Consider the following 288358-nt stretch of genomic DNA (forward strand, 5'->3'; position numbering starts at 1 on the left):
AAAAGATAGGCACAATAAAGGACAGAAATGATATGGACCTAATAGAATCAGAAAATATTAAGAAGAGGTGGCAAGAATACACAGAACTATACAAAAAAGATCATCATGACCCAGATAACCACAATGGTGTGGTCACTCACCTAGAGCCAAACATCCTGGAATGTGAAGTCAAGTGGGCCTTAGGAAGCATCACTATGAACAAGGCTAGTGGAGGTGATGAAATTCCAGTTGAGCTATTTCAAATCCTAAAAGATGATGCTGTTAAAGTGCTGCACTCAGTATGCCAGCAAAATTGGAAAACTGAGCAGTGGCCATAGGACTGAAAAAGGTCAGTTTTCATTCCAATCCCAAAGAAAGTCAATGCCAGAGAATGTTCAAGTTACCGCACAATTCCACTCATGTCTAATGCTAGCAAAATAATGCTCAAAATTCTCCAAGCCAGGCTTCAACAGTATGTGAACCGTGAACTTCCAAATGTTCAAGTTGGATTTAGAAAAGGCATGGATCCAGTAAGCAAATTGCCAACACCCAATGGATCACTTAAAAGCAAGAGAGTTCCAGAAAAACATCTGCTTTCCTGACTATGCCAAACCTTTGACTGTGTGGATCACAACAAACTGTGGAAAGTTCTTCCAGAGATGGGAATACCAGACCTCCTGACCTGCCTCCTGAGAAATCTGTACGCAGGTCAGAAAGCAACAGTTAGAACTGGACATAGAACAACAGACTGGTTCTAAATTGGAAAAAGAGTACGTCAAGGCTGTATATTGTCACCCTGCTTATTTAACTTATATGCAGAGTACATCATGAGAAATGCCAGACTGGAAGAAGCACAAACTGGAATCAAGATTTCTGGGAGAACTATCAATAGCCTCAGATATGCAGATGATGCCACCCTTATGGCAGAAAGCAGAGAAGAACTAAAGAGCCTCTTGATGAAAGTGATAGAGGAGAATAAAAAGTTGGCTTAAAACTCAACATTCAGAAAACTAAGATCATTGCATCTGGCCCCATCACTCCATGGCAAAATGGAGAAACAGTGGAAAATAGTAACAGACTTTATTTTGGGGTGCTCCAAAATCACTGCAGATGGTGACTGCAGCCATGAAATTAAAAGATGCTTGCACCCTGGAAGAAAAGTTATGACCAACCTAGACAGCATATTAAAAAGCAGAGACCTTACTTTGCCAACACAGGTTCGTCTAGTCTAAGCTATGGTTTTTCCAGTGGTCATGTATGGATGTGAGAGTTGGACTATAAAGAAAGCTGAGCACTGAAGAATTGATGCTTTGAACGGTGGTGTTGGAGAAGACTCTTGAGAGTCCCTTGGACAGCAAGGAGACCCAACCAGTCCATCATAAAAGAAATCAGTCATGAATACTCATTGGAAGGACTGATGCTAAAGCTGAACCTCCAATACTTTGGCCACCAGATGTGAAGAATTGACTCATTTGAAAAGATCCTGATTTTAGGAAAGATTGAAGGCAGGAGGAGAAGGGGACAACAGAGGATGAGATGGTTGGATGGCATCACCGACTCAATGGACATGAGTTTGAGTAAGTTCCAAGAGTTGGTGATGGATGGGGAAACCTGGTGTGCTGCAGTAAATGGGGTTGCAAAGAGTCGGACATGACTGAGCAAATTAACTAAACTGAAATAAATCAGGGCTTGGTTCTCAGTCTGAAATGATGTTGATAATGCTCTCTCATCTCCTTCTGAACATGGGGAAATGGACACTTGAAATGGTGCATCATCTCTGGAGGGCAATTCCACAATATCTATCAAAATGTTGTAATGCATGTCCTTTGATACTCTGATTCTGTTGTTAGGTATTTACACTTTGAACATGCAAAACTTCACTCAAAATTATGAGCAAGGATGTTCATGACAGCATTACCTATAATATCACAAAACTGGAAACAACTAATTCCTTCATTATTGGCAAAACTTTTAGGTTATGGTATCTAGTCAAAGAATGCAGTTCATCTCCATTACTTGAAAAAAATGAATAGAGTACTGAATATGACCTGTTTGTGCAAAGAAAATAAAAATACATATTAATACATAGATGATTATGCCCAGGCAGGATATGTATGCCTTCTACATGAATTTGAATTTTGCAAATTAGTATTGGACCATATCAAAATAGTAATAAAATCTTTCTTATGCTCAGAATTTAGTTTTCATTTCCTCAAATAAAATATTTGAAAAAATACATAACTTCAAGACTGTCAGGCCATTGGTTATACAATTTCAACATGGCAGTATTACTTGAGCTGTAAACAGTGACATCTTTTGGCCCAAATGCTGAGGTGAAAGGAGCTTGGGAAGTCAGAGGAACTGAATGACTGCCAGTGTGATGTGACATCAGTGTTTTGTTCAGGAAATAGGAATAGCTGAGTACAGTGCTCAACAAATGATCTTAAGAAGTTACATATCTATCTCTCTGTATTTCATAATCAATTAAGTGGAAAAGTATATTGCCATATTAATAGATCCAAATACTTTTGAGTAAAAGGAATAATCTATCACAGAGTATGTAGCTGTCTGAAAGCAAGTTATAACTAAATTCTCATTAACTTAAAGTGTAGCTTGTATCATTTTACTCTGTAACAATTTTATGAAAATTTGAAAGACTCAAGCTAGTTTAGTTATTTTATTTTATTTATTTTTATTTATTTTTTATTATTATTTTTTTCAGTGGATTTTGTCATACATTGATATGAATCAGCCATAGAGTTACATGTATTCCATCCCAATCCCCCCTCCCACCTCCCTCTCCACCCGATTCCTCTAGGCCTTCCCAGTGCACCAGGCCCGAGCACTTGACACATGCATCCCCCCTGGGCTGGTGATCTGTTTCACCATAGATAATATACATGCTGTTCTTTCGAAACATCCCACCCTCACCTTCTCCCACAGAGTTCAAAAGTCTGTTCTGTACTTCTGTGTCTCTTTTTCTGTTTTGCATATAGGGTTATCGTTACCATCTTTCTAAATTCCATATATATGTGTTAGTATACTGTAATGTTCTTTATCTTTCTGGCTTACTTCACTCTGTATAATGGGCTCCAGTTTCATCCATCTCATTAGAACTGATTCAAATGAATTCTTTTTAACAGCTGAGTAATATTCCATGGTGTATATGTACCACAGCTTCCTTATCCATTCATCTGCTGATGGGCATCTAGGTTGAGTTTAGTTATTTTAGATGTAGAAAGTTGAGACCATTTAGTTTAGTGGGAAATTCTTAGGATCTGTATTGTAAAATCAAACTACTGACCTCGGGTTTGTAGGGAATTTTTTTTTTTTTAACATTAACTTCCACATAACAGAAAAGAACTCAGAAAGACATAGTCAATCCCTCACTCACAAAATAGACAATAATGTCAGACTACAGTCAGAGTTTAACCTAACTGCAAAAGTAAAGATGATAGTCCAAAGACATATTAGGAGTGAGCATTTTGATGAGAATGCTACAAAATTAGCCTGAGGTGTTGAAATACTGGGTGGGAACAGATAAATTCAATTAAGTGGCAGGGGCTTCCTATGCAGCTTTTTATACTGCATCTGGATATAAATGCCATAAAGTCATTAAAACCGTAGAAGATTGCCAACCCTTTGTCAGTTTTGCAGTTTTAATAGAAAAACTACAATCATGTTAACTTTCGTTTTTTTTTAACTTGAAAGAACCCATCCCAATAAAAGTATTTTAAATAATTGATAGTGTATCAAACACCACATCTATTAAGCTATATATGGAAATTACTTACCATACTGTTAAAATACTCATTAAGAGTGGGCACCTTGTTGGGACTTCCCTAGTGGTCCAGTAGTTAAGGCTCCTTGCTCCTAGTGCAGAGGATGTGGATTGGACCCCTGGATCAGGGGACTAAAATCCCACATGTTGTGCTGCTGCTGCTAAGTCACTTCAGTCGTGTCCGACTCTGTGCGACCCCATAGACGTCAGCCCACCAGGCTCCCCCGTCTCTGGCATTCTCCAGGCAAGAACACTGGAGTGTGTTGCCATTTCCTTCTCCTATGAGTGAAAGTGAAAAGTGAAAGTGAAGTCACTTAGGCATGGACTGCAGCCTACCAGGCTCCTCCATCCATGGAATTTTCCAGGCAAGAGTCCTGGAGTGGGGTACCATTGCCTTCTCCAACATGCTGTGCAGAGCAGCCAAAAAACACAAATAAATATAAAATAAAGGAAAAAATAGTGGGCACACTGTTAATACTCAGATAATAATGATACTAGTAGTGATTGTTAATGCTCAGATAATAATGATACTAGTAGTGATAACATGGACTCTTTTGATGTCTGAACATGAGAAACTGAGTAGAGACTACCCATTTTGGCTGAGATTAGTGGCAAGACGGGGCGAAAAATGCTTTATTTCACAAGTGTGGGATGTGTCCTTTCATCTCGTTAATGCAAAAGAGCAAAATCTTAGGTAGTAGGAAAAAGATCAGAAAATAGTGAGAATGAGCAGGTAGTATACAATTCTATAGACAAGAGAAAGTACTAGAGGGGAAAAAAAAAGGAAAAGCTAGCCATAATGGGAAAACTCTTTGTAAAACTTCACTAATTTGGTTTAATTATTGTGAAGAATAGTTGGAATAATGATATTTTAAAATCTATTCTTTCATTCAATCAACCAATAGCTCACTTAAACCACAGTTATTGTATGTCTTCTCTATGTGAAAAATTAGTCACAAAGGTCCAAACAATAAATTAGGATACTTCACCTCTCAGTGAGCTCACGACCATTTATTTTCAAGCACCTGTAGTAACAGAATCAACCCTGGTAAACCGCTGCTTAGAAAAGGGTCTCGGCACATGCATTGGTTTTGCTGCCTAAATTGTACTCAGATTTTAGGGACTGTCTGTATATTATTCTTCTGTTTCAAAGGTAAATGTTGCTTCTGTTTTATAACTTTACAACAAAAATTGCAATTTTCCTATTTTTATCATTTATCTTGGGCTAAAATTATAAATAACATTGCAATGGACATCTTCATGAATATAGTATCTCATATTTTAGATTATTTCCTTACTCCAGATCTCAGAAGTGAGATTACTGGCTCAAGAGGCTTTTACATCTAAATAGTTTTGGAGTATCATTTCATTGCTTTCTAAAGGAGTTGTATCAAAGCCACAGTCATCAAGACAGTATGGTACTGGCACAAAGACAGAAATATAGATCAATGGAACAGAATAGAAAGTCCAGAGATAAATCCATGAACCTATGGACACCTTATCTTTGACAAAGGAGGCAAGGATATACAATGGAAAAAAGACAACCTCTTTAACAAGTGATGCTGGGAAAACTGGTCAACCACTTGTAAAAGAATGAAACTAGAACACTTTCTAACACCATACACAAAAATAAACTCAAAATGGATTAAAGATCTAAATGTAAGACCAGAAACTATAAAACTCCTAGAGGAGAACATAGGCAAAACACTCTCGACATAAATCACAGCAAGATCTTCTATGACCCACCTCCCAGAATATTGGAAATAAAAGCAAAAATAAACAAATGGGACCTAATGAAAATTAAAAGCTTTTGCACAACAAAGGAAACTATAAGCAAGGTGAAAAGACAGCCCTCAGATTGGGAGAAAATAATAGCAAATGAGGAAACAGACAAAGGATTAATCTCAAAAATATACAAGCAACTCCTGAAGCTCAATTCCAGAAAAATAAATGACCCAATCAAAAAATGGGCCAAAGAACTAAACAGACATTTCTCCAAAGAAGACATACAGATGGCTAACAAACACATGAAAAGATGCTCAACATCACTCATTATCAGAGAAATGCAAATCAAAACCACAATGAGGAACCATTACATGCCAGTCAGGATGGCTGCTATCCAAAAGTCTACAAGCAATAAATGCTGGAGAGGGTGTGGAGAAAAGGGAACCCTCTTACACTGTTGGTGGGAATGCAAACTAGTACAGCCACTATGGAAAACAGTGTGGAGATTTCTTAAAAAACTGGAAATAGAACTGCCATATGACCCAGCAATCCCACTTCTGGGCATACACACTGAGGAATCCAGATCTGAAAGAGACACATGCACCCCAATGTTCATCGCAGCACTGTTTATAATAGCCAGGACATGGAAGCAGCCTAGATGCCCATCAGCAGATGAATGGATAAGGAAGCTGTGGTACATATACACCATGGAATATTACTCAGCCGTTAAAAAGAATTCATTTGAATTACTTCTAATGAGATGGATGAAACTGGAGCCCATTATACAGAGTGAAGTAAGCCAGAAAGATAAAGAACATTACAGTATACTAACACATATATATGGAATTTAGAAAGATGGTAACGATGGCCCTATATGCAAAACAGAGAAAGAGACACAGAAGTACAGAACAGACTTTTGAACTCTGTGGGAGAAGGTGAGGGTGGGATGTTTTGAAAGAACAGCATGTATATTATCTATTGTGAAACAGATCGCCAGCCCAGGTGGGATGCATGAATCAAGTGCTCGGGCCTGGTGGGCTGGGAAGACCCAGAGGAATCGGGTGGAGAGGCAGGTGGGAGGGGGGATCGGGATGGGGAATACGTGTAACTCTATGGCTGATTCATATCAATGTATGACAAAACCCACTGAAAAAAAAAATAAAATAAAAAAATAAAGGAGTTGTATCAATTTATAATACTGTGAGCAATGCATGGCCATTAGGAGAAACAGTAATGAGAGCAATTTTATATTCTCATCACATAGTTATACTTTATAATTAATAAACTTAATTTAATACACAAATAAGAGATTATTTGAAAATAGGCATTTTATACAATAAGGTTTTTAGCATGTGATTTTCATGGAAACAGTAATGTTAAAATTCTGTCTTTAAAAAGTATCAAGTAATGGAACTGAACTGAATGGATCACATGAATGTATTTCATGTTCTCATTTTCTCCCAATAGTTCATTACACAAAAACCATTGTAGGACTTTAAAGCCAAATCTTATTTACACTAAATAAATGACTTAAGAAACATTTTTAGAAAATTACAGTCTCATATAGCATTCAATATCCCCATTTTTTAAAATTATAAAATGAGAATGTTGTTATTTTTGGAAAAAATACTGACTTCAAGACATATAATAGAATGACATTAAATAGTGTAGCATAACTTTTGAAGTCATATACTTATTGTCAAATGACATCTTTTTGGAAAAAATATTGATATTAAAAGTCACAAGCTACTAGTGTGAACCCCTTAAAGTTGTTTTGTTCTGTTTTGTTTTTAGCAGAGTAATTTAGAAGTTTAAAAGAAACTACTGCTCACTGAATTAAAAAGTGAGTTAATTTCTGCACTCTTCTTCCTTGATTCTGTAAGGAGATAATGACAATTAATATTTTCTACTTATAGATTATTAATGTTTTAAGCCTATATTCTCCTTCCTAACACTTGAAGAAGCTGCTGCCTTTTCTCAATGGAAAAATAGATTTATTCTCAAATGGACAAGCTGCCAGTACGGGAGAATCAAAGCTTTCAAATAAATCAACAAACAAATGGAAAGGTTAAATTCAGGATCACATATGCAAGTACATTTAGCAATGGGATATGAGCCAGGCAGGGACTAAGCACATGGGCCAAGCACATTTCAGTTTAGGTAATAACTGCAATTACTGTAATTGTGTAGTAACTGACAAACATAAGGGTCCCTAGGCAGACAGCTGGCTAGAATATTTTGGAGTACAGCTGCCCCACAAAATCAAGCCCACACAATAGGTGCAGGTACGCTGCTTGTTAAACTCATTTCCTGACCTTAAAGTCTGTAAGCTGAATTTCTGTAAATTGAGTTTCTAATAGGACTCTGGAGCCAAATTGCTGGGTTCCAAATCCAAGCTCTTCTATTCACTAGCTGTGTGACTTCAGGCTAGTTACTTAACCATTCTGTGCCTTAATTAATCCATGCATAAAATGGGGACAATAATAGTATCCAACTTATAAAGTTGCTGGAAAGAGTAAATAAGTTAATATTTAATATATGCAAAGCCTTAAAATAGTACTTGGCACATAGTAAGTGCTATATGAGTGTTTACTAATACTATTAATATCATGATTATTAATGTTTATGACTACTTCTACCTGAATTTAAATAAAACTGTATGCCTTTATTAAAGAATCAAAAGGATAATGAATGCTTCTACAGATGTAACCTGTATTTCCCAGGCACTGTGATTTGGGTTTAAAAATATAGCCCTGCAGTAACAGTTACATAGTAGGCCTGCAGAGAAGTAGGACAATTTTGGTGTCAGTCATTCCTGGCTTTGAATTCTACCATCAGCTCTAACTTATTTGTGTAACCCTGGGCAATGTACCTATTCAACTTAAGGTTTTAAAAGGAGACTAATAATTCTTGCCTGACAAGATAACTAAGAACTAGGTAAGATGATGAATGTGAGGAGCCTGAGAAATGGCCCAATGCAGAAGAATCTCAGAGTTACTTTCAAGAACTTACCTAGGTCTTGCAGTTCCATGTGGGGCCTTCCGTTTCCCTCTCTGGCCCCCTGCCACCTTCAGCAGGGCTTTACCTTTCTGCCCAGCATAGCCAAACCAGAATGAAGCAGGCCCAGGACCATTACCACCTGGAAACTTAGTGAGCAGAAATATCATTGGTCATTTTGTACGTGTTATTATGCTCTATCCCCTTCATGGATCAGAGCCTTGTTGTGGCAAAGGGGCTTGCATAACTCAATGTAGCTATGAGCCACACCATGCAGGACCACCCAAGATGGACGGGTCATAGTGGAAAGTTCTGACAAAACGTGACCCATTGGAGGAGGGAATGGCAGACCATTCCAGCATTCTTACCATGAGAACACCATGAAAGCATCGGGTCGCAGAGAGTCAGACACAACTTAGTGACTGAACAATGACAACAACAATTTAGCTACATAAAAAGGTTTAAAAGTCCATGTTTTTTTAGAAATGTAATGTATGAATTAAGATGATATATGGGATTTGTTTTTTAAAATACTCTAGCAAAAGGAGGAAACACAGAAGAAAAGGATACACAAAAAAATGTGGCAAATTTATGATAACCATGATAACTGTTTAATCAGGATAATAGGTATATGAGGATTATAGTATTTTCTCTAATTTTTAGTGTGTTTGAAAACTCTTCATACATAATAAAACATTTTAAAAATTAAAATACGAACTCCTCACATTCCTAGAAGTAATAATATGGCCACTCAGCCACCAGGCAAGCAAGGTTTGTCTAATGTTCCAGGCATTTTATCTCATTTCCAAAAGAATCCTAGTCAGAGCCAGTCACACATTTCAGTGAATCCTCAGATATTCCTAGTCCAGCAGAATATGTCACATGACATATTTCAAATATGCCATAATTTCCAGTCAAATATTTGTCAAATCTTGCTTAAGTTAGGAATTTGTCATCTTCTGCAATATCATCATATGACACTTTTATAACAGACACTTACATATCAATGCTTCCAAAATTGAGGCCATAAGATAAATCTAATGAACCTCCATAACATTAAACCAAGAGGAAGAAGCTGGGCATAAAAGACCACATTCAATATGGTTCCAGTTACATGAAAAGTACAGAAAAGGCAAAACTATAGAGTCAGATCATAAAGAAAGCTGAGCGCCAAAGAATTGATGCTTTTGAACTGTGGTGTTTGGAGAAGACTCTTGAGAGTCCCTTGGACTGCAAGGAGATCCAACCAGTCAATCCTAAAGGAAATGAGTCTTGAATGTTCATTGAAAGGACTGCTGCTGAAGCTGAAGCTCTAATATTTTGGCTACTTGATGCGAAGAGCTGACTCATTGGAAAAGATGATGATGCTAGGAAAGACTGAGGGCAAGAGGAAAAGGGGTGACAGAAGATGAGATGGATGGCATCGTTGACTCAATGGATATGAGTTTGAGCAAACTCAGGAAAACAGTGAAGGACAGGGAAGCCTGGCATGCTGCAACGCATGGGCTTGCAAAGGGTTGGACACAACTTAGCCACTGAACAGCAACAACATAGAGACAGAAAGTAGATGAGAGATTCTTAGTCTTGGAAATGGAGTGGGCATTAACTGTACATGGTCATGAGTGATCTTAATGGGGTGACGGAATTGTGCTAAAACTCGACTGTGGCGATGGTTGCACAACTCAGTAAAATTACTAAAAATCACCGATTTCTTAACAGGTAAATTCTATGGTGTGGAATCATACTTCAATAAATTAAAAAAATATATATCTAAGTGGATCACAAACTTAAAAAAAATTATTAGGTATGTAAAGCATTTTGTACTTGAGAAGAGCTATAACCTATTAAGTTGTGATTTCACAGTAGTGATATAAAGTTTTAAAATGTTAGTTTCAATAATTGATTTGAATAAACACTTTAAATTAATTAATCATATAGTTAAATAAAATGATATTAACCAACCAGCAGCTTTGGTGAATGCTAGTATGGGTCGTTGATTCCTAGGTGACAAAACCCCAACTCTCTGTATGTGGGGTCCAATTTAGGATCAGGTATAAAGATCCACTGGAATAATGTTGATGAAAACGCTTTACAAAATGCCAATGCTGTTCTAACAACAAAAAGAGGAATGGCCTACCTTAGCTGCTTGTGTTTTAATATGAAAGAAATCTTAGCTAGATTATGACAGAGATTCTCCAGATGGGCAAGGAATAATTTACCAATTGCCCAGCTTCCTTTCTCTGAGGTTTCAATTTCTTTGATGGTTTCTTCCTTCCACAAACATTACTGAAGGCCTACCATAAACAATTAGATCCTTATCTTGATTCTCAAGGGGTGCCCAGTTTCCTTCCTTCTCCTCTCTCTCTTCTTCTCCCAAGCCAAAGTGCTCCACTATGAAAACTTCCTGCTGGATTAGTGTGCAGCACCCTCAGTCTCCTTCCGGGGTTCTACTTGGCACAGCTTAAATAAATTGGCCTTTTGAAACTTTGCCAGATATTGAGGGAGAAATCCCCCACAAAAGCACAATCACGTTTTAAAATTACAGTATTAGGGCACAGAAGACCCCCCCCTCCACACACAAACACAGAATGCTCTCCCAACTCCATCCATTAGGATTTCAGTGCCTAAACTTCAGCCTCTTGTTCTTTCTAAGGAAACGAGTCTGTCCCACCTTTCAAGAAAACAATGAGGGCTCAGTGACATTTAAGTCCCATGCCCAAAGAACAAAGCAGGCAGTATATTCTAAGTTCTCATCCCCACAGAAACCAGGAGCACCTTTTTTTTTCCTCCAATTCCCCCAGGGTCAAGGGTGATTTGTTTTCAGCAAAGTAGTGATAGTGTTGCTGTTATTTTTATTACTATTCTGACATTAGTTTGTCTAATTAATAAACCTAGAAACCTTTTGCAGTATCTAACCAGTTTTGCTAAGTTCTCTATATTTCAGCTATGCCACATCTGCAAAGATCATGAAAACAACAGTCAGGGTAGGACCCATATCTCCCTGCCTCACTGGTACAGTGATCTCACATGATTTTGTTGCATCTCCTGCCAATTCTAAAAGGGTATGCAAGGCAGATATACTATTACCGCTTACCCCAAAGCGCAAAGGGCGCGCCTAAGAAGCTTTCTAGCTGATGATAGAGCCTGAATTGACACTTGTTGGGGCTGACCTAAGTGAATTTCTCATTTTTCTAAATACCTTGGTGGAATCATCCCTTTGGCAAGTTAAGAACTGCGGTCAAACTGGAGTAGCTGACTCCAGGCTGGGGGAGGGGTGTTTAGCCTTCGGGTATGCGGGCTTTGCCCCCTCCACGACGCCCAGTCATTTTGTGTTGTAATTCAGTTAAGTTGAGGGTATCTCTGGTGCAGCACGTTTGCAGGGTGCCCTTGAGAATTTTCCCGGGTGATTTCCTATATTTGCCCAGCCACACAGAAAGTGACCGAAAGTAAATAGGGAAATAAGAAAACGCAAAGCACGTGGCGTATCCGAGCTCACCATTCTTGGCCCTTCTCCGGACCCGTAGCCACGCCCTATTACGACTGCGTGGGCGGCTCGCCTATATAAAGCCCGTCTCGCTGCGTTTCGTCGCCACTGTCTCTTCCTGTTTGCGGTTGCGTCTGTCGCTGTTTGTAGCTGGAACTGCAGTGGCCGTGAAGATGGCGTCTACCAGCCGGTTAGTACGTCATGTAGAGCCCAGCCAGCTGAAGGGCGGGCGGCGATTGCCGGGGCTTGCAGGGAGGCCGCTCCCGCTGCTTCGTCGAGCAGAACGCCTCGGAGGTGCGGGGAGAGGCAGCCGGACCGGCTGGCCGCCCGGGACAAAGGCACTTCCAGACGCAGGGCTGTCAGGGCTGTCGCAGAGGGTAACGAGCCGCCGGCGTTTCTCCTCCAGCGTCCTTGGTCGTTTTCTCACCCAGGCACTATCGAGTTGGGGGGCTCCGGTGTCCTCAGCCCCTGGTCTCGGGTCTTTTGCGTATGATCCAACTGTCCTTTTTTCTTAAATATTCTACGCTTCTTTTTTTATTTGTTGGTCTGCCAGCCGAGGGTCCGTGAATCCTCTTCTAGAGAGCGGGAAAGGGTTAGTTCTAGGCCTTTATCCATCCGACAAAAAGTTAGGGACGTCAGCGTTGGTAAGCCTGATGGAAACTGATAGCCATCCCCGAGGCCTTTTGAAGTGGAAGCTAAGGCATTTCTGAACAGTTGATAAGTCTCCTTAAGAGATTTCTTTAGAGATGTCATCTGCATACTCCTGAAGAAAATTTTGCCTGCAGAAAATTAACGTATACTGGGAAGTCACTCGGAGAAGGCAATGGCAACCCACTCCAGTGTTCTTGCCAGGGACGGGGGAGCCTGGTGGGCTGCCGTCTATGGGGTCGCACAGCGTCGGACACGACTGAAGCGACTTGGCAGCAGCCGGGAAGTCACTAATATATTTTTTAAATACCGCAAATGCATACAGTGTCAGTACTCTTGCCTGGAAAATCCCATGGACGGAGGAGCCTGGTAGGCTACAGTCCATGGGGTCGGGAAGAGTCACGACTGAGCGACTTCACTTTTAGTTTTCACTTTAATGCATTGGAGAAGGAAATGGCAATCCACTCCAGTATTCTTGCTTGGAGAATCCCAGGGGCAGAGGAGCCTGGTGGGCTGCCGTCTATGGGGTCGCACAGAGTCGGACACTACGGAAGCAACGCAGCAGCAGCAGCCATTAGAGACAGCCTTTAATCCTGTGACATGAAAAATGCTTGCAGACCCTAATTATGTCTCATGATCAGTATGAGGTGGATATTAAGATCTTTGCCTAAGTGTAAACTGAGTCATGCGCATGTTGACTTTTCCAAGGTTAGTTGTTAAGAGTGTAGAATCTCATTCTGTTACCTGTTATCACACTTGGTAACTCATAATGTATTAAACGTATCAGATTAAGTTCTGTAGCTTCTGGAAGGCAAGGTAACTCTGGCATAATTTTTCTGAACTTGTTCTCATCTTTGGAATTGACTTCCTGATGAAAGCCATCATCACAAAATAATAAGCTTTGAGTAGTCCAGGCCCTTTCTGGTGAGTACCAAGGCTTATTACTTTATGTTACTGTATTTTTAAAAGATGGGGCAGGAGGCAGCCTTAGCTAAACTACTTAGAAACAACTCTTAAGGCCAGTGACACTTGTTTACTGATTGTAATTCTGTGATTAAATGCTCAATCATTCTATTTGGGTGTGGCTTTGTCAGGTTAGACTTCCTTGTAGGTAAATGGAGAACTAGCTTCCCAAGGACTCCTATATATGACATTCTCCTAGGGCAGATCTACTATAAATATGGTTATATTGGGGCTTTATTATAACATGCTGTAGTAGTTAAATGTAGTAAATTCACTTGATAGATTCTTTACCAAAAAAAAAAAAAAATTTCCTTTGTGTGCTTTATTCTCTTCATTAAAAGAAAAAATCTTTGAGATATTTCTTTGAAATTTTTCCTAGACTTATTGCAGTTGTCCATCTCGAGGTTTTTCTACCAGTGAGAACAAAGGTGAATGTTAGTATTTCTGTGATAGCTTTTCCCCCCCTGAGGAAAAGGGACAATTACTGGGCTGTGAAACTGCTTGGTGTTTTCACTGAGAAGAACACAAATGTTGTGAATTCAGACCTAGACTCTACCACTCATTAGTTCTGTGACTTCAGGGAAATCATTCTCTGAGCATAATCTTTAAAATAGAGGTAATGCTTAATTTGAAGGTAATGCTAATGAAGATTAATAATATATGTACAATACTAGACACATAGTAGGCACCCAGTAATGGATAGCTATAAAATGAAGTTTGGAATTACATGGCTTCTTAGGCAGCCTGAGTTGTTTTAATGTCAGTGGTGGTGGTTTGCTCCATTCCTTCAGTTTCGTTTCTATCCCTTACTCCCCCCACCACCCTACTCTTGTGGTTTCTCTTTTGTATTACCCTTGTGGGTTATTTCATTAAAAGTTAACTGCTTGAGCACAGTTTTATTTTAGATAGGTAACACATGCAAATCATAAAAACCAAGAAGAAAAGTGAAAAGCAGTTTCTTTTATTCCCTTACTCCTAGCCATCTAATTCTTCTCCAAAGCAGTCATTGTAACCAGTTTCTGGGTGTTTTCCTAGTGACTTTGTGGTTTAACAAACATATGCATATAATCCTAACCTCTCTTCCTTACGAAAAGTAGTCTGATATAAAAACTGAATGCCATCTTGCTTTTAACCTTTTTTTGTGAAGTTATTTAGCACACAGATTTTAAGTGTGCAGTTCACTTAAAAAGTGATCACATGCACCTAGCTGTCACCCAATCAGATACCACTAGCAGCAGCAGAAGCACTCTGGAAAACTCCTTTATGCCCTCAGTCATTACCCTTTCTCAAAGAAACCACATCCTTATTATTAACACTATAGATTTGTTTTGCCTGACTTAAACTTTATATATAAATGCATATGTATTCCTCTGTGTCTGGTCTCTTTTGGACACCAGAGATTTATTCATGTTATTGCATATGACTGTAGTTCTTTTTTCACTTTTCTCTGAAATCCCTATGTTGTTCTTTCACTTAGCATATCTTTGAGTTGTTCCCATATCATTTTTATATACATATACATGCACACAATAGTCTACTTTTTAATAGTACAGAATATATCAGTCCTTTGAATGCTGTGTGTCACATGGCTGCCCATTTTACACATTTGTAATTACAGTTACTTTTCTAACACTGTCCTTTATTTTGACACAGGTTTTTAAAAATAATTTATACTAATTTCTTAATGTTTTATTTGTTATAATTTATTAAAATATTTTCCTAGTAGAAGTTTATGGAATAAGCCTGTTGTTGTTCAGTAACTCTTCGGAACCCCATGGACTGCAGCACACCAGGCCTCCCTGTGCTTCACTATATCCCAGACTTTGCTCAGACTCATGTCTATTGAGTCAGTGATGCCATCCAAGCATCTCACACTATGTCGCCCCCTTCTCCTCCTGCCTTCAGTCTTTCCCAGCATCAGGGTCTTTTCCGGTGAGTTGGGTCTTTACATCAGGTGGCCAAAGTATTTGAGCTTTAGCTGCAGCATCATTCAGGATTGATTTCCTTTAGGATTGACTGGTTTGATCTTGCAGCTCAAGGGACTCAAGAGTCTAATAAGCATGAATATAAATTAAACTGCCATTCCCTGTTTTCCCAGTAGAAGATTCAAGATGTGTTCTGGTTAACCTGAGTATGTACATTTGGGAATATGGATTATTTTATCTTTTCTTCAGTGTATATCACCTCTGTTGAAACTTATCATTCTGAACTGTGTTTGCTAGTTTGAGAAACTTTATCCAAAACCACAAATACCTGTTTACATACTTCAAGAATAGTTGATGTTGTCTTTTATATATTTGTTGTGAAGCTTGTTCTGTATTACTTCAAGTGAACTTTTTAAAAAGGGCTTATTTTCAATGATACCAGACATTTATGATTGTAAGACACCACAGCCATAGAAATAATTATTAAATCTATGTTAAATACTTTTGATGGTTTTTAGAACTGGTTTTTTCAGGTCACTTAAGGCTGATGTGTCTTCCCCATACTGCCTTATTTTCAAAATAAAGTAATAGAGCAAATTATTAATATCACAAATAGATTTAAAAGTAGCCTTTGAAGTCATTTCTTGAGTGCTGACAAACTCAGTTCTGGACTAAATGAAATCATCCTAAGTTCAGCAGAGCCACATGTACCACCTTGTTTTGTATCCTTTTTAGGTTCAATGTACATTCAAGTTTATTATTAAAGTATCCAGCAAGTAGAAGAACACAGACTTGAAATTTATTCTCTCACCAGAGAAATAAGTGTCAAGGGTTGAAGACCAGAAGGTTATATGTACATGTTGAGTGTTACAATGGTAGATAGTCATTTCCATGCCGGTCATGATTTATAAGCATTTTAGTAGTCTACATTTTTAAAAAAAAGCTTGTTTTCTGTTTATATTTTTAAAACCTTCTACTTTGCAAACCAGGAACTATTCTTACAAAAGGCAGTTCCAGTAGTATCTGTTAATTACTGAGTAGGATTTAAAGTAACATAACTAGGATGTTTACTTTGAAATTTGAGCTTAAATGTATTATAAGTGTAGATGTACTGTAAATTTATTGGGAAGTGTTCAGAATCCACCTCTTGCCCCCTCCGAAAGATTAGTACTTTGTTGCATGTTGCTTAGAAGGATATTTTAAGAAAAATTTTTTTTCATGTAGTTTGGATGCTCTTCCAAGAGTCACATGTCCAAACCACCCAGATGCGATCCTAGTGGAGGACTACAGAGCTGGTGATATGATCTGTCCTGAATGTGGCCTGGTTGTAGGTAAGCAGTTACTATGATTTTAACTGAAAATACTATTTTGGGTATTTTGCTTTTGTATATTTTCCAAACTCTCTTTTAATGAATACATTTTACTTTTTCCACTTACAGGTAATACATATTTTTTTGTAAAGCAAATAGATTTAGAAGAAAGGAAATAAGTGAGAGTAAAGTCAGAGACACCATATTTTGCTGTCTGTAGAAACACATATATTTCATAATGTGGGGTAGGATGGAACATCTAAAACTGAAGTAATTAATCCAGAAGGAAAGGCCCTTAGTCCTTTGTTTTCTGAGTTTTTTGGCTTGAATATTTGATGCACACTTGTGCATATGGAAATAATGAATAAATGTAATCTGCCTTTTGTGATTTTCTTACATTTAAACATGATTTGTTTCAGAGCAATGAAATTAGATAAGCATGAATTATTTTGGGATAATAAAGGTTTGTCTTTATAGAGGTATTGAGTCTCATGCAAGGCCTTTTAGTCATCAAAAAAAGATTTGTTTAAATTTCATTTGCTCATACAGACTGATTTATTTATGATTTTCTAGTGTGAAATTGTTATTGCCAAAAATACTGCTTCTTAAAATTTCACTTTATTCCTACTTGCTCACTAATCTAGATCTGTAGTATAACTTTAGGATAGAGATAGTTTGTTCAGAAATTTTTCTTATGGTGAGGTTGTCTCCAGCACCTGAGAAAAGGTATACTTTAAGGTTTGACATACTCAAAGAATGAAACTGCTAGTAGGATTGTGGACAGTATAACAGAAACATGGATAGTGTTATACTGTGGAAGTGTCTTGCTTGGAGAGGACATGTAATATTCATCCAAATAGGGTGCTTGCCTCAGATCTCCAGTGGGGGTTTTTAATCATACAGAGTTGTTAGTAGGAATTGAAATCCGTTTGCAATTATATTCTACTCAGTAAGCAATATTAACAGTTAATAAGCTTATATGCTAGGCACTGTTCTAAATGACTTACATATTCACTCAGTTTTTCCTTAGTGACACCTCTGAGGTATATCTTCATTTTAGAAATGGCAGAAACTGAGGATTAAGTAGTCCAGCAGTCTAGTTCCACTGCCATAGTTCCAGTATGACCTGTCACCTATTTTTATAAGGCCTGTGTGCTGAGAATCGCTTTTATATTTTTTTAATGGTTAAAAAATCAAAATAATATTTGGGGACATGAAAATATTATCAGTCAAACTTATGAATAAAATTTTATTGGAATATAGTCACACTCATTTGTGTATATATTGTCTGTGGCTGTTTTCATGTTGCAACAGCAGAATTTAGTGGTTGTAAAAGAAACATGTCAATGTATGGCAAAAACCAGTACAATAAAGTAATTAGCCTTCAATTAAAATAAATAAATTAATTAAAAAACAGAAAGAAACCTTATGTGGTGTTCTCATCACATCACACTGCCGCTTGGTGCACTACAGATCCCAGTTATAAATCTGCAGCACTTTGAGTGCCAAGCATACCTTCATACTGCAAATTTATATTTATTTATTTTGTTACCATTGCATACCCATCAAGTCAAAATGAGGGGAAAAAAAAAGATGAACTCTGAATGCCATGCTTTCAAGGCTTAGTGGAGCATACGTTGTTTGTTACTGGATGAAATGGCAAAGCATTGTCCTTATCATGTGGTCCATACTGTAGATATGCCAGAAGAAGACAACTGATGTTGACATTATCAGGCTAAGCACTCATCACAATACTGCTAACTCAGGAAAACAATGGTCATAAAATTTAGAAAATACCAAGTAGAATATCTCATCACAGCCGAATTTCTTCACAAAAGTAAAAGAATAAAAATAAGGCTGCAGTTAAGTTTCTGAGTGACTCTCATTTACCAATGATGAGTTATTTGTGTGTTTGTAGTAGCTGAAGAAATGTGTCCAGAGAATATAAACTTAGTTAAGACTGCTAGCCTCTCGGCAGAAACAGTTGCTTGAAGAGTTGAGGACGTTGGGAGTGACATCAGTAGTAAATTAAAAACAAGATAATTTATTTAAGTGTTTTTTCTAGACGCTTGATGACTAAACAGGTGTTACTGATCCTGCTGATTTCTTTACTCACAGAGTCAGTGCAGCGTTTCATAGACTGAATCAGCTGCATGGAACAGCTACAGGAGAAACTACTTATAAATTAAGTTGCTAAAATACTGATTCAGTACAACCTGAAGTGGAATCTGCTAGGATGTGTAGTGCAGAAGACTTAGTTGGACAAACTTATAAAGACTGTGAAAATGGAAGATTTTTCAAGTGTATAGTAATCCATTGTATTACTCATCTGCTATGTTGTAGAAAAGGTTTGAATTCATCATGTGTTATTGATCCATATATAATGTCAGTGGTGAATTTCATTCACGCTCATGGACTTACCTGTCATCAATTCTATAAATTTTTGTCAGAAATAGAAGCTGAGTATCTTGACTTGCCCAACCACACAGTCATTTGGTAACGTAATAATGGCAAAGTTTTCCTGTGACTTTATTAAAGCTCTGGGGCAAGGTTGAAGTTTTTCTGAGCCAGTATTGCCTTCAACCACTACTGTTGAACACAAATGGCTTCAGAAATTAGGTTTTCCTGCAGAGTTGCTAGTGTTTATTAATAAATTCAATCTAGAATTGCAAAGGCAAAGCAGTGATTGATTACACTGTAGTAAAGCCAGTTTGACAACAAGCATTATTTAAAACATAAGTAATGTCAAATTGCTTTAATACATCTTACATAGTTTCATTGTTGTCAGAAGTGAAAACAAAAACTAAGATTTTAGTTCCCACCCAAATATACAGTTCCAAACTCAAACTTTAATCAGTGTTTTTCAGACCAGGATACAAGTGCAAAGGAAATTTTCATATTTTAAAACTGCTTAACTGCAATTAAGGAGCTTCTGCCTAACCTTTAATTGGAAGTGATTTTTTAATCTACAGTGTAATGACATGTTAAAAAGTAGATATCAGAGGAATGTAATAAAATTCTGTAAATGCCTTCCAAGCAGTGAATATGCTCTATTAGAAATGCTTGTGGATTAATATCAGTATTTGATTGTACTTGTCTGCATGAGGGAAGGCATTTTTAAAAGTAAGATACATAAAATTTTTTTAATATAACACTGACAGATGACCATTTGTAATCAGTTAAAAAAAATTTTTTTTAATGGTAGGGAACACTAACTTTGAACTCTGATTAAGTGAAATGTTATCCCTTCAAAAGAGAATTCTTTTACTTCCAGTAGTAGAAATTGTATTATAACAAATTATATTCGGTCATTATTATATTTTTAACTTAATTAAAAACTAGTGGATTATTCTCTTTTTGTTCAGTTACCTATATATATAATATATATATATAACCTATATATATATATATAACATATATATATTATATATATATATATAAAGTAATAACCTCAGTTTGGCCTCTGGACCCACAAAGTCTTTATAAAATGTTTTCTATGGCCCTTTACAGAAGATGTTTGCTGACCCCCAAGTTAAATGAGAGCGTTCTAATTCTTCCCAAGTATTTAGATTGAATTGATAATATATAAGAGTGAGAAAGAGACAGAAGATGAATTAGAATTTCAGTTTCTTGGTTCTCTTCTGTTACCATTTAAAAAGAAATAGTGCAAAAATATTGTATTATATTTCCAGTCTTTCCATCAGCTTCACTTCTGCTGTAACTAGCAAGATAGTTGGATAAAATTAAGTAACTGGAGAAGGAGGATCTAATTCTCAAGTCTTCCATTCTTTTTAGTGCTTGGAATCCTAAATTTTACTTTTTTTCCTATCTCGAACCAAAGACAGTTAATTTCCTTTTAATTTTGCTTTATTATTATTATTGAACAGCATCAAAAATGGTATTTTTCAATCTAACTATGTAGGCTAAATTTTTATTTTTCCAGTTTATTTGGCTGCATCAGGTCTTAGTTGTATCACACAGGATCTTTCATTGTGGTGCACAGACTCTCTAGTTGTGGCACTCTCTTGTTGTGGCTTTCCTGGTGGCTCAGATAGTAAAGAGTCTGCCTGCAGTGCAGGAGACCCAGGTTCGATCCCTGGGTTGGGAAGATCCCCTGGAGAAGGAAATGGCAACCCACTCCAGTATTCTTGCCTGGAAAATCCCATGGATGGAGGAGCCTGGCAGGCTGCAGTCCATGGGGTTGCAGAGTCGGACATGACTGAGTGACCCCACTCCTTCACTTCACTTCACTAGTTGTGGCATGTGGACTTAGGTGCCCTGTGATGTGTAGGATCTCTGTTCCTGACCAGGCATCAAAACCATGTCCCCTGCACTGCAAGCTGGATTCCCTACCACTCGACCACCAGGGAAGTCCCCAGGCTAGATTTTAAGGCCTGAAAATTTTGAAGTATAATCTGATTAAACTTTTCTGTATATAGAAATACCTGTTTGTGATGCTGGGTTTTCTGACAAAATATAACAAACTTTTGTTTTAACATACACAGTAGCCCCATTCACAAGTATTGTGATTAAATGTATAATGTGATGTCCTGCGAGTGAAGAATCCGACAAGGGGAGGCAAGCAAGAAGGAGTCTGCAAACAGAAAGTTCCATTTTGCTGATGTTACCATCAGTCAAGTATGTTGAAAATAGTTTAATTGATCATGACTTTCCATGGGTCTAAATTTTAAAAATACATACACATATGTACACATATACAGAAACATATATCATTGTCATATATTAATAAATTAGATTTCCATCATCATTTTGATTTAAAGGCATATGCTCTTGTCAGCTCAGTTCAACCTTTATCTCTAATACTCTGGAGATAGGGAAGAAATTAAGCTGGGCAAATATTCTGTAGTCCACTGAGGGCATAAAATTTGTAACTTTTTAAACATTTGAGATATTGATGTTCATAGTGATTTATATTTAGATGGCATCATCATGTGTCTACTAATAAATAATTTTGGTGTACATAGTTTGATTATACTTGCCATGAAATTTTACATTGCCTGAAAGTTTTTAGTTTTTAGGTTATAACATTTATTGAACAAGCACTTTGAATAGCTTTTTGTTTAAATAGTCACCAGACAACTTTAGAAACAAGCTTTTAGAATTGTTTCTGGATAACTCTGTACTTAATATTTAATATTAATGTGTTCTTGAAACTTAGGGCATCCCACTGTCGCTGCTGCTGCTGCTAAGTGGCTTCAGTCGTGTCCGACTCTGTGCGACCCCATAGACGGCAGCCCAACAGGCTCCCCCGTCCCTGGGATTCTCCAGGCAAGAATACTGGAGTGGGTTGCCATTTCCTTTTTCATCCCATTGTCACTAACTCCCTTTCATTTCGAACTCAAGACCAGATAATGCTTAACTGTCATTTTTGGAGCTGTATTGTACCCCTCTACTGAGCCATCAAGTAAGGGCACCCATTATTTTTTTTTTTTTTCTTAAGTGAAATAATTCACAATACAAAAAAAAGTTTTGTGTGACATAAAATATCTCTTTTGAAGTCTCTAATAACACTTCTCACTGTCCTTCAAGCCATCATTCATACGCTACTTGAGCCCCATCACTCAATCTTAAAACCAGTGCCACATATTTTAGGACTTTATTAAAGCAACATCATACTTTCTGGAACCAGTTTCTGGTTTCAGTTACATGATGGACCACTTTAAAATTCAGTGGCTTGTAACAGCCATTTAATTTTGCTCAAAATTTTACAGGTCATTAATTTGGGAAGGCTCACTTAGACCACTGCTTCAGCCCTAACTGGACCTGGAGTGTCCACTTCCCTAATGGTTTCTCACCTGCATTTTGGTACCTTTCTGCTCCTTGACCTCCCTACGTTGAAGTGTCATCCTCTAAAGCCTTTCCATAGTTGTATTAGAATAGCTCATACATGGTGGTTGGTTGGTTTCTAAGAAAGATATCCCAAGAGCAAGTGTTCTGAGGGAGAATGGAAGCTGGACTCAAGTAGATAAGGGCTGTGCCTTGAAACAAGATCACTTTTATATTGTTGGTCACAGCAGTCCTAGGACCTGCATCGACTGGAAGGGGAGAAGAAATGGCCCCACCTCAGTGTGAGGGTAGTGAGTGAAAGTCGCTCAGTCATGTCTGACTCTCTGTGACCCCATGGACTATACAATCCATGGAATTCTCCAGGCCAGAATACTGGAATGGGTAGCCATTCCTTTTTCTGTGGTCTCTTCCCAACCCAGGGATTGAACCTAGCTTTCCTGCACTGCAGGCTTATTCTTCACCAGCTGAGCCACCGTGGAAGCCCCAGTGTGAGGGTAACAAGGTCATATTGCAGAGGAATATGCGGATGGGAGATGATATTGCTGCTATCTTTGGAATATACAATTTGATGTCTTGTTTAATTTTTCCCCAGTATTTAAATGGTTGTGTAGTATTTAGTCTCTCCTATAATTTAGATTGTGTTCAATTTCTTTTTAGCTGTTTGTAGAACTGCTTAACAACATGTAACAGTTTAGTTGACATTTGAATTATAAGATTGTTATTTTAGACATTTGAAGTACTATTATTTGTCATTGGCTGTTTTGTCAATGACCCTTAAGATATTGCTAGTGATCACTCAAATAGGGCCAATTTTTAAAACAAAGCTTTGTCATTTCTACCATGAAACTGTTGGCTCCAACAGCACTGTTTGTGGGTTCCCCCCCAACCCTGTGTGATTATGTCACTTTAAAAGTTGAGCACTAGGTGGCAGTATAATCATATTTAGATTATCAATTTGTTCATAAGTCCGACCTTGTACATTGTTTATATGTGACTTATAGGCTGTAAAGTATTAAGTTAGTAAATTATCAAGACTTTTATAAATTAGGATTTCACAATGAAGTCTTGTATGGAAATAGTGTTATCAACTTAAAGCCACTTTTTGAATACCATTTAAAAGAGAATTCTTTCCTTTTTCTTAAAAGTAATGTTAGGAAAACACTGGAGAATAGTTTCAGTTCAGTTCAGTCGTGTCCGACTCTTTGCGACCCAATGAACCACAGCGCAGTAAGCCTCCCTGTCCATCACCAACTCCTGGAGTTCACCCCATTGAGTCAGTGATGCCATCCAACCATCTCATCCTCTGTCGTTCCCTTCTCCTCCTGCCCTCAATCTTTCCCAGCATCAGGGTCTTTTCAAATGAGTCAGCTCTTTGCATTAGGTGGCCAAAGGATTGGAGTTTCAGCTTCAACATCAGTCCTTCCAATGAACACTCCAGACTGATCTCCTTTAGGATGGACTGGTGGGACCTCCTTGCAGTCTAAGGGACTCTCAAGACTCTTCTCCAACACCACAGTTCAAAAGCATCAATTCTGCGGCGCTCAGCTTTCTTTTTTTTTTTTCATTTTTTTTTCTTTTCAGCTTTCTTTATAGTCCAACTCTCACATCCATACATGACCACTGGAAAAACCATAGCCATGACTAGATGAACCTTTGTTGACAGAGTAATGTCTCTGCTTTTTAATATGTTGTCTAGGTTGGTCATAACTTTCCTTCCAAGGAGTAAGTGTCTTTTAATTTCATGGCTGCAGTCACCATCTGCAGAGATTTTGGAGCCCAGAAAAACAGCCAGCCACTGTTTCTATTGTTTCCCCATCTGTTTGCCATGAAGTGATGAGACCAGATGCCATGATCTTAGTTTTCTGAATGTTGAGCTTTAAGCCAACTTTTTCACTCTCCTCTTTCACTTTCATCAAGAGGCTCTTTAGTTCTTCTTCACTTTCTGCCATAAGGGTGGTGTCATCTGCATATCTGAGGTTATTGATATTTCTCCTGGCAATCTTGATTCCAGCTTGTGCTTCTTCCAGGCCAGCGTTTCTCGTGATTTACTCTGCATATAAGTGAAATAAGCAGGGTGACAATATATAATCTTGACGTACTCCTTTTCCTATTTGGAACCAGTCTGTTGTTCCATGTTCAGTTCTAACTGTTGCTTCTTGACCTGAATACAGGTTTCTCAAGAGGCAGGTCAGGTGGTCTGGTATTCCCATCTCTTTCAGAATTTTCCACAGTTTATTGTGATCCACACAGTCAAAGACTTTGACATAGTCAATAAAGCAGAAATAGATGTTTTTCTGGAACTCTCTTGCTTTTTCGATGATCCGGCAGATGTTGGCAATTTGATCTCTGGTTCCTCTGCCTTTTCTAAAACCAGCTTGAACGGAAGTTCACGTATTGCTGAAGCCTGGCTTGGAGAATTTTAAACATCACTTTACTAGCGTGTGAGATGAGTGCAATTGTGCGGTAGTTTGAGCATTCTTTGGGATTGGAATGAAAACTGACCTTTTCCAGTCCTGTGGCCACTGCTGAGTTTTCCAGATTTGCTGGCATTTTGAGTGCAGCACTTTCACAGCATCATCTGTTAGGATTTGAAATAGCTCAACTGGAATTTCATCACCTCTACTAGCTTTGTTCATAGTGATGCTTTCTAAGGCCCACTTGACTTTTCATTCTAGGATGTCTGGCTCTAGGTGAGTGATCACACCATCTTGATTGTCTGGGTCGTGAAGATCTTTTTTGTATAGTTCTTCTTCTGTGTATTCTTGCCACCTCTTCTTAATATCTTCTGCTTCTGTTAGGTCCCTACCATTTCTGTCCTTTATCGAATCCATCTTTGCATGAAATGTTCCCTTGGTATCTCTGATTTTCTTGAAGAGATCTCTAGTCTTTCCCATTCTATTGTTTTCCTCTATTTGTTTGCATTGATCGGTGAGGAAGCCTTTCTTATCTCTCCTTGCTATTCTTTGGAACTTTTCATTCAAATGGGTATATCTTTCCTTTTTTCCTTTGCTTTTTGCTTCCCTTCTCACAGCTATTTGTAAGGCCTCCTCAAACAGCCATTTTGCTTTTTTGCATTTCTTTTTCTTGGGAGAATAGTTTAGATGAATTTGCAAGAGAAAAGTGAATCACTTTGACCTTCCCCTCTTAAGTTATTTTGGATATTGTTAATAGCAGTGAATCTGAGACATGAATGTGAGTGTGCATTAAGCGTCAGCTGAGAAATATGTTTAAAAGGATTCCTGGCCCCACTTTCAGAAACTCTAATTCAGGTCTTACGTTGGTAACATGTTAAGAAACACAGATCTATCCTGTAAACTTTATAATTTGCCACATTCTTTGAAATCTCTGTACTTCTTTAGGCTTTTCATCTTTGCCCTCATATTTCCCATGTCTCCAGACCTAGACTTCAGAATTATTCCTGTAAACCGATGTCTGTGTGTGTCCATAGCTCCTGGAAAAACTAGTAGTCCTTGGCCCTTGAGTCTAGATTTGGCTCTAATACTTAATGAGTTATGTGACTTAGGTCAGGTTGTATAATTTTTCCAAGCTTAGCTTTCTTTATATGTAACATAAGTACAGCCCCCTTGCAAGGGCATGTACCGTAAATCTCATGTTTACTAGGAATTAAGAATCAAATGAGGCAATGTATAAAATATACAGTAGAATTTTAGTATGAAATTTCAGTGATACATATTTTGGGAATATAAGTACTCCTTTTTTCTTAACCTTGTAGGAAAAAGGTTGATTCTAAGTCTGAGATGCCATTCTCCCTAGCAGGTCATTTGCAAAATGTGTTTGAGAGATTGTTATTGGTCTAGCATATTTAATGCTGCAATTATAGTATTTTAAACATTATCAGATTATCTTTAAATTTGCATTAGCAATGTTTCCTAAAGGAAAACATTTAGTTTAAGATGGCCAAGTTGTATTTTTAAAGTAAGGACTATTTGTATTCACTTTCAAATTCTTGCTTTGTCATGTCTTGTAAGCCCTCAGACACAGCGTTTCTATCTAATTCAGAATTTTTAATATAGACGCTACTTTCTCTTAAGCATTAGAGAACAGCTAATTTTGGTTGGGTAACACAGCTCTTCTTTGAGGTAGTTTTTTGTTTCACAGAAACGGAAACTGAGGCTTGGAGTGTTTGGGTAATTAACTCAAGATTCCCTGTTTAGTAAGTGACACAGCCACTTTAATCGAGATCTGGGGGACTTGAAAAGCCTCTGGTCATTGTGCTACGTGTTTTTGTTAAGCACTGCTGGTCAGGAGAGTGTGGGAAAGATGAGATGCAATAAGCAAGCTCTGAACTAGCTCTTTGGCTAGTGTGTGCAAGAGCACACACTAGTGTGTGGAAGGAAGGGGTGAATTAAAACAACAGAAAGTGGTAAAAGTTCTATTACAGATCTTCCGAGTTTGAGGAGAGAACTAGGAAGGAAGTGGTGACTTCCTGAGGAAATTACTGTTGAATTTACATGGAAAACATGATTAAGAATGTTAGGGTTAAAAAAAAAAAAAGAATGTTAGGAGGGAAAAATCATTCCAGGTAGAGGGGTAAAGAAACATACGCCATAGGATAGAGGCCTGAGAGGATTAGTGTGTAAATGAGTAAATGTTGTTGTGGCTAAGCTAAGTTGCATCTTCTACCAGAGCCATAGCTCCTTAGCTTAGATGTTGCTGCTGCAAATCTGCCTGTATTTCAGGAAAAAGCAAGGTCTGTTCACATATTCAAGGATGGAACTATTTTCCAAATGGTAATTATCACTGTTGACTTGTACATGTTTTCCCCTCCTCCAAGGGTCTGAACATGGATAAAACAGGCTTTTATGGGCTGGTCTGGGAAGTTAACCGTGGTTTGGTTTGTTTCTAAAGGATAATTCATTATGAGTTGGTACCTGGTTTACATTGTGGGAACATAAATTGATTTAGAGACTAACTATTAATAGTATTTTTTTATGAAGTATCTCTTGACTAAAGTTCCCTTCAAAGTTGTCATCAGTGCAGGATTTCTGATGAGAATATATAGTAATCCTAGACTAAAAATTTGGATACTTTGAAATGTGAGGAAGGTTAGATGACTGAGGAAGGTGTGGAAGCTAATGATGCATTTCATTTTCAGCATTAGATTTAAAAAATACAATGTGATGGCTTAAACAGTTTTCCAGAGCACCTAATTAAAAAATTCAGTGCTTTGGATTTATCCATTTTAAATAATAATAATTGTTGTTTGTTGTTTAGTCCTAAATAGTTTTGTATCTGACTCTTTGCAACCCTGTTGATCTCCGCTTGTAATTTTGCCTCAGGTCTCTCAAATATTAGGGGAGGTTCTGGATGTCAATATGTAAAGCATTTAGTGCCTGAAACTTAGTAAAAGCCCAGTGTGTGCTAAGTTGCTTCAGTCATATCCAACTCTTTACAGACTCTGTGGGCTGTAGCCCACCAGGCTTCTTTGCCCATGAGAATTCCCAGGCAAGAATACTGGAGTGGGTTGCCATTTCCTCTTGATCTTCCCAACCCAGGGATTTAATCCATGTCTCCTGCTTGGCAGGTGGATTCTTTACCACTCTTCCACCTGGGAAGTCCTGAATAATAATATATTTTGATTATTGAAGCTTTTGACTTACCGGCAATTGTTAAAACTTTTGTTGTTTTAAATTAAATGGTTTTAGATAAATCTAACTTATGAAAACAAGTAGCTTGGGAAATACTGTTGTAAGACTCTTACTTCTGAATTCTCTACTAGAGGTGGTACGCCAAAATAACTTAAATCCTTTTCTAAAAAGATGGCAGAAAGATTTGAAATTTTGGGCAGTTCTCTCAATATCCCTTTTTTTTTTTTCAATTAGCAATAATCGCGCCTTGGATAAACCTCATTGGCTATGATACTGCCACTGTGCAAAGCTTCAATATCCCTTTTAAAAAAATTCTTTTGTTAATTTACAATAGAAAACAGAAAACAAAAATATCCTCTGAGTCTAGGTCAGGCTAGAAAGACTATCTCTCCAATATTGGTTTCCTGGGTGCTTTTGGTATGTTGCAGTTTTTCCCTCTATTAAAACTGCTATCTTAAGCCATTATGATTTTAATGTTGTACTACAAAATACCATTGGTTATAGCTTTACAGCTTGCCTGGTACAAAGGTGAATGTTTAATTTGTCCCTGTGTACTGTTCCCTTTAGACTGTCAGGCAAAGTACCTTATTTCTAGGGGATATACTTTTTTCTCCTGATCCCATTACTCCATGTAGCAGAAACTGCTGATTGTTTCCCAGTAGCTATTACTGAACACTCTCTCTTTTTTTTTTTTAAAGATCACTGTATTATTGATATATTCTTTTTTTCTTTAATTTTATTTATTTACTTATTTTTGGTTGTGCTGGGCCTTCATTGTTGCACAGATTTTTCTCTAGTTGTGGTGAGTGGTGGATACTTTACTTGCATTGTGTGGGCTTCTCATTGCAGTGACTTCTCTTGTTGCAGAGCATGGGCTCTAGAGCATGCAAGCTTCAGTGGTTGCAGCTCCCGAGCTCAGTAATTCCGGCTCATGAGCTCTAGTGCACAGGCTCAATAGTTGTGATGCTCAGGCTTAGTTGCTCCACGACATGTGGGATCTTCCCGAAACAGGGATCGAACCCTTGTTTCCTGCATTGGCAGGTGGATTCCTTACCACTGAACCCCCAGTTCTTTCTTTAATAATAAGAATCCCTGAATTTTAACTGGTCCCATGGCTGCTTAGCTAGCCTGTATTTCCCATCTTCCCTTGTAGTTAGCTGTGGCCATGTGATTGAATTCTAATATGCATTGTAAAGTAGAAAAGATTTGTGCAACTCTAGATCCAGCCCTAAGGGATGTGCTTTCCCTTTTTCTGCTTCCCATTGGCTAGAATACAGATATTAAGGAGGGGACTACTAATAGCCATCATATGCTGCAGAATGCAAGTCATGATGAGGATGGCTTATCAAAAAGATAGGGAGTCACACTAATCCAAAACTATTATTATAACTCATGGACTGGTAACCTGAGAAAGTTCTATCTTGTTGAAGTTACTTTTTATTTTTTTTGGTTACTTTTTATTGTTTTTGCTTTAATTACAAGTCTACCTGCATCCTTTCTAATATTGATAAATTTTTGGAATCATACCAGAAGTTTAGTTTTGTTTGGGTTCAATTTTGTCTGCCAGGGATTTGTGAGTATCCAGAGAGGCTGAGAATACTTGAGGTGGTGGATTGGAAGGTTTTCCAGTGGACTTTGATAATTCATTACAGGATGAATAAGCATAAAAATCAACTTGAGGCTTATGAATTCAAGCTACAGTGGAGGAACAGCAGTCCTGTGGACTTAACAGAAGATTCTTCTCCTGATGATAGTGATAGTTGCTCAGTCGTGTCTCACTCTGCAACCCGATGGACTACAGTCCATGGAATTCTCCAGGCCAGAATACTGTAGTGGGTAGCCAGTTACCTTCTCCAGGGCATCTTCCTGAACCAGGAATCAAACCAGGGTCTCCGGTATTGCAGGCGGATTCTTTACCAGCTGAGCTACCAGGGAAAGCCCTCTCCTGGTATAGTTTACCAGTAAAAAATTATAGAAAATAACTACTTTTTTGTGATCAATGAAATAAAGCCTCTTTAGTGTCTCTATTAAAAAGGCTCAGAAAGAAAGAAGATAGCACAAGGAGACAAACAGTAAGACTGTTTTAGATAGCGATAGGCTGAACTTAACATTCTAGAGAATTGAATCAGTGAAACAGAAAACACCTGAGAATATAGAGAGAGAATTTTGGAAAGTGGTAAAGACAAGATGGCTGTCACGGTACTGTTTGAAGATCAGGTGAATATGATAAAGTATTAAAGGTACAAGAAAACTTACATTGCTCACAGAAGACCTTAGGGTTGCAAAATCAAGACTCCTGTGCACCACTGGGGAATGTATCCTTTTAACATTTAAAAAGTTTTATTAACAGAAATTTGTAAGCAGCTAACCAGTAGAAATGTTACCTTGAAGGGACCCACAATTTTACTGATGGATTACTTCTCTGTGACAAATGCTGCTGCTGCTGCTAAGTCACTTCAGTCGTGTCCGACTCTGTGCGACCCTATAGACGGCAGCCCACCAGGCTCCCCCATCCCTGGGATTCTCCAGGCAAGAATACTGGAGTGGGTTGACAAATGCTAATACACTGAAATTAACTCTCATTCCTGTTTGTCTTGTGACAGAGAAGGAAGTCATAGAACAATCTTTTTAAAATTAATTTATACATAAATCCACAAAAATACAGAGCTTGAGTTTTATTTGCTGAGTACCGATGGCCACTCACTGATATTTCTGGTTCTTCTCTTGGGCCACATGGTACAATTTTATTTCCCTGCTCTCTTTGAATTTAAACATTCCATGGCTGGCTTTGGCTGCGGCTGGTGGCTTGCGAGTAGAAATGTTACTATTAGAAACGATTAAGTCAGTGCATAATTCATTCCCCAGGCATGATGACTGGCTTGTCTCAAGAGGTAGGAATTCCATCATCTTGAGTAAAGACTGCATAGAAAGCAGTCCTGTCCCCTTCTATACACAGGTAGTGTGAATAAGAAATCTTTGTTTTAAGCCACCTAACTTCTGAATCAGTTTATTATCTTCAAATAACTTAATCTTAACACACAAGTACTAGAAGAATAATGGCCTACAGTGTACCATGTAAGAAGATAGTATGTAATAAATACTGTAGTCTACTGAGATGACAGACATTTAATAAGCAATTTTCTCATTTAAGATACTCTGAGTTAGAGTACAGTGATGCTTGATGCTTTAACAGAAGACTTTCAGTTCACCTGTCCCTTTCATGCATAATGTCGAAGAATCGGAGACATTTTTGTTTTAAATCAAAGGCATTGTTTTGAAGGTTCTGACAAGTACTTTAGATACAAAATAGAAATGGGAGTTAAGCATTGGAAAGGAATCAAGTTCCTTGCCATTGATGGGACTCTATATCTGGATTATTTAGATCATTTTTTAAAAATTAAGTCTGTTAAAAGTGTCTGAATATAGGCATATGGAATACAATAGCAATTTCTAGTTAGAAGATGAGGTTTTTAAAAAATTACTTACTTTCGGCTGTGCTGGGTCTCGGTTGTCGCCTGGGCCTTCTCTGTTGTGGAGAGCCAGGGCTGCTCTCTAGTGCAGTGCTCATGCTTCTCGTTGGAGCGCGGGCTCTAGGGTGCTTGGGCTTCTGTCGCGGCACGTGCTCGGCCGTCGCAGCTGCTGGGTTCTGGAGCAGAGGCTCAATAGTTGTGCACAAATCTTAAGGTAGGTGTGTGCCAAAGTGGTTGAACAGTTTTAAACTAGTGTGAATGATTTTGGCAGTTATTCTCAATTTCTTCCTGAAAAAATAGAGATGAAACTAATTGCCTTAGGATATAGTAAAATGTCTTAGTTAATACTCTCTAGACACCTTTCTGATAACATGGATTGAGAACTGTGCATGAGTGTATACATATTGAGTCTCTTTACCTTTTTGGATGGGAAACTCTGATCGAGTGTTAAGAGATCACACAATATAGATGGAGGGACTTGTAGTGCTATGATTTTGCTATTTTATCTATAGACTTTTTATCTGATGTTGATTTTATAAAAAATCAGGGTGTGGCTTAAAAAGGAACTGTTAAAAGTTGGCATGTTTCTCTGTAGAACATTAAGAAGGCTATGTGAGGTTGTATGTTATGTGCTAACTGTTGGGCTTCTGCTTGTCAAAGGTTGACTATACCTAAACAGTATGGCTGCCTTGTACACTTATTCCTTGAAAAGATTCTGTGATGCAGTTTTCTCCCAGAGCAACTTTAAAGAATGCTACTGCATTTAGATGGTCTTCAAGAAAATCTTTTATGTGTTCTGACTTTTTTTCTGAATGATCTGCTGTATTTCTTATTACTCATGCACATAATCTGATGGTCTAGCTGTAGTTTCATGATGTGCTATTTGAGTTATTTTGGAAATTTTATTTTCTATAAATGCTATGTTTTGAGCAGTAAAGTATAAAAAGAGGGAATGACTCTGAGCACAAACCACAGATTGTTGAATGAGTCATGTAGACCATTCCCACGTATGTGGAAAAATTACATCACTACCGAGTTCTGGGCTTTCTGTTTATACTATCCTAGGCCAATTTTTTTTTTTCCTCTCCTAATCCAACTTGTCTTTTTTGAGGCAGTAAAAGCAAGCACAAGAGAAACTCATGGTAAGTTAATTTTGGGTCAAAAGAAAAATGCTGTGAAATGAAGCATGCTACTAGCAAACTAGTACTTTATCTTTAGAGTTCCAAAGAGACTTAAAAAATGTGTTAGTGAAGATAAAGAAACTATTCTCTTAATACATCCATTGTGTTAATTAAAGTGTTAAAAGTTAATGATGGCATTTGATTTTTTTCACTTAAATTTATTAAGTAATCTAGATTTGAAGGCTGCAGTAGTTTTCTGTTTTGTGTTTTTATTTTACTGACTAGGAAAGTTAGATTCACTTTTCTCCCTTTGAAAACATGAAGAATGGAGACATGACAACGCTTTGAGGAGTGGATACTATTGAAAGGGCTAAACTTTGTCTAAAAGTCTTGTTTTGGTGTTTTGATTAGAAATTTAGTGAAACGAGCTTGTAATGGAATAGACACTATAATTTTAATCTCACAAAAACCCTATGTATACAGATGAATGGAAAAGAAAATATATACCATAGTATTGACAGTGGCTATCTTTGGGGTGTTGGGAATGCAGGTAATTTTATTTTGCTTATATAACTATTTCTTGTAAGCAGCTACTCTTCTGTAAAAAGGAACAAAAATCAATCTCTTTAGAGGAGTCTCTCTAAGACATGGGCCTTGCTTAGTATTGTAGTAAAATTCAGTGCACAATAAGAGATTTAACACTAATGTCAGGTAAGTTTTAAAACTCATTATTAATTTACATAATTAGAATTGCTTCCCATGTTTAGTGGTGTTTGGTCTTAGGAGGAGGAAGCAGAGAAATGCATCTTGACCATCCTATTCATGTAACTTTTTCTTCTTATTTTGGGCTGCCTGCCGAATCTCTGACCCACAGAAGTTGCCTTACCTGATCTTGCTTCTGCTTTCCTCGGCCATTTTCACTGCATGAGGTGTGGCAAGTGGTGTTCCTATCTATCCCACTTCCCTTGTGAGATGGACATGTGATAATCCAAGTGACATCTGGTTATTCCCAAGTGATTTGAGTATTCAAAGAAGAAAAAATCTTCCCAAAATCATCAGGAATGATTCTGCTATGTATCTACTTGTTTTCTAAAATAAAACCCTAAGGTCAAATCACTCTACTCTGTTTAATAAGCATTTTAGTTAACTACCGTATATAAAAAGTTCAGCAGTCTGCATTGAGTTCCTTCCTTCTGTTCTCTCCCTACCTCCTTTGCTCTCCTACATACCAAATACTGCAGCAGAGCACTCTAAAACTTTTAAAGTCTAATATGGAGGTTAATGTTTTACAACTGGTGCTCCTCTTACTCAGAATTAACATCAAACTGTCAGAATGTCATCTTATTTTTATAGCATTAAATAGCTAATACCAAGCAACTTACTTTGAACTGGTTTTTAAGCACTTCATATGGATTGAAACTGTATTAGTTTATTTATTTAAAATAAGGTAATTGGGGAAATTTAAAGCTGAATCATTGTACTACTACAGAAATGAGGAAATTTGTCCAAGGCTAAGCAGCAACTTAAATAGGAAAAGCAGTTCATCAAGGCTGTATATTGTCACTCTGCTAATTTAACTTATATGCAGAGTACATCATGAGAAACGCTGGGCTGGAAGAAGCACAAGCTGGAATCAAGATTGCTTGGAGAAGTATCAATAATCTCAGATATGCAGATGACACCACCGTTACGGCAGAAAGTGAAGAGGAACTAAAAAGCCTCTTGATGAAAGTGAAAGAGGAGAGTAAAAAAATTGGCTTCAAGCTCAACATTCAGAAAACTAAGATCATGGCATCTGGTCACATCACTTCATGGGAAATAGGGAAACAGTGGAAACAATCTCAGACTTTATTTTTCTCGGCTCCAAAATCACTGCAGATGATGATTGCAGCCATGAGATTAAAAGACACTCCTTGGAAGGAAAGTTATGACTAACCTGGATAGCATATTAAAAAGCAGAGACATTACTTTGCCAACAAAGGTCCGTCTAGTCAAGGCTATGGTTTTTCCAGTGGTCATGTATGGATGTGAGAGTTGGACCGTGAAGAAAGCTGAGCGCTGAAGAATTGATGCTTTTGAACTGTGGTGTTGGAGAAGACTCTTGAGAGTCCCTTGGACTGCAAGGAGATCCAACCAGTCCATCCTAAAGGAGATGAGTGCTGGGTGTTCCTTGGAAGGACTGATGCTGAAGCTGAAACTCCAATACTTTGGCCACCTCATGTGAAGAGTTGACTCATTGGAAAAGACCCTGATGCTGGGAGGGGTTGGGGGCAGGAGGAGAAGGGGACGACAGAGGATGAGATGTTGGATGGCATCACCGACTCAATGGACATGAGTTTGAGTAAACTCCAGGAGTTGGTGGTGGACAGGGAGGCCTGGCGTGCTGCGATTCATGGTGTTGCAAAGAGTCAGACACGACTGAGCGACTGCACTGAAGCAGCACCTGATAGAGTCTACACTGTTAGCCATTATATTAATTGACTGTCAATAGCAAGTTTTTTTTAACTACTGAGATAACTTATTTCTTCCATTCCTTTCTGTTTGCTATATATAGGCACAGATGAAAATGGTCTGGTTCCTGCTTTTAGTTTTATCACATTGGTGGAAAAACTAATGTTTTATAAATGCAGTATAGAACGGATTCTGGAATCCCATTTGCATTTTAGTTGTGTGATGTTAGGCAAATTAATCTTATTTCTAATGTGGCAATAAAAGTGATACCTATTTTTATAAAGCTTTAAGGATTGAAAAATAACATTTACAAAGGGCACCATGACTAGCATATGCAGGTGTTCTTGTTAACGCTTGTCTCTGGTAGAGGTATTACCAGCCATTGAGCACTTCCCTCAAAGTAGTAATCTGCACCAAATCTACCTGTCTGGTTTCTTGGCATGGTGTTTTTAGGCACTGCTGCTTTGTGTAGAAAGAAAAGTTTGCCTACTTTTCTGCTTAATGATTCTAGGCTTAAGTTTATTTTGTATGAATTATTTGACCCTCAAATATTTTCAATATTTTCAAATAGTTACTAAAATATCCCCTTAGGCTTAGTTCTTTGCAGAGCATTGCCCATGAAAACTTCATAATTTCTTTAAACTGTGTATTAATAACATCATGAAAAATGTCTGGTTTTTCTGTGCCTGTTGCACGTTTTGTTCACATCTTGATTCTTTTTTTTTTTTAATCCTGATTCTTCATTGTTACTTTACTTTCTCTCTTCATCACATTGATTAACTTTATTTTTGTTTTTATTTTGTCTACTTCTTTATTCCAGGAGTTAAAATATGACTAATCATAGCATAATGTTTAAAGAGGGTTATTATTGAACTGTCACAATAGTAATATTTTAGGATAGATGTCTGAGACAAGATACTTTAGCTGAAGCCTGATGTTCGTGTTGAGATTTTCGGGGAATAAAAGAGCTAAGTTTGGCATTAGGCAGCGTTAAATAAATGCTCTCTTGACAAGACAATTCAGATTTCCATTTATATTCTCAGGTGACCGAGTTATCGATGTAGGATCTGAGTGGAGAACTTTCAGCAATGATAAAGCAACAAAAGATCCATCTCGTGTTGGAGATTCTCAGAATCCTCTTCTGAGTGATGGAGACTTGTCTACTATGATTGGCAAGGTAATAAATCCATTTGTCAGGAAGTGCCAGGCGCAGACCAAAGACCTGGAGATTGGGAACTGCAAAATTATCAGTCACTGTTCCAGTGAGGAATCTCGATCCAAGAGTAAGATCAGCCAGTAAGACTACTGGTAATGATGGTCGCCTTATTTATTTCTTTTGTCTTAAACAGGAGACTAATACATTGAAGTTACAGACTCTATATCTCAGGCCCTTGTTTTAATGAAGCAGTTTTGCACAAAAAAATTGAGTGTTGTAGGCTCTTTGAGTTCATATTAAAATGTTCCTTGAATATTAGTAAACTTTTCTCTTTTCCCTCAATATCACTAAGATAAATTGGATCGCTGTATAATAGACTGTTTGCTAATAATGGTGAATTTATGACTCTCCTAAGCTTTACTTTTTTCATCAGTGAAGTGAGAATACTGCAACCTCAGAGACATTTTGAGGGTTACATGGAAATGTGTGTAAAGTATATACACACGTCGTATATATAATGTGTTCAGTAAATGGTCCCTGCTGCTGTTACATAGCAAGCAGTAACATCATCTTCTGGCAGCCTGGCAGGTTGTTGCCCTGCTATCTGAATTGGAAGTAATAGTGGCATTATTTCAAAGAACTTATTGAGGAAGCATATGCTATTTTAGGACTTAATTTATACTACTGCATAGTCTATTTTTAAGAATTATGCAAAAGCTGGTCATTTTTTCATGCCCTATAGATTACATACTAAGTTTGAAAAACATGGTGTGGCTAAGTTAAAAAGTTGACAATATTCAAGAGTCTTTTAAAGTAGGTAGTTCTGCATGTAGCTTTACAGGCTGGAAAAATACATACTAAGAATGTTTTTAAATTTTAAGATTGCAACTAATACTGTTACTTTTTTTAATGTTTACTTTTTCCCCAGTAGGAAATACATAATTGAAAAAAAGTAAAAAAAAGGAACAGTAGTTTTCCTCACTCTTGACCCTTAACCTCTGTTTCTGCTGCAGCCCCTTTCCCCTGTCAGATGCAGGGAACTACTACTGCTAGGTTCTTCTGACTCCTCTGAGAATTATTGATGCATTTGTGGCAAAGAGATTTTTTAAGATGCTACATTTGTCACATGTTAAATTTCTGTATGTATTTGGGAATATTTCTGGAGTTCCTATCCTTTCTCTAACATGGTCTAGTTGTCTAAGGACACAGTACGCTATCCTAATATTTGGGAGCATTAGTCTTGTTTTATAACCTTTTCAGCATTTTCTTCACTGGTCTTTTCCATTTAATGTTAGGATAACTTTGTTTATTAAAAAAGAAAACAAAACAACTTGGTAATTATTTTCACTGGTTAGATTTATTTTAAAATTCGCTCAGGGAAAACTGACTTCTTAATGAAAAAATCTTATGCAGAAATATAGTATGCATTTCCTTAAGTCATATCTGTCCTTCAGTGGGTGTTTTAAAGTTTTCTTTCTAAGTTAATCTAGATATTTTATCTTTTTTGTTGCTGTTGTAATTGCAGGTTTTTCTTGCATGTTCTGATTGATTACACGTATGTAGGCTGTTGATTTCTGTTTGTTGATTTTGACCTTGCCACTCTGATGAATTCATTACAGTTTGAATGATTTTCTTGAATAATTCTAGGTATTTACAAAGATATTACCTGAAGATAGTTTATCAGTTTGGTCTCAGATTTGTACTTCTCATCTCTTTCCTGCTGAATTTTTAATATAATTACACTAATTAATATAATTGTTATATAATTACATTTTACAGTTATAATTACATCATATTGGCTAGTTTTTCTAGTACAGTGTTAGAAAATGGTAGTGACAGGAGGCATTTTTGTCTTCTGACTTTTAGTGGTAATGCTGCTAATGTTTCTCCATTAATGTGCTGGGTCTGGACTTAGGATATTTGTTTGCTTTCCTTTTTTAAACACCTTTTGGAGATAACTGTGATTTTTCTCCTAGGTCTTGAAATTTCATGGTTTATGTTATTAATTCTCTAATAATATTTTTCATTTAAAATATTTGCTAGAAAAACTCTTTAAAACTACCTTAACCTGGTTTTTTTTCTTTTGAGGAATAGAGGTTGCTCAGGGTAGATTTCTTAGGCAATATGGAGTCAGATTGTGCACGTTGTTTTCTTAGAATAATTGTTCATTCAGGTTTTCAGAGGTTTTTTTTGCATAAGTTATAAAACTTTGTTTTATAGGGTACAGGAGCTGCAAGTTTTGATGAATTTGGTAATTCTAAGTACCAGAATAGGAGAACCATGAGTAGTTCTGATCGGGCAATGATGAACGCATTTAAAGAAATCACTACCATGGCAGACAGAATCAACCTCCCTCGAAATATAGTTGTAAGTTCTTGTCTATATTCTGTAAACTGTGTTGGCTTTGACTTAGCATAATTTTAGTGAACACATGAAATTTTGCTATTATGGTTAATTAAATAGCCTAGAATTCATTAAACTTAGCTTTTCTGCTTTGAGGACTTCCCTCATGGCTCAGCTGGTAAAGAATCCACCTGCAATGTGGGAGACCTGGGTTCGATCCCTGGGTTGGGAGGATCTGCTGAAGAATGGAAAGGCTACCCACTCCAGTATTCTGGCCTGGAGAATTCCATGGACTGTATAGTCCATGGGGTTGCAAAGAGTCAGACACGACTGAGCGACTTTTAACTTTTCTCTGCTTTGAAGGATCGAACAAATAACCTATTCAAGCAAGTGTATGAACAGAAGAGCCTAAAGGGGAGAGCCAATGATGCCATAGCTTCTGCTTGTCTTTATATTGCCTGCAGACAGGAAGGGGTTCCTAGAACATTTAAAGGTAAGTTTTTAATTGTTTAGATATAAATGTCAATCTATTTCATATTAAAGTGACAGGCCAACGTCAAGCAGCTTGGATGCTTAGTAAATTAAGCTTCCTGGTTACATACAGTAATCCACTTAAGCATCTTTCTAAACACCACCTTATTTTGTTCCTTGACAAAAATTCTATGATCATATTGATCATGATCTTTTCAGGCTGTTTTCCCATGTAAAGTCATGTTAGTCCATGTAAGCCCTGTGTTCTTTGCTAGTAAGGTCTTCTGACTGTATTTGTGAGCATTGAGGCCTGGCCTCAGAATCCTTTGTTGCAAGTCTGTACACTGGATGTACAGCAAAGTTTCTGCTTCCAGCACAGGTCTCTACAGGTGAGAGAGTCAAGCCTTAGAATCAATGAAATTTTTTCTCTTGAGTTACAGTTTTCATTTTCACAGTTTGGTTGAAGGCTTTGAGAGAACTAATATTTTTCATGTAGTTTTCAGTTTACGCGTGAAAACATGACAGCTTACTCAGTGTTGCTGTGATACATGTACATTTTAGCTTAAGACTATAATTACCCTTCATTCATCCAGGAATATTTTATATGTTTTCTTGTGTCAGACTGAAGAGGCAGTGGTTCTTACAACTAAAACTAAGACTTCTGTTAAATTTATTCTTAGTTGAAATTTTAGAACAACAGGGTCAAATACTTGATCACATTTTGCTATTGTCTGTAATTGCAGGGATTGCATGTATGTATGGCATTGTGTAACTTGAGAGGCATTCTTTAGTTTGAATATTTTCTTTCATTTTCTTGATATACCCCTTACAACAGATTAATACATATAAAGAAATTTTTGATTGATTGAAGAAACTTGCATGAATTGAAACTTCAGAGAAGTTAATATTTTGAAATATTAAGACCTACAATTAGGTTTTTTTTAAAAAGGTGTTGTAAACATTTAAATTAATTGAGAAATATTAAATTAGTTTTGTGAGAAGTATCACTGAGAGAATTAGATTGATCTTTAAGGCAGGATAGAATTTTGCAGTATAATAAAAAATGATAGATTTTAAGGTGAATACATGGTCTATGTGGATTTTATTTATTTAAACTTTTTTTGTCTTTTAGAAATATGTGCTGTATCACGAATTTCTAAGAAAGAAATTGGTCGATGTTTTAAACTTATTCTGAAAGCTTTAGAAACCAGTGTGGATTTGATTACAACTGGGGACTTCATGTCCAGGTTTTGTTCCAACCTTTGTCTTCCTAAGCAAGTACAGATGGCAGCGACACATATAGCCCGTAAAGCTGTGGAGTTGGACTTGGTTCCTGGAAGGAGCCCGATATCTGTGGCAGCAGCTGCTATTTACATGGCCTCACAGGCATCAGCTGAGAAACGGACCCAAAAAGGTAAGATTCTTCATCAGGAAGAGTATTGATGAAATTGTGAAGGCTGTAGTATGTGACTGTATTTCCATTTTAAGTTATGAAGCAGGTACAGCCATACCTCATTCTGTTGTACTTCACAGACACTGCATTTTTTTTTTTTTTAACAAATGGAAGATTTATGGCAATTGTTTTTCAGATGATGGTTAACATTTTTGTTTTTTAGTAATATTTTTAAATTAAGGTATGTGCATTCTTTTTTTAGACAAAATTATTTTGCACACTTAATAAACTACAGTGTAAACATAATTTTTTATTATGTACTAAAAAACCAAAAAATTCATGTGTTTGGCTTTATTGCAATATTGGCTTTATTTTAGGGGTCTGGAACTGAACCTGCAGTTCTCTGAGGTGTGACAGTAAATATCCAGAGCCCATGTTTAAGAGGTAGTTAGTTCCTTAGCATCAAAACTTAACAAAATACAATATTTTGCTTTTAAGTGGCTCATAAATATTTGCAGGCATAACCCCATGTACTTAACTTTTTTCTTCATTTGAATTAAGTAATTTTAGTTCTTACATTTTTTTCATTTTTAGAAGTTGTTTTTATTTGTACCCCCTAAATATTTCTGGCTATTTGGAATAGTCTTGTTTTTTCCCACCTCAAAACTTACCTTTTAAATCTTGATAGGAGGCAGCCATGCTCTGTTTCTCTGGAGCTGGCATGGTACCCTGCAGATAGGCACACTATAAATGTGTGCTGACCATCAGGTTTTACCTTTCTGTGAAATCTATTCCCATTCTTTTGTATGCTGTTCACAGTTTCTTCATGAAAATACTGTTCAGCCTTCAACTATTTTTTAATTTACTGTTGTAGAACTTTGAGACAAATATTAAGTGAATTTCTTTACAAGCATATATTTATTAATTACTTCTATGATCCTCAAAAAGATTCATAAAGAGAAGCTGTGTGCCGTGCTCTGCTCAGTCACTCAGTCGTGTCTGACTCTCTGCGGCCCTTTTGATTGTAGCCCACCAGGCTCCTCTGCCCATGGAATTTTTCAGGGGAGAGTAGTGGAGTGGGTTGCCATTTTCTCCTCCAGCACAACACACAGCATTCACTAATTAATTACTTCTATGATCCTCAAAAAGTTTTATAAAGAAAAAGGAGCAGTCAGTTCTAAATTTAAAAGTGAGGTAGTGAAATTACTTGCTGCAATAACTTTTTAATACCCTATTCAGAATAGCCTTTTACCTCAGCTTAGGCTGTATGTTCCTATGTTAATAAAAAGTAATAAATTATATAGAAGAATGATTAGACAAAAGAAGCCAGCCATTAGTTATTTAAATGTGCCATTATCCATTCCCTTTGGGCTCCACTTGTACTTGCCAAGAAAATTTTTAGTCTTCTGGAAAAATTGAGAAGTTGTGGCTGGGCAGATTGTCCTTACCTTCATTCCTATTAATAGTTGTAAAGTTTGTTCTAATCATCCTGACACTTTGTTTGTGTTTCACATGAAGAGTTTTCTTGAAATATAAGGTCCTTTCTTTCCCTGCTCAGCAGCTAGTTGATAGACATATATAGCTAGTTGACATTCATTGGTATTTATGTCCAGAAAAATATAATGTAACATAAGGTAAGGAAATTTAAAATTATTTACTGATGGCCACATCCATGCTTCGAAGCCATAAAATCTCACCAATTCGAACTGGCTCTGAAAAGATAAAATGAGGTTGTATTAAAGGATGTGTTTAAAAAATCTATTTTGATGATGTATAACTAACCAAATAATTGTCATGTGGCAGTCCTTTGGGACTTCATTTAAAAAAAGAAAAAAGTGACACTTGAGTTTGGTAAGTGCAGATCCTTGGATTCTTTAATAGACTATAGAAATAGCTCAATGAGCTCAATATATATGCTCCAGTAAGTGTTTATAATTGTGAAAACCATATACATCATGCTGTAACATATACTCTTTGATCTCAGATGTGTTAAATAGAAAAAAGAGTTTGGAGAAAAATATAGTGTGATCCTATTTGGTTTTAACCTTATAAGAACCTCTTAATAGAGGTTTGCTAGGGGAGATATAGAGGAACGTTAAAACACAGAAATAATAAAGTGAATTTCTTTACAAGAGTGTATTCGTGGATGACTTCTGTGATCCTCAAAAAAATTTACTGTGAAGAAGTCGGTTCTAAATACAGTGAGCAATATAATAGTTACCACACATTCTGCTATGCCCTGAACTGTTCAGATGTTTTACATATAGTAAACTTTTTAATGTTAATAACAACAACCCTTTGAGATAATAGGTATTGAGGCCATTATTGTTGTTACTGTAGCCCTACTTTCTACTTTTTAACTGTTAAAAATACTTTTGTTTTCTTTTTCACTTAGACATTTTATACTACCAGTTCCCAAAGTTAGAATGCAGGTAGAAGGGAGGTAGGATGGAAGTTATTCTTAATGCTTTGATATTTGTCTTTTAGAGATTGGAGATATTGCTGGTGTTGCTGATGTTACGATCAGACAGTCGTACAGATTAATCTATCCGCGGGCCCCAGATCTGTTTCCTACAGACTTCAAATTTGACACCCCTGTGGACAAACTACCACAGCTCTAAGTTGAGGAAGCTAATGTGAAATTCCTGTGAACACTGAACTTTGCCTGTTGTACATAGCCTATATACCAAGTGCTGGATTGAGCCTTTAATAAGGAAGAACGAAAGACATGGTACGCATTCCAGGGCTAAATATAAATTGCTTGGCATTCTGTATGTATATACTAGTGAAACATATTTAATGATTTAAATTTCATATTAAACTTGCTTTCTTTTGTAGCAATCTAGGAAACTGTATTTTGGAAGATATTTGAAATTCTTGAATAAAACATTTTTCAAAAGTAAAGTTTTTGTTATAATTATGTTTATATATATAATTACATATAATGCATATTGCAGCTAATAAAACTGATAGAGGTCCTTGTTTTCCATTACTTTTTTCATATATATTTAATTTCCTTATTTTAATAAAGTTGTGGAAATAATAGGCTTTTGAGGAACCACTGTTGAACATATTTAGTTTGTGGTTTGAAAGAGGGTATGTGTGTGATATTTTAATACTTGTATATTAATAAGCAAGAAGTGATTAAACAGTGCCTTGAAAGGCACTGGCTTTAGAAATGTAAGAATGTGTAAGTATGTGTTTTTTCTCAGTGAGCTAATTGAGTGGAATATGATGCTAGTAAGTAATTAGTAGAGACAGATTTCAATTTTCAGATGTTTACATTTCAGTCTATAGAATCTGCATATCTATAGTTCTTTGTTATTTTTACATTTTGGATACTCATAGTCTTAAACAGTATTTAAAATGGAAACTATTGGGCCTAAGGATGTCCAGGAATTTTTTTTATCAAGCACCTTCCCCCTCGGTGGTTGTGATGTGAAGATGTTTTGCTTGTCACTCTTTGATGAACACTAATTTAAGGTTTCTTGACTGCTAGGCAGTGTAAGCAAAGACCAACAACATTTGTCCTTTTGCTAGTTAGGTAGTTTGTACCACGGTCTTGAATCCATGCCAAACGTCTCTGTAAACTGTACTGCTTCCAATAGGTCTCATGGTTCTTACACGTCTGTAAAGAGGCTAACGCTAGGTTGGGCTTCCCTGGTGGCTCAGACAGTAAAGAATCCGCCCGCCGTGCAGCAGACCAGGGTCAGTCCCTGGGTATGGAAGATCCCCTGGAGAAGGCAGTGGCTATCCACTCCAGTATTCTTGCCTGGAGAATTCCACGGACAGAGGAACCTGGTGGGCTCCAGTCCATGGGGTCACACACAGTCAGACACGAGTGAGTGACTAACACTTCACTTCTCAATACTAACTAGATTTAAAAGACAGTCTCCTGTTGTGGTCTTGGTGAGCAAATTCCAGCCCTGGTCCAGGAAGGAACTTTCCCTATTAGAAGATCAGACCTCCCTCGTCATACTTCTGTTGACAATGGAAGGGGAAAGGTATCTGATGATGAAGACAAATGATATTTCTCCTTTGCACAAAATGTAGGACATTGACATAGCACTACTCACAGCTGTGGGAGAATACTAGACAAATCGACACAAGAACACTATAACCCAAATAAAGGATTGCAAGGATAGTGATGAAATGTAGACTCCAGGCACGTAGAGCCTATCTCACCCAGAGTGGGACCTAGGAAGAAAAGAAATCCTAGGTTAGTCTCCCTGGGCATCACGTTTGGTCCCCAGCACCACACATCTCCTCCTTTCCAAGTGTAGATTGAGGGCAGTAGCCTCCCTCCTCTAATACTCCAGTTTCTAGTGATTGACCACAAAACTACTGTTCAGTAATGACATTCTGCAAGCTGCAACCAGATAAGTAGATCTTTTTAAAAGTTATTTTTGCAGTTATCAAAGGTTAGTGTAATGTATTTCTGTAATGCATTACAGAAATTTGGAAAATGCATAATGAAAACACCAGAATGAGCCACCCAGAAATAGTCACCAGCATTTTGGTATTTATTTTCTTTCTAGCTGTTATACTTTATTTTTAAAATAAAGCTGCAGTTTGGGTATAGTAATAGGATTTGTTTAGTCTTTTCATTTTCCTGACTAAAAAAATGTATTCAGTCCAGTCGCTCAGTGGTGTCTGACTCTTTGCAACCCCATGGACTGCAGCACGCCCAGCCTCCCTGTCCATCACCAACTCCTGGAGTTTACTCAAACTCATGTCCATTGAGTTGGTGATGCCATCCAACCATCTCATCCTCTGTTGTCCCTTTCCCCTCCTGCCCTCAATCTTTCCCAGCATCAGGGTCTTTTAAAATGAGTCAGCTCTTCACACCAGGTGGCCAAAGTTTTGGAGTTTCAACTTCAACATCAGTCCTTCCAATGAACACTCAGAACTGATCTCCTTTAGGATGAACTTGTTGGATCTCCTTGCAGTCCAAGGGACTCTCAAGAGTCTTCTCCAACACCACAGTTCAAAAGCAATTCTTCGGCTCTCAGCTTTCTTTAGAATCCAACTCACATCCATACATGACTACTGGAAATACCATAGCCTTGACTGGACGGACCTTTGTTGGCAATGTAATGTCTCTGCTTTTTAATATGCTATCTAGGTTGGTCATAACTTTCCTTCCAAGGAGTAAGCATCTTTTAATTTCATGGCTGCAGTCACCATCTGCAGTGATTTTGGAGCCCTAAAAAGTAGTCATCCACTGTTTTCCCATCTATTTGCCATGAAGTGATGGGACTGGATGCCATTAAACAACTAAAAAAAATGCAGGTAAGCAAAAAGAAAAGGGATCTAGCTTCTGCTACTCGGCTATGTCAACAACTTGGTCTTTTTAAAAAATATATTTCAAAAACGTGGCTCAATGAAACTGATTTTAAAGGGTAAACTGTAGCAGGTGTATTTGCATTTTTAGAGAACGGCACTTAGAGTCTTAACCTCGAGGTGGCAAAAGCTCTCCACCTCATTGAGAGATGTAGAAGTTGAAGCAACCTTCTGTTCGGGACCTACATTTCAGCAATTTAGGAATATTAGCTGTGCAAGCCATTTCTATGAACAATGCAGGTAAAGTGCATGCCAGCGTCTGAACAGTTGAAAACATGTTTACTGTGGCCCCTTCCCTTTGGGTATTTAAAGACTTAACTGAAAGCCACAATAATTGGCAGTCTGCTGTTAATCTCATTCAAGGACTTGATTATGAATTTCATGGAATCTGAGTTTACTCTGGTCTAATCTCCCTATTTTGTAGTTGAGAGAAGCACAGAAAAACCAAAAGTTGTGTCCAAGTTTGCTTAGCAGAGCGGACTAACTCAGGTCTGGTGGTCTCTCAATCCAGTGCTCTTTTCTACAAAACCTTTAAGTTGTAATACATAGGATGCTGCTTCAGGGTTGATTTTAGTTGTAGCTTTCAAATAGATTTCTCTTTGGTTTATAAATGAACAGAATTATTCAATGTAGTATTTGTTTCTGGCCCTGGGGAAAGTTCCTCAGAGTGAGGTTTGAATTATTTTTAAATCAGCTCAGGTGACAAAGAGTTAATAGCTAGAAACTGTTCTTTTATCTCTTTGTCTAAATGAAATGCTGCTTAAACTAAATGCCTCTTGATAGTAAGCCTTTGTGTTCAGAGCAACAAATGTACTTTACCCAGGGTTGTCTTTGGTTTCTGAGCTAATTTTGTATCACAGGTGCAAGATTTACTTTAATTATCAAGATGAACAGCTGGGAGGGGTCAGCCTGTTACCCATCTGGTCCTAATCCAGCCAAGAGGCCTCTCTGCCCCATGCCAATATTTCCAATTGTCAATGGCCCTGACTTTTCCTGTTGCTGGAGTTTTAATCTCATCTGCCAATTGTGGAGCTACTAAGAGATTCCCTGGCCTCCTAAACACTTTGCTGTCCCCCTCTCAGATATTACACATACATACTTCTTTCAACAGGATCTCAAGATCTCAAGGTGTCACTGTGAAACCACCATTCAGCTGATCTCCAGGCCATCAGGGCACCAGCGTCTCTCAAAAGCACAAACTTCATTCATCATCCTTACTGGCATTTCTCTGACCTGGGGGACATTTAGCTGCCATTCTGGGAGGCTCAAGCTCATACTTGGGGAAAGAGAAGGGGAAAAGTGACCATAAAACTAATGCAGAGTACCATAACCTCATAGTCTTTCTGACCTGCAACAACCTAAGGATGGTACAGCCATTATTTGGTTTGGGTTTTTCTTCGTTTGTTTAGGTCATCATTCCTTTTTTTTTTTTTAACTTAAGTAAAGATTTACAATGTTGTGTAAATCTGTATAGCCACAGTGATTCAGTTATACATATATAAACATTTTAAAAATACCATTATCGTTTATCTTAGGATGTTGAAGTGGGATACAAGATTAACATGCAGAAATCAGTTTCATTTCTTTAACGATGAAATATCAGAAAAGGACTCAGAACTTTCAACATCCTGCTGCATTGCTGTGGCCCAACAAATATCTGGTATTTGAACAGCTCCTCTCGCTCCTAATTTGTCCGTGTGAGCAGAGGTTCTTCAGAAAAAATTGGGACTTGGATTTTGGCTCTTACACCACAGTTTAGCTCTATGACTTTTGAGTCTGCCATCATATTGGAGATGGTGGTTGTTGAATGACAACTCTAAAAGGCATTTCGTTAAGGGTCTTGCAGTAGCATGGACATCAAACTATGTAGGCTGGGGGCTTTGATGGAAGACAGGCCTCTACTGTGTGATGACCTGGGCCCCCAACCTGCTTCTGCTCTGACTTGGTTATGTGTTGGAGATTTTGAAAGGAAGGTTAAAAATGAATGACCTACTATAACTCCTTCACTTGACAGTAAGAACATCATTGGGGGAAATGTTCACATCACTGGTGAGGTCAAGTCACTTCTGCACAGCCAAGGAAACAACAAAATGAAAATGCAGCCTACAGAATGGGAGAAACTATTTGTAAATCATATCTCTGATAAGGAGTTAATACAGAGACTCACACAACTCAATACCAAAACAAAAGCAACCTCTCTCCCAAACAATTCAATTAAAAAATAGGCAAAGGATCTGAATAGATGTTTTTCCAAAGACGATATACAGATGCCAAACAGGTACATGAAAAGGTGCTCCACATCACTATAATCATCATGGAAACATGAATCCAAACCACGGTGAGGTATAACTTCACAACTATTAGATGCTGTTATTAGAAAGATGATAAGTAAGTGTTAACGCTGTGAAGAAAAGGGAATCCTTATGAATTACCAGTGGGAATGTAAATTGGTATAGCCACTATGGAAAACAGTATAGAGATTCCTTAAAAAATACAACAGAACTACTACATGATCTAGCAATTCTACTTCTGGGTATTTATCTGAAGAAAATGAAACAACTAACTCAAGATACATGCACCTCCATGTTCATTTCAGCGTTATTTACAATAGCCAAGCTCTGGAAATGACCTTAGTGTCCACTGATGGTTGAACAGATAAAGAAGATGTGGTATATAGATACAATGGAATATTCTTCAGCCATTTGTGACAACATGGATGGACCCTGAGGACATTATACTAAGTGAAATAAGTCAGACAAACACTGTTCAACCTCATACATGGTATCTAAAAACAAAAACCAAAATGACTTCACAAAGAACAAATTGGTGCTTGGGTGGGGAGAATGGGAGAAATGGCTCAAGGTGATCAAAGGGTATAAACTCATAAAATTAGGTCACTGTTGGATAGCAGAAATGAACAACACTGTAAAGCACTTATACTCTATTAAAAAATAACTCATGGGGATGTAAACAAAATACAGGTGGTGAGTATAGCTTATTTGAAAGTTGCTAAGAAAATAGGTCTTAAAAGTTCTCATCATAAGAAAAATAATTTTGTAACTATGTATTGTGACAGATGTTAACTAGAATTATTGTGGTGATAACTTTACAACACAATTTCTTGAATGAACCTTTTGGCCAATCCTATACAAATACAAAGTCATGGGAGGGGGGATCGGGATGGGGAATACGTGTAACTCTATGGCTGATTCATGTCAATGTATGACAAAACCCACTGAAATGTTGTGAAGTAATTAGCCTCCAACTAATAAAAAAAAAAATTAAAAAAAAAAACAAAAAAACAAATACCAAGTCATTATGTCATATACCTGAAACTATAATGATATAATGATATTATAATGAAATATAATGACATTTTTCAATTATACCTCAATAAGAAAAATTGGTTGAATTTAATAAAGAGGGTTGATTTGTGTTTTGGGATAGGAAACCACACTGGAGTATATACTTACGACTAAAACGATTCATTTATAGATCAAATAGTTAGGCACTAATCTTTTTAGGTTTCTTTTCTCATTCTATGCAAATTTCTAGAACAGAGTAATTTACTTAAAAAGAGAAAGTTTCAACTCTTACTATGAAAATGGCCCTGGAAATGATTCAGAGGAAATAATGAGCGGGTTTGGTAAAAGCCTACCTTGTATTGTCTGAAGAAGCAACTTGAAATAAAGGTGAATTCTTTGGGTTATTTTCTTACAATTGCCTTTAGATTAAACCTAAAGAAACAATTCAGAATGCTGAAATTTAAAAAAAAATGGGGGAAGGGGAACAAAGGGCACTTTCAGAATGATTTAAGTAAAGTTCAATCTGTAGAATATAGTGTAATTATTATGCAATGATAAGAATTCCATGGACTATATAGTCCATGGGGTTTCAAAGAGTCAGACATGATTTAGTGACTTTCACTTTCACTTAACTAACTTCCTTCTAGCATACTTCCCTGAATAGCAGAGGCTAGAAAGCAAAACTACCCACCAAAAACAAACCAAAAATCCCAGAATTTCTTGAAGTTTATATTTTAGATATTAATTAATTTAGATATAAATTAAGATCTCAAATTTGAGATCATGACATCCTCATGTTATTTCAGTCATGGGATGGGTTGACACAATGCCAGCAGGACCAACAGGCCTAGGCTGGTGGCCTTGGGGACCATGAGCGGCAGTCATACTCAGCACATACTACCAGCAAGGGCTTCGTATACTGCTCTTGGTGGCTCTAAGACAGTTACAGATGTAATCAACCTTACGTCTGAAGTAGGAGAGGACAAATAGGTTTGTGTGGTCATTTCAGGCAATAGTGCTATTTTAAAAAAATTTATTTTTGTATTTTATTGATGCATAGTTAATTTATAATATTGCATTAATTGCTGCTGCACAGCAAATTCAGTTATATATATATATGTATACATTTATTTTATGTATACATAATCTTATATGATATACATACATACTATGTATACATATTCTTTTCCATTATGGCTTATCTCACAACATTGAATATAGTTTTCTGCTATACGGCCTTATTGTTTTGCAGGTAACAGTTTTAAAGCAAAAGACACTTTCTTTTCCCATGAAGAGCTGGTCTTTTCAGTATCAGTAAGCTCTTGGAGCAATGTATACAAAGATGAACAAAGATAGGATGGATGTTAACCCTTTTTGTATTCTACCAAGAAAGAATAAGAAAGCAAGCAAGAAGCCTCTAGTGGTTAACAATTTACCCTTAATTTCAGTTTTGCAACTGTTCCCTTTTTTTTCTTTTCCCTAACAAAAAGCATTTGTTAAGCAGCTAGACATTCTGAGTATGTGTTATGTTTTAGAAGTGGTGTGGTGAGATTTTGGATCATTTTTATTATTATTATTCTAAATTCTTTTTCAGGTAGATTCCCGATCTCCTCTTTTGTTTGACTTGGTGGGCATTAGTGTTTGAAGTTTTGGCCACAGCAATCAGAGCAGAAAAAGAAGTAAAAGGAATCCAGATAGGAAAAGAAGAAGTGAAACTCTCGCTGTTTGCAGATGACACGATCCTCTACATAGAAAACCCTAAAGACTCTTCCAGAAAATTACTAGAGCTAATCAATGAATATAGTAAAGTTGCAGGATATAAAATTAACACACAGAAATCCCTTGCATTCCTATATACTAACAATGAAAAAACAGAAAGAGAAATTAAGGAAACAATACCATTCACCATTGCAACAAAAAGAATAAAATACTTAGGAGTATATCTACCTAAAGAAACAAAAGACCTATACATAGAAAACTATAAAACACTGATGAAAGAAATCAAAGAGGACACAAACGGATGGAGAAACATACCGTGTTCACGGATTGGAAGAATCAATATTGTCAAAATGGCTATTCTACCCAAAGCAATCTATAGATTCAATGCAATACCTATCAAGCTACCAACAGTATTTTTCACAGAACTAGAACAAATAATTTCACAATTTGTATGGAAATACAAAAAACCTCGAATAGCCAAAGTAATCTTGAGAAAGAAGAATGGAACTGGAGGAATCAACCTGCCTGACTTCAGACTATACTACAAAGCCACAGTCATCAAGACAGTATGGTACTGGCACAAAGACAGAAATATAGATCAATGGAACAGAATAGAAAGCCCAGAGATAAATTCACGAACCTATGGACACCTTATCTTTAACAAAGGAGGCAAGGATATACAATGGAAAAAAGACAACCTCTTTAACAAGTGGTGCTGGGAAAACTGGTCAACCACTTGTAAAAGAATGAAACTAGAACACTTTCTAACACCATACACAAAAATAAACTCAAAATGGATTAAAGATCTAAATGCAAGACCAGAAACTATAAAACTCCTAGAGGAGAACATAGGCAAAACACTCTCCGACATAAATCACAGCAAGATCCTCTGTGACCCACCTCCCAGAATATTGGAAATAAAATCAAAACTAAACAAATGGGACCTAATGAAACTTAAAAGCTTTTGCACAACAACGGAAACTATAAGTAAGGTGAAAAGACAGCCCTCAGATTGAAAGAAAATAATAGCAAATGAAGCAACAGACAAAGGATTAATCTCAAAAATATACAAGCAACTCCTGAAGCTCAATTCCAGAAAAATAAATGACCCAATCAAAAAATGGGCCAAAGAACTAAACAGACATTTCTCCAAAGAAGACATACAAATGGCTAACAAACACATGAAAAGATGCTCAACATCATTCATTATCAGAGAAATGCAAATCAAAACCTCAATGAGGTACCATTACACGCAAGTCAGGATGGTTGCTATCCAAAAGTCTACAAGCAATAAATGTTGGAGAGGGTGTGGAGAAAAGGGAACCCTCTTACACTGTTGGTGGGGATGCAAACTAGTACAGCCACTATGGAAAACAGTGTGGAGATTTCTTAAAAAACTGGAAATAGAACTGCCATATGACCCAGCAATCCCACTTCTGGGCATACACACTAAGGAAACCAGATCTGAAAGAGACACGTGCACCCCAATGTTCATCGCAGCACTGTTTATAATAGCCAGGACATGGAAGCAACCTAGATGCCCATCAGCAGATGAATGGAAAAGGAAGTGGTGGTACATATACACCATGGAATTATTACTCAGCCGTTAAAAAGAACTCATTTGAATCATTTCTAATGAGATGGATGAAACTGGAGCCCATTATACAGAGTGAAGTAAGCCAGAAAGATAAAGACCAATACAGTATACTAATGCAAATATATGTAATTTAGAAAGATGGTAACGATAATCCTATATGCAAAACAGAAAAAGAGACACAGAAGTACAAAACAGACTTTTGAACTCTGTGGGAGAAGGTGAGGGTGGGATGTTTCAAAAGAACAGCATGTATATTATCTATAGTGAAACAGATCACCAGCCCAGGTGAGATGCATGAGTCAAGTGCTCAGGCCTGGTGCACTGGGAAGACCCAGAGGAATCGGGTGGAGAGGGAGGTGGGAGGGGAGATCGGGATGGGGAATACGTGTAACTCTGTGGCTGATTCATATCAATGTATGACAAAACGCACTGAAATGTTGTGAAGTTATTAGCCTCCAACTAATAAAAAAAATTAAACAAACAAAAAAAATAAATAAAAAATAAAAAAAATAAAAGTGGTGTGGTAGTTCATTTATGGGAATTTTATCCCTTTGAAGTCGTTTATACCCATCCAGTCATTCACTTGTTCAATCACCCACTGACTATAAGGAGCTTAAGAGCATGAATCTTGCTAAAAGACTGGGTTGGAGTCCTGACTCTTCCACTTACTGTGTGACTTTGCACAAGTTACTTAGCTTTCTTAAGTCTCAGGTTTCTTACTTACAAACTGAGACTACTGAGCATTTTTCACAGGTTTGTTGTGAAGATTCCACAGGGTAACACAAAAGGCCTGATTTTTTAAATGAATGTTATTACTTAATAAAAGGCTATTACTCTTTATTGAATGCTACAGCACCTCAGCAACAGAGCTGTGCCCTTGGCATCTAAGCTGAATAAAACACAACTTATCGAGAAAAGTCATGTACACAAATAAATGCAATACAGCATGGAGAGTATTTTGCAGGTTATGGTGGGGATACAAGTGAGAATTTGATTAATTCTATGTTGAGAGTGAGTGGTCAGAGAAAGATTGTTTTCCCTTAGCAGAATCTGGAAGATGATTAACATTGAGATCAACATTAAGATTGATTAACATTGGGTTTAGGCTCATCTCTGGGAAGACTGGAAATGATCACCAATAATCAAACCAGGTGGCCTCCTACTGCCTGGATTCAGTGTGGATGACAACCAGTTTGGCTGGCTTGTGCCCTCCCATCAACATTTAAACACATTGCAGTCTCTTCTGGGTCCTAAACGTTTTGCTCCTTGGTACTTTCTTCTCTTCATAGCCAAACTTCTTGAAAGATCACCCCTCATTCCCACTGTAAACCTCTCTAGCCCAGGCCTCTTCCCGAATTCTAGGCTTGGACATCTCAACATGGAAAACACACAACACAGAATAAAGAAATACATACATATATATATATATATGCATTATTTTTAACTTATATAGTTTTATTAACTAAACTAGAAGTAATTTCTAGTTCAGTTAATGCACACTTTAATTTAGACTGCGGTTTTCTTCATAGGCCTCGTTTCAAAGGTCTCCAATTTGGAGCATCGGCCTCAAACAACAACATTTAAAAGGCCATTTTGGCATTTATTTCTTACCTATTCTAACTTGACTATAACACAACTTGAAGGAATAGTGAGGCAGTAGTTATCAGTGTGTAAAGGAAAAGCAGGTACCAAGGAGGCATCAGGGGTTCTTTAGAAATCAAATTGCAATTTATTTACTTTAGCCAGAAAAGTCCGGGGTTTGATGAGCCCAGGATGGTGGATTAGAAAAAGCTATGACTTTTTTTTTTTTTTTTTTTTTTACAGTGTTTAGATGCTGGAAATCCCTGGAAGTCTACTAAGTGGTTTACAAGCAGTTTGGGGGCCACAGATAAAATTACTGGGATTAAGGTTTTTTCACACAATTTTAAATTTATAAAAGATAAAAGTAGTTACTATTTCCATAGAAACCTAACTCTTGTTAATAACTGCATTCTTAAATATTGCATGCATACTACATAGACTGTGCCAATCAGATAAGGCAATAAGGTATTTTTCATATGCATAGTGTTTAATCTTGGTTAGTTCGCATTTTTCATTATTTTTTTTTTGTATTGTATCCATATTTCACAAAGTAAACCAGCAACTCAAAAACGGCTCACTGAAATATAAAAAGCATGAAGCAGCAAATACTATAATTCAGCATAATCCTATCAATGTCAAAAATACTGGATTCCACTGAGAATCTAAAATATGAATCTGTATACTAGGAGAAATAAATTTGTGAGTGTGATGACTTTGTATAAACAGTGAAAAAGAAAACAGAATATTAGGAACTGTAACAATTACCTAAAAGTTGGATTTTTTCAGGACCATTGATGTGTTTGCCTATTTCCCATTGAGGCACTGAAGGTAGTGACATGAAGCTTTTAAGCTTTCATATCGGTTTTTTTTTTTTTTTGCCATGTGGCATGGCATGTGGGATCTTAGTTCCCTGACCAAGGATCAAACCTGTGCCTTCTGCAGTGGAAGCAATGAGTCTTAACCACTGGATCTCCAGGGAAGTCCCTCCTTGTTAGTTTTCAAATATAATGATCACTTTGGTAAACTGAACAAGTTTTTCTAAAACAAGTGAAAAATAATGCTTTCTAGTATGAAACTGAAACATAAATACAGACTCTTAAAAAAATGAGGGTTATGATGGCAGAAGAGACATAAAAACATGAAATGAAAAGTTGATAAAGAATCCTGAGATGCTCCATTTAAATCAGCACAGACTCACAATTTTGAAAGGGGTTTATTTCTATATCAACTAAAAGGAACTAGATATCATGGCTTCACAACAGCAGATTTTAAGTTTAAGTTTCTAAATATTCTTTCTCATAAAAAGGGCTAATTCCAGGTTTTGCAGGGAATGCATAAAGTGGGACGGGACCATCTCATAGCACAAGAAATCATGGAGGTACTCAAACACCAGTGGGTTCAAATCTGGGGACAACTGAAGCATCCAAGAAAAAAAATAGTAATAGCAATGGATTATAATACAATGACTTCAAAAACCCACACAATACTCAATTTCTTTTTTTTAAACTGAGGTTAGGAGGATAAAGGGAAAGCTTAACAGGAATGGCAGTTACCGCATGTTGATGCAATACTAGCGTTGGAAAGTTATTCTGCAACTCCCAATGTAATAAGTTATTCAGATAAGTATTAGGAGGAAGGGTGTTTGGAAAAAAATGTATTGTCTCAGATTGTCTGTTAGTTATAAAGGAAAAATATATCTTCCCAAAGAGAGATCGCATGGTCATCAACTTAGACAAGTGATCAAACTTAGTGGAAAAATTGTGATATTACATTTCTCCTGATATAATGCAAGAAGAAGTATGTAATACCACTGAGGGAGGTAGCATTCCTGGGGGAAGGGAAAGGGGAGTTTTAATTTTATTCTGTCTTCATCTTACTTTCAGGGGGAGTTGACTATTGACTGGTCTAATTTAAAACCAACTTAAAAGGTTTGTAGCATACAGAAAAAAAACCACATTGGGCAAAGAAGGGGTCAAGGTTCCGGCTCTGCCACTTAGCAGCTGTGAGCTGGGGCAACTTACTTCACTCGGCCAACTTCACAGGGATAGGCTTGGGGATTAAATGCAATCATATATGGTAGAATACTGAAATTTTTAAATATTACTATTGTGCTTCTAAAAACAGGGAAAAGTGGTAATACTAAGGTCACAAGCAGGCAATGATTTCAGGTCAGAGATCTGATTAGGATGACAAGCAAGTGAATAGAGTAGAACTGAATAGAAAGTGGGTGGGGGGAAAAGGCAAGATCTAAAAAGTCAGTGAAAATGGGAACACTTAAACTGCCCTTGAAAGCCCAGTGCCAAGATGGTGATCTTGATAGCTTGGATTTCTTTCTGTTTATGTGTGCTCATGCCTAGGAGATACACAGTGCTGATTATCTGAAGAGAAGAGAGGTGTTTCACAAATTACATAATTATATTTCCTTGGCAACATCAAGCACATATTTCATTTATACAAATATTTACTTGGCATGTAGAGAGAAAGAAAAGTAAATTTTGCTACCAGTTTGTCTCTTATTTTACTCCATCTCTTAATAAATCAATTTTTCAGAGTGAACATGATAAGGGAACCAAGTGAATTGTCTCTCAGCTGGTCTCAATTTCACATGCCTTTCACAGGTGTTTTTGCTAAGTGATCCTAATACTTAAAAAACTTGAGACACAGATGTTTACACACACACACACACACACACACACACACACACACACTTCTGGGTGGGGTATACAACACAGTTCCTAGATGCAAACCCATCACTTAAACTTATGTTCAACTTAATAATGGCAATGTGTTTTGATGCTGGAGGACAAACTGATTGCTTTGACATAAAGACAGTATTTCTGGCTCCAATGTATAAGCAAATAAAGCTACAGCAAAGTCAGCAAGCAATCAAAACTGGAGTGAGAAAAATGTTGAGCAAGAAATGAAAAGGCATCCAAATTGGAAAGAAGGGAGTAAAACTGTCGTTATTTGCAGATTACATGATATTATATAAAGAAAACCCTAAAGACTGAACCAAAAAAAATTAGAATTAATCAACAAATTCAGTCAAGTTACAGGATGTAAAATCAACATATAAAAATCAGTTGTGTTTCTATATACAACATCTGTATTACTCAAAGTTATCTATAGATTCAGTGCAGTCTCCATCACAATTCCAATGATATTTTCCACAGAAATAGAAAAAAATAATCCAAAAAATTTGTTTGGAGCCACAAAAGGAAACTTGAATGACCAAAGTAATCTTGAGAAAGAAGAAAGCCAAAGGCATTCATTCACACTTGCTCATCTTAAACTATACTACATAGCTAATTAAAACAGCACGGTACTTGCATAAAAGTGGACATAGCACAGTACAGAGTCCAGAAATATGCCCCCCGCCACATTTATAATCAATTAATATTTGACAAGAGATCCAAGAACACTCAACGGGGAAAAGAGAGCCCCTTCAACACAGCGTGCTAGGAAAACTGGACAACCACGTGCAAAAAAGGGAAACTGAATCTCTGACACCATTAACAAAAATTAACTCAAGATAGATTAAGGATGTAAACTAAGTTTCCTGACACTGGTCTGAGCAATGATTTTTTTTAGATATGATACCAAAAGCGCAAGCTACAAAAGCCAAGTAAGTGAGTGAGACTACATTAACCAAAAAGCTACTGCTCAGCAAGAGAAAATTAACAAAATGAAAGGCAACCTATGGAACGGGAGAAAGTGTGTGCAAACCACGCATCAGAGAAAGAGTATCTAAAATAAACAAAGAACTCATACAAACCAATATCAAAACAAAAACAAAAAATCAAAAAACAAAACGAGCAATCTGATTGATACGGCTCATGTACAAGTTCATCCAATGATTCTGAGACTCTAATACACTCTCAAGTTTCAGAACCACCAGACTAAGGAAATTTAGTTTTGGCTCACTTCATGGTAGTGAGACAAGTTAGCATCGTTGTTTAGGTGCAGAAACAGATTTAATACAGATTTGGATGGGTTTAGTAGGGTTAAGAAGCAAGAGAGGAGCAGGGGGCTGAGGCTATACATTAAACAGTTTAATGGAGATGGCAATATAAGGTAGAAAAGGAGAAAAGTGAGGATTCAAGATGGTGAGGAGTATATAATTTATTAATATTACTGAACTGATTAAATCGCCATCCAAACTGAAGATCTAACCTTTTACCTGTCAGTATTATTGTTGTTCAGTTGCTAAGTGATGTCTGACTCTGCGACCCCATGGACTGCAGCACACCAGGCGTCCCTGTCCTTCACTATCTCCCGGAGTTTGCTCAAATATCAACAGAGGATAAGATGGTTGGATGGCATCACCGATTCAATGGACAAGAGTTTGAGCAAGCTCCGGGAGCTGGTGATGGACAGGGAAGCCTGGTGTGCTGCAGTCCACGGGGTCGCAAAGAGTCGAACATGACTGAGCTGATGAACTGAACTGAGTCAGTGATGCTATCCAACCATCTCATTCTCTGCTGCCCTCTTCTCCTCCTGCCTTCAATCTTTCCCAGCGTCAGGGTCTTTTCCAATGAGTCGGCTCTTTGCATCATCATGGGTATTCCACCACTATCATATTCTTTCATCAGATAATCCTGTATTTTTGTTCAACAATTACTTGCTTAAAAAAGAAAAGAAAAGCAATGTTTTTTTCTTCTTTTTTTTTTTTATCACATTTATGTTTGGTTTGGCTTAATTTTTAACTTTTAAAAACTTATATGACACTGTACATAATCTTTATTAGCTTCTTTCACATATTTTGCTCTTCTGTACTGTTCACTATGGGGCAGTTGATCACTCTATAATATTTCATGGTTTAATTATATTTTATTAAACCATTTTCTTCCATTGATAAGTATTTGGGTTGTTTCCAATTTTGCTTACAAATAGTGCTAGAACAGTACTGTGTGCATGTACAAAGAGTTTCCTTAGGGTACAGTGCACTGTGTGCTCAGACATGTCCAACTCTTTGCAATCCCACTGACTGTAGCCAACCAGGCTCCTCTGTCTATGGAATTTCTCCAGGAAAGAATACCAGAGTGGGTAGCCATTTCCTACTCTAGGGCATGTTCCCAACACAGGGATTGAACCCATGTTTCTTACATCTCCTGCACTGACAGGCGGATTCTTTACCACTCGCACCACCTGGGAAGGCTATAGTACTCAAGTGGAATTGCTGGGTACCAAAGTGTGTAAATGTTCAACTTTACAAGATAATACCAAATTGTGTTCCCAGAGTGCCTATTTCTTCACACTCCTCACAACAATTTACACAAGATCTCATTGTTCCACTCCATCTCTACCACTTGATATGAGCTGAATGTAAAATTTTTGCCAATTGAAAGTGTGCAATGGCTCAGTGGTAAAGAATCTGCCTGCCAATGCAGGAATCACAGGAGATGTGGGTTCAACTCCTGAGTTGGGAAGGTCTTCTGGAGGAGGAAATGGCAACTCCAGTATTCTTGCCTGCGTAACCCCATGGACAGAAGAGTCTGGTGGGCTACAGTCCACAGGGTCACAAGAGTTAGACACGACTGAGCGCCTGAGCACAGCACACAATTTCATCTCAGTATGGTCTTGACTTTGTAGTTTCTAAGAACAGTTGAGATTGGACACATATACTGTTCACGTGAAGTATCTGTTCATATCTTTGAACTTTGTCACTGTCTTCCTTATTGAATTTCAGGAATTTTTAATGTATATTAGCTACGATTCTGTTACATGATGGGAATAATCTTCCAGTTTGTGACTTGCCTTTTTACTTTATGATGTCTTCTCTTAACCAGAACTTTTGCATTTTACTATGGTTGAATTATGAATTTTTCTTACAGTTTAGTGCTTTCTTCGCTTATGTATAGTATTTTCACTGATTCATGTCTTACTTTTGACATTTTTAAAATTCATTTGAAATTTTAGGATGGCGTGACACAGAAATTCAGTTTCTTTTTCCCTTTCCATATGGATAAGCAATTTTCCTGGCTCTATCTATGGAACATTATTTTTCTCCACTAAACTGCCATATTGCTTTTAAAATTTTTTATTGACTGATTTTGTCTTCACTGCTTTGTGTGGGCTTTCTCTGTTGTGGTGAGCAGGGTACTCTATTGTGGTGTGCAGGTTCTCACTGTGGGGGCTTCTCCTGTTGCATGGGCTTAGTTGTCTCCAGGATCATCCTAGACCAGGGATTGAACCTATGTCCCCTGCTTTGGCAGGCGGATTCTTATCTACTGTGCCACCAAGTAAGTCCCCAGGCTGCTTCTTTTGTATATCAATTTCTATGTATATGTGTGGGTCTCTTCCTTGGCCTTACTGTTTAATTTGTAATATGTACCAATTCTACAATAACTGCTACACTTTTAAAATTCTTCATATGTGGTAGGGTAAATTCCTTCTCCTCTTTGTTCTTCAGAAATTTTTTAAACTATTCTTTACTATTATTGACTTTTTGTTCTATATAAACTTTCCATGGACTATACGGTCCATGGAATTCTCCAGGCCAGAATACTGGAGTGGGTAGTCTTTCCCTTCTCCAGGGGATCTTCCCAACCCAGGAATCGAACTGGGGTCTCCTGCACTGCAGGCGGCTTCTTTAAGTGCTGAGCTACCAGGGAAGCCCCATATAAATTTTAGAATGAACTTGTAAAGTTCTACCAAAAAAAAAAAAATGCTGAAACTTTGAATGGAGTTGCATTAAACCTACAGAGCAATCTGAGGAAACCTTGGCAGCACATGGTAAGATGGGATATTTCTACATTTACTCAGGTTTTCTTTAATGTCTCCCTGTAAAGAATTGAAAACAAAAACAAAAACAACTGATTTTGCACATCTTTTGTTAAATTTATTTTTAGGTAACTTAAATTTCGTGGCTATGGTTAAGGTTTTTAAAAAATATTTTGTATTCTAATTACTTGATAATGATCCAAAGACATGTCACCGGCTTTTTGTATCTTCATCTTATAACCAGATTCTTAGATAAACTATAATTGTTAGCTAATTATAGTCTTTAAGTTTTCTAGGTTGATAATCATATCACTTGCAAATAATAACCATTTTACATCCTCCTTTGAATGCTGATATTATTGAGAGTAGCAGAGTTCAATGTTGAAAAGTAGTAAAGACAGGCATTCTAGCCTTATTCCCCAGTTTTAAAGAGAATGTTTCCTCATATGGGATGATGCCATTGAGTTTTGTTACTTGTGTTTTCTGTTTTACTATATATATCACTTATCAGTTTAACCAACTCTGCCATGCCCTATTAAAGCATGAATGTCATCAGCTGTATCTAAATCTATTACCTTTTCTTTTATAACCTGTTACTATGGTAAATGACAGTTATAGATTTTCTAATACTAAGCCATCCTTAATTTGCTAATGGAATAGTGTGTTTTGTATATATCACTCAATCTGATTTGGTAATATTTTTTTTAGTACTTTTATATCAATATTTATGAGATAAAACTATATATATTTAATCTTTTTGTTCTAACTAGTTAGAAAATATAATTGGTACAATTTTATAATTTTCTGCAATTTTTGTAAATGCTCCATTTTGTAAATGTAAATTTGAAAAGAATGTAGATTCTCTTAATTGTTGGATGCAGAAATCTATGTATCCCCATTGGACCAAGCTTATTGTTTTCTTCAACACTTTATATCTTTGCTAATTAAAAAGTCTGTTGTCCAAGAATGTGAGTTCAACTCTTCCACCCTAATGAATATTTGTTATTTTTAAATAGCTCTTAAAGTTTGTATTTAGAGACTACTTTATTAGATACCTATGTGCTTTGAATTACTGTAACTTTTTGGTGAATTCAATCTTTTATCATTGTGTAGAAACACTCCACTCTTGGTGACAAAAAATCTTTTTTTCAAGATGCGTCTAAAATCAGTTTTGTTCGATATTAAGTAATGCCAGCACAGCTTCAGTTTGACTGGTTTTTGCATCATATATGTTTCCTCCTAATTTTACATTCAACTTCTCTATGTATATATATTTTAGAGTGATCTTTTTGTAAACATTATAAAGTCAATTTCCTTTTTTACTTTTAACTAGTCAGTCAGCTTTCTCTATTTACATTGCTATATTATACATTTAGACTTCTACCATCTTATCTTTGATTTAGAATTTATATACACTATATTCTTTCAGTGAATATCCTTGACATTTTTTGATTATACATTTAACTAAAGTTAATCAATACCTTGACACCCCAACAACACAAGAGAATACTTTAGCTCTGATCTTCTCTCCATTTTCTTACATTTGCTATCCAGGTTTCTGTTAACTTAACCTAGGGGAAAAAAGGCTTCTATGCGTGGACTTGGTTTATTTAGATTTCCTTGTTTACCATTTTATTTGCTTACAAGCCTTTTTTTGTATCTTAGATCATCATTTTGGGCTCATTTTCTTTCTTCCTTTTGAGTACGACTCTTGATCCAAACCCTCTTTTAAAAAATATTTTAAATTGCTCTGATTCTTAAAAAAATAAGCTTACTTTCTACACAATTCCAGGTTGACATTTCATTTTTCAATGCTCTGAAATTAATATTCCACTGCTTCTATTGTTGCTATTGAAAAGTTAACTGTTTGTCGTCTTTCCTTCATAGATAATTAGTCCTTTCTCCTTGGTATTTTCAAAATGTTGTCTTTGCAGTCTGCAGTTTCACTACAATGATGGAATTGTCCAGGCAAGAATACTGGAGTGGGAGCCATTTCCTTCTCCAGGGGATCTTCCCGACTTAGGGATGGAACCCAGGTCTCCTGTTATTGCAGGCAGACTACTGTCTGAGCCATCAGGGAAGCCCTTATACTGTTAGTCCTTTCCCCCTGCGTACTTTCAAGATGGTGTCTTTGTGGTCTGCAGCTTCACAACAATGATTCTACGCATAAATTTATGTTTCTGCATGGAGAATATGGTACTTCTTAAATATTTTTCATCTCTGGGAAATTTGCAGCCGTTATCTCTTTACATACTGCCTCTCTTCCATTTCTTCTGATTGAGTCTCCCTTCCATCTTCCATACCTCTTAAACCTCCTTTCATATTTTCATTTTCTCATCACTTTATTTGACTTACTAAGTTCTTTTTTCACCTGTCTCATCTGCTGTAATGCTTCCACTGAGTTTCAAGCTTGGTCAATTTTATATATATATATATACTTAAAAAATTTTCAAAATGTTAATTTCTTTCAAATATCATTTTACATACTTATGCTGGTAAATTTTAGGCATATAAACATTTTTATATAGTTATATTCTGCATCTAAGGATCCTAATATTTGCAATCTTTTGAAGGGGATGTCTATATTTGCTTTTTTTTACTGGCTTCATTAAAGATAACTTCCTGTCACTCATCTTATTTAGTGATCTGTGATAGTGTATTGCTTGATTTTAATTTGTGAAAATCCTATACATTTCCATCCCGGAGAAGTTTTCATTCAGAAAATATTTGATTCTACTAATAGACAAATAGTGATATGTAAAATAGAACTTGAGCTCTAGAGAATTTTAGCACAGAATGTAAGTCCTATTGCAATTCCAAAGTTTGTTATCCCCATAACGGTGGTGCTACAGAAATTCATCCTTAGCTACTCTATTTATTCTGAGTGCCTGCATTTCTAAAGTCAGCTACCTGCCATCCTGGCTCTTATCCTCTCCAACTTCCAACTTCTCTGGACTAATCTCCCCATCTCTGAGTATTCTCACTCTTGTGCTTGGATACTCCCTAACTCTTAGATGCTGAAGCCCTAGTGTGTCCAGATTCATGCTCAAAAGTTTTTTGACTACTCTGGAGTGAGGAATTGCCAGAGACCACTTTTATCTTTAATGAGACTAGCAATGACTCAAAATATGTGTCCTTTCTGATGTCTGAGAGCTTCTACTTAGTCATGATACTAGAAGTAGAAATCATGCAAGATTTTTGATACTTAGAAGATACTTTAAAAACTTACCTCTATTTATATATGTATATATTTATATACATATGCTTATAAATACACATAGATATATTTGTATATACATATGAAGCTTATATCAGAGAAACACTAGATATCAAAAAATGGCTAGAAGGTAAATAAGAATTCTGAATTAAAAATGTGATCCATGGGTTGGCATTTGTTCTCTTGGGTTTCTCATACTCACCCCTCAGCGCTTTGGAAAGATTAGCAGTACTTGTAAAACTCCTGTTAGACTTCAATCTATAATGCAGTTTTCATTTAGTCAACATATAATGGTGATTTACATTATGACCTTAGTTTCTGTCACGGAGATAGCATGGATCTTTTTTACATTTCTAAAATATTCCACTCATAATTTTTGAATAAGATGACTACAAAATGGCTAGTAATCTGTTTTCATTTACCTATTTTCAAAAAGTCATGTCCTAAAATTAAATAAATTAATCTCAAACAAAAGTACATATAATACATTTTAGCACTGATGTATACCATTCGTCATTTATGAAGACTTCGGTGCTTTCTTTTTTGTACTTTTCTATCCTTAGTGTCCAGCACACAGAAGGCACTGCGTAAGTAAACACTAAACTTACAGGAAAAAAATGAAAAATCTTCCCAGTATAACCAGTGAAGTAGAAAATTCGGTTTGAGTCTTAATGATTTTGCCCTTCCCCAGGACTAAAAGTACCTGCAAGAAGATTAACTAAAGTTAACTTGTCTTCAAGATCTTGAATATAGTAAAGCTAATACATATTTTGACCAACAGTAAGTTTCCAAAAGGAAATAATACTTAAAAACAAAGTTACAAATTACAATCTATTTAAACTTTAATTTGTGCATTTGTGGTAATTTATGACTGCAAAACACTTTTTCTTAAAATGACATAAAGGCACATTTCATTTGAATGCATAGTGTACCATTCTAAAATATCCTAATTTCCTTACAAAGTGCTTGAGCAGTCACTTACACATACAGTAATAACAAAATATATTTACACTCTATAGAGTTTAAAAATTTTAAATCTGACTAAAATATATATATTTTTAAAACTACAGAAAAAAAATTAGTGCTTTCTTCAGCTTAATTGTGTGAATATACCCTGCCCTCTAATTTTTTTAGTGATTGACTTTAATTAAAAAAAAATTCTGTACACTGTGTAGTTACAAAATGCTATGTCAGTTTTTAATGCTAAAAACCTATTTTAGACATTGCTTTCTATGCATATTTGAGAACCAGAAAAGGTGAGCAGACTGTACCTCAAAAGTATTTAGTGTTTTTTTAATGTTGTATTAACACTGTTTAAAAGCAGACAGTTTAGCTAAGATCCTCTACTGTCCTTTACCAAGGAAGTGAACTGGCATTTTAAAATAATTTTAAAATAACATATTGCTCCCTTTTCCTATAAGATTTTCCCCCAAGGGAACATGGTTTATAATCAATTTATAAGGAAATAGAAATTATCTCTGAACAGTTTTAACTGTTCTCAGAGTATAGCAAAGACATGCCAACATACCCTGGCAAGGCGGAATATTCATGTATGTTTTAAGTTCAAAAATCCTCTATAAATCAAAGGGATTTCATTTTCTCATAGGATTTAAACTTCAGCATTTTTTAAAGACATAAGACAACAGTGATTAAATGGTTAATTCATTATTGGTTAGTTAACAACTTGCTATTCCTGAGGTATGACGACCCTAACATGCTAAGCATGGAATCAAAGATGTTATTATTGAACTAAGGAAAAACAATAAAGTCATGGGCTAAGAGGGAAAATAATTGAAACAAAACAAAGAAAAAAACCCAAAACTCCAGGCAAGTAGAAAAGTCAAGGCTTGCAAAAAGACTTTCCTATAAGGGCATTAAAAAGCCACAAATGGATCCTTGTACAAAGTATTTGATCAAATTATTTTTGAAACTTTTGAGGTACAGCTTTAGTGTTATAATAATTTTTATAAAATATAGACTGTTTTATCAAAAATATTTATACATTCTGTTATAATATATTGCTTCTGCCCTCAGTAACTGCCAATATAAAATCTGGATCCAGTGGCCTAAAATGTACAAATGCACTTAATGTAAATGCTGGAGTCTGAGGTGTCTGCTTGGCCACTGTACAAAAGTGATGAAGTGGTGAAATTAAATAATAAACCTACAACATAGAATACATTACAACTTGCACATATACATGTTCACAGCATGTATACAATGATAATCCATATGTTTTAACAAAGATATAGTTCCCTTCTACAGTAGACACAAGAACAAGATGAACTAGGTTGATAAATGTACAATGCATATCAAAAAAAGGAGCAATCAGTTCACTGATTCTGGAAGAAAGTATGACTGAATGTACTAAGCATCTAGACTTTGGGAATGCATACAGGTAACAGTATCTTGGTTCAGGATGATCATTAAGTCCTCATTCTTAAAATTTTAAGTAAATGCAGATGTTTAGTTGTTCCTGTTTGTTTCAGCATGGTTGATTTAATAAGATTGTTTGGCAAATAGCTCATTTGGAAAGCTATGAGGCTCTGTTACATGGTTGGTAAAGATAAGGCAATAAAAATTTTCTAATAAATATAGAAAATATATAATACAAGACATCAATTCATTTCATTTTAAAAAAGCCCCAAAATGTGCACAAACTATTACTACATTTTTTTGGATATTACAGTAATTTCTTTAAAAAAATAAGAGCATTTGCCTTATTCAAACAATCATACTATGTGTGAATAGTAATAACATCCTAGGCCCTCTTTTCCTCTTTTTGTAAAACACACCTAAGGAAAATTAACTAATTAATTTTCCTTCCATTTAAGGCAGGCATACGGCAAAGCTAGGGACTGTAGAAGAGTGTTTTTTTCCCCTCTGATTTTAAAAAATAAGACTATTGATCCAAAAGTATTCATTTGTGATAGATTTTCATGAGTGATGTTCATTTAGCTTAAACTCCATGAAACTGTTTCCAGTGTTCAGAATTTTGTTTAAAATATATTGAAAAGCCACTTTTCAAGAAGGTATTAGAATAGTACTTTTAAACACATCTTCATATGTTTAAAAAAAAAAAACTCAGAAGCTTTTGTTGGCACAGAGAGCAAATGAAGGGCTGCTATTTTTAAGAGGTCTTCTTGGAGTGAGTCTGCTTGGTTTCACAGTGTGTAGGAACTTAACACCAATCAGCAATGTAGTCAAAATCTCTGAACATTTCTTGCTCCTCTTCTGAAAGTATCCTTGGTTCTCGAGGTGGAGTCAGAATAGGTGCTTCTGAGGTAAATTCGTCATCAAAATTACTAACATCTTCCCGTCCTCTAATTGTAGGTACAAATGGCGGCTTAACTTTTTTGTCCATCAGAGCGCTCCAATCAATTAGCTGGATTACAAAATATAAAATGATCAGTTTAGTTTCCTACTTCTAACTGCTATAGTATCAAAAAATTTTTAAACTTTCACACTTACTCGGAAAAATGGGTGTTTTTTCACATCCTCTGCATCTTTTTCACCAGCTCCAAGGCGTCGCTCAGGATTTCTTCTTAATAACTAATACAATATAAAGGAAGAAAGTAAATATAAAACCAGAGATTCACTGAGAAGGATTCTCATAACTTGCAACCTTTTAGAGTTTCTTTTGGTATGTGTTTGTCTAAACCATGAACATCTATGACTGAAAAACAATTTCTAAAATGCTACTCGGAAATATTCTTAATATCAGTCAGTTCAGTCGCTCAGTCGTGTCTGACTCTTTGAAACCCCATGGACTTCCCTGTCCAATACCACTAGGCTTTGCTGTCTATTACCAACTCCCTGAACTTGTTCAAACTCATGTCCATTGAGTTGGTGATGCCATCCAACCTCTTATCCTCTGTTGTCCCCTTCTCCTCCTGCCTTCCATCTTTCTCAGCATTAGGATCTTTTCCAATGAGTCAGTTCTTTACATCAGGTGGCCAAAGTATTTGAGTATTGTATTTATTTTATAAATAAAACATATATATTACAACAAAATTCTTACCCTTCTCATTATTGAAATGGCTTCTGTAGATAAGAACCTTGGATACCTTACTTCATCATTTACAATACTGTCAAATACCTCCTCTTCATCATCACCAGGAAAGGGAGACTAGAAGAAATACCCCTGAGTTAGTAAAAATGAGTTCAATACGTAAAATCTTACCTATTCACAGTTCTGAAATACAACAAAGAACCATGAAGTGAGGAAAATAAGAAAAAGGAAAAACAAAATCAAACAAAAACCCTCCACCAAAACAAATAAGGACTACAAGAAGCTACAACAGACACACAATAGATACCTATCTATTATCCAGAGGACACACCATATACGCTTATTGAAATCTTGTGGAAAGACAGAAAGAAATGCATAAGGTGAAGTGTTACTACAGAGGGAAGCACAGTTTGTGGAGATACATCAGACATGAATGTGTTCCAAATTCCATAGTCAATAGCAAACTAATAACGGCAAAACACAATCAGAGACAATTTGCCTGTACTAAGAAGCAACTGTAAACAAAATTAAACTGAAAGGAGCCAAAAAACACATCATTTCCAGGCATATTTAATGCTCTATACACAACAGGTCTTGAGGCATTTCAGCAGAAGAATGTTAAGATGGTTGCTCATAGTGACAGTAATTACGCTGAGTAGTTAATAAAAAAAAGTAGTTAAATAAACATTCAGTATAACAATTTGATGTACATAGGGATAAACTCTCAACTACACTGAAAATATTGCTATGAAATATGACTTACTACCTCAAAATTTCAGACACCTTAGATTTGGCTGCTTACTTCCTGTTAATTTTTAAAGAACAAGAGCCAAGCAGAAAGCAGTATCAACAGGAGAGGGATCTCTGACCTGAGGAACCTATGAAAATCATTTCAGAACCCAACATACTAAAATTGAAGGGCTAATCTTATTGCTTGTATCTAAGAAAATTTCAGACTTTTCAGTTATCAAAATTTCAGTTTTGGTTTGATAAAACTTGGTTTTATAAGGCTTGCTGTGTCAAAATCAGGTTTGTTTTATTTACTCACTCAAAATACATAAATTGAATACCTGTTATATGGGACAATATAATTTCTGGGATTGAGACAGTAAGTCAGGGGAAAATCCTATTTCACAAGAATTTTCAATGAGAATTTCAAATGGTAATACGAAGCAATTTTGACTCCTATCTGATAAGTCAATTTTGTGTTTGAAAACTATCACTCCACAAGTCTTTGAATAGTGAAAATGTATTTACATACTTGTTAAACTGTTTTTTTTTCTGCAAACAGATTATAAGCTAACAGTACTAACAATGGAAGGTTAACAAATCTATTTTAAGCACACATTAAAAAAATTCAATAGTCTGATCAGATGTCAAGGATCTAATTCTAATATCTATGGTTATTTTAAACTTCTCTGGTATCTTCACTCTTCTTTGGCACAGAGAAAGGAGACCTGATATGTTAGTTTATTCCTAGGGTTGATTCAAGTCCTCACAACTCATACAAATTTGAAAACATGATATATCCAGTAAGTTTTCAATCATTTGTAATAATAGAGGAATTAGATATAAACTTTAGCCAAACCTCACTTTTATAAATTTAAGAAAAGGTAAAGCTAAGATTTCACCAGTGCTATAAAATTACAAAATATATGTACCAATGAATTTTAAGTTTCTTTTCCCAATTCTCCTTTTATGGAGGTGCTAAAAAGAAATAAAATTGCAAAAGGCAATTGTGAAGAAATAGCCAGATTCACTGTCTTTTATCTCCTAGTAAGTGCTTAACCAATGAGAAGTTCCTTTAAACAATATGAAACAGGAACTTCCTCACTGTTCACTGCCAAATCTCCCAGATAGTTTAGAATCAGGGGGAGTAAAATTAATTGGCTCTTAATTCTATAGTATTTGATAGTAGACTCTCATCTTTTGCATGTCATCTCCAATATGAAGAGTAAATTTTAAGCAAGCACCTAATTTTTGGTAACAAATCTCATACATAATTGAACACTAAATTTTTTTAAAAAGCAACAAAAATGTTACTTAAAAAAAGTTTAAGTATGTCAGAGCTTATAGAAACAACTATTATGGTACTTCTGGCACTAGTAGAAAGTAAAGAGAACTGTGAAAAGGTGTAAAATATATCTTTCTGCCTCAAAGCACTGTATGCTTTTCTCTTTTCTAAACAGAGGTGAAATAAATTTGTGTGGATACCCTATCTTGGAGGCAGCAAAGTACAGTGGTTTAGAGATTAAGTTAAAATCCAAGCTCCACTATATGAGAGCTGTATAACTTTAAAGTTACTAACTTCTTTGTGTCTCTAATTATGCATCTAGAAATAAACATAAGACTACTACTGAGATCATTAAAGGCTGATGAAAAATTAAGTGAGCTAATACTCATAAAGCACATAGAACAGTGCCTACCTAGCACATAGTATATATTTTAATTCACTATTTCTTTTCAATCTTTCCCAAGGTTCCATTCCAATTTACATATCAAAAGGCATTGTCAGTGGATGAACTAAAATCATTTATTTACTTGTTTGGGATATGTGCCACTAAATGACAATCACAAAGCAAAACTAGAAATTTCTGACATTCAACAATTTAGCCATTCATTCATTCATTCAGCTACTAGTTTTTTCATGCTTAGAATGTACAAGGTTGGTCACTGGCATTGGAAAAACTGCAGAACAAGGAACCAATTCCCTAAGAAAATTTTTCTTTCATCTCAAGACCATCAAGCCCATCTAAGTAGTTTTCAATTACTTGTCTAAATATTTACTCTTTCTTAATTCCACCTAATTCATCATTTTCAACAATTTATAACAAAATAGTAACTTCTTACTGTTTTATTAATTAAATATAATTCACTGTTTTCTAAGTGGTAACAATTTCTGTGTAAAACTAACTTATCCTCAGAAATTTATTTTAAGTTACTATAAAGAAAATAGTAGGAAAAAAATGTTAACCTCTTCAATTCTGCTATATTGCTTCTGAAAATAACATTTATCTCCAACCAATGTATAGCTGACATTTCTTTATAGATACAGAATACATTCCTCTTTTCAGTCTTCCTGCTTTCTACTTCCTATGAAACGATCAGTTATGTATGACTGTGTTTAAAAATCATGAAGTATAACCATGCGAGTGTGCTAGAGCACTTCAGTTGCATCCTATGTTCTGTGATCCCATGGACTGGAGCCCACCAGGCTCCTTTGTCCATGGGATTCTCCAGGCAAGAATACTGGAGTGGGTTACCTTGCCCTTCTCCAGGGTATCTTCCCAATCCAGGGACTGAACCTAATTTCTTACGTCTACCTGCACAAGCGGGCAGGTTTTTTACCACCAGCGCCACCTGGGAAGCCCATAGCAACACTAAATTAAACTATTTTCAAAACACTGGTATATATTCCGCAAATATAAAAACCTAAAAAAGACAGTGAAGGTAATATAGGATCATAAGCATTACTAATACATATAAGTATTTATAAAGCTTAAGTTATACTTATGCAGGAAACATATTAAGTGGTTTTATAAATGACATGCTTTGTTCTTTCAATCATCTTTCCCTTTTATCTATCTTATACTACTTACCTCACCAACGAGCATTTCATATATAAGGACACCAAGACCCCACCAATCTACAGCCCTTGTATAGGATGTTTCTGTTAACACTTCTGGGGCAAGAAATTCAGGAGTGCCACAAAATGTGCTTGTTCTGTCTCCATATCCCATTCCTGAAAAAGATAAAATTCAAATATTTGTTAGCAAAGAAAAAAATCTAGCATAAGAGTCAGAAGATATCGTTAGGAAGCAAAATTAAAGGTGTACATTTGTGCATGGTGATCAAACCCAAAATACATCAGAGAGTCTTTTTTTATATTTATTATTTTTGGCTTCACCAGATCCTAGCTGCAGCACATAGAATCTTTAGTTGCAGCATGCAGGATCTTTTAGCTATGGAACGTGGGATCTAGCTCGCTGACCAGGAATCAAATCCAGATCCCCTGTATTGACAGCTCAGAGTCCTGGTCACTAGACCACTAGGGTAGCCCATGAAAAAGATTTTAAAGAAAATGCTAAGAATTAATATGGAGTAAACTGTGCAAAAGCAACTCTATTATTTAATTAATGGATAAAAATAAATAAAATTTCCATGTTTCATTTTACCACTTATTTTTTCTTTCTTGTCATTACTTTATAAGCACTGCTAAGAAGTTACAAAAGAAAAAAAAAACTTATTCTAAACTTTAATTTCTACCCTGTCAACTAAATTTTTAAAATACACTTACTTGCTTTATTATAAAAATTGCTTTGAGTATAGTCTGAAAACTACCAAAAGCAAACCCTTGGATAATCAAGAGTTGAATGAGTGTATCATATTATACAGAGATACAGTATTAACATTTTAGCTAACTGGTTTTCTAAATACATTCTTCATATTTAGTCACTAAATCATGTCTGACTCTTGTGGCCCCCTGGATTGTAGCCTGCCAGGCTCTTCTGTCCATGGGATTCTCCAGGTAAGAATACTAGAGTGGGATGCCATTTCCTTCTCCAGGGTATCTTCCTGACCCAGGAACTGAACCTGGGTCTCCTGCATTGCAGGCAGATTCTTTACCGACTGAGTTACAAGGGAAGCCCAAATATGTTCCTCAAAATATAGTAATAAATTAGTCAAATAAAAATCCTACTTATTGAAGAAAATGTCTGAACGTATTCCAAAGTGTTAGAAAGCTGACTTGGTACTTGAGACAGGAAGAGATGAGTCTCGGGTAACTTATATGCACAGGTGATACCTGAGAAGCATAAAGGATGAACAGATGTCAGCAAATAGATTGAGATAAGTGATAGTGGTGAAAAAACAAAGACTGTAAGCAGTTTGGTTTTGCTGGAACAGAAGGTACTAAGAAGAAAGCTGCGAGAGATCTGGCTGGAGAAGGAGGCTGGCAGATCAGGTGGGGCAATATATATCACGTCTTTGCCACTGCAGGTTTTCAGTAGGGACGTACCATGCTCAGCTTTGAATTTATATGGGCCTCTTTTGTATTTTAGCAATTATATGGCAGGTTGAGATTTGAGGAAGAAAAAGAATAGAGACAGAAAAGTTAAGAGGCTATTAAAGTAGCCTTGTTAAAACAAGATGATGATTGCAAATAGAGGGGAGGAGAAAGGGAGAGGGGAGTAGAGGGGAGATGAAAGACTTAAATATTGTTTGAAAAAAAACTAAACATCAAGGAGGCAGATGTCAATACAATTTGGTGATTAACTGGATGTGGAAAGTAATGAAGAGGAGACAGTGCAGAACAATTTCACATTTTCGGATTGGGAGACTGGGAGGATTATGGCGCCATCAACTGCAAATGAGACTGAGGAAAAGAACTATTTCTGTTTGGATAATGATTCAGGTACCTACTGACTGACTGTTCAAGTAAAACTGTCTAGTAGATAGTTGACTATATATGTTTGGAAAGGAAATGATAGATTTGGGAATCATTAGTATATAATTGCTAGCTAAAAACTACCTAAGAATAGCAATGGGCTAAGTCCAGACTCCGAGGAGCAAAACCATTTCAGTCAACAGTGTCTGATAGATGTCCAATACAGTGAGATTCAATAAAAGAAAAAAACTTTCACTGGATTCAATAGTTAGGAGATCAGTGGGTAAATAATGGACAAAGCTTTACAAAATTCATTCATTCATTTATTCAACTGCTTATTAATTAAATATTTACTAAATACTTAAGATGTGCCGAGCACTACAGTATATGGTGGAAAGAAAGCTGAATAAGAAACAAGAAGTACAAGTGTAGAGAGGGAGACAATGTTTCCTACAATACAATATATTAAATGTACCTATTCGCTATCTTAGGCACAGTGCCACAAACTGTGGCACTATCTCTAGCTGTCATAATACTCCTAAACAAGAAGAATTACATTTATTTTATAGCTGAGAAGACAGACTCCATGAGGTTAGAAGTAACTTGTCCAAAGACACAGAGCAAATGAGTGGCAGAGTCAGGATTCAAGGGTGGTGCCTAAACCCATGCTTTTTACACTTTCTTATGCTACATATGATTCAAATTTTCCCAGTTTGGATATTTATTTACCTCTGTGTACACACACACACAAGATTCTTGAGGCATATGCATTTTTTCCTATTTAAAATGTTAAAAGTTTTAAGAGGCAGGAGAGGTTTTTAGGCATATGTAATTTAAATTTACTCAGCACAATCCCAGCAAAGCCAAAAATCTGGTGATTGACCAATGCTTTCTTAGAGTAGTGACAAAATTATTAACCATACAAAGAGAGTCTTATTTTCCATACTGTGATTTCTGAAAACCCAATCTTATTCATGTTCACAGAATAAGTTCTTAATAATGCTATAGATTAGGTTATATGAACAATCTGTAACATCTTAATAAAGTTTAATTTTTAATAAATTAAAAAATAATTTTGCTTTCCATAGACAAACTTGAAAACTTCCAAAGCACAAAGCAATAGTAATTTATTAGAAAAGGCACTTTAAAATATCCAATTACCTTCTTTGCAAAGACCAAAATCAGCAATTTTCACAAAGCCCTCTGTATCTAGCAATAAGTTATCCAATTTCAAATCTCTGTTCAGGATAAAAAAAAAGTAAAATGAAAAAAAAAATCAATAAAATCAGTAGATAATAAAGTAGAAACATCATTTTAATATGAGTTATACTTTCTCTTTACTAAAAAATGAGTTTTTTCATATTATGGTTTGAGATTTACTATAAATACTATATTATAAATATTCATTTTCTTTTTTTGGCAAGATTATTACTTTACAAAATATAATTTCTGACTATTCCCCCATTATGTAAAAAAGAATGTATCTAAGAGAAATGTTTTATCTATTTAAATATATATATTTTAAAGCTTAGAAAGAGTTCATGTATCTTTCATGATACTTATACTTTCATGATATTCAAGCTTAATAAATAAATAAGTTAATGGCCATGCCATGTGGCATGCAAGATCTCAGTTCCCGTATGAGGGATTGAACTTGGTCTACAGTAGTGAAAGCACTGAATCCAAACCACTATATCACCAGGGAACTCTTGGACTTGTTTGAATTCCCTACATACCATCCGTAAGAAAGAATTGTCAAATGAACAGCATAAATAAGGTATAAACAAGCAGGTTTAACATTCTAAGAGATTAATTCAAAATAAAGAGGAAGTTATTAAGTCATACTAAATGACTACAAATTAACTTGAAAATATTTTATTCTTTGAGTAAAATAAGGTCATGAGGAAACCATTACTTTGAAAACATTGTTAGAAGTTTGAATAAACTCATGTTTATAGTCTTTTAATTCCGACTGGTCTTCCTACAATTTGTCTGATCTAGAGCAATGCTATTCAAAGTGTTATCCACAGACGACTTGCTGGACTATGAACTATTTCTAACTGGTCTACAATTTGGTAAGGAGTTTGTGCCAGTACATAAATCAGCTAATCAGCTATGTCCTCAAGTACACTTCATTAAGCAAGGCTTAATGAAGGAAGCAAAATGGCACAAGCTACTTATCATGAACAAATTTTCAGTAGTAGTAGCCTATAGAAATTTTCTATAGTGGATCAACTGAATATAAACATTCACTAGGATGAATATTGTTGGTAAATTGTATTATCATAGGCCAGCTTACAATCTGACTATTCTAATTAGGTAATGGTCAGAGGACCAGTAACAAAGAAGTTCATCATATAATTATTGTGTTAACTATGTCTTTCAAAATTGGGTTTTAACTTTTTTAGTGGTCACTTACCATATGAAAGAGAAAATTATGAAGATGGTTAAACACAAACTATTCTTAATCATCTTTAATTCTACTTCATATCAATAAGCAACTAGAAAAGTATCAAAATTTTACTTACCTATAAACGATTTTGTGTTCATGTAAATACTGCAACCCAAGAACTACACATGCAGCATAAAATCTGTTTCAAGAATTAAATCAAAAGAATTTTAATAAATCTCACTATTTTGAATCCCAGAGTTTATACTTCTATGCTTCGAAGCAGAACTCTAGTTAACTAATTTCACAAATATTTATTGAGTCCTTATGTGCCAGACATGTAAGATATGTGCTAAGTATTTTAAAAATAAGAAAAATACAGTCTCTAAAATGGAAGCCATTAACTTCGTCTGGGTGGGGGTCACTTAAGTCCTTAGAGTAGATATTTTATCTGGTTCTTTAGAAAAAATTACAATATGCCATTATAAAGGCAGAAGGATGTTAAATTTTTGTGGGAGAAACATAGGGCATTTCCCTAAGAGGGAAAGGAATAGCAGTGTACAAGGCATAGAATGTTTGACAACCAATGACAAGTTTGTGGCTGAAGTAAATGATGAGGGAAGTAATGGAAGATGAGGCTGAGAAGACAGCCTGAGATTTAGTTGCAAAAGACCCTGATTGTCATATTATGAACAAAGGCATACCTTGTTTTACTGCATTTTCACTTTTACTGTATTTCACAGATAACTGCTGTTTTTTTTTTTTAAACAAATTGAAGATTTGTGGCAACCCTGAATGGAAACACAATGGGTGCCATTTTTTCAACAGCATTTGCTCACTTCAAGTCTCTGTGTCACATTTTAGTAATTCTCTCAATATTTCAAACTTTTTCAGCACCATTATGTTTGTTATGGTGATCTGTGATCTCTGACATTACTATCGCAAAGGTTCAGATGATAGCATTTTTTAGCAAAGTATTTAATTAAACTATGTACATTTTTTAAAAAGACAATGCTATCATACACTTAATAGACTACAGTATAGTGTAAATGTAACTTAAATGCACTGGGAAACCAGAAAATTCACATGACTCACTTTATTATGATATTTGTTTTATTGCAGTGGTCTGGAACTGAACTTGCAATATCTCTGAGGTATGCCTGTACTGAAAATTCTTCTTTTAGCAATACTGAATCAAACCATATTAAAGAGAGCAGAATGATCAGATTTATGTTAAAATTTCTTGATAGTAGTGTGAAGGCTGGAGTGCAAGTAGGTAGATATCCAGAGGGATAAGGAACAGATAAGGTTAAAACGATAGTACAGATGAAAGATCATTAGAACCTCTAATGTAGTGACCACAAAGAGAATAAGAGATGGATTCAAGAGAAACTTTAAAATGAACACAACAGGACTTAGTGTCTCATTAGCTATTAATATAAAGGATGAGGGAGAAGGAAAAGCTGAAGGTGATTCTCAAGGTTTCCTTTTTATTATAATGAAGAGGTGAAAAAATACAGAAGTAGCCCAAGTTTTGTGGGGAAAGTGAGTTTGTGTTTAGATATTGACCTCAAATTGCCTTGGGACACATGAAGAGGTCTGGAAATTGGCTAAATAGGTTTTGATCTTAGGAAAACTTCAGCCAAGCTAGAATATTAACTCTTGAGGGATTGGACCATGTTTGTCTTTTTCAGAATTCAGCCTAAACACTGAGCAAAATGCTTGATACACAATAACTTTAATGAATGAGGAGGTAGGTCAATCATAAATGAATGAATTAAAAAATGCAGGGCTGTCTTCAGTGTAGAATAGCCTACAAGGAGACACTTAAGAGAATCTTAATTTTACAAGTAATAGAAGGATAATTCCTCTATAAAAAACACATAACACCCCTACCCCAAAGCACAGTTTTTCATTCATACATCTCCATCTCATCCTAACGCCACTACTATCCACAGAGATAACTGCTCTTCTTAGTTTGGTGATTGTTCTTCAAACATTTATGTGTACATATAGATAATACAATTATGTTTTGTGTTTACTTATTTTTACAAAGATGGAGCCATAATTTTGAGAATTTTAAAATTCAACTATTAATAAATATTATTATACATTAGATCTTAAATAATTATCAGAAGTGAAGTCCATTAAAACAATGTGATTCTAAACTTGCTTAGGTAGCTTTTTTTTCTTTTTGAAGCAAACTTATTTTGGTGGCAAAACAAAACTGTGACAATTATAAAAATACCTTGATTTCTCTTTTGCTTATTTGTAAATAGGTTGTCCTAATGATACTTAGTAAATAACTGAGTACAGGGAGTATCTTCAAATTAAACCTTTAAGATAAATATTTCACAGAAGCAGAAAATGAAGCTCTAATTTAAAATCACATAGCTAGAACACAGCAAGGCTAGGACTAATTTTAATTCCACTGTCTCAAGCAATCAGAATATGTTTGCCTAGTATATGTGAGCTACCCCTCCCCTTGAGGTGTTCCACTAGTACACAGAATAGACATAGTCATCATTGTGCCCCTTTAGTGAGTGGAAACAGACAATAAAAACGTAAAAAATAAATAAGACAATTTCAGATATAAATAAAGTGATATGGAGAACATAAAATATAAAACAGAATAGAATGGCCTGATTTAGACATTAGTGATACAGTGATATTTTAGATAAAGTACTCAGGAAAGGACCTTCAAAGAAATGACATTGCAGGTGAGATCTGAATGATTACAGGGAGGTACTGCAGATATAAAGTATTGCAATGTAGCATTTTATTCTTGTATTTCACTGGGGTTAATTGTTTCATTGGTACTATGTAATTTGTACTCTCAGAAAGAATAAAAAGTGTGTTAATGCAAAATAGGAATTTATATTTATCTCAAAAAAAAAAGCATAACAAAACAAAAACAAAATTTCCACAGCAGTTAGTACAGGGCTAGGCATAGTCTAGATGGCCTGTTTTTAATTTTTAAATACTCAGGGAACAAATTTTTAATAGCCACCTATTATTTTGTGGCTTTTGCCTCCTTTATTGAAAGCTTCACTATCCACCAGAACTAATGCCCTATTTCTTTATTTGAAATTTGAAAATATGACAGTACTACTATCTGTTCTACCTCTAATCGTTATGGTAAGAATAAAATAAAGGGAGGAAACTAAAAATATTACACAAATGTCAACTGTCAGAATACAGACAAGAGATAAAGACTTTATAATAAACCCAATAAAGGTTTACTGAGCTTCCCTGTGGTAAAGAATCTTGCCAATTCAGGAGATGCAGGTTCGATCCCTGGGTCAGGTAAATACCTTGGAGAAGGAAATGACAACCCACTCCAGTATTCTTGCCTCGGAAATCACATGAACAGAGGAGCTTGGCAGCTTACAGTCCATGAGGTCACAAAAGAGTCAGTCTCAACTTAGCGATTAAACAACAACAATGATTTACTAATCACTGGTTTATGATTTTTATGTTTTGGAGGCAGAATTTAGATGTTGCAGGTAAGGAAAAAAGAGAATCAAGAACAACTTCTTGTGTCTTGGCCTGAACAACTGGTACATGGTACTACCGTTTAATAAAAGAGAAGACTAGAAGAGCAACAGGCTAGGGAATGGTGAGTGAAGTGAGGGGAAATGGGAAACATCAGGAGTTCATTTTGAGATACTTGAAATACTTATCAGCTACATAAAGGGAAAAGTCAAGTTGGCTGCTGAATGTTACTAGAGTTGGAAGTTAGGGAACAAGGTAAGGGCGGGAAACATAAATCTGGTAAACACCTGCACATAGAGTATAGTGATTAACAGTAAATTTTCCTAGGTTCAAATCCCTAGCTCCACTTAAGAGCTATAAAACTGAGATAACAACAGAGGGAGAATACATACACATTATGTTTAGTCACAAGTGTTTGTTATTATTTATTCTTTTGCATCTGAATAAGCAAAACTTCCATATAATATCACACTCAAAAACTACAAAAAGGATTATGGTGATAAATTAATTAACACAGTACCTGACATCTAGTAAGTATTCAGTGAAATATAAATTTTAAACAGTATACTCAGTTATTTATTATCATAAATCTGGATTCTACGCCTTTCATTGGAGGTGGCATGCATATCAATTTCTTTTATATTTTTTCAGAGATATTTTAAGGATATGCATTAAGTATTTTAATACTTAAGGCACACTATTTTAAACTACCCTTTAAAATGCAAATATAAATATTTCATACAAATATATGATAAGAACTCTTCTACATTTTTTTTTCACTTAACAATGTACTTTGAGTATAGTTAATACTTAAAACCATGGTCCCAGATGGCATTCCTTAGGGATAAAATATACTAGAAAAAAAAAGTTTTACTAAAGCAAACCTAAATGGTATATCTAACTTATCAAGTGTGACTTAAGTATCAAGTGTGACTTATCAAGTGTATGAAATTTTCAACATGAACAACAGAGAAAAATAGATACATTTATATATGACAAAAAGGCAAGTAAAGAGTTCTAAGACTCCTTTCTCTATTTTCCATTTAAGGGAAAAAAATAAATCTAAAATTCAGAGAGTTTTCTTCCTTCCCAGAAAGCAATCAGTCATGAAGAAACTCAGAGAAATGTCTAAATACTCACACAGCTCTTGGTTCAGAAAAGACATCAGTGTGAATGTGCATCATTAGGTCCCCACCGGCAGCATATTCCATTACAAAGCAAACATGCTCTTTGGTTTGGAAACATGCAAAAAGGTTCACCAAAAAGGGATGCCTTACACTATTCACAGTTTCAAAAATTCTTTTTTCACACATCAGGCTGTAAGAGAAAACATGAAAATATCACTGGCATTTTTTTTTTTACAGTTCTAGTTGCAAATAACATTCTTTAAAAATTACTAAACTCTAAAATAAGTGAAGCTCTTAATCATTATGACTTTAAAACCGTAAAGTATGTCATTTTGCTCTAAATGCTTTGAAAATTTGGGCTATGTGATATATAAATAACTTTAATAGAAATATATTAATGAAAACTAAATATGATTACTGTGACATAAAATTCACTATTGACAGTATCAGAGTAACACACATAAGACTAGTGGTAATCATAAGAGAGTCTTAATTCGAAGTGAATTGTGAAAAATTTTCAGGAATTGGTCAGAGGATTTAGCAACCTAAAGCATAATTTTAAAATATAAACTTTGTGATCAAGGTGATTTCAAGGACAGTGTATATTTATAATTTACAAGCTATGGTATCCAAATATTCTATCCTATGAAGCTGAGAGGTAAAAATACACTGCATAACATTTTAATTTAGAAGGCTACCTGGAAAATAAAGGAGTTTCATGGAGAATTCTATAACATGCTTCAAGGAAGCTCTTGGAAAATGATACAATTTATCTATAAAATCTATATAGCTATCATAGGTTTTCCCTGTAAGAATTCTTATAAGCTGTTTAAAAGAACAGCGGTCAAACTTACTGACTCTGAAACATTAATTTTGCCTAAATGGCAAGAAATACCAACCTTCTGTCCCCTGAAAATATTTAGTAAATCAACCTGACTTAAAACTCAAGACAGACATATATACACTGCTACATTTAAAGCAGATAACCAACAAGGAACTCTATTCAATACTATGTAACAGCCTAAATGGGAAAAGAATTTGAAAAATAGACACACATATACATATAACTGAAAGGAAAAAAAAAAAACCTCAAAGCAGAAGAAAACCAGGTCAAATATTATTCAAATATAACTTTGAATTAACGTTTTAAGAACTGATCAAAATAAATATACAAATTTAATTTTACATTTATGTTTCTAACATAAAATAGGCATTTTCTGGTTTGTTTTTGAGACCAGAATAAAAAAATGCTATTAAAGTTTATTGAAAAGCATTAATAATGCTTTTATTTTTAAAATTAAAGAAATGTTTAGATTTTGTGTTTATGTGTGTATGTGGTTGTTGATTTCAAAATACCAAACCAAAATTCTAATGTTAGAAGGAGATAGACTCATTCTCCTTTCTTTGAGATCTCTTAAGAATTAATTTTAAAGAGGTTAATTTAAAGATTAAAGCATTTGTCTGCATATCCAGACTATATTGCTATGACTCAAGAAAATTAAAGAGAATTTTAAAATATTTAAAAGTATAACTGCTGTGTAGAAGGAACATGGAATTTTCACTGCTGTTAATATAGTTGAATTCTGAACGATGAACTGAAACACCTCTTCAGTTTTAAATACAGTAAATATAGCTACTATGAAATAGTGTTTACAGTACATCTAATATGGTGACATTCTAGATGAGCTCTTACCCTCTATTTCATACAATTTGTTTATAATTTTATATATACCCAGAAACCCCATCATAATTGCTTCTAGAGTTCGGCTTATGTCTACATACATTTGCAAGGTTTCTAAATGCTACTACAAATTAAGTCACTATTAGAAATAAATTCACAGATGATTAAAAAGAAAAGTTAATAGCTCTGACTTAATCACCATTTATATTTATTGGAAAATCATGTACAATTGGGCAAGATCTGCAAATTAGATTCTAAAACAAGTGATTTACTAGGTCTATCTAAATTGTGGCTAATGAGGATAAAATATACACATGAAATAACAAACTGACAAGATGTTTTGGGCTCAAGAAGACAACAAACATGGCCTCTTCACTGTGTATCATTCATGTGTGAATTACTAATCCGCTATGGGTGAATTACTGACTCTCAACTGGACGAGTAACTATAAGGTTAGACTATGTGTTGAACATAGGCTCATCAGTCCAAAGGACTGATAACAGTGCTCCTTAAAATGGTTTTAATCCCATTCACAGAATTCTTTGATGAGGACTGACAATATTGATGAGGATTGGATATACATCTTAGGTAACGGAGGAAAGCTCTTTTATAGACCCAAACAAGAATAATAATTTTAAACATGCTGAAGTTGAAGTGGCTCAGTCGTGTCCGACTCTTTGAGATCCCAAGGACTGTAGTCCACCAGGCTTCTCCATCCATGGGATTCTCCAGGCAAGAGTACTGGAGTGGGTTGCCATTTCCTTCTCCAGGGGATCGTCCCGACCCAGGTATCAAACCCAGATCTCCGGCATAGTAGGCAGACACTTTACCGTTTGAACCACTAGGGAAGTCCTACATCACACCAAAAGTTGCTCAATAAGAGTTTAACTTTTCCCAATTTAATCTAAATTGTATGTTCTCCTCAAAAGTCCATGAAAAACTTCAAACATTATTCATTTTGTCCAAAACATTTTTCCCTAAATTGTCATTTCTCCTCCCCATGCTCCCAAATACCTTCCATCTGCCAAAGACCAACACAAATCAGATCCTCTTTACAAGGCCTAAATCCACCAGGGCACTGTCACTTTCATGTTTCCCCTTTTATGAGCTGTGACTGTCTATGTTGTTTATCTTTAACTCAAACATATCTAATTTCTTTTCTTTGCATAACTAATGTATTTATGGTATATCTCCCTAAGTGACTAGTTCAATTCTAACATTTTTTGGCATACTTCCTTTAGTATATTATTAGATATGTTAGAAACTTAAAAACTGTATAAATAGTTATTTTGGTCAGTGGAAAATTACATCACTAATAAGGCTAATCTTAGGATTAAAGCACATGTATATGTATATATGATATATATAAAAAATCTGGCTAGCTATGTTTTTATTCTGCAACTGCAAAAATGTACTTCCAAGTCTATTCTGTTGCTTGGAAATTTGAACTGGTACAAAAACTAAGTTGAATGAGGAGGCATAACTGTAACATACATTTAACATTCTTACTTAGGAGTAGGGGAAGATGGCACTCAGAAAGCTCTACTAATGGTGGAAAACATGATCTTCGTACATGAATTGCATTACTCCAAAGTTAGTGCATGATTTGTGTAAAGGCAGTAAAAAATGTTCAAACTTCCAGTTATAAGATAAGTACTAGAGATATAATGTACAATATGATAAATAAAATTAACATTGCTATATGTTACATATGAAAGTTGTTAAGAGAATAATTCATAAGAGTTCTCATAACAAGGAAAAATATGTATTTTTCTATTTTTTGAATTTTTTATCTATATGATGCTCACTTAACTTACTGTGATAATCATTTCATGATGTACATAAATCAAATAATGATGCTGTACACCTTAAACTTATACAGTACTGCAGCTCAATTCTGTCTCAATAAAAGTAGCAGAAAACAAAAACAAACCAAATAACAAAAAATAAGCTGGTTTGGAATTTTCTATGATATAAGTAAAATAATAAGATTCATGCTAGAAAAATAAAATTTAGAAAATAAAACTGACATTAAGAACCATCAAGTTTTCCAGAAATATCTATTTTAAAAACTGCACTTATATGCAATAACACTGAATTCTATGGATCTATTGAAAGAATGAACTGAGAAGTGGATATAATGGATTTTCCTTAGTTATTTACTATTCAGACTTTCAAGTTACATTATTTTTAAAAGCATGCTGGTCTATTTTCTTATTTTCTAAATTAATTTTTTCTTGCCTTCCTCTAATTGTTCCTATAATTGACTATTGGGGAAAAAACATAGCTTTGAGTACACAGACCTTTGTTGGCAAAGTGATAGCTCTGCTTTTTAATATACTGTCTAGGTTTGTCACAGCTTTTTTTCCAAGGAGCAAGTGTCTTTTAATTTCACGGCTGCAGTCGTCATCTGCAGTGATAGGAGCCCAAGAAAATAAAGTCTCTCAGTGTTTCCATTGTTTCCCCATCTATTTGCCATGAAATGACAAATGCCATTTGGGACCAGATGCCATGATCTTCGTTTTTTGAATGTTGAGTTTTAAGCCAGTTTTTTCACTCTCCTCTTTCACATTTACCAAGAGGCTCTTTAGTTGCTCTTATCTGAGGTTATTGATATTTCTCCCAGCAATCTTGACTCCAGCTTGTGCTTCATCCAGCCCAGCATTTCACATGATGTATTCTACATATAAGTTAAATAAGCAGGGTGACAATATACAGCCTCAATGTACTCCTTTTCCAATGTGGAACCAGTCCGTTGTTCCATGTCCAGTTCTAACTGTTTGTTGCTTCTTGATCTGCATACAGGTTTCTCAAGAGGCAGGTAAGGTGGTCTGGTATTCCCATCTCTTGAAGAATTTTCCAGTTTGTTGTGATCCACACAGTCAAAGGCTTTAGCGTAGTCAATGAAGCAAAGCAGAAGTACATTTTTTTCTGGAATTCCCTTGCTTTTTTCTATAATCCAATGAAAAGTAAAGTGAAAGTTGCTCAGTCATGTCCGACTCTGCGACCCCATGGACTATGGAATCCTCCAGGCCAGAACCCTGGAGTGTGTAGCCTTTCCCTTCTCTAGGGGATCTTCCCAACCCAGAGATCAAACCCAGGTCTCCCACATTGCAGGCAGATTCTTTACCAGCTAAGCCACAAGGGAAGCCAAAGAATACTGGAGTGGGTAGCCTATCCCTTCTCCAGCGACTCTTCCTGACCCAGGAATCAAACCAGGGTCTCCTGCATTGTAGGTGGATTCTTTACCAACTGAGCTATGAGGGAAGCCCTAGCTTATTATGATCCAAAGGATGTTGGTAAATTGATCTCTGTTCCTTTGCCATTTGTAAATCCAGCTTGATGATCTGCGACTTCTCGGTTTTAATACTGTTGAAGCCTAGCTTGGAGAATTTTGAGCATTACTTTGTTAGCGTGTGACATGAGTGCAAATGTGTAGTAATATGAACATTCTTTGGCATTGTCCTTCTTTGCGACTGGAATGAAAACTGACCTATTCCAGTCCTGTGGCCACTGTTGAGTGAGTTTTCCAAATTTGATGGCATATTGAGTACAGCACTTTAACAGCATCATCTTTTAGGATTTGAAATAGCTTAACTGGAATTCCATCACCTCCACTGGTTTTGTTCATAGTGATGCTTCCTAAGGTACACTTGACTTCGCACTCCAGGATGTCTGGCTCTAGGTGAGTGAACCTACTATTGTGGTTATCTGGGTCATTATGATCTTTTTTGTATAGTTCTTCTGTGTATTCTTGCCACCTCTTAAAGTAGGGGTAATGTCCTCAGTTCAGTTCAGTCACTCAGTCATGTCTGACTCTTGGTGACCCCATGAACTGCAGCACACCAGGCCGCCCTGTCCATCACCAACTCCCGGAGTCCACCCAAACCCATGTCCATTGAATCTGGCTAAAGTTTCATCCTCTGATCCAGACATTCTTCTTTAATAGTAATATTAACATTATCCTATCTATATTTAATTGGAAAGTTTTTTTTCCTACAGAGATGTGGCTCAAAGCAGTAACAATGTAGCAGAAAGTTATATAAACCACCGACTAATTACCAATTTCATATTACTATTATTGTAGGTTATAAATGAATTTACCATATATGGATCTGGAATAAAGCAAATATTCTTCCAGAAAAGAAAAATATCTGACTGTACTATTATTGTAATTAAAAACAAACTGACAGTGTAATTAAAGGTTTGCTTTAACTACTGATGTAACTGTTAGTATATACTATGGTGTTCAGAATATTTTCTAAATATTATGCAAAATCCTGAGTAGTTTTAGATCAAGGAAGAGTTTATTTTTATATAATTGAGGAGTATGAGAAACAGATAAAAAATAAATAGGCAAATCCAAAAGGAAAAGATTTACATAAAGGAAATGCTCATCTTTTAAGACTGATTCTAAGAACGTTCCATACAATGGAAATATATTAAAAATAGCAATTAGATATATTATGGCAATAATCCAATTCAGTAAGGCAAGTATTACCAAAAAATGTATTTTAAAAATATGTGGGTTAACTGAGGCTCAAAGATGTTCAGTGAATTGCCCTGGGATCAAACCATTAATTAAGAAGGAACAATCAGGACTAGAGAATCTTTTCACTCATAATCCCAGGCTGTTTTATGTGGGCTGTCTTCTAGTAAAAACAACTGATGCTTCCTGGTTCTTCTAAATACCAAATAAATGTTTCTTTCTGTAATAAAATGCCATTTTATTATACAATGATTTCCATGTTGACCCACTTCATTAATTTGAGGTAGATTTTTTAAAGTATATTCTCTAACCTAATTACAATATTATCCCCAAAGTCCTTACATTTTAATAATCGTATATGAAGAAATGAATCCATACCAATTTACACACAGAAAGGAAAGATGATGTGGTCAAAAGCTACCATTTTAAGAGAAACAGAGCAAAAAATAGATATAGGTGTATTTTAAAAAGCAGAATGAATTAATCACTTAACTGAAGATTACTTGTAAGTGACATCTTATTACTTCTGTAGTATGAAATGCGAAATAGCCTCACCCAACCACAGATGTGTAATAGTTCCTAATTCATACAAACACTTCAACATTTCCAAGTATAAAAACTTATTAGAATTAGTTTAAACATTTCATCAACTTTTTTTGGTATTCACCAAGCAGTAAAATGTTATAAGAATGGGAAGAGGGAATTAGCTAGAAAGAAAAACAGTATTTAATCAATACCCACCTCATGCATTAATTTATTTAGTTTCTTTACTTATTACAGTTGACCCCTGAACAACATGGGGGTTAATCGTGCATAATTTACAGTCAGCCCTCTGTATCTGCAGTTCTTCCACATCTATGAATTCACCAACCACAGACTATGTAATATTATAGCATTTACTAAATGAAAAATATCCATATTTAAGTGAACCCATGTAGTTGAAGACCATGTTATTCAACGATCAACTGTGTTATGAAAAGAGAAAACTTTATCATTTCAATATATACTGCATACATCGATTTTCTTAAGTTATAACTTTAGAAAAGTGTAACAATTTCATTTTTAAAAAACTAACCTGTCTACTTCATCTCGTGCCACAATGTCTCCTTTCTTTAAGGCTTTTATAGCAAACATTTCATTTGTGTGTTTATATTCAGCCAAAAGCACCTGAAATTAGATTAAAATAATTATTCCTCATTTGAATGATTACTTTGTAGACATTCTAAGAATGCCTACAAAGAAAGAAAATTTAAAAGATTACCTTTCCAAAATGTCCTCTACCCAAGACAGCACAACACCTGAAGTCTTGTAGATTGAATTGAAACATTTGCTGAGATCTGAAAACAGTAATGCCAATTAAAAATAAGGCAAAAGTATGGGACCGAACATGTAAGTAAAGCTGTAGATATATTCTTTACCTTCTGTCCTCAAGTTCATGAATACCACTATACTCTAGGCCTGACTGAGGGATATCAGGCTCATATTCAGATTGAGATTTTGGAAGTATTCTATTTCTGTCATTCTCAGTATCAAAAACAGTTTCTGAATCCTGTAAAATATTAAATACTCATCAAATCATAGAAAATTCAGAAAACAACTTATTAGGTAAGAATAAAGAAAAAATGTTAAGTCAAAATAAATATGAATGAGAAAATCAAATTCAGATATTATTATCAGACATTCATTTTTATGGTCATTAATTATATATTACTCTTATCTTAAAAATGTAAAAAATGAATAATAAAAACACTAATTTGAAAAGATACAGGAGCTCCAATGTTCACGGCAGCACTATTTACAATAGCTAGTTTCATGGAAGCAACCAAAGTGTCCACCAACAAACCACTGGTTTAAGGAGATGCGGTATACACAGATGGCCAATAGGCATGTGAAAGGGTATCCTCTTACACTGTTCATAGGAATGTAAACTGGTGCAGCCACTAGAGCAAATAGTATAGAGGGTCCTAAAAAACTAAAAATACAGTTGCCCTATAATCCACAATCCTATTCCTGGGCATATACTGAGACAAATTTCTAATTCAAAGAGATACATGCACACCTATGTTCTTGCAGCACTATTTACAATAGCCAAGGCATGGAAATAACCTAAATGTCCATTGATAGATGAATGGATAAAGAACATCTTGGGGGTGTGTGTGTATATGTATAAACATATATATATGTATATATATAAACATATACAGACACACAATGGAATTACTCAGCCATTAAAAAAGAATGAAATAACGCCATCTGCACTAACATAGATGGATCGAGAGATTATCATGCTTGAAGTAAATCAGAAAGAGGTGGACAAATACCATGTGATATCATTTTTATGTGGAATCTAAAATATAACACAAATGAACATATCTACAAAACAAAGCACTCAGAAATATAGAGAACAGATTTGTGGTTGTCAAGGGTGACGGGGTTTGGGGAGGAAAGGATTGGGAATGTGGGATTAGCAGACTCAAACTACTATATACAGGATGGATAAACAGCAAGGTCCTACTTATATAGCATAAGAAATTATATTCAACATCCTGTGATAAACTGTAATGGAAAAAATATTTGTATGTATAACTGAGTCACTCTGCTCTACAGAAGAAATTAAGCACAATATTGTAAATCAACTATACTTCAATAAAATTGTTTTAAAATATGGTATATAGATATACAATGGAAAATTAATCTCTGCCCACAAAAAGAATGAAATAATGGCCTCTACAGCAATATGGATGGACCTAGAGAATATTACCATTAGTGAAGTAAGTCAGACAGAGGAAGAAATGGTATATATCCATATGTGGAATCTAAAAAATAATATAAATGAATGTATTTACAAAACAGAAACAGACTCATAGATTTAGAAAACAAAATTGTGGTTACCAGGGGGAGAAGGAATAGGAGAGGGACAAACGAAGGGTATAGGATTATTAGATACAAACTTCTATAAATCAAATAGATAATAGGATATATTGTATGGCACAGGAAATTATAACCATTATCTTGTAAAAAGCTATAATGAAATAGAATCTGAAAAAAAAATACTGAATCACTATGCTGTATACCAGAAACAGTGTTGTAAATCAATCATACTTCAATTAAAAAATGAATACATTACTTTCATTTTATATGCATTTTCAGGTTATCATGTTAACCTAGTTAGAAGATGCCCAGTGTCAGGAAATACTTCATCTATTATCAGCCATACTCCCAGGCTCCTAGAATAAGCAACCTATTCCATCTTTAGTGGCCCATGAGCATCCAGAGGTTTTTATGTTTCACTCACAAGAAACAACCTTAAAAGTGCACCTCATTCACTATGATGCTATAGTGTTAATTGCTCAGTTGGGTCTGACTTTTCGCAACCCCATGTAGTCCGCCAGGCTCCTCTTTCCATGAGGATTCTCCAGGCAAGAATACTGCAGTGGGTTGCTATGTCCTCCTCCAGGGGATCTTCCTGAACCAGGGATCCAATCCCAGTCTCCCACATTGCAGGCAGACTCTTTTCCATCTGAGCCACAAGGGAAGCCCAATGATGCTACAGCTGGTAAATTACCATGATGCTATAAGTGGTAATTTATTTGGTGAAAAGGAATTATACAAGGTTTAAAATGCCTTACCTGTCCTGGTGTATCCAAATCTCTTACAGATTCATCTATTTCTCCAAGGGAAGAATCACGTGGTGGGGCTGGAGGAGGCTCAGGTTCAAGATCAAAGTCCAACTTGGTTACTGTGGAATCACTTATAAAAGATAAAGCAATTCACCAAAAGCAGTAATCAAAAGTATATATTTTAAATAGCTTTAAAATTAAAGCAAATAATTTTATTGTTTTTAAAGGTAAGTAGAGCACTAACTTCAAAATACTTTTGGAAAATGCGAGACTTCTAATAGATTCACTGTAATCAATATGTATGAGTGTCACAATAATTATTTTATAAAAGTTTAAAAATGTTAAAACACATACCTAGCTGGAGGTGCTAATTCAGGGATGCGTACATCAACCACTGGCACTGTAGCAGGAACAGGGGCTTGAGGGCTGAAGGTGCCAGAATGATTTACTGTAGGAATAGCTCTTCTCACAAGTCTTCCCCAAGTGGCGATATTAATATTCATTTGAGGAGCTCTGAGAAAGGTTTTGCCTGTGGATATTGTAAATAAAGAAAACCGAACAAGTAATTTTTGAATATATTACCAAAAGCCATAACTGAAAAATTCATATTCATTGGTTTATAATTTATGAAGAACAAACAGTATCTGTCATTTAAAAAAACAGTTCTTAACTATTTGTTATTAAAAGCTAGTGCAAAAAAGCAAAATCAGTTTAAAAAATAAATAGGAATTGCTCATTTAAGTGTAGTAACGATAAGCAGTTAAGGTTGAAAAAAAAAGGAATTCTTATCTTTTAGAGATACTAACTGTAATATTTATGGATGAATCAATATGATGTCTGGGTTCACTTCAAATAAGCTGAGGAAGTTGTGAGTGATGGTACATGGATGAAACAAAATTGGACATGAGTTGACTGTTGTTGAAGCTGAGTGATGTTATACTGCACTAGTCTCTACGCATATGTATATGTTTAAAATTTTCCCTAATAAAATTAAGTAAATAATTGAACAAATGAGCAAAAAGCAAAGATGGGTATCACTTTTTAAATAGTATGTACATTTTAAAATATTTAAGATATCACCAAAACACTTTGTACGTGATTTCTTAGTAATTACCTTGTTGTTTGGAAAAAATTTTCTTTTGTCTTTGGAGTTTTGGTCTTCTTTCAATAACTGGATTAAAAAAGGTAACCTGCAGTGAAGAAAACTTAAGTTGACATGAATACAGCATTAGATTCATGGTTCATGAAATTCAGTAAACGTCTAAGTTTTAAAAACTTAAGAGAATCTGAGATATAATTTAGTTCCATCCCCTCATTTTCTAGATGAGATAACAGACCTAGAAAAGAAAAATGATTTGTCATAGGGTAATATACTATTTAGTGGCAGAGTTGAGCCAAGAATTCAAGTTATCTGTCATTCAGCCTAAATACTCTTCCCACTTCTACATCCTGTTGCTTACATATATAATTTCAATTGCAGTTATGCATATTTAAAATAAAATACATTTATTACCTCTGCAAATAAAGTACCCTGTGGTTCCAAATAGAGACACATGCCATGCCGTTGGTTGTCTAAAAAATCTTCTAACCTCAGAAATTTTACAGCACACAGAGATCGCCAATCACGCCAATAAACTGAAATTTCCAGTTCACGTGACTAGAATAATTAAATAAAAAATAAAGAAAACAGGGAAGACATCATTGGACACACATGTGAATAAAATATTACAAAAATACAAAATACAAATACAATAAACAAAGATAACATACACAATGGTCACACTATTTTAAAGAGTGCTTTTATAATGTTTCTCTATTACGTATTACTTTAACAAACATATATTTTACTAAAAGGAAGAAATTCATATTCTGATACTCCTCAGTTAAGGCACTCCTCTTAGATAAAGAGTACATAACTGGGAACCAAAAATACATATGAATGACCACAGAAACTCTTCCCCATCTCACAGCTTCAATATCTTTTGGATTTTCCTCTTCCAACTGGCATCACTTGTTGTGCTACTGTATGACCTCAGTGTTCACCTCAAAGAACCCATTTCAAACCTTTTTCTTTCTTTCTTATTTATTTATTTGGCTATGTGGCCTGTAGGATCTTCCCCGGCCAGGCACTGAACCTGTGGCCCCTGCATTGGGAGTGTGGAGTCTTAACCACTGACTATCAGGGGAGTCCAAGCCTTACTTATCTCAATGCTAAATCAGAAAAGCGTCTCCAAACAGCATTTATTCTCCACTTTCAGTGTGCCACACACTACGCCAAATATGTTAGGTCATTTAATCTTCTCAAGAATAATACCGAGTGACCAGTGATTACAGGGGTCTGCATAGGTCAGCAGCAAATAGAAAACTAAGTTTCTTACAGAATGATGTTCATTTATTACAATATCAGACAAAGCACAACAAAAAAGCTGCACAAAACCAGGGACAAGTATATTATACCATATCTACATGAGGGAAAACTCTACAGTCATTAAAAATAATGCTTATGTGGAAAAAGATATTTAAGGTTTTAACAATCAATTATTAAATATACTTGTAGAACACAGTTTATAATTTGGAGGTGAAGCCATAAAAAGACCTCTACATCCAAGTCATAATCTACATACATTTAAATATAAAGCATGACTTCTCCATTCTGTTTTTCAGAATTTTGTGGATCATCCATAGAAAGAGACAAATGTTTTTTCCTTCAGGCTCAACAAAGTAATACATTATTTCTTTCATATAAAAACTTTCAATTTGTGAACTTATGCGTCTTGTTATCCTAGTATGCATAATAAAAATTATTTGACTTTGAATAATAAAACTAGGTGATGGAAATGAACACAGAAAATACTGACAAAAAACAACACATGAAAAAGATTAGTCAAGACACAATGTGCTAGAAGGTCTCACAGACAATCAGGAAAAATGACGAGGAAAAGACACCTTGGCAGTGAACACATAAGTTGAGGACCTCCTACCTCACTGCTTCTTTCTGATATTACTAATGGAGAGAATATTTGTCATGAAAGGGGAAGTATAATTATTTCAAGATCAACAATGGCATTTAGAAGTGCTGAGTATTAATGTTATAATATTCTATTCAAGTTAGAATCTTAAGTATTTTGAAAACAGTTATCTTTGGAACTATAAATTGCATAACTGAACCAGAGGTTGATAAATTTAGACTACATTATTTTAGACTAGAAATAGAGAAATCTACTTTCTGTACTGTCCAACAATATCAGGGAGGAAAACTTGTTTTGAATCAAGCAAATAAAAGTAGTACTGATGCTGGGGATGGAATTAGTAATACTTAAAAGTTGCTATACTTTTCACACTGTGACTAACACTTTCACTTTCGTAATAACATAAACCCTAAGTTACTGATTTAATCTAATTATTTGGAAGAATGAGGACAGGAGTGTGGATAGTTTAATAGTATGTATTGGTAATTTCTGATAATGCAAAACAATAAATAGGAATTCCTTGAGAAGTTCTCTACTAATCTTGTCCTCATTCCTAGATCTCAGCCTCTCACTCCCACCAGTATCTACAATCTTTCCACAGCCTCAGCTCTTTGCATCCCTCTCTCTGACACCATCACCTCCGAACATTCTAGTAGCTCAGTCTTTCTAGCCCCTCAACATCCACTCACTGTTACTTCTAATCCACTAATCCTACTACATTTCTACTGGCTCCCATTCCATCAATGATCTCTTCCTTTTCCATTGATCAGTGAACATTCTCTAGTAGTCTGCTCTTAACAGAACTGGTTCCTGTTAAAAATTTTTCCAAGCTTCAATTCATTCTGTTTCTACTCTTGATAAAGATAGTTCCCCATTACATGAGCAAAGTTAATCAAAAGGAAATGTGAATGGGAAAAGGTTATATATAAGGATTCTTGCTTTTTATTTCAATCTCTCATGGGAGGATTAAACTTTTTACTAGAGGAAGGCTGAGGGAATTCAGAAAAAAAGTGAAATTAGATAGCTATTGTGTTTCTAATAAACATTAGTAAAGACCAAATTTTGTGAGAAAATATAAAGAGGGTAACCTGATGAGAACAGAAAGAACTCAGAACTGATAGTACACTTCAGAATCCAAGTTTATACTTTGGGCTAGTTATTTAACCTCTAGGGCACAAAATATCCTTATTAATCTGTAAAATGAGGAGGCTGGATTACATCAGTAATTTTCAAAACTTTTTTTTAAACTGCCAAATTTCAAATAACATCTTACCCTGAATCTCAAAACAAAATCAAAACAAAACACACATAGAAAAATAGTTTGTGTTGCATCTAAATGATTCTGCAAGAGCGCTGAGCTCCCAGGAACATAATTTTAACTTTTCTAGATCATTCTAAATCTAGATAATTTCTAGAGTATCTCAAATCTCTCAAAAGACCTATCTGGGAGTTCCCTGTGGCCTAGAAGTTTGAATTCTGGGCTTTCACTGCCATGGCCTGAATTCAGTTCCTTGTTGGGAAACTGAGATTTCACAAGTTACATGGCATGACCAAAAATACAACATAAATTAAAAAACAAATGAAAAGACCTATGAATTTTTGTATTTTGGAAAAGAAAGAAACAGTATAGACAATTTAGTTCTAGGATGTCATAGCAAAGAAGCTCAACATGAGGCAAAATGCTAAGAATGAACATGTCAGTTTAAAATAATATCTTCTATAAATGTTTCTATAAACATTTTCTATAAATAAATATTCTAAAAGTATAAGGGATAAAATAAAAACTAAAAAAGTACATGAAAGGTAATATATACTATATAAACAGAAGGATTTATTAAGATTAGCAATGTGGCCTTCCCCAAAGAGGAGCTTATAATGTTAGGGATAGGTAACATGCACATTAGGAACCCAGAAGGTCGAACTGGCCTAAGGGATGAATAGCTTTACTTAGCTATGCAGTGTCTTCAAAGTTTCAAGGGAGAATTACTCCAAAGTGGGAAGAAAGTTGTGAGGCTGTCATGGCTAACGCCATGGCAGGCAGCCTAGATTAGGAGTAGGCCTGGTTTCCCGGGGTAACATAATTATCAGGCCTCCTGGAGCCAGCCAATCAACATATGCCTAGCCAGAAAAAAGGGAACCTATCAGGGGAAAGCTGAAAGCCCCACGCTGGGCCAACAAAAATTACCTTGCAACTGTGTAACCAATCCGCTTGTGCCAACTACCCAATGTGTAACCAACCCGCTTGCGCCAACTACCTGCTGCTTTTTTTGACCTAATAAATACCCGAGAAAACTGGGGCTCGGGGCCTTTCGTCCTCACACACCTGGTGAGGGCGGGAGGCCCTGGCTCGAGTCAGTAATAAATTCCCCTATTGCGAGTTGCATTGTTTCGAGGAGTCTTCTTTCCCGACCGGGGAGTCGGACTACGGGCGGGACAAAGTCTCGTGTCATGAAGAAGAAACACAATTTCAGATGAAGATTACAGTGCAAGTAAAACATTATCAAACAACAGTTATCAAACTTTGTAGTTTTCTAAATGTGTAGCTTGGGTAATAATAAATAATTCACTCTTTACCAGGTTTTCATCATCTTCTGCTATTTCTTCATTTTTGCCACTGTTAACTTCCTATTTCATACAAATTACCAAGGGAGAAAGAGCATTCTGAAGGACACTCATGGTCTACTATCAGCTCTGAAATTTATCAACATATAATCACTCTGAAAGGAGATCAAACCAGTCAATCCTAAAGAAAAATCATCCTAAAGGAAAACGGTCCTGAATATTCATTGGAAGAACTAATGCTGAAGCTGAAACTTCAATACTTTGGCCACCTGATGGGAAGAACTGACTCACTGGAAAAGACCCTGATGCTGGGAAAGACTGAAGGCAGGAGGAGAAGGGAACAACAGAGGATGGGATGGTTGGATGGCATCACCGACTCAATGGACATGAATTTGCACAAGCTCCAGGAGTTGGTGATGGATAGGGAGGCCTGGCGTGCTACAGTCCATGGGGTCGAAAAAAGTTGGACATGACTGAGAAACTGAACTGAACTGAATCACTCTGGTTCTCAATTTGCTTATCTATAAAACGATGGCAAGAAATTTTACTACTTTTAAGATCTATTTTAAATATAAAACTCTATTACAATAACTTGGCTACAAGAGAAATCTAAGCAGTCACTTTCCCTTTAACAATGTATCTCCCTACGTTTCATTTTGATCATATCATTCATTAAAATCCTATAATTAGTTTGAATAGGCCCTGAAATGAAAGAAAATGACAGTCAACCAATTGATTTCCCATTACTTAACATGCTCTTCTGTTATACTCAAATTCATAGCCATACATCAACGCCTAAGGCTAAAGAGCTAATGTCACTTAACAGTTAATGTGCCAGGCAACATAAGACATTTTGTACACACTACCTCAGTATTTCTTCCTAACAGTCCTATAAAGATTATATTTTATTCCCATTTTAGAGATGGTGACACAAATGTCCATTAGTAAGTTATATACTTTGTCTACCATCAAATAGCTAATAAGTAAACAGACAATGAACTGTTTGTCTGGCTTCAAAGCCAATGTTATAGCAAACCTATTATATTAAGAATGAAGGGAAACTGGAACATTTTATAATTCTAAATATTTATATACATTTACAGTTCAGAAGGAAGATTCAAGTACAATAAGACATGAAAATAATATTTACATACACTAACAACCTCAACTGTATTTTCCTCTCTAGTGGCTTGGCTGAATTATGTTGGTCTAACTAAACAGCTAATTTCGAGCATGTAACAATGCTAGCTCTAGAAAATATCAGAGTTGGAAAAAGAGAAAATATCAGAACTTTTAAAAACTTGGAAGTGGGATCTTTTTCTGATCAAAGTTCCCTTAAGTCTCTCCTATAACTTACTAATTCAACTTTATTGTGAGAGCCTTGCAAAACTAAAAATAGATCTACCATATGATCTTGCAATATCATTCCTGGGCATATATCATGAAAAAAACATGGTACAAAAGAATACATGCATCCCAGTGTTTATTGCAATTCTGTTTACAACTGTCAAGATATGGAAACAACCTAAATATCCATCAATAGAATAATGGACAAGGAAGAGGTGATACATATATACAATGGAATATTACTCAGCCACTTAAAAGAATGAAATGATGCCATTTGCATAACATGGATGCACCTAGAGATTATCATACTGCGTGAAGTAAGTCAGGCAGAGAAAGAGAAATATTAAATGATATTACTTATATGCAGTATCAAAAAAAATACAAATGAACGTATGTACAAAACAGAAACAGACTCACAGACATAGAGAATGAACTTATGGTTACCCAGGTGGATGGGTGGTTGGGGAAAGATAGTTAGGGAGTTTGGGATTGACATCTAAACAGTGCTATATTTAAAATGGGTAACCAACAAGGATCTACTGTATAGCACAGGAAACTCTGCTAAATATGTAATAACAATCAAATTGGGAAAAGGATTTGAAAAAGAATAGATACATGTATATACATGTATAACTTAATCACTTTGTTGTACACTTGAAACAGTCCTGGGTGTTCAGTGGTAGCACTGATGTTGAAGCAGAAACTCCAATATTTTGGCCACCTGATGTGAAGAGCTGACTCATTTGAAAAGACCCTGATGCTGGGAAAGATTGAGGGCAGGAGGAGAAGGGGAAGACAGAGGATGAAATGGTTGGATGGCATCATGGACATGGGTTTGGGTGAACTGTAGGAGTTGGTGATGAACAGGGAGGCCTGGTGTGCTGTCGTTCATGGGGTCGCAAAGAGTCGGACATGACTGAGTGACTGAACTGAACTGAAACTAATAAAACATTGTTAATCAACTACATTCTGATATAAAATGAAAAGTTAAAAACTTCACTGAGAAAGAACTTACTGTAGCAGCTCAGTTTATTTTTTAACAGTACTATTCTTTGTACTGAAATGAAATCTACCATCACTGATTTTGCTTTATCTTCCATACTCACAAAGCATACAGTCAAGGATGTTCAAGGATGAAAAGAACATGTACTACAACCTACCACTTGCCCCTTTTAAAGCACTTGGCAAACACTGCTACTTGATCAGAATAAACAACAACTCATCCAATAAACCTTAACAGTGAGCTTGAGGAAGTTACTACCAATGCATTTAGTCAATACACTCAAATGGAAATCTCACTGCTATCCCTACTTTATTTTTTGTTTTATTTGTTCCTCCTTATAACTTAAAAATAATAATAATAACAATAATTTTATTTATTTTCGGCTGTGCTGGGTTTTCATTGTTGCATAGGCTTTTCTCTGTTTAGGTTGGTGCAAAAGTAACTGCGGTTTCACATTGTTGAACTTTGCCATTTGATTATTTAAATTATATGCAGAGTACATCATGAGAAATGCTAGGCTGGAAGAAGCACAAGCTGGAAACAAGACTGCCAGGAGAAATATCAATAGCCTCAGATATGCAGATGACACCACCCTTATGGCAGAAAGTGAAAAGGAACTAAAAAGTCTCTTGATGAAAATGAAAGAGGAGAGTGAAAAAGTTGGCTTAAAGCTCAACATTCAGAAAACCAAGATCATGGCATCTGGTCCCATCACTTCATGGGAAATAGATGGGGAAACAGTGGAAACAGTGTCAGACTTTATTTTTGGGGGCTCCAAAATCACGGCAGATGGTGATTGCAGCCATGAAATTAAAAGACCCTTACTCCTTGGAAGGAAAGTTATGACCAACCTAGACAGCATATTAAAAAGCAGAGACATTACTTTGCCAACAAAGGTCCATCTAGTCAAGGCTATGGTTTATCCAGTGGTCATGTATGGATGTGAGAGTTGGACTATTTAGAAAGCTGAGCCCCAAAGAATTAATGTTTTTGAACTGTGGTGTTGGAGAAGACTCTTGAGAGTCCCTTGGACTGCAAGGAGATGCAACCAGTTCATCCTAAAGGGGACCAGTCCTGGGTGTTCTTTGGAAGGACTGATGCTGAGGCTGAAACTCCAATACTTTGGCCACCTCATGCGAAGAATTGACTCATTGGAAAAGACCCTGATGCTGGAAGGGATTGGGTGCAGGAGAAGGGGACGACAGAGGCTGAGATGGCTGAATGGCATGTGATGGACAGGAAGGCCTGGCATGTTGCGATTCATGGGGTTGCGAAGAGTCAGACATGACTGAGCAACTGAGCCAAACTGGAATACATTCTTAAATAAATGTGGTGACTCCTGCTCCTTTAATTACATGATGTATAAATTTAATTTCATGATGTATAAATTTCATGCAGCCATGAAATTAAAAGACGCTTGCTCCTTGGAAGAAAAGCAATGACAAACCTAGACAAAGATTAAAAAAACAGAGACATTACTTTGCTACAAAGGTCCATATAGGCAGAGCTATGGTTTTTCCAGTAGTCATATACAGATGTTAAGAGTTGGACCATAAAGAAAGCTGAGCATCAAAGAACTGATGCCTTCAACCTGTGGTGTGGGGGAAAACTCTTGATAATCCCTCGGACAGCAAGGACACCAAACCAGTCAGCCCTAAAGGAAATCAACCCTGAATATTCATTGGAAGGACTGATGCTGAAGCTAAAGCTCCAATACTTTGGCCACCTAATGTGAAGAGCCAACTCACTGGAAAAGACCTGGATGCTGAAAAGATTGAAGGCAGGAGGAGAAGGGGATGACAGATGATGAGATGGTTGGATAGCATCACTGACTCAATGGACATGAGTTTGAGCAAACCATAGGAGATGGTGAAGGACAGGAAGCCTGGTGTGCTGTAGTCCTTGGGGTCACAAAGAGTTAGACATGACTGAGTGACTGAACAACAGTGCTATACATGACTTTAATGTACATTTCTTACTTTATGTTTTTCGCTGATGATTTAATAATTGAGGTTTATTTTATATTTATTCTAAACTATAGAAATGATGATAGACAAAAAGCAAATCCAAGTGATATTTTTTATTTGAGTGGCTTCTTTATTCAATTTCATAAAGCAGCAAAGATAACTCGGAACATTAACAATGCGTTTGGCCCAGGAATTGCTAATAAACAGACAGTGCAGTGGTGGTTCAAGAAGTTTTGCAAAGAGGAAAGCATAGTGGCTGGTAATTGGACGTTGACAACGACCAACTGAGATCAATCATCAAAGCCAATCCCCTCACAACTGTGTGAGAAGTTGGCGAAGAACTCAACGTCAAGCATCCTATAGTCATTTGGCATTTGAAGCAAATCAGAAAGGTGAAAAAGCTCGATAAGTGGGTGCCTCATGAGCTGACTGCAAATCAAAAAAATCACTTTAAGCATGTCTTCTCTCACTGTACGTAAGAACAACAAACCATTTCTCAATTAGACTGTGACATTCGACAAAAAGTGGATTGTATGACAGCCAGCAATGACCAGTTCAGCTGATGGACTGAGAAGAAGCTCCAAAACACTTTCAAAAGCTGAACTTGCACCAGAAAAAGGTCATGGTTTCTGGTGGTCTGCTTCCAGTTTGAGCCACTACAGCTTTTGGAATCCCAGAGAAACCATTCTATCTGAGAAGGATGCTCAACAAATCGATGAGATGTACCAAACTGCAATGCCTGCAGCCAGCACTGGTCAACAAAAAGGGCCCAGTTCTCCACAGCAACACCTGACCGTGTAATCGCATAACCAACACCAAAAGCTGAACAAATTGGGCTACGAAGTTTTGCCTCATCCACTACACTCATCTGACCTCTCACCAACCAACTACCATTTCTTCAAGCATCTCAACAACTTTATGCAGGGAAAACACACAACCAGCGGGAGGCAGAAAATGCTTTCAAAAAGCTTACTGAATCCTGAAGCACGGATTTTTATGATACAAGAATAAACAATCTTATTTCTCATTGGCAAAAATGTGTTGATTGCAATGATTCCTACTTTGATAACTAAAAATGGGTTTGAGCCTAATCATAATGATTTAAAATTCATGGTCTGAAACTGCAATTACTTTTGTACCAACCTAACAATTGCAGCAAGTGGGGGCTACTCTCCAGTTGCAATGCATTCGATTCTCATTGTTGTGGCTTCTTCTTGTTGCAGGCATGAGCTCTAGGGCACACGGGCTTTCAGTAGTTGTAACACATGGGCTCAATAGTTGTGGCTCCCAAAGCACAGGCTGAACAGTTGTGGTGCAGGGGCTTAGTTGCTCTGAGGCATGTGGGATCCTCCTGGATCAGGGATTAAACCTATGTCTCCAGCATTGGCAGGTGGATACTTTACTTCTGAGTCACAAGGGAAGCCCCTTCTTTTCACTTTAAAGACAGTTACCAAATCTTAGTTAAATCTATAATTGATTTTAAATCCCATTTTCTTTCAAGTGTTTCATTTGTAACAGGAATTTCATCATCTCACCATCCTAGCAACTCTTCACTAGATACTGGATAAGCTTTCATAAGGTTATGATCTGATTCTACCCAGTTTTCTACTTCTTGGCAAATCTTCCTTCTTTTCCTATGCTAGGGATACTGTGTAAGATTTGATTGCTAGAGCTTTTTTTTTTCTTCCTTTATAAACTTTTCCCCATTATGGGCTAGTTACTTTTTTATTAGCTTCTATATTTATATCGGGAAAGGAGTACATCAAAGTTGTATATTGTCACCCTGCCAGCTTCCTTGGTCCATGGGCAAGAATACTAGAGTGGTTTGCCATTTCCTTCTCCAGAAGATCTTCCTTACCCAGGGATCGAACCCAAGTCTCCTGTACTGCAGGCAGATTTTTTACCAAGTGAGCTACCAGGGAAGCTCCAAAAAATATTGGAGTGGGTTGCCATGCCCTCCTCCAGGGGATCTTCCCAATCCTGGGACTGAACCCAGGTCTCCCTCACCGCAGGTTGATTCTTTACAGTCTGAGCCACCAGGGAAGCCCCTGTTTATTTAACTTACATTCAAGGAACATCATGTGAAATCCTGGGCTGGATGAATCACAAGCTGGAATTAAGATTGCTGGGAGACACACCAACAATCTCAGATATGCAGATGACACCACCTTAATGGCAAAAAGCTAAGAGGAACTAAAGAGTCTCTTAATAAAGGTGAGAAAGGAGAGTGAAAATGCTGGCTTAAAACTCAACATTTAAAAAACGAAGATCATGGCCTCTGATCCCATTACTATGACAAACAGATGGGGAAACAATGGAAACAGTGACAGACTTTATTTTCTTGGGCTCCAAAATCACTGCAGATGGTGACTGTAAGCCATGAAATTAAAAGACACTTGCTCCTTGGAAGAAAAGCTATGACAAACATAGACAGCGTATTAAAAAGAAGAGACACCACTTTGCCAACAAAGCTCTGTATAGTCAAAGACACGGTTTTTCCAGTAGTCATGCGCAGATGTGAGAGTTGAACCATAAAGAAGGCTGAGTGCCAAAAAACTGATGCATTTAACTGTGGTGCTAGAGAAGACTCTTGAGAGTTCCTTGGATTGCAAGGAGATCAAACCACTCAATCCTAAAGGAAATTAGTCCTGAATATTCATTGGAATGACTGATGCTGAACTCCAATACTTTGGGCCACCTGATGTAAAGAGCCGACTCTGGAAAAGAGCTCTTCCAGAGCATCAGCAAAGACCCGATGTTGGGAAAGACTGAGAGCAAGAGGGGAAGAGAGTGACAGAGGATGAGATGGTTGGATGACATCACTGACTCAATGGATATGAGTTTGAACAAACTCCGGGAGACAGTGAAGGACAGAGAAATCCAGCATGCTGCAGCCCATGGGACTGCAGAGTTGGACACTACTTAGTGACTGAACAACATCAACAATATTTGTATTATTTATATCTGATCATCTAAATCAGATGTCAATTTCCCTATCAAAAGCTCTTTAGTGGTGGTAGTTTAGTCACTAAGTCATATCCCACCCTTGCAACCCCATGGACTGTAGCCTGCCAGGCTCCTCTGTCCATGGGCTTTCTCAGGCAAAAATACTGGAGTGGGTTACCATTTCCCTATCCAGGGGAATCTCCCTGACCCAGAAATCAAACCTGTGTCTCCTGTACTGCAGGCAGATTCTCTGACTGCTGAGCCACCAGGAAAGCCCTTCAGTGAGGTGGATAGTATTAAAGATAAGGAAACTGATATACACAAAAAGTTAAGCATTTTGTCCAAATACATTTAAGGGGCTGACATAGTATTTGAACCAAGAAAAGCAATGGTGAGGGCCTGGTTAAGATGCTGCTTCTGAGATAGAAAAGAAAGAAACTGGAAAAAATATTTTAAAAGTAGAGGTCAGAGCAGAAAGTGCCACCTCATATCATCATAAAGCACTATAAATCTGCTTTCACTAATATATGTAATTTTTAAAGACATATGTACCATTAACCTGAATACTAAATGATAAAAACATCTTTCTTATCATTTAGATAAAATTATGATTAAATTTTAATATTTTCTTCCCACACACCAATGGATAAATCAGAATGTAAGTAAAATTATCACCATGGATTTAACTCTACTCTGGACCAAGTTTACTTCTGCTGGGTTCTGCAGCTATAGATTACATTCCAGCCACTCACAGTATCCATGAAATCCACTGAGATACATGGAGAAATGTCTGTCTGAGCATAACAGTTCACTTCAAATTCAGCTTTGATAATATAACCCACAAATGGTGAGTCAGAAAAATCTCCTTAGTGGTTAGAGAGCACATTATTAAAATTCAAAAAATAGTTCAATATTAGATCTCACCTGGTTGTCGATCTTTCAGGTTAGTACAAAGTATATATTTTCAGATCACTGCACAAATGAAAGCTCCTGCAGCAATCTGATAAGGTAGATTTATATATACCTCATCAGATGAGAAATGTCAAAAATACCTAGGTTCTTCTTGGATTCTGTTAAGAATAAAATTTATCAAACTCTTCTAAAACATAAAATATACATGAAAAATGAATTATAAATATAATGAAAATTCAGGTAAAAAGTTTCTCATCTTACCCTGTCTAGTTCCAGTGTAAACTTCTGGTCCCACGACTGATTGGAAATGGGTTTCCAGCTAGTCTGACCAACCACAGTATTGTCCAGCTTCAAAACTGCACAGACATCATCTGTAATTACAATTTAAAATTTGATTAAGTATTTAAAAACCTTTGAAAATAGAAATAACACTGTTTAATGTCAACAAAAGTTTTATGATACTTTGAAAATAAATTTTTCTTACTCACTACTGAAGTTTTTAAATCTTAAACAGCTAGCTGTGTATAAACACACACACACACTCCTACTAGACCCTTCCAAGATATCTTTTGTGTTTTACAAAAATACAAATAGTAATTGGTATTCCGTCTACATCAGAAAATGACTGAAAGGACAGACAGGGGGCCAGTAGCTGTTCACCACATGTATGTGTGGGTGTGTTTTTATATATCATTATCAGTCACCTGGTTTTTCTCCCTCTGCATTTGCTATTAAGGTTGTTACCTCAAACGATTTTTATTTTTACATTTTTCCTAAAGTCTCTCTCCATATACAGGAAAGCAGATATACTGTACTAGGCTGAATTGTTACATGCCTTTCCCACCAGTTATATATTTATATCATAGTTTATGACTACTTTAGAGTATCTCGAAAGTACTTTCATAAACCTCTTGTATTTTATTCTTACCACCTTTATCCACTCCATTTTAGTTTACTTCTCAGACACTAGGCTGTAATCCTAATTTAACATGGTTATTTATCAAAATTTCTTCATTACTTTAGAAGTGTCATTATTCCATTTAAAGAATCAAGATGTGACACAAACAGTTTGTCATAAAGAGTGATTTCATTATTCCAAAGAAATGAATGCTATATGTCATTCAGTTTTCCAACATTTTCAGTATGGTAAATTTTGTAGCCTTTTAAATTTTTCTGTCATTGCAGCTTTTGATATTTCAAACGATGGAAATCATAATTTTAAAGTCTGTTGTCCAACTTTGACTCTTCTCACTCTTCTGTCCCCACCGCTTAGCCCTCTGTATAGGACTTTAATCTGTTATTTGAATTGTTAAAAAAAAATCTGATTACTGAACTGGATAAGTCATCAGTTTTTAGGAGATTTCGACTACTTCCACTTTTACTTTTACTCGTTCTGCTCATGAAGGATGATCTGGTCTCACTTGGACTCCAACCAGGCAGCGCAACTGATGCTGCTTTCGACCGTCCAGGGACGTTCTCTAGGATATCTTGACAGCCCATAAGACGAACTTCCAAAGTACCTATAGCACATTTAAGTATCAAGTAAGAAAACATCAATTCTCCACACATAGAATTATGTCTTTGTTAACTATTAAGAAATAGAGAGGGGAAATGTTTGCTAAAATAACAAAATCTCTTCTCCCAGAGGTTCTCTGAGGTAACTATCTTCTTTCCTGCTTTATTTAGAGAAACTTATTAAAAACTCTCACTTAAGACAACTATTAAAAAAATTTATAGAAAGAAAAGCACTTCCCAAAAGCTGTCTACGGGGCACAGAACAAAACTAGTTACATCATCTTCTAGTGTATATGAATAGTCACTTCTGTAATTACAAGGAAGAATTACAGAATTATGTGGCTAAAACACGTGGGAGGGGAAATATAAAGCTAAATAATATGCCTATTAAACAGACATACCGAAATTAGAAACAAGGAAATCTGACTATGTGAATAACGTTTGTTTTTAATAGTTGCACAGTTAACATAGAAAACGACTATAGGTTTTTTTTGGGGGGGGTTGAATAGATGGATTTCTGTTCTATTTGAGATGTAAAAATAACATTATCTTTTCATTTTAATAGTTTAGTTAGTCAAATAATAATGGGCTATAATTATCCAAGCATAAAATAATTGTTATTTCCTTAGGCAAATACATATGAAAGGTGTTCAAATGAAACTGAGGACCACTGAGCTTAGCCATCTGGAGATATGGCTTTTTCATCATTTGGGCTAGAGTTAGTGTACTAAAATTTTAAAATGGTTCTTCAGTATTAAAATTTTAGATACTGCATATAGTAAGCATTTTAGTAAGAGTATTTCCTAGGAAAAGCTGTCCCATTAAACTTAAGTAATTAAAACTTAATTTTATTTAAAGTTTTTAATTATTTAAAAGTAACCAAAGGACTTTCAGCAAAGTAAAGAACGTCTGTATTTACTCTCAACTGAAACAACTTAAAAAAAAAGTGTTAAAGGCTAATGGACATCCGTACAGAAAGGGGGAACTCAGGTGGAGCCAAGTGGACTACCTGAGTTAAGGAGACAGAAACGAGTATTGAGACTGCTCTGAGGGGGCTAGACTTCACAGCCAGCATAAGGGAAAAAATACAGCTATCCAGAGACAGAATTCCTGAGAAGTACAGAAGGTTCCTCAGACTAAGTATTCAGTCTTGATTCAGGAATAGAGAATAATTACCCTTAAACTAAACAATGCTGTAGTGCCATATTACCCAGGGACTTCCCTGGTAGCCCAGTGGTTAAGAGTCCACCTGCCATTGCAGGGGATGTGAGTTTAATCCTGGCCTGGGAAGACTCTGCATGCCGCAGGGTAACTAAGTCCTCGAGCCACAACTTCTGAAGTCCGTGGGCTCTAGAATCTGTGTTCTGTAACAAGCAAAGCCACATAAATGAGAAGCCTAGGCACCACAACAAAGAGTAGCTCCCGCTCGCCATGACTAGCGAAGGCCTGTGTGCAGCAACGAAGACCCAGCACTGCCAAAAATAATTCAAAAAAATAAAAATAAAAAAAAGCATTACCCAAAAGATCAAACTGTTTCCAAGTAATTTAATTGTGACCTAGAATAAAGCTCAAAAATATCTGTAATTTTTTAGAAATTCTGGTCTAGAATTCCTAAAAAATCTGTAGGAATACAAAAATATCCAGCACCTAACAAGCTAAAATTAAAAATGTCTGGCATTCATTCAGAGATTACCAGGAATATTTGTTTTCTATTGCTGTACTACCAATTATCACAACCATAGTGCCTTAAAGCAGCACCCATTTATTACCCAATAGTTCTGTAGGTCAGAGTTTGGGTGGGAGGGTCTGCACTCTTTGCTAAAGATTTCCTAAAGCTGAAATCTTTGTGTCTGCCAGGCTGAGCTCTTAATGTAGAAGTTCTGAAGAAGAACCTGCTTCTAAGCTCATTCAGGTTATTGGCAAAATCTAGTTTCCTGAAGCCATAAGACTAGGGATTCTATTTCCTTGCTACTGACAGCCAGCGGCTATTTTCAAGTTCTAGAGGTGACCCCACCCCATCTCTAAGCCAGCAAAGGCACATAAAATCCTTTTTATGATTCATATCTCTCTGATTTTCCCTTCTTCCATTGGTCAGGGAGGGCTTCCCTCATAGCTCAGTTGGTAAAAAATCCACCTGCAGTGCAAGAGACCCTGGTTCAATTCCTGGGTGGGGAAGGTCCACTGGAGAAGGGATAGGCTACCCACTCCAGTATTCTTGGGCTTCCCTGGTAGCTCAGCTGGTAAAGAATCTGCCTGCAATGCGGGAGACCTGGGTTCAATCCCTGCATTTGGAAGATCCCCTGGAGGAGGGAAAGGCTACCTACTCCAGTATTCTGGCCTGGAGAATTCCATGGACTGGTATAGTCCATGGGGTCACAAAGAATCAGACCCAACTGAGTAGCTTTAATAATAATATTTGGCCAGGGAAATTTTTCTGCTTTTTGAGGGGCTCATGTGATTGTATTAAGCTGATCCAGATAACTGTCCTTTACATTAATTCAAATGAGGAGTAACCTTAATCACAAATGTAAAACTCTCCTTTGCCATATCACAGAAGTGATGCCCCATCATATTCACAGGGGAGGGATTCTGGAAGTCATTCTTAATATTCTGCCTATCATACCAGGAAAGCAAATAAACAGAAAAATAGGACACATTTAAAAAATAAAACCAAATGAAAACCAATATAAAACTGATATAAATATTATGATTAGCAGACATTCACACAGTTATTTATAAATATATTCTGTTTAAAATGTTGAATAGAGACATCAAAGAAATCAGGAAAAAAAAAACAGAAAAAAGTTTCTAGAGATGAAAACTACATTGTCTGAGATTAAAAAATAAAAAAAAACTGTATGGGATTGGTGGCGCATTCACACTGCAAAAGAAAAGACTGGTGAACTTGAAGCTAGAGCAATATAAATGACCAAAAACAGAAGACAGAAAGGAAAGACTTGGAGGGCAAAAAACAAATTAAAAATCCCAAAACAACACATATGTGAGCTGTGAGTTTAACTTCTAGTGTCCTAATACATGAGTACTTAAAGTCCTTCATGAAAAGTAGAGAAGACAGAGAACAGAAAATACATTTGGAAAAATAATGACTAAAAATTTTCCAAATGTGATTAAAACTATAACGTGCTTGAAACTTTCCAAGAAGTTCAATAAACACTAAGGAAAAGAAAAATAAGTAAATTACACCAAAGCATAACATAATTAAATTTCTCAAAACAAATGATAAAAAGAAAGTTTTAACAGCCACCAGAGAATAAAAGACATACCAAGATCAGGGTGGCAGCAGATTTCTCATTAGAAACAATGAAAGCAAGACAGAGAAGCAATATCTTTAAAGTACTGAGGAAACAAACCATGAACCTCGAATTCTAAATATACTGAAAGTATCTTTCAAAAATGAAGCTTTTTCAAATATAAAAGTGGATAAAGAACCCACTATCAGAAGACTACCATGTGACCCAGCTACACCATTCCAAGGTATTATCCAAGCGAAGTGAAATGTACGTTCACACAAAAACTATACAAAGATATTATCAGCAGCTGTATATGAAAAAAGTGCAAAATGGAAACAACCCAAATATCGACTACAGGTGAATGGATAAAAAAGTTAAGGTATATTCACACAATTAAATACTGCCAACAACAAACAGAAAGGAACTACTGGTAGATGCAATTCTTCTGAATTATTCAGAGTGAAAATGGCCAGATTCCCACGCCACCCCCCCCCAAAAGTATACACTGTATGATTCAATTAATACAGAGTTCTACAAAATGCAAACTAATATCTAGTGACAGAAACAGGCCAGTGATTAGCCGAGGGACATGTATGGGGAAAGCAAGCATGAAAAGAGCAAGAAAGAGGGGTTTCACAGAGGCACAGGAGGATACTTTTGGAGACAATGTATATAATTATCTTGATTGTGGTGATGGTTTCATAACTTTAAACATATAACAAAACTTCTCAAATTATATACTTCAAATATATGCAATAAAACTGTTCTATAGACTGGATATTGATAATGGTAGCTCAGGTATATTTATTTACTAAGAATTGTAAAACTATATTTAAAACCAGTAAAAACTGGAGTATTATTTCAAATATGTCCTAATAAAGATGGCTAAGCATGAGGGAAAACTTCAAACTTATTTTTGGTTTGGCTATGGAAGCTCACTGTTAAGTATGAAGGCTCATTGTAAGTTTAATGAATATCATTTCAACTCTGGTTCAAAAGAAACAACTTTTGTCTGTGTTTTATTTGCTTTTTTTTGTTGTTGTTAAGGTGGTAAACTTAGTTCATTTCCACTGTAAATGTTTGGATGCAAAAGTCATCCTGGGAAAACTGAAAACATCTGGTTATTACTTCAAATCCTGGTAAATAATTAAGTATTTTAGTAATCTCAATGTATTAGGAGATGACAATGTTCAACACCTGCTTTCATTTAGGAAAAAACCTGGAGAGATTTAAGATATTTATTAAGTATACAGAAGTTTCTTTCTTTTACGAGGTGACATAATTGCAACTGCATATAACCATATAAGAAATAGCTTAAAATTACATTTTTTACTTTTATAACCCATAATATGAAATTTTAAAAACAAGCAAAGTCAAGGAGTAAATGTTCATAAGCAATAGGTATGAATTCCATTAGAATAAGTAAGTATTTTTTAATTTCTCTTACTTTCTGGAAAAATTATTTTATGTCAATTTTACTAATTCAGTATTTCAACTTGGTACAACTGAGTAACTTTTTTTAAAATTCTGAGGAAATCTTTTATAAAAACTTGAAACTAGTCTTGAAATTTTGGACTAAAAAATTCAATCATACTTTGTATCAAAGTAATTTGTAAATTTCAGTATTATAAGCATAACACTGCAAAAGAAACAAGTGTAAATGAGACAAACCATAAATAATAGCATGCAGTAAACAGTCAGGGCAGTAAATACTCCAACGACCTTATCTAGGCTAATCCTTTATCATGTGTAATCCTTTATTAATACCACTACTACCACTACTATTTCTCTTTCTAGTTAATTCCAAATTTAAAGTCCAGTAGATAACTAAAGGAATTTTTTAAAAAACCAAAATACCTTAAGATACTTCCTTTTAGGCTTGATTTACATCACTAAAAGTAAAGTTAAGTAAAGGAATGAAGAACACAGAGAGAACTCAAAAAAGGTTAAAGAGTTAGGAAGAGGTGCCAGCTAGAATAGAAAAGGAAAATAATTTCCAGTCACATCAGCTGATTTTCTAAAATGCAGCTTTATTACTTTTCTAAAAAGACTTCAGCAATTATATTTTAACCAGTGAATCTTTCTTAAGTTTTGAATATTATGTTCAGTCCTGAGTCATGGGGTGGGGAAACTTAGATAAGTACAGTCCCTGCCTTATTATCAAATAATATTTACCAAGTATCCAGTTTTGATTTAAAAAAAAAGAAGAAGACAGGTAATAAGTCAAAGACATTTAATAGGCACTGTGCACAAACCAGATTGTGACAGAAGATGAGTGATACGCGTTATAGAGGATGTGGTTGGAAAGATAAATGCTTTATTTACTTTTAAAAATTTTTATTGGAATGTAGTTGATTTACAGTGTTCTGCTAGCTTCAGGTGTAGAACAAAGTGAATCATTATACGTATACATATATCCACTCTTTTTTAGCCTCTTTTCCAATACAGGCCATCACAGAGTACTGAGCAGCGTTCTCTGTGTTATATACAGTAGGTCCTTATTAGTTACCTATTTTATATACAGCAGTGCATATATGTCAATCTCAAGCTCCCAATTTATCCCTAGCCCCACCTTACTCCCTGGTAACCATAAGTTTGTTTTCTACACCGGTAATTCTATTTCTGTTTTGTGTTGATAGGTAAGTTCATTTGTACCCTGTTTTTTAGATTCCACATAATGCAATGTCATATATTTGCTTTTATCACTCAGTAAGATAGTCTCTGGTCTTCCCAGGTGACACAGTAGTAAAGAATCTGTCTGCCAATGCAGGAGACCCAAGAGATGCAGGTTCGACCCCTAGGTTGGGAAGATGCCCTGGAGTAAGAAATGGCAACCCACTCCAGCATTCTTGCCTGGAAAATTCCATGAACAGAGGAGCCTGGCAGGCCACAGTTGCTGGCCACAACTGAGCACACATGCATGCACATGACAATCTCTAGGTCAATCCATGTCACTGCAGGTGGGATTATTTTGTTCCTCTATAAGACTGAGTAACATTCCATAGTTTATATGTAACACATTTTTTTTAACTTTTTTAAAATTTAATTTGTTATTTTACTTGGAGGCTAATTACTTTACAATATTGTAGTGGTTTTTGCCATACATTGACATGAATCAGCCATGGGTGTACGTGTGTTCCCCATCCTGAATCCCCCTCACACCTCCCTCCCCATCCCATCCCTCAGGGTCATCCCAGTGCACCAGTCCTGAGCACCCTGTCTCATGCATCCAACCTGGACTGGAGATCTATTTCACATATGATAATATACATGTTTCAGTGCTATTCTCTCAAATGATCCCACCCTTGCCTTCTCCCACAGAGTCCAAAAATCTGTTCTTTTGTTTATGTGCAACACATCTTTATTCATTCCTCTGTGGAAGGACATTTAGTTTGTTTCCAGGTCTTGGTTATTGTAAATAGTGCTGCAATAAACATTGGGGTGCATGAATCATTTCAAATTATGGGTTTTTCCAAGATATATGCGCAAGAGTGGGGCTGCTGAATCATATGGCATCTACTGCTGGTTTTTAAGGACCCTCCATACTGTTCTCCACAGTGGCTATACCACGTTACATTCCCACGACAGTGTAGAGGATTCCCTTTTCTCCATACTCTCTCCAGCATTTACTGTTTGCAGATTTTTTGATGATGGGCATTCTTACCAGTGTGAGGTGATACCTCGTAAGATAAATGCCTTAAACAATAAATACTTTATAAACATTTAAAATACAACAGAAAGTTTGGGCCAGAGGCTTCCAAGCTTTTCTGTTTCATAGTAGCCTAGTATCTCAACTTTTTCATTATGCTAGTAGTCTAAATGATACACCGAACAGTTCTGTTTCATAGGATATTATAACAAATTAGTAACTATTTGAAAAAATAATACACTGAAAAGTTTCATATTTCATTCTTAAATAACCATGATCACTTCCTAATGAGATGTGTATACCTACTGGGCACTGTACAATTAATCAAACTTTGAAATTAGATTGGAAAGTGCCACCATTATTTTCTATTCCATATTGATTTTCCTATAGTATTTATTAATATAGCAGTGAAGGAAAATTCACTTGGCATCCCAGGGTACCGCAAATTTAGGGACTCAATTTGGTAACTGAAGCTTTAGACTGATCTTAATAGTAGTAACAGCACTGTCCAACTATAAATTTGTCCTTCAAGATTTAATGTAGAAGTCTGCCATAATGTAAAACTGATAATGATACCCAAAGCTACTAGAATGTGACAGTATGCTGTGCAATTCTGAAGAACACTTTCATATCCTCAAAATATTTAATGACATTATTTTTAAGGTAAAGCCCCTGCTGACATTCATATTGATAATTTAAGGATTCCTGGGGATGAGGAAGGCCTGTGTATCAAAAATATGTCACATTCACATGGGCCATAAAAATCTTTGTAGGTAATGGTAAGAAAATTGTAGGGTAGCAAACTTTAAAGACAGTTTCTTTATAGAAACACAGGAAAACAAACAAAATCAGGAAATCCTGTTAGAATAAATGTTACCAGCAATCTGGCAAACAGTCAAAGGTTTACTGCAACCAAGCAAATGCTTGATCAAAAAATGCAATGAACACTTGGTAGGAAAGCTTTGGGGCATTTCAATTTATCTTTGCTTCATCTCTCTTCTCCCCAACCCCAGGCTTGGTGATAGCTCTGATGATGTGTGTGTCTGTGCTCAGTCACTTCAAATCATGTCCCATTCTTTGCTACCCTATGGACTGGAGCCTGCCAGGCTTCTCTGTCCATGTGATTTTCCAGGTAAGAATGCTGGAGTTGGTTGCCTTGTCCTCCCTCCTCCAGGGTATCTTCCTGACCCAGGGATCAAAACCACAGCTCCAGTGTCTTCTGCACTGCTGGCAGATTCTTTACCATTGAGCCACCAGGGAAGCCCAGTAGTCCTGAAGATAGAAGGCTATATTTCTGATATAAGTTCTTGGTGCCAAAGGGAGCAGAGAAGACTTCATTCTCAAAGAACTCTGGGTGCCTGCTTTGACCTCTCTGAAGGCTCCCTGAAGGACTAACGGTAAAGGTTTACCTTTCTTTCACCTAACTAAGAAATCTTTCAAGGCAGAGAAAAGCTAAGTACAGGGCACTGAAAGGCAAATGAAGCCTGGAGCAAAGGATATCAGTTGTCTATATTATTTAATAGACATCCTATAGTCTTAGGGAGATAGGAAATAAGCTGTTTTAGGGAATAAGAGCTCTTCAATGCTTCTACATGTTACCGGGAAACCAGAAGACCAGCTGCACAAGGAGACATCCTCAGAAAAGCTCTAAGAAAGCACTAAGCTCTCATATCTGGCTGATAATCCAGCTCTGCACAAGCAAAAGCAGAATTACAAAATGCCGGGGTGAATGCTGAAAGTAGCCTTGGCACACAAACAAAGAATTTAGCTGCAAACATAAGGCAAATTTTATTTCTACCTTCAGGCGTTAAAAAAAAAAGTCTGTCAAAACACTAGTTGACCAGTAACTTAATGGAGACTTCAGTGACCACACATAATGACAAAGTCACTAAATAACTACATCCTGGGTCAAAGAGCAATAAGAAATTATAGAAAATGGGACTACATTTCAGAGTTACAAATAATAATATTCACCATATCCAGCTTTCAATAAAAAATTATGAGGCAAGCACATAAATAAGAGAGTATGGCAGACTCACAAGAAAAGTAGAAATTCACAGAAACTATTCCTGAGGAAGTCAAAACATTGGATTTACTACACAAAGACTATACCAACTGTCTTACAAATGGTCAAAGCTTACATTGGTCAAAGTGGTCAAAGACCTAAAAGAAACCAAAAGGAAAAAAGGAGAATGGTATTTCAACAAGTAGGGAATATTAATAAAGACATAGAATTTATAAATAAGAACCAAATAGAAATCCTGGAGCTGAAAAGTACACTAACTGAAATTTTTGAAGTTTACTAGAGAGGTTCAACACCATATTTGAGCAGGCTGAAAAATCAGGAAAAAAACTTAAAGATATCTGAATTGAAAGTGCAGTCTTAGGAAAAGAAAGGAAAAAAAAAATGAAGGAAATTCAATGTTGGGGAATGAAGGATGTTATTGTGAAGAGAGAAAGTGGAAAAATTAGACTCTAGCACATGTTTACTACAATAAATGCTAAAGAAAGGACCATAGGCTAAAGGAAAATTTTAACAGAAAGTTTCAAGTACAACAAGAGCAGAAAGAATAATGAGTCACTAGATATAAAGGACAATGCTTTGTTTTGTTTTTTGAAAAAAATACTTAGTTGACCCTTGAACAATGTGGGAATTAGGGGCACTGACCATTTTCACAGTCAAAAATCTGCATGTAACTTCATAGTAGGTTTTCCATATCTGTAATCCCATATGCACTAATTCACTCAAACATGGATCACCTATACCTTTAAAGTTTTCTGCTCTTTAAAGTAAAAACAAAACTAGAAGATATACAGTGGAAATGAACAACATAGCTTTGAACTGAGCAAGTCCACTTACAAGTGAATTTTTTTCACTAAATACTTAACCATACTAAATTTTACTTAAATGCTCTTTAAAGTAAAAACAAAACTAGAAGATATACAGTGGAAATGAACAACATAGCTTTGAACTGAGCAAGTCCACTTACAAGTGAATTTTTTTCACTAAATACTTAACCACTAAATTGCTCTATGATCCACAGTTGGTTGAGTTTGAAGACATGTGGGCGTTGACTAAAGTTATATACAGATTTGTGACTGCAGAGGCCTGGCACCCTTAGCCTGTGTTATTCAAGGGTCAGCAACTAATTTGGAAGAGAAGATATACTATGATCACAGATTGTATTAAGTTCAATATGCATATGTGAATCTCTAAAGTAAGCAATAAACACACACACACATCGCAAATCTGATGAATGACATGAATCTATACATCAAGAAGCTCAAAGAATCCAAGTAGAATAAACTCAAAAGAAATCACCATTTTGAGATGCATTATAATCAAATTGTGAAAAACCAGAGACAAAAAGTGGAATCTTGAAGTAAGCAAGAGAGAAGCAAATCATCAGTTACCAAAAATCCTCAATAAGATTAAAAGTTGATTCTTTATCAGATAGCATAAAAGCCAGGAGGGGCTGAGATGACATTTTCAGAATGCTGAAAGAAAAAAGCTTGCCAACCAAGAATGCTATATATGCAAAACTAACCTTCAAAAAATGAAGAAAACAAAAGATTCTAGAATAAGCAAGTTAAGGGAGCTTATCACTAGCAGATCTTCCTAGAAGAAATACTAAAAGAAATCATCCAGATTGAAATGAAAGAGAACACTAGACAGTAGCTTGAAATCATAGAAAAAAAATAATAATATCAGTAAAACTAAGTACATAGGTAAATTAAAAAGTCCACATCACTATTAATATATTTCCAGTTTGTAACTCCGTGTTTACTTTATGACTTAAAAGACATGGATAAAACAATAATTGTAGTATAATATGTAATACAATCTAATCAAATGGGCACATAGTACATAAAGACATAATCTATGTCAACAAAAATATAACGATGAGGATGCACAGACGTATAAGAGCAGAGTTTTTGTGCCCTACTGTTATAAATTTAGGATGTTAACTGTAGTCATTAGAGTAACCACTAAGAGTAATTTTAAAATACACAGAAAAGAAGTCAAGGAAAGAATAAAATAAAGGTAAACTAGAAAAATTCAATCAAACATAAAAGAAAGCAAAAGAACTCCCCAAAAAAGATGAAGACTTACAGAAAACAAATAGCAAAATGGTAGAAGTAAGCCTTTTTGTTCCATAATAATGACTTTGGCTGGTTTATTTCCCTGGTTCTTAAGAAGGATCTTCTAAACCCTTGTCAGTTCCCTAGTAACAGCCGTATCTTTGCTATTCATGGTGAACTCCTCAGACCACGTGTGAGTTTAGGCTAATGAAATGACTCACAGCAGGCCTATACAGTTCCAGAACGGGGGCTGGCTATAGCACAAAAAACAACATGTGGTTAGAGGGCTCATGTTTGACCCACCTATCAGTCAGAACTATGGTCTTTCGGAAAAGGTCGGGGCCTGGAAACTGATTTCAGTCAGGTGGCCAATGATTCAATCACTCACTCCTATGTATTAGGTTGGTCAAGAAGTTCCTTTGGGTTTTTTTAAGTAAAAATAAGACATATTTTTCATTTTCATCAAGAACTTCACTCAACAACATATTCACTGTTTTGTTTTACCACCTTGTGCCAATTTTCAGTCAACTTCGTAATTCCACCTTTCCAAAATTTTTTATCTTTTTGAGCAAAGAACTGTGCCAGATGTCTTTTACAGTCTTCTAGGGAATTGAAATTTTTTTCCATTAAGAGAATTTTGTAAAGACTGAAATAAATGGACATCTGAACGTGCAGTGTCTGAGGAATATGGCAGATGAATCAGAACTTCCCAGCCAAGCTGTAACAGCTTTGGCCTGGTCATCAAAGACACATGTGGTCTTAGGCTATCCTGATGGAAGATAATGCATTTTCTGTTGACTAATTCTGGATGCTGCCTTCACTTGGTCTAACTGAGAGCAGTACTTGATGGAATTAAATGTTTGGTTTTCTAGAAAGAGTTCAATCCTACCATTTATACAATATCATCTTCTTTTGAGGAAGACTGGCCTCTAGTGTGGTTAGTGGTGGCTCATTTCACTTGTTCCATGATCTCTTCCATTCCATATTATTGTGCAGTATCCACTTTTCATTGCCCATCACAATTTGTTTTAAAAACAGAATGTTTTTGTTACATTTAAGTAGAGAATTGCATGCAGAAATACAGTCCAGAAGGCTTAATTTATGTGGAACCCAAACATCAAAGTGATTAACATAACTAAACTGGTGGAAATGATCGTCAATGCTTGATTTGGATATTTTGAGTATGTCGGCTATCTCCTGCATAGTATACTATTGACTGATCTCAAACAATGTATTGATTTGAGTGCTATTAACTTCAACTGGTCTACCCCACCATGTAGCATCATCCATTGAGAAATCTCCAGCACAAAATTTATCAAACCACTTTTGACACATTCGATCAGTCACAGCACCTTCTCCATATACTGCACAAATTTTTTTCTTTTTTGTGTTTCATTTGTTATTTTTTACTTTTTTTGAAATTATAAAGCATAACAAGCTGAAATGTTACTTATTTCCTGCCCCCTTCAATATTAAAATGGCTACACAAAAATTCATTAATTTTGACAAGTTTTTAAAAAAATGCATGCTGATATGACAGCTGTCACAATACAATCTAACAAAATTATTTCCAATGAAGCTAAAGACAATTAAGTGCTACTACAACCATCTTATGTAAAAAACCGAACAAACGTTTTGGCCAACCCACTAATAAAGCCACAATGAAAACTCTGAATACTCTCAGCTACAGTGAGATTACTGGTTAAAAACAGAAATTGATGTTCTGAGAGGATGATGCATACTGACAGCAGGGAAACTGCCAGATCTCTCCCTAAGTGTCTCTTTTTTGGTTTTAATTTGTAGCCTTTATAATAAAACTTTACTTATAAATACAGAGCTTTCCTGAGTTCTATGACTTGTTCCATGGAATTACTTTGTCTGAGGTGGTAGGTAGGTAGGTAGTTCAGTCACTCAGTCGTGTCTGACTCTTTGCGACCCCATGAATCACAGCACGCCAGGCCTCCCTGGCCATCACCAACTCCCGGAGTTTACTCAAACTCATGTGCATCGAGTCGGTGATGCCATCCAGCCATCTCATCCTCTGTCGTCCCCTTCTCCTCCTGCCCCCAATCCTTCCCAGCATCAGGGTCTTTTCCAGTGAGTCAACTCTTCACGTGAGGTGGCCAAAGTATTGGAGTTTCAGCTTAAGCATCAGTAGGAACCCCTAAATTTGTAGCCAGTTGGTCAGAAGTGTGAGTGGTTGGGGAAACCTCAAGCTTGAAGCTTGTGTCTGAAATGAAGGCAGTCTTGTGGGGGAGTGTGACATAAACCTATGAAATTTAACCTAACTCTGGGTAGTCAACATCAGAATTGCATTGCACCTTACCAGTAATTATCTTAAACATATACAGATTAAACTGTTCAAAATAAAGGCAGAGACTGACAGAATGGATTAAAATAAACAAACCCAAACCTTGACCCAATTATATGCTGTCTAAAATAGACTCATTTAGAGCCAAAGACATGTATCAGTTGAAAGAGAAAAAACAGAAAAAGATACTCAGTGTAAACAGTAACCAAAAGAGAGCTAGAATGGCTACACTAACATCAGATAGACTACTTTAAATCCAAAATTGTTACAGTAGAAAAAGGATATTATATTTTGATAAAATAGTCAATCCATTTAGATATAAATATTATAAACATATATGCACTGAACAACAGAGCCTGAAAACATATGAAGCAAAAACTTACATAACTGAAAGGAAAAACAAGTCAATCTACAAAAATAGTTGGAGACTTTGTTACCACTACCACACTTTCAAAAATGAAGCTAAGATGGCAGTAATTAAAAAAAAAAAAAAGGAAAAATCCAGTAAATTCCCCACAAATGAACCTTCAAGTTGAGAACTTTCAAAGACGTGAACATGTGTTCATGTCCAACCATGTTCATATAAGTTAGCTCATGTGTTTGGGGTATACTGTCATGTGTATGCATCCTCTACAAGTGATTGATTTTTCTACACCTGTACTGTACAGAGTGGCTTCCCAGGTGGCACTAGTGCTAAAGAATCTGACTGCCAATGCAGGAAACACAGGAGATGTGGGTTCGAACCCTGGGTTGGGAAGATTCCCTGGAGGAGGGAATGGCAAACCATTCTAGTATTCTTGCCTAGAGAATCTCATGGACAGGGGAACATGGAGGGCTACAGTCCATAGGGTCACAAAGAGTTGGACAAGACTGAAGTGACTTAGCATGCACACACTATATAGAGTGCAGTAGCACAGTATCATTATTTTAAGCTGCATTTGCAACAGGATGACTTCACTGAACTTGCTGTTCCATACGAGGAGCATACTCATGAAGACCTATTGGAATTGGAGGCCCAGAGAAAGGACAAACAGAGACAACAGGAAGAAGAAGTAACTGAAGAACCGAAGAGACTCATGCTGCAGGAAACGGCAAGCGGATTTTCTTGATGTGAGGAGGCACTAATAGTTTTTGAGGCCAGGACTTGAACATAGAACAGTACACGAAAGGTTGCAACAGCCATTCAGAATGCAATCCCATGCTATGGTGTCATCTATGATGAGAAAAGAAAAGAGCTACTAACCAGACACTGGCTTGGACAGAGGAGCCTGACTGGCTACAGCTGATGGGGCCACAAAGATCTGGACATGACTGAGAGGTTGAGCATAAACAAACATCACTGAATCATTTTTCCAAGGAGCTAGATAGAACTGAATCCAGCAAAGAACCAGAACCTGTGCCATCAACATGAGGCATGAGTGAAATAGCAGCTTGCCTTCCATCTCCTACTGCTGACAACCCTTCAACTCTACCATCTCCCACCTTCTTTCCCTCCTCCACTCAGTAACTTCTCTTGCCTGTTCACTTGATGCCAGTCCCTGTAAACCAGCTGTTGCACTGTGTGACTGTACTTCTCAAGGTACTGTAAGATGAAAAATGTTTTGTTTTTTATGTACTATTTGTGTGAAAAGCATTATAAACCTGTTACAGTACAGCATTATACAGCTGACTGTGTTTGGTAACCTAGGCTAACTTTGTTAAACATATGAACAATTGGACTTATGAACATGTTTATATCTAGTAGACTTACTGTAACAAGTGTTGTTGAGGAGAATGCAGAGAAATTGGAACCCTCATGCTTTGCTGTTGGAAATGTAAAATGATGAAGCCCCTATGGAAAACAGTTTGGTGGTCCCTCAAAAATATAAACATAAAATTACCATATGACCTGGTAATTATACATCTAGGTATATTCTAAAAATAACTGAAAATAGGTGTTCAAACAAAAACCTGCAAACAAAAATTCACAGAAACACTATTCACAGTAGTCAAAAGGTGGAAATAACCCAAACGTCCATCAATTAATGAACAGATAAATAAAACCAGACATATACCTGTACAACAGAATATTTAGCTATAAAAAGGAATGTAGTATTGATACATGTAATAACAAGAATGAACCTTGAAAAGAGTACAGAAAAATGAAAGAAATCAGACAAAGAAAGCCACAAATTATAAAATTCTATTTATAGGAAACATCTATAATAGACAAATTTATAGAAATAGGAAGTCAACTTTGACTGCTAGGGGTTGAGGGAAAAGGGGGAATTGGGAATGACTACTTAATGGGTCCTGGGTTTCCCTTTGGAGTGAGGAAAATACCCCAGAACCAGAAACTGGTTAGAGCTGTACAATTAGTGTGGATATACTATGAATTCTGGTTATTTTAAAATATTATTAAATATTATTAACTATTATTATGGTTATTATTATTAACCATTATCTGGTTATTACTAAAATATTATTAACCATTATTTTTAAATGGTTAAAATAATAAATTCTATTCTATCTTACCACAATACTTAAAAACTGTATAAACACATTTTTATTCATTATTAAATCAGAAGCAAATATAGGTTAAAAATGCATGAAAAAAATCAGGAAGATAAATGCTACATACCTGTTAGTGCTGCTGGTTTGGACAGGGTACTATATTGGTTTTGGGTAGATATCATACTTTGACGTGGACTTAGTGTTGGTGATGCAACAAGTGAAAGCTCCTCAATAATAATACTGCTTTTGGGATGATTCTTGGGAAGTTCATTTAATCTCTGCTCTAATGAATACTTCAAAAGGTCCAACTTCTGACTTGATTCATTAAATCTTGCTTGAGCCTTACATAGGGAAAAGACAACATTATCATTTAAATAATTATATTCTTTGAATATTTATTAAGCTAAAATTTTTATTTAAAATTACCTCTGAAAGTGCTTTTCTGTCTGTCACTTTTCCTGAGCCAAGTAATTTCATTACATTCTTTGCACCTTCTGCTACTGCAAACTCTATCCTAAAATGATGCCTTAATTCTTCCATTCGAAGTTCAAGAGGACTTATGACAGGTTTGGCTAGAGGAGGGAAACAAAACAAATTGAACCATTTATTTGACTTTCTAATACACAGTGACTAAAACTCAAGAAAAAGAAAGTAACTCTTACATTAAAAGAAAAGTTAGTACTTAAAAATCAATAAACACTGAAGTAAATCAACACTTAACAGACACAATGTTAAAATACAGAATCTTATATTTTAGCCACCAAAATTCAAAGATAAAAATTCAAGATAAAAAACAGAATGCCTCTTTCCTCCTTAATTCTGAACCACCACTTCTTTCCTATATAAAATTAATTTAGTACTATACTAAATGCCCATAACTGTAAGAAATGACAATTTATATCTGTTCCATCACCATTATCAAAAGCCAATTCATTGGTCTGGACTGCTTGAAGAATCTGCATTCGTATGACTTCTATTTTTGTCTTGCTGTCTTGGAGCAGTTGCTGAGCTGTGCCATGGAGTTTCCGATCCTATTAAAAGTAAGGTTGAAAAGGTAAGCAGATACAGAGACAAAGAAAATTATAACTTCTAAGTAACATCAAATGATAGCAGCAAGTGAAAAGCAAAGGTAAAAGAATATATTTCTGAGCCCTACAGTATATATACTTGTAGATACACTTACTTTCAAAAACTATCAAACTGATCGGATGGAAAATAAGAAAACAATTCCATTAGCTAAAAGCTAGGGAGTTGGTTTTACTGAATCAACTTCTGTTATATGTCTTAAGACTTCAAGAAAGGGCCTGAATTAAGTGAAATAATGTCCTTCCTTGCATTTTAGTTCTGTAACACTGAATCACAAAAAACTTACCATATTAGGAATTGTGGTATACAAAATAACAATCCACATGAAGATGTCCATGGGGCAATCTGCCAAACGTTGTGAATTTGTTACCTTACATGTCAAAGGGGAATTAAGATAGCAGATGAAACTGAGGCTGTCAATCACTCAGTCTTAAAATACAGAGTCAGATGGGCCCAATGTAATCACAAGGGTCCTTAAATGTAGAAAAGGAAGGCAGAAGAGAAGGTCCTGTGAAAAAAGGAGCCACTGCTTTGGCTTCAAAGACAGAGGAATAGGGCCATGAGCCAAGGAACATGACAGCCTCCAGAAGCTAAAAAGGGCAAGGAAACAAATTTTCTCCTACATACTCTAGAATGTGAAATCCATTTCCAATTTCTCAATTATAAAACTGTAACATAATAAAGTTGAGTTGTTTCAAGCCAATGAATTTGTTAACTGGTTACAGCAGCCACAGTAACCAATATAGGGGTGTTTTTTTTTTAATAGTCATGAGACAAGTAACAGAAGTTAATGCCATCTCCTAGTTAGTTTTATTAGCTGTCCAAGTCTAGTCTGTTTCAATCTATTAAAAAAAAAATAAAAAGGAATGATAAATACAACTAAGTATCAAGTTAGAAAGCACTTAATCATAGGAAAGACCAATTTTTTCATATTGTTTACGCATCTCTACTTTTAACACTAAGGCAGTCTGTATTAATTTGAAAATACTAGAAGCTAAGAGACAAGCATCAGATGTGCAGCATCATTTCAATAAATCAAACACACACAATATATCATGACACTGAATAAAGAGGAGGATGGAGATAATTATGATGGGAGACAAAATATATATATAAGGAAAAAAAGTGAAGTGAAAAATATATCACATTAAACACCAAACTAGGTTAACATGCAGTGAAGGCAAAAGCAATTAGCAAATATATGAATTTTTCTTTCATTTCTCTCCTATTCCCACAGTTAGTAATTTAGGAAAAAGCACCTGGTCAGATTTTGTTGTTTATTAAATAAAATATTCAGATTTCACATTAAGGAGTTGGGCTTAAATAGTTTACTAAATCCTTTAAATATTCATTTACATGAAGTGTGTGTATCTGTGCATGCATGCACATGTACACACACACTATACATTTTTAAAACTATGCTTTACCATTAAGGACACTAGCTCGAATCTAATTGTTTCCCTATGACTCATTATATATGCTTTTATGAATATACATATTAATCTTCCAAGTTTAAAATGAAAAAAACTTTAAAATTTCCTCCTGTTATCCAGTATTAGGAAAATCAGACTAAAGATTTGAAATAACTTTTCTATTTCTTTGAGACCAGATTAAAATAATAGAAATATTAATATTTCAAAACTTATAATTTAATGGGATATATAGGTTTCCTAAAGAAATCATGTAAACAGAAATACCATTCTCTACCATAGAGAGCTTCTGTAGACATCACATAAAACTAAAATTATATTGCCTAGCATGACTGCCATTAAAACATTCTCTTTTAGAGAAATAAAAACAATGATTAATTATAAAATTTTAATGAAGCTCTAATGTAAAAGTATAAATATTAAGTAAAGTGTTTTTATAATACTATGCTTTTCAATAAGCTATTCCTCTTACTACTTTTATCACTATGTGAAGACAGTAGTTCTGTCATTTACTTCTTTAGAAATACCCTTAACTATTTTAACGTAACATGCAAAGAGAAGTATTTATATTTCATTTTAAAAGGTAAATGATTTTTCCACATGGACTTCTGAAAGAAATGCACAGATGCTAAAGTGTGAAAAAGGTTTTAAAAATTGACATTGGATGTTACCTATCACAGGCAATTGGCAGTTACTGAATGACAGTCTAATGTGTTCCAGCATTCAATGAATTTTTACTATCAGTTTTATTTTCTCAGGCATGCAATGGGCTTCTTTATTGAGCACCTAATACATTCAAGGCAACAGAAAAGCTAGATCCAAAGCATAAACTTGGTTTATACATTACAAAAATACTGAATTTTATCCTAAGATTATGAGAAAAATTTTACACAAATAGGTTGAACCATATGAACATGCCAATATCTGACTGACTTTAACTAAACAAAGAGCAATTTCATTTGGTTCAACCTAACAGACCAGGTGGTGCTAGTTTCAGAATCTGCCTGCCAATGCAGAAGATGCAAGAAATGCGAGTTTGATTCCTGGGTCGGGAAGATCCCCTGGAGTAGGAAATGGCAACCCATTCCGGTATTCTTGCCTGGAAAATCTCATGAACAGAGGAGCCTGGTGGGCTATAGTCCATGGGGCTGCAAAGAGTCAGATGTGACTGAGCACACAGCTTAACAGACTAGATAAAATAGTTGACTATTAGTAATTAGCATTCTACCTTCTACAAATAGTTATATTTCAAATGTAACAATATTTTATAATTATGAATAAAAAATTTATATTTTCAAATTATGCAATATTTTTATTTATAAAATAACTTTTGTTTTACAAGTCAGAGTGGGATACTGTAACAAAGTACACTGTACACACAGCTTTCAGAAATAAATAAACCAATTATCTTTATTTTTCCACCACATGTTTATGGCTAATTTTGCATGAGTTAAATAGTGTCACATTCAGTAAAAATACAAAGATTTAATCAGTTAGAAAGCTATCCTATAAAATTTAGAGTCTGAAAAGATACAGATGATTTATTACATGCATCAGAATACTGGGGATTCCCTGGTGGTTCAGTGGTAAAGAATCTGCCTGGCAATGAAGGAGATGCAGATTCAATCCCTGGGTTAAGATCCCCTGAAGAAGGAAATGGCAACCCACTCCAGTATTTTTGCCTGGAAAATCCCACGGATAGAAGAGACCAGCAGGCTACAGTTGACAGGGTCACAAAGAGTCGAAAATGACAGAGTACTCATGCATGCATCAGAATGTTAAAAAAAGTCAAAGAAAAATTCACAGGAAGACAGGATCAGTTTCAGCAGAAATGTTCTGTGAGTGTTAATATAGATAAGATTCAGTTCAGTACAGTTCAGTCGCTCAGTCGTGTCCGATTCTTTCCGACCTCACGAACTGCAGCAGACCAGGCCTCTCTGTCCATCACCAAATCCCGGAGTTTCCTCAAACGCATGTCCACTGAGTCCGTGATGCCATCCAAGCATCTCATCCTCTATCATCCCCTTTTCCTCTTGCCTTCAATCATTTCCATCATCAGTCTTTTCCAATGAGTCAGTTCTTCGCATCAGGTGGCCAAAGTATAGGAGTTTCAGCTTCAACATCAGTCCTTCCAAATGATTATCCAGGACTGATAACCCTTTAGGATGGACTGGTTGGATCTCCTTGCAGTCCAAGGGACTCTCAAGAGTCTTCTCCAACACCACAGTTCAAAAGCATCAATTCTGGAGGGAGGAGCTAAGATGGCAGAGCAAGAGGACGGGGAGACCACTTTCTCCCCTACAAATTCGTGGAAAGAACATTTGAACACTGAGCAAACTTCACAAAACAACTTCTGACCACTAGCAGAAGACATCAGGTGCCCAGAAAAACAGCCCATCTGTTTTCAGTCTTCAAAAGGAGGTAGGACAAAATATAAAAGATAAAAAGAGAGACAAAAGAGCTAGGGACAAAAGAGCTAGGGGCGGATGTCCGTCCCGGGAAGGGAGTCGTAATAGAGGAAGTTTCCAAACACCAGGAAACCCTCTCACTGGCAGGTCTGGGGGAAGTTTTCGAATTTCAGAGGGAAACCTAACTGGGAGGAAAAATAAATAAAACCCACAGATCATATGCCTAAAAGCAACTCCCAGCAGAAAAGTACCCCAGACGCTTGCATCCACCACCAGCAAGTGGGGGCGGAATGGTGAGGAGCAGGCGGCACTGCTTAGGGTAAGGACCGGGCCTGAGTGCCCTGAGGGCAATCTGAGGGAGCTAACGTGAGATAGCAACTTAAACTGTGGGATAGCAAGAGAGAGAAAAGTAACTGGCCTGAACACACTGCAGCCTGTTCCCAAACAAAGGAAGAACTGAGCGATCCCAGAGAAGAGCTAGCCGGCTGTGGACCGGCCCATCCCCCGCTGGAGGCAGGAGGCAGTGGGGAGGGGAAAGGGGCAAACTTGGCCCCAGAGAGGGCACCCCCTACCAAACTGCAAACAGGATCCCAGTTTCTAACCAAAGACTTCCTGAGATCCTGGATGGCTGACATCCGCCAGGAGGGTCGCGGCTAGAGGCCAGCTCCCGAGAAAAGACACAAGGCGCACCCGACTGGCACGTATGGAAACTGAGGCAGGGACCATGGAGGGGATAAGGCCCACCGCACCCGGTTAGAGTGTGCCCGTCAGCTCCTGGCGGCCTGAGCTGCTTGCTGGGAAGGCACAAAACGCAGGCCCAACCGAGTCTGCGCTTTTGTGGAACACCCAAAAAACTGGAACAGCACGCAACGCAGGGCCCGCTCCATATAGAGCAGCCGGGAGCCTGAGCAGTGTAGACGGGGAAAGCACACACCCGTGAGTGGGGGCAAACCCAGTGTGGCCGGAACACTGCGAGTGCTCCCCACACAGGCCAGTGACACTTGTCTGCAGCGCCCCTCCCTCCCCGCAGCAGGACTGAACTAGCGAACCTAAACAAGAGACCACCTCCGCCGCCTTGTGTAAGGGCGGAAATTAGACACTGAAGAGACCGGCAAACAGCAAACAAGCCAAATAAACAAAGGGAACCGCTTTAGAAGTGACGGGTGCAACAGATTAAAATCCCTGTAATTAACACCGACTACACCGGAAGGGGCCTATAGATATCGAGAAGTGTAAGCTGGAACAAGGAGCTATCTGAAACTGAACCAAACCCACACTGACCGCAACAGCTCCAGAGAAATTCCTAGATATAAGTTGTACTTTTTTTTTTTAATTAAAAAAAAATTTTTTTTTCTTTTCTTTTTAAAATTTTTTTTCTCTTATTTTCTTTTAAAATTCCCTATTACTCCTCCATTACTCCTTAACTTTCATTTTCATATATTTTTACTATTTTTTAATTAGAAAAAAATTTTTTTCTCTTATTTTCTTTTAAAGTCCTCTATTACTCCTCTATTACTCCTTAATTTTCATTATCATTTCACTATAACCTTGCAAAAAGAAAAAAAAGAAGAGGCCCTATTTTTAAACCGAACTTCATATATATTTCAAAAATTGTTTGTTTTTGTTTTAATATTGTATTTTTAAGAGTCTAACCTCTACTCTAGATTTTTAATCTTTGCTTTTCAGTATTTGACATCAATTTTGGACATTTAAGAATCCAATATTCAGTTCCCATTTTTATTCAGGAGTGTGTTGATCACTCTCTCCCACTTTTGACTCTCCGTTTTCTTCCTCAGATCACCTCTATTTCCTCTCACCCCTTCTCTTCCCAATCCAATTCTGTGAATCTCTGTGGGTGTCTGGGCTATGGAGAACACTTAGGGAACAGAGAATTGCGTAGATCTGTCTCTCTACTCTTAAGTCCCCCCTTTTCTCCTCCTGCTCATCTCTATCTCCCTCCTCCCTCTCCTCTTCTTCATGTAACTCTGTGAACCTCTCTGGGTGTCCCTCATGGTGGAGAATCTTTTCACCATTAACCTAGAAGTTTTATTATCAGTGCTGTATAGTTGGAGAAGTCTTGAGACTACTGGAAGAATAAGACTGAAGTCCAGAGGCAGGAGACTTAAGCCCAAAACCTGAGAACACCAGAAAACTCCTGACTACAGGGAACATTAAGTAATAAGAGACCGTCCAAAAGCCTCCATACCTACACTGAAACCAACCACCACCCAAGAGCCCGTAAGTTCCAGAGCAAGACATACCACACAAATTCTCCAGCAATGCAGGAACATAGCCCTGAGTGTCAACATACAGGCTGCCCAAAGTCACACCTAACACATAGACCCATCTCAAAACTCACTACTGGACACTCCATTGCACTCCAGAGAGAAGAAATCCAGTTCCATGCACCAGAACACCGACACAAGCTTCCCTAACCAGGAAACTTTGATAAGCCAATTGTCCAACCCCACCCACTGGGTGAAACCTCCACAATAAAAAGGAATCACAGACTACCAGAATACAGAAAGCCCACTCCAGACACAGCAATCTAAATAAGATGAAAAGGCAGAGAAATACCCAACAGGTAAAGGAACATGAAAAATGTCCACCCAGTCAAACAAAAGAGGAGATAGGGAATCTACCTGAAAAAGAATTTAGAATAATGATAATAAAAATGATCCAAAATCTTAAAAACAAAATGGAGTTACAGATAAAGAGACTGGAGACAAAGATTGAGAAGATGCAAGAAATGTTTAATAAGGACCTAGAAGAAATAAAAAAGAGTCAATTAAAAATGAATAATGCAATAAATGAGATGAAAAACACTCTGGAGGGAACCAACAGTAGAATAACAGAGACAAAAGATAGGATAAGTGAGGTAGAAGATAAAATGGTGGAAATAAATGAAGCAGAGAGGAAAAAAGAATCAAAAGAAATGAGGACAACCTCAGGGACCTCTGGGACAATGTGAAATGCCCCAACATTCGAATCATAGGAGTCCCAGAAGAAGACAAAAAGAAAGACCATGAGAAAATACTCAAGGAGATAATAGCTGAAAACTTCCCTAAAATGGGGAAGGAAATAGTCACACAGGTCCAAGAAACCCAGAGAGTCCCAAACAGGATAAACCCAAGGCGAAACACCCCAAGACACATATTAATCAAATTAACAAAGATCAAACACAAAGAACAAATATTAAAAGCAGCAAGGGAGAAACAACAAATAACACACAAAGGGATTCCCATAAGGATAACAGCTGTCTATCAAACAGAAACCCCAGGCCAGAAGGAAATGGCAGGAAATTCTTAAAGTAATGAAAGAGAATAACCTACAACCTAGATTACTGTACCCAGCAAGGATCTCATTCAGATATGAAGGAGAATTCAAAAGCTTTACAGACAAGCAAAAGCTGAGAGAATTCAGCACCACCAAACCAGCTCTCCAACAAATGCTAAAGGATCTTCTCTAGACAGGAAACACAGAAAGGCTGTATAAACGTGAACCCAAAACAACAAAGTAAATGGCAACGGGACCATACCTATCAATAATTACCTTAAATGTAAATGGGTTAAATGCCCCAACCAAAAGACAAAGACTGGCTGAATGGATACAAAAACAAGACCCCTATATATGCTGTCTACAAGAGATCCACCTCAAAACAAGGGAGACATACAGACTAAAAGTGAAGGGCTGGAAAAAAACATTTCACGCAAATGGAGACCAAAATAAAGCAGGAGTCGCAATACTCATATCAGATAAAATAGACTTTCAAATAAAGGCTGTGAAAAGAGGCAAAGAAGGACACTACATAATGATCAAAGGATCAATCCAAGAAGAAGATATAACAATTACAAATACATATGCACCCAACATAGGAGCACCGTAATATGTAAGGCAAACGCTAATGAGTATGAAAGAGGAAATTAACAGTAACACAATAATAGTGGGAGACTTTAATACCCCACTCACAACTATGGATAGATCAACTAAACAGAAAATTAACAAGGAAACACAAACTTTAAAAGACACAATGGACCAGCTAGACCTAATTGATAACTATAGGACATTTCACCCAAAAATAATCAATTTCACCTTTTTCTCAAGTGCACACGGAACCTTCTCAAGAAAAGATCACATCCTGGGCCATAAATCTAGCCTTGGTAAATTAAAAAAAATTGAAATCATTCCAGTCATCTTTTCTGACCACAGTACAGTAAGATTAGATCTCAATTACAGGAAAAAAATTATTAAAAATTCAAACATATGGAGGCTAAATAACACACTTGTGAATAACCAACAAATCATAGAAGAAATGAAACAAGAAATCAAAATATACATAGAAACAAATGGAAATGAAAACACAACAACCCAAAACCTATGGGACACTGTAAAAGCAGTGCTAAGGGGAAGGTTCATAGCATTACATCAAGAAACAAGAAAAAAGCCAAATAATTAACCTAACTCTATCTAAAGCAACTAGACAAGGAAGAAATGAAGAACCCCAGGGTTAGTAGAAGGAAAGAAATCTTAAAAATTAGGGCAGAAATAAATGCAAAAGAAACTAAAGAGACCACAGCAAAAATCAACAAATCTAAAAGCTGGTTATTTGAAAAAAATAAAATTGACAAACCGTTAGCAAGACTCATTAAGAAACACAGGGAGAAGAACCAAATTAACAAAATTAGGAATGAAAATGGAGAGATCACGACAGACAACTCGAAATACAAAGGATCATAAGAGACTACTACCAGCAGCTCTATGCCAATAAAATGGACAACTTGGATGAAATGGACAAATTCTTGGAAAAGTATAACTTTCCAAAACTGAACCAGGAAGAAATAGAAGATCTTAACAGAACCATCACAAGCAAGGAAATCGAAACTGTAATCAGAAATCTTCCAACAAACAAAAGCCCAGGACCAGATGGCTTCACAGCTGAATTCTACCAAAAATTTAGAGAAGAGCTAACACCTATCTTACTCAAACTCTTCCAGAAAATTGCAGAAGGTAAACTTCCAAACTCATTCTATGAGGCCACTATCACCCTAATTCCAAAACCAGACAAAGATGCCACAAAAAAAGAAAACTACAGGCCAATATCACTGAGGAACATAGATGCAAAAATCCTTAACAAAATTCTAGAAAACAGAATACAACAACATATTAAAGAAATCATACAGCAAGACCAAGTGGGCTTTATCCCAGGAATGCAAGGATTCTTTAATATCTGCAAATCAATCAATGTAATACACCACATTAACAAATTGAAAGATAAAAACCATATGATTATCTCAATAGATGCAGAAAAAGCCTTTGACAAAATTCAACATCCATTTATGATTAAAACTCTCCAGAAAGCAGGAATAGAAGGAACATACCTCAACATAATAAAAGCTATATATGACAAACCCACAGCAAGCATTACCCTCAAAGGTGAAAAATTGAAAGCATTTCCCCTAAAATCAGGAACAAGACAAGGGTGCCCACTCTCACCACTACTATTCAACATAGTTTTAGAAGTTTTGGCCATAGCAATCAGAGCAGAAAAAGAAGTAAAAGGAATCCAGATAGGAAAAGAAGAAGTGAAACTCTCGCTGTTTGCAGATGACATGATCCTCTACACACAAAACCCTAAAGACTCTACCAGAAAATTACTAGAGCTCATCAACGAATATAGTAAAGTTGCAGGATACAAAATTAACACACAGAAATCCCTTGCATTCCTATACACTAACAATGAAAAAACAGAAAGAGAAATTAAGGAAACAATACCATTCACCACTGCAACAAAAAGAATAAAACACTTAGGAGTATATCTACCTAAAGAAACAAAAGACCTATACATAGAAAACTATAAAACACTGATGAAAGAAATCAAAGAGGACACAAACAGATGGAGAAACATACCGTGTTCATGGATTGGAAGAATCAATATTGTCAAAATGGCTATACTACCCAAAGCAATCTATAGATTCAATGCAATCCCTATCAAGCTACCAATGGTATTTTTCACAGAACTAGAACAAATAATTTCACAATTTGTATGGAAATACAAAAAATCTCGAATAGCTAAAGTAATCTTGAGAAAGAAGAATGGAACTGGAGGAATCAACCTGCAGCAGTCTTGATTCCAACTTGTGCTTCCTCCAGCACAGCATTTCTCATGATGTACTCTGCATATAAGTTAAACGAGCAGGGTGACAATATACAGCTTTGACGTACTCCATCTCCTATTTGGAACCAGTCTGTTGTTCTGTGTCTAGTTCTAACCGAGGCTTTCTGACCTGCATACAGATTTCTCAAGAGGCAGGTCAGGTGGTCTTATTCCCACCTCTTTAAGAATTTTCCACAGTTTGTGGTGATCCACACAGTCAAAGGCTTTGGCACAGTTAATAAAGCAGAAATAGATGTTTATCTGGAACCATCTTGCTTTTTCAATGATCCATCGGATGTTGGCAATTTGATCTCTGATTCCTCTGTCTTTCCTAAAACTAGCTTAAACATCTGTAATTCACAGTTCACGTACTGTTGAAGCCAGGCTTGGAGAATTTTGAGTATCACTTTGCAAGCATGTGAGATGAGCAGAACTGTGCGGTAGTTTGAACCTTCTTTGGCATTGCCTCTCTTTGGGACTGGAATGAAAACTGACCTTTTCCAGTCCTGTGGCCACTGCTGAGTTTTCCAAATTTGCTGGTATATTGAGTGCAGCATTTTCACAGCATCATCTTTTAGGATTTGAAACATCTCAACTGGAATTCCATCGCTTCCACTAGCTTTGTTCATAGTGATGCTTCCTAAGGCCCACTTGACTTTACATTCCAGGATGTCTGGCTCTAGGTGAATGATCATACCATCATGATTATCTGGGTCACGAAGATCTTTTTTGTATAGTTCTTCTGTGTATTCTTACCACCTCTTCTTAATATCTTCCGCTTCTGTTAGGTCCATATCATTTCTGTCCTTTATTGAGTCCATCTTTGCATGAAATGTTCCCTTGGTATATATGACTGGAATGTGTTAGCTTTATTTTTATTTTTTACTGAAGGATAATTGCTTTACAGAATTTTGTTGGTGTCTGCCAAGTAACATGAATCTGCCATAGGTATACACATGTCCCCTCCCTCTTGAAACTCTCTCCCCATCCCACCCCTCTAGCTAGGTTATTACAGAGCCCCTGTTTGAGTTCCCTGAGTCATACAAATTCCCACTGACTATCTGTTTTAAAAGACTGAGAAAGGGAGGCCTAGATAGATGGTCAGGTACTTTCAATGATGAACGGGAATGAAAAAACTCAGAAGCATTTTTTTTCAAAAGTGGTAGAGGCTAGAAATAATCCAATATATTAATGAACAGCTTGGTCTGTCATCTGAATATATGAACAGGGAACATTTCTTCAACATGTCTTATCAAGCCCTCAGAAATTATTCTGAAAATCAATGTACTAATTAAGAGCCATAAAGTTGCACTCTGATGCTGAAAATAGATAAAGAAGTTGTGTAAATTATTACTTCAGGTAGAGGTGATGCAGTGAAAGGGATAAAGAGAGGCAGGGGGTGCTATTTTACATAGGATAGTAATGAAGAACTTTTTGAAGTGGTACCATATGAGCAGAGATTTCAATGAAGTGAAAAAGCCATGAAAGTACTTAGGAGAAGAGCATCTAGACAGAGACAGTAAACGCAAAGGCTCTGAGGTAAGTGTGCCTGGTATGTTCAAAAGATAGCAAAGAAGTCAATATGGCTAGAGTGTAACGAGAGAGAATGAGAGGGTTTTAGAAGATAAGGTAGCAAGGTAGCCAGGGGTAAATCATATACAAACTTGTAGAATCACAGTAAGGACTCTTTTGTAAGATTTTGTTTGAAAATTACTAGAAAGTCCCTGCAGGGTTTTTAATAAGCATGTGAAAATATCTGACTTACCTTTCAAAAGGACAAATCAGGCTCTAACATATACGGGGGTAAAAACTGGATCACAGAATCCAATAACCAAAGTTCTGAAGAGGACTAACTACTGCCTAATTGAATTAATCATACCTAGCCCTAAATCTGCTCCTCATTAAAAATTACCTATCTTTGTGAAGGATACTACCATTTATCAGTCTGTTCACATAACCAATCTAAGAATCATCTTTGACTCTGCCTTCTTCCTCATATCCAGACAGCACATATTTATTCTACCAAAACTGCTTGACTCTGTCTTTTTTTTTTTTTTACTGGTGCTATAAGAGGCTTTAAGCATGTTTAACCTGAACTACTATAAAAGCTTCCTTAAACTTGCTGTCTGTAGACTTGACCCTCTCATTAATTTTCCAAGTCTTAGGAAGATGGATGTGAACAATCTAAATTTTAAATCTGAACGTGCATTTTCTTTGCTAAAAGTCTTTCAACAGCTCCACACATCTTATAAGATAGAATCTCAACTGCTTAATTTTGTACAAAGTACTTATAACCTGGTTTGTCTTTATGCTAGCTACAACTCTCACTATACCTCATTGCTTAAAGTTCTTTCAGTGGGGGAAAAGGAAAAAAGAAAAAGTCTTACTGTGCCTTTGTGGAGATTCAGATATTTCCCCATTAGGTCATGGCTTTTCATTGAAAATAACTGCTAGAACTGATGACTATTACTATTAGAACCAAATCTAGACAAGAATAACTCACAGAACTATCTCAGAGACTATAATGGCTGTTGATATGCTCTGGATATTGAACTTGACCCCTTCTCAAATTAATGAATCTAATTAAAAATAAAAGGCTACTGGAAATTATCCATTTGGTTTATCAGGCTACTCACAGGCCTATTTATTTTTCAACCTGTGGTTATTATAAGTTATATTTTCCTTTTAATACATCCATACATCTATTAAATTTGGGTAAGGGAGAGTGTTGCTAACAGACCACTTTGAGAATATGGTGAAACCTGTGGCACTCTTATTCATCCTCTTATTCATCTTATGTATCAGAATATTGGGGATTCTCTGGTGCTCAGTGGTAAAGAACCCGCCTGCCAATGCAGGAGATGCAGATTCAATCCCTGGGTCAGGATGATCCCCTGAAGAAGGAAATGGCAACCCACTGCAGTATCTTTGCCTGGAAAATCCCATGGACAGAGGAGCCTGGCAGGCTACAGTTTACTTATAACTTCAAGGATTCATCAATCTCTCAATCTAATCCCTAGGTTAAAATCTAATCTAATCCTAGGTTAAAAGTTTACTCCAGAATGTTTTCATTTCAAAACACTGAGTATAATATGGTGCATTCACAGTTTCAAGAACACCATATTTACCTTTTAAAAAGGAAGCCCAAAATAACATTTGACAAAAGTGGGAATAAAACTAATGATCAATACTAAAAATAACAGAGAAAAACCAACTCTACTACCCCATAATAAAAGTTCAAAGTTAGTGAAGTAGTATAGTATTAGATCATGTAAATAATATATCAAGTAGGAACAAATATATTTCTCTAAAAATAATTTTAAAAGTATTTTGAAATATGGCATATACTGAAGCTAATTTTCAAAATTAAGCTTAAAAAAATGTTATTTATAACATATACACATTTCTCTCTTTTCAGCATTTTCACAAATTGCATTACAGGCTTCCCTGGTAGTTCAGATAGTAAAGAATCTGCCTGCAAAGTAGAAGACCCATGTTTGGTAGGGTAGGGAAAATCCCCTGGAGAAAGGAATGGCAACCCACTCCACTATTCTTGCCTGGAGAATTCCATGGACAGAAGGAACCTGGCAGGACACACACACACACACACACACACACACACACACACACACACACACAGGGTCTTGCCTGGAGAATTCCATGGACAGAAGGAACCTGGCAGGACACACACACACACACACACACACACACACACACACAGGGTCTTGCCTGGAGAATTCCATGGACAGAAGGAACCTGGCAGGACACACACACACACACACACACACACACACACACAGGGTCTTGCCTGGAGAATTCCATGGACAGAAGGAACCTGGCAGGATACAGTCCGTAGGGTTGCAGAGTCGAACACAACCGAGTGACTAACACACACACACACACACACACACACAGGGTCTTGCCTGGAGAATTCCATGGACAGAAGGAACCTGGCAGGACACACACACACACACACACACACACACACACACACAGGGTCTTGCCTGGAGAATTCCATGGACAGAAGGAATCTGGCAGGACACACACACACACACACACACACACACACACACAGGGTCTTGCCTGGAGAATTCCATGGACAGAAGGAACCTGGCAGGATACAGTCCGTAGGGTTGCAGAGTCGAACACAACCGAGTGACTAACACACACACACACACACACACACACACACACACACGTAGGGTATATGTCTCCAAGCAAAGACTCCCACTGTCCCCTTCTCTTCTCCCAATTTTAAATTCCTGCTACACTTAAAAAAAAAAATCCTACTCACTTTTATTCTGAAATTATGAAATCTCTATTAAAATATGGAAGAAACCAATTCACAGAGACAAAAATCTTTAAAATAAATAAGTTGAAAGTAAAAGGGTGGATTTTATAATAAATCCACTTTTCTAAGAATTTTTGAAAATTATAAAACTATAGAACCTTAGATTGGAAAGGACCTTCATGTTAAACTGGTTTGGTTGTTCCTAACATTTTCTCTTTCACATTATATCTCAGAAAAAGGACACATTCCCATTAGTAACAAGTGCTCCCTGTAACACTAGTTTTCAATTAGGAGTAACATGCCCATCCATACCAGATTCCCTAAACACCCAAAGATGAGTCCAATCATTAACAATAGAATGTCTTCTCTTTTCATTTGTTCTTTGTTAAAGATCTGTATGTAGTGATGGAAAGCTCATTATAGCTTAAATGTTTTTAAATAAATTTTTTGTTTTATTAACAGAACAACTATAGATTTACAGAAAAGTTGCGGTTTTCTATAGACAGTTCCTCTGTACCCTTTACTCAGACAATTCTACTCAAAAAAATTTTACTGATTGATTGTGGTAGAAATGAGCAATTCAGAAAGTATTACTTTAGAAATCTTTAGTTTCCAACTTGTTTTTTTGTCAATACTTATAAATTTGGAGGTTAAAGAGATTTCAGAAATCCTAATACAGTGCTTAAACTGTAAAATCATGAAAAGTACAAAAATGCAAAAAATGTAGCGCTAAACAAACCATGAAAAGGATACTTGTTCACAGTGTAAGAGCTTAAATAAGAAGAGTATCATCTTGTTCACATCAACTGTGAACATTCACATCAGATAAATTTTTTATACCTCTGTACCCTGTCCACAAATGACTGTGAAAGTGCCATAAATTCTGATTCTGGGTTTCAAATAAATTTTATCAGGTAGGCTAATTCACACATGGGGAAATCTGTGAATAATGAGAATCAACTATATACACCTACATTTATTTACTGTACTTACCTTTGAGGATCCATTTGAATACATCTGTATCATGTTCTCTGCACCTTGTTTTACTTTAAGTTCTATATCCAGTTGTTTTTGTAAGGCCATCAACCTATTATTGCTGGTGGAACAACGAGAGTCACTACTGGGAGTATCTGGAGTCCGTGGGCAATCTGTAAGTCAAATAGTATGTTAAAAATTATTTACTAGGATCAATTGCTGCTTAAAATTGCAAGTTAATATATTCAAAGAATAAAGAATTATAAAGTTTGAGATAAGCTTAAAGTCATTTAAATAGAATCTCCTTATGCTTACAGATAATATGAGAATTTAAGTCAGGAAAATACTCAAGTAGAGTTGTAGGACCACCAGCCAAGGATACTATAGAAGTGACTATCCTGAGTCTGAAGTTGGGTTTAATCAGTGTTCAAAGTTTTACTAGCACAATTACTTTATAATTAAATCAAATCATTTTGACTAATCTGTTCAACAATTAAACTAAATCCCCTACTTATTACCTGACTGGTTAGAAAACAAAGCATTCTCAAACAAACTCTACTAAAATAATTACTTATAAACAGGACTAAGGGTACTTCAAACATCATACTAGCATTAATTAAGTAATAATCTAAGTGTATGCATAAAACCTTCACATTTTATTTTCTACTATGATGGTAGCGGGTGTAGGAAGACCAAAAATTCAAGTCCACTGCTTTTCATAAAGCATACCATGGTACTTTTATTTGGAAACAAAAACAAAAACTTCAAATAAAACATTTTAATTATTCTTAGTAATCCATTATTGTTGAAATACATCTAATAATTTGGCCACATATCTAAAATTCTTCATATTGAAGTTCATTATTTTGTGTTTTATCCACACCAAGTTAATGAACTTACAAAAATACAGGTACTATGTTATATACTGATAAAAATAATATCATTTTATAATTTATATAGCTACTTTACAAGGTGTAAGTCCTGATCTAAGGACTTTCTTGACTCACTAGGCCTCATAACTGCCCTGTAACAAGTATTATACCTATATTACAGAAAAAAAAACTACAGCACAGGGAAGTTAAGAAACTTGCCCAAGGTCATACAGCTCGTAAGTCAGCTCTGTTCCAAAGTCTAGCCTAATAATTGCTGTGCTATGCTACCTTTTAGCCATTTGTAAGTCTTGTAAACATGTGTACTAGACTGTGTATACTTACATATTTAACAGTATAATTTATACACATAAATATGTGTATATATGCATATTAATTCTTTAAGAAAAACAACCATTTGAGACAGATATTAGGCACACATTACACATCAGGAAATAGGTACAGTTACAGTTATTAGCTAAGATTAAAATTCATGAATGGTTTTTATTGTTACTGAACTCTCATATTACAAATGAGCTGATCCAAAAGTTGATTTTTTTTTATAAGTGACATACACTTAAAACTACTCTAAAAGGTAGATAATTTTTCACGCACACAAAAGAACTATTACACATATTTCTATGAACAGAATGTTTGTTCACCCCCAAAATTCATATGTTGAACCTCTAATGTCAGAAAACTTGGAGGTGAGGCTTTCAGGAGTGATGCGGTCATAAGGGCAGTCTCCCTTAGTTACGTGAGGATATAGTAAAAAGATGTCTACAAACGAGGAAGAAGGCCATCATTATAACTCTATGTTGGCACCTTAATCTTGGAGTTCTCAGCCTCTAGTACTATGAGAAACAAATTTCTAGTTTATGGTATTTTGTTTAAATACCATAGTGTATGGTATTTTGTTTAAATTCTTTAAGCAAAAAGAATTTAAAACAATTAAAATTTTGTTTACATTCTTTTTTTTTAATTGCTAAGAAGTAGTTCCTTTAATTATTATTATACTTTTATCTACTATTTATTTTGGCTTCACTGGGTGTGTGTTGCTGCACAAGGGCTTCTCTAGCCCAGTGTGTGGGCTCAGGAGTTGCAGCACACGGGCTCACTTGTGGTGTGTGTAATCTTAGTTCCCTGGACAGGGATGAAACCCAGGCCCCCTCATTTGGAGTCTGGAGTGTTACCATTAGACCACTGGGGAAGTCCCTATGGTATTTTGTTAAAGTAGCCTAGATTAAGACATAAATACACACACTAACACACCCACACACACACACTTCAGAGATTGTGCCTAGGTCTGAATCTCAGTTTTGACCCTGAGATTTAGTACAAACCATGAGATATGGGATAAATTAGCTAATAGCTCTATGTCTCTTATTTCTCATCTGTTAAATAGTGAACATGACCTCTACCCCACAGAAATATTGTGACTAAATGTTATGTGTAAAGAGCTTAGAAAAGGGCATGGTGCATAGTAAATCCAATAAACATTAACTAGAACTAGTCAGTGTACAAGTGTTTGCTGAATACATAAATCAAATGCACATTACAGTAATAACTAAAAAGTATATTCAGATTTGTGAACAATTATGTTTTCTCCTCCATTTCCTTTTATTAAAAACATAAATGATATAAGACTCTTGGAAAAAAAATTATACAAAATCTGGTACATAAAGTTAATTTCTAATAAGCACATTTTTTAAAAGAACTGGAATGCAGAGTTAAAAGGTCCTCAATAGAGACACATATAGAAATGTATTGCTTATAAAATACTTGATGGTGTTTAGCCTACAGTGAGAAAGAGAAATGATTCTTGCCTAAACATTTAAAAAACTATGAAAGAAGCTGTCCTTTCACAATCTTCTCACAGGGTAGAGAATTAGAAACAATGGGTAAAGGTAGTGATAGCAAAACTTTTATCCCAGGAAAAGAGAAATTCCTTATATTTTGAGTTATCTAAAAATTAAATGGTTTACCTTAAAAATGTAATAAAATCCTTTGTCTCTGGAAGCATTTACATGGAAACTAGATTACAAACTATTAAAGATACTAAATAAGAAATTCTTGCACATTAAAGCACACTGTCCAAGACACTGAAATATCCATTCATTCTATCAGTTGGTGAATTTCTAATAATATTATTATGTCTAGTACTGTTTCCATGGAAAATTACACCTTGAGTTTTAAAAGAATTTTAAGAACATAAGAAATAACACACTGGTGGACTTCCCTGACAGTTAAGTGGCTGAGAATTTGCTTATCAGTCAATGCAAAGAACACAGGTTTGATCCCTGATCGGGAAAGATTCCACATGCCACAGGGAAAATAAGCCCTGTGTGCCACAACTAGTGAACCTGTGCTCTACAAGAAGACCATACACCAAGACAAAGAGTAGATAGCCCTCACTTGCCGTAACTATAGAAAGCCCGCACCCAACAACAAAGACCCAGCACAGCCAATAAATAAAATTTAGAAAAAGAAAGAACACAATGGTTAAGAGTCTGGGCTCTTGAGGTCAGAATGTCTGAGTTAAAATCCTGTGACTGTTACTTACTGGTGTGATCTTAATCAGATACTTAATATCTGTGTTATAATTATCTAACCACAAATTGGGTGTTATTGTGAAGATAAATCCTGAATAGTGCTTAGGCAAAAATGTAGGGCTCAATAAAATTACATGTCAGGGCTCAGTTAAGCAGCCGATATTTCTGCCATCTAATCTCCAAAGGAACTAACAAATTTTGCAATATAACCTCATTTTACTAATAAAAAAGCATACTCAGAGAGGCTAAGTAATTTGCAAAAGTCACAAGTATATGCCAAGTCAGAAATTCAACTTTAGAAATGTCTTGTTTTATAAAACCCACTTTTTACTCATTTAGAGGTTAGAAAAACACTGTGCTGGATTCTTTAGACTTCAGCTGTTTTCTCTTTCAACCTGCTACTTTCTCTAGTTTTTTTGTTTTAAAATTTTTAAAAAACTTTTATACTATTTTTAAAGGTTACTTTCCATATACAGTTATTACAAAATATTTGCAATTACTAGTGTTGTATTATACATCCTTTAGTTTATCTGACTCTCAACAGTTTGTACCTCCCACTCTCCCACATCTATACTGTCCCCCCACTTTCCTCTCCCCACTGGTAACCACTAGATTGTTCTCTGTTAGCAACAACGTTGCTTATTTTATGTTATATTCATTTGTCATACTTTTTAAATTCCACAGATAAGCAGTACCATAAAGTATTTATCTTTCTGACTTATTTCACTTAGCACAATGTCCTCCAAGTCCATTCATGTGACTACAATGGCAAAACTTTGTTCTTTTTACGACTGAGTAGCATTCCTTTACACAAACACACACACACACACACACACACATCCCACAGCTGCTTTGTCCATTCAACAGTGAATGGACACTTAGGTTGTTTACATACTTTGGCTATTATAAACAATGCTGCTATGAACATTGGGGTGCATGCATTTTTTTGACTTGGTGGTTTGGGGTTTTTTTGGATATATATCCAGGAGTAGAATTAATGAGTCATATTATTCCTGAGAAATCTCCATATTTTTCTCCACAGTGGTTCCACCAATTGACATTCCCATCAACAGTGTACAAGGATTCCCTTTTCTCTGTCTCCTTGTGGACATTTGTTTTTTATAGGCTTTTTGATGATAGCCATTCTGACAGATGTGAGATGATACATCTTTGTGGTTTTGATTTGCATTCCCCTGACGATTAGCAATGCTGAGCATCTTTTCATGTGCCTGTTGGCCATCTGCATTTCTTCTTTGGCAAAGTGTCTACTCATTTCTTTGGCCTATTTTAAAATTTTTTAAAAAGCATTGAGTTGTATGAGCTGTTTACATATGTTGGGTATTAATCATTTATTAGTTGTTTCATTTGAAAACATTTTCTCCTATTTAATACATTGTCTTTTTGTTTTGTCAATGGTTTCCTCTGCTGTGCAAAAGCTTTTTAGTTAGATCCCATCTGTTTATTTTTGCTTTTATTTCCTTTACTTTAGAAGACGGTTCCAAAAAATAATCACCATGATTTATGTCAAAGAGTGTTCTGCCTGTTTTCTTGTTGGAAGTTTAACATTTTTAGACTTAAATAGGCCTTTAATCCATTTGGAATTTATTTTTGTACATGGTGATAGACAATGTTCTAATTTCATTCTTTTATATGCAGCTGTCCAGTTTCTCTAGCACCATTTGCTGAAGAGACTGTCGTTTCTCCATTGTATATTCTTGCCTCCTTTGTCATAGATTGACTGACCATAAGAATATGGGTTTATTTCTGGGCTTTCTATCCTATTCCCTTGATTCTGTGCCAGTACCATACAGCTTTGATAACTGTAGCTTTGAAGTACAGTCTGAAGTCAAGGAGCTTGATTCCTATAGCTCTGTTCTTTGTCAAGACTGTTTTGGCTATTTGGGGACTTTTGTGTTTCTATATAAATTATAAAATTGTTTTAGTTCTGTGAAAAATGTTCTTGGTATTTTGATAGAGATTGCACTGAATCTGTAAATTACCTTGGGTAATATGGTCATTTTAACAATAAGTGATTCTTCCAGTCCAAGAACAGGTGTATCTTTCCATCTGTGTCATCTTCAATTTCTTTCATCAGAATCTTATAGTTTTTGCAATACAGGTCTTTTGCCTCCTTAGTTATTTTATTCTTGTTGATACAATGGTAAATTGGATCGTTTCCTTAGTTTATCTGATTGTTCATTGTGAATGTATAGAATTGCAGTAGATCTCTGTATATTAATTGTGTACCCTGCAAATTTACTGAATTCATCAATGAGCATCTTTAGGTGGCATCTTTAGGATTTGCTATGTATAGCACCATGTCATATGGAAACAATGACAGTTTTACTTCTTCCTTTCCAATTTGGACTCTTTTTTTCCCTCCCTCTGATTGCTGTGGCTAGGACTTCCTAAATGATATAAAATAAAAGCAGTGAGAATCTTGTCTTATTTCTGATCTTGAAGGAAGTGCTTTCTACTCTTCACCACTGAGTATGATGTTAGCTGTGGGACTGCCATATATGGCCTTTCCTATGTTTAAGTATGTTCTCTCCATCCTCATTTTCTGGAGAATTTTTATCATAAAAGGATGTTGAATTTTATTAAAAGTTTTTTCTGCATCCATTGAGACGATCATACAGTTTTTTTCCTCAATTTGTTAATGTTGTGTATCACACTGATTGACTTGTGCACACTGAAAAACCCTTGCATCCCTGGGCTAAATCCCACTTGATCGTTGTGCATGATTCTTTTAATGTATTGCTGGATTTGATTTGCTAGTATTTGATTGAGGATTTTAGTGTATATGTTCATCAGTGATATTGGCCTGTAACTGTCTTTTTTGTGTGTGATATCTTTGGAGAACATTTTAGGAATTTATAATTTCACAAAAATAACTCTAGAAAAGAGAACAATTAGTTATAAAAAATCACAGTGCTACAAGACACCTTAAATAAATTAGCTAGGAGATACATGAAGTCTTTAAGCACCTGACAAGGTAGGCTAACTAACTTAATACTCCATGTGTAATCTCCTTCTTTCATGCTTAAAATAAGAGGCAGGTTAAGGGGAAAATAAAACCAAAAAAGCAAAATTTCTCAGACTTACTTGCACTTGGGGGCTAGGGAGGAGGTAGTGCATTCATGGTGCATGTGACAGAATTCCAGGACAGATATAAGTAGACATTTGTACCTTTGTGCTTCTGAGAATGGTTTTGCCCTTCTGAACAAAAGGACTTATTGGGTTCTCATCATCCTAGTGAAGTAAAGCTTGGATTTTAATAAGAGTTCAAGAAAAGGCCTGAGGACTCTTACAAAGTAGTCAGTCAGATCAGGAAAAATATGATTAAAGACAGGAACCTCAAAAGTTGTCATCCATAACAGCTGAATTTGTTGACTTGCCTTTGGCTTGGGGTGACTGGGGGGAAGGGAAATGGATATTCTTTAAAAAAAAAAAAAAATTCCTATTACTCTCATCCAGGTTTGAGGAAGGAAACCACATTATCTATGTGACCCTGCCAACACTAAGCATGAATTTTAATTGGCCTCAGATTAATAATGCTTTCAGGCATCATACAGAAACAAATGCAAATCCTTTTTGAAAGAAGGCACTTTAAATTCCTTAAAATAGGCACTTAAAATAACTCCCACAGATAAAGTTCCAGTGAAATGGTACAATTAGAAATCACAAAGTACAGGCAGAACAGAAATTCACCATGAGTAAGAAAAAATCTAGGAGTAGCATAGCAAAGATTTCATTTGTTGTCATTATATTGCACAAAATGTGAAAAAGTATATTTTATAGGTAAAGTTAAATTAAAAAGGTATTAAAAGAATGACTAAAGCAAGAGACTGTCAAAGATTAACAAAACTAAGCATAAATTGTAGCAGTAAAAAAATATAGATAGATGGACAGCATAATTAGAAATATAATGTATGTGGTCAAGAGCAAACTGGACATGCAGAAAGTAATTATTAGAAAAATGGACATAGACTTGAAGAAATTACTATTCATCTAATTGGAGCACCAAAATGAAACAGAAGAGAGAATACAGGAGAAGCAATATTGAAGAGATAGGGGCTAAGCACTTCTCATAATCAATGAAACACACAAATCTCAGATTCAGGAATCCAACAAATCCCAAGCGGATCAAATGAAAGGAAACCTATACCATTATACAGAACTCTGCAGACAAACAGCTTGTTAAAAACAGCTAGGGAGAAAGGGCAGGATATCAGCACAGTTTAACTATTAGATGGCAGCTGCCTACTCAACAACAGGGCAATCCAGAAGACATAAAATAATAGTTTACAGCTATCGATAGAAATTAAATGCCAATCTAGAATGATATACCAGAGAAAATATCTTTCTAAAGTCTATATCTTTAAGAAGAAAAAGAAACAAAACGAAGGAAGGTCTGAGAAGCAAGAAGAAATTCTGTACAAAGAAAATAAATGTAAACCAACAATGACTATATAAAATAATAATTAATCTAATTTATGGAATTGAAGATACAATGATAGAACAAGAGTATGAATGATGATAGCACATAAGTGGAGTTAAGTAGACTGAAATTATTCTAAATTTCTTATATGGTATGGAAAGAAGGTATACCATTAAGAGTCTAGTTGACAAACAGAAACCACACTAGATATTTTGAACAAAGGGAATTTAACACAGGGAATTGGTTACATCATGAATATTCAGGTATTGTGTAAAGGACTTGAGAAAAAAATTCCTTTTCTCAAATAGCTTAGCAGATACAGTCTGTATACTTACATAAAGGGGTATGTGTGTCCATTTCTAAATAGTATATGTGTGCATACATTAACATTTTCAAGTATACTGAAGAATTGAAAGAACTGTGTAGTAAGCACCCATATTCCTATCACCTGGATTCTGCCATACACACACACATACAAACACACGAACACCCCACACACATGTGAAGAAAGATTAAAAAAAAGAGAGAGAGAGAAAGCAAATATAAATGGTAGAAGGAGAGATAGGAAAATTAGATTTGGGAGGAACAGCATCAGAACTGAAGTAAGAGAGGCCAGATTATATGAAGATGGTATCTCTGTAATGCTACAAATTTGTACTCTATTCTGTAAAGAATGGAAAGTCATTGAGAGGTTTAAAGCAAGAAAGTAACAGGATCAAAACTGAATATAAGTAAAAATTATTGGCAGCACTGTTTAGGTTGGATTAAACCTGAACTTGGAGGCTTTAGCAGTGAGGATTGAGAATACAAATTTGAGACCTATGTCAGAGATGGAATCTACAGGCTTGGTGAACTGACTTACACTGAAGACTTAAAGTAAAAAGAGAGAATGAAATCTACAGTAAACATCAGATTTCATTTATAGATTATGGGGACCATGCCATTAACAGGGCAGAAAATAAAAACGGAAAGATTTAGAGGCAGTGTTTCAGGAAAGAAGAGTTCAACTTTAAACGTAACAAAAGGCAAAGTCAGTAAGATAATACCTATATTCAGGTAATTATCCAAAAGGTCATAAGGCTATAAATTCTCAGATGAAGTCCAGAAAATCTATCTTGGTTTGAAATACCACTCTGGAAGTCAGCAGAAAATATGACATGGTTAAAAGCTCCTTGTTGTTGTTGTTCAGCTGTCAAATTGTGTCCAACTTAGCGATCCCATGGACTGCAGCACACCAGGCCTCTCTGTCCACCACTATCTCCCTGAGTTTGCTCAAATTTATGTTCATTGAATCAGTGATGCCATCGAACATTATCATCCTCTGTCACACTCTTCTCCTCTTGCCGTCAATTTTTCCAAGCATCAGGGTCTTCTCCAATGAGTCAGTTCTTTGCATCAGGTGGCCAAAGTATTTGAGCTTCAGCTTCAGCATCAGTCCTTACAATGTGTATATTCTGGGTTGATTTCTTTTAGGATTGACTAATTTGCTTTCCTTGCCATCCAAGGATTCTCAAGAGTCTTCTCCAGCACCACAGTTCGAAAGTGTCAATTCTTCGGCGCTCAGTCCTCTTCACGGTCCAATTCTCAGATCCATACTTGACTGCTGGAAAAACCGTTGCTTTGACTATATGGGTCTTTTGTCAGCAAAGTGACGTCTCTGCTTGTTAAAACAGTCTAGGTTTGACACAGCTATTCTTCCAAGAAGCAAGCATCTTTTAATTTCATGGTTGCGTTCACCATCTACAGTGATTTTGGAGCCCAAGAAAAAAATGTCTGTCACTTTTCCCATTGTTTCCCCATCTATTGCTATAAAGTGATGGGACCAGATGCCATGATCTTAGTTTTCTGAATGTTGAGTTTTAAGCCAACTTTTTCACTCTCCTCTTTCACTTTCATCAGAGGCTCTTTAGTTTCTCTTCCCTTTCTGCCATTAAAGTGGTATCATCTGCATATCTGAGGTTGTTGATATTTTTCCAGCAATTGTGATTCTAGCTTGTGATTCATCTAGCCCAGCATTTCGGATGATGTACTCTGCATATAAGTTAAATAAGCAGGGTGACAATATACAGCCTTGACATACTCCTTTCCCAATTTTGAACCAGTCCATTGTTCCATGTCCAGTTCTAACTGTTGCTTCTTGTTCTGCATACAGGTTTCTCAGGAGGCAGGTAAGGTGGTCTGCTATCCCCATCTCTTCAAGAATATTCCAGTTTGTTGTGATCCACACATTCAAAGGCTTCAGCTTAGTCAATGAACCAGAAGTATATGTTTTTTTCCAATTCTCTAGTTATTCTTGTTATTCTCCTTAGGGATAACATTTTCCAAGGGCAAAAAGATGAGTAAAAATGGAATTTGCTAGTAGTTTTCCCAACAATGTGCAGAGTAACAGATATACTGTTTCTGGTGCTTTTAGTATTTTCTCTAAATCTGCAACTGAGCAGTTGGCTTTCAAAATGAGTTGAGTTCTAGAACACAGGAGCAGTCCCCATCCATAGAAGACTCCTAATTAAGGCTCAGCCTTAAACTGTTTCCTTGATTTTCTTGGCGGTTAGTAATGTAAGTGAATCTTTACTTCCCAGCCTCAGGAAAGTTTCCTCAGATTTTACCTACATCCCAATAGAGGTTTCATGTTCAGATTTAGGAAAGCTTAAGTATCTCATGGACTTTCCTGGTGGCTCAGTGGTAAAGAATCCGCCTGCAATGCAAGAGAGACAGATTCGATCCCGGGGTTGGGAAGATCCTCCTGGAGAAGGAAATGGCAACCCACTCCAATATTATTGCCCGGGAAATCCCATGGACAGAGGAGCCTGGTAAGCTACAGTCCATGTAGTTGCAGAGTTGGATATGACTTAATTACTAAAGAACAACAATTAAATGCCTCATACTTGACCTTTTCTTAGGCTATTAAAACACCTGTTCACCAAACACCATAGAAAGAACATAAATAGCCTGTATTTTCTTTGTTTATGAATGAGAAAAACAAGGCCTGGAGAGACTGTACCACTACAAGCGGTATACAACCACATAAATACATGATGGCCCAGCTGTGATGAAACCTTGGGTTATACAAACTATGGTCTTTACACCTGGCTAACTCCCAATGCTCAATATTCATAACATTGTCTTGTATAGCCAGGATGTCTGTCTAGGGAACAACACTATTTTTTTTAAATAAGAGGAAATATAATTGAATATAATTGAAGTAAATCTAGCCAAATCTAAATTAATAATGGCAGTAGTATGCTGAAGCACTATCTTACTATTTATCTACCACTTTCACAAAGACAATCTATGTCTCTTAGTTACTATTGACTGGTCAACATTTTGGTTTTTACTTATACACAGTACTTATACACTGATTTTAAAAATAAGCTACTCCAGATTCTTGACCTGTGTTACAATCACGTTAACTATGCTTATTTCCCTCCAAATCCACCTTTCTTGTTTAAACAGATATGCTTACCTTATACAGTCATCTGGAACCTGTCCAGATTATAATAAATGCTCATTAGTTATTAATGGATCTTAATCAAGATCTTTGTGTACTCAGGATGATTTTTGTCAGATGTCACTCAACTGAAGTAATTTTGCTGAAATATTTTATAACTAGTACAACCTTTAATTGAGCTTTCTTATATTTTATAAAAACAGCATGGATAGAATTGTGGGTTACAGGTCAGACCCTATAAAACTCTTAAGAGGAAAACATAGGTACAACACACTTTGACATAAGTTGCAGGAAGATCTTTTTTGACACAGCTTTTAGAGTAACAAAAATAAAAATAAACAAATGGGATCTAACTAAACTTAAAATCTTTTGCACAGCAAGTTCAGTTCAGCTCAGTTCAGTTGCTCAGTTGTGTCCGATTCTTTGCAACCCCATGGACTGCAGCACACCAGGCCTCCCTGTCCATCACTAACTCCTGGAGTTTACTCAAACTCATGTCCATTGAGTCAGTGATGCCATCCAGCCACCTCACCCTTTGTCATCCCCTTCTCCTCCCACCTTCAATCTTTCCCAGCATCAGGGTCTTTTCAAATGAGTCAGTTCTTCACATCAGGTGGCCAAAGTATTGGAGTTTCAGCTTCAACATCAGTCCTTCCAATGAACACCCAGGACTGATCTCCTTTAGGATGGACTGGTTGGATCTCATTGCAGTTCAAGGGATTCTCAAGAGTCTTCTCCAACACCACAGTTCTAAAGTATCAATTATTCTGAGCTCAGCTTTCTTTATAGTCCAACTCTCACATCCATACATGACAACTGGAAAAACCATAGCCTTGACTAGATGGACCTTTGTCAGCAAAGTAATGTCTCTGCTTTTTAATATCCTATTTAGGTTGGTCATAATTTCTCTTCCAAGGAGTAGGCATCTTTTAATTTCACGGCTGCAATCACCATCTGCAGTGATTCTGGAGCCCCCAAAAATAAAGTCTGTCACTCTTTCCATTGTTTCCCCATCTATTCGCCATAAAGTGATGGGACCAGATGCCATGATCTTAGTTTTCTGAATGTTGAGTTTTAAGCCAACTTTTTCACTCTCCTCTTTCACTTTCATCAAGAGGCTCTTTAGTTCTTCTTCACTTTCCGCCATAAGTGTGGTGTCATCTGCATATCTGAGGTTATTGATATTTCTCCCGGCAATCTTGATTCCAGCTTGTGCTTCCTCCATCCCAGCGTTTCTCATGATGTACTCTGCATAGAAGTTAAATAAGCAGGGTGACAATATATAGCCTTGATGTACTCCTTTTCCTATTTGGAACCAGCCTGTCCTTCCACATCTAGTTCTAACTGTTGCTTCTTGACCTGCATATAGGTTTCTCAAGAGGTAGGTCAGGTGGTCTGATACCCTCATCTCTTTTAAGAGTTTTCCACACTTTGTGGTGATCCACACAGTCAAAGGCTTTAGCATAGTCAATAAAGCAGAAATAGATGTTTTTCTGGAACTCTCTTGCTTTTTCAATGATTCAACAGATGTTGGCAATTGGATCTCTGGTTCCTCTGCCTTTTCTAACACCAGTTTAAATACCTGGAATTTCATAGTTCATGTACTGTTGAAGCCTGGCTTGGAGAATTTTGAGCACAGCAAAGGAAACCATAAACAAGATGAAAACATAACCCTCAGAATGGAAGAAAATAGTTGCAAACAAAGCAACTGACAAAGGATTGATCTCCAAAATATACAAGCAGCTCATGCAGGTCAATTTCAAAAAAACAAACAACCCAATCAAAAAATGGGTGGAAGACCTAGATATTTCTACAAAGAAGACAAAGATACAGATGGCTAACAAACACATGAAGAGATGTTCAACATCATTCATTATTAGAGAAATGGAAATCAAAAGTACAAGGAGGTATCACCTGACACTGGTCAGAATGGCCATCATTAAAAAAATCTACAAACAATAAATGCTGGAGAGAGTATGGAAAAAAAAGGAACCCTCTTACATTATTGGTGGGAATGTAAACTGATACAGCCACTATGGAGAACAGTATGGAAAGTCCTCAAAAACTAAAAATAGAGGTACCACATGATATAGCAATCCCACTCCTGGGCATATACCCAGAGAAAACTGTAATTCAAAAAGATACATGCACCCCAATGTTCACTGAAGCACTATTTGCAATAGCCAGGACATGGAAGTAACCTAAATGTCCATAAACAGAGGAAAAGCTAAAGAAGATGTAATACATATATACAATGGAATATTACTCGGCCATTTAAAGGGAAAAAATTGTGTCATTTGCAGAGATGTACATGGACCCATAGACTGTCATACAGAGTGAAGTAAGTCAGAAAGAAAAATAATGTTAACACGTATGTGTGGAATCTTATTTGCAAAGCAGAAACAAAGACACAGATGTATAAAACAAATTAATGGATACCAAGGGGAAGTGGGGGAGTGTGATGCACTGGGAAATTGGGATTGATACACATACACTACAATGTATAAAATGTATTATAATGAGAATCTACTGTATAGCACAGGGAACTCTACTTGGTATTCTGTGATGACCTAACTAGAAGGGAAATCCAAAAAAAGGGAGTATATGTGTGTGGCTGATTTAGTTTGCTGTATAGCAGAAACTGACACAACAGTGTAAAGCAACTATACTCCAATTAAAAAAAAAAAAACCTCCAAAACAGGGAGAAATAAAATTTTGTTGTTTTAAAAATAAATAAATAAATAAGTAAAATTTAAAAATTTAAAAAAAAACCTGTCTTCCCAAGTGACTGTACTGTTTTTGCATTCTTACCAGCAAAGGGTATAAGATTATCTGACCCAAAGCATTTGAGCGTCATTGTCTGACACTATGCTATGCTGTCACATGGAAAAACCCCAACAAACCAAGCTTAAGTATAAAAATAAGATAAGAATAATATACTTTTTAATTGAGCAGAAATACCAGCAACAGAAAAAGGAGAAGAAAACGTATGAAAGCCAGAAACTTTCATAATTTGATGAAAACCATTAATCTACACAACTAAGAAGCTCAAGAAAAATACAAAGAAATTCACACCGAGGCTCATCATAGTCAAAGCATTAAAAACTGAAAACAAAGAGGAAAATCTTGCAAGCAGCAAGAGGAAAAAGACTTACCAACATACAGAGCAATAACTATGAATATCGGATTCCTCATATGAAATAATACAGGACAGACAGAAGTGGGATGACACAGTCAAAGTCCTAGATGGAAAAACTGTTAACCAACAATTCTATATCCAGCAAAACGATTCTTCAAAAATGAAGGTGAAATAATTCCCAGTTAAACAAAGATAGCGAGAATTTATTGCTATCTGAACTTTCTTACAAGAAATATTAAAAGTCTTTAAGATTGAGAAGAAATGGCACCAGCTGGTAACTTAAATCCACATGAAGAAATAAAATGCTCTAGAAAAGTTAAATACCTACATAAAGATAAGTTTATATAAAAGTGTCTCCACCACAAGTTGTATGTGAATGTTCATAGCAGCAATATCTATAAAAGTCCAACTGTGGAAACAACCCAGATGTCTCATCAACTGGTGAATAACTAAGGAAAACATGGTATATTCATATAATGGAATACTATTCAGCACTAAAAAAGAATGAAGTACTGAGAAGACCCAGAGTTAATTTATAAAAGCCAGAAACTGAGGTCCAGCTGTGAAAACAAAACTGACGACTGAAGTTTGGAGTCAAAACATATGGAAAAAATCTCTAACAAATGACAGAACCACTGTGCTGTGCTGTGTTTAGTCACTTAGTCATGTCTGACTCTTTGCTACCCCATGGATTGTAGCCTGCCAGGCTCCTCTGTCCATGGAATTCTCCAGGCAAGAATACTGCAGTGGGGTGCCATGCCCTCCTCCAGGGAATCCTCCCAGCCCAGGGATCAAACCCAGGTCTCCCCCATTGCAGGTGGATTCTGTACTGGCTGAACCACCAGGGAAGCTCGATAGAACCACTGGGTAGCTATAAATCCTTCTGAGCTCTGAGGTTGATCTGGCAAGTGGCAGAAACATCTAGACTACACCCTGGCCAACCCACATAGAAGATGGGAAAATGGGGCTTTATTAGCAACAAATCCAATGCAACTTAAGATTCAGGGAGAAGCACAAAGCTATGAGTCTGGCAGTCTTTGATCAATCTGCAGCTCAAAGACTGCTTTTAATATATAGACTTAAAAGATAACTCATTCTGATTATTCAACAAACAGGTAATGAGGACCTGCTTACTCTCAGGCATGATGTTAGGTGATACATCTATAAAATAAATAAAACTTAGTTGATGATCTTGAGATTAAGAAAAAAAGAAACAAGATTGTGGGCTGTAATTTTTTTTGTTTAAAATAAGCAACTTAGGCATTAAAATTTCATAACTGCCTTCATCTGTTACATGACACCTTAATGTTTAAACACTGTTTATTGCCTAACTCTTGGTAGAAAAGGCCTACATTCTGTACCTACATCATGCACAATTCTTTCATAAATTCTGCTTAAGATGGTGCCATTTTTTCTTCTTTCCTCTTCCTAATTACAATAATATATAAAGTCAATGAGTACACACCAGTTAAACTGCTTAAAAAAATACATTAGCAATACCAAGTGCTGGAGAGGATGTGGAACAACTGGAACTCTCATATATTGCTGGTGAGAATGAAAAATAATATAGTCACTCTGGAAAAATAATACAACTACTTTGGCAGTTTCTTATATTATCAAACATATTAATATATGATTTAGCAATCACACACCTAAGTATTTACCAAGGTGGATTGAAAACATGTTGAAACAAAAACCTGTTAATGGTCAGTTATAGCAGCTTTACTGATAACTGCCAAAAAATTGAAAAGAACTCTATAGTTCCCGGTGGAAGAATGGATAAATAAACTATGGTACATCTATATGACAGACTACTACTCAGCAGTAAAAAAGAATAAACTATTGCTAAATGCAATAACCTAGATGACTCTCAAACAGCAATATGTTGAGTGAAAGAAATCAGACTTAAAAGGTTATAAACTTTATGGCTGCATTTATATGACATTCTTGAAAAGCAAACTATAAGTGACAGAGGACATATCAGTGGTTGCCAGGGGATATGGAGTAGGAAGAGGGTATGACTACAAAGGGATACTACTGCCCTTTTTCCTGATTGTGGTGATATTTAGATGAACCTATCTGTGTGTTAAAGTTCATTGAATGAGGTACCCAGGAAGAATCAGTTTTACTGTGTATTAACTTTAAAAAATATACCATCAAAGAATTCACATATTAGGTGTCTATTAATCAACTAATTTCATGATTTTAAAGACAAGAAAATAAATCCAGAGGCATTAAAAGTGACTTGTCAATGAATGATTATAGTTCCCAATCTAATGACAATCCTTTCCTTAGGAGTTCACAAGTTAATTCAACATATGCTTACCTCAAAATAAGAAATTCAATCCGAAATAAGGATTATGTAGAAATAGCATGATAAATCAAGCTATACATTTTAATAGACATAAAAGTCAACTATAATTTCTATGCTACATTTAGGTGGATAGGACAACAATAAAAATGAAATTTAAATTCTCACTTGTACTCATTCAAGAAAGACTTCATAAACTACATTTTAGTCATTAAGTTGGCTCCCTCAATACAGATACAGCTCAGAAACTGAGAAGTTTCCAAAGTTAATTCCAAAAAATTCCAGGGAATTTCCTGGCAGTCCGATGGTTAGGACTCTGTGCTTCCACTTGCAGGAGCCATGGGTTCAATCCCTGGTTGGGGAACTAAGATAATGCATGCTGTGTGCTGCAGCCAAAACAAACAAACAAAATCACACACAAAATTCCAACACCATTAGTTCTATACTAAATCAATACTTCCTTTCTGAATATTCTACATATTAAAGAAAATATTCCCCACCTCAAATGGCAAAAAATCGATCTAAGTTTGTTGGGGTCAGAGAAAATGGAAATGGGAAGAGGGCAAGAGAAGAAAGGTAAAAATAGAGGGATTTAAATGATACAAATTATTAGTTATACTTAATAAAATATGAGAAATATTCTTGTCCTCTTCTTTAGGGATAACATATAAGATTCCAAAGATTCAGAAAATTAGTTCTTTCTTAAATATTTAGAGTTTTAGGTATCAACTATGACTTAGATTACAAATCCATTTACAGAGATCCAAAACTTTTTTCACAACGTACAGTCAGCCTCACTTTATAATATGTTTCTAATTTCCAAGTGGGCATAATAATAATACTCCATGAGACTATCCTATAAGTATATGGAAGGTGAATAGCATGCTTATAGTATCATAAACATGAGGAGAACATCAAAAAATTCACTTTTTACTACTCAAGAATAAACGAACACATATATTTTAGACATTAACAGTCTCAAATGATCATCTTCATATTATAATCAATATTTCATAGACTTTTATGGCTAAAGTCTTAAATTTTATCTGATAAATGTCCTTATTTTATAAACTACAAACTAATGGCTAAAGGAGTTAATTATTGCAGAAGTGAGTTAAAAGCAGGTCACCTAACTGCCTACACGGCAATCATATATACAATGCAAATTTATATTCTATCCCTCTCTCCTTGAATCATTGATTCTGCTCACATACCCTCAAGACAACAGAAATTAGCCAAAGACTTCTGCACATACTTATTAATCCACATACTTTAGAGAACTGAAAGCAAACACCAGGTCCTTGACTCTTTATGTCAGATCTAATCAAGTTAAATGATTTTGTCTACTATAGTATGCAAAGTAAAACATAAAATTTCATGGCAATCTGACTTAAAATTAATGATTAACTACCTTAATCATCTGTGCTATTGTTGATTTTAATGCAGTCAAGTAAGTTATAAGAGAAAATGAAAACAAAAGCAAAAAAAAAAAAAAACTTATCACCAAGATGTGTGAATATGACATTTGCAAAGAGAACTGTTTTTAAATACATTCAAATTTTAACCAACTTGTCAAGTTCATTGCAACAAACTTAAGCATTAAGAAGTAACAGTAGAAAGTTATGCTTCAAAGAACATCTGCCCTGTAATTATCTGATAAGTCAAAAGAACAGCAAAGTTAGTTTCTGGAAATATTTATCCTAAAACTTTATTTAAGGTTTTATTCCCCAAGTTATTAAATAAAATATCATGATAAATTATGGCTTGGTATTATTATAATTATAAAAACTAATATAAGATTTTCATTTACTGGGATTTTTTTTTGAGATATAATATTCACAACTAAACACCTACTATGTTCCATGCTTTTATAATAAACCTTGAAAATACCTAAATAAAAAAAGGGTCCTGTCCTCAAGGATCATACAGTTTAGTAAGTACTATAAAAATGTGCAGAAGTGAACTGTAATACAACATAATACAACAATGAGTGGACAAACCAGAATAAAGAATCAGAGAAAGTCAAGGAAGGGTTCAATGATATCCAAATTGAGTGTCGAGGTAGAAAAGAAACCTAACAGAAGGTCTATAAGGTCATTTCTTCATATGAAACGCTAGGAAAGACAAGTCTAATCTAAAGTGACAGTAGGCAAACCAGCTGTTACCTAAACCCAGGGATGGGAATCAGAGACCAATGGGGACTATTATGTATACTATACAAGAACCACTGAAGTGATGGTCAGGATCCCTAGCTATAGTGATGGTTACCTGGATATAGACATTTGTTAAAACACATCATATCATATTCTTAAAATATGTGCGTTTTATCCTAAGTAATTTATACATGTCAGTAAAGTTAGTTCTTTAAAAATGACTTGGGAAACCAAATGGGTTATTCTCTGTGTGGTAGAAACACTTTTATATTCCAATTAGAATGTAGTTATTGGTATTTTGTGATTAGCAAAATGTTTTCTCTAAATGGAGTTTAAAGCTCCAGCACAGTTTCCTATTTTAGAACTCTCCTAAAGAAGTAATGGGCAAAGAATGTAGAGCTCGGCAGAGTTCCAACAGAACAGGCTATTTCCAAGTTTATATGATATTGCTAAAAAAAGCATTTCGTAATACAAATTTCCATTTATAATGTAATTATTGAACACATGGATTAAAAAAATACTAGACTGAAGAGTTCTTTAGCTAGTTTTGTAATTCTGGGCAAATTAATTTACATCTTTGGGATTATTTCAGCTCTAAAATAAGAAGACTGGTTTCTTTATGATTTCTTTCACTTTTAAGATTTAATTATTCTTACATGATTAAAATCTCTACATTGACTCTCCAAATGAAATCCCTAAAGTAAGTCCCAGATGTTGAAAGGAATGTAATAAAACAAGTTCTATCAAGTACATGGAATATCAGAAGTACAACATTTAAGACTGGCAATTTATGGCTCTTAATCAAATTTATGTACTTTCTTCACTTCAATTTTACTTATATCGTTTTTTCTTAGCTAATCACACAGGTTCTTCTAAAATTTCTATGGTGCTAGATACATCATTCTACATATACCACTCTTTGTCTTTACAAATAAATAAAGGATTATAGACATTCAATTACTACTTTAAAATATTTTCTTTGCAAAGACAAAACTATTAGATCAAATGTGTCTTATATGATCTGTTAAGTAAAAAGTTTAGAAAGAATGTATAAATATAAATGGATGAACACTGATACAAATACAGACTTTTTTTTTCTGTAAGGATATACAACAAAAAAGTTAGCAATACTGCCTTTAGGGAGAGGGCCTAGACTAGATAGAGGTCATTTTTCTACTTTTACTTTCTGTACCATTTGAAAAATTTCCAATATGAACATCTGTTAATTCTACTGTTGAGAAATTATGCTCTTAAGCTGGACTTATAGGTTGTATTTTCCTTTCATTTTCTATACTGAAGGAAAAAAAGTAATGTTTGGCTTTTTAAATGTTTTTCTTCTTTTTTAAACAAAATGCCTGGTAGAATAAGTTGTTAATTCAGTCACTTAGAGCACAAAGAACAGAGGTCACAGGTTTGAACAATGACATTTGCAAAAAAATAAAAATATCCCTTGGTCATAGAGTGCATTTTTAACTCTAAAAAGTCATCTGGCAAACTCGTGCTGCTGATCTCAAGAATGAATCAGGTAAGAGCATGTGGTTGATCCAATACAAAACACTAATAATGGAAAATAAGTAATGTCTTAGTGACAGAGAGTAAGACAGCAGACAGCAGAATTACTCATCTCAAGTAAATATTTTAATCTTCACATCCATCAACTCAGTGCACTTCTGAATAAAACATAAATAAGACCTTAACTGTAGGAGAAAATATAGCCCCTGCACTTTCATTAAGGCTGAAGACTATACATGGCAAAAACCTTACAATTTGTAAAATAGTACATTCTTGTTAGCACACTATATAAACATCAAATAAAATACCTGTAACATCTTCTGGATCTGATACAACAATATGTGCATTTAGTTCCTGTAGCTTGTGATGTAATTCTTCTAATTTTTTATTTGATTTTTTCAAAATGTTGTCCACATAAGCCAAACTTTTTTTATCTGTTGTGACTTTTCTCAGATTTTCAGCTCCTTCTTTGATTTTCAGTTCTTTCCTTATTTCTCTCTTAATTCGATCCTTGATATCATCCAATTTCTGTTGCACCATTGTATCTGAAAAGTCTAATTTTTGAACAGCACTCACATTCTCAGAAAAAGGAAGACTTCGGGAATCGCCCTACAGAAAAAAACAAGCATACAAATGTGGGAGTTTAGAAAAAGTTATCTGCTCAGTAAAATAATCAGTATAAGAATAAAACTGTACTAAAGGCAATTCTTCAATCTCCACCCACTCACTAAATAGCATTACCTGACAAATTTACATTAAAATAAAACACATATGCACAAAAAGGCATCTTTGGGCTGTAAAAACAGTGACCAAATTAGATGCTAGCAGCACCTACACCGTGAATGTTGAGCAAGTTATTTAACCTTTCAAATACTCAGTTTAATTGTCTGCAACATCTAAATGTTAGGCATTTTTCAGAGATAACATGGTAATTAAAAATGTCATATGTGAAATTCCAAGTATAATTTCTGACCCAGAATATAGTCACTTAATAGTAAGTAAAGATTATTATTAAATTCCATAGGTAAGATAAAATTCTATTTTATCTTCTATAAGAAACCTCTTAAAAATAATATTCACAAAAATAAAATTATATCCTTATGACCACTTTTTAGTTAAGCAATTAAAAGCATTAGGGCTTGGGAAAACTATTTTAGAACTCTATTTCATGGCTAACTATCCCAACTGATAATTTGGTTGACATTACATAAAAATAACTATTAAAAAAAGGTGTCTAAACCATATCCTACTGATAGAAGCTAAGAGAATACAAAGTATCAGTTATTCATCTTAAAATGAAAATCAAATTAGGTAAGCATATCTAATCCATATTTAAAACAAGAAAACATGTTCTGGCTATTTGTACTGATACATTCACTATTTTAAATTCGAATACTATAACACTATTATTGGTTTTTAAGTTAAATTTTACCTTTGGGACGAGGAATTAAGTTTGTGAAGGACACAGAAGAGATGTTCACCATTTATGTATCTTTTGAACCACAGATCTAAGTAATTAAAAGATTTTCTTTAAATTTTTGAGAATTCATCACACCCATAAAATTAGTTCTATTTAAATTCTTGGTGCAAGAATTATGTCTAATTCTTAACCTCTGAAAAACATGTATTTTGCAAAATAGTGAGTTAATAAATGCAAAGATCAGGATTTTGTCTTGGCTTTGGTATGAATTTACCTGGTGCCAACAGGCATACTATGCAAAAAATGAAGTATGCGTGTGCCAAGTCGCTTCAGTTGTGCCCAACTCTCTGAGACCCCATGGACTGTAGCCCACCAGTTAGCTTCCTTGGCCCATGAGATTCTCCAGGCAAGAATACTGGAGTGAGTTTCCATGCCTTCTTCCAGGGGACCTTCCCAATCCAGGCTCTTAAGTCTGAGTCTGAACCTGAGTCTCTTAAGTCTCCTGCATTGGTAGGCAGGATTCATTACCACAAGCGCCACCTGGGAAACCCAAAACTGAAGTATAGAGTTGATGTATAAATTTGTTCTTAACCTTTTAGGGGCCAAGAATGCCTTTGAAACTCTGACCAAAAAAAAAAAAAACAGTAGAACAAATAAAATTTCATATCTGTATGTACAATTTCTAGGTATCATAGCTCTTACAAATTCTTGAAATAGGTGATCTACACCAATTGGCCCTAAATACAAACAGAGTGATCTCCTATCAGTACTAAAATGTCTGTTAGGTTTGTCACTATGGAATGCAAATCCTATCATCTATTTATTCAGTTTCCAAAGTTTATACATCCACCTTTGACTGGTCACCAAATACGTACGACTATTATAAAAACATAAAATCCCAAATTTCTGTTGTCAAGCTTCAGGTAAAGTGAACTGAGGCAAACAATTCTTAAATGAAAAAGTTTAAGCTAACTGCACTCCTCTAGATATCTGATATTTTTGCTTCTATCTTTATAGACTTAGAAAACACCACATGAATTGCTTTCACAAATCTATACTTTAATACTAGGTACTAATCCAGAACTTAAGTGTCTCAGGAATTTTTTTCTTTATGCCCTATAGACTAGGGGTATAAAGAAATACCTAACAATTCCATTTATTAAGTAGTAAGGTCTAAATAACTTAATCAATACTTGTAATAATTTAGTATGCTTAAAATAATATACATTGAAAGAAAAATTAATATTTATTTCATTCTTTAATAACTAGTTACTTATTAACAGGATCTGCCCACTGGGTAACTTGGAATTTCTCAAAACTTGAAATCAGATTGGACATTCCCACCTTCATCTTCTATTCTGCCAGTACACAGGGGTTGTAGAATAACCTTAATATTGAAGTTTTACAGACTCTAGTTAGCTCACATGGTATGAAACAAATGGTATCACTGAATGATATCACTGTGTTTCCTTGAAAATTTTAAAGTATACTGCAGCATCCTGAGAGTTTGCTGAGGCACCCCAGAGAGTTCTGTGGCAGGTTTGGAAGTCGGGGTACTAATATTTAAAGGCTATTAAAAATAAAAGGGGTTCCTAGATAGCTCAAATAATAAAGAATCTGCCTGCAACATGGGAAACCTGGGTTAGATCCCTGGGTTGGGAGGATCCCTTGGGGAAGGGCATGGCAACCCACTCCAGTATTCCTGTATAGAGAAGTCCATGGATGAAGGAGCCTGGACGGCTACAGTCCATGGAGTCACAAAGAGTCAGAAAAAGACTATCATTTTCAAAAACAAAAGAAAAACAAACCAAAATCCCAAAACAACCACACACACACAAACAGTTACCCCTGGGCTACTTCAACTCCTACTTCTTTTAAATTTGCTCCCTAAATTCCAATCATATCAAAGTACAGAAATTAACTTCAAAAGACAATCTCTTCTGGCTTAGTTACTATGCATGCTGCACCTTTAGGATGTACTGTTTTTCCTTCTTGCTTCAATTATCTCTTCCTAGTCCCTTCTTTTCTTAGTTAACTTTAATTTTGTCTCAAAGTTTACCATAATTTTTCCCCTGGAAAAGAATTTCCTGCTTATGCCCTCTCTTGGAATTTAGACTAAATGCCTCTCTCCTGTGTACTCTGGTAATGTGGGTTTTATTTAAACAATTAAACAATATTCTTATCTGACAACTCCAAAGACTGAGCAATTTGAGAGCAGAGTTTACGCCTGGCAGAGTGGTTCTGTTTTGTTTTCTTAATGATTTGTTGATTATGATATAATTATTTAATATTCTTCTTTTAGAATTCAGGAAAATCTATCACTGCTAAGGAAGTCATGCTTTCCTCTTTCTGATAAAGAGAATTCATAGTCCAGGAAGCTCAAAAGCAAAATTGATATTCAATCACAGCAACTATACTGGCTAGAATTAGATACTAGATATAAACAATATGTAGTTACATGTTAGCTTCCTTTCATAAAAGGATTTTTAGTAACCATATTTTACTCCCATCTTTTGTTGTGACATGGCTCAAATACTGTTTGGAAAGGAACAGGAGATAAATACAACATAATCAATAATTTAAGATAAACTGTAGCAGATGGTGATTGCAGCCATGAAATTAAAAGACGATTACTCCGTGGAAGAAGAGTTATCACCAACCTAGACAGCATATTAAAAAGCAGAGACATTACTTTGTCAACAAAGGTCCGTCTAGCCAAGGCTATGGTTTTTCCAGTAGTCATGTATGGATGTGAGAGTTGGACTATAAAGAAAGCTGAGCGCCGAAGAAATGATGTTTTTGAACTGCGGTGTTGCAGAAGACTCTTGAGAGTCCCTTGGACTGCAAGGAGATCCAACCAGTCCATCCTAAAGGAGATCAATACTAGGTGTTCATTGGAAGGACTGATGAAGCTGAAATTCCAATACTTTGGCTACCTGATGTGAAGAGCTGACTCATTTGAAAAGACCCTGATGCTGGGAAAGATTGAAGGTGGGAGGAGAAGGGGATGACAAAGGGTGAGATGGTTGGATGGCATCACTGACTCAATGGACATGAGTTTGAGTAAACTCCAGGAGTTAGTGATGGACAGGGAGGCCTGGTGTGCTGTGGTTCATGGGGTCACAAAGAGTCGGACATGACTGAGCGACTGAACTGAACAACAGAATTTTGCCAAGAGACCGTGCTGGTCATAGCAAACACCCTTTTCCAACAACACAAGAGAACACTCTACGCATGGACATCACCAGAGGGTCAATACCAAAATCAGACTGATTATATTCTTTGCAGTCAAAGATGGAGAAGCTCTATACAGTCAGCAAAAGACCGGGAGTTGACTGTGGCTCAGATCATGAACTTCTTATTGCCAAATTCAGACTCAAACTGAAGAAAGTAGAGAAAACCACTAGACCATTCAGGTATGACCTAAATCAAATCCCTTACAATTATACAGTGGAAGTGACAAACAGATTGAAAGGATGAGATCTGATAGATGGAGTGCCTGAAGAACTATGGACAGAGGTTCGTGACATTATAGAGGAGGCAGTGATCAAGACCATCCCCAAGAAAAAAAAAATGCAAAAAGGCAAAATGGTTGTCTGAGGAGGCCTTACAAATAGCTGAGAAAAGAAGAGAAGCTAAAACAAAGGAGAAAAGGAAAGATACACCCATTTGAATGCAGAGTTCCAAGGAATAGCAAGGAGAATAAGAAACCCTTCCTCAGTGATCAATGCAAAGAAACAGAGGAAAACTATAGAATGGGAAAGACTTCAAGAAAATCAGAGATACCAAGGGAACATTTCATGCAAAGATGGGCACAATAAAGGACAGAAATGATATGGACCTAACAGAAGCAGAAGATATTAAGAAGAGGTGGCAAGAATACACAGAAGAACTATACAAAAAGGATCTTCACGACCCAGATAACCACAATGGTGTGATCACTCATCTAGAGCCAGATATCCTGGAATGTGAAGTCAAGTGGGCCTTAGGAAGCATCACTACAAACAAAGCTAGTGGAGGTGATGGAATTCCACTTGAGCTATTTCAAATCCTAAAAGATGATGCTGTGAAAATGTTGCATTCAATACGCCAGCAAATCTGGAAAACTGAGCAGTGGCCACAGGACTGGAAAAGGTCAGTTTTCATTCCAATCCCAAAGAAAGGCAATGCCAAAGAAGGTTCAAAGTACCACACAATTGCACTCGTCTCACATGCTAGCAAAGTAATGCTCAAAATTCTCCAAGCCAGGCTTGAACAGTATGCGAACTGTGAACTTCCAGATGTTCAAGGTGGATTTAGAAAAGGCAGAGGAACCAGAGATGAAACTGCCAACATCCGCTGGAGCATCAAAGAAATGAGAGAATTCCAGAAAAACATCCATTTGTGCTTAATGACCACACCAAAGCCTTTGACTGTGTGGATCAGAACAAACAGGAAAATTCTTAAAGAGATGGGAATACCAGACCACCTGACCTGCCTCCTGAGAAATCTGCATACAGGTCAGGAAGCAACAGTTAGAACTGGACATGGAACAACAGACTGGTTCCAAATCGGGAAAGGAATATGTCGAGGCTGTATATTTTCACCTTGCTTATTTACCTTTATGCAGAGCACATCATGAGAAATGCAGGGTAGATGAAGCACAAGCTGCAATCGAGATTGCCAGGAGAAATATCAATAACCTAAGATAAGCAGATGACACTACCCTTATGACAGAAAGTGAAGACAAACTAAAGACCCTCTTGATGAAAGTGAAAGAGGAGAGTGAAAAAGTTGGCTTAAAACTCAACATTCCAAAAACTAAGATCAAGTCATCCGGCTTCATCACTTCATGGCAAACGGATGGGGAAATAGTGCAAACAGTGACAGACTTTATTTTCGGGGGGGGGTGGGGGTGGTGGCTTCAGAATCATTGCAGATAGTGACTGCAGCCATGAAATTAAAAGACGCTTGCTCCTTGGAAGAAAAGCCATGACCACCCTAGACAGCATATTAAAAAGCAAATTCTTCACTTTACCAACAAAGTTCTGTCTAGTCAAAGCTATGGTTTTTCCAGTAGTCATGTATGGATGTAAGAGTTGGACTATAAAGAAAGCTGAGAGCTGAAGAACTGGTGCCTCTGAACTGCTGTGTTGGAGAAGACTTGAGAGTCCCTTGGACTGCAAGGCGATCCAACCAGTCCATCCTAAAGGAAATCGGTTCTGAATATTCACTGGAAGGACTGATGCTGAAACTGAAACTCCAATACTTTTTCCAACTGATGCGAAGAACCAACTCATTTGAAAAGACCCTGTTGCTGGGAAAGACTGTAGGGAGAGAAGTGGACACCAGAGTATAAGATGGTTGGATGGCATCACCCACACAATGGATATGAGTTTGAGTAGGCCCCGGGAGTTGGTGGTCGACAAGGAGGCCTGGCGTGCTGCAGTCCATGGGGTTGCAAAGAGTTGGATACCACTGAGCGACTGAACTGAAGAAAAACTATGCCCCCTAACAGCTGATAGGAAAGGTTACAGTACTATTACTCTTTTCCTGAAAATTTTAGTTGCAGTAAACTGTGAAAGTTATTCAAAGATATATTTTTCTTCCTTTTGGAACACTGAAATGCGATATTCCATCTATTAAATTATGTCTCTACCCTAAAAAATAATAAGAGCAATTACATCGTGAATGGAATCAGTACTAGGCAATGTAATAATAATCTTGACACAGTGAAATAAATCAGCCTCAGGAAAATAAACAGCTATTTAACCAGTGAAAATCTTCAGTGATCATCTCTCGCAGTAGGTTCTCTCAAAGGCTGTAGCAACATTATATTAATTTATGTTTAAAAGTGTTTCACTTTCATCCACTGGTCAAGTCTTTGTGCTCCTATTATAATGAGCTTCAGGTCTCCTCCAAAAGTAAATGGTAGGTAACCTTTTCTCATGTTTTCAAAATGAAGCAAAGTTTGATCCATCTTCCAATCACAAGCACCCTTTGAAATTCATTAAAATGTTCAGAAAGTAAAGACAGAAAAGGAAGGAAAAGGAAAAACCAAACTTAATCCTAAACATAAAACTAAACTCCTAATAGTACTCATGACTCTCTAGGCATCTATACAAAAAAGAAATACCATTAATTACCACTGAAATCAACAAACTTAGTTAGTCACTCCATTCTACATAAATTAATCTAACATTTTTGCTGTTATATTTTCTTACATCTGTCTTTTTTCTTATACCCTATTCTTTTCACTATCAATTCAAATTCACCATCACAAAATACTGTTCAAAAAATATTTCAACTCTTTCATGATTCAGCCTATCTATTTTTAATGTACTTTAAATTTTATATCATCCATATCCTTAATGCAGTCATTCAAATCAGATGGATCAAATCCAAAATCAAGGAAACCATTAGTAAAATTAACACTTGGGATTTATAGGAGTACAATCAAATGGTTTTTAGGTTAAATAGGTTTCATGTAGCAAAACAAATAAAAGGAGGAATAGAGACTTTAACGAGTAAAAAACAAAGAACAAAAATTAGATTGAGTTTCAAAGAACCAAAATTAAAAACTCAGTGGATAGGTTAAATAGCAGATTAGACTAAGCTACTAAATTAGTAGACTGGCAGAGAGATAACTTGCAGGAATTACTCTGAATTCATCATAAAGTGGTAAGAGAAATTAAAAGGCCTGGAAGACAGAATGAGAGGATCCAAGATCCACATAGTAAGAGCTTCAGAATAAGAAAATAAAGACAATGAGGGAGAAGCACTACATGAAGAAATAAATACATGAGAATATTCCAGAATTGAAGTATGATATACCCTTAGACTGGAAGGTCATCCCAAGTTGCAAATAAAACAAATGAATATAACAGCAAAAACAACAAAGAAAACAGAAGTATTTTCATCTGCAAATGAATGATAATTAGATCAACAGAAGACTATTCTTTAATAACAACAGAGGCTCCAAACTTATCAAACAGGATTTTCAGCCTTTATCTTAAGGTTTTCATATACTGCTAAGGCTTTCTCTAAAATTAAAAAAATCTAAAACCCAGCTGCTTCAAAATATTATATTCTTGGAAAAATGACAAATGAATTAAACCAGTGCCCACGTTACACTTAAGATCATTCCCTTGTTCACTTTCATGTATGTGTTAATTTCTATTGAAGAAAAAAAAACCTGTGCTATTGCAGAAGAGACTGTACCATTTTTACCTTTTAAACTGACAAAGACTTTTCTAATTATACTGTTGGCAATAATCCAGATGAAGCTGTAAGACTTTATAAAAGTTGGAAATATGTAAGAAGAAATTTTAAAATAGTGATTCCCTTTGACCCAGTAATTCTACTTTGGCAAATGTAAACTAATAAGATAATTACTAAATAGAATGGTAAATGCAGTAATTTTAAAATAATAATATATGCTGGGCACAGACAGACTCCTGTACAAAACTTACAAGTAGCAGGGCTTTAAACCAATATACAGAAAAGACAAAGCTCAAAATGCTAAGTGTCATAACAAAAGAATTTCAAAAAGGCTGGGGAATAAGGAAAAGTTTCTTTTACTTATAGTTTATTATTTCTCAGTAGTATGTCCACCTCAGTGTATTGCTGCTATGTACACACAATTTTATTTAAAAATATGTTTATATGTACCACAGCTTTCTTATCCATTCATCTGCTGACAGACATCTAGGTTGCTTCCATGTCCTGGCTACCCAGAGGGATGGGATGGGGAAGGAGGCAGGAGGGGGGTTCAGGATGAGGAACACATGTACACCCATAGAGGATTCAAGTCAATGTATGGCAAAACCAATACAATATTGTAAAGTAAAATAATAAATAAATTAAAAAAATAAAATTTAAAAAATGTTTAAAATAAGAATTAAAAAAAAGACTGGAAGGGGAGAGATTAAAATATTATGCCTGGGTTAAAAAAGAAAAAACTAAGAAGGATTTTCATTTCATTCTTCAAAGTTTTCCATATTTTCTCAAATTTTAAAGCAATTAATATATGCTGCTTGTCTAATAAGGAGGGGATTACATTTTTTAAAGACATCAAAGGTAACTTTCCCTTTATTTCACTTTTGACAAGTGTAAAAGCTCATAATGATATCTTATACTCTATACAGTATATTTGCTATTATTTAACTAAGCTATTTCAAGTCTACTGCTTGTAAAGTCTACTACTACTACAATTCTACTGCAAAAGATGAGACTACACATCCCACTCATTATAACTAGACCACATCATGTGCCAGCCAAGTATTTTCAAATACACAAATGTGTTAATATGTATTTAATAAATACAACTATTTTTATTTTATGAAATACTGAAATTCTGATCTGTAGGCTAAAACAAACTGACATTTTTCAATTTGGTATATTTCAACAAACTCACAGTGAAGTTAAGAAAAACATTAAAATAAGAACAGGATAACATTCAAAGAACAAAATGAAGAAAAAAGTCTGTCACGTATGACCAAGTACTTCATTTAGGGAGAAACAGGAAAGGATGTTTACTTTTCACTGGCCAAGTTCCCAGAGAAGAAGTGAAAAAGCTGTTACTTTCTCTATATTATAGAAATATAAAACAGTCTGACCTGATAGATGCCAAGAAATGTTAGAGAATCCATAAAAACTCACTGGGTACAATGATTCATACACTATTTAGCTAGAAGTGATTTCAAAATCATGTAGTATAACTCCCTTGATTTTAGTTTTGAGGAAAGCAGGGTCAAAGCACATAAGGTCACAAATAAAAGTCAGTGACCTGGCTAGGTTTAGCATATTATTCTCTTAACTCCTAGTTTGGTGCTCTTTTACTCCAAACCACCTTGAGAGGAGTATCCATTTCCCCTTATTTAACTGACTTGCATTAAGTAAGCACTATTATGTCCCTTAATTCACATAATTAAGCAGGATACTAGCAAGACATATTTCCTCTTATTCTCTCCTATCATCCTAATCCAACCTTCCACATCTAAGAAGAGAATGCTCTCACCAGAAAGCAAGAAGCCACTTCTAACACCAACTATCTGTCACTAGCTATACAACCCAAGCATGTTATCCTATCCCTCTGTACCAGTTTGCCCATCTGCCAAATTATATTTGGTTCTCCCATCTTTTAATTTAAAAGAAAACAAAACAAAACAAAACTTCATTTATTCAAATATTCACTGAGAGCTAGATAATAGAAATGACACAATTCTACTTTCTTTCAAGTATTCAATTTATTAAGGAAGATAGACACGAAAACCAAACAAAATCAGAAGCAGCAGCAAATGTTGGCTATATTGTGTGGACACACATGTGTGTTTTTACAAAAAGCTCAGTCTGAATACAGTGTGACAGGAAGGACTGAGCATTTAGAGTCAGACTGGCCATGCATATATTCTGATACTGTAACCATGCTAAAGCTCCAATTTCTTTTTCAGTACAATGGAATTATTATAACTACCTTGACTGTATTATTTCTAAGTCTCATAACAGTTATGCCTAGGAATAAGAAGTGTGCTTTTATAACAATGGTATAATTCCTGGCTCACAGCACTGAGAGAAAACAGCCTCTTCTCTTAATAAGAAAATTTCCATTTTGTTAGATGCAACAAAGTGCAGAGATAAAATTCCTTCTTTACCAGACTCCCTTGCAGCTAGAAGTAGTCATATGAAAATCTTTGTCAAAGAGACACTCAGGATTTTGGAAAAAGCTTCCACTTTTCTATTTCCTTTTGCCTAGAATGCAGACCCAAAGCCTAGGCAAAGGTGCAGGAGAGATTCTATGACAGTAATAGGTCAATAGGACAGAAACAACAAGGATGACAAAGCAGAGAGGAAGTGCCCAGAACACTGATAGCTTTCTTGAACTGCTACACAAGTCCAAGACTGCCTACTTTGTGCCTGATATTTCAGATGAACTATAAATCCCAATCTGACTAAGGATTATATAGGGCCTCATAAGCCAATAAAAAGAGTTTGGCTTTTATTCAAAATGAAATGGTATAGGGCTTAGGCAGATAAGTGGTATTGTATGACCTCCTGTGTTAAGAGTAGATTTGAGGGGGGCAAGGAAAGGCAGGGAAACCTGCTATGAAGCTATGGCAGATTGTTACTAAATGGCCTCAAATGAATCCTGCTTCTCTATATTCATATCATGTAGCCTCCTTCCACACTGACTCAAAGAGCACCTTTTGATTTACTCTAATAGTATAGTGGAAATAACATTCTGATGATGGGCAGGGTGTTTCAAGCAGAGACCTCAAGAGGCCTAATAGCTTCTGTTTTGCTTCTTGAAAACTACTATTTAAAGAAGTCTGGATTATTCTGCTAGTGCCAGGCCCCTAGAGAATGAGAGAGATTATGTGGAGAGAGGCCATGTGGAAGAGAACCAAAGCTTTCCAGCTGTCCCAGCCATTCCAGCTGAGGCACCAGGCTTGTGAGAGAGGCCACAGTGGACATTCCAGTCCAGCTTAGCCACCAGATTAATGCAGCTCTGTAACAGCACAGGCAAGACTGGAAGAAGAAACACCTCTTATACCCAAAGAATTCTGAGGTGAATTTATTACACTATAATAGACATGATACAGAGGCTACTGTAGCAATCCAGGTGACAGAAAATGAGATCTTTAAGCAGTCTCTTCAATTCTGATTATTAATTGCTTTTTGTTGATTCTCAGGAGATAAAAAGTAGGAATGGAAAAAAAAAAAAAAAAGTAGGAATGGGGGCAGTTTAACATTATCATTAGGTTAAAAAAGAAAAAACAATTTTCCTTTTCTTTTCCACTTTCTACCTCACCATCCTAACGCTTTGAGAAGATGCAGACAGAGACAACAATCCTCTTAAAAAACAAAACATAAAGTCATTATTATAAAAAACAGAATTGCTTAAAAAATTTTGCCTGGCTTCTCCATCATTCCTGTCACAGAACTAAGCATAAGCTGAATGTGGGTGAGAGTATTCAATCCTTAGATTTAGTGATTGGTTTAGGAGTAGTCATGTGCTTGAAATAAGCCCTTTCCAGCACCAAAGATTTGATGCTTTTGAACTGTGGTGTTGGAGAAGACTCTTGAGAGTCCCTTGGACTGCAAGGAGATCCAACCAGTCCATCCTAAAGGAGATCAGTCCTGGGTGTTCATTGGAAGGACTGATGTTGAAGCTGAAACTCCAATACTTTGGCCACCTCATGCGAAGAGCTGACTCATTTGAAAAGACCCTTATGCTAGGAAAGATTTAGGGCAGGAGAAGAAGGGGACAAGGGGACAACAGAGGATGAGAAGGTTGGATGGCATCACTGACTCAATGCACATGGGTTTGGGTGGACTCTGGCAGTTGGTGAGGAGAGGGAGGCCTGGCGTGCTATAGTTCATGGGGTCTCAAAGAGTTGGACACGACTGAGTGACTGAACTGAACTGAATGCCCTTTTCAGGGACTGATTGGGAAATCCCACTCCAGAGAACACAGAATCCAAAGACAACAAAAATCTGAAGCTACTGATGAAAGAAGTGCTTTTCTTACCATAGACAGCCAGAAAACAAAACTGACTCAGAGAAAAGCAACTATGAGAATTAAAGAGAAAAAGATCACTAAGGACACAGGTTGAGCATCTAAATCCTTTCATGCTTAAAGCAAACATACCCTCATGTCCCTACTTCTTAGTCACAGTGCCAACCAATTCCTTTTTTGCTTGAATTAGTGTGACTTTAAGTTTTCTCTTACCACAAATCAGAGTTTCAAATAATATTGACAGGTCTAGCCCCCTGCTTTGAAACATGAAATTTTCTCTAACTTATTAATGATAACTGCGATTCAAATTTCTATATATGATTTTTCTCCAGTATCAAGAAAAATATTCCCCAATAAGTGTGTGTGTTCTCTATCACTCTAAATAACCTCATTTTACACCACAAAACTGAACTCAGGGTCAGATTTCCACCCTTGTTCTAAAGGATACCACTAGTAATTTTTTGTCTCATTTTGCATGCCCTTCTCCCCTGAGCTTCTGGGAAATATTCATCTCACTCAAACCGCATGATTTTAGTGAGGTCTTTGATGCTCCTGTGCTGTGCTATGCTTAGTTGCTCAGTTGTTTTCGACTCTCTGCGACCTCATAGACTGTAGCCCACCAGACTCCTCTGTCCATGGGGATTCTCCAGGCAAGAATACTGGAGTGGGTAACCACTCCGTCCTCCAGGGGATCTTCCCAACCCAGGGATCAAATGCAGGTCTCCAGCACTGTAGGTGGATTCTTTACCAACTGAGCCACCAGGGAAGCCCCTTGATGCTCTTACATGATCCTATAGATCTCTAAGGACAAACACCTGATTAAATCTGACTGTCCCACATAATGACCAAACATTAGTGATCCATTTATTCCACAAATATTTACCGAATACCTATTAACTGTGCTAGATGCTGTACTTGACACTGGACATATGGTTTAAAAAAGACATTCATATCTACTTTAAACTGAACAAGAGTTCATAACGATGCAAAAAAAAAAGCATTTGACAAAATTCAATATGCATTCACAGTCAGAAACTCAGTAAACTAGGATAGAGAACTTCCCCATTTTGATAAAGAGCACCCACAAAAAGCTAACAACTAACATGGCATCACCGACTCGATGGACATGAGTTTGAGTAAACTCCGGGAGTTGGTGATAAGACAGGGAGACCTGGCGTGCACAAAGAGTCAGACACGACTGAGTGACTGAACTGAACTGCACATTATATGTAGTTGTGAAAGGTTAAATACCTTCCCGTAAGAGCAGGATCAGAACAAGGATGTCTACTTTCAGCACTCTTATCCAAAACAGCACTGGACAATCTAATTACTGCAATACAATAATAAAAGGCATAGTGAATTGAAAAGGAAGTAAAACTGTCATTATTACATGATAACATGGTCATCTACACAGAAAATCCCAAGAAATTTACCAGAAACTTCTAGGATAAAAGAGTTCAATGATATCACAGGATACAAGAAGACACAAATATCAATCATACTTACAGGTATCACCTCACATCAGTCAGAATGACCATCATAAAAAAACTTACGAACAATAAATGCTGCAGAGGGGGTAGAGAAAAAGAAACCCTCTTACATTGTTGGTGGGAATGTAAACTGATAAAGCCACTAAGAAGAACAGTATGGAGAAGTCTCAAAAAATTAGGACTAAAACTGTCACATGATTCAGCAATCCCACTGCCAGGTATATATTCTGAGAAAACCATAATTCAAAAAGAAATACGTACTCCAATGTTCACTGCAGCACTGTTTACAATAGCCAAGACATGGAAGCAAAATAGACGTCCATCAACAGATGAACAGATAAAGAAGCTGTGGTATGTATACACAATGGAATGTTACTCAGTCATAAAAAGGAATGAATCTGAGTCAGTTGAAGTGAGGTGGATGAATCTAGAGCCTATTATATGTAGTGAAGTAAGTCACAAAGAGAAAAATTTATCATATATTAATGCATATACATAGGATCTAAAAAAATGGTACTGATGAACCTATTTGCAGGGCAGGAACAGAGACACAGACATAGAGAATGGACTCATGGACCCAGTGAGGGAAAGAGAGGGTGTGACAAATTTAAACAGTAACACTGACATATATACACCAGCATGCGTGAAATAGATAGCTAGTGGGAAGGCAGATAGTTAGCACAGGAAGCTCAGCTTATGCTCTGTGATGACCTAGAGGGGTGGGATAGGAAAGTGGGAGGGAGGTTCAAGAGGGAGGGGACATATGTATACTTATGACTGATACACCTTGCTATATGGCAGAAACCAACACAACATTGTAAAGCAATTATCCTCCAATTTAAAAAAAAAAGTACTTCTATGTACAAACAATGAGCATATGGACACTAACATTAAAAACATAATACCATCTACAATTTTTGCTTAGATGCTGCTGTGAGTTGATCCACAGTACCCATGCACATTCCCTATCATATTTCTTATAATAACTTATTCTGTCTTCCCTGATTGACAGTAAGACAAGATCTAAGTACAGAGGCATTATCTGTCTTGTTCATTACTATGTCCCCAAAATAGTGTCTGGAACATCATATCTAATTAATATTTTAAAAATATATATTTATTTATTTCCTTGGCTGCTCTGGGCCTCAGTAGAAGCATGTGGGATCTTTAGCACAAAGGATCTTTAGTTGTGCATACAAACTCTTAGTTGTGGCATGTGGGATCTACTTCTCTAACCAGGGATCTAACCCAGGCACCCTGCACTGGGAGCACAGTCTTAGCCATTGTACCACCACAAAGTTCCCAATAAATATTCTTAAGGGAATTTTAAGTAAAATGATATGCTCCAAGTTTACTAAGTAGAACAGCAATCCCCCAAATCCAAATCCAAAACTCTACCCTCCCCCACCAAAAGCTCTAGTTATAGGAAAGTTTCAGGCAAAAAATGATATTGAAACACACAAATGGCTAGAGTCAGAAATCAAGAAAATCCTCACATTTATAATATAGAAAGTGTTTTCAGACACAGTGGCTCAGGTTCTGTAGGTTCAGAATCTGCTTGCAATGCAGGAAACCAGGGTTCAATTCCTGGGTTGGGAAGATCCTCTGGAGAAGGGAATGGCAACCCACTCTAATATTTTTGCCTGGAGAATTCCATGGACAGAGGAGCCTGGCAGGCTACAGTCCATGGGGTTGCAAAGAGTCAGACATGATTGAGCAACTAACACTTTCACTTTCAGACAGAAGTCTTTATTCTTTTCAATTAAGTCACATATATATTCAAGAACAAAATAAATTATACAGAGAATAAAATCTAAATTTTGTTAATAACTGTTCTTTTAATGACTGGATTAATTTTCTTGTATTTTTTCCCTTTATTTATTCAAATTCTTAGAATCTTTTAGGTTTCATTATCAAGTGACAGATAATACAGCTACCCCAACTCTAATCACCATACCAGTGATCAATTTTACCAATTTTCCAGCAGTGGTTCTCAAACTATTTTTGTGTACATGGAATTGGGGTAAAGGTGGTTGGAGGCAGGGCACAGATTACAGATCTACTCTGGGATCCAGATGAAAGTAATGGACTCTCAGAAAATTGCATGTATGTAACACACACACACACACACACACACAGTGGCAAGAAGTTAAGGGGTTCAAAGATCCCTAAGTCCATTCAAGTGCTCCAAGTTCAGAACCCATGTAGGTCTACCCTTCTGTCAATCAGTTCTAGCTATTACCTATTTCTTAGGAGCCTAATATGCAAAAAGGACTTTTAAGGAAAATACACCATATTCACAAAAAGGCATACAACAAGGCCTTGACTAATTAACTTCCCAGAATAACTCCTTTATCCAAAATTAATCATGTTAAAAATTTAAACAACTTCAAAAATTATATTAAGCAGTGCCCTAGATGATCAGAGAAACAAATCCTTCTCAGTGTCTAGATTTTATTTGTCCTCACAGGACTGAAGGTAAAACTGGTGATCTTCATTCTGAACCTCCCCCATTCCTGTGCTTCCCAGGAGATAAAACATACAAACCCTGTTTTGTGTCTATAGTCCTAGTCCTAATACTAAAAGAAATAATGATAACAGTTTCAAACACCTATGACTGACTATTATACTTTAACTGAAACTTTTTAAAAAGATCTATTTATTTTTAATGGGAGGACAACTGCTTTACAGTATTGTGTTGGTTTCTGCCATACATCAACATGAATCAGTCACAGGTATACATATATCCCCTCCCTCTTGAACCTCAACTGAAACTTTTAAAAACAAAGGGTAAACAAAATTTTTAAAGGTCTACTTAAACACTGCAGTTTTGTTTCATTTATACATGTGAACTACAAGTCATTTCTTCTAGCCAGTTTCTACTAAGGGCTTTATCACCTCCTAAGATAATTCTGGAAATAGAAATTTTGTTTATAAAGATGACAATAAGATAGAGACAGACAGACAGGTAGGGAAGTGATCAGGCAGAGTCAAATACTATGACAAAGAAAGCCAAAAGCCTCTATCAAAATAGCAACTACAAGTATACCAGAAGAGTCAAGATCAATCAAAGTTTTATCTTGAGAGAATATAGACTGATTAAATTAGTAAAATACAAAAATCTTTGTCAGTTCAATCATATAACTGACCATTGACCATAATAATCAACCATTATTACTAAAACCAGTCAAAAAGTGCTTTGGCAAAGGATTATAGGATATCAAAGTGAAGAATATATGGTATTAAAATTAATTTTTATTTGTTATGCTTAATTTAGAGCAGACCTATCACACAAAAATTCCAATGTGCTAGCTAAAATGGCAAATATTTTTAAAAACACAGGCATAAACAAAATAGATGAAGCATATTACCTTCAAGCATAATGTAAGAATTTGGGAGCTTAAGAATAAAGAGATATTAAGAGAAAAAAGATTGCAAAGGAAAAGCCCAGAGATGCCCATGTTGTTTGAAAGTATACAATAAAAGGCAACCAAACTAAGATTATAAACAGATTATAGACAGATGGACAGACAGGAGAGAAGAAGGGAGGGAGGAAGGAAGGTAAAAGGAGGGGAGAAGGGGAGAGGACGGAAGGAGGGAATCAGACCTGGGGTTCTCATTTAATGTTTTATTTTACTGATTAGGGTGAAGAAATAGAAAGCAAGTTGTCAGTTACTCAGGGCTGGGCCTGGGGAACACAACAATGATACTATACAGAACACAAAAGAAGGTCCCTGAAGAAGTAAAACCAATTAGTTAATGCTAGATATGTAACAGCTGTTTACAAATAGAAACAAAAAAACAGCCAAGTGACTTGGTTGAAACAAGTTAAAACTTAGTGAATGATACAGTGCTTTACTGGCAAGCTGATAGAAATGTGGTATATGAAAGAAAACAGGGGCAACCACCACACTGTCCTTCATGTTGGTCTTCAAGTCTGCTGATACACAAGAAAAAATAGTTTCAGAGTTAGAGATTCTATCAAGAAATAACCTCTGGTGTGGAAATGATTCCTAAATATACCAGATTTAGTAAAGTAGCTGGGGATAAAGTAAAGTAGTTGGATGGGAAGGGAAAAAATGTTAGAAAGAGGTATCCAGAAGGTTTCATTCGATTGCACTTGTAATGTTTACTTCTTTAGATGGGTAGTTAATACTCCCTAGGCACACTTGAAAGAATGATGCAAAAAATAAAGGAGAGCTATCTAACAGTAAAAGATACAAGATTTCACTACTGAGAAAGTAGTTTCGGAAGACTACAGAATTCTAGGATGGTCATCTAATGTGGACTAGTTCCCTGTCTGGAATTTTGAAGGTAATGGCCCCCCAAGCTCTTAAAATTGTTCTACTCAGAGAGTATATTTGCTTGAAAACATGATTAAGAATTAAGTTTAAATGGCATGTTACTGAGTATACTGAATATAAGTATTAAATACATATTTAAATTTGTGTCCAATGTAATACAAAAGCTTCTTTTATAATTTCTAAAAATGAAGCTTCCTAGCTATTACTTAATTACATTTTTAGTGTATCTCACTGATTTTTTTCTCATACTGTAAAGATGATGTTCACAAATATTAATATATCAAACAAAATGACACAAATATATAAGGAGTCAAGTTGATGTCTTAAACTGATTCTGAATTACAGCCTTAATTTAAAATATTTTATACTTTATGGTACATTAATACGGTACATTAATATACTATTTTTAATAACTCATAGAACTCCTGATTATAACCCATCTGAAGGAATCATACATTCTTAACAATCCAGAATGTGGAGTGTTTAGTTCTCTTGACAAATTATACAGTAGTATACAATAATCATAATTGCAAGCATGTTCCTCCTACAAAAGTCATATTCGATAAGGTACTACAAAAACATTCATGGAAAGAAACGGGAGTAGTCTGTTCAGACATAAACCATAATTTGGGTCTTGGCATAGGAACTCTCATATATCTTCTGTCTTATAACATAGCAAACAAGTTTGCATTTTAAAAACTGCTTCATTCAGCAACAATTTATTAAACGTAAAGTTCTATTCTAGACACTGATGATACAAAAATGATCATGCCATTCTTCCTATAAAGCAGTGGCTCAGACTGAAATTCATAGAAGCATATCTCCTTTATCTGAAAATTGCAGTCATGTTATCTTAAAGTTTCCATTTCTCTTAGCAGGCCTCAGTTCAGTTCAGTCGCTCAGTTGTGTCTGACTCTTCGCGACCCCATGAACCACAGCACACCAGGCCTCCCTGTCCATCACCAACCCCCGGAGTTTACTCAAACTCATGTCCATCGAGTCAGTGATGCCACCAAGCCATCTCATCCCCTGTCATACCCTTCTCCTTCTGCCCCCAACCCCTCCCAGCATCAGGGTCTTTTCTAATGAGTCAACTCTTCGCATGAGGTGGCCAAAGTATTGGAGTTTCACATATATATAAATATACCTAGTAATTTTATAAACCAACCAAATCATAAATATGTTATATTAGAACTGTAACAGGCAATGAAAGAAAAGTACATAAAATACAATTCCTTCCTCCTCAAATTTTGATTACTATTCCTCAAACCTCATTTTAATACTGTATGTTTGAAATTATGGAGATTTCATCTCTCCACCTCCTCAGCAATATATTAGTAAATGATCATATTTCTATCTACAATTGTAGGGTCTTATAAGCATTCTTCCCTTCATGAATCACAGCCTTGTCCTGGAGACGGGGCTTGTGTAACTCAATACAGCTATAAGCTTTGCTGTGCAGGGCCACTCAAGATGGACGGGTCACAGTGTAGCGTTCTGACACGATGTGGTCCATTGCAGAGGAAATGGCAAACCACTCCAGTATTCTTGCCATGAGAACCCCATGAAAAGGCAAAAAGATATGGCACTGGAAGATGAGCTCCCCAGGTCAGAAGGTGTCCAATATGCTAGTGAGGAAAAACAGAGGTCAATTACTAACAGCTCCAGAAAGAAGGAACCTGAAATGTTGGGTCCATGAATCAAGGTAAGTTAGATGTAGTCAAGCAGGAGATGGCAACAGTGAACACTGACATATTAGGAATCAGCGAATTAAAACTGATGGCAACAGGCAAATTTAATTCAGATGACTGTTATATCTACTGCTATGGGCAAGAATCCCTTAGAAGAAATGGCTTAGCTCTCATAGTCAACAAAAGTCAGAAAGGCAGTCCTTGGATGCAGTCTCAAAAACGACAGAATGATACTGGTTTGCTTCCAAGGAAAACCACTCAACATCACAGTAATCCAAGTCTAGGCCCCAACCACTAATGCTGAAAAAATTGAAGTTGACCAGTTCAGCGAAGACCTACAACACCTTTGAGGACTAACACAAGAAGATATCCTTTTCATCACAGGCAACTAAAGTGTGTAAGTAGGAAGTCAAGAGATACCGGAATAACAGGCAAGTTTGGCCCTGGAGTATAAAATGAAACAGGACAAAGGCTAACAGAGTTGTGTCAAGAGAACATGCTGATCATAGCAAACACCATTTCCCAACAACCCAAGAGATGATTCTACACATGGACATCAACAGACGGTCAATACGAAACTCAGTTTGACTATGTTCTTTGCAGTCGGAGATGGAGAAGTCCTGTACAGTCAGCAAAAACAAAGACTTGGAGCTGACTGTGGCTCAGATCATGAGCTCCTTGTTGCAAAATTAAGGCTTAAATTGAAGAAAGTAGGGAAAATGACTAGGTCATTCAAGTAAGACCTAAATCAAATCCCTTAGGGTTACACAGCTGAGGTGAAGAACAGATTAAAAGGATTAGATCTGGTAGACAGAGTGCCTGAAGAACCATGGATGGAAGTTCAGAACGTTGTACAGGAGGCAATGACCAAAACCATTCCAAAGAAAAAGAAATGCAAGAAGGCAAAGTGTTGTTTGAGGAGGCTTTACAAATATTATAGTTGAAAAAGGGAAGCAAAGGGGAAGGGAGAAAGGGAAAGATATACACAACTGAATGTACACTTCCAAGAACGAGGAGGGATAAGAAGACCTTCTTAAATGAGCAATGCTCTCATTTCACATTCTAGTAAGGTTATGCTCAAAATCCTTCAAGCGAGGCTTCAGCAGTACATGAAATAAGAACTTCCCAGATGTACAAGCTTGGCTTAGAAAAGGCAGAGGAACCAGAGATCAAAATGCCAGCGTTCACTGGGTCATGGAGAAAGCAAGGGAATTCCAGAAAAGCATCTACTTCTGTTTCATTTACTACACTAAAGCCTCTGACTGTGTGGATCACAACAAAATGAGGAAAATTCTTAAAGAAATGGAGTACTAGCTACCTTATTTGTCTCTAGAGAAACCTGTATACGGGTCAAGAAGCAATAGTTAGAACCCTGCATGGAACAACTGACTGGTTCAAAATAGGGAAAGGAGTACAACAAGGCTGTATATTTTCACCTTGCTTATTTAACTTCTATACAGAATACATCATGTGAAATGCTGGGCTGGATGAATCACAAGCTGAAATCAAGAGTGCCAGGAGAAATATTAACAATTTCAGATAAGCAGATGATACCACTCTAATGGCAGAAAGTGAAGAGGAACTAAAGAACCTCTTAAAGGTAAAAGAGCAGAATGAAAAAGCTGGCCTGAAACTCAACATCAAAAAAACCAGGTCATGGCATCTAGTCCCATCACTTTACGGCAAATAGGAGAACAAGTGGAAACAGTGACAGATTTTATTTTCTTGGACTCCAAAATCTCTGTGCATGGTGACTACAGTCAGAAAATTAAAAGACACTTGCCCCGTGGAAGGAAAGCTGTGACAAACCTAGACAGCATATTAAAAAGCAGAGACATCACTTTGCCAACAAAGATTCATATACTCAAAGCTCTGATTTTTCTAGTAGTCATGGACATGAGAGTTGGACCACTGAGAAGGCTGAGGGCCAAACAATTTCTGCTTTCCAAATGTGGTGCTGTTCTCAGACTGCAAGGAGATCAAGCCAGTCAATTCTAAAAGAAATCAACCCTGAATATTCATTGTTAGGACTGCTGCTGAAGCTGAAGTTCCCACACTCTGGCCATATGACATGAAGTGTCAACTCACTGGAGAAGACCCTGATGCTGGGAGAGATTAAAGGCAACAGGAGAAGGGGGCGGCAGAGGATGAGATGGTTAAAATGCATCAACAACCCAATGGACATGAATGTGAGCAAACTCCGGGAGACAATGGAGGATAGAGGGCTTGGCCTGCTGCATTCTAAGGGCTTGCAAAGAGTCAGGCATGACTTAGCAGATGAACAACAACAATAGTAAGCATTCCTAAAGTATTTCCATTTTATTAAAATGCTTTGTATACCCAAAGCAATAACTTAAACATCTATGATTTAATCAGTTTATTAATATAGGAATCATTTTTTTTCAGCTCAATCATATCTCCTATCAGTTCAGTTCAGTCGCTCAGTTGTATCCAACTCTTTGCAACACTCTGGACTATAGCACGTTAGGCTTCCCTGTCCATCCCCAACTCCCAGAGCTTACTCAAACTCATGGCCATTGTGTCAGTGATGCCATCTAACCATCTCATCCTCTGTCATCCCCTTCTCCGCCTGCCTTCAATCTTTCCCAGTATCAGGATCTTTTCCAATGAGTCAGTTCTTCCCATCAGGTAGCCAAAGTATTGTAGTTTCAGTTTCAGCCATCAGTCCTTCCAACGAACACCCAGGACTGATCTCCTTTAGGATGGACTGGTTGGATCTCCTTGCAGTCCAAGGGACTCTCAAGAGTCTTCTCCAACACCACAGCTCAAAAGCATCAATTCTTCAGTGCTCAGTTTTCTTTATAGTCCAATTCTCATATCCATACATGCCTACAGAAAAACCATAGCTTTGACTAGATGGACATTTGTCAGCAAAGTAATGTCTCTGCTTTTTAATATGCTATCTAGGTTGGTCATAATTTTTCTTCCCATAAGTAAGCGTCTTTTAATTTCATGGCAGCAGTCACCATCTGCAGTGATTTTGGAGCTTCCCAAAATAAAGTCTCTCACTGTTTCCATTGTCTCCCCATCTGTTTGCCATGAGATGGGACCAGATGCCATGATCTTAGTTTTCTGAATGTTGAGCTTTAAGCCAACTTTTTCACGCTCCTCTTTCATCAAGAGGCTCTTCACTTTCTGCCATAAGCACGGTCATCTGCATATCTCCTATTCAATATTAGTAAAATTATTACTGGTAAAATGACATCTCAATAAAAAATGCAGTTGAAAATCATGTCTATTTTAATAGCCAGCATGTGCAAATTTCAGGCTCTCACATGCTTCAAACACAGAAACTCTTTTCACAACCAAAACTATCGACAATGACAAAGCAAAGGCAGGATATTAAAGACAGTAGACAGAGATATTAGGAATAAGAAAACTGAAATTCTAGTCATGGATTTGTCACTGGTTTGCTATAAGACCAATGGTAAATTCTTAAACTGTTTTAACGCTTTTTTCCCCAGATTGGTCATTAGTTCTAATCTTAATTCAAATTTTACATTGTATCCATTATGAATACTATAAACAATTTTTGCTTTAGCAATGATCTGGGATTATATGCTTCCTTTTAACCCCCCATTCATTATCTTAGTTTAGAAGGAAGTCCCAATATCCCTGTATAATTTCTTAACATTTATCTTCTTTTTCACAATTTAAATTCCCTGAAAGAAGGAAGTATATTTGATCATTATTAAACATTTTGACCAGGCCCCAAAAAGCTCTGAATACAGAAGGTGCTCAGTAAATATTAATTGAATGGAGAAATGGCTTTAAGTGGAGAAAAGCTGACATACTTCAGTGAGAAACAATACCTGAGTGGAAAAGAAGAAAAAGAATTACCACTAAAGTTATCTGGTACAGAAATAAGAAGTACTACATATTTCAAGAACGAGTCAAATTTTCTATGTATGTTATGTAAATCAGGCAGCAAAAGGTGACATATACTGCATAAATGTAATTTCTAAAAACAATGTTAAAAATCAATGCTTCATATGTTTAAAGGATTTAGACTACTTTATTTGGAAAATATATACTTTATTCCCATCGATGAATTACATCTGAATACTTAATAAAACTACATTTTAATCAATTTAAAATTGGTAATTTTGAAGTATGACTATCATATCACAACACATCCAATTTCACATTCTCCAAAATGAAAAACCAACTTTTCCACTGATATAAGCAGTACCCCAAAGTAAGATAAGTAGTTACAATAAGACTTTGAACTATCTTATTCTCTGTTACTAAATAAAACACAGTTTATAAAATGACATACTCCATTACGGGTGGGGTTAGATAACAAAAACCTCCAGAGAGCCAGTCAATAGCCATAACTAGTTTCCTTATTTCTATTCACACTAACACAAGAACTACAAGTCGGACAGGTTAAACCACAAACATCGTAGTTAGAGGATAACAGGTAGGCTATTACTGCAAATCTATAGAATGGCACTAAGGCATTATGCATCAAGGAAACAATACCAATAATGATAATTTGAGATTCCCCTCCCCACTCCAAGTTGTCAATCAGCATTAGTGTTAGTCATGCTACTGAACGTAACCAAATGGCAAGTAAGTTTTCTTCCCAGAGACTGATAAGCTGGATTTTCTTCAAATACACAAAATAAGTTAAAATGATTCAAAAGAAAAATGTAAAAACAATTATTGATCCAAGTGCTGCAGCAATTCAAGTGTAAATTATTCGTGGATTACTTTTGTCATTATCTAAAGCACCCTGGGAAGAACAAATGTGATATGTTAAGAGTTGCTTTCCTTCAATATTTTGGTTAAAAAAACAAACAAAACCCACAACCAGGTAGAATTCAGAATGAACAATAAGGAAGTGAAAATCCACCAAACCTCTGTTACGAGATGTCGTTAAAATAATGAGATATTTTTCATACCAAAACAAATTATTTCTCTCATAGGCACTTACCCAAGAATAATAAAAGCATAAATACACTAAAATACCTGCACACAGGTGTTCCTGTAGCTTTGCTTTTTGGTTTTTTTTTTGGCCACACAGCATGCCAGATCCTAGTTCCCCAACCAGGGATCAAGCCCATGCCCCGCTGAAGCAAAGGCATAAAGTCCTAATCACTGAACCACTTGGGAAATCCAACTTAGTAAGTAGCTTTATTTGTAATCAAAAGTTGGCAACAATCCAAATATCCATAAAGAGGCAGATAGATAAATTGTGGTACATCCACACAATGGAATATTACTCAGCAACAAAAAGGAACAAACTATGGCTATATACAATACCATGGTAAAATCTCAAAAATCACTAGTGCAAGAAATTATGTTTTGAAAAGAAGTACACACTGTAAGATCCTTCCATGTAAAACTCTAGAAAATGCAAATAAATCTGTAGTACAGAAAGGGACTTCCCTGGTGGTCCATTGGTTAAGACTCTGCCTTGGAGTGCAGGGTGTGTGGGTTTGATCCCTGGTCAGGGTGCTAAGATCCCATTCCGTCTTGCAGTCAAAAAGCAAAAAATATAACATAGAAACACCACTGAAACAAATTCAATAAAGGGGCTTTAAAAATGGTCCACATTAAAAAAAAGAGAGAGCGAGCAGTTTCCTGGGCCTGGGAACTGAGGAGGAAAGAGTATATAATGGCAAGATCACAAAGGGTCAAAAAGAAATTTTGGGGGTGATAGATAGGTTCATTATGATGATTGCTTTCATGAGTAACGGTTTCATGAGTGTACAGGTGTGCCAAAACTTATATCAAATTGTGCAGTTTAAATATGTGCAGTTTACTGTATATCGATTAGATCTCAACAAAGAAAAGTATTTCTTTTTAAAGAGAAAGTCTTTTAATTATCTTATTCCCTTATTTTAGACATGCTTATATTTTCCTTTTATTACATTCAAGGTTGTTTATTAAAAACCATACTCTACTCGAGTTAGTATACCTTGGTTTTAGTCTCAATTTCTTTACTTAGTGATGGCAGACAAATCACTTAATCTCTCTGGGTCTCATTTTTCTTATCTGTAAAATTAGATTAGGCTAAGTTGATATACTGTAGGCTAAATTGATATACTGCTATCTCACTTAATACTTTATAGATCTATAGACTAGACAAGATGCCTCAGCTTTTTATCAAACTATGTTGTTCCAAGAATTCTATAGCAAATCAAATCACATCTGTGACGGGGAAAATGTTTATTACAAAATTCAACAGTACACCTCTATAATTGTTTAAAATGCTAAAATATGAACTATACACTGAAAAGAGCATCAATTTAGATTTAGATAGACCTACTGTCAAATTCCAGTTGGGCTAACTTGCTATGTAACATGAACAAGTAATTTTATTTCTCTGTGCCTATACAATATACAACAGCCAAGATATGGAAGCAACTCAAGCATCCATCAATAGAAGAATGCATAAAGAAAGTATGCTGTGTATATAAATATATCATGGAATATAGACTGAGGTTTGATCCCTGGGTGAAGTGGAGGAAGAAAAATATAGGTGAGCGAATATAAGCTTAAATTGCAAAATAAATGAGTAATCGGTATGAAATGTACAATTTGGGAAATAAAGTCAACAACCATGTAATATCTTTGTATGGTAACATATTCTAACTAGACTTATTGTGGTGATTATTTGAAATGTACAGAAATACCAAATCACTATGTTGTGTAACAAGAACTACCATATTGTTGTAGACCAATTATACTTCAAAAACAAACAAACAAACAAACTTATAGAAAAAGAGATCAGATTTGTGGTTACCACAGGTAAGGGATGGAAGGAGAAGGAAATGGATTATAAGATAAATGAGGACAAGGATATAATAAACAACATGATAAATATGATTAAAACTGCTCTGTGTTATATATACATATACTGGTATTAGAGTAAATTCATAAGAGTTCTCACCACAAAGAAAAAAAATGTTTTTCCTGTTTCTTTACATGAGATGAGATGACAGATGTTCACCAAACTTACTGTGATAATTACTTCATGGTGTATGTTAAGTCAAATAATTATGCTACACACCTTTTAATTTATATAGTATGATATATCAGTTATAGCTCAATAAAACTGGAAGAAAAAACTAAAATATAAAATATACAGAAAAAAGCACTGGCTTAGACAGACCTAGTTTCATATGCCTGTTGAGCTAATTTGCTGTGTAATATCAACAAGTAATTTTATTTCTTTATGCCTCAGTTTGTCATATGTAAATAAAGAAAACAAATTAATACTTCATAGAGTTATTGTGAGGATCAGTGAAGTAAAAAGGGTAAGATGTCCAGCAGATGACTGTCACATAACAAGAGTTTAATAAATGGTAATAACAATGATAAAACAGTGCTTTAAGTTATAAAACTATTTGCATGCTTTAGATTTCATTGTAATACATGAAAAGAATTACCATTTATTAGCATAAATTAAAATAGCTACTACCACCTTACAAATAAATTTTACCACCTCACTATAAATTTTAAAAGGCAAGAGTTTGGTTACTCATCATGAATAAGGAAGGTATGGATAAGGAAGGTTAGAGAAGACTACTTACTGAGTGTCCATTTAAGTACGGGGCACATAAAGGAATACATGCTCTATTTCATGTAAGTTACATAAATAAACCACAGAAGCAGAAGGGGACAAGGAGTGCTGGAAGGTAGGGTGGAAAGTACTGCTACTTTTACATAGGATAATCAAGGAAATGCTCTCTCACAAGGTATTATTTAAGAGGAATTTTAGAGTATTTTAATTCATAAAACATTTTTCTACACAAAATATCAGTGCATTATTAGCCAAAGATTTCCCTGGCTAAGCTACTTAAGAAGTCCCTTTAAAGTGATATATGGATGAACAGACACATAATACTTCAAACACTATGCTGCAAGTTAAATTCCACCCCCAAAAAAGATTCAGCAACTATTAAACAGAAAAAGTTTTCAACTGAAACTCGGAACTCATGAAAACTAAGCATTTGAGAGCTTTCATTTGCTTTCCCCGAAGCTCCCTGAGTTAAAATATCTCTCATCATCCCAGGAAAAAAACACATAACTGATGAAAAAACTTTAAAAGTGGTGAAATCTGCATATTTCAAGGAAAAGGAGTAAATATGATATAAAGTAGAAGGTTTTATTTCTTACAGTATTGTTAGATTCACAGTGAAACTGAGTGAAAGTTACTAAAGCTATTTTTTAAAAGTTTACATTCTTTACATCTTTTTGGCTGTTCACCTTAAAGAATAAAAACAGCACAGTGCCTTATATCTTGAGCTATTGACCAAAGTTTAGAACCAGCAAATATATCAAGGCCAACTTCAACTATTGAAGTATCTGCCTATCAAAATAGGAAAAAAACAAGACACATAATTTGAAGCAGTCTTCTGAATGAAAAGTCTTCTTTAACTCTCCCTGTCTGCATGTATTTGGTTCCCATTACCCCACTCTCCAAGAACATCTTTTCCTCTTAATAAAATTGCACCTATCCCTGGAGCCAGTTTAAATTTCACCTCCTCTCTAAAGTTTATCTTTAAGTGACCACTCCCCTCTCTGAAGTCCTATAGCAACTGCCTGGACAACACCCTTAGAAACTGTGTGACCTCCAGCCAGCTCTTCCTCGGCTGTTCTGAAGTAGAATTTAAATCCTGGACTGGTAAACTATTCATGATGCTCTTAGCAACTGACTTTAGTTTCGAGAGACCCTAACCACAGGTAGCTGTGTATATTTAAATTAAACTGAAAAGCAAGTTTCTCAGTTGTACTCGTCATGATTTACATGTGGCTTAGTCGCTACCATGTGGGACAATTACCATAAGGATATACAACATTTCTACCATCCCAAGAAGTACTCCTGAATAATGCTGTTCTAAAGGGTAGTAGCCAGGTCCAATGTCTACTTGTATACAATACAGTTCTTAACATAACATAGGACCTGAATATGTAGGCACTTCAATATTTAATTTAATAAAGACAAATTACTGTACTGGCAGAGAGGGTCCTACAAATGTCTTGTTGAAGTCTTTTAAGAATTTAAACAAATATTTTAAAATTTAGAGCATCTCTCCTCCCAAAAAAGCAATGAGAGAATGGGAAAAAAAAGCATGGAAACAAACGACCACAGTCAAGAAATGATTGCTGCCAGTTGCTTTAATACTTGTCAATTCCACATTGTGTGTATGTTCAATACACTCACCTGTTTCACTATTTTGTTACTTGCCTATATGCTGAAGGCATACTACTTGCAACCTCTGCTCTAAACTCTATGGACATTTAGAAATTATTTTTTGAGTAATATAAGAAATAATTTTGATCAGTTTTCTAAAGTTATAGCGTACTTAAAATTGCATGGCCAGTTTGACACACAATCCTTTTAACATTACAAATCTTTAAAATAAACTGTTCTTTTTTACAAAAACGAAAAGTTCTGAATAAAAAATTTTTGTATGCTGTCTAGTTGGCAATGCCTAATGACTGCCTTTCAGGGAGAGTCTCTCAAATACACATCTTAATAATGCAACTACTGAAATTAATTTTTTTAAAAGTTCCCTTTGAGGATTACTGAAACTAAGAGGTGCTTATTTTAACTTCACAATAATACCAAAATTCATTTGTTATACTGATAACAATAGCCGACACATAACAGGCGTTCCTATTGACTGAATTAATGAATTCTATCCTTGCTTAGATATGAAAAAAAAATTGCTTTAAGCATCATCAGATAAAAATAAAATGTTAACGTTCAAATAGTGAACGGTGAAATTCTGGTTTTATAACTCTTCTGAACTCAATGTTTGTAGGTGTTTTACCATACCTACATATACAAGATTTAAAAAATTATCTACTTTCCTCAGCTTCAGTCACTTCTTGGTATCGTACCGGCTCATTAACTGTAACTATAGGAAGCCAAGTTATTAACAGAAAAACAAAAAGTTTCTGTTTTGCAAAGAACTGGAATGTGAACTGGTATCTTTTCTTAGTCCAACTTCAATAATTAAGCCTAAAAAGATACCTATTCCAAAGGTGCTTATTGTCAATATCACTCCATTCTCTTTCTACAAGATCAGAACAAACAACTGCCTAATTTTTTGCTCCTTAATATTAGTTCAAACTAAAAACAGTTTTCAAATTAGTGCAATAAGAGTTAAAAGTTTTGATACGAGAAAAGTCATTTGATAGATTTTAAAAAATGAAATTAGATCAATTTCCCATTTACTTCTGAAAAGAAATATATGAACCATTATTCATAAGAAATGAGGAATTTTATTTTTGACTTACAGTTTTTCAAATATATACTCACAGAATTAATAAAATTTTTAAAATTACTATAAAAATGCTAGATTTAAATAAGTTCTCAAGTTCAAGTAATTATTCAGCAATCAAAATAATTTCTAAACATAACCAGTAGGTTAAAAAACTGTTTCATGCATTTAAAAATATCCTCTGATATATTTTTAAAAAGTAACCTAAAAAGACAGGTTGACAAACTGGTATTAAGAAACAGACACAACGCAGAATAATAGAGAGAATGCTAAACGCACACACACACCCCCCACTTGTCCCTCCAGTTTTCTAAAGATGGCATTTGAGATTGTCAGCAAAAAAAAAGAGGAAAGTTTCATCTAATTTCAGTGACAGTAAAAATGCTTAGAATACAGTACGCAATTTCTAGTTAACAATATTGTACAGCATATTAAAAAGTAGTTAAGAGCAGATTTAATTAAAGTTCTTATAAGAAAAACTTGTAACTATGTGTGATAGTGATAATAACTAGATTTATTAAGATAATCACTTAGCAACATACATTGTATCAAATCATTAATGTCGTAGATCTAAAACTATTACAGTGTTATACAGCAATTATATCTTGATAAAAAACACAATTAAAAATTTTAAACATAAAATTTCTAAGATAAAGCTGTTTTAAGATTCCAACATGAAGAAAAACTGGAAAAATTACTACTAATCATCATATGCTGTCTTCTACACCTGAGATCAATTAAACTCCAACTCTTAAAAGAGAACACAATACATACTGTCCTAAGAATGATGGACACAAAACAGCATTTCAAATGCAATCTATTTTCTGAAAATCTCTGATATATATAAATATATATGACACTTTATAAATTTTTAATGTATTAAACTTCTAAGACATTAATTATTTACTTCCCTTGAAAACCAATTTACTTAACATTCATTCAGAACAAAGTACTTTAACACTTTCCCATCAGTGTGAACCAAAACCTCAACTCACTGTAAAAAAAAACACAAAAGAACACTATCTTTAAACAGACGTAATTATTTTCTAAGCAAAACTAAAACATGTCTTTATTCAAATAAAAATATTTCCACAATCCACAAGAGACTTTTCTGTCTTCCTTAAATTAAAAATATTAAAATAGGCCTGTGTATTCATTATTCAGTACTATTCCACAGAATTTTCTGTGATGATCAAAACGTTCTTTATATCAATGCTGTCTCTACGGCAGTCACTAGCCACATATAGCTACTGAGTACTTAAAATGTAGCTAATGCAACTGAAGAATTAAATTTTAATTTTATTAATTTAAGTTTTAATAGCTACATATGACTAGTGGCTACTGCACTGAACAACAGTTACAGCCTATCAAATGATCACAACTAGGTATGATCCCTCAGTGTAACACATATTAAAAGAAAAGCATTCAAGTAAGCAACCCAAGTGTCCATTAATGGATGAATAAACAAAATATGGTATATACATACTACAGAATACTATTCACGCTTAAAAAGGAAGGAAATTCATGCTACAACAAAGATGAACCTTGAAAACATGTGAAGTGAAATAAGCCAAACACAGAAAGATATACACTGCATAAGTCCATTGATATGTCAAATTCATAAAGACAGAAAGTAGAACAGTTTTGCCAGGACTTGAAGAAAGATGGTAATGAGAAGTTAGGACTGAATGGATGCATGCACAATGTCAGCTTTCTAAGATGAGAAGAGCTCCACAGATGGATGGTGGTGACAGCTGCCCAACACAGTGGATATACTTAACGCCACTGAACTTAATGCACACTTAAGAATCATTACGGTGGCAAATGTCATGTACATTTTACCACAATCAAAGAAACTTTTTAAAAGCATCATAATCTGACCAAATAAGCACTTCTGATAAAATAGCTAACTGGAAATCTAAAGTCACCAAAAAAGGGAATACCATGCTTCCTACACATGAAAACATCAGATCTGCTGAGAAAAAGCTATAGTAAACCCATAAGGAATAAAGGTGTATTACATTAACCACTAGAGCCAAAGGCTGAGCATTCTACTTCTTCAGGATCTAGCTGGACAAAGAATATTGTTTCTTTTGAGAAGGCACAGGCTAGACAAAGTAAAGTCAAAGCTGAGTTCTAAAGTACTGTCTGTTTTGTTGTTTGGTTTAATTTGGTTTTAGGCACCGGCAATAGAGCTGCCCTTGGGCGAGTCACATAATGAGCAACAAGAAAAACAAAACAGAAATACATTCAGTTAACTGTACAGTTATTTTTAACTTTCTTAGAAGATAACATGAATTCTATTTTAGTAAAAGGGCATAATAAAAATACAGCTCTCGGGCTGTAAAGAGTCTAGCAGGGAAAAACTAGGGTAGGGATGAGAATACTACTACTAATAAGAAATTACTTAGGTGCAAGTTAGGAGGATAAAATTAATGTAGATAACAAAAACAAACAGATCATCCTTTTTCTCACACATCTCTCTGAATGTATTTAGGCCCAAATACTACAATCATAGAAATATTAACACATCACAACAAAATATTTTAGGAAAGTTATTAGTTGCTCAAGTGGAAAAGGGTGTATAAAATGAAGGGTCTATAAAAATTTTTTAAACTTTTATATTTAAAGCAGTTTGTTACTATATTTGACTCCACAGTCATAAACTAGAAATAAGTGCAGACTAAACTTTAACATCACTTATAGGAATAAATATATTATTCCTTTAAATGATATAAAACAAACAAGTATTTTTTCAGTGCATTAATGCATCTCATGCACAATGCTAACACTTTGCAGGTTGATATTGTGGGTAACAGGACTGGCCCATTTTAACATAATTTACATAAATATAGAAAATACGATTCAACTTTATTAGTAATAACTTTTTAAAATTATTTTTAAATTTTGTATAAATTTTAAATCATGATAAACTCTCCAGAAGTTACATACTACTGCTGCCGGCAACACTACACCTCTACAGTATTTTTATGTTACAAAAATTCTACAGAGGACTTTGATACTACCATGAATACTGATAGCTAGTTGGAAACTATATATTACCTTTATAGTTCTGTTTTCTTGCAAAAAAAAAAAAAAGACTAGCATTTGAAAAATAGCTCTAATAATGTTAACCATTTTCAGGTATACTAAAGAAAAAAATTACAACTTTAAAAGTTAATAAACTAGAATTGCATAGAGGACTAAAATGAAGGGTAGGAACCAGAAGACAACAGTTCATGTTAAAGCACTGGCTGAGTAAACATGAACACCTGTAAACGGGGTATAATAATCCCCTCCCATGCCTAACCAAAAGGATTATTTTAAGAATCAATTGAAATAATACATATAGAAGTGCTTTGTAACTCAAAAATGCTCACAAATAGAGTGATATTGCTATTAGTAATACTACTCATATTTTTTTCAATGTTTTCCTCTTTATTTTATATGAGCCACCTTTATAACTAATACTAGTTCCATTTCTATAATTACCATTATAGTATAGTCAAATACAGGCTATTCACCATCTGGCCAACTTCAAAGAAAAGGAAAGGAAAGGTCCATTTTATTAAGATTTAGTTAAGTGCTTTTTTTTTTAGGGATTTGGTAAGTAATAATTTTACCTTAGATCTGAAACTTAAGATTTCTAGTCCTTAAAAGGACAAGCCAAAACTAACTGTAGGATTTTGTACAGAGTTTTATGAGGTTTTAACACAATGAAAACACATGCCAGAAAAAAAATGATAGTAAAAAGAACTCTCTTGATGCCGGAGTGCAAAGACAAGGTCTCCAAAGCAATAAAATGAAAAGTCAATTATGCTAACAAATAAGCAACAGACAATTGGACATTTACTATAACTTACACATCAAAGCTCAAGTATATTCAATTAGAGTTGATATGACTTATTAAAATTCAGAAGTCTATTACCACAAGTCTGTTTTTTCAATGCTGAAATGTACAGGACCATTTTGGAATTTGAACTATATAATCTTAGTTCAAATTTATAAAAAGTCCTCTGGGAAGGGACAAGATAAGAACCTGAACTTACTTAAACTGCTTTTTGAAATCTCTGAACTGCTTTACTGCTAGATATTTATAATGCATGTTTTGCATGACAAGGAAATAGATTCTCACATGAAAGCTTAATCCTGGAAGTTCATCATTTACCTACGATTTCTTTTATTATTCTTACACACCATACTTCAGCATACTGATACTTTAAATTAAGACAATCATGGAAACACATACACCTTTTAGACAGCTATCAACATTATATTCTACAAGAAGCAAAAGAGGGAAGAAAAGAAGGGAAAACAACCTATGAAGTATGATCAGTTCTCTAGAGCTTTTATGCCCAACTTCAGTCAGCCTGTCAACCACAAAACTTAAATATTTAAAGAAAAATGAAGTAATCCTAAAATATAAACTTCCAGGGGAAAGATTATTGTTTACTATATACCAGGAACTTTATGTAAATCATTCAAAAAAACACATCAGGAAAATGAACATCAAAACCACAATGAGATATTACTCATCTGTCAGAATGGCTAGCAACAAAAACACAAATAACAAAAAGAAAAATACCATATAATAATCCTCTATTGCAGAATCTTAAAAAAAAAGAAAGAAAAAAGATACAAATGAACTTATTTACAAAACAGAAGCTGACTCACAGACTTAGAGAAGGAGATTATAGTTACCAGAGGAGAAGGGTGGGCGTAGGGGGAAGCATAGTTTGGGAGTTTCGGATTGACATGTATATACACTGCTGTATTTAAAATGGGTAACCAGCAAGGACCTGCTGTATAGTACAGGAACTCCCCTCAATATTACGTAACAACCTAACTGGGAAAACAATGTGAAAAGAATAAACACATGTATTATACACCTGAACCACTCTGCTGGACACCTGAGACTAACACAGCATTGTTAATCGACTATGCTTCTGCATGAAATAAAAAGTTAAAGAAACGTTGGTGAGGATACGGAGAAAAGAGGACCCTCTCAAACTGTTGGTAAGAATGCAAATTGGCGCAGCCACTGCAGAAAACAGTTTTCTCAAAAAAACTAAAAATAGAACTACACAGGACCCAGTAATTCTACTCCTGGGTATATATCCAAAAAAAAAAAAAGACTAATTCAAAAAGACACATGAATCCCAATGTTCACAGCAGCATTATTTACAGTTGCCAAGGTATGGAAGCTATCTAAGCGTCTAAGTGTCTACCCACAGATGAATGGATAAAGAAATTGTGGTACATGCACGTGTGCTCACACACACACACAAAGGAATACTGCTCAGCCATAAAAAGAATTAAATTTTACCATCTGCAGCAACATGGATGGACTTGAAGGGTGTTATGCTAAGTGAAATAAGCCAGACACTGTACGGTGTCATTTATGTGTAGAATCTAAAAAATACAACAAACTAGTGAATATAACAAAAAAGAAGCAGACTCACTGATAGAACAAACGAGGGGTTACCAGTAGGGAGAGGGGTAGAGGTAGGGGCAACACAGAAGCAGGGGATTAAGAGGTACAAAAGGAATACAGTGTACAACACAGGGAATATCGTCACTATTTTATAACAAAAAGCTATCGTTTTTCCAGTAGTCACATATGGATGTGAGAGTTGAACCATAAAGAAAGCTGAGTGCCAAAGTATTGATGCTTTTGAACTGTGGTGCTGAAGAAGACTCTTGAGAGTCCCTTGAACTGCAAGGAGATCAGACCAGTCAATCCTAAAGGAAATCAGGCCTGAATATTCATTGGAAGGACTGATGCTGAAGCTCCAATACTTTGGCCACCTGATTCGAAGAACTGACTCCTTCTGGCGTGCTGCAGTCCATGGGGTTGCAAAGAGTTGGACACGACTGAGCGACTGAACTGAACTGATAAATGGAGTATAACCTTTAAAAATTATGAATCACTATAGTGTACACTGTAACTTACATAATAGGTTCCCCAGGTGGCTCACTGGTAAAGAATTCGTCTGCCAAGCAGGAGACGTGGGTTCCATTCCCGGGTCGGGAAGATCCGCTAGAGAAGGACATGGCAACCCACTCCAGTATTCTTGCCTGGGAAATCCCACGGACACAGGAGCCTGCCTCCTGTGTTCTATGGAAATCCTGAATTCCTCAAGAATTTGGGATTACTATGCAATCCCATAGACGCACATGCTCAGTGGCTCAGTTGTGTCCAACTCTTTTGTGACCCCAAGGACTATAGCCTGACAGCCTCCTCTACCCATGAGATTTCCCAGGCAAGAATACTAGAACTTCTCCAGTATTCCTCCTCCAGAGGATCTTCCTCCTTCAGAGGATCTTCCCGACCCTCCAGCCACTTCCTCCTCCAGAGGATCTTCCCGACCCTCCAGCCACTTCCTCCTCCAGAGGATCTTCCCGACCCAGGGATTGAACCCGTGGCTCCTGTGACTCCTACTTTGGCAGGTGAATTGTTTACTACTGAGCCACTTGGGAAGACCAAACTACTATGACTGAAGGTAATAAACTTAAAATCATATATTGGTCAAGTGGCTCCACCTAAAGAAAACAACATAATGCAGTTCTATTCCCTCATAAATACCACAGCAAAAATGGAAGAAAAAAAAGTTTAAAGTAATACACTTAAAATTTCAGAACTTTTAGGCAAAAGATGATATTTATTCAACAAACTTTAATAAACAGCTACTATGTACAAGTTGCTCTGCTCAGGACAAAAGGGTAAAGATGAAGACAGGATATATAGTTCTTTTCATCAAAGATTTTAAGCATCCAACACAGGAGAGAAGATGAGGTAGGATACAAACAACTATAGTGGAATACAATGTACGGTAAAAGGCATGAGATAGAAAATAGCCTACTCAAGTTTTGAGGAGACATTACACATGACTAGGGGAATATAAGGGGCAAAATTAAAAAGCTGATTTAAACTATGTCTTAAAGAAGCATTCCAGTTGATAAAACATAACAATATAGACAGAATATAGGTGAGAAAAAAATCGCTAATCACAGTATGCCTAAAAAATAGGTTGTCTGCATGAAAAGAGTTAAGAATTAAAAGGTATTTTGAGGCCACAACAATGACAGCTTTCAGTGCTGAGCTAAGGAATTAGGACTATGTCTCACAAGCAGTCAGGAGTTCCTGAATGCTGCAGACAACTTCTCCATCTAGCAGTTGTACACAGTCTAAACAAAAACAGAATGAGACTGAAGAGGTAGAGGTGGAATATCAAGATATTGTAATCCAATCCAAATGATAATGAGTCCAAACTTAGATAGTAGCAAAGTGATGGATGAATTCACTTTACATAAGTAGAAGGACTCAACTGAATAGGCTGAGACAGCAGTGAAGTAAAAGTAGATTTTTTTTAGTTTGGTCAACCAGGGAATGAATGATCACCTTTAGAGATAGATGTAGAGAAGTAGATTTAGAGAAGTCAGATGTAGTAACTGCTCACAGAATTAGTCACAGACATCATCTATTTATTACGCATTTGTTTATGCGAGCATATATTAACTATAAGCCATATGTCAGGTGCTAGGGACAGAAAACTGAGTAAGATTTAATTCTTGTCCTGAAACTGAGAGATACACATATAATTTAACAATTGGATACACATCCAATTTAACAATTGGATGCATATTGATACATATTTGCCATATATTCAATTACAAGAGTTGCAAAATAGGAAGCAGGCTAATTTGCCAATGGATCAAAATACTACATGATCAATAAATTTACTTATTTATCAAAAATGTACCTTAAGTTATAAAGTTTTCTTGATTATATGATATAAATATATTTATATATTCAACAAATACATTTTTCTTAGTGGAATTTTAAGGAATGCTGTTTGTCAAAAAGTTTTTCAGGCAGACCATCAGTAAATTTAACTAAACTGAAAATTAATTTTTCATCAAGATACCACAGAAATGACAAGAACTGTATTTAGTATTCTAGATCTGTAAATACCAATAAATCCTACAAGAGAAGGCTATTTTTTATTTATATTCAATATTAAATCTGATCAACTACAGCACTTTATTGACAAGCTATGCATATAATTGAATAAACAATTCAGGAAAATGTAAATCAAGACCTAAATCAAGACCATGATAAGATCGCATTTTTCCCTTTCCTCATCTGCAAGACTTTAAGACAATACCAAATGTCAGAGAAGATGGATAAGCAAAGGATCGTTTATCTACTATATGCTGACATGAATATAAATTGGCACAACCACACTGGAGGCTGGACATTACCATGTGAAGTAACAGGTCTACATGTTGGTGTATAATTAATAGAAACATATATATGCAAGAAGAAAATATGCACAGAACATCCATCATTGTTCACAATTATAAAAACCATAAAATAAACACCCAATAAGGAAGAATCAGTGGATAAATATCCAAATATCCCATAAGTTGAATATTTTACTCATTGAAATGTTACACAGCAAACACAATATGGTTAAATCAGCAATATAAGTGAAAAATCAAGTTTAGAGAGACTATAAACAACTCAATAAAAGATAAAACTTTTAGAATTATATATCCAAGAAAACTGAATTCAAAAAAAGAGAACGAACACAGAACTCAACATGATGGGTACTCTGGATGACAAGAAAGTGGAGGTAGGGGAATAGAATAATGAAAAACCATGTGTAGGTTAAAATCCTAGCTTTGTGGGGGAATTAGGGAGTGTGTAGTGATTCCTGGGTGTTTATTACAATATATATAGATGGATAATGATTAATCCAAACCAGTGTACCTAAGGTTTAATAAAAAGAAAAATAAAATCTGAAAATTTAATGAAATCTGTTCAATGAAAATTCTGAAACAAACAAAAGCAGCACCTCCCTAGAGAATTACTACACAAACAACTATAGCAAAGGGAAAACAATATGATTAATTGTAAAATATATAATTTCAGCACACATATTGGGTTGTAAGGCTTCCCAGGTGGCTCAGACAGTAAAGCGTCTGCCTGCAATGAGGGAGACCGGGGTTCAATCCCTAGGTCGGGAAGATCCACCGGAGAAGGAAATGGCAACCCACTCCAGTACTTTTGCCTGGAAAATTCCAAGGACGGAGGAGCCTGCTAGGCTACAGTCCACTGGGTCGCAAAGAGTCGGACACGATTGAGTGGCTTCACTTTCACTTTCATTGGGTTTTAAGTATATTTTCTGTAATCTAAAATAAATTCTCAATTCTATAATAACAATATTCCAATAAATTAAGATGTTTGTAAGCCAGAGCAGTAAAGCTTCAAACAATTATAAAAACATTGCCAAGTTTCTAAAATAGACAAATTCTTGTAATAATGGTATATATTATGTAATTCTTATCTATCAGTTCATCTCTATAACATAACATCAACATTTAGATGTTGATGTCTAAATGATGTTACCTTCAGATGTTACCTTCGGATCTAACATATTTATTATCATCACCAAATACACTCCTCAGGCTTTCCTGTTCTTCATTTTTAACAGATAATAGTTATGTATATACTGTCACAAAAATTTAATGTTTCTGAGATTGTGAAAAACTAAATGTGACAAGAGAGATAGTTTCAAATAGGATTTCATTAGATAAAATTAAGGGAATCTAGACATGTATCAAAATAAATGTTCTCTATTTCTGCTTTTGTAAAACATTAGAAGCTTACTTTTCCATTAGTGTATTTTTTTCCAGTCAAGATTTTACATATCTTTTTAAAGCTTTTAACTAGTTTTGACTTTCTTTGTTGCAAAGTTTGAACTCTGCTGTATATAACCATATGATATGTCACATGATTTGTCATACTCTAGAGTATATGGGTTTCTGAAAAACAGTAGACACTTGACAAATGTTTAACATAGAACACAATACTAGAAAATGTTGCAAAACTAACTACTCTATTCACATATCATATATGCCTCTGGAAGTAACATTATTTTAAGTGATACTCCTCTCTACAAACTACCACTCCACTATTCCCATTTGTTTAAAAGTAGACACAGAGGAACCACCTGATAAAAGGCATGAAAATTTACTGTTGCCAAATTTAAAAAGCAGAGAGGAGAGCCCAAGGAATCAGATGCAAAGCCCTGGGGCCAACAGAAAACACCTGGAAAGTGCCCCTTACCTTTCCCTATTCAACACTGAAAACAGGACTTTCCTGGTGACCCCGTGGATAAGAATCCACGTGCCAACGAAGGGGATGTGGGTTGGATCCCTGGTCTGTGAAGACCCCACATGGTGTGGAGCGACGAAGCCCAAGCGCCACAACTGAGCCCACGTGCTACAACTCCTGAAGCCTGTGCATCTGGAGTTTGTGCTGCACACACCACAAGGCCTCCAATCGCAGCAACCAGAGAAAGCTCTCGCAAAGCAATGAAGACCCAGCGCAGCCAAAAATACATACATAAAAACTTTAAAAATTTTTTAAAGTATATTGATCATTTGTGAACAGCAGGAGCTGTAAGGAGACTAGAACTATAGAGACAATAAGAAAACATGACCATTTTAGAGCTATCATTTTATAACACTAGTTTCAGCACAAAGACTTACTCAAAATCAAAATATTCTGAGACAAAAACAGTCAATAAAACTAATTAGATCCATTTACGAGAACTAGTGGCAATTTTTAACTTATAGTTATTTCTGTCTTAAAACTCATTACAGAGAAATGAGGTTCAATTTCTAGTCAGTAATATAGGATATAGAAGGAACTAAATATAACAAATCAGTATGTTGTATACCTTAAAATTACACATTCTATGTCAAATATCTCCCCCTCCCTCACTCTTTTAATAAAAGGGAGGAAAAAGAGGAAATGAACTCAAATACCCTGGGACTCATAAGTTGGAAAAGTTTGTCAGTTAACTGACGGACAGAACTATGAGACTATGAGCACATTTTATTTTCTTTGTGCTTTTCTGCATTTTCCTGATTTTTTAGAATAAACCTGTATTATACTCATAACTTGAAAAAAGCTGTGAAACTTGTCTTACCCATGTGCCTACGTTCTCATACTACATTCCTCCAACTCACACTAAAGTCTTAATCCTCACAACACAGACACCGTCTACTTTTCAGTATCACTGCAAAATTAGATGTCACCTCCTAATTTCCCATCAAATGGGTAAAATAAGAGGGTGCTATATGTAGATTTAACATAACTAGTGCAGAAATCCTTTTGAACTTTATAAGGGAATATTCTGGGGACAAGGGATTAGCTATGTAAATTAAAGAAAACTAAGTAATCATAAGCAACTTTTAACAGTCAAGACATTTCTCATCCTAGGTTCCAAACCGAACCTTTGCATCAATGTACTGAGTACTCACTCAGTGCCAAACGCATAGCCAGGTTACACAGCTTACATTTTTAAAGCAAAGTTTATCTTATGGACAGTCTACAGAGAAATATGAAATCTTTTGGAAAGCTTTGAGCAAACATTTGACAACTTCCATCAGAAACAGTAATTGTTAAATGAAGAAAACCTGCAAAAAAGGTTATTTGACCTGTTATCCTTTATAGAATGTTACACCTTATTTGCAGTAATAAAGTAGTTAAATGACCTAACTAAATGTGGAAATCACTTTTCCTTGTTATAGGGGACCCTAACAAAGAGAAGTTTATATTAAAGTTAGCTTTGTTTAACTATATTCTGGGCCAATTTTTAGAAAGTCCACATATTTACAACATCAGAATACAAAACATTTATTTATGGGTCCACATATTACAAATGGTATAGTGGGAAAGATATAAATCCAAACTCAAACTCAAGACTTACAGCGTGAACATGAATGACTTACTATTTCTGAACTTAGTTTCCTGATCTGTAAAATGGAAATAACAACATTAACTTTACTGGATGGTTTTCAAGATTATATAAAGTACACAGGGTACCAAGTACAATGTTTGACATAGTGCAGATAATCAAGAAATGTTTTTTTACTTTCCTGTAGAAAGTGAAAGCCATATCCTGTCATCTTTATGCCCTCTGATATACCTTTGGTAGCTACTCAATAAATGTTTCTTGAAATGAATCCCTGTAATTTAAGACTAATTAACTCAACCTTCCACTTAAGCAAGTCACCTCTACCTAAACAAATTCTGCTGAGAAGGGAACTTAAGATTCCCAACACTTTATTAACCATTCTGATGAAGATGAATTTCCAATAATCAACCAGGTAATTTTATTAGTATGCTACTCAATATTTGAGTCTGCACTGTACAAAGTTACTGTCACAGCCAACATTTTCATTTTGAGATTCTTTATATAGTTTTCATTAATTCAGTTTTCATGGTATTAAACTTTAATTTCTTTGGCTTCACAAAAGTATCTCACTAATTTTCCCACTACACTTCAAATAAAAAACAAGAGAACAGGACGTAAGTTAATTATAAGAGATAATTAATTAGAAACTGCCAATCAAGTTTATATTTTTTAACAGCCTATTTTTGTTTTTACCACAGCAAATATTCTTCCTTACATATTAAAGCCTCCAGCCATCAAAGTTTGTGTATACTTTATTAATGATTCCTTGCTGAATAAGCCTCCTAAATGACTAACAAGAGTGAGAAACATTACATTATACAGAAATATTAAAGAAATTAACAAGACTGGTTTCAGGTTTTCTTTGTCTTTTCATAACCAAAAGTTATTGGTTTCATCTCAAGTAGTAAAGTATTTCAAATTCTGCAATATAATTTGAAAAATAAATTTTTAAAAGTTGGATATACAATATTTCTAAATAAATATAAATTTCATTAAAAGAGGCTGAAATTTTCAGTGAGATAAGGGAAAGTAACAGTTTTCAACTAAACAATTTAAAAATTTGCTACACAAATTACTATTTAAGTACTTAAAATCTGTACAGCAGAAAAACATTAAGAACCTCACATTGAACAACTTTTCAATTTAAATAAATTCAAACAACTTAGAAGGTTTTTAAAAATTGGTTCTCCAAACAAGTTTGATAAATACTTGGTTACTATATTCTAATTTCATAACCCAAGGAAATAACACAATGTCTGAACAGATGCATAATACTTGTGAAGCAAATTTTATCATGGTTTATCTTGAGTACTGATATAAAATACTATTCTCAATTATTTTAATAAACATGATAAAGTTCAAATGCAATAACCTTTATTAGAACTAGGAGTCAAGTATACCAAGAAAACTGCCCTGGATAAACATGACAACCTATCAGCAACATTTAACAGAAACTATTCTTTTTCTGGAGGGATTATATTTTAGTTTATTTAAAAGTGTAGCTTTAGATTGGATGTTCCCCTGGTTTGGTCCCATTTTAAAAATACTCCTGTTTAAATATTCCCATTTATTTAACATGCTTCTTTGTTACTGTAAAAAATGGTCTTATCAAAAGTTCCTAAATCTTATATTTTAATATAGATGAAAGTATATTTTCACATTTAGTGCCAAAGTAAGAATCTTTTATGGCAACTTTCTATAAATACAAATAAGGATACCAAACACTTTATGATTCTGAAGCCACTCTACTCAATGAAAATTCTCCTGTCATTTTCAAGGTTTTTTTCAGTCATTAGTATGCTTTTCATATTTCAAGACTAGATAATGGAAAGCATTTCCAATGTGCCTCAAACTTCACTTCAAAAGCTTATGTAAAGTAATAAAACAAATTCCATTCATTTAGCAAACCAGTATGCTGAAAGACCTCCTTAGAAAAAGCTAAGAGTAATTAAAACACTATACAGCAACATGTTCAATAATATGAAATTCAGCTGTGCATTTCTAAAGGATTCCAAATTCACAAACGTGCATTGATACACCTTATTGAAATTTCTATTTTTATGGAGGATATATCAAGTATTACAACAGTGCCATCAAGCTTACATCTAAATGTACAATAAACCAACTAATACAGGATTTTACAGAAAAATATATTTAAACAGCAAAAAATGTAGAAGCAACTGAATTTTGAAATCAAGAAGCAATCCTTCAGGGTGCCTAGATTAAGCCTTCTCAAAAAAATTAATTGCCCAGCACACACACACAAAAATCAATGTAAGTGGGCTATTTTTTTCTTCTCTTAATTTCCATCTCAATCTTCGAGTAGCTAGAAAACGACTATATTTAAACAAACCAAAATAAGTTTAAGTCATAGAACAAGCAGGAAACTTTAATCCAGATGTAAACATCTCTGGTCCACTCCAAAGTAAAAAAATAAACTCTACAAGGTAGCGCACATCATAGAGATCTAAAAACAAAAATCATGCCCACATCATCAAATATTTAGCTGGAAAATGGAAAGAATAATATTGCTACTCAACGTGGACTTAACTAATTAAGGGATCTATTTTGTTCTCATCTTCTGCAAGCATGTGGTGTCCAACATTTTCCCTGAGTCGACTGCTTTGCCCTTTGTAAACAACTTCTGTAGCTCTTTTTCTGGTATTCAAACAGGAGGGAAAATGAAAGCCTGAAAAGCATCAGCATCTGGGCTTCCGGATCTGAGCAGGGGAGTAGCTGAGAAGGGGACCTGTATCTATTTGTAAAAAAAAAAAAAGAGTAGCCCGCAAGATAAAAGAAATCTAGTCACCTGAAGAGGGCTGGTGAAGTGAAGCAAGCATTTGGTGAGATACTTCTCCCCCCTTTCTTTTTTTCCCTTAAAAAAAAAAAAAAAAAAAACTTGTCTGGGGGCTGGAAGTTATGGGGGCGCTCTTTGTGCGGAGTCGGAGGGGAAAGGGAGGGACAAGAAAAGAGCTTGGGAGTCATTCAAAGGAGTTTAAGGAGCGGTGTTCGAAGGAAAGGCGGGGCGGGGCCCGGCCAAGAGGAGGGAGGGGGCGCCAGGGGTGTCCCCGGGCGGCTCTGACACTAAGAAGGGGGCAGCGGGCTGACCGCCCCCGCACCGGGTGAGAGCGGAATTCGGCCGCAAGATGGGGTCCCTCTGGTGGGTAGAGTCAAATTAAAGCGGTGGCAGGCCAGGGCTCCGGTGGGGCCAGAAGCTCTGGCTTCAGAAGGAAGCGGCTCCCGAGTGACATCCCCGAGTTTCCGCACTTAGCGGGCTAGGGGCGCGGCGGCCACACGGCTCCCCACGGCCCCCTACCCGGAGCCAGACCCTCTCCCTCCCTCCCTCCCTCCCTCTCTCCCCCGCCACCGCCTCGCGCCCGGGCCGCGGCCCTTACCTGCAGCTCGGTAAGCAGAATTTCCCCCCGTTCGGGGTTGGACGCCATTGCGATCCGCTCTGGACTCCGCACCTGGACGCAGCCGCTGCCGGCGAAGGGAGAAGGCGGGACGGGATCCGGGGTGGGGGGTGAGGAGCGGGGAGAGAAAGAAAAAACCTAGGGATTCATGGAGGCGCAGCCCCTGCTGGAGGCGCGGCTTATTTCGCCGGGTTCATGGAGAGCGGCGGGGAGCGAGGGTACTCGTAGCGGGCTCCCCCTCGCCGCCCGCCGCCGCAGCCGCCGCCGCTCGCCCGCCCGTCTGCGCCGGACTCCCTTGCTCAGTCGCTGCCTCTGGGCGACGCCAGGAGCCGCCTTGAGCCTCTCGGTGCAGGGCGGTGCGGCCGCGGCGGCAGCTCCTCCTGTCGCACCATTTGGCTGTCACCTCGTCGCAAAAGCGGCCTCACTTGGCGGCAATCAGGTCACGTGACGGCCACGGCCGCCCCCCCCCCCCCCCCCCACCTCCCGCCGGGCTGGGAAGGTGGGGCGTAGGGGACCCCAAGGGCGGGATGGCTTCCGACGCAACTCCGCGGCGGGGACTGCTATTGGACCCCGTCGGGGTGTAAAGGAGGGGAACGGGCTTGGGCTCGCGTCTCCTGGGAGGCGGGAAATGGAAGAAGAAAACACCCGCTTTCCTGCTGCGTTTAACGGCCCTGCCGAGAACGCTGGAAGTCGGGAGCCTGCTCCTTTCCTTTTCGCCAGGCCCCTTTCTCTTTTCTAGCCCAAGTTTAGGCCTAACGCAAAGGGATTCCTTTCTAATCTCCACAACCCCAAAAGTTTCGAGACTCAAACCTTACAGATTATTCCGCAGCCCAAACGATTAACTTGGGTTTTTCTCTCTCTTCTGCTTTGCGCCACTCAGAGACCAGTAAGGTGCTCAGCTGGTGAAACTTGGGTGTGGTCTGTACATTTCGAGACGTGTTAGCGGCTGTCGACCTTTGGCAACTTTTAATGCACGGTGTTTTAAAGATACCATTTCCCAAGCGCTGCACTATGGTTGCGTGTGTGTGTGTGTGTGTGTGCACGGTGTTTTAAAGATACCATTTCCCAATTTGCGTGTGTGTGTGTGTGTGTGTGTGTACGGTGTTTTAAAGATACCATTTCCCAAGCGCTGCACTATGGTTGCGTGTGTGTGTGTGTGTATGTGCTCAGTCGTGTCGGACTCTTTGCAATCCCATGGACCCGTAGCCCGCCAGGCTCCTGTGTCCGTGGAATTTTCCAGGCAAGAATACTGGAGTGAATTGCCATTTCTCCTCCAAGGGATCTTCCCAATCCAGGGATCGAACCCGCCTCTCTTGAGTCTCTTGCATTAGCAGACCGATTACCGCTAGGACTATGGTTTGGGCTGTAGTATTCCTCTGAGCTTATAATTAACTGGTTTCTTGAATTGTTTAACTGAATCTAAAGTGAAGGAGGTGGGACGGTTTTACCCTCATGAATGGGAAAAAGCCAGCTTTCCCTGGTGTAATAAACATCCAAGATAACCTGTCTATTAGTAACCTAGAGTTAGATAGTCTTAAGTTTGGGCTCAAGAAATGACACTATGGTATTCAGGAATGTCAATAAAATCTCCAACCTTAGCCTTTGTCTGAGCAGTGAATGGATATTCCAAGCAACAAGGTGACTTTTATTATATGAGGCTGAGACACCTTGGCTTTGTTAAAAGCTATTTAAGGAAAGTGATAGGGATTGTTTAGTTAGATAGCTACTTGAAGGATGGCTTCCTTAGAATACTTTTTAAGTACGCTGTCCTGAACTTTTATTGCTGCATGTAAGATCTGTTGGGCTGATGCTAGGGCTTAGGTTTATCTTTTTGTCTTCTGAAGTCTAACGCATTTGTTTTACAAACATTTGAAGAAGGTCTAGTGTTCTTTGATGATGCTTTCTGAGCACATGATAAAGATTTTTTCTGAGAAGTATTTCAGAAGTTTAAAAACTGTTCATATGTTTAATACGTTGGGATTTCCAGATGGCTCAGTGGTAAAGAAATCGCCAAAATCCGCCTACTAAGCAGGAAATGTAGGTTTGATCCCTGGAGGGGAAGGAGCTCTTAGAGAAGGAAATGGCAACCCATGCCAGTATTCTTGCCTGGGAAATCCTTTGGAGAGAGGAGCCTGGCAGGCTACAGTCCATGGACTCTCAAAGGCTTGGACACTACTTGTCAACTAAACAGTAGCAACATGTTTAGTACATTGATTGGTTGAAAATGATAATTAAAATAGATCAAACACTTGGCAAAGCCAGAATATGAATGTCCTCCCTGTAAGAGCCAGACAGTGTTCTAGATCCTGGAGCCACAGCTAGGATTAAGAAAGTCTTTGTCCCCAAGGTGACTGAGTCCTTTGGAGAAACCAACTTGTATCCAAAACTGTAATGCAATTTTAAATGGCAATTATGAAATGTTAGAGTCCCACCGAATTCAGATATATGTGTATGTATACATATACATACACATATATGTCAAGCTCCTCTGTTCATGGGATTTTCCAGGCAAGAATATTGGAGTGGGCTGCCATTTCCTTTCTTCCCGACCCAGGGATTGAACCTGTGTCTCCTGCAAGTCTCCTGCATTGCAGGCAGATTCTTTACCAGTGAGCCACCACGAAGCCTGAGTTTATGCTCAAGTTTTGCCAAAAGAATGCACTGGTCATAGCAAACACCTTCTTCCAACAATACAAGAGAAGACTCTACACATGGACATTACCAGATGGTCAACACTGAAATCAGATTGATTATATTCTTTGCACCTGAAGGTGGAGAAGCTCTATACAGTCAACAAAAACAAGACAGGGAGCTGACTCTGGCTCAGATCATGAACTCCTTATTGCAGATTGAGACTTAAATTGAAGAAAGTAGAGAAAACCACTAGACCATTCAGGTATGACCTAAGTCAAATCCCTTATGATTATACAGTGGAAGTGACAGATAGATTCAGTGGATTAGATCTGATAGACGGAGTGCCTGAAGAACTATGGATAGAGGTTTGTGACATTGTACAGGAGGCAGTGATCAAGACCATCCCCAAGAAAAAGAAAGGCAAAATGGTTGTCTGACAAAGCTTTACAAATAGCTGAGTAAAGAGAAGCGAAAGGCAAAGAAGAAAAGGAAAGATATACCCATGTGAATGCAGAGTTCCAAAGAATAGCAAGGAGAGATAAAGCCTTCTTCAGCGATCAATGCAAAGAAACAGAAGAAAACAATAATACGGGAAAGACTAGAGATCTCTTCAAGAAAATCTGAGATACCAAGGGAGCATTTCATGAGAAGATGGGCCCAATAAAGGACAGAAATGGTATGGACCTAACAGAAACAGAAGCTATTAAGAAGATGTGGCAAGAATACACAGAAGAACTATACAAAAAAGATCTTCACCACCCATATAACCACAATGGGGTGATTACTCACCTACAGCCAGACATCCTGGAATGCAAAGTCAAGTGGGTCTTAGGAAGCATCACTACAAACAAAGCTAGTGGAGGTGATGGAATTCCAGTTGAACTATTTCAAATCCTAAAAGATGATTCTGTGAAAGTGTTGCACTCAATATGCCAGCAAATCTGGAAAACTCAGCAGTGGCCACAGGACTGAAAAAGGTCAGTTTTCATTCCATCCCAAAGAAAGTCAATGCCGAAGAGTGTTCAAACTACTGCACAATTGCACTCATCTCACACACTAGTAAAGTAATGCTTAAAATTCTCCAAGCCAGGCTTCAACAGTACTGTGAACTGTGAACTTCCAGATGTTCAAGCTGGATTTAGAAAAGGCAAAGGAACCGGAGATCAAATTGCCAACATCCACTGGATCATCAGAAAAGCAAGAGAATTCCAGAAAAACATCTTATTTCTGCTTTATTAACTATGCCAAAGTCTTTGACTGTGTGGGTTACAACAAAGTGTGGAAAATTCTTCAAGAGATGGGAATAACAGACCACCTGACCTGCCTCCTGAGAAATCTGTATGCAGGTCAAGAAGCAACAGTTAGTACTGGACATGGAACAACAGACTGGTTCCAAATCAGGAAAGGAGTACATCAAGGCTGTGTATTGTCACCCTGCTTATTTAACTTATATGCAGAGTACATCATGTGAAGTGCCAGACTGGATGAAACACAAGCTGGAATCAAGATTGCCGGGAGAAATATCAATAACCTCAGATATGCAGATGACACCACCCTTATGGCAGAAAGTGAAGAGGAACTAAAAAGCCTCTTGATGAAGGTGAAAGGAGAGTGAAAAAGTTGGCTTAAAACTCAACATTCAGAAATCAAAGATTATGGCATCCAGTCCAGTCACTTCATGGCAAACAGATGGTGAAATGATGGAAACAGTGAGAGACTTTATTTTTGGGGGCTCCAAAATCATCACAGATGGTGACTGTACCCATGAAATTAAGACACTTACTCCTTGGAAGAAAAGCTATGACCAACCTAGCCAGCATATTAAAAACCAGAGACATTACTTTGCCAACAGAGGTCCATCTAGTCAAAGCTATGGTTTTTCCAGTAGTCATGTATGGATGTGAGAGTTGGACTGTGAAAAAAACTGAGTGCTGAACCATTGATACTTTTGAACTGTGGTGTTGGAGAAGACTCTTGAGAGTTCCTTGGACTGCAAGAAGGCCCAATCAGTCAATTCTAAAGGAAGCCAGTCCTGAATATTGGAAGGATTGATGCTGGAACTCCAATACTTTGGCTACCTGACTTGAAGAACTGACTCACTTGAAAAGACCCTGATGCTGGGAAAGATTGAAGGTGGGAGGAGAAAGGGAGGACAGAGGATGATATGGTTGGTTGGCATCGCCTTCAAGACGGACATAAGTTTTAGTCAGCTCCAGGAGTTGTTGATGAACAGGGAGACCTGGCGTGCTGTAGTCCATGGGGTCACAAAGAGTTGGACACGACTGTGTGACTGAACTGAACATATATATATACATATATATATGTAGTGTCTGTGTGTAATAAAGATATATCACCTAACTTTAAGTATATAGTCCAGTGGCATCAAATGCATGCAGATTTATTTTGCTTATTTTTCTTTTGCCTTATTCCAGAATGGATTTAAGATGGCTGACACACATAGTAAGTGCTTAATAATGATGTAATTTAAAAGTACCTATGTAAGGAGTTAGATAGCCAATGAGCATTTTTCTTAAAAATAAACATATAAAAGCATTCACCTCTTAGTACTGTGGAATTTTAGAACTAGAGGAGACTTAAAATATTGAGTCCAATTCTTATTATAGGTAGAAGAAAATAAGCCATAATTTACTTAACTTTTTAGGAGCATGGAAACATTATTAGTGGCAGAGATGGAAATTGGAATCTTAGTCTCCTAATTGCCAATCCTGTGCTTGTTTAAACCTACACCATGCTGCTATAAGTACTTTAAAATAGATTCCTCATTTAAATTGAACTCAAAACATTATAGTCTCTCTAATATTTTTTACCAAAGAAAAAGACTTCAAACTTAACATGTTTCCAATGCTAAGTCAAGTATTGATAGTAATTTTAATTTCAGGTATCACATATAAGTGTAAGCAACCAGCATAAAAAGTTTTTAAAGTTATAGGAATTATTTCTGATATTAGTTATGTTGGGGAAAATAGTACAAAAGGGAGTCAAGACAATATAAAAGCTACCTGAGAATCTAAAAAATGTGGTGGTTTAAACAGTAAATTAACTTAAGGTACTACTACCCAAATCCCAGTCTACGATGGGGGGAATAGGAGGAGAAAGAACAAGTAACAGAATGTGGAATGTATTTATCAAAATGAAGCACACTTGAAAAAGTTTTAGTGGACACATATATCATGTTGCTTCAAATGAGTTGTATTCAATCCCTACTTGCAAATGTCTTTAGAGAATCCTAAATACAGTTCATCTCAAGTTATGTTCTCATTTATGTTAACAATGGGAAAAAAAAAAACAAAAAGAGTGTTTTTAAAACTTAATTTCCATATAAGAAAGTAAAGACCTAAAAAGTATCTGAGTTGTGTCACTGGTTTTGCAGGTAGCTATTAATTTTTTTCATGGATATTTTAAAGGTCTTTAAAAAGTTGTTTTTGACGGCTGAGTAATATTCCATGGTGTATATGTACCACAGCTTCCTTATCCATTTATCTGCTGATGGGCATCTAGGTTGCTTCCATGTCCTGGCTATTATAAACAGTGCTGCGATGAACATTGGGGTACACGTGTCTCATTTGAATCAGTTCTAATGAGATGGATGAAACTGGAGCCCATTATACAGAGTGAGGTGAGCCAGAAAGATAAAGAACATTACAGTATACTAACAGATATATACGGAATTTAGAAAGATGGTAACGATGGCCCTATATGCAGGGCAGAAGAAGAGACGCAGAAGTACAGAACAGACTTTTGAACTCTGTGGGAGAAGGGGAGGGTGGGATGTTTCGAAAGAACAGCATGTATATTATCTGTGGTGAAACAGATCACCAGCCCAGGTGGGAGGCATGAGTCAAGTGCTCGGGCCTGTTGGGCTGGGAAGATTCAGAGGAATCGGGTGGAGAGGGAGGTGGGATGGGAGACCGGGATGGGGAATTCGTGTAACTCTATGGCTGATTCATATCAATGTATGACAAAACCCACTGAAAAATAAAAATTAAAAAAAATAATAATAAAAATAAAAATAAATAAAAATAAAAAAATAAAAAGTTGTTTTTGTTATTTAGTCACTAAGTCGTGTCCAATTCTTTATGACCCCATGGACTGCAGCATGCCAGGCTTCTCTGTCTTCCACTATCTCCTGAAGTTTCCTCATATTCATGTCCATTGAGTTGGTGATGCTATCTAGCTATCTCATCCTCTGCCACCCCGTTTTCCTTTTGCCATCAGCATCGGGGTCTTTTCTAATGAGTCAGCTCTTCGTGTCAAGTGACAAGAGTTTTGGAGCTTCAGCTTCAGCAACAGTCCTTCCAATGAATATTCAGGGTTGCTTTCTTTTAGGATTGATTGGTTTGATCTCCTTGCAGTCCAAGGGACTCTTGAGTTTTCAACACCACAGTTCAAAAGCATCAAGTCTTCGGTGCTCAGTCTTCTTTACAGTCCAACTCTCACATCTGTACATGACTAGTGGAAAAACCATAGCTTGGGCTATATGGACCTTTGTTGGCAAAGTGATGGCTCTGCTTTTTAATAAGGTGTCTGTCTAGGTTTGTCATAGCTTTCCTTCCAAGGAGCAAGTGCCTTTTAATTTCATGGCTGTCGTCACTGTCCGCAGTGATTTTGGAGTCCAAGAAAATAAAGTCTTTAAGAAATAGAAATGACCAAACATGTAGGATAGTTTTAATTAAGTATCTTCTATTTTCTTTTTTAAGAAGGAGGAAATGTTACAGGAAAAATCCTAGTAGACTTAAACTTTATTTTTTGTTGTGTTATGGGCTGCTGGCAAGAAACAGACAGCTATTCAAATGGTAAGCCTTCTATTTTCTCTTAGAAATGAGACAAGAACTGTATATCCAGGGAAATGATCAGAAACCTTTACTTTGAGTCACAGTGTTTTTATTACCTTGCATTTTTCAATTTTTCTTTTGTTCTTAAATAGTGAAGTGTTTTTGGAAATTCTCCAACAGCATTATGGAGAATTCATGGAAGGGTTTTTTGTTTTTGTTTTGTTATTATTGTTTTTGCAACATTAATGTTAAAGAAAGCATAAACTCCCTACTCCCAAGGGGTAAAAGTAAAGTAACAGTGGTAATCAAAGTTAGAGACTCCCAAAGGAGAGGCAAACTCAGAAGAAAGAGTCAGAACTACTTGGTCACCACCCTTTTCTTCCTTAGGAAACTTTTGTCGGGGGTGTTCCCTCGTAAGCTCTGTGAGGATAATTTCAAGAGCAAGATTGTTAAAGTTCAGAACACATGTGTTCTGTAGTGACTAGCAGGTACTTTTGAAGGCGTCTGCTCAGCCTCATCGGAGAAGACAATGGCACCCCACTCCAGTACTCTTGCCTGGAAAATCCCATGGATGGAGGAGCCTGGTGGGCTGCGGTCCATGGGGTCGCTAAGAGTCGGACACGACAGAGCAACTTCACTTTCACTTTTCACTTTCACACATTGGAGAAGGAAATGGCAACCCACTCCAGTGTTCTTGCCAAGAGAATCCCAGGGATGGGGCAGCCTGGTGGGCTGCCGTCTATGGGATCACACGGAGTCAGACACGACTGAAGAGACAGCAGCAGCAGCTCAGCCTCATTCCCTTCTTTGAGAATTGCTTCTGTCACCAGAGAAGTCTCTCTAGCCATGTTGATTTGTCTTTACCTAGATCATCCAGAAAATTATGAATGGACCATGATAGAATATTCTATTAGAAATAGAATATTGAAATGCTGGTCAATTGGTGGCCCTAGAGTAGGAAGTGTTATGGTCCTAGTGCTAGAAAGGCTATTTTCTGCCATGTATCCAAAGATGCAGAAAAAGCTGCTTTTTGGAAAGAGAAAAGTCCTTCCTCCTTGTCACTTGCAGTATAATGGTTATCAATGCACACCTAGTCTTTGTCTTCATGGGGCTTGTAGTTTAGTTAAAGAGACATAATAAGAAGGTGATTTCAGAGTCCTTGAACACAGGTCAGTTGATTCTTTCCCAAGTACTTTCTACTTATTCTGAGATCTCACTGGTGAGTAAATGTTAACTGGACAAAAAAAGAAAAATTGGAGAAAAAGAATTTAGTCTGCAACCATTCATTTGCCTGTTGCAAAAAAGGTGTTCTATGTTTACATAATTCAAGTGAAATGTACTCTACAATTGGCAAACCAGCTGGTAGTTAGCATATAGATTTTTGTTAACTTTTTGTTCTTTTGGAATGTATAAAGTATTCTGTAATGCATTTTAATAATTAAAAATTAAAATTTTCTTGACCAAAAAACTGTTGGAGACTAAAGAACTTTTATGTGGGTTACATCTTCTAATGTATACTGTATTAGAAGTTAAAACTGAAGAGTTTTTAAAGTACAAGAATATACAAATTCACGTTTCATTGTCTATCAGAGTGATGACCTCTTCCCATGAACTTAGCCTCTGAAAAACTCTACCTTACATCTATGGGAGAATAAAAGTGAAAAAGGTGAGTCAGCATCTTAATATCATTATGAAAATAGGTTTGACCTTGCTGACCACTTGAACCACACTTTGTGAACTGCTCTTCTAACCTGTGAAGCTACTTCTGATGATTCTGAATTAGTACAATTTCTCTAAATGTGAATATGGGAGTGTGATCTCTGTGTTTCCGGAGTTTAAGATCTACAACCATGTCAAAATAATTACAAACTTATGGAGTTTTCAAGTGGAACTTTGATGTGGTACATGAAAAATGTATCCTTTTCAAAATAAATAAGGAGTATAGGTATGAAAAAAAGAATTATGTAAAACATGACTGGTTTGCTAGTGGCACTTCCTGTAGAAGAAAACTTCGGCCACTGCAAAACGTCAATAAAAATGAATGGACACAAAGAATGCAACATCAGTCATATCAAGCATTTTAAAGTGTTTGGGAGCTGGACAACAAGAAGTTGGCTTTTCCTGCCATCATTTCTTTAGCACCCAGCTACTATTAAGTCATGTGCATCCACTGTCTAAATTAGAGTAAAGCTAAATTTTTAACAGACAACTCTGTGGCTTAAAAAACACTGAAATGTATTACTCCCTCATACACACCAAATCCAGGTTTTCAGAATGGCTATGCTCCATAAGTCCATCCAGAAATCCAGGGCCTTTCTATTTTACCACTCTACTATCCTCCATGGCATTATTTTCAATTGCCTGGTTGAAGCTGGGTCAAGCAACTCCATGATCTACCTTGAAGGAAGGAAAAAAGAGCATGAGGGATGATATGTACTTTGTTTTAAAGTCCAGGTTCAAAAGTAGCACACATCATTTCTGTTTCCATTCCATTGTGAGAATGTAGGTATTTGACCACACAGCCTCAAAGGAGGCTGAGACCTGTGGTGTCTGACTAATCATGGGTCAACCCTTTTACTGAAGAAGAGGAATTTGGATTTTGATTGACAATTCACAGTATCGATCACATAGAATTTCTAGTCGGCAAAGTGTTCTACTTCTCAGGCTTTAAAATGCAAGCTCCAAATCTGTTAACTCTCAGATTCTTTAGTCACTGAGTGACTACATTGTGTCACAGAGTAAACATACATTGTATCAGTTTAAAAAAAAATTCTTTCACAGTCATGGCAAGCGTTGTTGTTCAGTTGCTAAGGCGTGTCCGACTCTTTGAGACCCCATGGGCTGCAGCACACCAGTCTTCTCTGTCCTTCACTATCTCCCGGATTTTGCTCAAGCTCCTGTCCATTGAGTCATAGATGCTGTCCAACCATCTCATCCTGTCATCCCCTTCTCCTCCTGCAGACATTACTATATTAAAACACTTCTTTCTTAAAACACTCCCTCTTAATCTGAGCTTTGTTAGAATCCAGCCACCATTCTGTGAGAAGTCAAAGCCTCTTGGAGAGGCTTTATGTAAATATTCTGGTCGACAGTCCCAGCTAAGCCCAACCTTCAAATCATCTTAGCCCAGGCCCCAAATAGGTGAGTGAAGAACTGTTTTGGTAACAAATCTTCTTGTCTCAGCAATTTCAGCCCATTTGTTCAAGTCACCAAATGTTAGAATCATTTTATTTGATGTCATAAACATTATGGGAAGACACAATCCCTGCTATATTCTGTCCAAATTTCTGAATTTATAATTTGTGAGCATAATAGAATCGTTTGTTTCAGGGCTGGGGAGCAATAGATATACTGGGTTGGCCAAAAAGTTCATTTTGTTTTTTCTGTAAGATAGTTCTAGTTGCGGGGGATTTCTTGCTGGATGATGCTCCATGGTCAGATAGACGAGTTGGAGTTGATAGTGATCAAATGGAGACATTAGTTGAGAACAATCAATGTTATGTCACCTGGGAGGTAGCCGACATACTCAAACTATTCAAGTCAAGAGCTGAAAATCACTTGAACCAGCTTGGTTATGTTAATCACTTTGATGCTTGTGTTCTACATAAGGTAAGCCAAAAAAACCTTTGGAAACTTATTTTTGCATGTGATTCTCTACTGAAATGTAATGAAAATGTTCCACTTTTCAAACAAATTGTGATGGGCAATGAAAAGTGGATACTGTACAATAATGTGGAATGGGAGAGTTCATGGAGCAAGTGAAATGAACCACCACAAACCACACCAAAGGCTGGTCTTCATCCGAAGAAGATGATGTTGTGTATATGGTGAGATTGGAATGGAGTCCTCTATTATGAGCTCCTCTGGAAAGCCAAACTATGCATTCCAACAGGTACTGCTCCCAGTTAGACCAGCTCAAGGCAGCACTCAATGAAAAGTGTCTGGAATTAGTAAAAAATGCATAATCTTCCTTCAGGATAATGTAAGACTGCATGACCAGCTTTTCAAACTTACAGCTTGACTGGGAAGTTCTGATTCATTTGCCCTATTCACCAGATGTTGCACCTTTGGATGTCAACTTGTTTTGGTCTTTACAAAATTCTTTTAATGGAAAAAAATTTCAATTTCTTGGAAGACTGGAAAAGACATCTATAACAGTTCTTTGCTCAAAAAGATAAAAAGTTTTGGGAACATGGACTTATGAAGTTACCTGAAAAATGGCATAAGGTAGTGTAATAAAATGGAGAATCCATTGTTCCATAAAGTTCTGAGTGAAAATGAAAAATGTGGCATTTTACTTTTACTTAAAAAAAAAAAGGAAATGTTTGACCAACTCAGTGCTTGGCAATAGATAATTGGAGCATACATTCCAAGCTGGATATTTAGATAAGCCTTCTTCTCAAACTTGCCATTGATAGAATTTTTCTGAAATATTTAAATACATTCTCTAAACTAATCAGTTAAAAACAAAATTTAGCTTCTATATAACACATTCACTTTCTCAACAAGTTTTTGAAGTATTTACAACTTACTGGGTTTTTATTTATAAGTCACACACCTTAGGATCCTATTATACTCATTCTTATGTTTCCCAAGTAGATTTTAAGTTTCTTGAGTGAAAAAAAAAAATTAATATATCAGACTTCTGTAATTACAACAGCATCTATTATATGTAAAGCTCAATTGTAGAAAGTACTTTATAAGAACTTCTTTGATAAGAATTTTTAAAATTTAGAAGTGAATGTATCCATTCCTCTTGTTCATATCTATAGTTTATTCAGGTATGGCTGAAAAGATGTCTATTTTCTAATTAAAAATAAGAACTGCTAGTTATAAGTACTTATGAAATATAAAAATGACTTTAAAATGCGTCACTTTGTAAAGATTCTTATGAAGGGTTTCCTATTAAAGATGCTATTTTGGAAAAGAGTATTATACTCATTTACATATTTATTTTTAAATGCTCGCAATTCACATGATTTGTATATTGCTTTTACGTAAGCTTCTCTCCAAATGAAAAAATTTTATTTTTAAAATATCTTATCACCACACACATATACACAAGTAGTTTGAATGGTGTTAAATATAATATCCACATTTCAATTGCTTTACTGTGTTGCCTATCACAACTAGAGCTTCCTAAAATTTTCTTTTATTAGAACAAAATGTGGTTGATTCAAATACCATGCTTCGGCTGCTTTCATCGTTTGAATGAGGTAAGCTCTCAGCAAGATGTATTCAAGAAACTGTGGTTCAAACTGTGTTATCCTGCTATAAAGCAGTCTGCTAAACATTTCTGAAGCAATTTAGACAGCTGTGACTTAGTTGCAAACAATGTGGGCACTTAATCTATTGACTTGAAATTGGGGCTGCAGAGAAGATATTCAAAGATTTTCTCATGAGTTCATTTGTGGCATAGAAAAACACTTCCTATTTTTCATGTGCTAAGAATGGAAAGCTCTTCAGAGCTATCTATGTTAAAACAAAGAATGAAAATGACCGACCTTATAATTGGAACTTTTTAGTTTTTAGTAATGGATATATAATCACACAACCTATTTTGGGTATAAACATATTTTATGGGTTATCACTCAAAGGAACATAAGTTTTTTAAAGTTTTTTCCAGATTATGTTTGTTTTAGTATAAATGCTTCTTAAATAGTGGTAAATGGCTTACCTATATTATCAATATCCACTTTCACTGTTTTCTTTTGCTGATAAAAGCTGTACTTGGAGCAATTCACCAAAGAAATGCATGCCTTCCTGACTTGAAACACTTCTCATAAGTACTTCTCTGTACTGAGACAGTTAATAAAGTATTACGTTAACAATTAATTACATTATAACCTTGGATACTGATCAAACCATATTAAAATTTGAAATTCATTATAATATATTCATCAGTATATGAATAAAGACAAAGGAACATAGATACATAGAGGAGATACACAATGGGAAATAAATGCTCACTTTTTACTTTCTTCAATTATTTCAATAGATATTATTTATGTTATGGCCATATGTTAGAGCTCACAGTGTAGACATTGTTTGCATATAAGTGTATAATGATAAAAATCTGTTATATTTAACAAAATGTGCAGATAAACAAAATTTTCTCATTTTCAACTTCTCGGTTTGGCATTGAGTATAGTTAATAGAAAAATAAAGCAAATAATTTTTTACAGCCTGTTGATTATTTAGCAGATATTACTTTACTTCAAATGCTCATTTTTGAACTGTCATTCTAAAACTATTAACCTTCTAATGCATTTTTCTCCTCTCACTGGCTTCTGAAATAGATTAACAGTGCTGGTAATGACAGCTCTAAGTGAATCATTTTTCATTAACACCTGTTTTCCTTGCCCTATGTACCAAGTGAAAGCTGATTTCAATTCAGGCCTTCTCTTATCCCTTAAATGCTGAAAGAATTTAAATTTCTTAGCTGTAATAATACATTCAATCCATTGTTTTTCTTTGAAAAGTAAATGAGGCCAGAAGCTATAAAAACATTTGTGAAAAACGAAGCTAAAATATTAAATATGTGATGTGTTATCAGTATGCAGTGCATACAGAGCATCTTTGTCTAAGGCAGTGTTAATGGATGAAAGATAGGACAGTCCTGAGAAAGATCTGAAATGTGGTAGTCAGGGTTTTCTACATATTCATTCCTTCTACACGTGCTGAGATATCAATGTATCTCTTTGATGGAGGTAGCTTGTAGACAAATGGTAGTTATAAGTGGCAAAATATGTTTTCCAACATACCATCATTTTTCCCCTGACACAGACCCCCTGCCCTCCCCTACTCACGTCCTTCTTTACCTCACGTGGTTAGAAATTACTCACAATCGATTGGTGAAGTAAGACATGTAGAATAAGTATAATATCCCACAGCTACAGCATCAATTCATTTCAGGGTTTGGATTTTTTTATCCATATATATACTTTAAGAATCTAGAATTCTAAAGTGTTTTGTACCTAACCCAACCAGGAGAATAACTCTAACTTTAAAATTTCCAAAAGAAAATAATCCATCTTTTCCCCCTGAATTGCAATCTTAAAATTCTTCCTTTGGTCAAATGTATACATTTTTTTTCAAATTTATGTCAGTTCTCCACTCTCAACTTGTAAAATAGAGTATCTGAATAGATAGCAAAATAGAATAATTATGTTTACATTTAGCAATTGAAAACAAAAATAATTTACAGATATATGTATATATTAAAATTAAATTAATTGGATGACTTACTCAACTCTCTGTCCATCAATTGTTAACTTGTTACTTGTGACCCAAATTCAATTTCCTTAAATATCAAAAGAATGTATTAGAGTCCCATTTGCTTCTTAATTTGAATTATCCTGTGGATCTGATCAATATGACCAGCCAACCTAAAGAAAAGAAAATTCTTCCTTTTCATTTTAGACAGTCAGAGTTTAAGATCTGAGTTCTAGCTTTAGTTCAAATTGCCCCTACAATTTTATTGTTACTGTTTTCACCTGACGGTGTTGGCACTATTTCGTATTTCTCTGCATGACTATATTGGCATCTGTTTAATTGAGTCACAAAGAGTAAAACAGTAAAGAATAAAGAAGCAAAGAGGTTAAAACAACAGTGGAACTTGAAGTTAAATAAAACACACATTCAATTTTACTTCTCTCCAGAGGTCCTGTACTAGCTCTAAGTTTAACTCTTGAGACTGAATTGAAGATTCCCTTTGTGTCTACCTGTTTACCTTGGTACTTTTTGTACCTAACCATCACAAACAACAAAATGTAATATGTATGTGTTATGTGAATATGTGTACTTGCATGGTTCGAATAGATTCCTTATGACAATAATAAAGATCTATGCCAAGTACTATCCTATTTTCCCAGTTTTCTTCTTGTAATGAATGTCTGGTTTCATACTGTGTAGTTGGAAAAGATACTTGATATGATTTTAACCTTCTTAAATTTATGAAGTCTTGTTTTGTGGCATGCCATTTGATCTATTCTGGAGAAAATTTCATTTACACTTGCAAAAAATCTGTTTTGGTGTAGAATATTCTACATATACCCATTAAGTTTGTCTGATCTATGTGCTGTTTAAGGCCAGTGTTTCCTGATTGATTTTCTGTCTGGATGGCCCATCCTTTGATGTAAGTGAGGTGTCAAAATCCCCTACTATTAATATATTACTGTCATTCTCTCCCTTTATGTCTGTATTTGTTTTACTTATTCAGGTGCTCCTATGTTGGGTACATATACATTTCCAAGTATTTTATCTTCTTGTTGGCTTGAACCCTTTACATTATTTAATGCCCTTCTTTGTCTCTTGTTAGGAGAGACAAATATTTGTGTTTTGTCTAAGTATTGCTACACCAGTTTTATTTCCATTGATATTTATTTCTATTTTCATGAAATATCTTTTTCCATCCCTTCACTTTCTGTATGTGTGTGTCTTTAGATCTGAAGTGAGTGTCTTGTGGTAAACACATATATGGATCTTGGGTTTTTCTTATCTATTCAGCCATCCTATATCCTTTGATTAAAGCATATAGCCTATTTACATTTAGAGTAACTATTGATAGGTATGTACATGTCACCATTGTGTGAATTAGTTTCTGGGTTTTTTGTGGGTTTTGTTTTTTTTTTTTTTTTTGTAGTTCTCTGTTCCTTGCTTATTCTCTTGTTCTCTTGTGATTTGATAATGTTCTTTAGTGTTATTAATATGTTTGCATTCCTTTCTATTTTTTTGTATCCATTACAGGTTTTGGTTCATGATTAACATGTCACCAGAGCTAGGTGCTCTAGGGGTATCCCCTACCTGTGCTGCATGTGTTTCATTGTTGTGCTTAGGCTGTGACTGCTGTGGGATTGCTGGTGGGTGAGTTTGGCCTCCGAGCTGGCTGGATAAGAGGCCTGGCTATGACTGCAATGGGCACACTCACATGCAGGACTTGTCCCCAGCATGACTGGCTGTGATGTCCAACTACAGCTGTTGTGAGCATGGGCTGGACCCTCCCAAAGCAGGAGCCATTTTGGGGGGCTACTGCTGGTGCAGGCCAGTGGTGCCCACCAAGTGGGGAGGGGTGGGAGCCACTTTGGAGGGGCCTCCTAGGGCAACCCTACTGGGCAGGGCTGGTCCTCAGAAGAATGCCTGGGCAAGGTGCATGCTGTTAGCAAGGTTGATAGGGAGTGGCAAAAATGGTAGCTACCAGCTCTGTACCAGCTAGATGGAAGGAGAGTTTAATAAAAAATATGGTGCCTTGAATGCATCCATCCCTGGAGACAGATCCATCAGATCTCTTCCCTCTGGCACATGCTCTAAATTTAAAATCTGAATTTTCTCCTCATATGACCCTTGTGCTTTCCAAGCTGCTCCCTCTCTGCTGGGACTTGGAGTAAGTAAGTTTTCATGCAAGTCCCTTCAGGAGTGGAGTCTTGGTTTCCCACAGCCCTCCTCCTCTCCCAGAGGTAAGCCCCACTGTTTTTTTTAAAGCCAGATGTAATGGGGGCCCATTTCCTGGTGCTGGTTCCTTGGGCTGAGGAGCCCAGTGTGAGGCTCAGACTCCTTCCTCAGAGGAGACCTCCTAGTTGTGATAACCCTTCTTCTTGTGGGTTGCTGCACTGGGCGTGTGGGTTCTGATTAGACCATATCTCTGCCCCTCCCACCCTTCTCAGTATGGCCTTTTTTTACATCCTTAGTTATAGAAAATTTGTTCTCCTAGACTTCAGGTCATTCTCAGAGATAGCTGTTCTATACGTAGTTGTAGTTTTGGTGTGTCCATGGGAGAAGGTAAGCTCAGAGTATTCCTACTCTGCATCTTGATCCACCAGCCTCAAAACTCCTTTTTTAATATGTTATCTTGGAAGATAAGATAACAATCTGCTCTTCAGAAGATAAGACTTTCTCTAGGATACCTAGTCTATTAAAATCTGAGTAATAGAATATAGTAGTTAAGATTACTCAGAGGATAAGAGACCATTATGATTCTTTTATTCCTACCTTTCCATTTCAAATCATTTCATAGGCAGGAACACCATATGCATATTCTACTGGTATGTAAAGGACATATAAAGGGCTTATTTTCATATCCCCAGTGTACTACTTTTGAAATATACTCTTTATTACTGTTGTATTTTTCCTAATTACTCATTTCTAATTATATTCACAGGTCATCATTAATAATGATATCTTATTTGTTCAGGTAAATATTTGCATAATGTTCTTTATATAATTAAACATTAACACAGATATTAATAGTTTGGATTATACAGTATACTAAAATCTTTAACGCTATATTTGAAAAGGCATATTTCATTCGTCTAACTTAAAGTCATACAATTAAGAAAATTCAGAAATGATTTTGAAATTCTTCTTTAAAAAAATATTGCAGTAGAATTAAGGAAAAAGATTATGTGAAGGTCAACCTATACATTTAGTATTGGCTATCAAGCTTAAATTTTAATGTATCTGTCACTAAACTTAGTTTATAACACAAGTTAGGAGCAACTTTTTGGTATCCAAATATTCTTACCCACCACATATATTTAAATTTCTTGATTGCACTAATCTAATTTTGAAATTCAAATTCAAACCAAGTACCCTGTTGTGTTATGTTTCAGACGATAGGCTATAAATAACCACCAGTTCAAGGCAATAATTGAGTATCTTCCGTACACATATTTAAGGTTAATATGTATAAACAAGGGAAAAGACATGCTCACGTGGCACACTTTGGTCTCTAGCATCTCCCTTGGTGATGTCATCTTCTCTTCCAGCTTCCACTAATATCACTGAGCAATAGCTCCCAATCTAGAAATGTAGCCTTGACCTCTCTCATTTAACTTCCGTCTCACACTTCCTGTTACGTACTGACTCTTCTGAACATTTGCACTTGAATATTTCTCATTCACCTCAAACTCAAATTATCTAGAGCTGAACACGTCACCTTTCCCCTTAAAATAGTCTTTCCACCAGTTTTCTTTATTTATATGAAGATAGTTTATCTATATTTTTATATATTTCTTCTAGTTATTTAGACCTAAAATAACAAAGTGAATTTTTATTCCTTACCTCTCTACTCCCTTCCCACCCATCCATTGTCAGTTTCCAAGTCTTGTCTGTTGATTACTTCATTAGTGTTTCTTACATCTATCCCCTATTTTTTTTCCTAATGCCACTTCACTAGTCACAGTCTCCAATATATCTCATAGGCTTATAATATCTCTTACTAAGCATTCTCCCAAATCACACAAATTTTGGATGAGTTGTTCCTATAAAGTTGGCTGCTCCATTTTCTGCTGCTAAGATATATGCTTATTGCCATCATCACCACCATCAAATTATTATCTAGGTTCTTGTCAGTATTTTTCTCTTAACTGATTTTCTTTTTTTCCATCATTTTGGGCTAACAGCTATACCTGAAGGTCTAGATTCCTTCTATTTTTCTATTAAGACAAATTTTGTAGCAGAGTCCACATCTCTGGCAGCACCATCTCTGATTTGAAATTCTTACTTAGTCTTAGATTCCCTTTATTAACAGCTTACTCCTTCCAAATTACTACAGGAGTAAGCCATGGTCCCAGAAGTAGATCATTCCCTTTCTTTATCCACAACACTCCATTCCTAAATCTAACATCAATCTTCTCTTCCTAATCTTAAAGTGGGACTTTCCCAGGAGACTACTGACACATGCTAAAGTTCACACAGGGCCCCATTTGGCCAACAAACAAATCCCATTAGGCACTTAACATGACTAGTGAAACGACTTGTATGTTTAGTGATGACAGTTGGTCTCTACTCCCTGTCCCTTTTCAAGCTTTATCATAATGTCTGTCTGCTTTGGGATTGTACTTAGACATTCTGCTGCTACTGCATATAAAGGATGAAGTTCAAATCTGTGACATATTTTTTTTTAGTTGGAGGATAACTGCTTTACAATGTTGTGTTGGTTTCTGTCTTACAACAGCGTGAATCAGCCATAAATTCACTCCCTCTGGCGCCTCTCACCCATCCCCCCATGACACACTTATGAATATATTTAAATAGACTACAAGGTTGTAAATTAACCAGTATTTCTGACCTTTTATCTTCCTATTTAATCAAGCATACAAGAATACAAGAGACAGAAAATGATGTTATTGTATGAATGAACTTAAGTCTTCTTCTCTAAAAAGAAAAACAGCACTGTTAGCAAACTTTAAAGATAATTGACATCTATCTAGTAAACTTACCAGATATACCTCATATCCTTCACAATAGGTAGATACACCATTGTCCCATAACCTTGAAGTTGAGAACATTGCCATTGATGGGTCTTTTTTCTTCAAAAGATTTACAACAAAGGAGTGGTTAGACTTCTTGCTTGAGCTCAATAGGAATGTACTTAAATAGATGACCCTCTTGATTTTGATTAGGGACAATACTCTCAAAGCTTACAGGGTTTAAGTGAGTTATGAGTGAAGTGGGCAGAGCATAAGGAAAAGAACACTACTTGAGGATAAATGACAATTGGCAGAGAACAGTGTCTGGGAGATGATAAGAAACGATGGAGGCTGTAGTAAACGTGCACCTGAAAGTGCAGTTGATGTGTGAGGATGGAAGTCAAATGTTAAGGACTGCAGAGCAGAAAAGCAGAAGAAGCCTGGATCCCCGATGATTATGGAGCCACCCATAGTGTCCCACAATTGCCTACCACCCCATATGGTCAGTCTAGGGGAGTGACAGCTTCAGGCACACCAGACCGAGGGAACAGCGAGGCTTTCTTCATCTCTCAGGTCTTGCTCTCCTCTGCTACTCCTCAGTGTTACCTGTGGTCTCTCCTGAATTGTTTTCTCCATATGGTGGGAAAAGTGCTGCTTCTCATTTCTAATAGTGAAATCACCTGCATGCTTCAGGCTCCACACTTGACGCTTGTGACATAGGGATACTCCTCCCCTTCTAACTCCAGCAGGAAAGCTCTGAGGAGGCCTTTGATAGACGTGGGCCAGTTTCATCCCTGAACCCATATGACCAGCCAGTAGAGTTTTTAGACGAATAGAATTGGGGGAAGAATCACCTAAAGGAACTAGGAGGAGATAGACACAAACCATACTTCCCATATTCCATTGTTCTCCTGTGTTGTCACAGGAGAGACAGCAAAGATTGTGCCTTGTTAATTTTGTACCTACCCCCCAAAAATACAGTAAATATTTGCTGAAGAAATGATTACGCAAAGTCAGGCAAAGAATTTCAAGAAGAATGAAATAGGAACCCATGCCAAACTGAACAATAAGTATAAAGTACTAGCAATGAGGAGTGGCATTATGAACACTAAGCTAGCCTTTGGTTTGGGGATTTTATACAGTTCTAGTGGTGACAGGAACTCTTTGCAGTGTGGTCAGTTCATGCTGAATAAATATGTGATTGTCATATAAACTGTGTGCAGAGCAGGCAAATATTTTTTAGCAGGAAGTTCCTGAAAAGTTTCTTATAAATTATTATTTAATTTTGTTAACATTTTGAATGAGTCATGTTTCAAAATGTATTTCATAGTGATGAGAATGTAGACCACTGTGAGAAATGTTTGACTGCCCTGAGTGATATTGGTAATTTTAGATTCCAAACAGCAGGACAATTGTAAGATCATTTTATAAACAAGTCTCAGTTTTATCAACCTTTTCCCAAGACATGAGCTTGAGTGGGACAATACTATTTAATAAGAGAATTGTGCCAAGAAAAGATAAAAATAAAAACTAACACAAATCAAGTTCAAAATTGATTTGTTTAGGAAAGAGTTTGAAAATAGTGTGTGTAAGAGACTATGTGGTAAGAATTGCTGTATTTAGGCTAAGTGTGTATAGAGATAAGACACAGAAGAGAATACTAGCTATATGATTATTTATTGATAAAAACCAGTTTTGAGGCAATAAATGTTAATCTTGAGGAATTAATCATTTGCTCAAGAGGTGAACAGAACCAAATAAAGTGTTGTCAATATAGGTAAACCAAGTGAAAGATTTGCTTTGAAGAAATTCATTTTACACTTAAATTTTCAGTAATATCTCTATTCTGTAATATATTGCCTATCCCTGCATTTGTTAAGGTCTTCCTAGGTGGCTCTGGTGGTAAAGAACCCGCCTGCCAATGCAGGAGACATAAGAAATGCAGGTTCAATCCCTGGGTTGGGAAGTTCATCTGGAGGAGGAAATGGCAACCCACTCTAGTATTCTTGCTTGGAGAATCCCATGGACAGAGATGTCTGGTGGGCTACAGTCCATAGGGTTGCAAAGAGTCAGACATGACTGAAGCGACTGAGCATGCATGCACATGTTTGTTAAACTACTGTATTCTTTGATTCAACTGTCAAACACTTGATCTATTTAAAATATTTTAAAAAGATGCACTGAGGTAAATTACATACTGGATGTTATACTAATCTATTGTGATGCTACAGAGGGAAAAAATATAATATTGTATTCATCTTTATATTCCCAACACCTAACAAGGTTCACAGCCCTTAGTAGGTACTCAATAGTTTATTGAATGAAAGATTCTTTAAGTTCTATAATGTTTTATAATGTCATACACATGAAAATTTTCATATACATGCTGTCATATAATCCCATAATAAACCTTTGAGATATTTCTAATAAGTTTTTTTCAGATGAGAAAATAGATTCAAAAGAAGGAAATAACTTCCCAAGTCATAAAGATTTTGAATCCAAATCATCTTCCTTCTGGCTGGTTTGTTCATAATGTCTACTTTCAATGAATAAAGTATGGTTTAAGTCATGATACACCCAGAGACATACAGACATGTAGAGGATACCTAGTTTTTGCCTGTTGAGTACCACACCTCTGAGGGGACTAACAGCAGCCGTTCATGATATTCTACACCTCTGGTCACTAGGAACGGGAAGTCATCCATTTCCATCCAGAAATAGTACCCTGACTGCAGCATTGGGCTGAGGTGAAGGTATGATCCAAGCCATGATAATCTGAATCCTTCTTCAGGAGTATTCAATTTGGAATCACAGAACCTGAAGGATGGAAATGAGTGTCTGCTTGTGGCCGTACAGAAAGATTACTTGTAGCTGGAGAACATAAAGCAAGCTGCGACTGTGAGATGGAGCGATGCAGAGCCCCCGGGCTGCTCACGCCTGGGGGGTCAGCTCAGTCCTGTGCTGTGCTGAGCGGTCGTGTCTGACTCCTTCCCACCCCGTGGACTGTAGCCTGCCAGGCTGCTCTGTCCATGGGGAATCTTCAGGCAAGAACACTGGAGTGGGTTTCCATGCCCTCCTCCAGCTTGATCCTAGAGATTTTGACACATACAACATTGCCATTTTTTGTAGGTCACATTGGTTCAATACTAATAGCATCATTTTCACTTGACTCAACCTACCACATAAGTTAAAAGATCACACTTCATCTTTATCTAGAATCTCATGAGACTTCCCTAACCCAAGGTTTTCTTGTGGTAAATGGGAAAATGAAGGCCTAGAAACTTCTAAGGACTTGTTCAAGGTTAGTACTAATACCATATAATGCAGGTTTTCTGAATTTCAGTCCAGCACCCTTTCCATTAAACATAATGAGTCCAAAATTTTAAATTAGAAATTTCCAGATTTTATAAGCCAGTTGCTTTTCACTGCTTGTTTTGTTTTTAACTTTAGGTTTTTTCCTTTTTAAGTCTTGGGAATCATGCTGCTATGAATCAAAGCAGGAAAATTTGTTACAAACTTTTCTAGGAAAAATATTCTCTAGATTTTGACTAAAACCATGAACTTTAAAATGAACAAAAAGAATAATCGGATTCAAGTAAAACATATGGTCATTTTAAAGGTAAAATTCCACAATGAGGTACCATTACATACCAGTCAGGATGGCTGCTATCCAAAAGTCTATAAGCAATAAATGCTGGAGAGGGTGTGGAGAAAAGGGAACCCTCTTACACTGTTGGTGGGAATGCAAACTAGTACAGCCACTATGGAGAACAGTGTGGAGATTTCTTAAAAAACTGGAATTAGAACTGCCATATGACCCAGCAATACCACTTCTGGGCATACACACCAAGGAAACCAGATCTGAAAGAGACACGTGCACCCCAATGTTCATCACAGCACTGTTTATAATAGCCAGGACATGGAAGCAACCTAGATGCCCATCAGCAGACAAATGGATAAGGAAGCTGTGGTACATATACACCATGGAATATTACTCAGCCGTTAAAAAGAACTCATTTGAATCATTTCTAATGAGATGGATGAAACTGGAGCCCATTATACAGAGTGAAGTAAGCCAGAAAGATAAAGACCAATACAGTATACTAACACATATATATGGAATTTAGAAAGATGGTAGCGATAACCCTATATGCAAAACAGGAAAAGAGACACAGATGTACAGAACAGACTTTTGGACTCTGTGGGGAAGGCAAAGGTGGGATGTTTCGAGAGAACAGCATTGAAACATGTATATTATCTAGGGTGAAACAGATCACCAGCCCAGGCAGGATGCATGAGACAAGTGCTTGAGCCTGGTGCACTGGGAAGACCCAGAGGGATCGGGTGGAGAGGGAGGTGGGAGAGGGGATCGGGATGGGGAATACATGTAAATCCATGGCGGATTCATGTCAATGTATGACAAAAACCACTACAATATTGTAAAGTAATTAGCCTCCAACTAATAAAAATAAATGAAAAAAAAGTAAAGGTAAAATTCACATATGCAAACTTCTGACTACCTTTTCTTCTTTCTATTAGAACTTCTCAAACTTCAGTGTGTATACAACATAGTAGAAGTTCCTTTTTAAACAAGTGTAGTCCTGAGTCTTACACCCTGAATCCAAGTCTCTGGGGTGAGTCTAGGCGTCTTCCTTCTAGCAAGCTTACTGGGTGATCTGCACACATTGAGTTCAAGCAGTAGTGCTTTAAGTGTATCCATTCTTAGGGATTCTGTCACCTTCTTTCTCAACACTCAAGGGAGAAAGTGCTAAGATCATCTGCCTATAAAGCTACTATTGCTACAGTCACCAATGGGGCTACGATATATCATGCAGGTATGTTGGCCTGGGAAATGGCTAGGAATCAGTGTTTCACACCTGAGCCAACTCATCAACGCCTGTTAATTAGGTTATCACTGATGCATAATTAGGCTTCCCTTGTAGCTCAGTCGGTAAAGAATCTGCCTGCAGTGCAGGAGACCCAGGTTCAGTCCCTGGGTCGGGAAGATCCTCTGGAGAAGGAAATGGCAACCCACTCCAGTATCCTTGTCTGAGAAATCTCATGTACAGAGAAGCCTGGTGGGCTGCAGTTCATGGGGTCGCAAACGGTCGGTCACGACTGTGCAACTAACACTTACTTACTTACTTACTTATGCATATGTGTATCCTGCTCATATCTTTCTCCTAATCACAATATTTCTAAGGAACAACCAAGTAGTTCTACCTCAAACCCCATTTATCTTCAACCAAGCTCATTTTATTGTTTTTGTTCAAATCTACTTTTCCTTCTATATTATCTACTTTAGTTAATGGCAACACTAGCCACCTAATTGGTCAAGCCAGGAAACTTAGAATCATCCTCAGTTCAGTTCAGTTCAGTCACTCAATTGTGTCTGACTCTTTGTGACCCCATGAACTGCAGCACGCCAGGCCTCCCTGTCCATCACCAACTGCCGGAGTCCACCCAAACCCATGTCCATTGAGTTGGTGATGCCATCCAACCATCTCATCCTCTGTCGTCCCCTTCTCCTCCTGCCCTCAATCTTTCCCAGCATCAGGGTCTTTTCAAAAGAGTCAGCTCTTCACATCAGGTGGCCAAAGTATTGGAGTTTCAGCTTCAACATCAGCCCTTCCAATGAACACCCAGGACTGATCTCCTTTAGGATGGACTGGTTGGATCTCCTTGCAGTCCAAGGGACTCTCAAGAGTCTTTTCCAACACCGCAGCTCAAAAGCATCAATTCTTCGGCTCTCAGCTTTCTTTATAGTCCAACTCTCACATCCATACATGACTACTGGAAAAACTATAGCCTTGACTAGACGGACTTTTGTTGGCAAAGTAATGTCTCTGCTTTTCAGTATGCTGTCTAGGTTGGTGATAGCTTTTCTTCCAAGGAGTAAGCGTCTTTTAATTTCATGGCTACAATCACCATCTGCAGTGATTCTGGAGCCCAGAAAAATAAAGGCAGCCACTGTTTCCCCATCTATTTGTCGTGAAATGATGGGACCGGATGCCATGATCTTAGTTTTCTGAATATTGAGTTTTAAGCCAACTTTTCCACTCTCCTCTTTCACTTTCATCAAGAGGCTCTTTAGTTCTTCTTCACTTTCTGCCATAAGGGTGGTGTCATCTGCATATCTGTGGTTATTGATATTTCTCCCAGCAATCTTGATTCCAGCTTGTGCTTCCTCCAGCCCAGCATTTCTCTTGATGTACTCTGCATATAAGTTAAGTAAGCAGGGTGACAATATACAGCCTTCACGTACTCCTTTTCCTATTTGGAACCAGTCTGTTGTTCCATGTCCAGTACTAACTGTTGCTTCTTGACCTGCATACGGGTTTCTCAAGAGGCAGGTCAGGTGGTCTGGTATTCCCATCTCTTGAAGAATTTTCCACAGTTTGTGGTGATCCACACAATCAAAGGCTTTGGCATAGTCAATAAAGCAGAAATGGATGTATTTCTGGAACTCTCTTGGTTTTTCGATGATCCAGTGGATGTTGGCAATTTTATCTCTGGTTCCTCTGCCTTTTCTAAAACCAGTTTGAACATCTGGAAGTTCACAGTTCATGTATTGCTGAAGCCTGGCTTGGAGAATTTTGAGCATTACTTTACTAGCATGTGAGATGAGTGCAATTGTGAGGTAGTTTGAGCATTCTCTGGCATTGCCTTTCTTTGGGATTGGAATGAAAACTGACCTTTTCCAGTCCTGTGGCCACTGCTCAGTTTTCAAAATTTGCTGACATATTGTATGCAGCACTTTCACAGCATTATCTTGTAGGATTTGAAATAGCTCAGCTGGAATCCATCACCTCCACTAGCTTTGTTCATAGGGATGCTTCCTAAGGCCCACTTGACTTCACGTTTCAGGATATCTGGCTCTAGGTGAGTGTGAGTGATCACACCATCATTGTTATCTGGGTCTTGAAGAGCTTTTTTGTACACTTCTTCTGTGTATTCTTGCCACCTCTTCTTAATATCTTCTGCTTCTGTTAGGTCCATACCATTTCTGTTTTTTATTGAGCCCATCTTTGCATGAAATATTCCCTTGGTATCTCTAATTTTCTTGAAGAGATCTCTAGTCTTTCCCATTCTATTGTTTCCCTCTATTTCTTTGCATTGATCTCTGAGGAATGCTTTCTTATCTCTCCTTGCTATACTTTGGAACTCTGTATTCAGATGGGTATATCTTTCCTTTTCTCCTTTGCTTTTCACTTCTCTTCTTTTCACAGCTATTTGTAAGGCCTCCTCAGTTCTGTGTTTTATCTCTCATGTCGTACTAGTCATGTCAAACCTACTCTTGAAACGTATGTCAGATTAATCTTCTTCTCATCATCCTCATGGCCATTGCCTTAGGATCTTCCTTCAGATGCTTGTTATCTCCTCTGGGCTTCTGCAATCACCTCCTAAAAGGCTTCTCCTTGTCTAGCTTCACTTTCTCTGTAATACATCTTCTTACTTCCATGAAGATGCATTTCTAAAATGCAAATCAGATTTTGCTGCTCCCATTACTTCTCAGTTAAAATCCTATCCATTTGTATGCCATACAAGGCCCCTTGTGATCTGCATTATTCAGAGTAATATTCTAATGGTATTTCTGCCAAATCTCAAATGATGAAAATGCAAATTTAGATTTCACTGAGCTATCAAATATTGTATTATTTTCATCAGTTTTAATGACCCTAAAATAATATTTTATTAGTGTGTATTAATTATAAAATTTGGAGCTTTAATAAAATGTTCTGAAAATAATTAAAGCCTAACTTAGACCAAACCAAGGATTCCTTGTGAGCAAAAGTGTGCCTCTAAAAAATATGTTGACTTATCCTATAATCTAGCCATGTGTAAAGATCTATTGTCAGCAGAGAGTAAGAACTGGAATCCATCGTCTGCTATCTCAGATCAGCATTAATCTGATAATCTAAGGACATCTGAAAATTTGAAGAAAGAAAATCAAAGAGAAAAAATATTGCTTCCATGTATTCAAAATGGGAGCACATGTTCTGTTCCAACCTATGCCAACTCGTCTCTGTACTATAGGTATTCTAAGTATAGTTTTCTTTTGTAAGCAGTAGACTGATTCTTCCACGTGTATTTCCAGTTTCACATCTAGCCTCACTCAGTGTCATTGCTCTGTACTGCTAGTGTAGTGAATTACAGGTCAGGAAAGGATATAAATACAGGGGGCAAACTGTAAGACAGCCAATTTAGGGACAGTCAGTTTGCATTACAGATCTATCTGCACATTTTCATGCGGTTAAGTTTAAGACAATAGGAAGCAGTCATTAGCATAAATGTAATGAATTGTAGAATAAGTTTTAAGTAAGAAAAGTGCATATTACAAAAGAAAGAACATATGTTTATGGGAAAGGAAAATATACTGGTATGTACCAAAAAAAAAAAAAAAAAAAAATGAACAGTGATCTTCATGGGGCTCCAGAAAGAGGTGAATAAAAACATCAGTACTGACCTGGAGCAGTTCAAGAGGCCATATCTCAAATAATACTGAATATACCATCAAAAAAAGGGTATACTCCTTTTTATTTTTAAATGAAGAATGGAGTAATTCTTCATCTCTGCTATAATCTTTGCCACTGCTGTTATGTTTCCCTATCAATTCCTAACGTTTTTCTCTAAGAGGTCATACCAACCTTAAACTCTCATACCTTGGACCAAAACTGTTTAAATGAATTTGTCTCTCTCAATTAGGGATTGTTTCTCAGATGCCGGGAGTCTCTTTTTGCCTGTTCTCGGAACTGGTTAGGAGATAGTTTTGTATTTGATCCAACAAGATCCTACCTTATTTCCAAGTTGCTTCTCCTTGTCTTTTCTTGTGAAACACAGCAGATACCACAGACTAGACCTGGATGGTTGCTGGATATAACAAACACGCCATGTTCCTCTTCCACTAAGCACTGTAAGATAAACATTCTGTTCTTTCCCAGTCGCTCACTAGCTGGACTATAAAGTCCTTTTGTTTGTATTCAGGAGCAAGGTGAATTATTTACTTTCTTAGCTGTGGATATCTTAGCCACTAGCATCTTCAAAAACAGCCTGACGTCACTGGAGTTGTCAGTATTCTTAGAATTCAGAAACACAGTAGAGAACTTTAATAAATTACATTTCCAGAACAGGAAATTTGACAATCTCACGTGTTAATCCATTTTAGTGACTAATAAATCTGCTATCCAAAAACATTGCCATTTATGGCAAGACTTCAAGTTGTAGGTTAAGCCTGTTTTATCTTTTGTCATCAGTGTACATGGCTACTGTTGGTCTCTGTCTTATTATTATAGGACCTTTCCTTTTTCTTTTTGGTAATTCCATCTTCTAATTTTTAAAAAAAATGTATGGATATCCTCAGCGTTGTCATGTCAACTTAGGTTCTAAGATCTCTGCATTGCTCTTGAAGAGGTGGCTGTCAGCGTTAGTGTGTGTCATGCGAGAGTTTCCACTAGCCCTGAACACACCAGGGAGGTGGTCTGATGGTTCTCACGTACCAGATTCCAGATAAGAAAAAAATATAGGGCTTTATTGCTCATTCATGGTCAGCTACTTATTCACTTTGACCCTACATGTTTTGCTGACAGTCTTTTGTATAACCACAATCCCTTTCTTTTTGAAAAAATGGGTGGTTGTCATTTTGTGTTGTGCCTGCTCCGGTAAATACTGTATTCTTGGTTTCTAACATTTTGCTAATGTTCCAAGGTCATTTTGAATTCTGGTGTAACCTTTTGGCTAATGGTTATCCATTACCAGAAATATTTAGGAGCTTCTCTCACCCAGGTTTGCAATAATTTGCTTGTTGTTGTTGAGTTGCTAATTCATGTCTGACTCTTTTGTGACCCCATGGACTGTAGCCCACCAGGCTCCTCTGTCCATGGGATTTCCCAGGCAAGAATATCGGATTGGGTTGCCATTTCTATTCCTTCTGCAGGGGATCTTCCCAACCCAGGGATCGAACCTGAGTCTTCTGCATTGGCAGGTGGATTCTTTACCACTGAGCCACCAGGGACGTGGAGAAGGAAATGGCAACCCACTCCAGTATTCTTGCCTAGAGAATCCTGTGGACTGGCATAGAGTTGGAGACAACTGAAGCAACTTAGCATGCATGCATGCATTAGAGAAGGAAATGGCAACCCACTCCAGTATTCTTGCCTGGAGAATCCCAGGGACAGAGGAGCCTGGTGGGCTGCCATCTATGGGGTCGCACAGAGTCGGACACGACTGAAGCGACTAAGCCCGCATGCACAGCCAATACCAGTGAGAAAAATTCCTGTAGGGGAATTTCACCTACAGTAGCAGAAAACTATATTAAATACCTAGAAATGACCTTAAGAAAAATCATGTGAGACTCATGTAAAGAAAAATACAGGACTACTGAGCTATAAGATAACTTTTCCTACAGGTTTGTCGCTGAGAAAGACTTAGGATTCACCCAGGGGTGAAGTGAGTTAAGTGAATGGATGCTACTGTTTCTAACGGAAGAGCTGTGGTGGAAGCTACACATTTTGTGACTTGTTACTTTCTAAGCACACCAAATCAAGGAAATTTAAAGGGTTTTGGGCCACCTGCAACCCAAATTGCAATAAACATTCTAATTACAATGAGCATTTGGTCAGGTTGTGGTATTTCTTGCAGGAATGGTTTCTAGTTTTATTTTACCAGAAAATATAGGCATGTTTGTTAATAAATTAAAAATCATTGTGAACTATCTTTAACAGATTTAAAATGTGATTATTTAAAGCCAGTAGGCATTCAACTTTAAAAAACTGCACTTGAAATGTGTACAAATTGGACACTTGAGTGTCAGTGTAGTTTTTAAAAGCCTCCACATAGCTCTTTTTGGCATTGATAAAACTGAAACCTCTTGTCCTGAACATCTAAGAAACAAATTTCTGAGATAAATTAGTTTTCTTAATTAGTTTGAAAAACTTTAAATATATAACCATTTTGGAAGGAAGTTTTCCTTAAGACTATTATATATATATATATGCCTTTGTGAACTAATATTCAGAATAAAACTTAACTTTCACTTGAAGTCACAGGTTCAAAAGAACACAGAAGATTAAGGAGATTTTTCTATGCAAATCTTGGTTCTATCGTTTAACAGCTGTGCACTTTGGGCAAGTCAATCGCTCTGATCCCTGGATTACATACAACCTGAGCTATTTACTTTTCCAGATTGTTGTGAATACTTGAGAGAGAAAATCAGAGCAAGGATTGTAAACCGTGAAATGTAGCAGTATTGTTTGAAGTTGAATTTGGGATTCAAAAGTGAAAGAGAACTAATCTCTTTTTCTCAATGGTGGTATGTGCCAGATATTTCAAATGTTTCATTTCCTCCAATATTCATAGCAAATTTATAAGGTGGTTATTTATTACTCCCATTTTGTAGATGAGGTACTAAAGCTCTGAGAAGTGTAACTTGCTCTTTGTAATAATTATGAGAGAATGAGAGTTACGTGGGATAGGAATTGTCTTCATTTTATAAGGATGAATCAAAGTCCAGAATTTGCCATGTATGCATACTGGAAAAAACTGATTTAAACATTTTTTTCCCACTATCTGTTCATTGCTCTTTAAAAATTTTTGTTCTTCATTTTTTAAGTTTTCAGTTTTTTACATTGGTAAAGGAAAATATGACTATCTATTTCTTGGTATTATAGAATTACTATTCGTTTTGAAGATATGTTAGTGATATTATGGTTATTATGAGTTGTTAGAGTCCTATTATGGACTGAATATTTGTGTCCCCCAAAGTTCATATGTTGACCCCTTCCCCCAATGTGATGGTATTAGGAGATGGGGCCTTTGGAAGATTAGGGTCAGATGAGGGCATGTGGGTGGAGCCTTCATGAATGGAATTGATGCCCTTATAACAGGCAGGAGAGAGCTTACTTCCTTTCTCGGCTGAAGTTACAACTGGAAGTCAGCTGTCTGCAGCCTGGAGGAGGGCCAAAAGCTGATGTGCTGGCATACTGATCTCTGACTTTCAGCCTCCAGAATGGTGAGAAATTTCTGTCACTTATAAGCTACCCCGCTTATGGTATTTTGTTAGAGCAGCCCAAACTGAATAAAACAAGTCCTTTCTTTCAGAAATACATTCTAGAATATTTGCCAATGAGCAGTTATGATTTCTGGAATTTATATTTACAGTTGTTTGGAGACGAAGGAGATGGGGGTGGATTGGGTATAGGAGAAACCAGGTTAGCATGAGTTAATACATTTTGAAACTGAGGACTTCCCTGGTGGTCCAATGGTTAAGAATCCACCTTGCAATGCAGAGGACTCATGTTCGATCCCTGATCAGGGAACTAAGATTCCCCATGCTGCAGAGAAACTAAGCTCCCGGGCCGCAACTACTAAAGGCCAAGCGCCACCACTAGAGAATTTGTTCGCCACAGTGAAAGATCTTCTATGATGCAATGAAGATCCCGCATGCCCCAACTAAGACCTGACACAGCCTAATCAATTAATCAATCAATATTAAAAAAATTTAAACTGGATGATAAAGTCTGAGGTTAAGTCCACTTACTTCCAAAGCCAATACACTGTTTTATCAGGAGTGACCTCCAAATATCATCAATTGCGATACCATATTTTCTAGGTCTCCTCTAAAATGAAGTAAAGCATTGATTTTTGAAATCCTCCTTTGCCTCTGCATTATTATTAAATCTCCTCTAAAGGAGTCGGGCCTTGAGAAAGGAAATAGAAGGAGTATGTTTTCCCTTTGACCAATAATGTATGATAGCTCTGGCCACTCTTACTATTGACTGACATGGTCCAAATTCACGCAATGCTTCCTTATTTTGCTTGCAGAGATTTATCCCCTAGCTGAAGCCTCTGTGTTGTTGCTGATGCTGTGTGGTTTAGTTGTTAAGACTGGAAGTGGTTCTCAGTCTTCAGATGGCCACTTGTGGGAGTGTTCCACTATGGGTAGCTAGCTGCCATTGCTGCCACAGACATCTTCCACTGAGCTTTCTACTGGTTCCCAAATCTCAGCTGGAAATGGTCTGCTCACCCAGAAGTGGGTTTATCATGAAGTCACTGAAGCTTAAGCTTCAGGGCCCACCACCTGCCTGGGCTGATTCCAAGACCCTGGCAACCTGGTCAATTGAATGTTGTGAATTCAAGGAGTTTCTTAATGTAGTTCCTGCCAAAAGAACTTGAACTGCCCTAAAATCTCGTAGTTGATTTATAATAAAAATTTTATATTCTCAGAGTTTGACAGCAGTCCTAAAAATGACATTGGGAATAGTGAACTGTGAACCTGGAAGAAACTTTCCTAAGCTATTGGTAATAATAAAGACTTTGGGGACTTCCTTGGTGGTCCATTGTTTAAGACTCTGCACTCCCTAAGCAGGGAGCACAGGTTTGATCCCTGGTCAGGGAACTAAAAATATTTAATCAGTCATTCTAGAGGAAAGATGAATTATCTTTTAATTCCTTTTATAGATGATTTTATAAAATCATTATCATTTAAAGATGTTATCAGAGAATACACAGTCAAAAGGTATAGAAAACTATCTTACATTATCATAAAATTAATTAATAAAATGTTGTTTTTCTGGATTTAGAGATGTTTGTGATATTTTTCAGCTTTTCAAAATTTGTAATTTATTGTGATTTCTGTTCTTATTCTGTATGCATATTCATTTTTGACCCTGTTTTAAATTCATAAGTTTTTATTCCTTTTCTTAAAAGATACTCCCAAATTGTGCTAGCATCAGGCATTATAAAACGTGGGCCCATCCTTATACTCACCCCACTTTCTTAGCATAATTTATACACTGAGCTTTTTATTTTGTACTGTTTTTGTCTTCCTACAGGAAGTTGACAGGCTTCCCTGGTGGCTCAGTGGTAAAGAATCCACCTACCAGTGAAGGAGATGCAGGTTCAACCCCTGGGATGGAAAGATCCCCTGGAGAAGGAAATGGCAACACACTCTAGTGTTCTTGCCTGGGAAGTCCTATGGAAGAGGAGCCTTGAGGGCTCCAGTCCATGAGGTCATAAATAGAGTCAGACATGACTTACTGACTAAACAACAATAGGAGGTTGACGGAATCCCCCTCAAAGGTTTTCTAGTTTTTCCTTTCTTGGAAAAAGGGGAGACATACCCTGAAAAGTTAGCTCAGGATGTTGATTCCAGGGGAAGCAGGCAGCAGTACCTCAGTGTTCCCTTGTGTTCACTTGTCTTATGGATGGGGGTCTGTATCACCACAGCTTTCCTGTCTTCTCCTCTGAGATGTATAGACTAGGCTGTCACAGGACTGGCTGTGAGAACTGGTTTCTTAGTATGCACACTTGCACATCCAGTAACTAGCTCTGCAGGTGGGGTGGGGCACATGCCCTGCCACCTGAATAAGATTTGTGGTGGCTTCTCTCTAAGCTTTCCCCTTGTACACCCCAGGCCCCCATTTATAGAAATCCTGGCCCCTAATCATGGGCCCTAGTACTTGGAACACAAATAACTTTCAGAGAACTTGGATCAGTGATATTTCCTCCAGGACATAGGCACATTTAGACACTGACTCTCATGATCTCTGAGCTACATCATTGATTGCACTTACTGCTAAGAAAGTTTTGGGGATAGTAACTATTTTCTTAATTGAAAATTAGGAAAAACAGTGGGAAAATTTTGAGTGTCACTATGGAGATTATGTGGGGAAGGCAATGGCACCCCACTCCAGTACTCTTGCCTGGAAAATCCTATGGACGGAGGAGCCCGGTAGGCTGCAGTCCATGGGGTCACTAAGAGTTGGACACGACTGAGTGACTTCACTTTCACTTTCACTTTCATGCATTGGAGAAGGAAATGGCAGCCCACTCCAGTGTTCTTGCCTGGAGAATCCCAGGGATGGGGGAGCCTCGTGGTCTGCCGTCTATGGGGTCGCACAGAGTCGGACACGCTGAAGTGACTTAGCAGCAGCAGCGTGGACATTATGGAAATAATACCTAAAATCTGAAGTATCCTGAAAAAAATCCAGAAAACATGTGCTTAAAGAGCAGTTTTCTGGTGTTTTAAAGAATCCAAGGTTACTGTGAATTTTAAATCAGTTCAGCTGCCTTTCAAATGTCCTCTCTTCCCTTGTTGTCAAGCCATTTCTTGCTGCTGTCTAAGACCTGCCAGCTAATAGCCCTTCCTGACAGTAGAGGTAGTGGGCTTGAGAGTGAGTGTGGGGCCAAGCTGTTTGGGTAGAAATCTCAGATGTGTCTTGTAAGAGCAGGAAACCCTGGGCAAGTTACCTAACCTTTCTGCTCTTCAGTTTCCTCATGAATGAAGTGGCAGATAATAATAGTACCTACCTCATGAGGTTGTCATGAAGATTAGGTGAAATAAAACTGCTTAGAACAATGCCTGGAAAATAATGGATACTCAATAAATATTTGTTATTGTGATTCTCTTTCTTGTCTGTTATTTCAAATCTGCTAAGGACTAGGAAACCAGATAATCAGGCTTATTCAAACTCTAAATAAGATAAAATGAAATGGTCTGTGAGTGAATGCCTGACCCAGCTAGTTTATGAGGAAAGCCAGCATTAGTGCAGCTGGCCTATTCAGGCAGGAAAAAGCCTTAATGAAGTGTCATTCTGTTAAGAGGGACTGCTTACCTGACCTGCTTTTTCTGATAAAAAGAATCTTGACCCTTATAATTGGTCCAGAGAGAATTTTAATGTTATATACAAAAGTATTCTCTAACTCAGGTATTTATAATGACAACACACAATTATATGAAAATGGCTTAGCCTGAAATATGAGCATGTATATTTTATGAGTAGCTATCTTAACAATGATGCTCAGAATAATGTTCTGTGGGGTCAGTTGTGGATGAAGAAATGTCTTTGTCTTTCTTCCATCGATCCTGGTTTTCACAAGCTTCAGCAGTTTTGTTTCATCCATTCTGGTTATCTCTCCTTGTTTTTCCAGAACAAACCCATGAATGCTGAAATTTCCAGCGCACAGTCAGTCTCAGCCCAATTCTGAGAGAAGGTTCTGTCTCTGAGATGAAAGTCATAGAGATTATGATGCCCAGCACCTACCAGTCTCTCAATAAATATCTATTAAATGAATGATGGTTGCTCTGCCTTTCAATGGGAAAAGTATAATACACATTGTCTAGGAAAATGACCCTCAATTACACAGAAATCATTACCCCTAAACTGTTGTGTTTCCTATGCCCACTATCAAACAGCATCCTGGCTCTTCCAGCCAGCACTAATATTGTCTAACGCACATACAAAACCATCAGTACATGAAGCCATCTGTAAACCAACTCTGTGAAACTTGCTCTAGTGGGTCAGAGGTATTTTTTGCTTGGTTTGACTGGATGAGGCACATTGTTCGGTAGCAGATTACAGATAGGAAGGCAGCTAAGGTGGTTGTTAAGCATATTAACGTCTGTTTAAGTTGAATTTCTTGTATTTTCCTTGAAATTATGAACTTTTGTCTCTGACAAATTTTTTTCTCACAAAGCTTTAAGTTTACAAGCATCAGATGCACTAAATAGCAATGCTGTCTTATTAAATTTTCTCTACTAGAGACTATAATAAATGTCAAAACATCTGATAAGGAAAAGGAGCACAGTTAATAAGTAACCTAAAATCAGGACTAAATTCAAAATGAGCTTGAAGGTTTGCCTTTAGTGAAAAAATATAAAATTTAGTTGCTCCATCTAGTGGTGAACCGTTATATGACTTTAGTAAGAGATTTTAGTTTTTCATGGATAAGATTTTATTCAACTTTGATCCAGCAAGTATTTAATAGACTCACTATCTTATTATGCCACTTAATTGACAGAGAACTACTCCACGTAAAAGGAAAACATCACCACTTACTCTTTATAGACTTAAAGATGTGTTTGCTCACCAAGTCAAACTTGCAATACTTATTTCATTCTCAGTCTAGGAACAAGCATGACATTGATATCTATGTCTATACCTCATTTTATTCGTTTTATTTAAAACTTTTATTATTTATTTTCTTGGCTATGCTGTGTCTTCACTGCTGCGTGGGCTTTTCTCTAGCTGTGGTGAGCAAGGGCTGCTCTGTAGTTGTGGCGTGTGGGTTTCTCTTGTTGTAGAGCGTGGGCTCTGGGGAGCACGGGCTTTGGTAGTTGCAGCACATAGGCTCAGTAGTTTGCAGCTCCTGGGCTCTAGAGCGCAGGCTCAGTAGCTGTGGCCCACGGGCTGTTACTCTGTGGCATGTGGGATCTTCCTGGACCAGGGATCGAATCCGTGACTCCTGCATTGGCAGATGGATTCTTTACCACTGAGCCACCAGGGAAGCCCTATACCTACATTTTAAGTCTGTATATTATTCTGAAAATAAAAGAAAATTTAGGGCCAGCCGGGATTAGCAAGAGAGAAATGCTAGGAGCCCTTCTGAGGTTAGGACGACAAGTTTGGCTCAGGCCTTAACAAGGCCTGAAATGTGCTGTGAGTTGAGTGAAAAATATTAGTCTAGTTGAAATCAAGATTACACGTGTACCTGTAATAAATTGTGGTTAATATGGGCTTCCGGTCAGGCTGCTGCTGCTGCTGCTAAGTCACTTCAGTCGTGTCCGATTCTGTGCCACCCCGTAGACGGCAGCCCACCAGGCTCCCCCGTCCCTGGGATTCTCCAGGCAAGAACCCTGGAGTGGGTTGCCATTTCCTTCTGCAATGCATGAAAGTGAAAAGTGAAAGTGAAGTCTCTCACTTGTATCTGACTCTTGGCGACCCCATGGACTGCAGCTCCTCCGTCCATGGGATTTTCCAGGCAAGTGTACTGGAGTGGGGTGCCATCACCTTCTCTGCCGGTCAGGCTACTTGGGTTCAAACTCTAACATCACCTTATTAGCTGTGTAGACATTTGTGTCTCAGCTTCTTCATCCGTAAAATGAAAATAACACTGCCCCTCTCACAGAGTTGTGAGGTTAAATTATATACTGCATGGAAAGCACTTGGGACTATATCTGACACAGAATAAGTACTCAGTAAAGTTGTCCTACTATTATTATTGACTTCTGTATGTTTGTGGATTTCCTGGTATTGATTTGGTATGTAATTGAATCATGACATGTATTCAGGATCCATTTGGAAAGCCATTGGGAATCTCTTGCTTCCCTGAGTTAGTAACGTATTCCTACTCTGAGAAGGTCTCTTCATTGCAGTATCTTCAGTGTGACAGCAACCCAAATCCCATCCTATGACATTATTTATATGGTCAGTTATTCACTTTGCAAATCCAGCTTTCTCTCCTAAAATTTTAGCACTCAGCTGGAAAGCAGAGATGGTGTGCTTGCTCCTGGACATGCCCCAAGTCAGATCTTCTTCCCTTTTTTCTTCCTCAGACCTTCAAAAGCATGGTTTGTCACTAAAGCCAAGCTTTCCTGATGACAAAGTTGATCAGAAAAAGTGTAAGGACAGATTCCATGAGGTTACCTGCATATGTATCCCAGGAGAACAGCACTTTGGGTTGATGTGTTAGACCACAATTTCTTTCTCCCTTGGAAGGGTTTCTGCTGTGAAAATACCTCCCTTCTTCCAGGATCTACTTCCAGATTCTCTTAGGAGCATGGATTATGGACTTGCCTAGTTTTATTATAAATCTTAACTCCACCATTTAATAGTAGAATAACCTTGGACAAATTATTGACCTCTGTGGGCTGTTTTTTATTCATTTGTAAAAGGTAAATCAGAACCTATCTGAAAAGTTGTTCTGCAAAGCAAATAAACTAATACATACGTGTGTATACATATATATATATATATATATATATATATATATATATATGTAGCACTAAGAATGGTGATTGATATGTAGCAAGTGCTATAGCGGTTAGTTGTCACAGAGTTATTGTTTGAAGATAATATTTTGTGGAGCAAGAATATTGTTTCTTTCTAGAAATTCCAAATTTAACATGATCTAAAACATTCTTTTTTTCTACTGCTGCTGTTAAGTCACCTCAGTCATGTCTGACTCTGTGCGATCCCATAGATGCCAACCCACCAGGCTCCTCTGTCCCTGGGATTCTCCAAGCAAGAATACTGGAGTGGGCTGCCATTTCCTTCTCCAATGCATGAAAGTGAAAAGTGAAAGTGAAGTCCCTCAGTCGTGCCCAACTCTTGGCGACCTCATGGACTGTAGGTAGGCTCCTCCGTCCATGGGATTTTCCAGGCAAGCATAGATATCCCCAATTCAACATAATCTAAAATATTCTTTTGCTTTCACCTTTTGTGATATTTTCCCATATACAATCTTCTTGACTCTGGTATTGAGCCTGTTTTGCTTCTTTCCAGTTGTTTATTTCTAATTTTTCATCGTAGATGGTTTTGTCCACTTCAGAAACTCCTTTCTCTTGTTAGTCCTTTTTTCTTGAACCCATTGACTTCTTACTAGGGAATTCCCCAAGGACATGAACAATGTTTATTCTTACATATTTCTGATGTCTGTACAGAGCTAGAGCCACAGTCAGTTTGATTCAGTCTCTCAGTGGTGTCCAACTCTTTGTGACCCCATGCACTGTAGCATGCCAGGCTTCCTTGTCCGTTATTAACTCCTGGAGCTTGCTCAAACTCATGTCCATCGAGTCGGTGATGCCATCCAACCATCTCATCCTATGTCATCCCCTTCTCCTCCCACCTTCAATCTTTCCCAACATCAGGGTCTTTTTCAGTGAGTTAGTTCTTTGCATCAGGTGGCCAAAGTATTAGAGTTTCAGTTACAGCATCAGTCCTTCCAGTGTATATTCAGGACTGATTTCCTTTAGAATGGACTGGTTGGATCTCCTTGCAGTCCAAGGAACTCTCAAGAGTCTGCTCCAACACCACAGTTCAAAAGCATCAATTCTTTGGCACTCAGCTTTCTTCACAGTCCAACTCTCACATCCATATATGACCACTGGAAAAACCATAACCTTGACTAGATGGACCTTTGTTGACAAAGTAATGTCTCTGGTTTTTAATATGCTGTCTAGGTTGGTCATAACTTTCCTTCCACGGAGTAAGCTTTAGTCTTTTAATTTCATGGCTGCAATCACCATCTGCAGTGATGTTGGAGCCCCCCAAAATAAAGTCAGCCACTGTAACATGACCTCCTTAAATGGAATCAACAATTTAGGGGGATAAATTCTATTAATTTAATTTTACAAATTAGAAACCCGAGTTTTACAAAATATAAATTACTTGCTCAAGGTTTCACTGTTAATGACCAAAGCCTCTTTCTCCTGAATGAGCCCCCTATTGGTTATTGGTTAACTCCTTCATTATTATTCCACCTAATATATCAGTTTAGGATGGGGCCACAGTCCTCTGATCTACTATCTCCTGCAGACAAGGGCCTTTGCTGAACTTCCCCAGAGACCTACACGTTTGAGAGGTTGTATTTCTTGTGTGAAGGTATGAGCTGTGTCCAAAAGAACAGATCTGACTTACTTCTGTTCCAATATTGTCAGCCAGAAAAGCTAACCCAGTGTTGACAGGTACTCTGATTTTTCAAGAGCATCTGGAAATCCTGAGTCTTGTGTATAATCTATAAATTCAAAACCTGAATTTTAAATATTGACCCAAACTTAAAAAAAAGGCAAACACTGTGTAGGCCAAACAAAACAGGTCTATGGGCCAATCTGACCCTTGGGCACCATTTTTGACCCTTGACCTATACCTCAAAAATAGTCAAGGTCTTGGTTTCTCTGCTCTGTAATTAAGTAAGCACAAGGTCTAATGATATGCACAGATATGAGCTGCAAATAGTCATCACTGGCCTGGGGACTGCGTGGCCAACATTAGGGGCCATAGTTCATTTATCAGCAAATAGATTGATGTGTAGAATTTAAAAATAAATTGTCTCTTTTACATTTTTTTTTATTCTTCTCTTATTCTTCTCTTCTTGTTTGTTGTTGCTGGCTGTGACAGGAGCTTGATCATCCCTATGTGTAGGATGTAGCAAACTCAAGCAAGTTCTTGACTTGGAATACCTCCCTGCCTCTTTGGGTTCCTAAGTAAGCATTTAAAAAATTTAATTTTAAATTAAAAAATTTAATTTAGTTGAAAAAAAACAACTCTTAACAGTAATTGAATTGATGGGGTGAGAACACAAATAGTAATAACTGAATCTCTTTTGTTGTTCAGTTGCCGAATCATGTCCAACTCTTTGCATTCTCATGGACTGCTGTAGCACGCCAGGCTCCTCTCTCTTCCACTATCTCCCAGAGTTTTTTCAGATTCATATTTATGTCCATTGAGTCAGTGATGCTATCTAACCATCTCATCCTTTGCTGCCCCCTTCTCCTTTTGCCTTCAGTCTTTCTCCGCGTCATGGTCTTTTCTAACAATCTCCTAGAAGGTTAAAAAAAAAAAAAGAGCCAGAGAGAGAAAGAGTATAGGACAGGATCTTGGTTCTAGTCACCACTTTGAATAGGGAGTTTCGAAATCTTCATCTCTGTCCCTGGCTTTTCTTCAAGTCTGCCTAGTCTTCTATCTGTCCAGATTCTACCCCAAGCTCCACAAACATAGAGACCTTGTCTGTCTTGTCGCAGCACTGGCCCAGGCACCAGCACACGGCCTTAACACAAGTAGGGGCTCAACAGATACTTGCTGATTGACTCCTTGATGTCACCCTGTCACCCCAAATCTACTCTGTCCAAATCGAATGTGTCTCCAACTCAGTTCCTTTATGAACACCTTGTTCCCATGAATGGCATTTATCATTTTCTCATTCTCACAGGCTAGGAAGTGTCGAGTCAGCTCTGAGATCCCCATTTTCTCCATCCTGTCAGACACCAGAACCTATGAGCCTTCTGTGAATGATGCTCACTCGGCTTCTCTGCCCTTCCCTTCCTCTTCACATCACTCTAGTTCAGGCCCTTGTGACCTCCAGTGGCTACTGCAAGAGTAGCTTAACTCATCCCCACAGGTCTTGTGTCTTCCCCTGCCTAGTCTATTCTGTTTATCACAGAAAAACACATTTTTGAGGACTTTAGCCCCTTGCTAAGAAGTCATTTTGGTCTCCTATTGTTTATTACTGAGTCCAAAGTTAGCTTTTTACTATAGACCAGTCACAACTTATTCATACCTAACACTCCAGTATTAATTTCTGTTATGCCCTTACCTAAATCCTCGGTTTTAGTCAGATGGTTCCATTGGCAGTTCCCAGAAATACCAAGCACAGACTTTCTTTTTCTTTTTTGCTTATGGTATTTTCTTAGCCTTTTCCAGTTAAGTAAATCTTAACTTAAATTTCTGTTCTATACTAGTTTTTTTGGGAGACAAATTCTTGTCTTCCTCCCTTCCTCTCCATTCCCTTCCTTTCTTCTTCTATCCATCTCTCTTTGTTTTTCTTTCTTTTCCTCAACATGAATTTCCCTGATGGTCTACCACACTCATATACTGAATATGGAATTCCATATACCATTTTGTAGAAAGGCAGTGAAGTTTAGTGGTCTGTGACGTGTAGACTCTGGAGTCAGGCAGCTGATTTCAAATCCTGGTGCCACCACTCACTATTCCTGGAGATCTCAGTCAAGTTGCTAAACTTCTCTGCATCTTAATTATTTCTATGCTACATTGAAAATAAAAATAATGCCTATCTAACAAGATTGCTGAGAGGATTAAATGAATCATTGCAGGTAAAACAATGCCTGGCAGAGAGTAAGCACTATATGATGATGATGATAGTGGTGGTGGTGATGTTATTTATTCTTTTTTGTGTGCAGCATTTTTCCATAACAGATTTGTAAACTCTTTCAAGTCGGAGATCTGAACAGAGGAGACTCACAGGTGTGATGCAGAGGTTCCCAGTGGTCAGGAGAGCAGGCATATCAGATTAGGCAGGTCTCACAGCTTCTTTGAGACCCCTATTTGCTTAACATGTAAAATAGAAATATTTCTTGCATGTATATAGTGTATTATCATTAAAGTGTTTCATGTATTATCATTAAAGTGTTTCATGTGCAATAGCTCATTATCTACCTATTTATCTCACATATAATTTACACGAAGCACTTTGGAAACTGAGGCATGCAGATGTAAACTGTATAACCAAGGTGCTCAATAAGTGCTTTATGAAGAAAGAGATCAAAGTTTTGCTTTCTCTCTCCTCCCCCTAATGTAAACTTCAAATAAAAAGGATTGTAATTTGTTTTTGATGTTTTCAGGCAATAGTGTCTTGGTCTTCTCATGGGGTCCCCTCCCACCCTCTCCCCAACCTTCCAGAAAAGCATTATTTCTTTTGGAAGAGCAAGTGGTGAATGTGAATAGAGGTGCCTGGTATGCTGATGCCTGGAGAAATAGTAAGAATGCAGGAATCTCTTAAAATAATGTTCCAACTCTTATTCTATAGAATTTAGTTTTTCTTGTCTCCTGTTTATCAGAGTGATTACTGTCTCTTTTCTGAGGTAAAAAAAGAGGCTTGATTTAGAGTAAGCAGGTATTTTGTTGTTGTTTAGTGGCTAAACTGTGTCCGATTCTTTTGTGATTCCACTGACTGTAGCCCTCCAAGCTCCTCCGTCCATGGGATCTCCCAGGCAAGAACACTGGAGTGGGTTTGCCATTTCCTTCTCCAGGGGATCATCCTGTCCCAGGGATCTAATCTAGTTCTTCTGCACTGGCAGGTAGATTCTTTACCACTGAGCCACATGGGAAGAAAACCCAATAATCATTATGGGAGAAGAGAAAATCAGAAACTGGAAATAAGGACAATAAAGATATTAGATTAAAAATGAATAAAAGGTGGAACCATACAAAATGAATGATTTTTTTTTTTCAGGGCAAGAAACTGACTCACTTAGTCTTTGAGAAGCAGAATATTATCAAAGAACATAGTAAAAATAATGAGTACAGAAGGGTATATGATATGACCAGCTGTGGGAATTCCTAGGCTGGCTTCTGTGTTAATTATGAAGTATCCCAGCTCTCATTCCATATTCAGGCTAAGCATCCACAAACTTCTCTCTCTAGCATGATGAGACCTAGGAAGATATTCAAATACCAAAGTAACTATGGAAATAGGAGGAACAAAGAGTTCTTGAAAGTCTCTGGGTAAAGATAAGGAAAATAGAATAAAGACACTCTCACAGCAGGGGCTTGTGACAGATCTCCAAATCAGGAAGTCAGGGAAGATGAAGTGGAACGAAGCCAAATCTCTACATCCAGGGAGATGGACCATAGATTTCAACTACCCAGTTAACTTTCAGATAATTCACTCAGGAGAACAGAACTGGAAGCGTATAAAACATAAGCTTAATTCTCTCAGTAAATGATGCAAAAAGAGAGGCAAGAGTTTTGAAAATGGTCTTACATTTGGAAAAAGATTTTATGGGCTATCTGAATATCTAAAATAACCTAGAGAAGAATGATCATGAATTAACCACATTTTAAGTGTGAACATTATTTGAAAATGTTAGGAAACCAAACTGAACTTACTTATTAATTTTATGGTAAAGAAAAACATATATCAAAAAATTCTGAAGGAAGACTATGATTTGTGTCATACCAAATAAAAGGCTTCCCAGGTGGTGCAGGGGTAAAGAATCTGCCTGCCAATGCAGGAGAAACAGGTTCTATCACTGGGTCAGGAAGATATCCTGGGACAGGAAATGGCAACTCACTCCAGTATTCTTGCCTGGAGAATCTCATGAACAAAGGAGCCTGGTGGGATCCAGTCCATAGGGTTGCAAAGAGTTGGACACAAATGAAGCGACTTAGCACAAATAAAAAGCAAGAGGTACTGAAACCAAGCAGGGCCCTGTGGGGCTTCCAGGCACAAAGGCCTTTATGTCCCCCATTTCTTATAGGTGAGACTTCAGCCATGATGACATTCCGAGTTCCAAAGCTTTCAGTCTGTCTGCCTTCTGATGGAGAAGGATAAGAGGCTTATGGAAGCATCATCTTGAAGCATCTAAACTGAAGAAAGTAGGGAAAACCACTAGATCATTCAGGTATGACCTAAATCAAATCCCTTATGATCATACAGTGGAAGTGACAAATAGATTCAAGGGATTACGTCTGCTAGACAGAGCACCTGAACTACTATGAATGGAGTTCATGACATTGTACAGGAGACAATGATCAAGACAATCCCCAAGAAAAAGAGATGCAAAAAAGCAAAATGGCTGTCTGAGGAGGCCTTAAAAATAGCTGTGAAAAGAAGAGAAGTAAAAGCAAAGGAGAAAAGAAAAGATATATCCATTTGAATGCAGAGTTCCAAAGAATAGCAAGGAGAGATAACAAAGCCTTCCTCAGTGATCAGTGCAAAGAAATAGAGGAAAACAATAGAATGATAAAGACTAGAGATCTCTTCAAGAAAATTGGAGATACCAAGGGAACATTTCATGCAAAGATGGCTCAATAAAGAACAGAAATGGTATGGACCTAACAGGAGCAGAAGTTATTAAGAAGAGGCGGCAAGAATACACAGAAGAACAATACAAAAAAACTCTTCATGACCCATATAATCATGATGGTATGATCACTCACCCAGAGTCAGACATCCTGGAATGTGAAGTCAAGTGGGCCTTAGGAAGGAAGCATCCCTATGAACAAAGCTAATGGAGGTGATGGAATTCCAGTTGAACTATTTCAAATCTTAAAAGATTATGCTGTGAAAGTGCTGCACTCACTGTGCCAGCAAATTTTGAAAACTGAGCAGTGGCCACAGGACTGGAAAAGGTCAGTTTTCATTCCAATCCCAAAGAAAGGCAATGCCAGAGAATGTTCAAACTACCACACAATTGCACTCATCTCACATGCTAGTAAAGTAATGCTCAAAATTCTCCAAGCCAGGCTTTAACAGTACATGAACCATGAAGTTCCAGATGTTCAAGGTGGATTTAGAAAAGGCAGAGAAACCAGAGATCTAATTGCCAACATCCATTGGATCATCAAAAAAGCAGGAGAGTTTCAGAAAAACATCTAATTCTGCTTTATTAACTATGCCAAAGCCTTTGACTGTGTGGATCACAATAAACTGTGGAAAATTCTGAAAGAGATGTGATTACCAGACCTCCTGACCTGCCTCTTGAGAAATCTGTATGCAGGTCAGGAAGCAACAGTTGGAATTGGACATGGAACAACAGACTGGTTCCAAATAGGAAAAGGAGTACATCAAGGCTGTATATTTTCACCCTGCTTATTTAACTTGTATGCAGAGTACATCATGAGAAATGCTGGGCTGGAGGAAGCACAGGCTGGAATCAAGATTGCTGGGAGAAATATCAATAACCTCAGATATGCAGATGATACCACCCTTATGGCAGAAAGCAGAGAAGAACTAAAGAGCCTCTTGATGAAAGTGAAAGAGGAGAGTGAAAAAGTTAGCTTAAAGCTCAACATTCAGAAAACGAAGATCATGGCATATGGTCTCATCACTTCATGGCAAATAGATGGGGAAACAGTGGAAACAGTGTCAGACTTTTTTGGGCCTCCAAAATCACTGCAGATGGTGACTGCAGCCATGAAATTAAAGGACACTTACTCCTTGGAAGGAAAGTTATGATCAACCTAGATAGCATATTAAAAAGCAGAAACATTACTTTGCTGACAAAGGTCTGTATAGTCAGGGCTATGGTTTTTCCAATAGTCATGTATGGATGCAAAAGTTGGCCTATAAGGATAACTGAGTGCTGAAGAATTGATACTTTTGAACTGTGGTGTTGGAGAAGGCTCTTGAGAGTCCCTTGGACTGCAAGGAGATCCAACCAGTCCGTCCTAAAGGAAATCAGTTCTGAATATTCATTGGAAGGACTGATGCTGAAGCTGAAGTTTCAATACTTTGACCACCTAATGGAAGAACTGACTCATTGTAAAAGACCCTAATGCTGGGAAAGATTGAAGGTGGGAGCAGAAGGGGACGACAGAGGAGGAGATGGTTTGATGGCATCACCAACTTTATGGACATGAGTTTGAGCAAGGTCTGAGTTGGTGATGGACAGGAAGGCTTGGCATGCTGTAGTCCATGGGGTTGCAAAGAGTCAGACACAGCTGAGCAACTGAACTGAAGTGAAATATATATTTACTATAAATGCCTTATTGGATCCCTATTTTCTTATTATGGTTTGAAATTAGCTGTGAGTTTTTTTGATGTATGTTATCTATTTCTGCAATCCCCCACCCTCCCAAATATGGAAGTTTCCACATGGTTTCTTATCCTCTTATCTGGCTTGTTCATAAGGTCTCTTGAGGCCTAGCCTTGTAATTTACACAATGTCACTTCCTCCTCATTTAGTTAGACCCAGTCTCAAGGCCATCCCCTATTTAGGGAATGGAGAAGCTGCCTCCTCTTTGTGAGAGAGGATAGAAAAAATTGGTGGCTTATTCTCACCTCTCTAAGTATTTAACTCAATTACATTCTGGGCTAAGCAATATGAAAGAATCTGACTTAAATGGAATCCTCCCGAATCACTTCAGAGTGTTCCTGCCACAAAGCTGCTCCATTGTTCCTCCCCTTCTTTTCCAAGGTCTTTTTGGCAGGTATGCTCTTGAGGAAGTTCAAGACCGGATACTGCATAGATACTGAGCCAATTGGGGCATACTTGTGACCTTGGCCACTATTTGCTTCTTGCTAATCAGTATTTCACATTTAAGTCTGCTACCAATTCAGTGATACATAAATTGCATTGAATTTCAGAAAGGGAGACTTTTCTGTGTGCCGTAAACCTTGTATTTGTTGTTAAGCTGAGTACTGATCCGTAATTCAAAGGAAATTTACACTCCAACACAGTAAGATATATTTTTTATCTTCTTAAATCTTGGTAATGGAAGGCCTAAAGAAAATAGTTTTTAAAAAGGTTAAGGTTGTATTACCTTATTTATTTAGCTGTGACATCCTCACAAGAAATCAGTGGTGACAACAAGACTGAGTGGGCACCCCTGGTGGTGACTCCACAGTCTAGGCTTCCGCTTCTCTGAGGAGCTGCCAAGATACAGAGAGAGGGGCTCTCTTTGCCCTGGTCTTGACAGCCATCTCATTGCTCGGAAAGAGTTCCCTGGACCATGGCTTGTTGATTACTGCCTGTCATCTCACCTAAAGTGAGACAATGGGCTTGTTTCTCCCATGAAATGAAGATGTTGCTAGAAGAGCATCAGTGTTATTGGAAGTTGTTGGTAGCTGAGACACGTTGTAGTGCTCTGAAAGGAAGGCCCTAAACTTCCTGCAGAAGAAATACAGGGAGTTGCCCTAGATCCTATCCTTTCTGAGCCTCAGTTTAGTTCTTGGATTCTGTAAGACATTCTTGCTTTCACTTCCCTGTTTTTGCTCTTACTGCTGGAGTTGGTTTATATTACGTGTTATACAAAGAAACTTAACTAACAGAAGATGGCCACAACCGTGCCTGAAAGGTTGGAAGATAATTGTTTATCTGGATGCCATTTTATTAATTCACTGATTCATTCAATAGTCATTTATTGAGGACCTATTGTATGTTAATCACAGAGATAGGCACACAAATAAGGCAGGAGGAGGTGTGGGGAGATACTCCTGTATACAGATAATCACACTAAATTGTGATAATGTTCTGGTAGAGAAACTTAGCAAGTGAAGTGGGAGTACAGATCAGAGTTTGAATGAACCCTCCAGGTAGGTTGGGTTACAGGGGTTAATCAACTTGGAGAAGGATACAAGCTAAGGACTAAATCAAAGCTATACAGAAAATTCAATCTTATTACATTACAGTGGCAGCAAATGAAGAATTTCTACATAGAGGCTGAAGACCAGCTGTTCTCAATATTGACTCAGCTCTGCCGAGTGGAAACTGATTTGAACAGCAGCATGAGAGACTTAGATTTTATGTGGAAGAATCTTCTGACAGTGTGAGTTGTCAGTGTTGGCAGATTGTAGAATCTTCTCTGGAGGTTTAAAAAACAACATAGCTCTTCATCTGCCTGGGATAGCTTTATTGTGATGCTGTCTGAAAATAGCGAAATGGAAGATAATAGCCCAAGGTCTTTTCTAATTTAGAGTTTTTATAATTCTGTCACTTTTAAGAAAAACTTTATTGAATCAATGGAAAAATAAAATTATGGGCAGAATGTAATGCAAAAAAAAAATGGGAAACTAATGAAATTATTAATTCTCTCTTGGGTCAGGAGTGAGAAAGAAGTGAAGAGATTCAAAATCTTCAGATTTGTTAAGTTAGAAATTATTTTGAAATCACAAAGTCAGTTGTTTTAGAACTCCCTTGTTGGGGCTTAACTGAGTGTTAACCAACAGAGGATCCTGTCTTTCCCTTTCCAATCCAGAATACTTTAGTTTCCCCTAATTCACTTCACAACTAATCTCATCTTGTAGAAGATTTTGTATTTAATGACAAATTTCTTTTGATTGTGAACTGAAGCAAATTTACAGAATAAAACAGTCAAATGAACATTAGCTCTTTATATCACTTGAAATTTACATCTGTCCTTTTAAAAGTTAACTGCCTACATTTTACTTACAAAATTTTAAAATTCTGCTTTCTTCCACAGGATTGGCTTCATTTATACTCTTTCACGGGTTGGTGTATTCCCTATGTAACTGTGTGTGTGCTCAGTTGTGTCAGACTCTTTGAGACCCCCCTGACTGTAACCCACTAGGCTCTTCTGTTCATGGAATTTTCCATGCAATACTGGAGTGGGCTGCCATTTCCTACTCCAGGAGATCTTCCTGAACCAGGGATTGAACTCGCGTCTCTGGTGGTTCCCTGTACTGGCAGACAGATTCTTTACCACTGAGCCACTTGGGAAGCCCACATTCCTTATTCACAACTAATCTCATCTTGTAGAAGATTTTGTATTTAATGACAAATTTCTTTTGATTGTGAACTGAAGCAAATTTATAGAATAAAAACAGTCAAATGAACTTTTGACTGTTGCCCCATTTAATAACCCATTACTGTGAATCCATAGATTTTAATACATGTAATAAATGGGATTCGCTGGTGGCTCAGACAGTAAAGAATCTATCTGCAGTGAAGGAGACCTGGGTTCGATCCCCTGGAAAAGGGAATGGCTACCCATTCCAATATCCTTGCCTGGAGAATCTCATGGACAGAAGGGCCTGGCAGGCTACAGTCCATGGAGTTGCAAAGAGTCAGATGCGACTGAGTGAGACTAACAATAAATGGGGTAGCTTGAGCTGAGTGGGAGGACAGATGTCCTGGGAGCACTGGTGATGGGATGAAATTAGCTCATCCAGCTTATCCTTTTTGCCTCCTTCCCTCCCTTTGTCCTCCCCCTCTTTCCTTCCTCTCTTCCTTCTTGTCTCTGTCCCTCCCTTCCTCCTTTTCTTCTTTTCTTCCTGTTTTCTTCATCTCCCTTTCTTCCTCCTTCCCCTCTTTCCTTTCCTTTTCTTCCAGTTAAAGAGACTAGCATGAGCTTAAAATTAGAGCCTGTGTTCAGAGAATTACAGGTCTAATTGAGCTAAAGTTAAGGTATATGATTAGAAAATTAAATTGGAAAATTAAGCTAGGCAAAATTATGTAGAATTTGTTAAACCACTGGATTTAGTTTATTGGTTGGATTTGGGAAGCAAACACAGCATTTGGAAGATAAGCATGGAAGTGGTGTGTAATGGACGGCTATTAAGAATGCCATTAACATTTTACTTTATATTATATTAAATCCCAAAGATGTACATATATACACCATTATTTAAAAAAAATTTTTATGTATTTATTTGTTTTTATTTTTTCCTGTGTTGGGTCTTTGTTGCTGCCCGTGGGCTTTCTCTTGTGGTGATGAAAGTGAAAAGTGAAGTCACTTAGTTGTGTCTGACTCTTTGTGACTCCATGGACTGTAGCCCACGCGGCTTCTGCATCCATGGGGTTTCCCAGGCAAGAATTCTGGAGTGGGTAGCCATTTCCTTCTCCAGGGGACCTTATCCACCCAGGGATCGAACCCAGGTCTCCTGCATTGAAGGCAGACGCTTTACCCTCTGAGCCACCAGGGAAGTCCTCTTGTTGTGATGAGTGGAGGCTAATTTGTTGTAGTGCTTGGGCTTCTCACTGTGGTGGCTTCTCTTGTTGTAGAGCATGGGCTCTAGGGCTCCGGGCTCAGAAGTTGTGGTGCATTGGTTTAGTTGCTCCATGGCATGTGGGATCTTTCTGGCCCAGAGTACTGAACCCATGTCCCCTGCATTGGCAGGCAAATTCTTAACCACTAGACCACCAGGGATGTCTTAGTTCATCAATATTTTGATGTTAGGTTAAGGACTTGTTTTTAAAATGTAACCTTGTTCTAAAGTTTTTTTTTTTCTCTCTTGAATCATGACCATAATGCATTGCCTATGATTTCCAATTTTCATTTCCTGAAACCCAAACAAAAGTTTAAAGATACCTGCAAAGCAATCTTAGTGTTATATCCCTTGAGATTTTAAATTTTTCTCCAATTTTTACACTTGTCTCATCTACATTTACTTTGACAGTAATTTCTTTTTAGCAACTGCTTTCATCTAGTCTTATCAAAGTACTCCACTCAAATTTCATTAAAAAAATTCTCTTTTTTCTCACACATACTTCATCAGTTTACAAAATTTTTAATTCAGTAACAAATTAGAGTAATGAAAACACCACAGATTGATTCGTGATAAGCACACAACTTAGCTGATGTCAGAGATTCACTCCGTGGAGTGTTATTTCCCTTTCATTCATAGGGTATACATATAGGGGCACTGTAGCGTCTGGACCTTGATATCAATACAGAAGCGCCAAGGTAACAAGGGACAAGTGTGCAGCATGAGGATGAGGTAAGTGTTTTGCCTGAATGAAGTCAATTGCTGCAGTAGTAGTTCAAAGAGACAGTAGACTGAGACAGACAAGATTCAAACACACTAAAATGGCATATGTGCTGTGAGTGTATATGTGTAAATGGTGTATATACCATTCATATTCTATACATGGGTCTCTCATCAATTCTAAAACATTTCCTGCCATTTTGTCTTCTAATATTGCATCTTTCTGATTCTCACTCTTTTGAAATTCCTATTGACCATCTATTGAAATTTCCTACACTAGCTGTTATTTCTCTTAATTCTGCTTTCATTTATTTCCTCTCTTATTTTCTCTAGGTTGCATTTTGAGTGATTTTTCTAGATTTTGTCTTTTAATTAATCAATTCTCTTTTCAGCTGTGTCTACTTTACATTTCAACCTATCCATTGTATATTTAATTTTAGTGCTTGTATTTTTAAATTCCAGAATTTTTAAAATTTGATTTGTGTTTTAAAGAAGAACTGTTCTTTTACTGCCTTATTAGATTCTTCTTTTATAATTTTGAACACTTCCCTTTATCTTGAAGTTTATTTTAGATTTTTCTTTTCCTCTTGTTCTTAAAGATAAAAATTCTTTTTGTTTTAAATGTGCATTGCTTCTTCCTGTAAGTTGTTTTTAATGGGAGTCCTAGGTCCTGGAAATATTCCTATGAACAGTGTCTAGCTTGCTTTTACTTTTAAAAGTTCCATCTGTTCTGGCCCAGGTTTATGTCAACTTCCTAGCTTATATTTTCTCACTTACAGGTAGTCTGAATTCAGACCACATGTCCCTGTGCAACTTAGACCAGATTTCATTTTTTTTCTTTTTTAGATGTTTTTAATCTGCTGTACTATACAGAGAACTGTGTCTAGCCTAGGTGGACCTATTTCAGGTCCATGTCACATAGTTGAGCAGCCTTCCTTGCCCCTAGGATTATGCAGGTAGCTTGGTTCCAGGTCCCAGAGATCAGGTGTCTGAGGCCTAGACTTCTCTGTCCCTCAGGTAGGTATTAAAGACTCCAGGCCTCTATTTTTTTGAATGACCTTGTAAAATTTTGGCTTCAGTTTCTGCTCATGGCTCTCACTTTGAATTCTGTCTTTATTTCTAACAACTAGATAGTTTTTCTTTCTTCTTCACAATTTAGCTATGCATTTAAACTTTGTCATTTTTGTTAAATTGTGTCCAGAATTTCTATGTGTTTAGAGCCAGGGCAGAGGTGTCATGAGTGGAGCAGAAGCAGGGAATGCAGAGGCTTCTCCATCGATGATCTGTTTCCATGTATGAAGCTTTTTACCTCTTTGGCAAGGTTATCCAGTTTAGGGATCTGTGACTTTCATCATGGTGATCCTCAACACTTAGCACAGCTTTAGTTTCCATAAAAAAACAATGCCTAGCATGTTCCAGGTGCTATGCAAGGTGTTTTCCTGTCATATATTATCTAATACAGAAACTCAATGTGTTAGGAACAATTATTATCATCTCCATTTTGCAAAAGAGGAAACTAAGACTTAAAAAACTTAAGTAATTTTGGCAGATACAATCAGTAGATGACAAAGTAAGATCAGTACCCAGGTCTTACAGAAACGATAAAAGCCTAGATGGTGGCTCACTGCCAGTCTCTCCAATCTTTGCCCAAGGGGCCTTCCCAGAAAATTGCAGTGTGCCATTCCTTATTCCTTGATGATATTCTCTGGGTTGTCACTTTCCTGACAATATTTGATTAGAATAGCTTGCCTGTGTGCTCAGTCGCTCAGTCACTTCCTACTCTTTGCAACCCTGTAGACTCTAGCCCATCAGGCTCCTCTGTCCATGGGATTTTCCCAGGCGAGAATACTGAAGTGGGTTTCCATTTCCTCCTCCAGGAGATCCTCTCAATCCAGGGTCAAACACGGGTTACCTGCCTTACAGGCAGATTGTTTACCACTGAGCCACCAGAAAGTGAAATTGTTACTTGCTCAGTCATGTCCCGCTCTTTGCGACCCCATTGACTGTAGCCCACCTGGCTTCTCTGTCCATGGAAAGTCCCAGGCAAGAATACTGGAATGGGTTGCCATTTCCTCCTCCATGGGATCTTCCCAACCCAGGGACTGAACCTGGGTCTCTTGCACTGCAGACAGATTCCTTACCATCTGAGTCACCAGGGAAGCCCTATAATATCTTTTTCAACCCTATATCTTTGTCTCTGTCCCCAAAGAGCACAGAACTTTGCATACGATTTCTAAAGTCAAAGGAAGATTAGATTAAGGTTGGTGGACTATCGTGTTGACTTTTCTTGGTGCCCAGCTCAAATAGTATCAGGGAGGTGAGCACTAAATAAATATGTTCAAGGACTGAGGAAATTTAATAGAGTTTAAGTGGGGAATTGACGATCTCCTTTCACCTTACCTGTGAAATTACCTCTGTCTCCACCTTTTTTCTTTTTCTTTTGTAGTACCCAAACCTCTCAGTCAAAGAGATTCCTTCTCTCCTGTGCTTTCAAACTTTTCTCTATTGACTTCACCCCAGTGACTAAATGGGTTGTCTTTTCCAGTAATTGAAACACAGACTTTGGGCACCTTCTCAGATTTTCCTGGTTATCTTTTTTAAGAACTTTAAATTTTATATTGGATTATATCTGATAAACAATATTGTGATTATCCCTTTGCTGTCCACCTGAGACTATCCTGGTTACTTTCTTTACGAAGACACTGCTGGTCCCTGGTCTGGGCTGTTAACCACGGCCATCACTAGTACCTGGATACTCCTTTACTGAATTCTCTGAACAAGCTGGAGTCTGAGTTGGAGCCTTGGGCCTGCCTGGCTCTCCTTATTCACACGTTGAATCCTCTGTTCCAAGGTGCCCTTAATGTTTCATTCAAATTGGATTAAAAACTACATTACAGGCATGGAATTTAACATCCTGATGAGTGCTAAGGCCAGACGATATAGCCTAAAATGTGGACGAGTAAGTGCCCTATGGGATGAAATGACCAGTGAGATTCAAGAGTAGGAAGGGATAGCATAAATTCCTCAACCTTTCCCCTCTGTGGGCTCTGCTGAAGTGTGATTGCTCCTGACAGCCTTTCAAAAAGGCCTGCAGATTCCTCTGCTGAGCAACCCATGTTTCTTTGTGCATCACTATAAAGTGGCAGTCAGTGCTCCAAGCAGCTCATCACATGGCTTTGTACCTCTCCTTGCCTATTTCCCCTTATCCTTACCCCTACATCCCTGGACTCACTTTTCACAAACAAGAGTGTTTTGATCTTTACTTCAGGCTCCATTTCCTAGAGGACCTGGGCTAAGACACCAATTATAAAAAAATTTTCCTCAACCCCACATCTTCCTCCATATATTCTACTCATATGTCTCTTCCTTTGAAACTTTTTGAAATAGACTTTTTTTTTTTTACTCTTTATCTCTGTTCTCTTATCTGCCATTCATTCCTCAGTCTAGCATCTCTCTACCATTTCTCTAAAAGTACTTTCACCAAGATCAATAATGATCTGTTGTGCTTAGATCCAAAGGATAATTTTCAGTCTTTATCTTACTTGATCTGCCTGCAGCACTTGACACTGACCTCACCTCCTTCCAGCATTGTCTTGTCCTGAATTCTAGACAGTACATTCTTAGTTTTTATCTTGCCATTATAGCTGCTCCATCTCAGTCACCTTTTACGTCTTGTGAATATGTCTTGATGTTTCCCGGGGTCTGTCCTCAGCCCCCTCCCCTCCTATGCCCTCTCTTCCCTCCTCTTCCTTTCCTCCACTCTTCTTCTCGGTTATAAACTATCCCTGGGCAATATTATTCATTCGCATAGCTTCAAGTGCCAACTATATGCCAATAACTCCCAACACTATACTTAAAATTCAGTCTCCTTTCTTAAGAAAGATAGCCTGAATACCAGATTCTTTTTTTTTTTTAATCTTTTAAAAACTTTTTATTTCACACTGGAGTATAGCCAGTTAGCAATGTTGTGATAGTTTCAGGTAGACCGCAAAGGGAATCAGCCATACATACACATGGATCCATGCTCCCCCAAACTTCTCTCCCATCCAGGCTGCTACATAACATTGAGCAGAGTTCCGTGTGTGATACAGTAAGTCCTTGTTGGTTATCCATTTTAAATATAGGAGTATGTACATGTTGATCCCAAAGTCCCCAATTATCTCTTCCCTTCATTCTTTCCCCCAATATCAGATTCTTTAAAGATTCTAATTGTCTCCTACATATTTCCTCTTTCATGTTGTATAGGCTTCTGAAACATGTCCCAAAATGAAATGGTATTTTTTTTTTCCCACCTGAATTTGTTCCTATCCCTGCCTCCCTTGTCTCAGTGGCTGTTACTTCCATTCCCAAGCCAGAAATTAGATATCATACTCACTCATCCACAACTTCAACTCCCGTTTAAGGTAATTAACTCATCTCAGTTTTCCCAGGACTTTCTTTGTTTTAGCACAAAAGTTCCTACATCTATGGAAACTGGAGTGACTTGCCTGGAACTGTCCCCATGTTAAAGCTGGAAGTCTCACATTTTGGGAACCCTTCCATCTTGGGCAAACTAGGGAGGCTGCTTACCCCTTCCCCCTCATCCCGTCAGTCATCAAGACCCATTGACTCTCAGCTTTTAGTGTGTCCAGCTGTCAGTTCTCTCCATCTCCACTGCCACTGCAATCAGTACAAGGCGTCACCATTCCTTGTCTGCTGCTGCTAAGTCACTTCAGTCGTGTCTGACTCTGTGCAACCCCACAGACGGCAGCCCACCAGGCTCCTCCGTCCCTGGGATTCTCCAGGCAAGAACACTGGAGTGGGTCGCCATTTCCTTCTCCAATGCATGAAAATGAAAAGTGAAAGTGAAGTTGCTCAGTCATGTCCACTTCTTAGCGGCCCTATGGACTGCAGCCTACCAGGCTCCTCTGTCCATGGGATTCTCCAGGCAAGAGTACTAGAGTGGGTTGCTATTGCCTTCTCCGATTTCTTGTCTAAATTGCTGCAAAACTTTGTAACTTTTCTTTGCCTCTATCTTTGCTTTTTCTAACCCATTCTCTGAGTTGCTGCTGAAGTAATGTTTTTTAAAGTACAAACCTGATGATGTCATTCTTCTCCTTCAATCTTTTTAACTGCTCTCTATTAGCCCTGAGATAAGATGCACACATTTTTAGATGGCTCACATGATCTCTCATAATATTACCCTGCTATTCTTCCAGACTCATTCCTTCTCACTGTCCTCTTACAATGTATAGACGCCCAGGGGCCATCTGTCTCCTCTATAAAAGCAGGCCTTGTTTTTACTTTACACCCACATGGACATAGAACACTTGCATGTCTTCACATTCTCTTTCCAAATTCATGTTTACAAAAGTCTTGGTGGGAAGCACTAAGAATTCACAGGGGATAGGAAGGGAATATTCCATCACATGTGGTAGAGTAACAATCCCCAATTTACCATTTGACACTTTTTTCCCCCAAAGTTTCTTTTCTTCTGTGGAACTCCTAGAATTTTTTTCCCTTTGTCTCTACTTCCCCCCCAAGGTATATAGTCTTCTTGGATTCACTCATGCCTGCGCCACTCCCCAGCTCTTTACACTCATCCCTTTATTATTCTGAGCAATTTGGCTTTGTTCTAACCCCTGTTTATAAATATACATTCCCAACTCCATCCAAGGGCTCAACAAAACAAAGTGCCCTTCTATTTCTAGATTCCATTCTTGTTTAGTGCCATTATTTTTAGTTTGAATATGTCCCTTGTAGTCTCACCTCTCATCCCAAGTAGCATATTAAACTTTTTATCTATTAATAAAAATATGATGTTAGTTAAGCTCCTAGAGGAATTATTCTACCAGTGGCCAAGAGAAGAAAGTTCCTTCCTTTTGTTACATGTATTTCATGTTACATGTACTGTACTGACTTTCCTGCAGTTTTTGTGGTGTTCCTTGTTCTCTGCTACTATGTCTTTTGCATAAGCTGCCAAGTTACTGAGATATTTTGTGTGCTCCTTTGCTCGGTTGTGTCCAACTCTTTTCGACCCCATGGACTGTAGCCAGCCAGGCTCCTCTGTTCATGGAAGTTTCCAGGCAAGAAAACTGGACTGGGTTGCCATTTCCTACTCCAGGGGATCCTGACCCAGGGATAGAACCTGCATCTCTTGCATCGCAGGTGGATTCTTTTTTTACTGCTGAGCCACCTGGACAATCCTGAGGCACTTTAGTACCATTTAAAAAAATTGACTGATTAAATAAATATACTTAAAGTTATGAGATTTTTAAGTCTCCTTGCCAAAATTCATCTCTTGCATCAGGAAGAACAGACTGATTTTTATAAATTGAATCAGTGTGAGATATAGTTCATGGGGCTTGATTTGGACAAAGAAATTCCTAATTATATCATGACTCATTTCAGCATTTTTAATCATCATGGCATGATGAAATTCACTACGTTGATCTCTAGGGGATTAGAAAGAAAACTAATTTCAGTTTTTGAAAGTCATTTTCAAGACCTCCAAGGAAGGTTTATAAAGGACATGAAAGGACCTAAGAATTGCATACCTTTTAGTTTGATTCTAAGTCCTAGAATTAGTTGAATTAATCAAAACTGTAATCTCCAGCCCCTTAGAAAACAACAAAATGCAAAACACATGGCCATTGTGTATAGTCAAAGCAATCATATACATTTACAGTTTAGTCATATTCAATTAACCTCATTCATTTTCTTGATAACATCATTGAGTATATCTTCATTTTAACTAGTGCAAATAATTGATGATATTAAGATGGCAGTAGAATAACATCTTATTGTGTATGAAGAGTCACACTATTTGGATTTCTCAATGGCCTTTTCAATACTCAAGCCCTTGCTCCAAATCCTGGAGAGGACTATGGATAAACAAAACAAATACAGAGTTAGAATTCAGAAATCCAGATTTCCATACAGTTATGTTTTCTTAAGTTATTTAAAACTCTTGATACTTTCTTATCTTTTAAGCTATCTTTACACACATATTTTAAAGGATAGATTGTCCTTTGTTTTCTTTCTCACTCAGGGAAGTAAGGTAAAGGATACACTTTGAAAATTAAAAATGCTTTGCAATTGTAGGTGGGCCTGTCATTTTTCAGATTTACAAAGTGCAGTGATGAGAAAATGCACTGTGCCAATCTATTCATCCTTCCTACTATTCAACTATCCATCAATCTGCTGTTTCAACAAGTATTTATTGAGCACTTAGTATTTGTGTATAACAGATATCTCTGTCCTCATAGAAGTTAAACTCTTGTGTAAGTAATAAATAGACAATTTAAATTCAGTTTTATGTTAAGTTTTATAAAGACCATAGTTTGAAAACTGTGGGATGGTTAGATTAGGGAGGGAAAGTTTTCCACAAAAAGTGATGTCTAGGGTGAGAGCTGATCTTTCAGCTCTCACAGGAAAATATGAGCTATCTTGAGGTCTCATGGGAAGTACAAGTAACAGCAGGGCAAAGAGAGGAGACTGTTCTAAGTAGAGAGAACATTGTATGCCAAGGCCCTAGGCAAGAGTCAGTGTAGTTTAATGAGAATGTCAAGGTAGCTGCTCTGCTCTTCTCTTGAATTGTTTATGAACAATGTAGTAATAGGTGTTGTTTTTAGTGGCTAAGTTGTGTACAACTCTTTTCGACTCCATGGACTGACTCCTGTAGGACCTCTATCCGTAGGATTTCCCAGGCGAGAATACTGGAGTGGGTTGCCATTTCTTTCTTGAAGAGATCTTCCCGACTCAGGGATCGAATGTGTGTCTCCTACACTGGCAGGTGGATTCTTTACCACTGAGCCATCAGGGAAGCCCAATGTAGTAGTTAGTTCCATTGATTATCTGATGTGTGAAAGGTGTGGAGTTTATCCATTCTGTTCTTTTTACTTCAACTGTTCTTTTACTTCAAGTCTTAGATTGAAGTGTAACATCCCTGACAGCTCTCTAGGTCTTTTATTATTTTAAAATAAATCCCTGGCTGTGGATTGCTAAGATTCCAAAGCTTTTGGTTGTAGGATATGACTCTTTGAATTGAAACACTGTAATTATCAGTGGTACCCAATACCACTCTTCTCATTTGGGTTCCCATCTCTTCTCATTTGGGTCTTGGAGCCTTTAGATACCTTTTCCTATGTTAAAGAGCCATTAAATTATGGCTATTATATTGAGTATAAGCTAGACCTGGGGCAACAATGTTCTCTACTTGTTAGAGTCAAGAGCAGCACGACCACTGTAATATATGAAGATCAAGAACAACCACAGAGGCTGACCACTAACTGCAACAATACAGGATAACAAGGGAACTAAAAGGTTTATCATGGACACAAGCATATTAACTGTCTCATTTGAGTGATCAAGTCTTCTAGTCTGAAAGCACCCACAATATCCCCTGCCATGGCACCTTCCCAACATCCTATTACTAGAATAGCTAAATCTTGGAAACAAGAATTTTCTCCCAAAGTTCCCTTAAAGTTGATAGCTTGTTGAGCAGAAAATAAATTCCTAGCAATGTTTAATAAAAATGGGAACCTGGAACTGAGGAATAAGAAAAAGGCAAATGAAGTGGAAGTTTACAAAACCCAAATACAAATTTGGGTCTATTTATTTAGGGCTGGCAGTTTATGATTCCTAGGGAAACTGAGCAATCAAACATACTCAGAATGATTGCTAAACATCTCCAGCCTTGACTAACAACATGAAATACCCAAGAATAACAACATGAAAGAAAATAGAGTTCCTCTCCAGTCTGATTATTTGGTTACCTGTGTAAAGTTAAGTAGGGGGAAGAGAAACAGGTGTGTCATACATGAAGGTAATAGACTTAAGTCTAAGAGGCATATGTCACACCAAGAAACATTAGTGATTCAAATCTCTTTATACCCAGTTCCCTTGTACACAGGCAGTGGCAAAACTTCTGTTGCAATTGTTTTCCTGATACAGGAAACTTTGCAGATGATGTCCTAACTCTTGAGTAAAATGAGAAGATCCCACATATGAACCTTCTCTTATTAGATTTTTTTTTTTCTACCATAAAACTTCCTGTATCTCTTAGAAATCTTTTGGTTGCAGGTGACCAAGTAATTAAGTCAAATTTGTGTAACAAAGCATCTATTGGCTCAAATAAAAGGGCCCGAGGTAGGTCTTGTCATAGGTGCAGTTTGATCTGGGGGATCAAATGACTTCTTATCACCTCACAACCCTTTCTTCTTTTATGTGCCAATTTCATCTTCGGGTTGTTTCTTTAATCAGACAATATGATAGAAACATTTCTAAGCTCCATATCTTCACCTTCAAAATCCAATGGAGAGCTTCCCTGGTGGCTCAGTGATAAAGAATCTGCCTGCCAATGCAGGAGACATGGGTTCAATCCTTGAACTGGTAAGATCTCACATGAAAAGTGAAAGTAGCTCAGTCGTGTCTGACTCTTTGTGACCCCATGAGCTGTAACCTGCCAGGCTCCTCTGTCCATGCGATTTCCCAGGCAAGAATACTGGAGTGGGTAGCCATTCCCTTCTCCAGGGGGATCTTCCCAGGAACCCAGGTCTCCTGCATTGCAGGAAGATTCTTTTACCACTGAGCCACCAAGGAAGCCCCCAGATCTCACATGCTATGGAGAAAACAAGCAACAAGAGAAGCCACCACAGTGATAAGCCCGTGTACTGCAATAAGAGTAGCCCCTACTTGCTGCAACTAGAGAAAGCCTGTGGGCAGCAATGAAGAACCAGTGCAGCCAAAAATTAAAAAGCAAACAAACCAACAAACAAATGAACTACTTAAAATTTTTCTAGTATTTGTATGGGTTGGAGTAATTTCAGGTGCATGATATAAAGACTCAAAATAGCAGTATATTATACAAGATAGAAGTGTATTTCAGTTTCATTTAAAATCTGATATGGTATAGTAGCTCTGCGCTGTAAAACTATAAAGGACCACGGTGTTGCTCCATCTTCCCAGGGTGTTGCTTTCATCTCCATGGTCCAACATGGGTCATGATTGTGTCCCAATTCCAATGGAAGGGGAAAAGAAGAGAAGGATATGTCTCTTTTCTTTAAATCAGTTTCTCAACATTAGCACTATCAACATTTTGGGCCAGATTGTTTTTTATTGATGAAGGATGCTCTGTATGCTGTAGGATGTTTAACAGCATCCCTGGCCTCTATCCACTAGATGATGGTAGCATCCCCCTTACCCCAGTTGCATCAATGAGTGTAACTCCAGGCCTGCCAAATATCCACTATGCTCAGTTGCTCAGTTGTGTTCAACTCTTTGTGAGCCTTTGGACTGTAGCCTGCCAGGCTCCTCTGTCCATGGAATTTTCCAGGCAAGAATACTGGAGTGGGTTACAATTTCCTACTCTGGGGAAATGTCCGCTAGTTGGGGCATATTTTATTTCTGCATACATTCTTTGGCTTGAACTGAGTTGTGTGGTCAATCACAGCTACGAAGGAGACTGGGGAGTGTGATCCTTTTCTTTTTTTCTTGATGGCTTTGTGCCATCAAGAATGAGCCCATAATATTCTCAGTCACAGTGTTCAAGTGGAAGTGTGCCATCTTTGTTAACATCAACCTGGGAACACAATGATGATAACAGACAATGATTATTGAAGTTTTGCCTTCATCCACCTCCAGGATTCTACAAAACTGTCCTCAAATATTTCTGAAACTCTTCAGGATACATTTCATATTTGTAAAGATCATTTTAATTTCAACTATGGGAAACTTGGAGATCCAATAATGTTTTCATTGTGCCCATTTAGAGGGCATGGAAGTCTGTGTCAGGTTTAATTTCTAGTCTCTCTCAAAGCTTTCTCTCCAAAGCTGTTGATACAGAATGTTATTCTTGCCATTTCTGCTAAAACCAGTGGTGTCAACTCAAGCCATTACCCATCCTGCTACACTTTAAATCACTTCCCACCCCCATCTTTGGTCTTGATGAAATACTGATGAGTGCTTCCAAGATGCCATAGACATTTTAGTGAATCGAGCTTTTCTGCATGGCTTCTTCTCTCCTTAGGGCTCACAGCAAGACTAGGTGTTGGGATGGAAGACAATTCCAAGTAACACAAACCTTGATGTTCTCAAAATCATTCTTATATTCTCTGTATAACTGAAACATTGTTATTGAGTCAAGCTTACATGCTTGACTCTTAGAAGAATTATTTCCCCCAATTATTTCTCAATCCCACAAGTGAATAGAATTCAGGTATAACATACCATATATTTTCCTGACCAGCCCAACATGTGGAGATGCAGGTTAGGCTCAAAGCAGAAATATTTCCTATTGATTAATTAATTCATTGTTTCACTGAAAACAATCAGCACATTTATTAAAGGTCTACTACATAAAGGCATATTCTAGGTCTTAAATTTGCAGCTGTGAGCACCACTGACATGACCTTGGCCTATCCAGTCTAACAGCTCCCTCCTCCTTCACATTATCAGTCTGTGGTTTATGTGCTCAGTGCATTCTTTCATTGGAAGTTAAGTTAGATCAGAATTTCTCTGCTATCAGTTGCTGTCAGTAGTGCACACTAGGGCAGTTCAATATTTCCACAGGCCAACTTTACTGATGAAGTTGATCCCAAGACAAAAAGTAAAAATCACCTAGTCACACATTCTCAAGTTAAGCAGAGTGTCTGAGTTATTAGGAACTTGAGCCATGACATTAAAAGACACTTGCTCCTTGGAAGAAAAACTATGACCAATCTAGACAGCATATTAAAAAGCAGAGACATTAGTTTGCTGACAAAGGTCTCTAGTCATAGCTATGGTTTTTCCAGTAGTCATGTATGGATGTGAGAGCTGGACTATAAAGAAAGTGCAGTGCCAAAGATTTGATGCTTTTGAACTGTGGTGTTGGAGAAGACTCTTGAGAGTCCCTTAGACTGTAAGGAGATCAAACCAGTCAATCCTAAAGGAAATCAGTCCTGAATATTCATTGGAAGGACTGATGCTGAAGCTGAAACTCCAGTACTTTGGTCACCTGATGCAAATAACTGACTCACTGGAAAAGACCCTGATGCTGGGAAAGATTGAAGGCAGGAGGAGACAGAGGATGAGATGGTTGGATGGCATTATCGACCTGATGGACATGAGTTTGAGCAAGCTCCGGGTGTTGGTGATGGACAGGGAAGCCTGGTGTGCTACAGTCCATGGGGTCGCAAAAAGTTGGACACAACTGAGCGACTGAACTGAATTGAACTAAACTATTTGCTGAATCTGAGCTGTACTTTTCCTTTATGAGCTTTGGTTATACTGAGGGTTAGCTTCATTGTAGTGTGTGATTTGCTCTGTAAGAACTTATCATGTGATGAAGAACTCATCATGTGTTTTAAGAATTAGTTATTAAAAATATTTTATTGTGGTAAAATATATATAGCATATCATTTTTCATTTTAGCCATTTTAAAGTTTGTAGTTCTATGGCATTATCTACATTCATGTTATTGTGCAATCATCACCACAATCCATTACTAGAACTTTTCCTCTTCCTCAACTGGAAGTCTCCACTCATTAAACAATAACTCCCATTACCCCTTCTCTCTAGCCCCCCACAACCACTCTTCTACAGTATGTCTCTGTGATTTTGATGACGCTAGGAAGTCACATAAGTGGAATCATGTGGTATTTGTCCTTATGTACCCACCTTATTTCACTTAACATAATGTCTTCAAGGTTCATCCATGTTGTAGATTGTATCAGAATCTCTTCCTTGTTAAGGCTAAGTCATATTCTACTTTATGTATAAACCACATTTTGTCAGTTCTTTCACTGATGGACTGAAAAGCTTTGTTTGGCCTTTTAGGTAGTCTCATTTTGAATATGCCCCAAATCTTGCTCTAGTAAATGTTATTTCTTTAAAGTAGTCCTTTTAGCTCTGTGGCATTAATGACCAAGCTATAACATCTGCAGTTGCCACTCGAGAAGAAAATGTAATTTTACAAATCAGGTTACTGCCACTTTTTATTAGCAGTACAGGCCCTAAGATGAGGATTATGAAATGATTGTTTTACAGTAGAAGTCAGTTTAAATTTTAGCAGTCTTCATGTCATTAGGAATATTTAAAAATCAAGGGAAATCTTTCCCTTATGTGTTTGTGCTGACCAATATGGTAGCCAGCAGCCAAATATGGGGTTTAAAATTTTAATTTATTAAAATGAAATGAAATTAAAAATTCAATTCCTCTGTCACACTGGCCACATTGCAAATACTCTGTTACCATTGTTCGTGGCTATTGTATTGAACTGGACACACAGACTGTTTCTGTCTTCCCAGAAAATTCTCTTCCACAGTGCTGATGGTGTTAGCTTGGATTTTCTCCCCCAAAGTCATTAAGGATCATCTAAACGTCATAAAGTTCATTGCTGCCTAACAGAGTGTGCTATTTGATTGCTCCTCAGTTTCACCAGCTTGTAGTCTGTAGTTGAAGGACAAGACTTAATCTTCTTGGAGCATAAGAACAGAATCAACATAGTCTTGGTGCTTGCGCGCCACTCACCCGCATAGGCACACAGAGTCTGGAATTCATAGAGGAAAGTGAAAAGGTGAAATTCTAATAAGGGTGAAGGAGGCAGGAAATCAAAGAATAAGTTCACTGAGAGTTAATAGCATTTTAAGATTTTATGGCTTTTGAAATTTAGTTTGTAGCCTGTCAAACCCTAAAGTAGTAAAAATGAACATAGATGGAGACCATCAAAGAATAAAGAACATGTTTGGACCTAATGCTGTCTAACTCTTATAATGGGATACTTTAAAATCTATCATAGAGAGAAGTTTCTTGAGGATAGTAAATGAGACCTGATTATGACAGGGCAGACTACTTAAGACTCTGCCTCTTCTTTAGACAGGTGATTTTCAACTTTTCTTTGCAGTTGAGATTAGTAACGGTTCATTTATAATTATTTTGTTATTCTATTTGTGTGACATCATGCTCTTAAAGGAAGAAAATGAATTTCATTTCTATGGTTTTTCTATCCCTTTGACTTGTTAGGACAGAGACAACTCGTAGCAGCTTGCTGTGTCCCCAGAACCCTGCATAGTTCCTTACACATAATTTTTGCTCAGGAAATGTTGTATGCATGAGTGCAAATACTCTAGAAGTTTTGAAAGGCTAGAGCTGGGAATCATTTCATTATGAAAATGGATTTTCTCTGAAACAGACTATGTCAAATCTATTCATCTAAGGGCTTGCAGGATCCTTCTTCAACTGGCAAGCAAGCAGCGTAGAATAGTAGTTAATCTGTTGGGCATAAACATGAGATGGCTTAGGCTCAAGTTCCAACTCAAGCTCTGATTAGCTGTGTGAACGTGACCACATTAACCTCTCAAAGCTATTTCCATTTGTGGAACACAATATAGCTACATTCTAGGATTTTTGTGAGGATCAAATAACTTAAGATACACAAAGTCTAAGTAAAGCGCTCGACATATATTTAGCTCTCAATGTGTGTTAACTTTAAAAAAGAGAAAACTTTAAGTCTCTGTGGTGAGAATCTAGGCTTAAGTTAAAAGTAAAAGAAGAAGAGAGAGAATGCTTGTGTTACTGGAATCTAGAAGAAAGAGCTTGTGTCATGGTACAGAGTCCAGAGCAAAGGAGATAAAGCAGTGGTACTGCTTCGTTGCAGAATGATCAGCTGGAACTCCTAGAGCTGCAAGGGAGCTATTCTGTCCTGCTAACTAGATAACTGCTGGGTACTTGACAGGTCAAACACACTCCAGCTTCTAGGCCTTTGCCTTTTCTTGTCTCTTTGAAACTGTTTTTCTCCAGATACCTGCATAGTCTGTCTCACTTCATTTAGGACTCTGTTTAAATGATGCTCCTCTTTGTTGAGCATGCCAAAAAAGGTACTTCCCCCAAATAGGGCCTTATTTTCAACCATAATGATAATTACATAGCCTGCTTTATTTTTCCTATTAACACTTTCACTATTGATAGTATTATATATGTCTTTTTTCATGTGCTATACTGCAATTACATGTGGGTAGGAAGCGTCTTTTTTCATTCACTATGTTTTGAATAGTGCTTGTTTATGATAGATTTGCAATGCATTGGTTTTTTTTTTTTCTCCACATTCCTATTTTTATCATTTGAGCCTCAAGAAAACTGCTTATGGTAAGGGGTTTTACCCTCAGGCTATGGGGAGAGGCGTGGTATTAAGAGAAGTTACATGACCTGCTCAGAATCATATAGCTAATGAGTCTTAGAACCAATATTTACCATTCAAAAACAAATGGTCTTTGCACTATATCACATAGATTAGTTTTATGTTCTTTTTTCTAAAGGAATTGGGGACTTAGAAATTTAATGGGGATAGTACTCATTATGCAAAATAAGGAAACAGGAATAAAAGAGAACAGAAATCTTTTATGTAAAATTAAGGAAACAGGTACTCTCTGACATCTGAGATAAGCAAAATGTGGCCACAATTCTTTTTTTTTTTTTCTTCTGGGTCCATGGCAGAAAAATGAACTGTAGAAATGAACAGGTTCCCTTTGACCTTTCACTAAATCTCATATCTCAGCTATTTGAGTCCCAACCTCAGAAGTCTGAATCATCAAGTGAGTCTGTTTTCTTTATGACATTATAAACTTTTTCAGGACAAGGGTTATATCTTAAGTGTTTGATTCCCTGACAACTTTTAGCTTGATGCCTTGCCAGATGATCAGTGTCTAGAATGACAGAGATCTGCAAGGGAGATTGGACTGAATCCTACCATTCTGCCTGCCTTTAAGGGCTTATGCTTCCCTTGCGGCTCAGCTGGTAAAGAATCTGCTGCAATGTGGGAGACCTGAGTTCAATCCCTGGGTTAGGGAGATCCCCTGGAGAAGGGAAAGGCTGCCCACTCCAGTTATTGTGGCCTGGAGAATTCCATGGACTATATAGTATATGGGGTCACAAAAAGTCGGACACGATTGAGCGACTTTCACTTTCACTTTCAAGGGTTTATGACTCTTTTGAAACATATTTGAAGTGTTGATATCTGCTTATTAAAATAGCATAATTTATGCCAAACCCCAGAATGAGGGAAATTGGAAGGAAGTAGCAATCAAAGTTTGTATGGGGCATATTGGTGGTTAACTCTGAGCATCAACATGAGTGGTAGGCATACCTGTAGGTGGAACCTCTTTTGTGCTCTGGCAAAGAGTTTTGACTTAATGGCTGCTTGAAGCTCTAAAATTCTGTGCTATATACTATGGGAGAGATAACTGAAAGCTGATGTAACTTTACGAATGTGCAGTTCAATTACTCTTTTATCAAGTATGGCTTAAATTTGGCTGTGTGTAGTAAAACACCCAAATATCAATAATAGTGGCTTGACAGGATATGGAAGCAACCTAGATGTCCATCGGCAGATGAATGGATAAGAAAGCTGTGGTACATATACACAGTGGAATATTACTCAGCTATTAAAAAGAATGCATTTGAATCAGTTCTAATGAGGTGGTTGAAACTGGAGCCTATACAGAGTGAAGTAAGTCAGAAAGAAAAACACCAGTACAGTATATTAATGCATATATATGGAATTTAGAAAGATGGTAACGATGACCCTATATGTGAGACAACAAAAGAGACACAGATGTAAAGAACAGACTTTTGGACTCTGTGGGAGAAGGCAAGGGTGGGATGATTTGAGAGAATAGCATTGAAACATGTATATTAACATATGTGAAATAGATCGCCAGTCTAGTTTCGATGCATGAGGCAGGGTGGTCAGAGCTGGTGCACTGGGATGACCCTGAGAGATGGGATGGGGAAGGAGGTGGGAGGGAGGGTCAGGATGAGGAACACATGTACACCCCTGGCTGATTCATGTGAAGGTATGGCAAAACCACCACAATATTGTAAAGTAATTAGCCTCCAATTAAAATAAAAAAAAATAATAGTGGCTTGAGTTAGACAAAATTTTAATTTTCTTTCATGACACAAAACATATGCAGGAAGGCAGGCATGGTAAGAAACTCAAGGATATCAATTCTCTAAGGACTTGCTCACTTTTCCTTTGTGGTCAAATGCAAGTGGCTGCTGTGGCACCTGCCCTCATGTCTGCACTTGAAGATGCAGAAAGGTGAGAGAACAAAGGACACAAAGTGTAGAACGGGCATGCCAGCTGAGTCTGTCCCCACCTCCCTTAGGTATTTTTATTTTTCCTGCCTCACACACCTTCTTATATCTCCTAGGCCAGAGCTCTGACACATGGATACCTCTGTTCATGTGTATGTCTGTCTACAATGGAGGCTGGGGAATTTAGTTTTTATTAGCTGGGCACTTTGCCCTCATCTCCCAACAAAATAAAGGTTTTGTCAGTGAGAAACAATGGGAGAGTGAATGATGAATCAGTACTAGCAGTCTTGTCATAACTATCTGTTGAAAAACCTTAGTATGGGCCTAGGTCCGTCTAGTCAAGGCTATGGTTTTTCCAGTGGTCATGTATGGATGTGAGAGTTGGACTGTGAAGAAAGCTGAGTGCCAAAAATTTGATGCTTTTGAACTGTGGTGTTGGAGAAGACTCTTGAGGGTCCCTTGGACTGCAAGGAGATCCAACCAGTCCATCCTAAAGGAGATCAGTCCTGGGTGTCCATTGGAATGACTGATGCTGAGGCTGAAACTCCAATACTTTGACCACCTCATGTGAAGAGTTGACTCATTGGAAAAGATCCTGATGCTGGGAGGGATTGGGGGCAGGAGGAGAAGGGGACGACAGAGGATGAGATGGTTGGATGGCATCACTGGCTCAATGGTCATGAGTTTGAGTAAACTCTGGGAGTTGGTGATGGACAGGGAGGCCTGGCGTGGTGCAATTCATGGGGTCGCAAAGAGTTGGACACAACTGAGCGACTGAACTGAACTGAACAGAGGGGACCCTTTATTTTAAAGAAAATTTTACATTTTGAAGAATCTCCTGATAAATTTGTTTCATGATACATTCTGAAGTAGCTTTATAAGTTTGTCTTTTATTGGAATATGTAAGAATAGATCTCCTCTGCAATGCTTGGTATTACATGGAAGAAGCCCTGGAATGGGTTCAGTATTTGGCTTCACCATGATGCATTGTGAACAACTTTGAGGTACAACTCAGTTACATGTGAAAGGAGATATGGCAAAATGAGTTTTAAATGTATATGCAAGAACAAATGATTAAGAATAAAAGAGACATTCCTAAAGAAGAAGTACAAAGTGAAAGGACTGTTTTGTTTTGTTTTTAATCAGAAATTAGCAATTTACTGTTACCTCTGTTTCTTCAGATGGTCTGGGATTAGGTGCAGGGGTATACACATTGACCAACAAAATAGAAAAGAGAGCTCAGATGCAGACCAATACCAAAAATGGAAATTTGACCTATGACTGAGACAACATTGATACTGCACATTGGTTAGGAAAAGATAAAACTTTTCAATAAATGCTATTGGAACAGTTGGTAATCTGAATGTGAAAAAATGACTTTAGAAATCTATCTCATACTACATATAGAAATATGAAATCCATGTGGATTAAGACTTACATGAACAAGACAAAACTGCAATGTTGGGTAGAAACAACAAGTTTCCAGTATGTTTCCACATGTAGTCCAAACATGGAAAGGTATGTAGTATATTGTTTAATAAAACCAATATGGTTAAAGATAAAGTGGAAAAAAAAGGTAGAGATAATTCAAGTTTGCATTTTCTTTTGGGGGAAATAAATAGGGGAGGTGGAGGATCTGAATGTCTTGCTTTTTAAATTGGGTGGTGCCTACATAGAAGCTTGTTTAGTCATTCTACTTTATACCTTACACAATTTTATAACATTTTTTGTAGCTAAAAATGACTTTTTAAAAGATTTAAAACATAGATATGTAAATATGAAAATATGGCTTGTTAGATTATTGTGAATATCAGACATGAAAATATTTGCTGCTGCTGCTGCTGCTAAGTCGCTTCAGTCATGTCTGACTCTGTGCGACCCCATAGATGGCAACCCACCAGGCCCCCCCGTCCCTGGGATTCTTCAGGCAAGAACCCTGGAGTGGGTTGCCATTTCCTTCTCGAATGGATGAAAGGGAAAGTGAAGCTGCTCAGTCGTGTCCGACTCTTCACGACCCCCTGGACTGCAGCCTACCAGGCTCCTCTGTCCATGGCATTTTCCAGGCAAGAGTACCGGAGTGGGTTGCCATTGCCTTCTCTGAAAATATTGAAGAAGCGTTAGATAAATTTTTATCTACTACACTTTGTACTTCTTGAAGGTTGAATTATTTTTTATTGACTTTTGTATCCTTAGCACAATGTCTGCAATGTACTTAATTAACATTTTTTGATTGATTAAATGAATGAGGAAGCCATTTTAATGTTAGTATAGTCAATGCAAGTTTTATGTTTGTGTATTATTAGAACTGAGCTGCTCCTTCTAGTCTTTAATGACAAACATATCACCCTATTCACTCATTTACTTATTTAATGTATCTATTCCTCAAATATATAATAAGACCTACAATGTTACAGATACCATGCTAGTTATTAGGGGGTACTGAGATGAGCTATACATATTTATTATTTTCAATGAGCTCATAGTCTTGTAGGAGAGACAAGCAAGTACCTAGACAATAATAATTGTTTCTGTAAACCATTTCTTGGTGATGAGACTATCACTACTATGTATCATAAAGGATGCTTGTCTTTCTGGTTGATTTTTTTCTTTTCTTTACATATTGGGGACCTTGTCAAAGTTTGCCTTGATGAGTGGTAAATCAACTTAACTCTATTTCATAGGCATTTCAGGGAAATGAGATTCTATTATATCATATGATCTAGAGGCTGGTGAGGTGGCATGTTCCTGCCTTAGAATTGAGTTTAGTTCAAACTGGAATCAGGTGTGAATAGGAAAGGGATCTGCTTAATCAACACCTGTGATGAGACAGGTACCACTTAGAAAGAATTGCTTTAAGTAGAGAGTATTTGTATTTGACAGACTTCAACACCTTGTGGGCAACATAATAGCAAATGAAAAGATGGTACATGATAGCTCCGTGGAATATGAGTGGCATCAAGATGAAGTCCACAACCAGAAGTGATGATGGAAACTTCAGCTGGATTGATGCTAGGGTGATTTCATTAAACAAGATGGACACGGGTTGAGGGTGGGATTCCCAAATCATATTCCTTGGAATGTCATTCCTTCAAAGATACTTTATACAAAAAAGGGAATTGAAATACATTTGAGAAATGCTGATCTTTTCCTCTAACGTAGATCTACAATGCAGAATATCATATTAAATGCCCCCATGAAACTAGTTCAACTTCGTTTACAAAGACAGCAAAATGATGTGAAGAAACTTCAATTTTTAATGCGTGTATTGTTTCTGTTTTTAATTATGTCTTTTTTGCCCAACAGTGAGTTCTTGCATGCCTACCGTAGGCAATGGAGCAAATGACTATTGAACTAACAGTGATTTGGGAGAAGGTTTTGGAGAAGGAAATGGCAACCCACTCCAACATTCTTGTCTGGAAAATCCCATGGGCGGAGAAGCCTGGTGGGCTACAGTCCATGGGGTTGCAAGAGTCGGACACAACTTAGCGACTAAACCAACAGCACCAAAATCATTTTTAGATAAACAAAAAAGGGCATAACTTGTTTTAATGTGCTTTTCAGATATTGCATTGTTTACAAATTGAAGTTTTGTAGCAACTCTGCATCAAGCAAATCTATTGGCACCATTTTTCCAACAGCATTTGCTCACTTTGTGTCTGTATGTTACATGTTGGAAATTCTTGGAATATTTCAAAATTTTCATTATTATCATGTTTGTTATTAAACAGATTATTAAGAAGCAGAGACATCACTTTGCTGACCAAGTTCCATACAGTCAAAGCTATAATTTTTCCAGTAGTCACATGCAGATATGAGAGTTGGACCATAAAGATGGCTGACCGCCAAAGAATTGATGCTTTCGAATTGCACTGGAGAAGACTCTTAAGAGTCCCTGGACTGCAAGGACATCATACCAATCAATCCTAAAGGAAATCAACACTGAATATTCACTGGAAAGACTGATGCAGAAGCTCCAATACTTTGGCCACCTGATGTGAAGAGCTGATTTACTGGAAAAGACCGTGATGCTGGGGAAGATTGAGGGCAGGAGGAGAAGGGGGCAGAAGAGGACGAGATGGTTAGATAGCCGCTATAACTCAGTGGACTTGAATTTGAGCAAACTCTGGGAGACAGTGGAGGACAGAGAAGCCTGGCATGCTGCGGTGCATGGGGTCGTGAAGAGTCAGATGTGACTTAGTGACTGAACAACAGATGTTTGTTATGGTGATCTGTGATCAGAGATTTCCGAAGTTACTACTGTAATTGTTTTGGGGGCACCACAAACTGCGCCCATATGAGATGGCAAACTTAAAAGATAAATATTGTGTGTTTTGCCTGGCCACTCTCCCACCTCTCTTCCTCTTCTCTGGTCTTGCTATTCCTTGAGACAACAGTATTGAAATTAGGCCAATTAATAACCCTATAATAGCCTATAAGTGTTTCAGTGAAAGGAAGTTGCATTTTTCTAACTTTAAATCAAAACCAAGAAATGACTATGCTTTCTGAGAAAGGAATATCAAACGCTGAGACAAGTTGAAAACTAGGATTTTGTGTCAGTTAGCCAAGTTGTGAATACAAAGGACAAATTCTTGAAGGAAATTAAAAGTGCTTCTCCAGTGAACCCGCGAATGATAAGAAGGTGAAATAACCTTATTGCGGATATGGTGACAGTCTTAATGGTCTGAACAAAAGATCAAACCAGTCAAAACTTTCCTTTAAGCTAAAGCCTAATCCAGAGTAAGGCCTTCACTGTCTTCAGTTCTGTGAAGGCTGAAAGAGGTGAGGAAGATGCAGAAGGAAAGGCTGAAGTTAGCAGAGGCTGGTCCATGAGGCTTAAATAAAGAAACTATCTATGAAACATAAAAGCGCAGGGTGAAGCAGCAGGTGCTGACATAGAAGCAAGTTATCCAGAAGATTTAGCTAAGATCATTAATGAAAGTGGCTATACTGAATAGCAGATTTTTAACTTCATCTAGTTTCTATTTCATCTAATAGCCTTTTACTGGAAGGAGATGGCATAGAGGACTTTCATAACTAGAGAGGAGAAGTCAATGCTTAAATTCAAGCTTTCAAAGGATGGCCTAGCTCTCTTGATATGGGCTAATGCAGGTGATGATCTGAAGTTGAAGCCAATGCTCAATTATCATTTTGAAAATCCTAGAGTCCTTAAGGATTATGCTAACTTTGTTCTGTCTGTGCTCTACAAATGCAAGCAGCAAAGCCTGGATGCCAGGACATCTGTTTACAATGTGGTTTATGAATATTTTAAGCCCACTGTCAGCAAAAACATTCCTTTCAAAGTATTACTGCTCATTGACAATGCACCTGATCACTGACGATCGCTGATGAAGATGTGCAATAGGATTAAGGCAGTTTTCATGCCTGCTAACACAACATCCATTCTGCAACACATGGATCAAGGAGGAATTTCAAGGGAACTAGACATGGAACCTGAAGATATGACTAAATTACTGCAATCTCATGATACTATTCAAATGGATGAGGAGGTGCTTCTTATGGATGAGCAAAGAAAGTGGTTTCTTGAGATGGAATCTGATCCTGATGAAGATGCTGTGAAGGTTGTTGATGTGACAGCAAAGGATTTAGAATATTGCATAAACTAAGTTGATAAAGCAGCAACAGGATTTGAGAGGATTAACTCTAGTTTTGAAAGAAGTTCTACTGTGGGTAACATGCCATCCAATAGCATTGCGTACTACAGAAACATTGCTCATGAAAGGAAAAGTCAACCAGTGCAGCAAACCTCATTTTAAGAAATTGTCACAGCAACTCCATCCTTCAGCAACCACCACTCTGATCAATCAGCAGCCATCAACATCAAAGCAGGACTCTCCATCAGCAAAAAGATTATGACTCACTGGAGGTTCAAATGACAGTTAACAATTTTAGGAATAAAGTAATTTTTACTTAAAGTTTTTTTTTTTTTTTTTAAGACATAATGCTTTTGCACACTTAATGGACTATTACAGCATAAACATAACTTTTCAAGAATTAAAAAATTAAAAAAAATTTTTTGTTATTGTGCCATGTAGCATGTGGAATCTTAGTTCCCCAACTAGGGATTGAACCCATGCCCCCTGCATTGGCAGTGTGAAGTCTTAAACCACTGGACCACCCGGGACGTCCCCATACATTTTTTTGTTCACTGGGAAATAAAATTCTCATGACTTGCTTTACTGCATTGGTTTGGAACCAAATTCACAGTATCTCTGAGGTATGGCTATGTGGGACTGGATTTTTGTCTTTGGATCAAAGCACAAAGTGTGTATGGCAAACAAATTAAAATGTCTTGAATATCTGCTAGAGAAACAGTGTACCACCTAGTGACAATTCCTAAAAGTGCAGGCCTATCCCATAGCTGGTTTTCCATATGTTAGCTGAATAGAGTTAGTTACCCTCCTCACACAGAGATCCTTGAAAAGTAAATAAAGTTTGAGTGGGTCATGAATTTAAAAAGCTTTATTGCAAAAGTCATACATGCTAGTTGTAGAAGAAATAGAAGATCAAAATATGAAAAAAGAAAATAAAATCTATTTATGTATATATAGTATAAACAGGCATACTATAAATGTTTTATACTATGAATTGTACTATAATTTATAATTATACCATACATGTTCTTTTCTATCCATATTTTGCATAATAATAATTCATGTGTATCTATTTATGTCATCTAATATAACTCTAGATTATATTTTTAAATTATTGCATAATATTTCATGAGTACATCATAATAATTTCTTTTCCCTATTGATGAACATTTAGGTTGTTTAAAATTTTTCATGCAATAAATGTCTTTTGTATTCATGACATTTATTTCTTCAAAATAATTTTTTAGAGAATGGAAATGCTGGCCCTAAGGATATGGACATTTAAATTTAAAAAGCTTTTCTCAAAGAAGTTTATACCAATTTACATTCCCACCTGTAGTGGTTACAAATGTCTTTCTCCCCGTACCTTCACACACTGAATTGTATGCAATAAAGCACTGACTTTTATATGTAAAACCAATGTGTCAGTTTGAAGTCAAAGATATTTTAACTTGCATTTCTTTATCTATGAAGTTAGAATCTTGTTTCTCCTTGTTTAATGCTGGCCATTTGGTTCCTTTTCTTTTGCACCTTGCTTTACTCCCCTGTGTTTATTTTAACTATTGGGGTTTGGCTGCATTCCTACTCATTTGCAGTCAGATTGTTTTGCAAATGTTTCATATATTTGTTGTTTTTAACTTTTTATTTTGAACTAATTTTGTTTGGACTTATAAATTTATAAAAATAGTACAAAGAGTTCTTGTATACACTTTACCCAACTTCCTCTAATGTGTTAATCTTATATAACCATAGCACAATCAACAAAACCAGGATATTGACATTAGCACAATACTACTAAATTAACTGGGTTTCCCAAGTGGCAGAGTGGGAAAGAATCCACTTGCCAATGCAGGAGATGCAGGTTTGATCTCTGGGTCAGGAAGATCCCCTGCAGAAGGAAATGGCAATTCACTCCTATATTCATGCCTGGAAAATCCCGTGGACAGAGGAACCTGGTGGACTACAGTCCGTGGGGTCACAAAGAGTCGGCCACGGTTGTCAGAGGAGGCCTTGCAAATAACTGAGAAAAGAAGAGACCGGAAGGCAAAGGAGAAAAAGAAATGCATACCAATCTGAGTGCAGAGTTCCAAAGAACGGCAAGGAGAGATGAGAAAGCTTTCCTCAGTGATCGATGCAAAGAAATAGAGGAAAAACAATATAAGGGGAAAGACTAGAGATCTCTTCAAGAAAATTAGAGATACCAAGGGAACATTTCATGCAAAGATGGGCACAATAAAGGACATGAATGGTATGGACCTAAAAGTAGCAGAAGATATTAAGAAGAGGTGACAAGAATAGACAGAAGAACTATACAAAAAAAGATCTTAATGACCCAGATAACCATGATGGTGTGATCACTCACCTAGAACCAGACATCCTGGAATGTGAAGTCAAGTGGGCCTTAGGAGGCATCACTATGAACAAAGCTAGTGGAGGTGATGGAATTCCAGCTAAGCTATTTCAAGTCCTAAAAGATGATGCTGTGAAAATGCTACACTCAATATGTCAGCAAATTTGGAAAACTGAGCAGTGGCTACAGGACTAGAAAAGGTCAGTTTTCATTCCAATTCCAAAGAAAGGCAATGCCAAAGAAGGTTCAAACTACCCTACAGTTGCACTCATCTCACACGCTAGCAAAGTATAATGCTCAAAATTCTCCAAGCCAGGCTCCAATAGCATGTGAACCGAGAACTTCCAGATGTTCAAGCTGGAAAGGGCAGAGGAACCAGAGATGAAATTACCAATGTCCATTGGATCATCAAAAAAACAAGTGACCTCCAGAAAAATATCTACCTTTGTTTTATTGACTATGCCAAAGACTTTGACTGTGTGGATCACAACAGACTGTGGAAAATTCTTCAAGAGATGGGAATACCAGACCACCTGACCTGCCTCCTGAGAAATCTGTGTGCAGGTCAAGAAACAACAGTTAGAACTGGACATGGAACAACAGACTGGTTCCAAATTGGGAAAGGAATATGTCAAAGCTATATATTATCACCCTGCTTATTTAACTTATATGCAGAGTACATCATGCAAAATGCTGGGCTGGAGGAAGCACAAGCGGGAATCAAGATTGCTGGGAGAAATATCAATAACCTCAGATATGCAGATGCAAATACCCTTATGGCAGAAAGTGAAGAAAAACTAAAGAGCCTCTTGATGAAAGTGAAAGAGGAGAGTGAAAAAGCTGGCTTAAAACTCAACATTCAGAAAACTAAAATCATGGCATCCAGTCTCATTATTTCATGGGAAATAGATGGGAAACAATGGAAAAAAGACTTTATTTTTTGGGGCTCCAAAATCACTGCAGACGGTGACTGCAGCCATGAAATTAAAAGGTGCTTGCTCTTTGGAAGAAAAGCTATGACCAACCTAGACAGCACACTAAAAAACAGAGACATTACTTTGCCAACAAGTGTCTGCTAGTCAAAGCTATGGTTTTTCCTGTAGTCATGTATGGATGTGAGAGTTGGACTATAAAGAAAGCTGAGTGTCGAAGAATTGATGTTTTTGAACTGTTGTGTTGAAGAAGACTCTTGAGAGTCACCTGGGTTGTGAGGAGATCCAGCCAGTCCATCCTAAAGGAGATCAGTCGTGAATATTCATTGGAAGGACTGATGCTGAAACTGAAACTCCAATAGTTTGGCCACCTGATGTGAAGAACTGGCTCATTGGAAAAGACTGTGATGCTGGGAAAGATTGAAGGCAGGAGGAGAAGGGGACGACGGAGGATGAGATGTTTGGATGGCATCATTGACGTGATAGACATGAGTTTTAGTAAGCTCCGGGTGTTGGTGATGGACAGGGAAGCCTGGTGTGCTGCAGTCCATGGGGTCACAAAGAGTCGGGCACAACTGAGTGACTGACCTGAACTGAGCGTGCATGATTAACTACTAACAGATCTTGTTTGAATTTTATCAGTTTTCCCACTAATTTCCTTTTTTCTATTCCAGCATGCAATCCAGGATCCCACATTGCATTTAGCTGTTATTTCTCCTTAATCTTCTCCAATTTGTAACTGTTCCACAATCTTTTCTTGATTTTTGTGACCATGACACCTTTAAAGAGAACTGATCAATTATTTTGTAGAATACCCTCAATTTGTGTTTGTTTCATGTTTCCTTATGATTGGAATAAGTGTATACATTTTGGGCAAAAATACTATAGAAGTTATATTCTGCCATTCTTAGTGCTTGATATCAAAGGGTTCATGATGTTGATACATTTCACTACTGGTGATGTTATCACTTGGTTAAGGCAGTGACTGCATTTTTTCCCTTTCTAGTCAATATATTTCATGGAGGAGATAGTTTGACATTAGGCAAATCCAGTTTCTACTCAAGTAATTAAGTTCTTGTTTCAAACTGAACAAATTGAAATGGAAAATTGTACATGATAAGTTATATATGAGCCTGCTGTAAGATAGACATTTAGGATGACAATCACTGGGCCCATTCCCAAATAAAAATCTTTGCACCTGTAAAAAATCGGTAAATAAATATTTTATATAACACCTAATATAAAATATTTAAGCATTTATATGTTTTAACAAAATTAAATATTTTAAGTATTTGTTATCTTTCAATGATTTCATGCTTCCACTGATTTCTTCAGTTAGCACCCTAATACTGGCCCTGATTACATTTGATAAGAAGGTTTCTACTATATAAGAAATTCTGTGCAGTATTTCTTGATTAAAATTTTAAATCTGTGGAAGATATTTAAAGAAATATTAAATGCTGACAGAATTTTGGATTTCTGTTTTTTATAATAGATCAAATAAAATTTTATGAGTGTTGACATTGCAATATTTTATTTTTTCCTATCTTCTATCCCTGACCAAACACAGTAACTTTAGAGAAATAGTTGCAAACAAAAATTAGATTGTGTTTGAATTCTAAGTTTCCTCTTATTAGCCATATGACCTTGGGGAAATCAAGTCCCCTCTCTAAGACAAGCCTTAGCGGTCTTATAGGACTCTTGTAAAGATCAACTGATAGAATACTGGCAAAAGAGGTTTGTAAACCATAAAGCAATAAACACATGCAAGGGGTTATTAATACTATTATTATATTTTATTAGTGCTTACGGCCTTTCTCTGAGGTATAAATGTTGGTTACTGTAATGTCAATTTTGTTTCTAGGGGAGAAAAGATTATTATGAAGTATATGGCATGTTCTATCATATATTTTGTTCCTGTAATATACAGTATTACATTTGATTCATTTCTATATTATTTTCCTGGTACAACTTCCTACCATAGTTTGACAAACAAGGAATGAGCTGCTTATCTATAAAGATTTATAGCAAAGGGATTCTATAGTCTTGGGAAGATGTCATTGGCAGTGCAAATAGCAAGGTTAACATGGTTGTTTACGAAATAAATACAAACTTCAGTTAGTATTTCATCTTGAAAACCAGTTTAAGTGCTCTTTAGATAACCTCTTATAATTGAAGGACTTTTGTAAGCTTGGTCTTTATATTGAATTTTGTCAAATTCAAGGTCAGGCAGAAATTCTAACATTAATCGGTTCAAAATTGCAGCCATTGTCTTTTCATGAAACATACCAGTTGTTGCCTGCCTTTCTATCTTCCCTTTTTTTCTTATGTCTCATATGTGTAGTTTTTATTTTTTTAAATAATTTCATTAAGTTGAATTAGTCATGGCGGAACAGAAGTTCTTGCTTTTTGGTTTAGTGAATGCCTTCTGACTTATTGCACCCATAGTCAAAAGCAGTTCGTTCTGATTTGATAAATGCATTGAAAGCATCTGAAATTGTTTCATCCTTTTTCTTTCTTGCCTTTTCATCTTTAGAGCAATCAAATGAAATATCCTCTAGGTTTCCTAATCGAAGTTGTCTGCTCTGCCCTGGTGTTAAAAATGTGTGTTTCATTAAGTGTTCCTGTGTGACAGTAAGTTTCCCAGTCTTAAAAGGATGTTATTTTAAAGTTTTAAAACAGAACACTTAAATGAATTTGCAGAATGCTTTTGAGTTGTGCATATATTATTAAGTCAGTATAATATGTATATATTAAGCACATATATTTATAATACATTATACTAATTGCTACATATTTGTTAGAATGAGAGAGAAATATTATTAATTAGTTGTTTTGGTAACTATGGAATAGATCATCCCTGATCACTTCTAATCTTGCATTTTTCTGTCTGTGATTTTAATGCTAGTACACACTCATAGAATTATGGCTTAGGACATTATTATATTTAAAAAATGTATTGATTGATATATTTTTGGCTTTGCTGGGTCTTCATTGCCATGCAGGCTTTCCTGTGGTTGTGGAGAGTGGTGGGAGCTGCTCTTCCTTGTAATGCACGGGCTCTAGGGCTCTCGGCTTCAGTAGTTGCGGCGCATGGGCTCAGCAGTTGTGCTCCTGGGCCCTAGAGCAGAGCACAGGCTCAATAGTTATGGCCCACAGGTTTACTTGCTTCCTGGTACGTGGGAGCTTTCCAGATCAGGGACCAAACCCATGTTTCTGCTTTGGCAAGCAGACTCTGCCACTGAGCCACCAGAGAAGCCCTGTGTGTGTGTGTTCGCCTCTCAGTCACGTCCGACTTTTTGCGACCCCATGGACTGGGGCCCACCAGGCTCCCCTATCTATGGGCTTCTGCAGGCAAGAATACTGGAGTGAGCTGCCATGCCCTCCTCCAAGGGGATCTTCCCAACCCAGGGATCGAACTCTGGTCTCCCGCATTGCAGGCGGATTCTTTACGGTCTGAGCCACCAGGGCTGCCCCTAGACATTATTTTTAAGATGTTTCACAGTCTATCAGTAATAGAATAAGAGCAATAACTTGACATTTCTTGCTTGCTATATAGATTTGTAGTTAATAATTAACTTGAAGGAGATGGATATTTAGAGTTTATACTTGACATAGAATTTTTACTTTGTGAAACTGTACTGCCTGATGTAATCTTCAATGTACAATGCTGTCATTGTCATAATTACTTTTTTTTTTGTTCTCAAGGAAATTTGCCTTCACATTTGCAATGATTTTTCTCTTTTTTCTTAAAATAAAAACTTCTTTTATCAAAATGTCATAGTGATCTCTTTTGTGATAACTTTTTTATACTGCAAGGAGAATCACACTTTGCTGAAATACACATAGAAGTACAAAATGCCACTTAAGCCCCCAGATAACTTGCTGAGAATGTGATGATGAGACGATGGTTGAAGTCATGTAGCAATTGTTTCCATACTTTAACAAACATGAGAAAGAGCTGGCATAGAGGTGTGGTGGCACTTTGAGAAGACAAGCACCTGTCATCTTATGGTGGAGTGATGGACAGGCAGTGAGGAGCAGAAGTATCACCCAGGTATGCTGAGCCTCCCCTTGCATCACTTGATGCTGAAGTTATATGAATTATGAATGTTAGTCAGGAGATCTTGACTGAAATCTTTGCTAAGGAATCAATAGGATGCACTACCGTAGCTTGGATTCATTTCAGGAAATTAATTCCAGAAGAAAGCATTGGCTGTTTGCTTGTACTTTCTACTTATACTCTCAGGTAATACTTATTCACAAATGATTGCATGGAAGATTTTTAAAAATTGTAAATTAAGCTTGACTTTAAAAAAATGTTTCAAAGTTTCTTTAAATTTTGAACTTGATAAAATCTTGTCTGGTTATTCTATCACTATTATTATCTGAATGTATGATTCAGTACAAATGATTATTAAAGTTTGATTTAAATGTAGTATCTGCTATGTATCAGCTACTGTGCTGAATGCTGAAAATGCAGGGCTGGGTAAGACCTGGTTCTTGTATGATTCTTGTTCTTAAGAAATATAGTGTGTATAGGAGGTGGGAGAAAATTTTCTCCTGAAGTGGAGAAGCAAATGTGAGGGAACATCTCTATATGTATAATGTTATTTTGCTTTCAAACTACTAGAATATAGGCAATGGATTCTTCTTTTAAGCAATTAAAGCCTGTGCTTGCAAAAATGTAGCATGGTTAAAATGGGTCTGTGGCAGTGATATTCTAAAACCCAAGATGGGAACATTTCCTGTGTTTCAAAAGGAAATAATGACTCATGCCATTTTGTTCATGAGACCAAAGAGTACTCTTTCACTACTTTTATGAGGCTCCTAAAACTGAATGTTCAGTATTTTGAAACATCTTGTGAAGGGCTAAGAAAGAAGTACCAAGGAAGATAGCCATCTCCTCCATCCATCTTGAAATTTTATCACATCTTATTTTCTTGCCTGCTCTACACATCCCTTTCTCCCTCTTCCATCTTGCTAATTTCATTCATTCTTTGGCTCTCAAGCGTAAGTACCAAGCTTCTAGTAAGCCCAAGCACCCAAGGTCTTCTGTTGTATGAGCAAAGAACATACTGGCTTTTCCTTCAGATCACTTATCACAATTGTTATTCAAATGATCATTTATGTTATTATTTGTTTAATGTTTGCTTTCACCGTTAGGCTCTAGTAATTGGCAATATTGGCAACTAGAGTTTTAGGAATTTATAGTTATTTCTTAGTAGAAAGATTTAAAGGTTGAATGAAATAAAATGCAACGGTTTTATCTTTTTATGAAAGATGTATGAAAATGTAGCAATAATGTTAATTTCATAGAACGGGAAATATGTTTATAGAATAATGAAACAACTGTTTCAATAAAGAGATATATGGCTTCTTAATTTTAACTTTAGCTTTTCAGAGGCAATTGGAAAGATTAAACTCTTGAATTGTGAGGACTTCCCAAGTAGTACAGTGGTTAAGAATTCATGCTTCCACAGGATTCTATGTCTTGTAGGAAGCATGGGTTCAATTCCTGTTCTGGGAACTAAGATCCCTCATATCCTGCAGTGTATACAAGAACAAAACCAAAAACACTGTTGAACTGAGGATGGACCATTAGTTCTGTTTTTTCAAAATTCTTGGAAAAGCTTTTTTTGTGAAAGGGAGTATGTCAAGGGAAGGCTGCCCACCCTAGGTACAGCTATTACAGGTCAGATTCTCTTGGGAAGAAAATTCTGAGAAGATAAGCATGCAGAAAGTTTACCATTCTTGCATTAATAACTACAGGTCAGTGAAGAATGCATGTGCAGAGGCAAGAGCTGATGTCATTGCAATGAAGATCTCAGCTGAACCATCAGGAGCTCTGTAGCTAAAATGGCACTGCATCAAGGGAACCGAGCCTTTCTATTCTATATTGACCAGTCATTGGATGCAGGTTACCCTGGGAAGGGAACATGACATGCAAAGAGAAGGCGCTCATTAGCTGATACTCTGGGCAGCTGGGGGAATGAGTGCTTCTGGACTGCAGTGAAAATGATGAGCTGGACAGCATACTTAAATGTCTACCAAAATTGCCTCCTTGTGCCATTGAAATCCATTTGCCTTGTACCAGTTCTAGGGACCACTCCTTTGGGGTTTTGGTGAACCTCTTCCTGGGGGAAAATTTTCAAGACGAAGGTTAATAGGATGAATCACAGCCTCCACTGTTGCAGCTGGTTTTGAGGCTGGACACAATCTAGCCCATGGTGGGCAGTACTGACAGCATGGTTATTGCTGTCCTATAGTCGGGTACTGCAGTTTTACTGAGGCCCAGTAGCATGTCAAGAGCTCTGTGTTTTTGATAGGTGTCTAATTTTCCACCACTGGTGGTGAGGTTTTAGTACAGAATTCTGGGATTCTTCATTGTGATTTTCTTATTAGTACTGTGTGCTTAGTCAAGTCTGACTCTTTGCGACCCCATGAAGAAGCCCACCAGGCTCCCCTGTCCATGGAATTTTCTAGGCAAGAATACTGGAGAGGACTGCCATTTCCTTCTGCATTTCTTATTAGAGTTTGCCATAAACTCCACACTGTGTCTTTCCCTTCCGCAGATACCTGAAAACCCATCAGATCTGCTGTGTTTTCTGGCCCAAGTGGCAAGACTACCTATACCATGACCTGAACTTTAACAGCTCTGGATGCATCTAAAGCTGGCCACCTTTTCTGTTTCCTGGTATATGGGCCAGAATAATAGTCCAAGTGTGGAATATGCTTTTTCTAGGCCCTCCGAAATGTCTGCCAGATATTCTGCTTTCTTCTTTGAGGAAGGAGGTAGGAGATACAATATTTTCTTCTTTATTTTGAGAGGTGGCCCTGGCATGCTTCCAGACCACTGGACCGCCAACATTTTACTGATGTTGCAGACCTCTTATCTCTACCCACCAGAGTGTTATGCTTATTACTAAACCTTCCAGCATACTTGTTGCTTCTTGATATTTTGGCCCTATTTACTTATCATTGATATGGCAGACCAAATATGATATTCTGCAGTGTACACAGATGACCCAGCTCCCTTTAGATCATTTGATAATATAATGTGAGAGTTAGCATAGCCTTGAGGCAAGACTGAATATACACGGTTGTGAGAACTGTTTCTGATAGAAATGGAAAGAAATGCATAAACCTGGTCAACGGCTGC

At 36.8% G+C, this 288358-nt stretch overlaps 2 protein-coding genes and 1 pseudogene across 4 annotated transcripts; 1 reads left to right on the plus strand and 2 right to left on the minus strand.

The window, feature by feature from the left end:
• Window positions 1-12038: 12038 nt before the first annotated feature.
• GTF2B (general transcription factor IIB) lies at window positions 12039-43538 on the plus strand. Its single transcript, XM_065909569.1, has 7 exons — window positions 12039-12156; window positions 16727-16833; window positions 36315-36448; window positions 38648-38794; window positions 39134-39263; window positions 40374-40655; window positions 43122-43538. The coding sequence occupies exons 1-7, from the start codon at window positions 12140-12142 to the stop codon at window positions 43253-43255; spliced, it is 951 nt and encodes a 316-aa protein (XP_065765641.1). The 5' UTR covers window positions 12039-12139; the 3' UTR covers window positions 43256-43538.
• LOC136156576 (U4 spliceosomal RNA) lies at window positions 28391-28520 on the minus strand (annotated as a pseudogene).
• Window positions 43539-65398: 21860 nt separating the features above from the next.
• PKN2 (protein kinase N2) lies at window positions 65399-204353 on the minus strand. 3 transcript variants are annotated; one of them, XM_065909589.1, is made up of 22 exons: window positions 203932-204353; window positions 158404-158704; window positions 137689-137843; window positions 122240-122357; window positions 121753-121898; window positions 121454-121667; window positions 105407-105544; window positions 104286-104395; window positions 91832-91975; window positions 91433-91508; window positions 90673-90847; window positions 90328-90448; window positions 88117-88247; window positions 87960-88035; window positions 87774-87865; window positions 80542-80718; window positions 76046-76108; window positions 74679-74755; window positions 71731-71873; window positions 68141-68248; window positions 67591-67671; window positions 65399-67504 (listed from the first exon to the last, which is right to left on the minus strand). In XM_065909589.1, the coding sequence occupies exons 1-22, from the start codon at window positions 203977-203979 to the stop codon at window positions 67301-67303; spliced, it is 2898 nt and encodes a 965-aa protein (XP_065765661.1). In that variant the 5' UTR covers window positions 203980-204353; the 3' UTR covers window positions 65399-67300. The 3 variants fall into 3 exon arrangements, with proteins under 3 accessions (XP_065765661.1, XP_065765652.1, XP_065765670.1); XM_065909580.1 differs by having other exon boundaries at window positions 105359-105544; XM_065909598.1 differs by lacking the exon at window positions 203932-204353 and adding an exon at window positions 203088-203112 and having other exon boundaries at window positions 105359-105544.
• Between the last annotated feature and the right edge of the window lie 84005 nt (window positions 204354-288358).

Source organism: Muntiacus reevesi, chromosome 1 (assembly GCF_963930625.1).
Source record: "Muntiacus reevesi chromosome 1, mMunRee1.1, whole genome shotgun sequence".
Taxonomy (NCBI): Eukaryota; Metazoa; Chordata; class Mammalia; order Artiodactyla; family Cervidae; genus Muntiacus; species Muntiacus reevesi.

Excerpts from the sequence above, each read along its gene's own strand:
- GTF2B (XM_065909569.1), top strand. Across the intron at positions 36,449-38,647 it reads TGTCTACTATGATTGGCAAG|GGTACAGGAGCTGCAAGTTT; the intron begins GTAATAAATCCA and ends TTTGTTTTATAG. Across the intron at positions 39,264-40,373 it reads GGTTCCTAGAACATTTAAAG|AAATATGTGCTGTATCACGA; the intron begins GTAAGTTTTTAA and ends TTTGTCTTTTAG.
- PKN2 (XM_065909580.1), bottom strand. The coding sequence starts at position 203,979 with ATGGCGTCCAACCCCGAACGGGGGGAAATTCTGCTTACCGAGCTGCAG. Across the intron at positions 105,545-121,453 it reads CAAACCAGCAGCACTAACAG|GTACTTTGGAAGTTCGTCTT; the intron begins GTATGTAGCATT and ends AATGTGCTATAG. Across the intron at positions 88,248-90,327 it reads ATTTGGATACACCAGGACAG|GATTCAGAAACTGTTTTTGA; the intron begins GTAAGGCATTTT and ends AATATTTTACAG.